The 256,788-nt window shown below is 40.4% G+C and overlaps 1 protein-coding gene and 1 long non-coding RNA gene across 3 annotated transcripts in view; both read left to right on the top strand.

Annotated features, from left to right (window-relative positions):
* Nucleotides 1-18,465, top strand: part of LOC139165845 (uncharacterized) — a 19,681-nt gene extending 1,216 nt beyond the window's left edge. Inside the window, exons 2-3 of the long non-coding RNA XR_011558820.1 lie at nucleotides 10,034-10,162; nucleotides 18,327-18,465. This is a non-coding gene — a long non-coding RNA (uncharacterized lncRNA). The remainder of the gene's footprint in view (nucleotides 1-10,033; nucleotides 10,163-18,326) is intronic.
* A 34,002-nt stretch (nucleotides 18,466-52,467) lies between these two features.
* Nucleotides 52,468-239,248, top strand: FBXL7 (F-box and leucine rich repeat protein 7). Of its 2 annotated transcripts, XM_070749081.1 has the most exons (4): nucleotides 52,468-52,989; nucleotides 96,844-96,933; nucleotides 229,396-230,007; nucleotides 237,882-239,248. In XM_070749081.1, exons 1-4 carry the CDS (start codon nucleotides 52,953-52,955, stop codon nucleotides 238,616-238,618), a joined length of 1,476 nt encoding a protein of 491 aa, XP_070605182.1. In that variant the 5' UTR covers nucleotides 52,468-52,952; the 3' UTR covers nucleotides 238,619-239,248. The 2 variants fall into 2 exon arrangements, with proteins under 2 accessions (XP_070605182.1, XP_070605183.1); XM_070749082.1 differs by lacking the exon at nucleotides 96,844-96,933 and having other exon boundaries at nucleotides 52,648-52,989.
* The last annotated feature ends 17,540 nt before the right edge of the window (nucleotides 239,249-256,788 follow it).

Below are 256,788 nucleotides of genomic sequence, written 5' to 3' on the forward strand. Positions count from 1 at the left end.
ATACTAATTAAAAATATTTTTGTAGAAGCTACAGTTACCATATTTTTTCTGTAGAGCACTTCAATAGGATAGGCAATAGCCAGCAATCTGGCCCATAATTCTTCACCCTCATTTTTCTCTTTCCTGTGCCTGAGAATCTATTTGAGGCTCTGACCATATGATAAATTCTGATCTGAATGCTTGTCACTTAGCAGTGTTTATGGAACGTTATACTGCCCCTCATCCAAATGTAGACATTTTATTAGATTGTTCACAAGATGTGCCCTGATTGTACCTTGAACTCGCTGCCCTGAGTCGCCATAGAAATAAAATTTAAAAAATAAATAAATAAATAAATAAATAATATTTGGCCTCCATTTTGTCCACCCTACTTTTGGGTCATCTTTTCTATAGTAGCCTTTCTTATAAGTTTTTGATTTTCCATTTTAATCCTTATTCCTTAATCCTAACCCTAACCCTGAGCCCTCTTCCCCCACTTTCATCTACTTTTTCATTCAGATTCATCTACTTTAATACATTTACATTCTTCTTTTCAGTTATCTGGTATCCAATATCTTTATATTTATTTCCATACAGCTTAACACCCAGTACTGTGAGTTAGTCTATCATGGCTACTATTGTTTTAAGTCCCCACTTAAGTCTATCCAAGTCTGATAAATTAAAATGTTTATGGGTTTTCTGTGTCAACACCTCTCTTCATCAGTTACCAGATGACTTACCATTTCAAGTAAAACCATCATCATAATATTTAAGATTTATGTGTAGACTGCTTTAAATAGACTACAATCCTACCGGTATTTAAGCATTCTAAAACTAATCTTTGAAGAACGCTGCTTCTGATGTCTTCCTTATGATGTTGCAGTGCTCTTGACATCTGGGTTTACAGCTTATTGTAAGAAGGGAATCCATGTAGATAGACAGACCCTCTGCAAATCTTTGGTGAATGCCTGGAGGTTGGCATGTGATCTTCAGGACCATTATTCTGCATGATTTGCATTTTAATTTAAAGAGGCTTTATAATGAGTTCATTGCTCAATTTTCATATTCTAAAAGACAGATATTAAACCTTTCAACCTTGTGGTATGCTTTAATAACATAGGGAGTTCAAGGACTTAAATCAAGGACTTTCCAACTACATTCTATTCTACATAGAATTTCTTCTAACATTTGTTGAATGATATGGAAATTATCACATTCCTTCCATATATTCATTATGGCCTCATAACTAAAAGCATATGCATATGATTTCATCTGAAACTTTTACTAAAGTATAATGGGATAGATGCTCATTCAGATGGAATTTTTGTTTCCTTAAATGTATTGTGATCAGAAGAAGCTTGGCAAGTATTGTCTATCCTAGAGTCCTTGTCCATTTCTATCTAGCCTAATCATAGTTCAAATATGCCCTGTTTTTACCCCCTATTGTGCTCCTATGATACTGCTTTCATCTCATCCTTAGCTCACTAGGTAAACTGAAATTGTCCATATAATGTTCCCTCCCATAGTTTCTTATTTTGATATTGCCCAATGACAATAGCTGTGTAAAATCTGTTAGGTTTCATCAGTCATTACTTTGAAGAAAAGGCAAACGCTTCCACAGGAACATGCAGCAGGCAAATTTCCCAACTGATTTTTCTCAGGAGTTATGATTTTAAAAACCCATATAAATTGCTCAAGAAACGCTGGGAAAGAATTCCAAGATGTTGAGGCTGGAAAACCAAAGAGACAGCACAATACCATTCAGCTGCAGTGTCACTGTGTTTAGAATGCACTATTTCAGACTGACTCTGCTCACTGTCAGGAGTTTGATTATGACTGGCTCAAGATTACTCAGCCTTCCATCCTCCTGAAGATGACAAAATAAGGACCCCATTTGTTGGAGGAAATATGCTGATTCTGTAAATCGCTTAGACAGGGCCGTAAGGCACTATGAAGTGGTACATACCATATTTTTCGGAGAATAAGACACACTGGGATATAAGACGTACCTTATTTTGGGGGGAGGAAAATGGGGAAAAGAATCTGCTTAACAGGTATTCATCTGGCTAGCGTTCTTAGTCTGGTCAGCTTCAGCACATTATTTTATCCCCTGGTTAAGGGCTTTAAAAAATATTCTGAGAAAGTAACAATGAAAGAGCGTACAAGCCAGTAAGAGTTGAGAACATCATTAGCACCTGGAAAAAAATAGTCTGAACAAGTAGAGCAATGGAAAAAACCCTGCAAAGACTTCGGACTTGGAAAATATTCTTCTTTGCAGAGAGTAACAATGAAAGAGCTTGCAAGCGAGTAAGAACTGGGAATATCATTAGCACCTGGTTAGGTCTGGAAAGAAACATTTGGAGCAAATAGAGAATGTAAAAAAAAAAAATCAAAGACAGGGTTTGGAAAACATTCTTTGCAGACAGTAACAATAAAGAACTTGCAAGTCGGTAAGAGCTGGGAACATTGTTAGCACCTGGTTATGGATGGAAAGAAACCTACTCAGAGCAAGTTAGAGTAATGAAAAAAAAACCTGCAAAGACTTAGGGCTTGGAAAATATTCTTTGCAGAGAGAAACAATGAAAGAGCCTGCAAGGTAAGAGCTGGGAAGATCATTAGCAGCTAGTTAGGGCTGGGGGGAAAAAAAGCTACATTCAGAGTATAAGACGCACCCTAATTATCAGCCTCTTTTAGGGAGCAAATAGGTGCATCTTATACACTGAAAAATACGGTAAGTCTTAGTGTTATTGCTATACCCAAAAACTATAGGACCATACTGCTTGGGCAAAGCTCAACTGAACCAGGCTGCTAACAAATCCGAAGCAGTTGAAAATAAGTCTGGTTTTTTTAAATCAGTCATGTACAAAGCTATTGAGTTATTCAAACTCTAATTTTGTTCTTTTGATCGATTAGCATGTGCCATAATTAAGCAAGTAACTTTTTTCAGTATTCATTTCATCAATTTTTTCCTTCCCTCCTTTCATTGATCCAGAAAGTTGTGTCGCCTGCAGAAACATGCACTTGGATCCAAACATCTGCATAAGTGGGTGAGAATGGGACTAAGTGATGATTTTGTTCATCATCCATTTACTGGACAAAGTAAATGTACCTTATATCACCTTCAGATTTATCCAATAAGATTCACTGAAGCACACTGGCTACAATATGGAAAGTAAATTCTTCCAAGGAGTGTGATGTTTTATTTGATTTGACCCTCAATTTATACCATGCTTAAAGTACAAGATATTTTGAAAGAAAACATTGCTGGATTATAATATCTTGTAATCTACTTTTTTCATATTGCTCCTTGTCGCCCATTAAATGAGCTGGGTGGGTAGCATTCTCATTTCCTTCCACTTTCCTTAAAAACATGCACAAGCAAAGCCACAGGTTAAAGTCATTCCATTGTTCCGTGTGAAGGTGATGGAGAGGACAAAAATAAAATAAACTAAAGTCATTACTTATTAACATCTGGTTTTCAAATAACCAGCCTCCATGACCATGTATATGTCAAATTGTTATGAAGATGACTTGGCACAAGAAGGAACATGGATTTCCTTTTTATAATATTACACAATTGAAAATTACTTCATTTCACCACTTAGTTCTTTTTCTCACTTAAACATGTTGAACATCTGGAAACAGTCAAAAGCTCAATAGAAGGATTTTCACACTACCTTTCCCTAACTCCCCACCACCCCCAATTCAGGAATAACTAAGGAAACATTTTTTTTAAAAAAAAATGCTAATATCAGGCTAGAAAGCCATGCCTTTTTCTTGGAGGGTCCTTCTGCAGATGACATTCATGAGTAGCTCACCTTTTTGGAGTTTGGCCAAAGAAACTTGATCTGAGAAAATGATAAATTACCTTTTTTCTAACATATATTTTAGCTGTTGTTTGCAAAATTATTTAAAACTGTTAGGAGACAAACTCTTAGCTGGGTATTAACCAAACTGTGAGCTCCATCACTGTAAAATCATATATGTGACCAGATATATTTCAGACATAATGTCTAATCAAAGGCTATCCCATCCAAACCTCTATATGAAGATCCCGTTTTGATAGGATGGCAGTCCAGAAAAATTACCTTTTTTCTTCTAAGAATATAAGCTTTTTCTTCTGAGTTGTGGCGTAGCTGGCCAAAAGCTGGAAGGGGTTTTGGGGGGGAGGTTGAGGTTAAAGACTTCGAATAAATATTAAAAGGAGGTGAAATTAATGCTGAATATATGCACAATTTAGGCAGGATTATGCTGCTTAACATGAAACATGTTTTTGCCAATGAGACATTGTAAGAGGCAGAGTGGTGTAGTCGTTAAGGTATTTGACATACTAATCCATTCTCAACTACGGGGATTCAATGGGTGACAGTAGGCCAATCACTTTCTCTCAGCTCAATCTACCTCATAGGATGATTATTATGAGGGAAAGTGAGAAAACGGAGCATTAAGACTCCTTTGTGTTCCAGAACAAAAGGTACAAGGAAAATCAAGTGAGAGTTAGAAAAACAGAAATGTTGATTATTTGTGACAGAATATCATGCTACAAGTACATATACATCTTTTAAAGTTTGACATTTTAATGGTATGTTAAGGCCCCATGGAATTAAAAAAAGACATATGTGCTCAGCTCTATGTAAATCATTGTATTGGCTTGCATAAAAATTGTGTGTGCATTCAAATAATAATTGCTTGGTAACATTCCAATAGAGAAAAATGTGTCTGAATATTTGTAGCTAAGTTATATTTTGACTCTAATGGTTCGATGTTAGCCTTTCCCTTAGTTTTCTTTCTTTTTTTAATTAAGTAACATCTTATTTTGTTGCATTGAAAACAAAAATGTTGATGCAGAGAAACAATTCAATTGTTAAACTGTAAATGTCTTTAAATATATTAGAACATTGTTTGCATTTTTGCCATTCACCCAGAGCATTAACATGTTGAACAAATATGCACATTGTTTTGTAAACTATCACCAGATGTGCTAGATGGTATCTATTTCTGAATAGGCAATGAGACTGTAGTTGTAGCTGTATCGATATTAGAAAAGATAATAAGAGATGCCTACAGAAGGGAACTGTGAGAGTGTAGTTCAGTCCAGATCAGGCATTTATTATGCAATTTACTTTGGCTTAGGGCAGGGGTGTCAAACTCAATTTCATTGAGGGCCACATCAGGGTTGTGTTTGACCTCAGGAGCAGAGTGGGCATGGCCAGTGTCGGCATGGCCAGCTTGACATCACTTGTGTCCGGGGGGGGGGGGTCTTTGATGACCCAAATGTTCTGCCAGCAAAAACAGGCTCCAGAGTTCTATTTTCACTGTGGCCCCCCGAACTCTTTTCTCACTGTCAAAGATTGGCAGGAGGCCATTGGAGCTAAAAATGGAGTGTAGGAGAGCCACACGTGGTCCTCCTGAGCTCCATATTTGCTGACAGAGGCACTGTGGGCTGGTCCTTTACTGTTTCTAGGATGGCCTCTTGGGCCAGATCTAAGTACCCCACGGGCTGGATTCGGTCCCTGGGCCTTGAGTTTTAAACCCATGAATTAGTGCTTTTCTATACTGTCCATTTGCCCATTGCCAAAATGGGCCAATGAGCATTTCTGGAGACAGGATGACATCCCTCTCAATTGGACTGAGATGGGTGGCTGCAGAAATTGAAAAATAAATGAGTAGAATAATCATATCATCTTCCCATTGCAGGTATGATCCCTGTGCTCATTTTCCTGCCATGGTTTGAACCACTCATTTCCTTTCTATATCAGATTAAGATACAAGCAATTCAGTGACAATTTTGCAGAGGGGAGATATATCCTCACAATTGAATCCAAGAATATTATAATTTCTAAATGTCTTCTAGAATTATCTTTACCAATAATACTACAATAGCAGCTTCCTTTGTAAACAGGAAGGTGATATTGCCATTTATGCAGTCATTTGAATAATATAGTGATATACAATGTTCCCTCTAATTTTTTTCGGTGTGGGCGGAAAAGTATAGTGTCTGAGCGGCAGTCCCTTTGGGACTGGGCGGCATAGAAGTATTTTGGGGCGCGCACGTACGCACGTGCACAACCTACAGGGAACAGTGGTGATATACACTGGTACCTCTATTTATGAACTTAATTTGTTCTGTCACCAGGTTGTTAAGTAGAAAAATTTGTAAGAATCAATTTTTCCCATAGGAATCAATATAAAAGCAAATAATGTGTGCAATTGGGGAAATTACAGGGAGGGTGGAGGCCCTGTTTCCTCTTAGGAGATTCCTAGAGAGGCCCCACGGAGGCTTCTCGCTGCCTTTTCCGGTTACAGTTTTGGAGGCTCTAGTTTGTAAGTGGAAAATAGTTCTTGAGAAGAGACAAAAAAATCTTGAACACCTGGTTCTTATCTAGAAAAGTTCATAAATAGAGACATTCTTAGGTAGGGGTACCACTGTATCATTTGATTTTTTAATTTTTTTTTTACAAAAAACCCCAGGAAAAGGTTTTTATTAGGTTTTTCTCCTGCAATTTTCTTTTCACAAAACAAGATGCTGCATTCCCTGTGCTACTGTAGCATTAATGGAGAAATAGAAATCTAGGAGACATTAGCGATGAACAAAGATTTTATAAAGCCATTTTTATTTTATAGTTGGTAGTTGTGCCTGCATCTATGTACATTTTGATGCTTTCACCTTATTCACATAAGTTTAATTTTGCATGTATGTCTAGTCTGTGTGTCTCTCTCTATATAAATAATGTCTAAGTATGCCTTTATATATGTGTGCATTCCTTTTGTATGCACAAACATATATACTACACAGAGAGAGAGACACACACACATACACAGACACACTAATATAATATAATATAATATAATATAATAATATAACAATACAATACAATACAATACATAACATAACATAACATAATATATTATATTAAGACACCCATTTAGCAGCTGCTGAAGGTAGTCAAATGGCTCATACTAATGAAAGGAAATTGTGTTGTTATAACACAAGTTGCAATGTTAAATGTGGCCCATAAGCCTCAAAAAGTCCCTTTTTTATACTATAAGGAATATGTGTACATGCTTAAATAAGGCACTATAAAATTAAAAGAAAAACCACTAGAAGACACAGCCTAATTCACTATTTCTTTTCTCATGTTTTCACACTGTGCCTTCCAGGTACAAAACTCCAAACTAGGATTTTTAACATTTTTACAATGTAATCTTCTTAGAGCTCAGTAGGTTATTTCCTTTATTGAGTAGAAAAGATTATACAAAGCACACACTTAAAGAAAGCTAAAATCCACCCATGCACGGGAAAAATGGAGAAAGAACACTGAAATCAAATTGTATAGAAATCCAATTAATAAATAATAAAATAATAAAATAAATAAATAACAAATTGTCTAAGAATCAAGTCATCACTCAGGACTGTAGATGAAACTGTTGAAAGGAAGGGAGATGGTCAAAAACCCTAAAATGATTGAATAACAGTTGCATATTGTGTTGCCATCAGTTCTGCCACTTTTAATAAGGTTTCTTCCATGCAGTAGGTTGTTCAGCCAGTAAAAAAAAAGACACAATACCCACCTTTTTATTTTCTATAGATGTACCAATTATAGTTGAGAGTTGGTAAATTATCCATTCAAATGGGGTGCAATATGAAAACATGCCTTTGGGAAAAAGGAACCCTTGAGAAAAAAATACAGTAGATTATAAAAAAGCTTCAACAAATTTGTTTTTAGATACAACAAAAATGTATCTAAAACCTCAGCTTTTAAGTATTTGCACATACCAGTTGTTTAGCATGGAAAATTTCAGAAATGCCTGAAATACGTATTGCATTCTCCAAATAGACTTCTCAAACATAATTGCAGGTTACCAAGTTCCCCTTGTTTTATTTAAAAAAAAATCAACAAAAAAAGAAACTTGTAATATTTTCCTCACTTCTCTTATTTAATAATTTTGTGAGCAATTACAGAGATTCACAAGTTACTCAGTCCTAAATTAAAATTGATTTTATTTAACAGTGTATTTTTAAAAATGAAATATTGCTCAAAATAGGGATGGAGAGCAGGCTATGTGAAATATATCATCCCAATCATCATTTCTAGGAATGCTTTGAAATTACAATACTGAATGTGACTACGTGGACACATCTATGTAACTTACTATGCCTTTCTGTTTGCGAGACCACCTCTATGCTTGTCTTACTAGGTTAGATAGAGCGAACAATGTATCTCTTCCTTAGATATTGTTACATGATGGAACTTTGGGGAAATATCATCTCATTGGTTGTTCTTGGGATCCAAGGATTCCCCTTTGTTCTGCCCCAGCTAAGAATGTAGTAAACATACAGTTTGTTCCAACTTTCTGTTATATCTCATCCTGACTGATAATCTTTGGCAAGTTGTTGGAAGTGATTTAGAGTCTACCATTTTATATACAGCACATCCATACATCAGATTGATTGACATCGCCGAAATGTTGGAAATGTAAAAAGGAGTGAGGAATCTACTAGCATTTATGGTGGACATATCCAAAAGTTAGAACTTTCTGGAATAATATCAGAAGTTAGTTGGAGGAAACTTTACAGAAAGTAATTGATTAAAACCAGAAATTTTCTTATTGGAGATATTTCGTGCAAAATACACAAAGGAGGAAAGATATTTAATTCTACACATAACCACAGTGGGGTGGATAGTATATGCCCCAAACTCAAAATCAGACAATATACCCACACCTTCTACGGTGATCAAAGATATTTGTTCGGAGATTTGAAAGCTGACGATGGAGGTACATGAAAAAGGGGGAATGGAATTCTATGAAATATGGAATAAAATGTATAACTGGTTAAAAGAAAATTCAAATTTAAAAATCTGGTTATAAAACAACGATGAATTAAAATAAACCCATAATTGTTTATGCTTTCTCTTTCTCAATTCTGGAAAATCAAATGAATGATATAACAAAATAAGATAAGAATTATAGACATCAAAAATATGATAAGAAAATAAATTAATTGTCTATACAGCTTTAAATATGTAACAAATGTCTCAACAAAGCAGTAAAAGTTATTACTTATTCATTGTTTTTGTTTTCATTGTATGTGCTTGTTTGTTGGTTGGTTTTGTGTGTTGGTTTTAATGTAGAAACTTAATAAAGATTATTTTTTTAAAAGATTGCTTTAATATTTGCCAAGTCATTTTTGACTCTTAGAGACCATATAGATAAATGTTCTCTATCAGTGTGTAAGATTACATTGTAAATTATTAGATTTTAAAAATATCAGTATAATCTTTCACTTAAACATTTGTTTATTAGTAACCAAAATTCTTTACATTCAGTGCAAGGCAGAAATAAGAGGAGGAAGAAAGATATTTGCATCTTCTTGCAGAAAATACATTTTTCACATTCAGTTGTGTGTACAAAGATGGCTTTGCAAGATTTCTATTTGATTTATTTTATAAGGAAAACAGTGCTCACAAAATAAGTGGCCCCTCTCAGCCTTTTCTATAATAAAAACTTAAAGTTGTATCAACAACATGTCACCCTGTAGAAAGCTAGCACCTACCCCCCTCCTAGAGGAATAAAATATTTTAGGAAATATCAAAAAGGCAGAATATTATATAGAATATCCCTGGCTGAGAAATGGAGAAACATTCCTTAAGGCAGAAAAAGACTCGCTCTTAATAGATCCCACCTTTGCCAATAAACTATCAAAGTCTGAGCCCAGCTCACTCATTTCACACACACACCCCTTTATCAATGGACAGTCTATACTACATAACAAAGATATGATTAGCCCTCTGCCCATCTCACCACATGACACCTGGGAAGGTTGTATCAGCTGGCACTCAATCTAGCCTGGGATTCAGGACAGCCTACAGAGTTGCCATTACATGGCCCCATGGGAGTCTGACAGCCAATCAGAGAGCATTTCAAGTAAAGGAGTGGGAGGTCCCAGGGTGGGACCCAAGAGAGGGCATAAAACCAAGGGACTCTCAGCATCTCACTCTTTTTTCTCTTCTTCTTCAACATCTTCAAGGCATGTGCTTCCCCTTTTCCCCAGGACTTCAGACCATGTGGTCCTCGTGTCCTCCATTAAAACCATCTTTCCAATCAGTGACCGTGTTTCCAGTATCTTTTTCCCCAGTTGGAACTGAACCCAAAAGGATATTCCTTACAAGAACTCATTATGGTGAGATAATGTTTCCATTTTTCTTATTGTTGAAAACTCTATATTTCAGTCCAGATTTTTAGAGAGATAATGACAAGATATTTTTCTAATTTTTCATCTGCTCATATCTCCTGTCTCTTCATGTTTTCTCCTCTATTTCCCACTCACAACATGAGTAATGTTTCTATGAAATTAATTAATAATTTAAATTAAATAATTTAATTTAATAATTAATAAGGCATTTGATAACATAGACTATAACCTACCAATAGGTAAAATAGAAAAATGTGGGTTAGACAGCAACACCACCAGATGGATTCAAAACTGGATGACCAACTGCACTCAACATGTAGTGCTCAATGGAACTGCATCTACATGGAAAAAGGTATGCAATGGAGAATCCCAAGGCTCTGTTTTAGGCTCAGTACTCTTCAGCATCTTCATCAATGACTTGGATGAGGGGATAAATGGGGAACTCATCAAATTTGCAGATGACACCAAACTGGCAGGGATAGCCAACACTCCAGAAGATAGGCTCAAGATACAGAAGGATCTTGACAGATATGAACATTGGGCACTATCTAAAAAATGAAATTCAGTGGTGAAAAAAATAAGGTTCTACATTTAGGCAAGAAAAACAAAATGCACAGGTATATGTGGTACCTTGCTCAACAGTAGTAACTATGAGTGGGACCTTGGAGTCCTAGTGGACAGCCATTTAAATACGAGCCAGTAGTGTGCAGCATCTGCCAAAAAAACCAACACAGTTTTAGGCTGTATAAACAGAGGGATAGAATCAAGATCACATGAAGTATTAATATCACTTTACAATGCGTTGGTAAGGCCACACATGGAATACTATGTTCAGTTTGGGTTGCCACAATGCAAAAAAGGATGTTGAGACTCTAGAAAGATTAGAGATGATTAGGGGACTGGAGACTAAAATATATGAGGAATGGTTGCAAGAACTAGGTATATCTAGTTTAATGGAAATAAGAACTAGAGGAGACATGGTAGCAGTGTTCCAATATCTCAGGGGTTGCCACAAAGAAGAGGGAGTCTGCACCTGAGGGCAGAACAAGAAGCAATGGGTGGAACTAATCAAGGCGAGAAGCAACTTAGAACTAAGGAGAAATTTAAATTAATGCGTGAAGTTGTAAATGCACCAACAATTGAAGTTTTAAAGAAGATGTTGACTAACCATTTGTTTGAAGTGTAGGGTTTCCTACCTAAGCAGGGGGTTGGACTAGAAGACCTCCAATGTCCCTTCCAAGTCTGTTATTCTATTCTATTACTTGACCTGTCCACAAACTTCTTTTTCTGTTTGTTATACAACCATAGTTCCAGCGCTCTGGAATTTTGCACAATATGAAAGTAAATACAGAAGCAATGTGCATTCCTAAGGGAACTTACCTAGGAGGCACTAAACTAAGTGAAAAATGATATTCACTATTGACAAAGAAGCCATCATGTCCAAAGCCTCATGGATTTAATTCTGTAGAACATTTATAACTTCACTTTACTGGCTAAGAGAGGTAAAAATGTGGTTCTCCGTACAATAGCAAGCTTTCATCACCTGGAGGCATGTGAAATTATCACAATTAATTATATGAATTGCACATTAAAAACACCATCTGGATACAGCAAAAGGCACTGTCCCATAAGCCTCTGTGGCAGAGAAACGCAGTTTGTTGCCCCAATGAACAAGATGTTAATCATCAGCATCAGCTGTTGATTAAAACAGAATAGAAAAAATAAAAATTGAGAAAGCTGAATTTTTTTCTCCTCCTCTTCAAAAAAATTACAATCCAGTTAATACGCATGACTGTCATAAAGAAGAAATAAAAATTATGGATTTTTATATTATAGGGCCTTCCTTCCCACCCTCCCTCCCTTTTTTTCTTTCAGCTACTGCAATCAAGTAACTCTTGACATTCTCTTGATCTCATCCCCAATCCATAGTAGAAGCACGCCCCTTATTGGCCTCTTAGGAATCGAGAGAGGGCAACAGTGGATAGTCTAAGGGTAAAGGTTTGGGGGTTAGGTGTTGATACTGCAGAGTTTGGTAGTGAGTTCCATGCATCAACTATTTGGTTACTAAAGTTGTATTTCCTGCAGTTGAGTTTAGAACGGTTTACTTTAAGTTTGCATTTGTTGTGTGCTCATGTTTTGTTGTGGTTGAAGCTGAGTAGTCATTGACAGGAAGGACATTGTAGCAGATGATTTTATGAGCTCTGCTTAGGTCGTGTTTAAGACAACAGAGTTCTAAGATTTCTAAACCTAGGATTGTGAGTTTAGTTGTGTATTCTGTTGCGAGTAGAGGAGTGGAGGGCTCTTTTAGTAAAGTATCTCAGGACATTTTTTAGAGCGTTTATGTCCCAAATGCGGTGTGGGTTCCAGAAAGATGACTTGTATTCAAGGATTGGTCTGGCAAAAGTTTTGTATCCTCTGGTTAGTAGTGTGAGATTACCGGAGCAGAAACTAAGTAGGATTAGGTTAACAACTCTTGAGGCCTTTTTGGCGATGTTGTTGCAGTGAGCTTTGGCACTTAGGTCATTTGATATCAGTATTCCAAGGTCTTTAATGGAATGAGGGTTGTCCGCAAGGTCTTGTTTATTCAGCAACTTTAAGACTCGTGGACTTCAACTCCCAGAAGTCTCCACCCAGCATAGTATAGCATAGCTGGCTGGAGAATTCTGGGAGTTGAAGTCCACAAATCTTAAAGTTGCCAAGTTTGAAGACCTCTGGACTAGAGGAAAACACTTATATGGTTGTCTGGCTGTGCCCTAAGGGAGGCATTATGGATTGTGCTTAGTCGATATAATGTTACTGTCTGGATTTCATGAAGAATTTTCTAACAGCTACCATTTTGTGGTGAACATCTTCATTGTAAATCAGGAAAAATATGACTTTAAAAGGAAAAGACAGAGGTTTGGAAACTTTAAAAGTATTTGATTAGCAGAGGCTTGCCAAGCTCCAATATTATTGACAATAATTTGCTCTAAGTATCATAACTCTTTTGGCTTTATGAGCAGAAAAATTAAGACAAAAGATTTAAATTTCCTGCTGAGGAATAAATATGATTTAGAGATGGCAGATGTACATGGATCAGTGTGCCATTTTGTAATTCTTAATAAAAAATTACACATGGAGATAGTAATACCATATTTTTCAAACTATAAGACACATCCGTGCATAAGACATACCTAGATTTTAGTGTGGAAAACAAGGAAAAGAGATAAGTAAGGAAAAAAAATGTCCTCTCCATCCGTAGGAGCACTGTGCAAGGCTTCCCAAACCCTCTGCACCCTCTGTTTTTCACAAAACTGGGACAATTTTTCATCACTTTTTGCAAAAAATGGAGCATGCAGAGGGTTTGAGAAGCTTGCAGAATGCTCCTGGGGGCTAGGGAAGGCAAGAACACCCCAAATTTTAGGAAAAATGGCCCATTTTTCAACAATGTTATGCAAAAATGGGGTGCACAGCAGGTTTGGGAGGTCTGCAGAGTGCTCCTAATGGCTGGGGGAAGGCAAAAATACCCCAATTTTTTTGCAAAAATTGGGATGTTTTGCCTCCGCCCCCAGCCCCCAGGAACACTCTGCAGGCCCGAAATGTTCTGTGCCCCCATTCTTGTGAAAAACAGGAACATTTTTCACAACAATGGTATGCAGGCTGGGCTTCGGGAGGCCAAAAATTATTGTATTTGGTGTATAAGACACACCAACATTTCCACCCTCTTTTAAGGAGGAAAAAGGTACGTTTTATACTCCGAAAAATATGGTATCTTGCTTTAACAATTCAAAAACAGCCTTCAATTCCATTCAAACTTATACATACCACTAGAAATTTATCCTTCCATCTATACGTTCACTAATTAGGACGATATATGGAAAGCAATTTGCTTAACTTATTAAAATAAACTCACAGGCAAATACGCAGCCATGAGACTCATAGGGGGTTTGAATCCCGAAAGCCATCATTCTACCCTTTAATTAACTTTTAATGACATCTTTAACTACCATTGCCTCCATTTAATTTAGCTTTCAGGCCATTGATAGGTACAGGTTTGCTTCAATTCCTAAACAAAAAAATACTTTCCTATGTACCGGTATGATAAATAAATACATAAAAAATAAAAAGCCCACTGTCTTGCCATAGACATTCCAATCATTTGAGGAGGGAAACTAGCTGTTTAATATTTATATAAACTCAGTGGTGGTTGCTCTTACCAGAAAATTGCACAAACCCAAGCTCAGGCATTCTGCTGCTATCTGTGGACAAAACAGCAATTCTCTCACTTACAGGGGGGGGGGGGGCTTAGGAGAATTTTGTGGGCTTTAGAAGAATTCTGCAAGGAAGTGGAACTTACAGTTAATTACTCCTGCACCCCCAAAAAACAGTTTTCTTAGGAAGACCTAGTTGCCACTTACCATAAATAACAAACTATTATTTCCTAAGCCAGTGATGGTGAACCTATGGCATGGGTGCCACAGGTGGCACGCAGAGCCATATCTCTGGCACAGGAGTTGTTGCCCTAACCCAGCTCCAACATGCATATGTTAGCCAGCCAGCTGATTTTTGGCACACACAGAGCCTATAGGAGGGCGTTTTTGGCTTCCAGATAGCCTCCATAGGGATGGGGAGGCCATTTTTACACCACCCCAGCTTCAGGGAAGCCTTTGGAGCCTGGGAAGGGCAAACCATGGACTTACTGGGCCCACCAAAAGTTGGGAAACAGGTCGTTTCTGGCCTCCAGAGGGCCTCCCAGGGGGAAGCTGTTTTCACCCTCCCCAGGCATTGAATTATGGGTGTGGGAACTCATGCATGCGCAATAGCATGCAGGCATGCTCTTTTGGCACCTGAGGAAAAAAAGCTTTGCCATCACTATCCTAAGCCAATAATAGTGCAATGGCAATCCTGGGCTTCTTTTCATTCTATCCATATAGATGCATTCCTACTGCCATTAAGTTGATTAAAACTAAATGGCAAAAATATTATAAAAATTACAGTATGTGTTTCAATGCTAGAAAAAGAATGAAGCATTGTATATGCTGTGTATCAATTAACAATGCAAAGAACAAAAATCTTCCAAAATTTTCTCTATGGATTAGATCTTGTTTCTGAGTAATGTTGCATTACAAGCAGGTGCTAAATCAAAGTACATCACAAGAGGCATGTACTTTGTTGTTCCTTTTGTTATCAAACTTTCACTCTGTTTAAACTTGTGTGGGAGGTTAAAACATTTCACTTGGCAAAGACATATGAAACTGTCTTATAATGATCTAAAGAGAGAGTTAATTTTGGATCGTATTAAAAATTGTGTATCTAAATGATTGTCTGCTCTCACTGGCTAAAATACAAAGTACAACTTCCTATGGCATAGAAGCCTCAACTCAGTCACCCTGAGTGACTGCCTTCTCACAGGAAGCTTTCCTTACAAGACTGGAAGGATTCTGGAATTTGAATCTATTTTTTCCTGCTCTTGGATGTTTTGTGTTCTTTCCCTAGTGGGAATAGGAAAATGAACTGAAAGAGGTTCAAACCATGTGGTTTGAGATGCCCATTTATATTTATCTTTTTAAAAATGGTATTACTAGAATTCAATCATTATGTGCTGGATTTTGACAGTACCTAGACTCATGAATGACTGCAGTTGCAAATATTTTGCAACTGAAAAATATAGAATCTCCCATTCTAAGATATTGAATTAAATTTTATTCATTCGTTCATTCATTCATTCATTCATTCATTCATTTAGTCTAATACACAATGAAGGTTATAGAGGATATACTCAAAGTAAAATATATCAGAGAAAGAATAGAAGAGAGTATATAGGAATAAATTATCTCCAATTGCCTGATCCTTTTAATTTGATATTCCAAGAATTACATTTGGAATGCAAGCTCTGTACATTTCAGTTAATTTATCATAATGTAGGAGCATGCTTTTAACCCTTTGTCATAGAGAGCTGTCACATTTAATTTTTCTGAGGAATAATGGCATCACTTAGACAAAATCACATTTGTCTGCTAAAATACCCTCAAAATGTAATCCAGGCATATGTTGGTAGTTCACCTGATTTTTTAAAAGTCATCTCCACTAAACAGAACTAAAAAGTGGTTTAATTCGGGTTATGTCAAAAGACTTCAGATTTCTTTCCTTATTTTTTTTCTTTAATCCTGTTCCTCAAGGATTTCAGGAAATTTTATTCCAAATAATCTTGTTTGTTCTCATTTTATTTTATTCTATATTATAGCAAGAATGACCCCTAAGGCAATCACATTTTGTGAACATCAAAAACTATATGAATGAATGCAGATCATCAGCTGCTAACAATGTAAGAAAGGTACTTGCTCAGCATTTTTGTAGAAAGGGAAGCAAATTCCAATTTTAATTAATGGCATAGTAACTTCCTTGACATTTTGATTTTTCCCATTTCTTTTCTTAGTATTTAAGATAGAAATGATAAAACAGTAGTTTAATTGAGAAACGTTTTTGGTTATTGAATTTTGGCACCAGGAAGCAGCCAACAAACCAACAAATATTTCAGGTTCTATTTTGCCAAATATTCTCTTAGAATTGTACATTAAAAAGAAAAGAAAATATTAAAAAGAAAATAACATAAACAAATAGCTTTTTTTTTTCTATTTGAAAATTGAAGTAAAATCACTCAGGGTAATGAAACTTATCCTCATGAAAGTTCTTAATATCCCAAAACCAATTGACAAGCCATTTCCATTAAAGCTGATAAAGAAGAGAAGCCAGCAAACCCAGAGTCCTTTTGAAGGCTCCAAATCATAGCTTAGACAGAGCTGATTCTCCTGGCTCCCAGCAAAACCTGATGGAGGCTGAATTTCAATAGAGATTCTCAGTTATCCGGGTCATCATGGTTGTCCCAAAGGTGCTTCTTTTCAGAACTGAAGAAGTTTCTTGGATGAGAAGTGAAATGTCTTCAAAGAAAAACCAGAAAGTTTTTCTGGTTTTTGAAAACTTTGAAAAAAAAGCACCTTTGGGATTGATGGAGGCTGCTGTTTTGTCTTGTTGCAAGGAGCATCTATAAGGACGCTCTAGCCCCGTGATGGCAAACCTATGGCATGTGTGCCACAGGTAGCACCTGGAGCCATATCTGCTGGAATGCAAGCCATTGACCTAGCTCAGCTCCAGTATGTATATGGGTGCCTGCCAGTTGATTTTTAGCTTGCACAGAGGCTCTGGGAGGGCATTTTCAGCCTCTGGAGGGCCTCCTGGTGGTCAGGGAAGAGATTGGGGGCACATGGGGGGCATTGAATATGGGTCTGTGGGCACATGCATGCGTGCGATAGTGTGTGTGTGTATGTGTGCACTATTTCAGCACCTAGGGAAAAAAAGGTTCTCCATCACTGCTCTAGGCAATCCAGTCATCTCTTTACTCTGGAAAGGAACCTGGGGAACCAATTAATTCACTGCTGACTCCGCTTTCTGCCGTATCATTAACTCTGCTAAAAGTGAAGTTATCTTCAGTCCACTGTTGCTTCCCACAGTGTTTGCCATTTTGGAAATCTTTGAAGACGTGGTTGTTTCCTTGGGCATGGTATCTGGACAGTGTGAGCCTATCAGTGTGATTTTTTAAAAAACAACAACAAAAATGTGGCTGTTGTTACCGCAGTTGGCTAGATTACCCTTGGGTGTTAGTGTGTTGCTATTGTCATGGTTTATATTTTTTCTCTTGTATTGTTTTTTAATAATGCTTTATGAGATGGGCAGCTGCATAAATAAAAAAATTGCCTATTTAACTCTCTCTATATATATCTATCTACCTTGGAAGACTTTTTAAACAACTGTTTCAAAACTATTTATTTTTTACTCACCCCTTCCTTATTGAGTATTTAGAATGAGAAAGCCTTTTTTCTTCCTCTCTTTGATACTGCCAAATACAACCATGTACTTCAGTGCAATTCCGCTCCTGTCTTCCATTATATCAGAGTCCCCCAAAGTAGTCAACACCGATTTCAGGGGTCAGTGGGACTAGCCATTATTGTTGTTATCATTTATCATTAGTAGTAATGAAATGTTTTTGGGTGGATGACAAATCTGAAACTTTATGAAAGGGTCAATGAGATGAAGCGTTTGAATTATATTACCAGTATACCGTGCAACATTAAACTACTCTATTTCCATCTAAGAATATCATTTTTTATTTTTTTAGCAAAGAATATCTATAATCAAAGAGCCCTGCAGACAACATGGGGACAATACAGAAATCTGAACCAACAAAAAATTTAAGACCTGGAACCTATCTGTTGTCTCTTTGATCAATGGAAAAGAGAATGCAATTGCTTAATAAAATACTTTGGGAACAATGGAACAACTTGCTCATGTTTTATTGCACTGTATATATATCTTAGCCCTTAATGATTATCATTGAATGTATAGCATAATGAATTCTTCTTCAGGATTTGCATGCCTTGTAAGGTCAGGCAATGTGAAAAGATTTTGAACAGGGGTCTGTTTTTGCATTGTTTTAAGTCTTACGTAAACCCAGAGAGGCCCAGAAAAGGCAGGCTTTGCTCTGTTTCAGCATCTGGTCTCTCCCCAACCCCTTTTTAAAAAACCCTCTTTCTGGTAATGCAATGAAAAATCACTTCTAATTAAAGAAAAAATTAGCTTTCTTGCTCCCCCACCCTACATTTTTGCATAATTTGAGCAGAGTCCTTTGTGTTACATTCCAGAAGGCTTGGCTGGAAAGGAAGTTTGGGACACTAGTCAAAATGCACATTAATTTTATTCTTTGTGAAAAGCCAAATGTCATCTTCTATTTTAATGGGCAGAGCATGAGGAACTTTAAACAAAGGGTTTTGCTTTTTTGGGGAGGACCCAAAGTTTCTGATTAAAGTATTTACATTAGGACTCTATCACATGCTAGACCTATTTTTAACACACTGTGTAGCATGGGTGCATTGTGTGTGTTTGTGTCTATGTATGTGAAGGATAATTGTGCAAAGATAGCATTCATTTTAAGCAGTCTTTGAGATTTTTAAAGTTTGCAGTTCTGAAAGAAGCAATGTCCATTAAAAAGATAAAATAGGAAAAAGTAAGGTTGAATAAATAAGAGGAAATCAGATTTGTTTGTTTATTTATTTATTTATTGGATTTCTATGCCCCCCCCTCTCTGAAGACTCAGGGCAGCTCACAACATATGAAAAACAGTAAATTACAATAAAATTAATCCAATTAAATTAAAACTACATGCTTAACAAAAAGCCCTAATTGTATTAAAACTCAATTCCAGTCATTCTCGATGCTCGAATTCTAGTGGAAAAGGTTTGGTATGTTTAACTTTTGCTTTTGCAAGTACAGTGGTACCTCTACTTACGAACTTAATTTGTTCCATGACTAGGTTCTTGAGTAGAAAAGTTTGTAAGAAGCAGCAATTTTTCCGATAGGAATCAATGTAAAAGCAAATAATGCGTGCGTTTGGGGAAACCACAGGGAGGGTGGAGGCCCTGTTTCCTCCCAGGAGATTCCTAGAGAGGCCCCATGGAGGCTTCTCCCTGCCTTTTCCAGTTACAGTTTCAGAGGCTAGGGTTTGTAAGTGGAAAATAGTTCTTGAGAAGAGGCAAAAAATATCTTGAACACCCGGTTCTTATTTAGAAAAGTTCGTAAGTAGAGGTATCACTGTACAACAATAAACAATATCTTAACCACTGGATTTAGGAATGGGGCAGACATTAGGTTTCACTTGCAAATAGTGATCACATGACTGTGAGGTACTAATTGCCAATTGATTGCCAATACCTGCATCATGATCATGTGACCATGGGGACATTGCAACAGCCACAACTAGGATTAAAAATCTTAAATCCCCCTATTTCAGCACTGTCATATCTTTGAACAGTTGCTGAATGTACGTTGTTCAGTGAGAACTGTCTATATACGTCTTCCATCTTTGTCTGATATTCTTTGAATCTGTTACTATTTGGTATTGTCAAACTTTAACATACCAATTTGAACTTCATTCTGAATTTGGGGATTTATTGAAAGACTTTCCTTGTTTTTGCATGTCTGTTTCCAATCTCATTGTCTTTACAGATATACTTTTTGATTAGTTATATTGCCTCCGTTAACAACTCTTCTTTGTTAAGTTCCTTCCTGATATATATCTTTCTTAGTTTTGGCTTCCCTTCTTTTCCTGTAAATGTCCTTAGTTTGTTTTGACATCCAGTTTGCTTTCTCATGCTTCTTCCTCTGGCAGTCTCTTGTCGCGTTCATTCTCAACTACTTAATTAAATTCAACCCATAGTTGCTCTGGTTCCCCGTCAAGGGGGGTTCAAGGAATTCATAGTGATTCCTCATATCTTCCTTGAAAATGGTGACTATATGTTCAAGACCAGAGGTGAGTTCCTCCCAGTTCGCATTAGTTCTATAGAACCAAACAGCTAGTGATGTCACGGTGACATCACAGAACTGATTCTGTTGGGGCCAATCCATGGACATCGTCATCTATTTTTTTAAAAAAAATATTTATTTATTTACTTTTCTTGGGTTTTTTGTTTTCTGCGCATTGCAGAAGCTGAGTTTTTGGGCTTTAAAAAAATTGGATTTTGCAGCACTGCACATGTGCGTGCACGCTTTGTGCATGCATGGCCATGCAGTGCAGTCACGCAGCACGGGAGGAACTGAACCAGCAGTGACGTAAGTTAGAACCCACACCTGCTCAAGACCATATCATAGAATACGTTTGTGTCTGCTATTCCTCATTAGCCTCACTTGGGACTTGCGCAAGATCAAGTCATAATTAGTGATGAGCGAACCCAACGGTGTTCGGGTTCGGCAAGTTCGGATGAACTTCATGCAAAATTCGGCTAAACCCGAACCTGAATCTGAACGATTCGTGGCGCCAAAGCTCCGCCCCCAGAATCCCATCATTTTTTATTTTTACAGATTTTTTATTTTTATTTTTATTTATTTTTACGCAAAAGGATGCCACAGCAGCGCCGCAAGCAAAGGGAGGTCTTTTCACATGAAAATAAAAACTTTTATTTTTACATGAAAAGACCTCCCTTTGAAGGAGCTGGGGAATCCCTCCCACGAAGAGATTCCGGGGGCGGAGCTTTGGTGTCATGTATACTGGCAGGTTGCTAAGGACACCAAAGTGATCACTTCCTGGATTCGATCACTTTGGCGTCCTTAGCAACCTGCCGGTGTACGTGACGTCAAAGCTCCGTCCCCGGAATCTCTTCATGGGATTCCCCAGCTCCTTGTGTGCCTCCCTCCCAGCCTCCCGACTGGCTGACAGCTCCCCGGTGTTTGCCTTCCTCCGCCGCCACCGGTGCCCGGCTCCTCCTCCTCTTCTCAGCAGATGACAGCCGGGCGGAGGCTTTCGGGTGTTCGGCACGAATGCCGAACTAAAGCACAATTTTTTTAAAAAAAATCAGGTTCAGGTCTGGCCTGCCAAACACCACAAAATTCGGTACGGACCCAAATTGTGTGGGTTCAGTTCGCCCAACACTAGTCATAATCTGTTCTACAATCAATCCCAAATCATGTCTTTACTACTGTGTGCGTTTCCACTCCCTCTTAACAATCTGTTAGATTTTGGTGTACTCTATCCAGTGATGTCTATGTTTACCCTATTGATTGATTGATTGATTGATTTGATTTGATTTGTATGCCGCCCTGTCCTCAGACTTGGGGCGGCTCACAACAATAATAAAACAGTGTACAATGAACAAATCTAATATTTAAAAGCAAATATCTAAAAACCCATTATTTAAAAAACATACAACACAAGCATACCATACATAAAACTATATAAGCCTGGGGGAGATGTCTCAATTCCCCCATGCCTGGTGATATAGGTGGGTCTTAAGCAATTTACGAAAGACAAGGAGGATGGGGGCAGTTGATTCCAGAGGGCCGGGGCCACCACAGAGAAGGCTCTTCCCCTGGGGTCCTCCAGACCAGAGGTCCCCAACCTTTTTTGCACCAGGGACCGGCTTTAAGCTAGACCAGTTTTCCATGGCCCGGTGGGGGGGGGGGAGCTAGCTGTCAGCGGCGCCGTAAAAGGGGCGATCAAGAGAGGAATGGGTGAATGAATGGACGGAGGGTGGGAAGGAAGGAAGGAAAGAGGGAAGGGACAGGAACAAAAGAAGGGTGCAAAGGAAGCAAGGAAAGGTGTGAAAGGGGAGAGTAAGAGAGGAAGGAGTGAAAGAAGGGAATGAGGGAGGAAAGAAGGGAGGAAGGAAAAGGAAAGCAAGAAATGGAGGGAGGAAAGGAAGGAAAGAAAGAAAGAAAGAAAGAAAGAAAGGGGGAAGGGACAGGAACAGAGGAAGGAAGCAAGGAAACTTATGAAAGGGGAGAGTAAGGGAAGAAGGTAGGAAGGAGAAAGAAAAGAAGAAATAGAGGAAGGGAAGGTAAAAGAGAGAAAGAAAAAGAGCAAGAAAGAAAGCAAGAAAGAGAAAGAAAGAAAGGCAACTTCAAAGAAAGGCTCACTGAGCATCTCTCACTCTCTCTCTCTTTCTATCCCTCTTTCTTTCTTTCTCTTCCTTTCTCTCTCTCCTCTTCCTTTATCTCCTCTCTCTCTCCCTCTCTCTTTCTCTCCCCCCTCTCTCCCCCTTTCCCTCTCTCCCTCTCTTGCTATCTCTCCCCCCCTCTCTCTTTCTCTTTCTCTCCCCCTCTTTCTCTCTCTTCTTCTCACTTTCTCTCTCTTGTTTTCTTTCTGTCTCTTTTGCTTTCTCTCTCTCTCACTCTTTCTTGTTTTCTTTCTCACGCTCTTTCTCTCTCTTGTTCTCTCTCTTGCTATCTCTTTCTCTCCCCCCCTTTCTCACTCTCTCTTTCTCACTTTCTCTCTATCTTGCTGTCTGTTGCTCTCACTCACTCTCGTTCTCTCTCCGTTCTTCTCAGCGATGACGCGCGCACGCCCTGCCCGCCTCACCTTTGCGAGAGCACTTTTGCCCCGGGCTCTCAGCAAGGGGGTTTGCAGGAGAGGCGGGGCCGGCGAAGGTGATATTGAATGTCGGGGGAGAACGGGCGGTTGCACGCGCTCCCTATCTCCCTGCTAGCCCACTCGGAATATTCAAAATAAGAAAAGCCTTCGCCGGCAAAGGTTTTTCTTATTTTGAATATTCCGAGTGGGCTAGCAGGGAGATAGGGAGCGCGTGCAACCGCCCGTTCTCCCCCGACATTCAATATCACCTTCGCCGGCCTCCGCTGAGGAAAGCCTTTGCCGGCATTTCCTCTCGGCGTCAAGGAGGCGCAGCGGCGGGCGGAGAGAGGGAAGGGGGGGCAGCGGCGTCCCTCCTGGCCTTGGCGGGCCGCCCAACCCTCCCCACCTCCTGCAAACGCGGCGGGCGGCGGGGGGAGAGCGAGGAGCCGGTTCCGGCGGGCGCGGGGCTTGGCTGGCTGGCGGGGGGAGCGCCGCTGGTGGTGCGGAAAGGCCGAGGGGGCCCTGGCGCCGCGGACCGGCTGAAAAGCCCCAACGGCCCGGTCCCGGTCCGCGGACCGGCGGTTGGGGACCTCTGCTCCAGACAACATTGTTTAGTCAACGGGACCTGGAGAAGGCCAACTCTATGGGACCTTATCGGCCACTGGGATTCATGTGGCAGAAGATGTCTTGGAGGTATTCTGGTCCGATGCCATGTAGGGTTTTATCGGTAACCCCACAATAGCTCTCGTGGCCACATTCTGCACAATCTGAAGTTTTTAAACATCTCTTAAGAAATAATTGGATGGGCATACGTTTATCATCTTTTTGTTTCAGTTTTCAGTTTTCTGAATGCAGGTTTAATCCATCTCAATTTACTGGTGTCAAAGATGTCAGTTAGTAATATATTAATTCCATCTTTTATTCTGTCCCCATCATTCAACATTACATTTGACATTTGACAATCATTTCATATGTTCTAATCACATGGTTTTCTTGATAAATAGAGGAATAGTTTGCCATTGCCTTCTCCCCTTCAGAATGAAATAATGAATTTACCATTATCTCTAAAATAGTCATCTGCAACCATCATTTCCTCTATCAATGCTGCTTAGGATAGCCTGGAAGACAAGATGAGATTCACTTCTTGGGTTATCTTGCTAGGAATATATAATTTTGATGTACATTCATGTTGTTCTTTATTCTAGGAACACCTCATCATCATAATGAGGCAACAATAATAGAAGCTGTGTGTGTGTTATTGTATGATTTACTCTGTCCATATCAAAAAAGTGAGAGTCAAAAGATCACTTATGGAAAAGTATTCATTTTCTTTTATTCACTAGAATTTTGTGATAAAATGCTTTGGATAGTGCTGTCCCCCCCCCCCCAATGGCTTTCTTGTGTTTTCATTTATGTCTTTTAGGTATTTCAAGATGATAGGTCTATTGGTTTTCAATAATTTCTCAGGAATGATAAATTGTATCACAATGATCCGCCCTCCCCCATAAAAAATACTATGTTTTTAGGGTATCTGCAAAAATCAAGAAGTTCAGTATTGTTGGGGAGATTTTTGATCTCTTCATTTTTCCTTTATGGGGTAAGAGCACTATGACCCTCATGGTGAATCCCCAAAATGTCAGAAGCATGTATTTCATTGAAAGCAGATGTTTCCACCTCTGGATGTCTTTATATTCTCCCCTCTCCCCCATTGCTGTCCTGAAGCATTTGAATGTAGTCTCATGGCACTGATGCTTGGATATCTTTTTATAACGTCATACAACAGTAAGGTTTTGAAAATAAAATATTATTCTAAATAAGAGAACTCTGGACTTGGAGTAACAAACAAAATTGCAGAATAGATTTTTCTTATGAATTGCAAAACTCTTGAACTGGTGTATGTTCTGTCGGGCTCTCTGGTAGAATCCTCCCGAAAATTCACAGGTACAAATTTCAGGCATACACACATTTGAAAATTGAAAACAATGTTCTTTATAACAAAAATTCAAATAAACTAAGCACTCTTTTTTGTATAGCAAAGAGCACTCGTCTCCAAACAAACTGGTAATTTGTACAAGTCCCTTATCAGTTCTTAGATACTTAGCTTGCAGCTGTGAGGCAATTCATAGTCCTTCTTCTTTCACGAAGTGAAACACACTTTGCTCTGTTTTAGTTTCAAAGCAGGGAAAAAATCAGCACACAAAGGTCGAAGTCAGCAAGACATGCACGAAACACAACAATCAGATAATCCTCCACAATGGCCAAACCCACAGACTGCTACTTACAGCAGCCTCACTAATTACCACAGCCCCACCCAACCACAGGTGGCCTCATTTTCTTTGATAATAATCTCTCAGTTGTTGCTGCCTATGCGTCGCTTTCCACATACGTGGCTGTATCATTAACTCTTGTTCTGAATCCAAGGAGGAGCTAGATAATTGATCTCCTTCTGAGCTGTCTGCCCACACTCTCCTCCTCCCTGTCACTCATGTCTTCTTGATCAGAGGAGCCTTCATCAGCAGATTCCACCGGGAGCAAAACAGACCTGTCTTCCCCACATCCACAGTCCTTGGGGCAGGAGCTGGGCCAGAGCTAACCACAACAGTGTAAGGAGGAGTGTTTCAGTTGGTCAAAAGACTAGAATACTTTAGACAAGAATACTGACCAGTCATTAATTTCAGAAGCTGTTTTCTCCTCATAACCTGAACTAGATCATGACATGCTTTCAGATATGTCTCATGGACAGTATATCCATATATACATTATTGGCCATTTCCAACTCCACTCTGCATGGTGACATCATTAGCGGAACATCTAGTGACAATGTTCCAAGCAGACGATTGTAGAAAATTAGCACCCACCTCTCTCCTATAAGAATGAAATGTTTTAGGAAATATTTAAAAAGAAAGATAAAATATTTATCCTAAAAAAGAAATAAAAATCTTAAAGGAAACAGAATCCCAGAACCCAGCTCCCTGCCCCAGCAGTTATTTTGGTGCACATTAAAATATGATGCACATGGCTATTCTATTGCCTCAATAATACAAGGAAAAACTGGACAGTCCACAAAAAGGCAAATTTATCTACTCATAGTTTTCTGGCTAAGATTCTGGGCTAAACCACAGCCAAACAGTATCTTTCACAAGATACATAGTAGACAGCTTTTAAAATAAACTGTCCTTTATTTCTTGCAGAGTCCACAATCTATTGTTCTAAATCAAATATGTTTTTCTTCTTCCTTGCAGACACCTTCCGTATCAGATTTTGACTTAATTCACAGATAATGTTTTGGCATGATTTAGCAACTGAGCATTAATGTTCCCTTCTGGGTCAGCTATTTCCCTGTAAAAAATAAGAGATTTTTTAAATAGACTAAATAATCATAAGAATGAGATAGTGGCTATATAAACTCAATAAATAAATAAATACTTCATCACACAAGTTGTGATGAAATCCAAGATCAATCCATCATGGAAAAAAATAAGAGAGAATTTTCTGCCCAATAATGTTATGTCTCAGAAGATGAATCCAATTTAGTCTGAAGAAACCACTTTCATTAGAGGAAATTAAATTCAATGGGAAACCAATAGCAGCTTTGTCTTTCCAAAATCTAATTAATTTCTTACACAGTGCAAGTAAACCTTATATTTGCAGCTTCTACGATCTCTCTTTTTAAAATTAATTTTCATTTCTGCATCATCATAGAATGGACAACTTCTGCTTCATGCAACATACAGTACTTGAAAAAACAGAAAAACACAATTGATTTAACTACTGTGCATTCTCATTTTCCCATGTAGCTATTTTTTTTGGTCAAGTGCCTCCTTTGCTGCATTGAACTTAGCTGTGATGAAAACATGATTAATGAAGCTCTAAAAAACCATGTAGTATACCATTTGCTGGGCTTAGGGGAACTAGAATGATATTGTAGATCCTGATTGATCACAAATTGTAAGCCAATGATGTGTGAAACTGTTGACAAATTGCTGTCATTAAGGAATTTTTTTTTGTTATTGTTAAATGGAGATTCTCTCTAGAACATCAGCATCACACATATAGTGCTCTTTAAGAAAATTCTTTGCATAGAAGAATGTAATTACCACTCAAGTAATGAAAAAAGAGTCATTTTCTTTTCTTGCCATTTATATCAGAGACCCCCAACCTTTCAGGTACCAGAGACCGATTCCGAAGAGAGAGGTTTTTCCACGGACCAGAGGGAGCATGGTTTCACATTCTGCCTGCATCTCATGGATGGGTCTTCACTTGTTTGGGTGGCTCAGTTTCTGGCATGCTGTGGCCTGATGCTGGCCCATGGACCAGAGGTTGAGGACACTTGGTTTATATGTTTTTAAAATGCTCAACTTGAGTTACAAGAATGAATGTGTGTGTGTAGTGTCATTTCCCTGCACCCAGGGGTGGGCTACTGCCCAGATGTGGGGGGGGGGGAAATGCAGTGGGTAGCAAAAATGGAGCTCCACCCCAAAGCACCTGTTCTGGCAAGCTCTCTGGTAGAATCCTCCCAAAAATTCACAGATACAAATTTCAGACACACACACGTTTGAAAATTCAAAACAATGTTCTTTATACCGAAAATTCAAATAAACTAAGCACTCTTTTTGTATAGCAAAGAGCACTCATCCCCAAACAAACTGGTAATTTGTACAAGTCCCTTATCAGTTCTGAGATACTTAGATTGCAGTTGTGAAGCAATTCACAGTCCTTCTTTCACAAAGTGAAACACACTTTGCTCTGGTTTAGTTTCAAAGCGGGGAAAAATCAGCACACAAAGGTCGAAGTCAGCAAGACAGGCACGAAACACAATGATCAGATAATCCTCCACAATGGCCAAACCCACAGGCTGCTATTTATAGCAGCCTCACTAATTACCACAGCCCCACCCAAGCAGGGGTGACCTAATTTTCTTTGATAATAATCTCTCAGTTGTTGCTGCCTATGCATCGCTCTCCGCATGCGTGGCTGTTTATTCATTAACTCTTGTTCTGAATCAAAGGAGGGGCTAGATAATTGATCTTCTTCTGAGCTGTCTGCCACACTCTCCTCCTCCCCGTCACTCATGTCTTCTTGGTCAGAGGAGCCTTCATCAGCAGATTCCACCAGGAGCAAAACAGGCCCTGCAGCATGTGGATGTCTCCCCCCACATTCACAGTCCTTGGGGCAGGAGCTGGGCCAGAGCTAACCACAACAGCACCCAATTTGCACTGAAAGATGTTGAAAGAAAATGCAGGGCATCCTGCAGAAGCCACGCCCACAGTGTGGTAGTAAAAAAAATTGGTAGCCCTTTACTGCCTGCATCCCTCCCCAACAAATTTAAGAAAGCACAATGCCACATTTCTTTTAGAACCAGTGGTTATACAGTATGTGCGGTTTCTGAATCATTTTGACTGAATTTAGCCTGCCCATTTCTACAGCATTGCAGTTCTTATATAGTACAATGAACTTACCTATTGATTTATATTGCCTGAAATTATAAAATTTATTATCTCAGGGCATGACGTAGCACATTTTATTCTTTCTTTGTTTATGCTAAAAGTGATTTAAGTCAATAATTCCTTGCAATATTTGCCCCATTTAAATGAGATGTTCAGGGGCACATACAGATCTTACACGGTTAATGCCACAGAACATCACAAGCATCTGGAATATAGTGATAATATAGTGATAATATGATAATGTTTTTGTCCCGCTATCCTAGGGATATTCCAGTGTCATATCAATTACAGTGATCCCTCGAGTTTCGCGATCTCGATCTTCGCAAAACGCTATATCGCGATTAAAAAAAAATATTAATTTTTAAAAAAAAACCACTTCCGGGTTTGGCTTCGGGAGTCAGCTGGGAAGCGGCGTGGCTGTTTTAAAAGGTCGCAGCCGGCCTGGGGGGCTTCCCAGCACCCCCCCGAACCCCCAACCCGGTTCGGGGGGGGTGCTGGGAAGCCCCCCAGGCCGGCTGCGACCTTTTAAAACAGCCGCGCCGCTTCCCAGCTGAGTCCTGAAGCCAAACGCCAAAGGTGAACTTCCGCGTTTGGCTTCAGGACTCAGCTGGGAAGCGGCGTGGCTGTTTTAAAAGGTCGCAGCCGGCATGGGGGGCTTCCCAGCACCCCCCTGAACCCCCAACCTGGGTCTTCCCGGCCGCCCACACAAAGGGGAAACCCCGGCTCCTCGCTGATGCCCGCCGCTCGCCCGCCCGCCAGCAAGAGGGGGAAGACCCAGGGAAGGTTCCTTCGGCTGCCCAGCAGCTGATCTGCTCGGTAGTGCAGCAGCAGCGAGGAGCCGAATCGGGGTTTCCCCTTCGCGTGGGCGGCGGGGAACGCAAACTCCACCATCTACGCATGCGCGGCCATAGAAAAAAGGGCGCGCATGCGCAGATGGTGTTTTTACTTCCGCAACCCTACATCGCGAAAAATCGATTATCGCGAGGGGTCTTGGAACGGAACCCTCGCAATAATAGAGGGATCACTGTATAGCCTTTTGAGGCCACAAAAATAGTAAAACAAAAGGTTGCAAATCGCATATTTTTTGCTTTCTTATATCTTGTATAAGTCTTTGTATTCTCCTGCTTCTTTTTGGTGGAATATAGCTCAAGTAAGAATGAAATTAAAAATGCTTAATAAGTCAGTATCTAAACATAAGAATTAGCAAGAAAAATTCTGGTTGCTGAGAACTGAGATACGAAAAAACCAAATCCTCTTCGCAAAGTTCCTTCACTCCGACACCTGTTCTCCTTCTTTCTCTTATCTGCACTTGAAAAAGCAGTCCACTATCACCAATTTCTTTGTTGCTTTGTTTCCTTTCATCTTGGGTGTGCCTTTTTTCCCGTCTCCTCCAAGATGTCATCGCCTTTCAGAATCGCCTAATAGCCGCGAATGCTCTCCACAAAATTCTTTCTCTTCAACACCATCTCTTTTTATTTCTCTTTATCTCCACTTGGAAAACCAATCTCTACTATCAATCCACTATCACCAAGTTCTTATGTGCTTCATTCACCTTCATTTCAGTCTTTCAAAAGTCTTTCAAAATCACCCTGTCACTAAATATTGTCTTCATGTGGCTTCTGCTTCCAAATCACCTGATCCCGTTCTGTCTTTTTATTTCTGTTCAGAAAAAGCAGTCTCTTTTGCATGCCATACAGATATTGCTCAGCTCCCCCTTTTACACATTTTTTTTCCTCACAATCTTTGACAATTTGGGTTCTGTGCTCTTACCGCTGGCTCGCTGCTTGGTTTCTTCTTTGAGACTTACTTCACCATTAATCAATTACAGAACAATTTACAGTTTCAGAGAGTTTTTCTATCTGTCTTTTATTATTCTTCTCTCTCCAATTTCTCCGGTTTCTCATAGCTAAAAGTTTGGGACCTCATGCCTCCAGAGTGGTCATTAGGCTGAGTTTCTTCATGCTGTTTATGAGAGCTCCTCAGGACCCATGGGAGCCACACTTCTCCTCACAAAACCAGCAAGAAGACCCCTCCTTTTCCTCATTCCCTCCAGGATCCAATTTGCTCTTAGGGGCTTCCAAAACATGAAAAAAAATCAGCTGAAACAAGTGGAGCCTCGCTTATTCCAGCCAGTACATCGTGATGTCACTGCTGGAAGTTGGGCAGCTACGCAATTTTAAAATAATATATTATTTTTACTGAGTTCGGAGAAGATTAATCTTGAATTCTAACACATACCCACCTCCAATCTGCTTCATTTTGGTCTGTACTTTATATTTCATGAAACTTTTTTTCCAAAAGGGGGAGTCTTAATTGATGTATCTCCTAGAACAGATTTGAAAAAATAAGAGGAGAAGTGGACATGTGCAAATGATTGTAATATGTATACTGAGGAACGTATGCATAGATGCCAAAAATGAAGCAGTCCCTCTGCACTGTCCAGAAGCAACACCTGTCTTTAATTAAGCCAGAAATTAGCCTTCTATTACAGCACTTGTAAAGTATGGGAAACTGTTGAACGCATCCTAATTGACTTGGCCTCACCTCATACCCCTCATACATGCAGAACATCCTGCAGTCAATGGGCAAAGTCCAGAATGAATTGTGCAGCAGAAGTGGAGGAAATTGTTTTCCAGACTGTACAACTCTGCAGCGCTCTGAGTGTAGTGATTGTGCTAGTGCACTTCTTGCCAGCTGCGTTTTTCTTCATGGCCCAAAGCAATGGCTGCCCTGATGTGCTCCATGAGGCGTACATAGTATTGTAACAGACAGGATGATTTGCTGCTTTTCTTCTCAGCCACATGCTAGGCAGAGATCTACAAATATCTGAGCTGATTTATGAAAGCTTGAGAGAACTAGCGAGAGAAGCTGTGTCAAGAAAAGAAGCCCTGATTCCTTATCCTGACTGAAAAGGATATATAGTCTGGGTTCACACATTGCCCAGAGCTGTGATTTGTTTAAAGTATGGATTACACAGTAGTGAGTTATCACATTGTTATTTACCATATTTTTCGGTGTATAAGACGCACTGGTATATAAGACACACCTAGATTTTAGAGGAGGAAAACAAGAAAAAAAGTATTCTGAATCAAATTGGTATAGTATTAAATAGTAATAGTAACCTCTCCAGCCACAATGGGGTGGATTTGTGGCTCCCTGTGTTTTCTGTAGGAAATGTCTCCCTTCCTTCCTTCCTTCCTTCCTTCCTTCCTTCCTTCCTTCCTTCCCTCCTCCTTCCTTCCTCTCCACCTCTCTCTTTCCCCCTCTCTCTTTCCCTTTTCTTTCTTTCTCTCCATTTCTCTCTCTTTTCCCTCTCTCTTATTCTCTCCTTCCAGGTCTCTCTCATTTCTGGGTACCTCTCCCTCTCTCTCCCCCTTTTCTCTCTCATTTGTTTCTCATTTCTCCCTCTTTCTCCCTCTTTCTCTCATTCCTTTCCCCTCTCACTTCCCCTCTCTTTTTCTATCCCTGTTTCCTCCCCCCTTGTGTGTGTGTGTGTCTACACTCTTGAACCATTTCCAAAAACAGGTGAGGGTTGAGGTTTTTTCTCTCTGTTATTCTTTGGATGCTTTTTACCATATGCTTTAAATCAAGAGTCACTTCTCTTTCTCTTTTGTTTCTCTTTCCTCTCATTTTCTGCCTCCATCATTTTTTTCATTTCTCTCCCTTTCTCCCCCTTTTTGCTCTCATTTCTCTCTCCACTCTCTCCCATTCATTTCTGCTTTTCTCTTCCCTCCCCCCTCTTTTTCCTTCTCTCCCCTTCTCTCTCTTCATTTTGATTGTTCTTCCCCTCCCTCATTCTTTCCATCATTTTCTCAGTCTTCCCCTCTCTTTCCCCCTCTCGCCTCTCTGCCTCCATTCCTGTCTTTCTGGGAACCAGCCAGCAGCCCTACCCCACTTCTTCTGAGCTTATCCTCCGGTTTCATGCAGAACTTCCTGGTTTTACAGCCAGCTGAGCCAGATTGACTCCTCTTCTGCGCTCGGGGTTTCGCCTTCATGTTTTGGAGGTGGGGAAGAAGCTGCTGAGCTCGTTTCCCCAACCTGGGCTTTGCTGGGGGCTGGTTTGGAAAGGAAATGCAAGGTACAGGACCAATACTTGGGGTTGGGGCCAGGGATCCTGGGGGCTGGGCATCCCCTTGGCGCATCTTGGGAGTCCCGTGGGGGCGGAGCCCGGCCAGAGAGAGATTTCACAGAAGCAAAAGACAGAAGTCTCTTTTTGGCTGGGCTCCCGCCCAAGATGCGCCAAAGGGACACCCTGACCGGTTCTTTGCAGCAGCAAAGTGTTGCATTCCAGACGGCTACATGGGGCCTCTGGGTGGCAGGATTAAATGCAGCATATAGATCACAATTTCCATTTTTTTTAATATCCATAGCCAGCTAGTCTTCAAAAAACTAAAGGACACTGCTGAATTAGTTCACTGGCATTTGGTTAATTAGATTCTGTACTCTCTAAAACCTATATTTATTATCCTTAATTCCTAATTATTCCTAATTGCAAAGCAGTTTTATTTCCAAACCATCTAAATCAATTATTTTCTTTCAGACTCACTGAGATATTCCTATGGGTAAAAAGAAAAAAAACATGCTTAAAACAGACTCTACAACCTGGGGATGGGGTGGTATATTAAATCATGCATGACACCTACTCGTATGCCAGAGATCTCAGTCTAAAAAGTGAGCAAGAATAAGACAAAAATATTTTAATATTTATTTCTCATTCACATTGAATCTATTTCAATCAATATAGTTATTCCTTTAAAAATATGTTCAATAGCTTTCTACTTTTACTACTTCAAAAATTACAGTTTGGAAATAATCTTTAGAGGGCTGCACCTATGCACAGGGGTGTGCTACTTTGGCAGAGCACCCAATTTGCACTGAAAGATGTTGAAAGAAAATGCATAAGCCACGTCCACAGTGTGGTAGTAAAAATTTTGGTAGCCCTTCACTGCCTGTGCAGATCTGAATGTGTTTCTGAGACCACAATTTATACATCTCAAACAAACAATAGAGCTTTCGACAGACATTGGGATGGAATGACTGTCTTTTAGCTGCACCACTCAGGTGAAGAACCAGCAGGTGCAAATGGAAATATTCACCAGTGGGCCATTTTAAAGCTGATCACAACATTCATTTATGAGTAGTACATATAAAAGAAAAAAAATGGAATATCCTTAAAATAGAAATAAAATACCCTTTGTGTCAGGGAAACATGCAGCCAATGCAAAAAGTGAAGCTAAGATTTCTTTTCCAATACTTTTGGATTAGATTTTCTAAAATAATAATTTACAGCTGGGAAAAAATTAAACCTACCAACAAAATCCAAGGACATCTTTTTTTATTAAAAAAAAAGTGCTGAAAACTAAATCATTTCAAGGACTTTCAATGAGATCAGACATCCAAGTGCTGGAGACTTTTAAAACATGCTTTGCAGTAGTGAGTAGTGAAACCACATCATGGAAATGAGCTTTGAGATTACTCAGTTGATAGCTCTCAGACTTAAAAACAAGCCATAGAAGCTCAACCAAGAATGGGCATGCATATGTTATAAACTAATTTTGAATTGGAGCTCTTCTCATTCCCCCACGCCCCTCCAAACCTGATACACAGTTTAAATGATGTGGGAGTATAGAAGAGATATCGAGTGCAGAAGCGATGTGATTTTTGTTATATGATTTCAATGCTTCTTGTAAATGCCCTGAACCAAATACTTATTTTGGTAAAAACTTTTTCCTAGCTAGTTCATCAACACATTTGTGCAGTTTTCTTGGCAACAGCAAGGAAGTGGTTTGGCACTGCCTTCTTTTGTGATGCAATTTCAACTTTCCAGCTTGTCTAAAAGCCCTGGGATTTCCTGGTTATCACCCATTCAAGTTTCATCCAGATGCTACTTGCCTAGCTTTCCTGAGACCCACTGTGGGTCAGCTATCTACTCTCACCTGTTGTAGGTATTCTGAGGAAAGGAGAGTGACAGAAATTCTAAATGCTAGTATATCTTTAATTAAAACTGTAATATATTTGCTATTTAATATTTAATTCAGTATTCAATATTTGATTAAATATTTAATAGCATTAAGCATTTTAGGCAGTACGTTTCATATTTTGATAGGACACGTCAACAATGCAGCTATTTATTTGCAGACTATGGGGATTTTGCAGTATCCTTCCCCTGCTATGGCCACCAAGCGACATCCACAGAACCAGTAAAGAAAAATTTTGAATTTCACCCCTGACCCTTGGAGACCCCAGTATTGCTCTTGCTTCCCACTTGCAGTGCCTGGAAGCTTTGGGGGAATGGATGGGGCAACAGAGTTTGACTGAACCCTGCCAAGACCAAATGGCTTTGGATACAAAGACTCCTCGAGATCCGGAACTTTGTCATCTTTAATTCTAGATGGGATTACATTATTCCAGACAGTAAGTAAAAGTAAGTAAGTAAGTAAGTAAGTAAGTAAGTAAGTAAGTAAGTAAGTAAGTAAGTAAGTAAGTAAGTAAGTAAGTAAGTAAGTAAGTAAATTAGTTGGTAAATAAGTAAATCAATGAATCTTATATCTTCTTGTAAAATGCATTAGTTGCATTGGTTATCAGACTACTTTCTTTTACTTTCTTTTCTTTTTTACTACATAGACTATCACAGCTCTGCTCCTATATTGTCACTGTAGGCTCTCTGAAGGAAAAGAGGGGTAGAAATGCAATGAATATGGCTTTCTGACCAAGGAGTAACCTGGCCGTGTTCTTCTTAGCTTCTGAGCCAAGAGTGACTCATGGGAAAAATAAAAATAGTTCCTTGTGCTCCCAACTTCCCAGCAACATGTTGAACCCTTTTGAATATATTGAATGAGAATTTTGGAATATTTTGAGCAGTGTAATAAAAAACCATAAACTTTTAAATACAAAAAAGTAAGAAGATGTTTATTTTAGTTCTTGAAAATATAAGAAAAATGAGATCTTTTAAAGAAAATTGAAATTAATAGGAAGTTTAAAACAAGTTTGTGCCTTAGCAGGATTCAAGATCAACAAACAGGAGACAAAGACATTAACAAAGAAAAAGAAAAGAAAATAGGCTATCAAACAGAATTGATGAATAAAACAGGTTTTAAGATTGAAAGAAAACCCTGACAATGTGAATTGTATATTATTTAAAAATGTTAAGTCACAGAATAAAGAAAAAAACAACATTAAAATGGACTAAGCTACAGATTTTCCCGCTGGGAAAAATTTCTGTGATAAAAATGAATGGGCTGCCTACAATGATGTTCTTCTTGCATCAGTTAAACATGGCAAAAGGATTTGTCTAAATTTATGTGGCAGGGGGAAAACACGGGTTAAAGTAAGGTATTATAGGATGGAATGGAAAGAAGAACATTGAATTTTTCTGGTTTAAAATTGTATTTTACAGCTTGCTGTTTGGTTTAGAAGGAGGCTGTTAAGAAATAGAAAGCTTTTGGCATTAGAAGGATGTGGGACTTGGGAAGCATGGATATCTATAGTACAAAAAGTCAAATTTCAAACAGAAGAAGAAGAGAAAGGATATATCATAATGTGGGCTAAAATTTTGGTTATAATATACAGATAGAACACAGGGAAAACTCAGTTGAGACACCTGACTTCATATTATGTTATAATCTTAAAGAAAATGATATACCAGATGTTCTGTCTGGGTGCCCCCAGACTTCAACACCAACTTGAAAAAGCAGCCAGACACGCCAAAAACCTGTTCTTCCCAACAGGCAGGCTATGAGGCTTCACAGCAAAGTCCTGACGGCCAGACAATACAGCAGACTTCTTGCTGGCACACACACCACTGTAGAGAATAAGCCCCCACGCCTTTTCCCCCAAGGTTTCAGCCTTCAAGGCCACAAGTCAGAATCAGAGATGCCAAAGATCACAGCCAGGTCCCAGGACTCCCAAAGATACTACTCCACAAGACAGGAAGGGTGGGTCTGCCTTTTCAGCCTTTCTGGGGAGAACCACACCCAAACCCAGCTGTTACCTATTTAGGACTGGAAGTACCTGGCTAATTGTCCCCTTCGTTGTTCTGCTCTTCTCTGCCTGTGATCGATGATGGCTTGAGCATTTTCATCTAAGGACTCCAGGCTGCTTGCTGGGGAGAGCTCCACCCCGGGGGACTCTGGCTGTTCTCCCTCTCCCTCGGCCTGATATTCCTCCTCCCCTTCTGCCTGGGCCTCCTCCTCCTCCTCCTGTTCCTCCTCCTCCCCCTCTGAGCAGGGAGCCGGCAGAGGTTCAGCCGCTCCCTGAGGAGCCTCAGACGGAATCACAACACCAGAGAAATTATCTAGATTGTATAAAGGCACTTAAAATTCACATTGGAAATGAGAATAACAACACTTTCAATAACAAGAAGGCACAGACAAGATAACTCATTCTTGCTTAAAACTCTGTGCTGACCAATTGGCCCCCATCTTCACTCAAATCTTCAAGAAATCAGTTGAGATATGTCATGTTCTTTCTTGCTTCAAATGCTCCACTATCATCCCAGTGCCAAAGAAGCCCCCCATCAAGGCTGAATGAATACAGACCAGTTGCTCTAACATCTGTAGTTATGAAAAACTAGTAATATCCCACTTGAAAACCATCACAGATCCACTGTTAGACTAATGTGACCAGATGTCCCAGATGAAAGAAAGAAAGAAAGAGAGAGAGGAAGGGAGAGAGAAAGAGAGAGGAAAAAGATAGAAAGGAAGAGAGAGAAAGAGAGAGAAAGAGGGAGGGGAGGAGAGAAAGAGAAAGAGAGAAAGGGAGGGAGGAAGAGAGAGAAAGAGAGTGAGAAGGGGGAAGGAGGAAAGGAGAGAGAAAGAAAGAGAAATGGAAGAAGGAAGAGAGAAAGAGAGAGAAAGAGAGAGGAAGGAAGGGAGAAAGAAAGAGGAGAGAGAGAAAGAGGGAGGGAGGTAGAGAAAGAGACAGAAAGGGAGGGAGGAAGAGAGATAAAAAAAGAAAGAGAATTTTTTTTTTGCTCCATATGCACCAAATTTTTAATCAAGACACACACACACACACACACACACACACACATGATGTCCCTCTTTAGCAATATTAAAATCTGGTCACCTTATGTTAGACCCCCTGCAATTTGCATACTGAGCAAATAAATTGACAGATGATGCTGTTAATATGGCTGTGCATTACATTCTACAACATCTTGAATCTCCAAAGACCTATGCAAGGGTCCTCTTTGTAGACTTTAGTTCAGCATTCTATGCAATCATACCAGACATTCTGCTAACTAAACTAAATCAGCTAGCAGTATCTAAACACACTTGTAAGCGGATCACAAGCTTCCTAACAGGCATGAAACAGCAGATGAAGTTAGGCAAAATCACGTCAGATACACTACCTGTACAATTAGGACCTTACTCCTCCATCCCAAGGCTGTGTACTCTCACCACTTCTCTTTTCTCTATATACTAATGACTGCATCTCAAATGATCCATTTGTAAACTACTGAAGTTTGCAGATGATACAACAGTGATTGGTCTCATTCAGGACAATGATGAAACTGCATAAAGACAGGAGATTAAACAACTAACCTCATGGTGTGATCAGAACAATCTGGAACTGAACACACTCAAAATGATAGAAATGGTGGTAGACTTTAGGAAACCCCCTCCCGTTCTACCACCACTTACAATACTAGACGACACAGTATCAACAGTAAATACCTTCAAATTTCCAGGTTCTATCATATCTCAAGACCTAAAATGGACACCTAACATCAAAAACATAATAAAAAAAGCATAAGAAAGAATGTTCTTTCTGTGCCAACTCAAGAAGCTCAAACTGCCCAAAGAGCTGCAGATACAGTTCTACAGAAGAAGTATTGAGTCTGTCATCTGAAACTCTATAACTGTCTGGTTTGGCTCTGCAACTGAACAAGACAGACACAGACTTCAGATGATAATCAGAGCTGCAAAAACAACAACCCACAAACAAACAAACAAACAAACAAACAAAAAACAATTACTGCCAACCTGCCTTCCATTGAGGACCTATATTTTAAGTCATTGGCCAATAAAATTCTATTCTATTCTATTCTTCTCTACTCTACTCTACTCTGTTCTATGCTATTCTAAACAAGAGCATGTCAATATATTTAGCATGTTGCCTTTGTGCGGTCCTGCAATTGAGCAGTTGTATGAAGTCCTATCCTGGGAACAAATCCTTGTTATTAAATATTCCATTAGAATAGCTTAAATGTCCATACACCTTGGGTCCAAAGCAGAGTGTATTTAACAAGTTAACAAGAGAGTATAAATCTCAGGACTTCATGAGATTTATATCTATTGTTTACAAATGTAAAATGTATCACAGCAATAAGTTTTGCTGTGTCAGCAAAGAAATCAGTAGAATAAAAATTATTCAATGTATCACTGCAATATATACTTGCAAATAACCAATTGCCAAACCACATGCAATGAGTAGAGAACTAATTCTAGACAAGTGAAGTTGCCAAAAGGTTTACTTTGCCCCCTGTAAGCTATTGATCCCTTGTAATGCTACAGATAGATGCCAGATTAATAACATCTCTGTACGGGTCTGTAACTTTGTGGCACATGACTTTATTTAATTTGTAGTGTTGGCAGGTAATATGTACAAAATAACTCATTATGATTAATGCAAAAAAAGAGAATGTTTTTGATGTGAATACTGTACTTACAGTATTCTCCTGTCACATTGGTAGCAGTACTTGGATGCAATACAGAAGATTATTGGGGAAATGCATTTGAATGAATTTGGGGGAAATATCATAATGATCAGTAGGTAGATTGACAGCACTGACAAGGATTGTAGTTTGTCAATAATGCAGATATTTCCACAGAAGAACCCCAGGTTCAATATTGGACAATTAATAAATGAGTATCTTCTTCCTTCCCTCTGCCCATCTTTCTCAGTATCTTTCTCGTACTTCGATACCCTAAAACATAGAAAATTCTACCATCAGCAGATGGACAGAATATTTAAATGAGATTCATCTTGAGAGTCAACTGTACTACTAATTGAAAATATTCTTTCTATACAAGGAAAGGCTTGCTCACATATTCCACTACAACATATGTGGTTTATTTGGCTTTAGCTTAACAAAGATATGCAAACCCAGCCATACTGGATTATAAAGCATGGCTTACAGCTCAACTGATATATGAATCAGGCAAGCATATCTTGGTTAACAATGCATTAAACAAACCATGACTTAGTGGGGTGTGTAAACATGGTTTGTGAACTTATTCATTCCCTATTTTGAAGCTGGAAAAATTAAATTTGTTAAATTTATAAGTATTTTTATAAGTTAACTTTATGAGACCTCTTCAGGAAAGAAATGTGGGTCATCCAAGATAAATGAGACAATTCTATTTGAAATGATGCAGACACCTATATTAAACTGAGACCAAGATTTCTAAAACATTTTGTAGGTTTTAAAAGTGTATGGCTCTGAAGGCCTTGTGATGGGGGATAAAGAGATGATAAAAATAAATAAATGGAAAATCTAAATCTAAATTAAAAGCAGAAATCTGAAACTAGGCCACTAGCTTGGCTACGAAAGCAATTTTTTGTTTAAATTGATTATTGGGAATTTCGCCCAAAATTGTTATAATCTTGGCTCTTACATTTTTGCATATTTTCTCTCCAGCTCTCCCAAAGAAAGCTGTCTTCTAATTTATCAGGGGGCTTATTAATGAGGGTCATTGTGTGCCTACAATTCTGCTGATTCCTGTGAGGACATTTAAAGTCCACCCCCAACCACCCCCGGATGAGATTCAACAAAAGCTGCCAGAAGAAGCTTTAATTAAATGTCTGGTTTCAATGGGCTTAACTGCTTGATTAATCCTACCTCTGTCTGCGTGTCAATCATGCCTGTCATTATAATTGTCTGCTTTATAGCTGCTAACTATGTGAAAACTCAGTCTGGCTGCTCTTTATTTAAATGGGTGGTTTTATATTTATTTATTTTTAATTGGCCCTTGAGAAACATAATTCTCAGCTTCCACTATTTATTACCGCAGCCTGTTTGTCAGGGAAAAAAACCTGACTTCAGTCCATGCTACTTTACTCCATGTGGGCAGTCTGATCATACCCAGCAACAAAACTTACTTGGTTCAGAGCTGGGTTGTTCAACTTTGTTCAAATACTTGAAATGTGTTTGCACAGTTTCACATTTTTCTTACAGGTGCAAATTCTGTCACTTATTATGTATTTTGATGTAATTGACCATTTGCACTGTTCCTAAGATTACTTCCGAATGGAATTTCATGCTCTGTCCTCTCTCTTCTTGTCCAGACCTCTTGCATCCCTTTCTCTGCATTTTACCATTACTAATTCCCACCTTGCTATTCACTAATCTGTTCACACTAGAAAACAAACAGCTATGGCTCTTTCCCAGCCTTTCTTAACCAGATGTCTTCACATAATTTAAAGCATTCAACAAAACAAGTATTACGCTAAAACCCATGCATACATATACTTAGCCCATCATCATCTTCACCTAGCAAAAGGGCAGGACTCTAGACACATCACAAACACAGGGGTGAAAAAGAGGAGATCAAGCTGGTTAAGAGATTGCTGGAATTGTGGCCTGACAAAATTTAAGAATACCAGATGGGGAAAGATTGTTGTATGCAGGCAATTATCTATCTGTAAGCAATAATAATCTGGAGAGTGGACATGGCAGTACCTGGAGACATGGTAGATAACAATACAGTGGAACCCCGACATAAGAGCTGCTCTACTTAAGAGCAACTCGAGATAAGAGCTGGGAGGGGAGAGATACTTTTGTTCTACTTACAAGCCCAAATTCGAGATACAAGCGCCAAGGAGCTGTCTCCTGAAGCCAAACGCTAACTTCCGCGTTCGGCTTCAGGAGACAGCTGCGAAGCGGCGCGCGTGTTTTAAAAGGTTGCAGCCGGCCTGGGGGGCTCGGGGGGGTGCTTGCAGCTTTCTTTCTTGCTCTTTTTCTTTCTCTCTTTTACTTTCCCTTCCTCTATTTCTTCTTTTCTTTCTCCTTCCCACCTTCTTCCCTCCCTCCCTCCCTTCACTCATTCCTCTCTTACTCTCCCCTTTCATAAGTTTCCTTGCTTCCTTCCTCTGTTCCTGTCCCTTCCCCCTTTCTTTCTTTCTTTCTTTCTTTCTTTCTTTCTTTCTTTCTTTCTTTCTTTCTTGCTCTTTTTCTTTCTCTCTTTTACCTTCCATTCCTCTATTTCTTCTTTTCTTTCTCCTTCCCACCTTCTTCCCTCCCTCCCTTCACTCATTCCTCTCTTACTCTCCCCTTTCATAAGTTTCCTTGCTTCCTTCCTCTGTTCCTGTCCCTTCCCTCTTTCCTTCCTTCCTTCCCACCCTCCGTCCATTCATTCACCCATTCCTCTCTTGATCGCTTAAAGCCGGTCCCTGGTGCAAAAAGGGTTGGGGATCTCTGTCCTACAGGATTGGGTGGCAGAGAAGTTGAACATATGTAAATTTAAAAGTTTAAGAAAGTTTACAAGTTAAGTGAAATAAACTTCATTATTCATTTATATGTACATGTACATTTCTTCATTAAAAACATGTCTTTCTGCATAATTTAGACTAACTTTGTGAGTTTTTTGAGGGCTGGAACCAATTAAAATTATTTACATTAATTCCTATGGGGAAAAGTCGTTCGAGATAAGAGCTGCTCGACTTAAGAGCCCAGGTCCGGAACGAATTAAACTCGTATCTCGAGGTACCACTGTATTTGTCAATCTTAGGTCCTTGGGAAGGACTCTAGGTGAATAAAAATGCCAAATCCAGTCTAAACATCTGGCTATCATACTGAGATGAACAACAACAACAATATATACACATAGGTTTGCAACTTGAAGTATCACCCAGAACTAGAGACTAAGAAAATTCAATTCCTGCTCTCTTTGGGTTTTTTTTGCCACAACTGGCAATAGTATCAAGAACTTGCATATTATTTTCAATGACATCCGTGATTAACATTACTATATATAAAGCCATGCCAACATCAGGCCTGATTTACTACATTGCAATTGAAGTAAATATTCCTACTGTCTCTGGGGAAAAATCAATAAATTACCGTAGCTGTAAAATATAAAATGAAGTAGAGTGGAGTTTAAAAAGAAAATCCAGAAAGAGAATAGTGGGTTTGATGCATAATGTGGGAATCAGTATTTTCATAGCTACAAACTAGGATTGCACAATATGTTAAGTCATAATGTGATTGTGCTTTATTCAGTTAACCATTTCTAAGGAAATATTGCTGGGCATGTGTAAACACCAAAGAATTCATGAGATCATGAAAATGACCCGTAGAGCCTAATTAGGGAAATATGTTGAGATTCTACAAATATGTGTACATATAAGTGATGTTGAATTGGCTTTAGACAGGGCTGACACTTAATATGTCTTCAATGCATTCCACAAATAGACTTTCCATCTTTCCATCATTGGTATTATTTTTCACAAGGCCTTTCTCTCCTTGTCAAATTCTGCTTCATTGCTCAGAAAGGCATGGCAAGTGACCACTGAAGTTTCTCCACGTAGCTCTTGGAAAGGAACAGGCAGTTATCATAAGATAGATGAGCATCTACCAAGCAAGAAGGGTCTGATACAGAGATGGGCTGCTAAGGTGGAACGGTCACGTGTACTCACCCCCGTGGCTTTGAGTGCTAGCGGAGTCCACTGCAATTCTGCAGGTAGCAGAAGCTAGCGGAGTCCACTGAAGCAGTGCAGGTAGCAGAATTGTGCATGGAGACCCAAGTGCGCCCGTGTTTCAGTGCACGTTTTTGCTTCTGTGTGCACGTGGAAGCAGAAAACTGTGCCAAAATACAGGTGCACCTGCATCTCCACCTGTGATTCTCCTACCTGCACAGCTGCAGTGGTAGAATTGCACTGGACTCCACTAGCACTCAGCCCCCCGGGGCCAGCACATGTCACCGTTCCAACTTAGCAGCCCACCTCTGGTCTGATATCTGTGATTAGCAGATCTTCTGATAGAATAAAAAAACAGAATTTAGACAACAAGGCTATTTTGATGGAAGCATAATAAAGTACAGGGGGTCATCACTTAACAACCCTAATTGGGATTGTGAATTCGGTTGCTAGGTGACATGGTCATTAAGCAAGCCAGTAATATTTGAGAAAATGCAAAACCCATATCAAAGAAACCCAGATGTCAAATGGTTAAGTGTTGATCTAGCTATCTATTAAAGAACCCACATTAAGGAAACAGATTGGTTAATACTTTGCAACCATCTGGTGACATTTGTTAGGAAGATGCGCAAATAAAGTGAAAGGAATCCACTGATCCTTGTCCGTAAAGGAGATTATATACAGTAAACAAAAACAGAACAATTTGCCAGCATTGTGCTTATGGCAGGATAGAAATTACCAATAGGAGTAGTAAATGCTGATGGTTCAGCATTGATAGTGTTTTAACTAGGGGCAGGGGCATAGATTTCTGTTTATGATACAATTAGAGTTCCTAATATGCCAACAATGTACAAGTCTCACTCCTCATAAGAAAACCAGATGGGATGTGGTTTGCCAGTTGATGTTCTGATCCAAAACCAGCCACTTCCAAAACTGGAAAAGACACCTTTCAGTTTCATTAACTGGAAGATCCAACGCCATGAATCTGGAAAGGGTGAGGCTTGCAAAAATAACAGTAGCATTTAGACTTATACACAACTTCACAGAGCTTTATAGCCCTCCCTAAGTGGTTTACAGAGTCAACATATTGTCCCCAACAATCTGGATTCTCATTTTACTGACCTTGGAAGGATGGAACGATGAGTCAACCTTCGGCTGGTGAGACACAAACTGCCAAACTGCAAGCAGCCCGCAGTCAGCAGAAGTCGCCTGCGGCGCTGCTTTCTAACCACTGCACCACCATGGCTCATAATGTCATGATTCAAACTTCTTCTGTCACAGAAATAGGAAAGCAGTGCCCCCATCCTGCACCTTGAATTCACTTGTTTCCTAGTCCTAATTTAATATCTTTCTCCTATCGCATGCCAATGATAACACCAATTTGTCTGGAGTGATGCTGGAGGGCGTCGCTGAGAGACCGGGAAAACTCAGGATTCTGATTGATTGGAAATAATGTTAGCAACAGTTTACACAGTGTATAAGAAGCTGTCACCTCAGAGTTCTTTAAAGTGGTTACTTGTGTTGTTGAATGTCTTTCTTCACTCGGCTACTTCACAATTCATAACATTCATCCCAACAAATAAGCTTGTTTCTTTAATTCAAAATATATCTCAGCATTTCTCAATTTGGTGGAACCTCAGGGAAAAAAATCACCTACCAGCAAGATTTTAAATGCAGAAATTTGTTAAAATCTGGACAGTCAATCAACGTCCCTCTCCCACCCATGGGAAATGAACTAAATATACTTGGTATGTGGATCGTACATACAGTCACTCACTAAGATGAGTTTTTCTGAGAAGTTGTCTCTTCATTGGTGAAGGACACATACAATCTGTTGCACAGAAGAGGCAAAAGATAGTCTTGGACAACAGCTGAGTACCTTAAATAAAACCTATGCAGGCTTGTAGAATCTTTACTGTAGCTTCTATCACATCAACTGGTATAGGATGGGTCTAATGTGCTTCATCTGCATAAGCAGAACCTAGTGACATTTATTTTATTTTATTTTATTTATTTGTTTTGTAACATACATATTGGTGGTATACAAAGATATAATATTTATATACATAATACTAATAAAAGAGAAATATTAGGACTTGGGACAGAAGGCACTCTGGTGCACTTATGCATGCCCCTTACTGACCTCTTAGGAATCGGGAGGGGTCAACAGTAAGGGTAAAGTTTTGGGGGTTAGGTGATGATACTACAGTCTGGTAGTGAGTTCCATGCATCAACTACTTGGTTACTAAAGTTGTATTTCCTGCAGTCGAGTTTAGAGTGGTTTACTTTAAGTTTGTATCTGTTGTGTGCTCAGAACATTGTAGCCGATGATTTTATGGGCTAAGCTTAGGTCGTGTTTAAGGCAACATAGTTCTTAGCTTTCTAAACCTAGGATTGTAAGTCTAGTTGTGTGGGGAATTCTGTTATATGCTGCCCCTCTCCGAGGACTCGGGGTGGCTCACAGCATATACAAAGACACAATAGTACAATTAATCCAATTAATATACATAAAAATAATCTTTTTAAATGCTAACTTTAAAAAACTTTCATTAAGATTCATTCAATAAAATCATACTAAAAACATTCGTTGGTCAGAGGGAAGATCTAGTAACCCCAATCCTGGCGACAAAGATGAATTTTTAAACTCTTTTGAAAAGCAAGGTGGGTGAGGGCAGTGCAAATCTCTGGGGGAATTGATTCCAGAGGGCCCCCCCCCCAGAGAAGGCTCTTCCCCTAGGTCCTGCCAGCCGACATTGTTTGGTCGACGGGACCCTAAGGAGGCCAACTCTGTGGGACCTCATCGGTCGCTGGGATTCGTGTGGCAGAAGGCGGTCTCATTGTTGTCTGCAAGGTTTCGTTTTTTCAGCTTGTATTTGGTGTTCTGATTCTTTTTGCCAATGTGTAGGACAGAGCATTTTTTGGTTGAGATTTGGAGTTGCCAGATATTTGACCATTCAGACATAAAGTCAAGGTCTTTGTAGTGTAGCTGTGTTATTGGTGGTGTTCAAAAGTTTGACATCATTGGCGAAGAGAATGCAGGGTAAGAAGAGTGTTGGTCCAAGTATGCTGCTCTTAACCAGAACAGGATTAGATATGGTGATAGATATCAGAGAGAAGTTGCAAGCAGCAGTATTTAAGGAGGAAGAAACAGCAATACTATGACAGCAACTAGAATGAGATGCAAGGCAAGACTCCCTAGACCAGGGTTTAGCACCCTTAAACACTCAAAGCCATTTAGACCTGTTTCCTACAGAAAGTAAAATACCGGGAGCCACAAAACTCTTTTGACTTCTAACGCTGCATATATCAGGGTTTTTTTTAACCTTTATGCTATGTATAAAAAACTAGTGTGTTGCATTTATGAAATCAATTTTTATTTCCGCATGCAACAAAAATATTTTGAACTCTGGAAAAAAAAAGATGAGTCGAAAAGCTCAATAAATAACATGCTGGTGAGTGTTGCACATTGGTAGTTGTGATGTATATTTTGAGCGATAGGGAGCCACAGGAGAGGGATAAAAGAGCCATTTGCAGCTACAGAACTGTGGGTAGCAGACCCCTGCCCTAGACCATGACCCTTGGAGAAAGCATCTACTGACATAATCCTGCAGCAGGATAATCTTGCCATGCCTGAAGCACAACTTGAACACAAGCAGCAGCACATAAGAACAAGGTACGGAGGCATTTCAATGATGGAACCATGATCCAAACATGATCACACTTCTTCTGAGACTGAAATGCTACCAACACAGTTCCTCTTCTAGCTACCACGTTCTGCAAATATCTCCTTGGGTGCAGGAAGTACACCACTGCAGCTATATTCCAAGAAGTTGTAGCACGCCTCTGGACAACTGTAGAACTTGCCTGTAGAACTTTATTTTATTTATTTATTTATTCATTTGTCCACATAAATACATAGGAAGAAAATAGACACGTGATAATATAAAAGAGGGTGAAGGAAAGGAAAGACAATTGGACAGGGGACGAAAGGCACTCCAGTGCACTTATGTACACCCCTTACTGGCCTCTTAGGAATCTGGAGAGGTCAATTGTGGAGAGTCTAAGGGAGAAGTGTTGGGGGTTAGGGGTTGACACAATTGAGTCCGGTAGTGAGTTCCAAGCTTCGATAACTCGATTGTTGAAATCATGTTTTTTACAGTCAAGTTTGGAGCGGTTCGTATTAAGTTTGAGTCTGTTGCGTGCTCTTGTGTTATTGTGGTTGAAGCTGAAATAGTCATTGACTGGTAAGACATTGCAGCATATGATCTTGTGGGCAATGCTCAGATCATGTTTTAGGCGTCATAGTTCTAGGCTTTCTAGGCCTAGGATTGTTAGTCTATTTTCGTAGGATATTCTGTTTCGAGTGGAGGAGTGAAGGGCTCTTCTGGTGAAATATCTTTGGACATTTTCAAGGGTGTTGATGTCTGAGATGTGGTATGGATTCCAGACAGACGAGCAGTAGTCTAGGATGGGTCTGGCAAAAGTTTTGTAGGCTCTTGTGAGTAGGGTGAGGTTGCCTGAGGAGAAGCTGCGTAGGATCAGGTTGACAACTCTAGAGGCTTTTTTGGCGATATTGTTGCAGTGGGCTTTAGCACTTAGGTCATTCGATATTAGTATAGTTGCTATGCTTCTGTCTAGTTGCTATGAACTGCCTGAGAGACCACCTACAGAAAAATAACAGGAAATTTGCGCAATGCGCCTTTGATAGCTAGATAGTATTGTAAACATGGTGCCCACTGCTTCAACAGCCCAAAAGTGGAAAGTCTGCATGCCAGATGTATCCAAGCAGAAATCAGAATATGGACGGATTACAAAAGGATGTTTCAGCAGTTCCTGTTGCCAAACCTTGATGAGCATTGTGATCACCAGAAGGGTGACCTAGAGTTGTTTCCACATGGACAAATTGTTCCTATAGTTGATATAGAAAGTCTATACACAACTCTTAGAGTGCCAAGTTTTTGGGATGTAAAAAAGAAAGACCAAAATCAATGAGTTCAGACCCCCCCTGTCCACACTTTTAATATAGCACATGGGATGTACAATTCAATTGGAAAACAAACTGAAATCTTTTCTGGGGGCAGAATAACAATAAAAAACTAGAATAATGTGGCTGCATAAAGATGTACAACTTTAAATTAACACTTTGTTGAAGCACCTTTTGATTCTATGACAGCATTCAATTGTTTGGGATAGGAGTCTATCAGCACAGCACATCTTGCCTTGGCAATCTTTGCCTACTCTCCTTGGCAAAAGTGCTCTAAATATGTCAGGTTGCAAGGGCATCTGCTGTGCACAGCCCTCTTCAGGACAACCTATAGATTTTCAATTGGATTCTGCTCCATGCTCTGGCTGGGTCACTCCAACTTTAATATTCTTCTTCTGTTGATTTGGAGATATGTTTTGGGTCGCTGTTGCGTTGAAAGGTGAAATTCAGGCATCTGAACAAATGTCAGGAAAATCCTAGTACAGTGATGGCGAACCTATGGCACGGGTGCCACAGGTGGCACGCGGAGCCATATCTGCTGGCACCCGAGCCGTTGCCCTAGCTCAGCTCCAATGTGCATGTGTGTGCTGCCCAGCCTATTTTTGGCTTGCACAGAGGCTCTTGGAAGACATTTCTGGCTCCCAGAGAGCCTCCAGGGGTAGGGTGAGGGCATTTTTACCCTCCTCCAGCTCCAGGGAAGCCTTTGGAGCCTGGGGAGGGCGAAACACAAGCCCACTGGACCCACCAAAAGTTGCAGAACAAGCCATTTCCGGCTTCCAGAGGGCCTTCACAGGGATGGGAGAAGCAGTTTTCGCCCTCCCGAGACATTGAACTATGGGTGTGGGCACTCTCACATGCACGATAGCCCACGTGCCTGCTCTTTTGGCACCCGAGGGAAAAAAGGTTCACCCTGAACTCTATATGAGCTTGACCAGTCACTTTAATTGATGATATCTGTATACTGACTACTATTTGCTACACGTTTGGCTATGGTTTATTAATTCTGAACACAGCCACATCCCTATTTATAAGATTTCACACTTATGTGGCCATATTATCCTGTTTTTCCTTTCTAAAATATTTGTTTGATTTTCAATTGAATTGTATAGCTTATATGTAATATTAAAGATAGAAAATATTCTGAATTGATTTCTCTTGGTCTGATTTTTTTTCCATCTCAAAAACTGGATTTTTAACAGAGATGTGTAGACTTTTTATATCCACTGGACATTGCAACATTGTCACTTGCTTCCTCCTCAAGAGAAGGCTTCTTACTAGGTATCTCCTACACTTTGCTGCTTTTTCTATCGCCAAAAATGTCTTGGATGTTTGTATCTGAAGAAGACACAAAATACCTTGCGCAGAAGAAACAATGAACATCCAGACCCAGTCCAGAAAAAGTGATGTGTAATTTAGTGATTGATATGGACCAATAACTGTGGCATTTGCATCAATTGTTATCAAGAAATTAGAAGACACATTCCTGCAATCAGGAAAAGCTAGTCACACATAACTATCTTACTGGAAATATTTGGCAAATCAGATGAGGGGGTTACAGACTTTTTTGACGTTTGGATTCTAAGTGCAACCTCTTTAGCAACTACCAAGGCCCTTTACATCACATTTAGTGGCACAGCAACTAAATACCATACAGGTGAGCTGTTGCAGCAAAATATCAAAAAGATTCCCCTGAGAAGCCCAGCCACTTTTTACCAATCATATTGCAGCTCCAGAAGGTCCTTCTTATAGCCCCACCTTGACCCTGGCCACCACTGCCAAAAAGGCTTTAAGAGTTGTTAATCTAATCCTTCGCAGCTTCTCTGGTAATTTTGAACTGCTAACTAGAGCTTACAAAACATTTGTCAGACCAATTCTAGAATACAGCTCACCTGTATGGAACCCACATTGCATATCTGACATCAACACAATTGAGAGAGTCCAGAAATATTTCACAAGAAGAGTCCTTCATTCCTCTTCTCACAACAAAATACCTTACTCCACCAGACTTGAAATTCTTGGTTTAGACAACTTACAACTCCGTCGTCTCCGTTCCGACTTAATTATAGTTCATAAAATCATATACCAAAATGTCCTACCAGTTAATGACTACTTCACCTTCAATCACAACAACACACGAGCACGAAATCGATTTAAACTAAATGTCAACCGCTCCAAACTTGACTGCAAAAAATACGACTTCAGCAACAGAGTAATCAACGCCTGGAATGCACTACCTGATTCTGTGGTTTCTACTCCTAACCCCAAAACCTTTAACCTTAGACTATCTACAATTGACCTCTCCCCCTTTCTAAGAGGTCTGTAAGGGCGTGCATAAGCGCACCACTGTGCCTACCATCCCTGTCCTATTGTCTTCTTTTGTTACTTTTTATCATTACTTATCTAATGTTTAATTTGTACAAATTATCACCCTATAATTGTTTGACAAAAAAAAATAAGGGAACAGCATTAGACATTGGAAAGGGACTTGGAAAACCCCTACTTATTCTGAAAACTGTTTCAGGTCTTCTGGGGAATAGTGTCAAAGCTACATGTCAGACAATTTCAAGAACCTGCAGCAGTGTGGAAAAGAGTATCCTAAGCACATGCAGAATCTTTTGAACTCGACTTAGAGCACACAGGTTTCCAATTTAGAAGGGCTTCTTCATTTAGAAAAGTGCATGTGTCAAATTCACCAAACTGTTCAGCCAAGTCTTCATAAATGCTATTGAACCTCCTTGAAAAACCTCACTCAGGCTAGAAGAGGAGAGGGGGGGGGGGAGAGGGAAAGACAGGCACAGAGATGAGGGAGTGAGAGAAGGAGGGAGGGAGAGAGAGAGAGGGAAAGGGAGGGAGAGACAGACAGAGGAGGGAGATAGAAAAGGAGGGAGAGACGGGAAGAGAGAGAAAGAGGGAGGGAGAGAGGGCACAGAGAGAAAAGTGATAGAGAAGGAGGGAGGGAGAGAGGGAGGGAGGGAGAGAGGGAGGAGAGACAGAGAGGAAGCAGATAGACAAGGAGGGAGAGAGAGAGAAGGGAAGGAGAGAGACACAGAGAGAGAAGAGTTATAGAGAGGAAGGGAGGGAGAGATAGAGAGGTAGGAGATAGAGAAGGAAGGAGGGAGGGAGAGAGAGACAGGGAGAGAGAGAGAAAGAGCGAAGGAGAGAGACACACAGAGAAGAGTGATAGAGAGGGAGGGAGGGAGAGAGAGAGGAAGGAGATAGAGAAGGAAGGAGGGAGGGAGAGAGAGACAGGGCGAGAGAGAGAAAGAGGGAAGGAGAGAGACACACAGACAAGAGTGATAGAGGGAGGGAGGGAGAGACAGAGAGGAAGGAGATAGAGAAGGAAGGAGGGAGGGGGAGAGACAGGGAGAGAGAGAGAAAGAGGGAAGGAGAGAGACGCACACAGAGAAGAGTGATAGAGAAGGAGGAAGGGAGGGAGGGAGAGACAGAGGGGAAGGAGATAGAGAAGGAAGGAGGGAGGGAGAGAGAGACAGGGAGAGAGAGAGAAAGAGGGAAGGAGAGAGACACACAGAGAAGAGTGATAGAGAGGGAGGAAGGGAGGGAGGGAGGGACAGAGAGGAAGGAGATAGAGAAGGAAGGAGGGAGGAGAGAGAGACAGGGAGAGAGAGAGAAAGAAAGAGGGAAGGAGAGAGACACACAGAGAAGAGTGATAGAGAGGGAGGGAGGGAGGGAGAGACAGAGAGGAAGGAGATAGAGAAGGAAGGAGGGGGGGAGAGACAGGGAGAGAGAGAGAAAGAGGGAAGGAGAGAGACACACACAGAGAAAAGTGATAGAGAGGGAGGAAGGGAGGGAGGGAGAGACAGAGAGGAAGGAGATAGAGAAGGAAGGCGGGAGGGAGAGAGAGACAGGGAGAGAGAGAGAAAGAGGGAAGGAGAGACACACACAGAGAGAAGAGTGATAGAGAAGGAGGGAGGGGAGAGAGAGAAAGAGGGAAGGACAGAGGGAGAAACAGACAGAGAGAGGAGAGAGAGAAGGAGGGGAGAGAGAAAGAGATTGGAAATCTCCTTTGGAATGGATCACTTCGCTAATCAAGGGAAACTTGGAAGACTGCAAAATCTGCACGAGCATCCTTTGTCTCTAATCGCGGCAGCTCTGTCTGCTCGCTTTCTTTCTCTCGCGCGCATAAGCGCGCGCGCTCGGCCGCTCGCGCTCCACTTTAAAAAGGGCTCCCCACACGGGGAGGAGGCGCCTCCCGGTGACAAAAAGTCCGAGACGCAGGACTCGAGCGCGGGGTGGCTGGACGGGTGGGAAGGAAGGGAGGAGGAAGGGAGGGAGGGAGAGAGAGAAGAACAAACCCGATAACTTTCACAGAGGCGATTCGACCACCAGGGGGAGGCGGGAAGAAAAGAGAACCCCGACGAAAGTTGGAGAGCGCTTGGTCGAGACCCGCTGCCATTCCTCCGCCAGCTTTATTCGCAGAAACGAGCGCGCCTCGCCTTTTCTGCTCCTTTCCGCCTTCGGGTTGCCGCAGCCTCCCCGTGGATTATCACCCGAGCTACCGTCCCTCGTTTTGCTTTCCTCGTTCTTTGGGGTGGGGGGGAGGGGAGACTCGGTGGCTTCGGCTTGTCAAGTTTGCTCCGCTGTCCTTTGCAAGGAGGGGAGGAAACTAAAGAGGAAAAAGGAGCATCTTGGAGGATACAGGACCCTCTTCCCTCCCTCTCCCTCTCTCTCTCTCACACACACACACGTGGTTTTTTTGGGGGAGGGGGTCTTTCCCCCACTCTCTTTGTTCCTTCCTGCCCAACCCCAAAACCTTTTTTGGCTTCGTCATGGTGGCTCTTGGGAGAAGGAGGAGGACGAGAGCATGAAGCCTCCAGGATGGGCGCAAACAATGGCAAGCAGTATGGCAGTGACGGTAAGTCCCGCTCTGCGCCGAGGCGGGGAGGACCGACGCGTCCTTTGGATGTCGCGGGGGAGCGGGAGTCGCGCGTCCGCCCGCCCGTCCGCCCGCTCGGGACGGGCGGCCGGGCGCAACTCCAGCCGCTTCCTAAGAGGCTGGGAGCGTTTGCAAGACGTTCCGCTAGGAGTGGCGAGGGGAGAGAAGGTCGCCTCTTGCAACGCCGCGAGCCGGGACGGCGAGCTTGTAAAGTTCAAGGCAGGGTTTGCGGTTTCCTTTCTTAAGTCTCTTGGCGCATCTGCCGTTTGTCAGGGCTGAAAATTGCTGTGCAACGGACCGGAATTGAGTTCTCCAAAATGTTTGCAGTACAACTTATTTTGGGGTGGGGTGGGGTTTTGGCACTCCTTGCTTCAGGACGGGATGGGAAAAAGGGCTTATTTTTTTGCCTGTCTTGTTAAAGTTTTGAGCAGAGGAACTGTTTAGGCTGGATGATGATGATGATAACAATAATAACAACAATAATAATAATATTAGTAATATTTGTGGAAAAGAAAAAAAAGTGGATTATTGATGTTGCCATACCAGGTGACAGTTGAATTGATGAAAAACAAGACAAACGTAGCCCAAATCAGGATCTTAAAATCGAACTACAGTGACTCTGGCATAAACCAGTACAGGTGTCCCCAGTAAGGCACTACAGGTGATCCCAGTAATAATCTGCACACTGGTGCTGGTCCAAAAGACCTCAGCCGGCATTTGAAAACAATAAATATTGACAAAATCACGACCTATCAGTTGCAAAAGGCCTCCATACTTGGATCTGGGTGCATCATAGGAAAATACATCACACGGTCCTAGATGCTTGAGAAGTGTTCAATTTGTGATATTATAATACGAAATCCAGCATATAAATCTCATTTGCTGTGTATTACTAGTTTATGTAAATAAAATAATAATAGTAACAACAACAACAAGGAATTGGAAGGAACCTTGGATGACATCTATTCCAACCCCCTACTTAGGCAGGAAACCGTACTACACTACTTCAGGCAAATGGTTATCCAACATCTTCTTAAAAAGAATGGTAAGAAACAAGAATTGTATATAGGTAGTCTCTGATTTACAACAGGTCTCTTAATGATCGTTCGAAATTACCACGGCACTGAAAACAGTGACTTATGACACGACTGTTGCAGCATCCCCATGGTCACGCGGTTTACATTCCAATGCTTGACTCATATTTATGCCTGGTTGCAGTCTCGTGGGGGGGATCATTTGATCCCCCTTTGTGGCCTTCTGATATGCAAAAGTCAACAGGGAAACCAGATTCATTTAACAACCATGTTACTACCTTAACAACTACAGTGATTAACAGATGTGGCAAGAAAAGTCCATAAAATGAGGCATAATTTGCTTAACATCATAAATTTTGGACTTGGTTGTGGTTGCAAATCAAGGACTACCATGTATATTAGAGCATAGCATTGTAACTTCCCTGGCCCTATATGCCATACGGTAGGTTAGATAAATTTATTTACTGTATTTATTTATTTATTTATTTATTTATTAGAATTGTATGCCGCCCCCCTCAGGAGATTCAGAGTGGCTCACAACAACAAAATACAGTATAAATCTAATGACTAAAAACAGTTTAAAACCCATTAATATAAAAACAATCATACATCCCAAACAAACCATACATAAAGTGGAACGGCTCAGGGGAATCAATTTCCCCATGCCTGATGGCAGAGGTGGGTTTTAAGGAGTTTGTGAAAGGCGAGGAGGGTGGGGGCAGTCCTGATCTCTGGGGGGAGTTGATTCCAGAGGGTCGGGGCCGCCACAGAGAAGGCTCTTCCCCTGGGGCCCGCCAGATGACATTGTTTCGTCGACGGGACCCAGAGAAGGCCAACTCTGTGGGACCTAATCGGTCACTAGGATTCATGTGGCAGAAGGCAGTCCCGGAGATATTCTGGTCCGATGCCATGAAGGGCTTTATAGGTCTTTGAATTGTGACTGGAAACTGATCGGCAACCAATGCAGACTGTGGAGTGTTGGTGTGACATGGGCATATGTGGACGGACAGATGGAATTGTCCTTGGGAGGCAAAACACACAGCCACTCCGTCTTATCAGGGTTGAGTCTGAGTCTATTGACACCCATCCAGATCCTAACAGCCCCAAGGCACCGGCACATCACTTCCACTGCTTCATTGACTGGACATGGGGTGGAGATGTACAGCTGGGTATCATCATAAATACTATGTATCAGTAGGTTGAACCTACATAAGAACACCATCACTACTCACTTTATAACCTTATGCAGAGGCATGTCTGTGGTGTCACAAAAGAGTTTTGTGAATGGTGTGGGTGTCCCTTGCCTATCCTTTTCTTTCCTCTTAATCAAGAGTCTCATAGAATTTATCGTATATTCTAAAACATGAATCCTTCTGGCACATTCATACTGAGGGTCCCTTCCAGCAGTGATTAGTTTGTTAACTTCACTAACCAAATTTGTCAACAGAGCATTGACAGCTCAATTTGCCCCGCCTATTGATCACGAAGCACAGATCAGAACTATAGACTAAATATTCTAGGATGGAATACATTAGTATTAATTCAACCCAGATAAAGAATACTTTATATTAATGTGGAGATTTTTAAAAAATGCATCAGAAAACATGGTGTGACCAAATTGAAGCACTTCGCTTCAGTCCATCCTTTTCATTCAGCCTATTGCTCAAGTCTGCCTAGACTTTTTTTTAAACTCTGCTCTTTCATCTAAAATATTAGCCACCCTTCACAGTTTTGTGTCATTTGCATTATAAGCATTGTCTCGGTTCCCTCAGTCAAGACATTGAGAAACTTTTTAAACACATTGGATCCAGGACAAAGCTCTATGCCACTCCATTCAGTATTTCTCCTGAAGCTGGAGCTATTCATTAGCATTCTCTGAATACAGCCATGAATCCATCTAACAGTAGCATCACCTAGTCCAGGGATAGGCAAAGTTGGCTCTTCTATGACATGCTGTCCAATCATCCTAGCTCAGGAATTCTGGGAGTTGAAGTCCATATGTCATAGAGGAGCCAGCTTTGCCTATCCCTGAGGTCCTAGTCCAACGGTCCTCAACCTTTCTGGCACCAGGGACCAGTTTTGTGGAAGACAATTTTTCCCCAGCTGGGGTGATAATGGTGGTTTCATGCGCAACCTACATCCCACACACGCACAGACTTAAATACGGTACTTTATTATTATTGTCATTGTATGTATATATACAGAATACTCATACCACGGAATTCACAGATGAAGCTTCGCTCATTCACTGGCCATTTATGCAATCTGGTTCCTAACAGGTCACAGACTGGTAGCCGTCCACAGCCCAAGGGTTAGGGATCACTGATCTAATCTATTTTTTTAAATTAAGGTGAAGGGCTTGCTAAGGTCCTGGTAAGTGATTCTTTGGCAATTCTCTGATCTATTAAAATTGTATCTGAGAAAAAGATATAGTTTGCAACAAATTTATACTGGCATCTGTTAATTGGAGCATGTATATCCAGCTGCTCACAAACATGCTATTTACTAATCGTTTCAAGAACATTACCTAATATAGGCATTAAATTGACAGGTTTGTAGTTCCCTGTAGTTCCCTCCTCCTTCCTTCACCAGTCCTCTAGGAGTTTTCAAGACCAAGAATGGTAGAATGTAGTTGATGTGGCATTAAATATCTGAACTGTTCGAATTGGCTAAGTTTTATCTTGCCTTTTGCTTATCCACTATATCTTCAGCAGCAAATCCCTCCTTCCCCCAATGGCATAACAATGAACAATAATTCTGCAAGAAGACAAAATAATGGAAAAAATAAAAGCCAATAAAGCACTAAATCAAGGGTTCTCAAACTATGGTCCCTGAGCCTGATGCATGCAATGAACATTTGTATTGCTGCAGAGTCCCCCTTTGGGGTCTTTTTGTGTGGGTCAGAAGGAGGCAGAAATTCCAGCTTTGAGCCTGCTTCAGCCTCCTGGTGTGGGGGTTGGGTGAAGTCTTGAGGAAAGTGCCACTGGTGGCAAAGAGCCAGAGAGCCTTGTTCCAATGGGATTGCATCATGGCCTGGAACTGGCTGACCATCCCAGCCCGCTGAGCCTCCAGGCACTGGCACCTGTCTTTGTACTACTGCAGGTTTTCCCTCTGCTTGGAAAGCCTATGCTCATAGTCCGCAGCAAAGTGCTTCCTCTGAGCCTCCTTCTCAGTCAGATCCAATTTGAACTGAGCCAGAAGCTTTGCCAATTGTTTCTCATGTTGGCTGCTTAGCTCCAACAACTGCTTCCTGTTGGGGCCCTTAAGAAGCCTGGGCGGGCAGGTGAGGAGTGGCTGGGAGGGGGAGGGACGAATAGAGACTGGTGAGGCACCCCACAACTTAATAACAATTTTATCTGAAATCTCTTCATTAGCGAAAGTAAAAATACAGTAGAATTAAATTTGGTTGCTTTCTTGTTTTCTCTCTTGAGGGTTCATCACATACTGAAATATTATTAATGCTCTTGTATAAAATCTCCTTTGGGAAGGTAATTTAAACCCCCATTATACCAGACAACAGAAAAACAAACATTTCCTGGAATTACACCTCACTTCCTTAGAGGAACAGCTGTGTCTGCTGTGTTTTCCAGCTGTGGTAGTAACTATGGCCGAGAAACCCCAACTTGGAGGGTGGGGGGAGAGCCAAGTTGTTCTCATCTTCCTCACTTTTATGTCAGTCAAGAGACTTTTCCTGGGCATTGTTATTCTAATTTCCATTGTAATAGCTGAGAACTTTAGGTCATGTTCTTTAAGATTCTGTCCAGATGACTGCCATCCTGGATGTCAACTAGTGACAAAAGTTCTTACTCCCCTTTGCTAAAACACATTTGGTTATCTGTTCAACTGATGTCCTTGAATTGTATTATTTCAATATTTCCACTAAAATGAGGCAAGGTTGCTATGCTCAGGTTTGAAATGGAAGAAATTTTCTATGGCTTCCTGGGAGGAAAATTTTCTACTGCATATTCCTTTTTTGCTGTAGAGCAAGGGTATCAAACTGGCAGTCTGTGGGCTGGATAAGTCACCCACAGGCCACGCCAACCATGGCTCCACAAAGCAATATGTCACATGACCTGATCAAGTTTGACACCCATACTCTAGAGTTAGGGAAAATTTTGCCTCAATATAACTAGAATGTGATCTAAGTCAAGGCCTCGTTTATGGATGCAAGTAGCCTTCAGTTATCTCTGATGTTTTTTTGACTGCTCTTATTTATTTTATTTTATTTATTTATTTTTATTTATTTATTTATTTTGTCAAACAATTATAGAGTGGTAATTTGTACAAATAAAACATTAGATAAGTAATGATAAAAAGTAACAAAAGAAGACAATAGGACAGGGGCGGTAGGCACTTATGCACGCCCCTTACAGACCTCTTATAAAGTGGGAGAGGTCAATTGTAGATAGTCTAAGGCTAAAGGTTTTGGGATTAGGAGTAGAAACCACAGAATCAGGTAGTGCATTCCAGGTGTTGATTACTCTGTTGCTGAAGTCGTATTTTTTGCAGTCAAGTTTGGAGCGGTTGACATTTAGTTTAAATCGATTTCATGCTTGTGTGTTGCTCTTATCTTGGGGTTGTTGTTTTTGGTAGCCCTTTTGGTGTCTTGCTTTTTTCTCTTTTATTTGTGGCTCATATTTCCATTCTTGCCTGGAAGATAACCTTCCTAGATGAATCACACAGCAATATGTTCTGGCCAAGTTCCTGTCTTAAGCAGGAAAGTCAACCTTAGAACAGAAGGATGTCCTCTTCCAAGTAGAGCATAAGTATTTATGGAAAAACCATTTAGCTTTTTTCCTCTGTGTCTGCTATTGTTAAGTGAGTTTTGCCCTATTTTACAATATTTCTTCAGTCAATCAGAATAGAGCTGAAAGCGACCTTGGAGGACTTTTACTCCAACCCTTGTTCAAGCAGGAGACCTTATACCAGTGATTCTCAACCTTTCTAATGCCGTGACCCTTTAATACAGTTCCTCATGTTGTGGTGACCCCCAACCATAAGACTAGCACCAATTTCCCAACAAAACTATAAGCTGATTGGGACACTCCCACTGTAAACACCTGATTGGTTGGATTGTAAAAATATGTTCCAAGGCACCAGACTAGAAGCTTTAGTGCCTAACACCATGGAAATTTGTATTTTCCCATGGTCTTAGGTGAAACCTGTGAAATGGCCGTTTGACTCACAAATTGGTCCTGACCCCCAGGTTGAGAATCACTGCCCTATACCATTTCAGATAGGTGGCTACCCAGTCTTTTCTTTAAAATCTCCAGTGATGAAGCACCTACAATTTCTGAAGCAAGCTGTTCCACTGGTTAATTGTCCTCACTGTTAGGAAGGTTCTCATTAATTCCAGGTTGCTGCTTTCCTTGATTAGTTTCCATCTATTGTTTTTGCCTTGCCTTTTGCTGCTTTGGAAAATAAGTTGACCCCCTTTTCATTGTGGCAGCCCCTCAAATACTGGAACGCAACTATCATGTCACCCCTATTTTTTATCTTCTCTAGACTGGCCATGCCTAATTCCTGCAGTCATTCTTTTATGTTTTTATCTCCAGGTCATTAATCATCTTAGTTTCTCTTCTTTGCATTTTTCCAAAGTCTCAAACATCTTTTTTATAATGTGGAGACCAAAATGAATGTAGTATTCAAGGCGCGGTCTTACCAAGGATTTATAAAGCTGTACAAATACTTCACATGGTTTTGATTCTATGCCTGTTTATAGAATCAAGGCTGCTGCCATACACTGCTGGCTTATGTTTAAGCAGTCATCCACTAGGACTCCAAGGCCCCTCTCAAAGTTACAGTTTTTGAGCTAGGTTTTGCCTTATCTGTCCTTGTACCTTTGTTTCCCCCCCAAAAAAAACTTACCTTTTCTCCATATTTAGTTTCATGTTGTTGGATAGAGCCTATTGTTCAAGTCTATCAAGAACTTTTTGGATCTTAAGCTGAGCTTGTCTTCTGGGGTGTTGGCTATTCCTGCAGCTTATTGTCATCTGAAAATTTGATGAGTTTCCTTTCTATTCCGTCATCTAAGCCATTTATGAAGATAATGGAGAGTACTGGGCCTAAGACAGAACCTTGTGCTACCCTACTGCTTCCTCCCTTCCATGTAGATATTGTACCATTAAGGATTACTTGTTGAATACAGCTTGTCAACCAATTACAAACCCATCTGGTGGTGATTTTGTCTATTCCACATTTTTCTAGTTTACTAAGAAGTACTAGCCAAGTTCAGTTTATTTCTCTAGATAATTTTTGGTAAACAAAAAGGGATTCCCTTTGTTGAGTGAGTTTTGTTGTTCAAGTTCTCCCCCACTCTCCAGTTAAAGTATCAGTAAGGGAAGGTTACATATTAGGAAAGATTACCTACATAGTTAATTATCTGGTAAGTACCTAATTGAGAAATAAGATAAATAATTGAGAAATAATTAAGTGATTGAGATAAAGAAATAGGAAGAAACTATTTGTTGAGGCAAGTCTGTGTGCTAATTAAAATAACAGTTCAATCCTGTGACAATTGGGTGGAAGATGTGCAGTTCAACTTAAGTGAGAAAAATAAAAATGAAATCATTTTAAGCATGTAATCACACAATGATCATCTCCCTCTCCCCCATCCTCTCTCCATCCATCCATCCATCCATCCATCCATCCATCCATCCATCCATCCATCCATCCATCCAAAACTTCTATTGTTCTAGATCAGAGGTGTCAAACTCAAGGTCTGCAGCCTAGATCCAGCCCTTGAGATATTTAGATCTGGCCTGCAGGGCCACCCTTGAAACAGTGAAGGACCAATTTGTGGTGCCTCTGCCAGCGAAAACCGGGGTCCCATTTTTGCTGGCAAGGGACTGAAGGAGATAGCCATGGTCAAAAATGATGTTGAGCTGGCCACACCTGCCCCCCTAGCCCTCCAAGGTCAAATACAACTCTTATGTGGCCCTCAATGAAATTGAGTTTATCACCCATTCTAGATTGTTTTTTGACTCTAACAAAATGGGGTATTCACTCCTATTTATTTCTGATCTTCCTACCCATTAAAGCAGTAATAACAGAGTGATACTTAATTGTGATCAAAGACTATGCAGTGATGACTCCAGAGACATGACATCTCCAAAACATGTTGATTGAAGGAAGACACAATCAGTATATAGGACAACTGCCACACGATTCCCAGCGACCAATTAGGTCCCACAGAGTTGGCCTTCTCCGGGTCCCGTCGACTAAACAATGTCGTATGGCGGGACCCAGGGGAAGAGCCTTCTCTGTGGTGGCCCCGGCCATCTGGAACCAACTCCCCCTGGAGATTAGGATTGCCCCCACCCTCCTTGCCTTTTGTAAACTCCTCAAAACCCACCTCTGCCGTCAGGCATGGGGGAATTGAGACATCTCCCCCAGGCCTATATAGTTTATGCATGTTTGTGTGTATGTCTTGCTTTTTAAATAAGGTTTTTTTTAGATACAGTGGTACCTCATTATATGAACTTAATTGGTTCCAGGAGGAGGTTCGTATGGTGAAAAGTTCGTAAGATGAAACAATGTTTCCCATAGGAATCAATGTAAAAGCAAATAATGTGTGCAAATCCTTCAGGAAAATCCCAAACTTTAGAAGGGAGGTGAACAGAGGGCAGGGAGGAGCAGCTAAAGGGGGTGGGTGGAAGAAGCAAGGTTAGGCTAAAGGGTGAGTGGGAAGGAAGAAAGGCAAGGGGGGCGCCCCTCCCTTTTCTTTCTTCAAATGACACCCTTTCAGTTCCTTTGCAAGCAAGTTGTTCTCTACAAAATTTTTCCTCCCCCAAGCTGCCCCTCCCTCCTCCCTTTTCTTTCTTAAAAAGACACCCTTTTAGTTCCTTTGCAAGCACGTTGTTCTCTACAAAATTTTTCCTCCCCCAAGCTGCCCCTCCCTCCTCCCTTTTCTTTCTTAAAAAGACACCCTTTCAGTTCCTTTGCAAGCACGTTGTTCTCTGCAAAATGTTTCCTATTCCAAGCAGCCCCTCCCTTTATTCAAAAAAGGGGGGAAAAAGAAACCCCTTCATCCCAGCAGCAGCTGCTTGGGTTCATAAGGTGAAAATAGTTCGGAAGAAGAGGCAAAAAAATCTTAAACACCGGGTTCGTATCTTGAAAAGTTCGTTAGAAGAGGCATTAGTAAGATGAGGTACCACTGTATTTTAAATATTAGATTTGTTATACATTGTTTTTATTATTTCTGTAAGCCGCCCCGAGTCTTCGGAGAGGGGCGGCATACAAATCTAAGTAATAAATAAATAAATAAATAAATTATACAGTAAAAAGCATTTTTTTCGACTGAGCTACAGTTCTGTTTCAAGCATAGGTTTTATGTAGAGCCCAGTTCTCTCGCACCGTAATTATTAATTTTTTAGACATGCCTCTGGCCTCACAAAGGCATGGATAAAAAAAATCCAATGGCTGTGTCTCAGTGCTTTGTTTGGAAGGGTGCCTATCTATCTATCTATCTATCTATCTATCTATCTATCTATCTATCTATCTATCTATCTATCTATCTATCTATCTCCCTCCCTCCCTCCCTCCCTCCATCTATCTCCATCCATCCATCCATCCATCCATCCATCCATCCATCCATCCATCCATCTATCTATCTATCTTTATTTATTTAAAAAAAGACTAAGATGGTGAAGAAGATGGCTTCTGGAGAAGAACAAGAGAAGCCAGAGGGTTACTTCACTAGCTTACTTTCTGTTAGAGGAGGGTTTATAAGTGACTATCCCTACCATGACAACTATTTTATAAATAGCAAATCCCTCTATTTTGTGAGACTATCCATTAAATGTTCTCAAATATGCCCAGACACAGATAAGTGAGCCTGTCTAGTTGTATCACTCCAAAATGGGATAAGGAGAAGGTTGTACCTGACTGAGTAGTAGCTGCACTTTATGTCTCCCAATTATCCAATCTTTCCTTGTTAGTGCTTTCATATATCATGCAACACAGGCTCTGCTTATCTTTGCCTGAGGCCCAGGGCAGCCATTTTTCTCTAACTGCCATAGTTCAGGGAAGACAGCTTTTGTCACATCCATATCTTTCCAACATGCTGTCTGGGCACCATGCCAATGAAGCAGCTATGAATTTGAAGCTCTGGCCTCCCTTCCATTCTTAAATGGCAAACATTTTATTTCATTGACATGGCTGACTTTACTGTGTCATTGGTCTCATATTTCAGATAGAAGGCTGTATTTGCCACCATGAACTGACCCAACTCTAGCCCTACACTTAAATAAAACACACATGAAGCAGTTGAGTCAGCACTAGGAGTTCTGGAATGAAGCATCACAATTATTTGTATCACTTGAATCAGGCCAGTTAGAGATTTATATGCAGTAGTGGGCTAAATGAGGATCAGGAAGCTGAGACTGAATTTTGATAAAGTAAAATATGTGGGCAGTTTTGGTGTCAGGGGAATTAAGAAAAAATGCATACTCCAGATAAAAGTTGAACTTCCAGTGGAGCAGTTCCACCTCCTGGTTCCCTCATTTTCAGTGATGAATCAAGAAAGCTCTAGAGGGTAGGAATAATGTTTTTTATCTCCAACTGTTTCTGGGTAGTGACAACCTGTCGATTATGATTCATAAGGCCAGTAGGTTAAAACTGGAACTATTAAAAATGCCCAAAATATGCTTTTTTCAACTTTTCAACTTTCTGGTTTTCCTTAGAAGACATTTCACTTCTCATTCAAAGAAGCTTCTTCAACTCTGACTGGCTGGTGGGAAATTTATACCAAAAACAATATCTGGACCGGGACTCACTGCTCACAGTCACTCATGCCCTTATCACCTTGAGGGTCGACTACTGTAACGCTCTCTACGTGTGGCTACCTTTGAAGAGTGTTCGGAAACTTCAGATCGTGCAGAATGCAGCTGCAAGAGCAATCATGGGCTTCCCTAGCTATGCCCATGTCACACCAACACTCTGCAGTCTGCATTGGTTGCCGATCAGTTTCCGGTCACAATTCAAAGTGTTGGTTATGACCTATAAAGCCCTTCATGGCATCGGACCAGAATATCTACGGGACCGCCTTCTGCCACACGAATCCCAGTGACCAGTTAGGCCCCACAGAGTTGGTCTTCTCTGGGTCCCGTCGACTAAACAATGTCATTTGGCGGGACCCAGGGGAAGAGCTTTCTCTGTGGCAGCCCCGACCATTTGGAATCAGCTCCCCCCAGAGATCAGAATTGCCCCCACCCTCCTTGCCTTTCATAAGCTCCTTAAAACCCACCTCTGTTGTCAGGCATGGGGGAATTGAGATATTCATTACCCCCAGGCCTATACAATTTATGCATGGTATATTTGTGTGTATGTTTGGTTTTTAATAAGGGCTTTTAGTTATTTTAAATATTAGATTTGTTATATGTTGTTTTATTACTGTTGTTAGCCGCCCTGAGTCTACGGAGAGGGATGGCATACAAATCAATCAATCAATCAAACAAACAAACAAACAAACAAACAAACAAATCACTTTCCTTCCATGCCAGTTCGCAAATGTAAATGCACACTTCACATTCTTTTGATATGTGAAATTGCTTCACTTGCATGTGCCTCGCCTTTGCAGGCACACAGCCTTTTGCGCATGCATAGGTGAGGCACATGTGCTTACGCATTAGAGAGGGCGGGCGGGCAAAACAGTTGCCACTAGTGGTTCGTGTGATCTGGAGAGAACTGGCTGAATAGCCCCACTGCTTCAATTAGGTGTAAATATGCTGTTGTATCATTTAATGTACAGTGGTACCTCTACTTAAGAAAATCTCTACTAAATAACTTTTCTAGATAAGAACTGGGTGTTCAAGTTTTTTTTGTCTCTTCTTAAGAACCATTTTCTACTTAAGAACCCGAGTCCGGAAAAATTTCCCAGGAAATTTGGGAGTGGCACGATAGCCTGCCCAGTTTCCTACCATTCCCCCTTTAATCCCGGCCATCTCGGGCTTTTCTGGGCTGCCAGAGGAGCCTTTCGGTGGCACTTAAGGAGGCTTTGGCAGTCCAGAGCGAACAAAGCATTTTCTTTTCTCTTGGCACTTGGAGAGGGAATAAACCTCTGCCAGCACCCAGAGAAAAGAAATGCTCCCTTCGCTCTGGACAGCAACTGTCTTCCTCCTCTTCTTCCTCCTCCTCCTCCCACCCAAATTCCAAACTTTTATTTCTTTCCTAATTGGTTTGCACGCATTATTTGCTTTTACATTGACTCCTATGGGAAAAATTGCTTCTACTTAAGACTTTTCTACTTAAGAACCTGGTCATGGAGCGAATTAAGTTCTTAAGTAGAAGTACCACTGTATTTCTGTTCTGATGGTTTAAATTTTTGTAATTTGTATGGTTTTCTTGGTTGGTTGGTTTTGGGGTTCCTTTTAATGGAAAGGGGACTAAAAATTGTGTTTATTTATTTGTCATTAGATTTTTATCCTATCTTTATTTTCATTAACTCAAGGAAGCATCCATACTTTAGATTTGTGTGTGTGTGTGGTATTTATTTTTCTATTTTATAGGTGCAGGAAAAAGCATGGAAACTATCTGTTAAATTGATAAAGAGTAGAAGAATTTCTTTTAGCTCCAGCTTACTTTAAATCCTAGAGCTGCAGTTTCCTAGATTCTCTCATGCCCTCCCCATTGTTCCATAGAAATCCATAATAATGAAAGCTGGACTTAGTAAAACTTACACATACTTATTTGCATTTTATTGAGTCCTTTCTCTCTATCTTTTGTGCAGAATAGCTTTTTCTGGTTGTTGGCAACTGAAATCTCAAGCACATATTCCTTATCACCTGTTTTTACATTTTAGCTTAAGTCTTCATGAGAATTATTTCTTTCATCATCTGTAAATTGTAGTTAGGAATATGCAAGAAGCCCACTACTTAAAAAAAACCTTGGTCCACCTAGAATTAGTTACTGCAGAAACTAACATGGATGATTTTATATATATGATATACAGTATGTCATTATTTCCTAGAATTAGTTACTGTAGAAACTAAGATGGGTGATTTTACATATATGATATACAGTATGTCATTATTTCCTAGAATTAGGTACTGTAGAAACTAAGATGCATGATTTTACATATATGATATATGTCATTATTTCCTTAGATTTGTAACCAGAAAGACACTATTGACACTTTGACATGCACAAAGAAACTTAAGATTTGCAGATATGCAAGTATTAGTGTGAATTGAAACAGAGCAATATTTGATTTAGTGCAAGTTATAAATTGATAAAATATTTCATTTAATGTGAGCAAAATTTAATTAATATTATGTGAGTTTGTGTTTACTTGAGGTTAGCATTGCATAATTATTGTTGGGGTTTTATACACTAATCATTGTTTGTACAAAATGAAAAAAGGAAGGTTTCATTTGAACAAAGTAAAAGAAGAAGAATAGTTTGAAGAACTACAACAGAATTTGGAAGTTGTAGACATGTTCTAGCTTTTGTTGACTTTATTTATTTAAAATATTTATGGGATCTATCTCTCTAGAAAATACATAATAATTTATTTAAATATTTTTGTTTTTATTTTGCCTTCTGTAACTACTCAACAACTTCGTTAAAAATAAATGTAAGTTGTAAGCAATTTTTTGCTGTTATACTTCACTAATAAATATAAAACTTAGGTAAAAACGTTTCAAGCTAGGATCCATTTTCCTTAGAAATATCATTTTGAGTTCAGTGATGTAAATACAAATTCATGGGACAAAAAATTATTTAAGAAGTTGACTTTGTAAAATGTTGTAGGAAGTTAACACACCTCTCTTAGAAGAATGAAATATTGCAGTATATATTAAAAAGGCAGAGTATTATATATTATACATCCCTCATGAGAAAAGTAGAAACATGCTCTTGGAAAGCAGTTCCCACCTTTGCTAATAGCTCCAGAAAGGCTGGGTCAGTTTATCTACAACACAAAAGGCATGGCCCTTGGGACATGATAGGATTAGCCCTCACTCAAGATCCAAACCAGGACAAAACCATTAAGACATAATCGGAATTGGCCAAAGTCTGTTCATTACATCATCACCCAGCAAGGTTCAACTAGGCCTGGGACTCAAGACAGCCTAATAAAATTACCCCTGCATGGCCCCATGAGATTCTGACAACCAATCAGAACATTTTTAACACAGGAGCAAGAAATACCAAGGCGGGGCCCAAGAGAGGGTATAAATCTCTCACCCTCTCTCACCTATGTGCTCTTTTTTTGCCGTAGACCCCAAAAACCCAGGTGGTCCTGTCCATCATTAAAACATCTTTCCAAGCAGTCTCCATGCTTCCAGTGTCTTCCTTCTCACTTGGAATTGAACTGAGATGGACATTCCTTTCCACAATGAGACCCATATCTGTCTATGGTAGCAAAAAAACCAAGTATCTTGCATCGGACCAGAATATCTCTGGGACCGCCTTCTGCCACACGAATCCCAGCGACCGGTTAGGTCCCACAGAGTTGGCCTCCTCCAGGTCCCGTCAACGAAACAATGTTGTCTTGCGGGACCCTGGGAAAGAGCCTTCTCTGTGGCGGCCCTGACCCTCTGGAATCAATTCCCCCCGTAGATTAGGATTGCCCCCACCCTCCTTGCCTTTCGCAAACTCCTTAAAACCTCCCTCTGTCATCAGGCATGGGGAAATTGATTCCCCTGGGCTGTTTCCATTTTATGTATGGTTTGTATGAGATGTATGATTGTTTGTTATATTAAGGGTTTTTAAATTGTTTTAATCATTGGGTTTGTACTGTTTTGTTGTTGTGACCCGTTCCGAGTCTTCGGAGAAGAGTGGCATACAAATCTAATAAATGATAATAATAAATAATAATAATCCCTTGCCCAGCTAATAAATTTTATTAAAACACAATAGATTTTGGGAGCTGCAGCTTACTTCATCAGATGTGTAGGGTGGAAATTGCTGATGTCATAATGAGACTTGATTTCCATGGGTACAGATGATGATGAAAATGTCATAATGAAGCTCAAGTAAAGGGGAGACTTTACTCCAGGATAAGAGATAATAAAATTCTAGAGCAATCAGGGAAATACTGGCATGTTAATCCTTCTCCCACTTACATTGGTTATTTTGAAGTTGTTCAGCTGAAAAAAGAGAATGGAGAGAAGATTAGCTTAAAGGTAATGGTTGGAACTCTGGGATGTTACATTTTGAAGAAAAGATATATTACAACTTTATGTTTCGTGTTCTACTTATATGACAAATTAAGTATTGTTTGTGGTTTGCCTTACATTTAGAAGTTGTTGGGTTATGGATGTCTGTTTAAGAGACTCATACAAGCAAGTTGTATTTCCCTCTTCGCCATTGAGAAAGTAATGTTTTATATATTGCCTCCTGTGTTTCTTAATCTAGTGGAAAAGCCAACGGAGGTTTTTTCTTTTTCTTTTTTACAGTCATCATGCAACCACAAAAATGTTTAAGACCTCTTGCATCCAAACCAAGGAAGGAATGGGCAATTTATTGTTTCATTCTTTATTTTCGTTTTGCCATCTTTCAATACCAAGTTGGGCTCTTGAAATAAAACACTGCCTGCTTTTAGACTGTGTGGGATGGTTATAACAGAGTGCAGGTAGTTGTGGATTTCTTTGCTAACCAAAATGTGATGTCTTTAAAAAAATAAACAATATAACTTTTAGTAGGAATAGAACTAGAAATAGATCTGCAGCCAGTTGACCATTTATTTTAATCTTGGGAGGAAGCTTAGTCCACCATTTTAAATGGATGCAAGTTGTTATTGTGGAATCTCAAGTGAAAATGGATAGCAAAGATTGATCTAACCTGCCAAGATTATCTATATTTTATATCTTATTTTTTTCTGCCATAAGATTTAGATGTTTGGGGCAGATGTGTGCTTGAGTTGGATATTCTACTAAGCTTGTCATGAGATGGATTCTACTTTATTCTCTGAGGAAGAGGGAATTTAGCAATGTTGCCAGGGCCTGCATCTTCATGTTGACATGATTATTTCTTGGACCATAGGTTCCCAAGTCCTAAATTGTATTTATTCATTAACTTATTTATATGATTTATTTTTCACCTCACTTAACTAGGACTCTTGAAAATATGCAACTTGAAATGAATAAAATAGTATAATAAAAACATAAATAATGCAGTGATATATATTCTGGAATTGATAATGCCACACTGATCAATCCCCAGAGGACTTTCAGAAGAATAATTTTTATAAGTTTCTGGCAAGCCATGAAAATGGGGGCCATCCTTGTCTCTTGTGGCAAGCTACACTAAAGGAAGGAAATGCAACATCTGTCCAACAGTCCACTTCATAATTTGAAAAAATCTTAATAAACGCTTCCTGGTTAGATTATACTGGAGGTTGCTGAGAGGTCCTTTAGAACAGAGGTCCCCAACCTTTTTTGCACCAGGGACCGGCTTTCAGCTAGACCAGTTTTCCATGGCCCGGTGGGGGGGGGGGAGCTAGCTGTCAGCGGCGCCGTAAAAGGGGCGATCAAGAGAGGAATGGGTGAATGAATGGACGGAGGGTGGGAAGGAAGGAAGGAAAGAGGGAAGGTACAGGAACAGAAGAAGGGTGCAAAGAAGCAAAGAAAGGTGTGAAAGGGGAGAGTAAGAGAGGAAGGAGTGAAAGAAGGGAATGAGGGAGGAAAGAAGGGAGGAAGGAAAAGGAAAGCAAGAAATGGAGGGAGGAAAGGAAGGGAGGAAAGGAAGGAAGGAAGGAAGAAAGAAGGAAAGAGGGAAGGGACAGGAACAGAGGAAGGAAGCAAGGAAACTTATGAAAGGGGAGAGTAAGAGAGGAAGGACTGGAGGGAGGGAGGGAAGAAGGTAGGAAGGAGAAAGAAAAGAAATAGAGGAAGGAAAGGTAAAAGAGAGAAAGAAAAAGAGCAAGAAAGAAAGAAAGAAAGAAAGAAAGAAAGAAAGAAAGGCAACTTCAAAGAAAGGCTCACTGAGCATCTCTCACTCTCTCTCTCTTTCTATCCCTCTTTCTTTCTTTCTCTTCCTTTCTCTCTCTCCTCTTCCTTTATCTCCTCTTTCTCTCCCCCCTCTCTCCCCCTTTCCCTCTCTCTTTCTCTCTCCCTCTCTTGCTATCTCTCCCCCCTTTCCCTCTCTTTCTCTCTCTCCCCCCTCTCTCTTTCTCTCTCTCTCCCCCTCTTTCTCTCTCTTCTTCTCACTTTCTCTCTCTTGTTTTCTTTCTGTCTCTTTTGCTTTCTCTCTCTCTCTCTTTCTCTCTTGTTTTGTTTCTCACGCTCTTTCTCTCTCTTGTTCTCTCTCTCTTGCTATCTCTTTCTCTCCCCCCCCTTTCTCTCACTCTCTCTTTCTCACTTTCTCTCTATCTTGCTGTCTGTTGCTTTCACTCACTCTCGTTGTCTCTCCGTTCTTCTCAGCGGTGACGCGCGCACGCCCTGCCCGCCTCACATTTGCCGAGAGGACTTTCGCCCCGGGCTCTCAACAAGGGGGTTTGCATGAGAGGCGGGGCCGGCGGAAGGTGATATTCAATGTCGGGGGCGCACGGGCGGTCTTGCGCGCGCTCCCTATCTCCCTGCTAGCCCACTCGGAATACGTATTCAAAATAAGAAAAGCCTTTGCCGGCGAAGGCTTTTCTTATTTTGAATACAGTATTCCGAGTGGGCTAGCAGGGAGATAGGGAGCGCGCGCAAGACCGCCCGTGCGCCCCCGACATTGAATATCACCTTCCGCCGGCCCCGCCTCTCATGCAGCCCCCTTGCTGAGAGCCCGGGGCGAAAGTCCTCTCGGCAAATGTGAGGTGGGCAGGGCGTGCGTTCCGGGTGCGGGAGGAGCTGCGGTGAAAGGCAGGAGGTGGCAGAGGAGCAGAGGGGGCAAATCGGGCGGGCGGTGGGCAGCGCGGAAAGGCCGAGGGGGCCCTGGCGCCGCGGACCGGCTGAAAACACCCAGCGGCCCGGTGCCGGTCCGCGGACCGGCGGTTGGAGACCCCTGCTTTAGAACAGTGTTTTTCAACCAGTGTGCTGCGGCACACTAGTGTGCCATGAGACATGGTCAGGTGTGCCGTGGGGAAATTAAACATGGTTCCCCAAACTACAGCCTGCGTGCCAGATATGGCCTGAGAAGGCCTTTTATCCGGCCCACCGCCAGCCGCCCCCATTCGAACATAACTATTCCCCTCACAATCCCTCCAGCTATTAGCGAAGGGAAAGAGTGGAAGCACAGGGAACGTTCACTGACCAATCACCTTCTAGGATTCATCCTGACCACTAGCGATGGACCAATAGCAGGCCCCCCTCAACCACACCCAGGAAAGTCCCCACTCGGGCTGCTGCGCACTTATCATTGTGTGGCCGCGGCGAGTAGTTGAAGCTCTTACTCCTCCCCATGGTCCTGATTTCTAAGTGAGTATAAATACATTTAGAAACTATATTATTAACTATATGTATAATATGTACTGTGTTAGTGTTGTTTTGTGTCATTTTGGTTGGTGGTGTGCCCTAGGATTTGGTAAATGTAAAAAATGTGCCACGGCTCAAAAAATGTTGAAAACCACTGCTTTAGAACATGAATATCAAACTCAAGGCCTGGGGGCTTGATCTAGCCCATGGGGTGCTTAAATCTGTTTTGTGGTGCTGCCCTGGAAACAGCGAAGGACTAGCCTACAGTACCTCTGCCAGTAAAAACGGAACTCAGGAGGGCTGTGTGTGGCCCTCCTTAGCTCCGTTTTCACTGGCAGAGGTTGCAGGAGGCTGTCACAGCCAAAACGGAGCGTGGGAGTCAATTTTCATTGGCAGAGCATTTGGGCCACCATTGGAGCCCCCGACATGATTGATGTTGAGCTGGTCATGCCCACCCTGGCCATGCCCACCCTGGCCCCTCAAGGTCAAACACAGTCCTAATGCAGCCCTCAATGGCTCCCCTTACTGAATATTTATATATACTGAAATGGTAAACACTTGTCTGACTATCCTCTGTGTAATGAAATGATTTGTCTTGTTATTCATGGCATGTTGGGCCCTCCTCCTAGGTTGTAGGAGTAAGGATACATTTTCCTCTTCCATTTTATATTTCTATAACAATTTTATCCTCTCACCACATGTGAAGAAGGAAAAAGCCTGTTCCTAACTTCTGTCATAGGATAGTTGATGGCTTTATTTTCATTGATTTCCTTACTAGAATATATCACATACTTTCAGCATTTCATTTCACTTTCCAGTTTGATTGCAGTCCTAATACAATATAAAATCCAATACCGTATAGGCTCTATTCATATATGGCTGATAACGGTATATAAGTAGTAAAAAATTAGGTTTTTGAAATATTGGCTTTTCTGAGCCATGCAGTTTGTTATAGATTATATTCTCAAGCAAATATGAGAGAAAAATTCCCAGGAAAGGGCCAATTTGCACATTTATTTTTGTGTCATGATATAGCAATAGCATTTTAAACTATTATGTAAGTGTGTTATACTAAAAAGGGAGGTACAGTATATAGGGTATAAGATCTGGGCTACAAAAGTCAATATGACTGCTAGGTGACAGCAAAAAAATTGTCTTCTTGAGATTTTGCTTCCATTTAGTGGCTTCTTGAATTTCTGTTGTCCAAATCTGGTAGCTCTAGGACTGTGATGGTGAACCTATGGCATGTGTGCCACAGATGGCACATGGAACCATATCTGAGGAAACATGGAACATTGCCCAATGTCAGCTCCAGTGCACATGTGCGGGCTGGCCAGCTGATTTTCGGTCTTCCAGAGGGTGGGGAGAGGCTGTTTTCTGCCTCCCCAGGCTTCAGGAAACCGAGGACGGTGAAAAATGGCTCAACGGGAGTACCGGAAGTCTGGAGACTTCAGTGAGTCCTGCGCACATGCTTAGGGGGCAGTGCGGGGGGGCGGCTTTTATGCACACCTGCGCAGTGGGAGGGCATTGTATTATGGGTGTGGGCACAAATGCATGTGCTTCCATGCACACACGCTCCCTTTTGGCACCCAAGCAAAAAAAGGTTCACGATCACTGCTCTAGGATATAGCTTATTTCTGAGATTTGGGATACTGTAGTTGTTATGATGAAGCCATTTAATTGTAAAATCAATAGATACAAATCCATTAAAATGTACTTTTATTTTTAGAATGGCTGAACCTAGAACATCAAGGGTATATGTAACTATATTTGGGACTGGAACATCTGCTGCAAAAATATGCTTTGTTAAGTGAGTTAAGTCACCTCTGATTTTATAACTTTTTGCTGGAGTTTTTAACTGAGGCATACAATCTTTAAGTAAATCCAGCTTTCCCCATTGACTTTGCTTATTGAAAGACCTTTTTATAGGTCACAAATGGTGATCATGTGACTCCAGGACATTGCAACCATCTTCAATACAGGCAGTTGTAGAGTGTCCAAATTTTGATCATGTGACTATGAGAATGTTGTGAAGATCGTAAGTGGCCATGTCATTTTTTTTCAGCAACATCATAACTTTGAACAATCATTCAAAATAGACGTAAGTCGAGGACTACCTGTAGAAACCTTCCTTTTGAGATAGGACTTTTAAAACTGAGCTTTATTAAGTTAACTTTTAAAGTATATTTAATTATATTGATAATTATTATGGGTTTGTAGGAAAGTAGCATCCATCCCTCTCCTAGGAAAATATTAAAGGAGCAGAATATTTCCCCTAAAAGGGAGGCAGAAACACCCCCCACACACCTTTGTCAATGGGCCATTAAGACCTGGGCCAGTCTGTTCTACATAACACAGATCTACCCCTTCAGGTGGAGCCATAGTAGGAATTGCCCAAAGTCCTTTCATTACATCATCACCCAGCAAGGCTCAACCAAGCCTGGGACACAGACGACCTAGAAAGTTACCCCTGCATGGCCCATGGAAGTCTGACAACCAATCAGAATACAAGCTCAAATTCAAAGTCCAGTAGTGGGTATAAATCTCTACTCACTCATGTGCCTTTTTTGCCTAGGACCCCCCCCCCCCCAAAAATACCCCATTTGGTCTTGTCCACCATTAAACTATCTTTTCAAACAGCCTCCATGTTCCCAGTGTCTTCATGTTCCCACTTGGAACTGAACCAAGATGGACATTTCTTCCAACAGGTTTTTAAAATATCATTCAACCAAAATACTCCTGCAGTTCTTAAATTATGTCTCTCCCCCCACCCCAATAACCTTGGCATATTTTAAAACAAAGCATTAGCCTGTAAAGTAGTCACCCATCATTTTTAGTTTTTAAGCATATGTACTTTATAAAATTCCCCAACCATAGATTTCTTGAAAGGTGCACAATTCTTGAAAACTATAGTGAGCTGCTAGATCATCCGGAGTGTCCCTATTCATTTCTAAAGAATAGACAAACTTTTTCCTTGGCTGGTGAAATACAGTATATTGGAGTACAGCCAAGGCTCTTAAGCAGCAGCATTGACATCTTTTGGTGAATTACTGCTGCAATTTACCAGACATTCAGTAAAACTAATTAATTTGAAAGCTACCCTAAAATTGCAAATGGTTCTGGCAAAGAGAACTGGTGATGAAAATGGCTGAGCAAACAGTACTTGAATAAAGTCTAAAGTAGATTGTGTAGGTCTTTGGTTTCTTGCAGGATGTCTATTCTCAGTAGATAATCTTATACAAACAATTCCAGCCTTGAGATACTGCTAAACCCCACCTAGGCCTAAGAAAGCTCATAACTGTTTTGGATCTCCATTTCACTGAGCTAAGACTGTTTGCTGCTTATACGGTATTTAAAACAGTAGCCTGCAAAAAAATGGGGGGGGGGGGGAGTTAACTCTGGGCATTCAGCCACAGTAAACGGGATGGGAGCTCCTTTGTGTTTGAATCTGAGTTACAATAAAATAAATACTGTCACAAATGAGGCATAAAATGAAGCCTGCTGGTTCTATCTCATGGAGAAGTACATAGGCTAGCTTTTGAATGTAATGAATAAAATGCGTTGGTTATGGGTGAAATACTCTTGTGCAACATGCTAAGGTGCTTTTAATATTATAAATTGTGCACTTGACCTTGGAGAGTCTGGCTAATGAATGAATATTGGGAATGGTAATATGAAAAAAAATCACACTAATTATTTTAGTCATTTGCCAAGAAGTATTGGCTCTGAATGCTTCAGTTCCTTTCCCTTCTCTAATTCAGCCTACGGCAACATGGAGAAATTAATCAGAAGGTAAAGACAGCAATGGATTACAGAGTCTCACTTCTTATAAGATGGTCAACTTAGATGACACAGAATGCCATAATGAAAAAAGCATTTGCATCCTGCTGTTGGCTCCCAAGACTAAATTTGTATTTTCTGAGTACAAACTTGCAGGATAATTGTGATCCACTGAGCCAGACTAAATGCTGTATTGGGGAGAGATGGGGAAGCTTCATCTTGCTCATATTTCTGTTCAGTGTCCATTTCCAAAGCAGCAATGAAGCATTTTGGATGTTGAATTTGCAGGCCTAACAAAAGAAAGTCATTTTATCCAAGGAATAATTAATTTCCATGCTACAAGATGTAATGATAGTCACTAGTTTAGGTACTTTTATGGGACGATGGGACTGGACCTACTTATAGAGAATAGATCTAATGATAGCCACTAATGAGGATGGTATAAAATATTCCATTTCAAAGAAGTATCAGTCCTTTGAAATGCGAGGTCAGTTTTTCCCATGTTCTTTATGGATATAGCCATTCTCCCTGCCCAGGCAAGAACTATCAGGAAAGGTATTGGAAAAGTATGCAGTGTTATAAAGTGAAGTCATTTCCTGTGCCCCAAATAACAGCTTCATGATATCTTAATGGTTGGAATGTTGACAGATTGAGGGAGGAGAGGAAACCCTGGCAAATGGATGGGAAGTAGATAAAGAGTGAATAGGGAGGAGAAAAGGAGACATGTAGTGATTTTTAAAATGTGGAAAAAATACCAGCTCTTTGTATTGAGAAGAACTGGTAACTCTAATGTCATTTGTATGGGAAACTTTTCTCCAGGTCCTATGATCTTTCTTATCCATTAGGAAAGCAGAATCAGACTTGTGACCTAACCTAGCAAACTTTTTTTGGGTCAATATTCAAGAACATATTTTGAGGAAAGAAGCAGTTCTGAAAATAAATATCTTTTTTGTTACTTGTGAATACAAACGAGAGCTAAAAATCCCAATTTTCTAGATCTGCATTATTTTTTCATTGTCGTGGCTAAGTAACTTCCTTTTCCTTCCTCACCCAGAAAGACAGATTTTTAAAAGTCAATGTGTAGTGATTTGTAAATAAGAAGGTATTGTTTCTATAAAACGTATAAGGCAGCTAAGTTATTCATAATTTATTCTCCCTGCCCCCCCCACTCTCTCTCTCACTCACTATATATGTAGGAGAAATTTATAAAGTTTCTTCCTTTGTATTATTGAAAACATGGAGTGTAGTTTCTATCATCCAAACTACCTTAGTAAAGTTTCCTGACTGTGAACACTACATCTTCTCTGTTTAATAGCTCAATAAATAAATAAATAAATAAATAAAATCACCTGGAATAATGACCAGTGAAGCTGGGTATTTGGCTTCACCCTCCATAATCTAATCAGCTAGAGTTCATAATGCCTTGTTTACATTTGTGACGGGATACACATAATTAGTAGAAATGATGAGAACTCATGTGGAGAATAAAAAGGTTTGCAGTTGATAAGCAAAGACTCTTAAGTTCTCATCACAGAATTTGTGTATTATAGTTATGTCTTGAGACCAGCTGTTGTTGATATATGTACATAAGCCTCCTCCTTCCCCCCCCCATAGTTTTACAATCCTGTCTGCTCTAAGTTTCTGAAATCCTGATATATGCATGCTATTGTCATAAGTTTTCTTGTTTAGCCAGGATTCAATAACGCATAGGGCAGATGTGTTGTAAAAATCAGAATTGCATCTGTTTAAAAGGAGTATTTCATCAATCTTATTAGTAAGTGAACATAAAGATTGAAGGGAGAGAAGTTTTTTTTTAAATTCCCTTATTCATTAGTCTATTTACTTTGACTCTAGACTGAAAGAGGAAAGAGATGAAGCAACCAAAGGAAATCTTTCTGCAGCTTTTTGAATTGAGGAGCCGAAGAAAAAAAACCAGCCCCCAAACTTTAGCATTTTGCTGTTTGTCTGACCATCTTTAGGATATACAACTAGTCCTTTGCATATAAGAATAGAAATATTTTTCAAGCCTTTTGACTAAGTTCAGTTCACTGCCCTCTACTTTTTTAAAAACTCAAAGGATTTTTATTTCTTGCTTTCTTTCATTTAATTCTGTCCTTACAAATCTGCTTTTTAATTACTTTCTTTGTGGTCCTCTGTAGTCTGCTGTTGACTGAGAAAATGAAAGAGAAAGTTGCATATTAAAATGGATTGCAAACTGACTGCTAATGTTCTATAAAAATCTTAATTTTTGTTTGCCTTGGGCACGGAAACATAAATCTTATTTAGAAGTGATTTTTGATGTGTTGTTTTGAAGAGATAAAAATGTGCTTTGCCTACTAGCTAAGCACAGTTGAATGCTGTGAATCCATGTGGGTGTGGGTGGGTTTATATGTATACATAAGCCAAATAACCCTACTCTAAGTGTCAAAATGATGTTCAAATTCTTAATGTTTTATAACCTAATTAAATGCCTGGCTAACCCTTTCTCCATCCAAAACATTGATTGATGGACCTCCCTGCTGGCAGGGCTGTATACTTTGTGTAAATAATATTGGGCTTATCTCAGCAGGATAGAAATTCTCTATTCATCATAGCCTTCATATATAAAAATAGTAGATAAGAGAGATCCCATAAATTATAGGTCGAAAAGCCTTATCAATATACTAGTGGCCAAGATCTGTGTGAAACATTCCTTGAGTAGGATTGAGACTAGGTGATGGAGAAAAATCTTGAACAATAGGCCATTTTCAGACCTGAGAGCTCCATAACAGTTTTATTCTACACTATGTCATAGTAAAATTTGAAACTGAAGTTAAGCAATTGATGGTATCCTTTATAGATTTTAGTGCAGCATTTGAGTTTATAAATATAAATACTTTACGAAATCCTGTACTTGTTACACAAATACCAGCATATCTACCCATAAAAGTGTTAAGATCAAAGGGCCCTTGGACTTCAAAACTATTCAATCCCTAAGCCAGTGATATTCCATCAATGATATTACATATACCAAAGATTTCTAATAAATTTATTACCATGTTTGCAGGAAAATAAGACTGGGTCTTATTTGCTTTGAAAGCCTAAGCTGAAAAACAGCTTAGGCTTCTTTTCAGGGAAGTATTATTATTATTATTATTATTATTATTATTATTATTATTATTATTATTATTATTATTATTTTGAGATGCAGGAGACAGCAAGCATGATCATCTCATAGGTGCTCGGCCCCTTAACCATAGCCTGCGGATCAGCTGATCCAGTGAAGGCAGGAAGTTCTATCTCCCCAGGCACCTCTATTTAAAGAGTTTTGTAAACAGGATCTTGTGATTTGATAAGAATACGACAATCCCTATGATAAGAGCTGAGCAGGATCTTTATCCCACACTAAATTAGTCAAGTATTTAACTACACTATTGACGGAAGGTTCTCCTAGTGGACCCAGATAGACTACACAAAAATGTGCCCAGAATAATCAATAACTTGATAATATTAATTGATCTGTTAATATTATTTTGCAGCTCAAGCTGTCAACCCATCATTTACTTCAGGCCAGATGTTAGATCAAGATTAATATAAAAATACCTAAGAGAGGTTTTGACATAATATCATACAACAACTCTTGTCAGAGCAATATACCTTGCTAAGCTCCAAAATAAAATGCAGGTGATTCCATTTCATTCTATACTATGAGAGAAAGTATATATGTAGAGGTCCAGATGTAGAAGTCAGTGTATGTCTTACTTGAGTGGCAGTTATATGCCCCATCCAGGCTCGGTATTTAGAAACTTTATTGATACAACCTTGCGACTTCAAAAGCAGTTGTGTACTACTTCCTTCAGAGCACTAACGTAGCTGGCAGAACAGCCAGATTATTAGTCAGAACTATTCAACGGAAAGCCCATTACATGGAAGATACTGGAGCAGAGGTGGGATTCAGCAGGTTCTGACCAGTTCTGGAAAACGGTAGTGGAAATTTTGTGTAGTTCGCAGAACCGGTAAATACCACCTCTCACTGGCCCCATCCGCATCTATTCTCTGCCTCCCAAGTCCCAGCTAATGGGGTTTTGCATAGTCTTCCCCTGGACTGGGGAGGGAATGGAGATTTTACAGTATCCTTCCCCTGAAGTGGGGTGGGAATGATGATTTTACAATATCCGCCCCAGTTGGTAATTTTTTAAAAAAATTCCACTACTGGACTGGTGTCCCATGCAAAGGTGATCCTCCTTTATTCTGGAACTTATAATGATTTTCTCCAAATTTTAGCTAACATTGTGTTAGGTATTAATATATTTAATCTTCTAAACTAATAAATACATTATTTAGCCAATTAAACCAACTTGTCTTTTCCCATTAATGCTGATTTCATGTGTTTTCATTGCTTCAGTTTTTTTTATTAATAAATCTTAACATGTGCAGATGGAAGCAAAGTTAACTGGCAAGCCAAGCCTGGTGGGATTTATTCTGTTACACTCGCCTAACCACCAGCAGCTGTGTAGTTTTGGATGGCGGCTAATTTTTCCAGTTTGCAGTTTGCCATTGCCAAATAATAGGATTCGAATGGAATTCATTCCCACTGACCAACCCATGCTTACACTCTGATCATCTCCATGCCTTTTTCAATATGGTAAGACAAAAGCCAAGATTTTACAGATGGTACCAATCTTTTGCAGCTTTCAACTACTAGGATTTTCTGAAGAAGGAGCGGGAGGAAAACATTGAGAAGAAGGAGCCTGGACAATCCAAGGGATTTAGAAAGTGAAATTTATTTTGAGGTAGAAAAAAGTTATTAGTCTGGATATGAGTAAAGGTTCCCCTTAAGTTCTCTTAGGAGAAATTTCATTCCAGAATTCTAATCGTTTTCCCAAAATGTGTAATTTTATCTTAGCTCACCATGCTGTGTTTCTAGGTTTTAGGGTGACCTATCTACCCTGATACTCTGTATCTTGCTCATGTTTAATAGCTACACAATCTTGGTTTTAAGAAATGATTTACTGCCTTAATGACCTTACATTCTTTTGTGCTGATTCTGCTATATGTCAGTTGGCAAGCTTATTTAGGCAGATTGGGGGTTACCTATTGAGCCTCTGCAGTCAAGCAGCCTGTGCTTTTCAATAGTTCAATTTTCAATTGCTGTTAGGATTTTAGTCTAATCATAAACACATGATTAACTACTTGCCTTTTTCTCCTTAAAAAGGAGAATTCCCTGTGCTGACATGTATCCGTTTGGTTACTTTTTTGCATTTAATATCCTTTAGTTCATACTGGTTTCTCTATTTAGATTTATCCTATTGTCTAAGGTTTATTTTTTCCTTTGATCAAAGAACATGCTGCTCTTTGTGTATTTTGACTGACTTGTGTATGCATATATGTTTTTAAAAATAAAGCCTGATCTCATCATTTTGGAGGCCAATTCATTCATACCTCTCAATCATAATTTAGCCTTGCACAGATGAGTCAGGAAGTGTTCAAATGAAGCTATGGATCTGAGACTTTTCTCCTTCCTCTTACTTCATCATGAAGCAATTAACTCAGATCCCATTTCAATTCTACAACCATCTAGCATGTTGTTGTTACATATGAGCCAGAAGTTTTGGTGTAAAAGGCACTCCAATTTGCTAAATAAATCACAAAATAGTCCCATAATTTAAAGCTGATTTGTTTATAAATTGACCTCAATTTATTTTAATGCAGAGCTGCTCATTTGTGTATAACAATGAAAGTGGAATTTCTAACATGTAATTAATGTTTTATTTTTACAATCCATGCCGACAAGTCCTGCATTTTAATCCCAGTGCTAAGAAGTTGTGAGACATGAATGGGTAAGGTGACCCATCGTCCTCCTCTAGGGAGGACAGTCCATCTTTTGCAGGTTCTGTCCTTCCTCAAAATGTGTCCTCCTACCTGTTCTGTCTAGGTTCCCCCAGACCTCAACACCAACTGGAAAAAACAGCCAGACACGCTGGTAAAAGCAAAAGTACTTTATAGCTTGAAAAATAAACACAGAGAAAAACCTGTTCTTCCCAACAGGCAGGCTATGAGACTTTACAGCAGAGTCCTGATGTCCAGACAATACAGCAAACTTCTTGCTGGCACACCCACCACTGTAGAGCATAAGACCCCCACCTTTCCCCCCCAAGGTTTCAGTATTCAAAGTCACAAACCAGAATTCCAAGACGCCAAAGATCACAGCCAGGTCCCAGGACTCCCAAAGATAATACTCCACAAGCCAGGAAGGGTGGGTCTGCCTTTTAGCCTTTCCAGAGAGCACCACACCCAAACCCAGCTGTTGCCTCTTTAGTGCTGAAAGTACCTAGCCAATTGGTCCCTTCTTTGTGTTGCTCTTCTCTGTCGCAGATCGATTATTGCTTGTGCATTTTCCTCTAAGGAATCCAGGCTGCTTGCTGGGGAGAGCTCCCTCTCGGGGGCCTCTGGCTGTTCCCCCTCTTCCTCAGCCTGGGATTCCTCCTCCTCGTCTGCCTGCACCTCCTGTTCCTCATCCTCCCCCTCTGAGCAGGAAACCGACAGAAGATCAGCCGTTCCCTGAGGGGCCTCGGACGGAATCACAACACTACCTGTCCTCCTTTTTGACATTTTAAAACTAATTTGGTAGTCTCTGTATTCAGAGATGCCACACCGAACTGTTACGCATCATGTGACGATACAGTTCAGAAAGACGCGATTATGAAACGCATGTGCAGGACACAGGAGAACTTTGTGTGTCTCGCACTTGTCTCCCACTATTGCTTCTATATTATACCCTTGTGTTTTCTTCTAATAGAAATGCGAAATTATTTCTTTCTCAGTAAATATTATACTCAGGTAAGTACAATTCTGAATGTATATTTAAATTCTGATAAATTAGAACAATGGGAAAATCAACATATTGAAATTGATAAAAGATGGGTGGAAATATTTAACCATTTCAAAAATGGACACATTCCATATGAAAATTTAGTTATTCTTGTTGAATTTATGTTGTGCTACCCTGGAACTAATGCAGCAGTTGAAAGAGTTTTTCAATTGGTAATGATTTTTGGACAAGTGAGAAATCAAGATTGAATGTTGATACTCTAGTTGCAGCACTTAGTGTAAAATTCAATATGAAGGATATTTCTTGCTCTGAAATTTCAAATATATTGTTAGAAAATGATATATTGACAAAAAATATTCATTCAATGGAAAAATACTCATTTAATTAAACAATTAAAAGGGATGTAAGCATAATTAGTGTATTTTTGTTTGAATTAATAAAATGTTTCATTTATTTACAGTGTACTTTTTTCTTAATTTTTTTCATCTTCCTTTTCATTGTAAAAAAATTGGTCATTTTATGAATGGGACACAACAGGCTTCAGCTCAACCAAACAAGGCTGAATGACTTTGGGTGTTTGGACCTTCTATTGCTGGAGATCTTCCATTTTTGGTCCTGGATAGGATGGCATTGTCTATATAGTGCACAATCTGGTCCTCCTGAAGAGCTTCATGGCTCCTGTTGGAAGAGCAGGTGGCAATTGTTATCCGGAGAACTTTTGCACATGTTTGGCCTGTGTGATAGTTGCTCCTGTTATTGGACTAGCAGGCCCTGCTAGTTCTGTACTGGACCCCCAAATATTTGAACGGGTCCATCTCCTGGTTGTGCTAACAACCATCCAGTATGACTTATTCCTCAATTGTTATGCATTTTAATTTTTATATTTGTGATGGGTTTGTTTTTCATTTATTTTAAGATTATTTGCTGCCCAGAATTGCTTGTAGAGATGGGCAGCCAAACAAATTGAACAGATGATAGATAGATCGATAGATAGATGGATGGATGGATGGATGGATGGATGGATGGATGGATGGATGGATTGAGAGGCAGGCAGGCAGGCAGGCAGGCGACTCATGGATGGATAGATAGTTAGGTAACTATGATTTAATGTTTTCTGTGAATAAGCACTTGGAAAGCCACAAAATGCTCAATTCTGTTCCACTAGGAACCAAAAAAATTGTAACATGAGGCAGGCTTATATTGCAGCCACCACAGAATTTTGAGCAATCAAAAATTTCCTATGCTTATTTTAGAAAACATAAATAAGTACATGGTATAAAATGAATAAGTTATAGATTTGCAGCTGAGCATATAAAACTGTCAAATTAGATCCAGACTAAATAAATAGAATTATTCCCACTGATTGTAATGGGTGTTAATATCCTGGCTAAAGAGAGGTTGTGGTTAGATGCATTGGGCTAGAAATCAGGAAATTCTGAGTTCTAGTCCTGCGTGAAAGCCAGCTGGGTGACTTTGAGCCAGTTCCTTTCTCTCAGCCCTAGGAAGGAAACAAGGGCAAACCACTTCAACCACTTCTGAAAATGTTGCCAAGAAAACTGCAGGGACTAGTCAAGGCAATCACCAGGAGCCAAGACTGACTCAAAGGCTCCACACATCCTGGCTAAACTCAGCCCAAACCCTTTAGATTTATTGGATTTATATGCCATCTCTCTTACATCTGCTCCTTCCTCATTCATTTCTTTAAACCAGCTTTCTGCCACTTAAAGGAATGTTTTAGCTGCTCCAGGTTGAAAACCAATAAAAAGATAGCATCTCCAAGCTTCACATGGGTTTGTTTGCTAGGAGTTCTAATGTTAGAAAGAATTAACAATAAAGGCTTCCACAAAAGCAAGGAAGCATTTTTGCAGATTGATGGTACTTTAACATGATGGAGAGAACTTCAGGAACTCTATGACTATAGCTTTAACCAAGTTGCCTACCACTATTTGTAAGGTAATAAATGGTAAACTAAATGTTTCAAAAAGCTTGCATCTGAAGTTCTCCACAGCTGCTCTTGCACAACCATTTGTAATGACATCACAAGCTGCTGAGTATGTAATTATTTTCCTACCACGTGTCTGTGCACTGAGAAAAAAGTGTTTTGTTCTGTATGGTATCCTTTACGCTATGACCAGAAATACTATCTCCATTAGGCACTCTGCTTCCCAACATGCCATTTACAAATTGCAGCAATGGAAGCATCGAGGAATATCAGTGGCTATGTCTACATTCTGTTCCAAAGGCTGGTATGATAGTAAATTTCATACAAGCTTTGCTAACAGAATTTGTCCTGTAGTACTGTGTTTCCCTGAAGATAAGACTTATCCCAAAAATAAGCCCTACCATGTTTTTTTGCATGTGCACTCAGTATGAGCCCTACCCCCAAAATAAGCATTACTTAAACACCTGCACAGCTGACTACCTGCCCATTCTGTCTGGCTGTATGTGGTACCATGGCTGCATGGCGAGGTGGTGGTGGTGGTGGTGGTGGAGCTGCCTCATGCGCCCCACATTGATATATCTCAGGGCCCCCACAGCCAGGCCATCCATGCCCCAACTCCTGCCTCAACTTGTGGTGGCAACTCCACCAGCCCTGTCCAGCAGAACCTCTCATGGCTGCTAGTCTACTTCTTCGGCTTGCTTGCATGGTCACAACAGAGTAGGAGGCAAAGTGGTGTGCTGGTGCCATGAGGAAAGGCAGAAGTCGAGGCATGGATGGCTTGGCTGCAGGGCCCTGAAGTAAATCAGTGCAGGACATATGGGGCTGTTCCACCCCCCCTGCCTCCCCTCGCAGGCACGGCACCAGCACATTGCTCAGTTTCCTGCTCCATTGCAGCCATGCGAGCAAGCAGAAGTGGGTCTCCCATGTAATCTTAAAGTACAGTACTGTACATGGGGAAAAATATGACATCCCAGCAAAATAAGCCCTAGTGCTTATTTTGAAGCCCCAAAGAAAATAAGACCAGCTCTTGTTTTTTGGGGAAACACAGTAGGGAGTCAGTGACTTCTACAAGTCTTCACATTATATGCTTATTGAGTGATCAACATTTCATCTCTGAACTCCTAGTTCTCTGCCGGGTTGGGTTCTAATTTTTTTACTACTGGTTCTGTATGCATGTCTTGTGGGTGTGGCTTGATGGTCATGAAATGGTGGGGGTGGCTTCTTGGTCACGTGACTTAGCAGGTATGGTTTCCTGGTCATGTGACTCAGTTGGGCGTAGCTTCGTGGACATGTGACTGGGTAGGTGTTGCCAATTGGACATCACTCACATCAAAGGTTGGGGTGCCTGGCCTCTAAATCTCAAAGGCCTCAATGAGATTCTATTTCCTTGTCTATTTACTACTCAACATATAGTAAATAGTTTTACAAAAATATACTATTTAATTATATGTATATATGCCATTCTATTCTATTCTATTCTATTCTATTCTATTCTATATGTGTACATACATACTGCAGGCTGTTGCAACTGACAGCAATGAGGCAAACTCAACAGTACCTAACAGCAAGGTTTATTTCAGCACCACCAACAAGAACAGAAATCAGTGGCATGATAGCTCCCTTTTATAGTGGAGCTGTCAAGCTTTAAACCAATAGCAGGGCTTTGTTTTCCCGCTTGTGGGCTACCTGCATCTGAGCCAACCAGGTTTAAGTGGCAGCCAGTGTGATTGTAAGAGTGAGGACTCAATACATATTGCATAGTATAGAGTGTGTATAGGCACACAAAAAGATACATTATCTACTACATACAGTATACTGTATGTATACAAACACACACACACACACACACACACACACACACACACACAAACCTCTTTTAAAACTATACACATTCATCCTCACTTACTGCGTTTGGAAAAATACAGGCAAAGTCCACTTTCTGCAACACATTTAACTGTAACTTCTGTACATTAGAACATTATACACACCTTCAAATATTCTTTCCTACCTTGCACATGACTGTTAGTACCAGGAGATGTAGTGGATTGAGTAAAATGTGGTGAAGCTCACTTAACAATGCTCTTGCTTAGCAATCAAAATTTGGGGTTCAATTGTAGTCATAAATGAAAGACTATCTCTGCCTTCCTCTGCATGGCAGCCTTTTCCTAGCAAACTCCTTCTCCTTTCTGGCAATTTTTCTCGCTGCTAGAGACACCAAAATAATCCAGACAATGTAAGGTTTCCTGTTGCAGCAGGGAGTTGGACTAGATGACCTCTGAGATCCCTTCCAGACCTAGATTGCCATGCTGTTTAAAGTGTCTGCTGAAACAATCTCTAGTTCCACGGTTTGTGGTGCTTGCTTCTTCATCTCTTTCTCTTCCTTTCTTCCTTGCTCTCTTTCTTTGTCTCTTTTTCTTTCTTATCTCTATCTCTATCCCTTCCTTCTTTCCTTTTTTTCTTTTTCTCTTTCTTCTCTCTCTCTCTCCCCTCCTCTCTTTTTTTTCATCTCAATATCACAAATTTCTCATGTAGTAACTATCATCTTCAGTCAATAATATCCAAACCCCTTATGACCTTGGATTGGAAATCTCATATTAGCTGGCCAGTCTCTTTTAGGAGTTCATTCCAGTTTCCACTTGATAGACATATGATGACCTGAGATTACAACTGAATTGAAGAAAGATTCATGTGATTGATTTTCTTTAAATTTGTCACAAACTTGAAAATCTACCTGAATTACTTTATTGTAAGAAATCTGAAGAGCTCTACTGTTGTATTCTTTCTTGTTCAAACCATGGCTCCTTCCTTTCTTTTATTATCAGTTTTATATTAATGGTACTATTTCAGTTCCGGATTTGGTTCTAAGCTGATTTTTAGGTTTTGAGCATTTGATCATAATTTGACCATTGTGGATCTTTAATATATTACATTATTTGGAAACTGTCAGCTCAATATGACTCCTTCTTACACATGTAACTAACAACAGAATCTTCTAGATTAGGAGGGATGAGCATATATTGTGAGCAATAATGGGTTTCACTTACCTTTGCTACCAGTTCGGAAATATGTATGCGCATGCCACTTCTGTGCATGCACAGATTGTCTGTGATGACATCTGGATGGGTGGGCGAAGTCTCCCACCACTACTGTTAATGGTTCACAGAACTAGGGCGAACCAATAGTAACCCACTACTGAGTGTGAGCTTTTTCTATGCTAGTATTATCTGTCTCAGAAATTTAAAAAATACTGGCAGGATCCTAGTTTGAAATTCTTATTATGATACAAAATTTCCGATAAGGAGTGGAGTAGTACAGAGAGAAGCTGCAATATTGAAGTGGGTTCTCATGCAATTTGACATTCAATTTTGAAAGTTCATTATGTTTGAGGATTTAAGCTATCATAGTCTTGTGTTGTTTTTACAAAGGAGAAGATAACTCCCTGTGTAGTCTTTCCCTGCCCTCTTGCCATAAATATACATCTGTATCTATCTCTATAGCTATTCATGTAAACATAAAACTAAACATATATGCATGCACATGGATAAAGTACCTAAATATTTGTGCCTGAGAAGTTGATTTCATGGAGATGAACATTTATTTCCCTCAGTTGCTTGCATGAATTATGTGACAAGAAGGAAAACAAATAAATTCTAGGACTTCTTTCAATCAATACTTTCTTTTAATATCTAAAATTATGAATCAATTATCTGGGGCAAGGGGTGGCGATGTTTCTTTTAATTTATGCTGTACCTACTAATTTATAATAATTTGCAAATATGTTTCGTAAGCTACTCAAAACCCACCTCTGCCGCCAGGCATGGGGGAATTAAGACTTCTTCTCCCCCTAGGCTGATACAACTGTATGTATGGTATGTTTGTACGTATGCTGGTTTTATACATTAAGGGGTTTTAAGTTAGTTTTTAGTATTGGATTTTTACTGTATATTGTTCATGTATATTGTTCATGACTGTTGTTAGCCACCCCGAGTTTTCGGAGAGGGGCGGCATATAAATCCAATAAATTGAATTGAATTGAATTGAATGTTTCCTCAGACGCCTGACCCACAAAATATTTACCTGTGTGCTGTACCAACATATACTGTACTTCAAGTATATTAATTAGATAAGATACACTGATAGCTTGAAAAAAGAAGTAATTAGTTTTCTTCCAGTTTCCAGGAACGTCCATATGTAATCATCTGGAATTAATTAATTTCATGATTTGCAATAGAAAATAATGAATATTTATGATACAAGATAATGAAACACAATACATCAGACAAAGATGGAAGAAGTATACAGACAGTTCTCACTGAACGACCTACATTCAGCAACTATTCAAAGTTATGACAGTGCTGAAATAAGGGGATTTAAGATTGTTGCTCCTAGTTGTGGCTGTTACAATGTCCCCATGGTCACATGATCATGATGCAGGTACAGTATTGGCAATCAACTTGCAATTAGTATCTCACAGTCAAGTGATCACTATTTGTAAGTGAAACCTAATGTCTGCCCCATTCCTAAATCCAGTGATTTAGACATTGTTTATTTTTGTACAGTGGTACATCTACCTACAAATCCCTCTACTTACGAGCTTTTCTAAATAAGAACCGGGTGTTCAAGGGTTTTTTTTTTTGCCTCTTCTCAAGAACTATTTTCCACTTACAAGCCCCAGCCTCTGAAACTGTAACTGGAAAAGGCAGGGAGAAGCCTCTGTGGGGCCTCTCTAGGAATCACCTGGAAGGAAACAGGGCCGGAAAAAGTGGGGAGAAGCCTCCGTGGGGCCTCTCTAGGAATCTCCTGGGAGGAAACAGGGCCTCCACCCTCCCTGTGGTTCCCCCAATCGCACACATTATTTGCTTTTACATTGATTCCTATGGGAAAAATTGCTTCTTACAAATCTGAGGGTAATAAATGTGATTCTACTTGCAACAGTGAACTGTTGAATAAATGCTGTACAAGAAACATAAGTTAGAAAGAATACATTTAGACAGGGAAAGTAACAGTGAAAGAATCTGGAAGTCTTACTATGTTCGGGTTTCTCACATGAATCAACCCAAGGGTGAAATTCAAATATTTTCCCTACTGGTTCTATGGATGTAGCTTGGTCAGGGGAAGGATACTGCAAAATCCAGATTTCCTCCCCGCTCTGGGCAGCCAGGGATGGTATTTACTGGTTCTCTGAACAACTCAAAATTTCTGCTACCCGTCCTCCAGAACCTGTCAGAACCTATTGAATTTTATCCCTGAATCAATCTCATTTTAGTTGCATTTTCACTTTTACAAAATGTGGGACACCTGATCTACAGTAGTTTCCCATTTATAGCTGCAGTTTACACGTACTGTTGCATCAACCCCTATTCAATGTAAATGATGTTTCTGTCTATTGTTAGAAATGTTAGAGAACCAATAGAATATTCTGTATCACACAGAATTGGGGATAGAATAGAATAGAATAGAATAGGCCAAGTGTGTGGACACACAAGGAATTTGTCTTGGTGCATATGCTCTCAGTGTACATAAAAGAAAAGATAAATTTGTCAAGAATCATAAGGTACAACACAATGATAGCCTGGGTACAAATAAGCAACCTAATCATATTAGGAACCAGTCAATATAAATTGTTATTTATTTATTTATTTATTTGTTTGTTTGTTTGTTTGTTTGTTTGCTCGTTTGTTTGTTTGTTCGTTCCTTTATTTGTTTGTTTGTTTATTTATTTATTTATTTGATTTCTATGCCGCCCCCTACAAAGACTTGGGGTGGCTTACAGCATATAAAAATGGTAAATTACAATAAAATTAAATTTAAAATTACATGGCTATCTAAAATCCCTAATTGTATTTAAAAATCCATCATATCAATTCTTACAACAATCATGCAACCATTCGTTGGCCAGGGGCTAAGATCTAATCAGCCCAAGCCTGATGACATAAATGGGTCTTAGGACTCTTAAAAAAGGTGAGGAGGGTGGGGGCAGTATGAATCTCAGGGGGGAGCTGATTCCAGAGGCCTGGGCCCCCCATAGAGAAGGTTCTTCCCCTAGGTCCTGCCAAATGACATTGTCTAGTTGATGCGACCTGGAGAAGGCTGACTCTGTGGGACCTAACCAGTCGCTGGGATTCATGTGGCAGTAGGCCATCCTGCAAGTAATCTGGTCTGATGCCATATAGGGGTTTATAGGTCATAACCAACACTTTGAATTGAGTCAATTCAATTGGCAGCCAATGCAGACCATGGAGAGTTGGAGAGACATGGCCATGACTGCTTGCGTGGCTGTGTTCTGCACAATTTGCAGTTTCCGAACACTCTTCAAAGGTAGTCCCATGTAGAGAGCATTGCAGTAGTCGAACTTCGAGGGGATGAGGGCATGAGTAACTGTGAGTAAAGACTCCCTATCCAGATAGGGATGCAACTGGTGCACCAGGCAAACTTGGGCAAACGCCCCCCTCCCCACAGCCGACAAATGGTGCTCCAAGGTCAGTGTGGATTGAGGATAACGCCCAAGTTGCGGCCCCTCTCTGAGGGGGACAAAAGCCCCCCCCCCATGGTAATGGACTGACAGATGGAAGTGTCCTTGGGAGACAGAACCCATAGCCACTCCATCTTGTCGGGGTTGAGCTTGAGCCTATTAGCCCTAACAGCCTCCAGACACTGGCACAACACTTCCACTGCTTCACTGAGTGGACACGGGGTGGAGATGTATAGCTGAGTATCATCAGCATACTGATGGTAACTCACATCGTGCCATCAGATGATCTTGCCCAGCGGTTTCATGTAGATATTAAATAGCAGGGGGGAGAAGATCAAACCCTGAGCAACTCCACAAGGGAGAGACCTAGGAGTCGACCTCTGACCCCCTGCTAACACTCACTGTGACCGATTGGAGAGGAAGGAGGAGAACCACCATAAAATGTGCCTCCCACTCCCAGCCTCTCCAGCCGGCGCAGAGGGATATCATGGTCAATGGTATCAAAAGCCGCTGAGAGGTCAAGAAGCACCAGAATAGAGGATAAACCCCTATCCCGTACCCACCAGAGACCATCCATCAGCATGACCAAATCAGTTTCCATGTTGTAGCCGGGCCTGAATCCTGACTGTTGAGGGCCCAGATAATCAGCTTCATCCAAGGACCATTGGAGCTGGAGCAACACTGCCTTGTCAACAACCTTCCCTATAAAGGGAAGGTTGGAAACCAGGTGATAGTTATTAAGTACAGTTGGGTCCAGGGAAGACTTCTTGAGAAGAGAGTGCACAAGTGCTTCCTTGTAGGGAGCTGGAAAGGACCCCTCCCTCAAGGAAGCATTGACAATCTCCTGGACCCAGCTCTGTGTTACCTCCCTGTTGGCCGAGACCAGCCAGGAGGGACACGTGTCCAACAAACAGGTGGAGGCCTTGTCCAATTCATCAGGTGTTACCAGGTCAAACTCTTCCCACACAACAGGACTAAGATGGGCCGCCATCACCTCGACTGACTTGTCAGCTGACACTGCGTTACAGTTGGAAGTAATGATACAAGCAATAAAGTTACAGTCATACAGTCATTTGTGGAAGGAGGTGTATGATGGGAACGATGAAAAGATTAATAGTAATGCAGATTTAGTAAATAGTGTTGAGGGAATTATTTATTTAGCAGAGTGATGACAGTAATGTATGATAATACATGTAATACCATATATCATATGTAAGCCCATATCTAGATGCTCCCCTTTTTGGAAACAGATTTATAAGACATCAAGTCCCTTGCATTAGAAGAGAAGTCCAGAGTCTAACTTCAAAGAGATCCCTTCATTTTAGATATGCCACTTGATGGTTTGATTCCAAAGAATATGGCAGTTTGTTTTAAAACTTTAGGACTTAAATGTTTAGATCTATATCACAAAGTTCTATCTGATAGATCTAGGAAGCATCTTATCTTGATTCCAAGGCAGTGGTTTGAGTGATATACACATTTACATATCCATCCTCTATTGCATATATGTAATGTTATCTTTCTCAGTTCCACAAACTGCCTTTTAGCTGATCCACATTCCCAGAGGTGTTCATGAAATATATGGACTTGCTAGCTCCTCAGCTCCAAGTATTAATTATTGATGTCTTACCCTAGATTGACCATGATCTCCTGGTTGCCTGGCTTGATGGTAGTTGCTTAATTACATTCTAATTATTCTTTAAAAATGTTTACTGCTTTGGTTTCTGTGTCAGTCTGGAAAATATTTTTTCCCTATTCATCTCATTGCTTTTATCAGCACATCAAAGCAAGCTTGGTTTGCCACCCCTTAAAATAGATGAAATAGTATATGCTATCATCTAAAGCAGAAATGTATCAAGGTCACAGTTCATCTACTGTAAATTGAAATGAGACTTGTATGGTCCAGGTTTTATTTTTTTAATTAACAGCCCAAGATCTATTAGTTTAAGCTTGGTGCAAACAACTGAATTACATTGAATTAAACATTGAAATAGAATAAACAACAAAAAAAGATCAGTTCATCATGAAAACCAGACAAGACCTAGACTGAATTCATTCCTTCATTCAAAAGTCAACTTCTATTTATTCCTACCTTTATCCAGCTCAACGGAAGAGTTTAGGATCGTGATGGCAAACCTATGGCACGCATGCTACATGTGGTATGCAGAGCCATATCAGAGGGCACACGAAGCATTGCCCTATGTCAGCTGCAGTGCACATGCTTGAACTAGCCAGCTGATTTTTAGCCTTGGGGAAGGCTATTTCGCCCTCCAGAGGCTTCAGGGAAGCTTCCTGAAACCTCGGAATGCAAAACAACCACCCAATGGGCAAACCAGAAGTTCAAAAAAACAGACTTACAGTGTAGTGTTGTGCTGCTTTTTGTACTCAGGAGGCTTCAGGGAAGCTTCCTGAAGGCCCTGAATGCAAAAAACAGCCCAACAGGCAAACTGGAAGTTCAGAAAACAGACTTTCAGTTTGCCCATTGTGCTGTTTTTGTACTTGTCCTCCAGAGGCTTCAGGAAATCTTCCTGAAGCTCTGGAGTACAAAAACAAAAAACAAAAAAAACCAGCCAATGGGCAAACCAGAAGTTTGAAAAAATGGACTTCCGGTTTGCCGTGGTGCTGTTCTAGCTTTCCTGAAGTCTCCGGAGTACAAAAAACAGCACAATCGGCAAACCAGAAGTCTGTTTTTCTGAACTTCCGATTTGCCCATTTGGTCATTTTTTCACCATCCCAGGCTTCAGTGAAGCCTATGTTCATATACGGTGATGGGTAGATTGTGCATGAGCAGCGCAGCGCAGCAGTGTGCACAAGTGTGGGGGGGAAGAGAATGGGTGTGGGCACATGCACGCTTGCTACCGCATGCACGACACTCTTGGCATGCAAACCAAAAAAGGTTCGCCATCACTGGCTTAGGTCAAACCAGAAGGTAATTGTTGCATCTCCAGTTAAGTAATTGAAAAGCAAACATTCATCCTATTTTTAAAATATTTGAGATTTAGTTCTGCACACTAATTAAGAGTCTTCATTATTTTGAACCAATAAAGCCAAAATCTAAAATTACTTTAACTATTCCAGCAGGCTTACAAGCTGTACTACTGTGATTGTGTTTAGTGATCGCTCTTAACATATAGGATATGTGAGCTTCCAACATAAAAAATGTCACTGTAAAGAAACCTATATATCTGCCAAAATACTATATTTTCCATGGCAGAGAACCTTTCAGAGCATATAATTCTAAGTCTTGTGCAAAATAAATCTTGGTCTGCAGTGCAGAAGGAAAATCATCTTCCTTTCTCACTCCTTTTTAAAAAGTTTCTTCTTCTAAGTAGGTGTAAATTAGGCATCAGGGATCTATATGAGACTGGCACCAGACAGTTCTTCCTTGTCTTAACTTCAGATAATTCTTCCATCTGTTTTTCAGGTGTTTTCATAGAGTAAGGGTGGGATGTTTTTACTTAGTATAGTTTACAGTATTTTTTCAGCAGAGGGTTTCATGAGAAACATATGCTGGGCAGCATATAAAATGGTATCCTAGCATTATAGTTGTACAGTAACGGTTAGGTACATTTTCCCTTGTGCATGGTGGTACTTCTGGTGGTGGTGGTGGTGGTGGTGGTGGTGGTGTGATGATGATGATGATAATGATGATGTCTAAAACTGGATATTAACTGTAAGGAATGAACCTGGCAAGACAGGTCTCAGCAGTCTCAGAAAACAAAAAGCAAAATTATATCGATAAAAAGCAGATGCCTTCATCACCTTTGAATGAAGAGCAGGGTTAGGTATCTCATATGCTCAGAAAGCAGGAAGAAAAAAATGATGGAACATATAGTAGTCTGATGGGGGAGGGGGATTTGTGTAAACTGAAGTCTGCTTAATTCTTGTCTATGATTAAAAAAATAAACAAACGAGAAATTTCTGCTAAATAAATGGTCTCCTGAATGAGGGGTTAAGTATCTGGAGAGCCAAGATTTACAACTAGACCTGATGTGAAGACTGATCCTATTATGTTACCTTGCATGTCAGCTTACTTATGTCACTTTGATTTGGATTAGGAACAAGAGGATATAGGACGACATTTTTCCAAGGGATCTAGATTATATGGTAGCTGGTGTTAAAGGCAACTTCCAAGGGAAGCAAATTATGATATGTAGCAGCACTATCATGCAAATGATATGATTTTGGTGTTTGCATCAGACCTCGTATCATTATATAGGCACTGTGCAATGATATCATTGTAAACATATCACCACGGCTTGTAAGAGACGTTGCTGAGTAGTATTAATCTGCTTTCTGAATTTCTTACAAAATGTATTGCCTGACAAAATTTCTTACACTTATCAATGCAGAGTCATTGTCCTGTCCTGTGGAAAAATATTCTCTCATCCCCCACAGCATCTGCCAAGATCTAAATGGCTTTGACCTTGTTGGCCTTTTGTAAGGTGATCAAGACTTGGATGTTCCCACAGACATAGGGCCAGGAGGTTAAGCAAGCCCTGTTTGCTGTCTCAATCATTTGAAGGGGAACTCTAGGCATGTATTATAATATGGGTTTTTAAAAATATTATTTTGTGAACTCTGCCGTTGTCTTTTTTAAAAAAATATTTGTTCTCTGCCCAGAATCCAGAGGTTGTAGGTGCTCCAACACTGGAGATTTTCAAGAAGAGGTTGGATAATATCATAGGATTTCCTGTCTGAGCAGGGTTTGTACTTCCAAGGTCCTTCCAGCTCTGTTACTCTGTTATTGGTGAGATGAATGGCTATATAAATTGGTTCAATAGGTGCAAGGTGATTAAATACTAAATAAAAGATGGGGGTTGAGTAGTCAGACTTCCCCCAGACTTCTTTCTTTCTTTCTTTCTTTCTTTCTTTCTTTCTTTCTTTCTTTCTTTCTTTCTTTCTTTCTTTCTTTCTTTCCTTTCTTTCTTTCTTTCTTTCTTTCCTTCCTTCTTTCTTTCTTTCTATCTCTCTCTCTTCACCCTTTCCTCCCAAATACAGCCTTCTGACTTGGATAATGAAAATACGTTTCTTGTTTCTAAAGTAATCCTTGAACTCAGAAATGCTTTATCTCCTGTGCACCTCTCCTCTAGTATTTAAAAAGATTCTGTTGTTGGGTGTTTTTTTTTAAAGTGGCCAGGTTATATTGGAAGAGAACATTGTATATTGTGTTGTTGGGTCTTTCAAGTGGTAATTGACACTGTCAGTTTTGGTGCCATTTTCTATTGTTTCTATTCTTGAACCCCACCTAGGATCATGGGATTGGGTGGTATAGAAATGTTTGAAATAAATCAAATTAATAAATGATAGACTTCACTATGAAGTCATTGTTGGGATTTTCATGCAGCCCCATTGATTACGTAGTTGGCTGAAGGGAGGAGTTGGACCTCATGAAACAGCTATGAGGTGGGCCTTACATCTCCAGCTTTTCTGAAGAATTGGTCTTTCAAAGTGATTCATTCTGACAGTCTGCTGCTGCAAGTGATCTGTTCTCTCTCTCTGATTTTTTTGTGTGGTTTGCTAAAACCTTCAATATATTGCCATAGAAAAATGCAGAGGTTTTTTTTAAAAAAAGACAAATGTTGTATATATGACTTAATTAAAAGACTTGCAAACTCTTCTTCTGGAAACTTTATCAGATGTTATTGAGATGTGTTGTCTTAAAGCACATATCCTACATAAAACAGAAATGTTTTTGAAACTTGAAATGAGCTTTCACAAAAACATAGTTCTTAATTTCCCCCCCCACCCTTCTTATCCATATTGCACAGTGCTGTCAGGATAGCAACACTTTTTGGAGGGGGTGGAGGCAAAATCTCTATTTCATGGGAAACATTTTGATCTGCTTTTTTTAAAACAGAGAATTTTATTTTATCACCCATTTTGTGAACTCCCTGTCCCATCAGGTTAGCTGCCTTCAGCTTAAAATAAAAAAGACAATGAATACTATGATGTTTTAGAGCAAATAAACGACCTATTTCCATCTGAATTCGTGTGAACTTACTCTTAAAATCTTGGATTGCATATGGTCAAATGGTGTATTGTACCACAAGCTGGGTTTGAAATTCCTCAGCAGATCGGTTTGTTGCACATGTGTCTGAGATTGTGGAAAATGTAGTGATTACAACAATCTAGGAGAATAAAAAATGGTTAATGGATCTATGAGGAAGATGAAGTGGAGAAGTGGATATTTTTTTATTTTATTTTTGTATTTGAGGGTTTATGTTTCTATATAAACTCTCTATATTGTCTGTTGGGTTTTAATGATTTTAATAAAGTTTTATAAAAACAATTACAATTCTGTGCAATGCCTCTTAAGGGCCTGTTCCTTCTTGGTTTTAGATTTCTTATGATCTAATTTTGGAAATCAGATAGTAGGTTATAATTAAAGCCTTGTTAGCGAAAGTATCATAAAGGGTCTTTTTTTAAATGTTCCAATATTTTCTTTCCAGGTAAAGGCAGCTCAAGCATCTCATCCGACGTGAGTTCAAGTACAGATCACACTCCAACCAAGACTCAAAAGAATGCCGCCACCAGTGAAGGTGAACAAATAAATGTTTTTTCCCCTGATTCGTCCTAGGAGTTTTTTAGAACCATTAATGTTTTATTGATTCTTAGAAATCCTTGCCTCTGGCAAAACCAGACAAGAGCCAAAGGGCAACATCATATCTTCTCCCAAGTTTAGTTCATCATATATTATATTTTAATATGTTATACTCCTCGAATAGAGGCATTGAAAGAAAAACTTTCCAAATATAGGTAGCCCACAGGTTGCAACAGCAAATGGCTTAGAGCGAGACTATTTCTGGGACCACCTCCTGCCTCATACCTCGGTATGGCCAGTAAAGGCCCACAGATTGGCCTTCTCTGTTTCCTGTCTAGCAAACAATGTTGTCTGGTGGGACCTTTGGGGAGAGCCTTCTCTATGGCGGCTCCAACCCTTTGGAACCAATTGCCTCCAGAGATCCATACTATCTCCACCCTACCAGTCTTCTGGAAAGCCATTAAGATCTGGCTTTTCCAGCCGACCTGGAATTAAGAATGACTGTTTGTATGTATGATTTTCAAGTTTATTCCTTTTATAATATTTTTATAATATTAAAATTATTATAATAATTTTATAATATTGCTATGTTATCATTGTTGTATTTTTAATTGTTTTTAGTAATTATTGTTAGCTGCTCTGATTCCTATTGGAGTGGGTGGCATACAAATATAAATAATAAATAAGTGGAGCCAGAATTGCTGTCACTAAGTGATATAGATGTAAAGTGCAATGTCATGTGGCTGCATTGCTTAGTGATGGTGGTCCCAGATACTGTGGTTAAGCTAGAACTGTTCAGTTCACAAAGCAAGGCCCTCATGTGACTCTGACTTCTTGCTGGCTTCTTGCTGGCTTTTCCATTGACTTTCCTTTTGGGAAGCCAGCAGGAAATGTCAGGTGACCACAGTGTTACACCTGGAACTTTGAGGACCAGCCCTAATATAATTTATGTTTGGTATGTATGTGCTGTTTGGTTTTTAATTATGGTAGGGATTTTAGTTTTTTCTTAATATTAGATTTGTGCCTGTATAATATTGTTTTTTATCATTTGTTGTGAGCCGCCCTGAGTCTTCGGAGAGGGGCAGCATGCAAATCTAATAAATTATTATTATTATTATTATTATTATTACACCTTGTACAGCAAATTAGAATGGTCACTGATCAATTGGTTGAAGCCAAAGGACTCCCTTTAACTCTGTATTAGTATGGTACAGTTTTCTTGCTACATCTTATGTTTAAACAATAAAATATTTTTTCAGGATTGCCCTTGGAAGAGCTGCCATTTATTGCTAGAAAAAAAGACAAAATAGTGAGGATTCACCCAGACTCAGTGGCACCTAGCTAACTATATTTCTTAGGATAGAAATGGCGTTATTCTGGAAGTTGATCTATAGATAACATTTTCTTCCTTTTTAGAAGTGTATGCCAAGTGAATTAATGTACATAAAACTAGAATAATGGGTTGTTGGAAAACACATGGATGAAGTGCTTTAGAGTTGGGAGGAAATTTGGAAAGCTCTAAGCTTAAGTGGAGGAGTAGAGAGTGTGATTATCAGATGGTGGGAAGAAGTCACTTTAAGAAAAGATACAAACACACTGTGTCTTACAATTGTGTTAGTTATTCAGGCATAATATATCCAGATATGTTGCTATCAAGAACTGATAGAAAAATTGTGCAAACACTTCGAAGCATTATTATTAATCTATACATATTGAACACAGTTGAGTATACTTAGCAGTGCAACTAAAGTACATACTATGGTTGTTAGATGAGAATACCGGCAATCAATTTTTCTCAAAAGCATGCTAATTCATAATGAAAACGAATGCAGCACCTCTCGTCATTTGCTTTATTCTCTATTTTTTCTTTTCATACTGCAGAAAGTATGAGCAGAAATATATTTTCCTCTATAACTTTCAAAGCTGTAGGCCTTAGATTTATGGAGTTCCCTGATGGCGAACTTCCTAATACAGTAGGAAGAGAGTTTTCTGTGATTCCCCATCATTATGGATTCTTTACTTTTCTAAATGTGTGAAAAGTTTCTATTGAAAAGCATTGTAAAAATACATGTGTAATTCATCCTGAATGATTAAGGCCATTGCGAGAAATTATGGAGTTCTTTTATTAGTTGATTTACAGTGAGAAATAGTATGTTCTTTCTGGAAGGTAAAAATAGGTATTTTGCCAATCTCAAAAAGTCTGCTCCAAGAGTTTCAGCTGGAACCTCAGCTGTTTTTTCCAGATGTGTTAAAAAAAACCCTCAAAAACTGAAGAGTTTAAAAAAAGGGCCAATTATGGAATTTTCTCCATTTCTTTTCTCTGGAACCCCAAATGTATACCTTTTTCGTATAATTTTATTCTATTTTTGTTTAATCTGATACCCCTGTTTTATAACAGCCGCCTTATGCTTGCTTTTAAAAATATTTTGCCTATTAAAATATTTTGCCTAACACTCAAAAATTATTAAACCAAATTTAGTGTAAAGAGTTTCCTTTCTGGGATAGAAAATATGCCCCAAATATTTTAAAAAATAAAGAATAAAAATGACACTTTTGTAGGTAATAGACGCTTTTACAGTTACAGTATCAAATAAGAAGCTGCTTTGCAACAGATTAGGAGAGGACCTTAAACTCTTACAATGTCTTGTACCAGTAACCAGGAGCTGGAATAGAGTTTATAAGTACTGCAAGTTTATTCCATGCTACCTATACACAAGAATATGATCTACTAATGGTCAAGGCAAATTGGTGCTAGATAACAAGTCAATGAATTGGATTTAGATCTCTTGTGGGAGCATAGTAGCTCCAAATTGATGATGCATTTGACCCTGCTGTTGGGTTCAGCCTGATAGGTTTCTGGATATTTGGGATCCAAAATCTAACCATGATAAGTCCTGCTTCATAAAAACAAGTTTTAGAAACTGCTTTCTATTCCTACTCCTTTTTCAAAAAAATGTTTAAGATAACCTTTTCTTGGCCTAGGACAAAAACCTTATTTAGTTATGCTGAATTGTTTAATGTGTGTGGAAATAGATATGATATCTTTGTAATAGTGTGCATTCCTTCTGTAGTTAAAGTAATACAGGACAGACATGGTAAGGAACAGGCTATTGAATCTCCCCCAATTCGACAAGAGTCTGTAAAAAATTGTACAATGACATGAGATTGTTATTTACAGTCAGACAGTCCAATTTTTTCCTCACAACATTGAACCACCGGGAAATATAGAGTTGTATTCTCTTCTAATTACAAAAAAATGAATGTTCAGATTCATTATAACTTTATTCTTGACTTCATTTAAGCAAACTGGTAGAAATATTTTGTTAACTTGTTCTGCAAATTGGTGTTAACATATTACCAAATGCAGAGAAACCTGTAAATAATTATTTAACCAAAATAGTCTCATATTGTAAATAATTTTCATAGGTTAACAAAGTTGGGAGGGACCTTGAGGTTCATCTAGTCCAATCCCCCACCCAGGAAGGTGGCAGTCCAATCTCTTCTTGAAAGCTTATAGTGATTCAAAGCTTCAAGCAGACCAGATCAGGAATTAGACACAATAAATGCTTTTGGCATTCTATTTTATTGTTGTAACAGAATCTTGACAATCTAGCAGATTTTCATGTTATTCTCTCTTATATTTCTTATGCTTATTTCTTTTTCAAAGCTGAAATTTCACTTATTGTCTCTTTTATCAGTTAATAGCCTTTTCATTCCATTTCTTTGACTGTCTAGGATTAGACAGTCAAAGAAAGAATTTATTATTTTTCTCAACATTTAATCAAAAGTCTTGTTACTTGTAAGATACAAACAACTAAACAATAAAGCACAACTTAGCCATAAAAATGTCAGAGTATTATTCAAATAAGACAAGTGTGTTCCAGATGGGAGCTGTGACTACTGTGAAAATCCTGAAGTATTTCTTTCCATAGGCTAAATCCTATGTACACCTAATATGTAAATGTCACATTCACTAAATAGTAAATTTATGGGGGAAATATGTCCTTGTCAACATTAGATAAAGCATTATTTAAGAACTGTATGTATGTATGTATGTATGTATGTATGTATGTATGTATGTATGTATGTATGTATTTATTTCTATATCTTCCCATCTTTTAATGTTTAAATGTATAAAAGTATTGATAACGTATGTGTGTGTGTGTGAGAGAGAGAGAGATGGAGGGAGGGAGGGAGAGAGAGAGAAAGAGAGAGAGAGAGAATGAAAGAATAAATGCCAGATGCAACGTTTGGACAAAATCTGGAAGAATAAAGGTGTTGCCAAATTATTAAATTATTGTATTTTCTGAAAGAAAGAAACGTGGTCCCCTCCCCCAGTAAGAGCAGAAGAGCTGCTGAACACAAAGGAATACTAGTACAGTAATGCAAATAACTGGAGGCACCTCTTCTTTCCTTTGAAAATCAAATTAGTCTTTGCTGGGTAGGTGAGGAGTTGCTACAGATTTTCTGCCCTTTTCTAAACCCCTCAGCAATGTTTCTCTTTGTTTCTTTCTTTACCTCTCTAATTGTCTCTTCTCTGTTTTAATCTATGGTGTATTTGTTCTTCTTATTCCAATGCAGCCACCCCCTTCTCCATCTTATTTTTTTATTTTTTTCCATTTCTTTTTTTATTGTTAGTGAAAGAAATATTGTTAAAACCTGAAGAATGTCAGATAGCTATGCTTTATTGGTTCATTTTCAAGAAAACATAAAATAAAAATGAACAATTCAGCAGACATGAAGAAAAAAGGGAAAATAACAACACAAGAAATAAAAAGGGAGAAAAAAACAACACAACAAAAAAGGGGGAAACACTTCTGTAATTATCAATATGTTGCAAGTTCATATTATTTTATAAATGTTTGAAAAAGGAAACTAAGCTTTCAATAGTTATCAAATTTATCGAAGAGGGTTTTTCCGCAAAAGGAGAGATTATGTGATATTTTCTGATTGACAGAATGTATAAATGAGAGTTTATTAAATGTAGGTATCATGAGAAGGATGGCTGTATAAGTTTGATTAATAAATAATATAAAAATAAATGAGATCAGGTAATTCAGAACTCCAAATCCCTTGGAGAATTTCATAAATGTCTACAGCCAAATTGTGTATTTAAAATATATTTTATTTGAATTATTTCTTTATGTGCAAGAATGGTCTTGTCTTCAAAGTGAATTAATCCTGTAAAGACAAAAATAAATAAATAAAACCGCCAAAATTAATGCAATTTATAAACTAGAGCAGCTGAAATATTATCTGCAAGGACGCATCATCAACTGGCCAAAATAGAGCCATGAAAGGAAATATTGTCTCTGTCAATAACTAAACAGCTCAAATAATGTTACAATGGGATAAAGCATGTAAAATCTCTTCCAAACAGAAGTACAGTACCTTGGCCATACCGCAGAAATCCATAACAGTACAATTCCTTCAAGTGAGAAAAAGGTATTGTCATTAATTAGCTGCATAAGTACACCCAATCCTCATTATCTATGGTGGTTTCATTCTTGAAAACCTCTGTGGGAATGGAAACCACAATTATTGAAACATTGTTCCTGGTGGGAACACATGATCTAGTATCAGATTGGCATGGAGAGTTAATAAATACCACATGAACCAGAACACATTTTCCCTTAGTGTAGTCCATGTTGGCACTGGGCAAGAAGGTTCTTGGCAGTGAAGGGCTACCAAATTTTTTACTACCACACTGTGGGTGTGGCTTATGCAGGACGCCCTGCATTTTCTTTCAATATCTTTCAGTGCAAATTGGGTGCTCTGGGGTGGAGCTCCATTTTTGCTACTTCAGTGTGTGTGTGCCCCCCCGGCCAGGCAGTAGCCCACCCCTGACTGTATATGACTGCGTATAGCTGGATTAAGACTATATATGAAGATGAATGGGTTGTACTTTTATAGAAGTCTGTAAATGAATCTATGGAAACAGAATTCCAGAATAACAAGGATTGGATGTAAATACAGGTAGTCCTTGATTTATGATGACCACAATTGAGCCAAAAATTTCTGCTGCTAAACAAGATGGTTAGTTTCGTTCCCCTTTACAACCATGTCTTCCTACTGTTGTTAAGTGAATCACTGCAGTTGTTAATTTAGTAACACTATTGTTAAATGAATCTGGCTTCCCTATTGACTTTATTGATCAGAAGATCGCAAAAGTTGGTCACATGAATCCAGCAAACTGCAACTGTAATAAATATGTGCCAGTTGTCAAGGGTCTGAATTTTGGTCACATGACCATGGAGATGCTGCAACAGTTGTGTGAAAAATGTTCACAAATCACTATTTTCTGTACCATTGTAACTTTCAACAGTCATTGAAATGAATGATTGTAGGTTGAGGATTAAGTTTTATTATTGTAATCATAGATCATAATCATGTAACATAACATATAATACAATAAAACAGAACAATAATAAAATTAAGTTAATAATAAAAATAGTGTTGGATATGAAGTTAAATTAGGATTATGATTAAAAACTTAAAAATTATTTTTGTGCTTAAATGACAACAATGTAAATGTGGCAACCTGATTACTACACGAGAACACATCTAGTTTGAGGGTTGAGCCCTTTAATTCACCTATAAATAATTTTGCCTTAATCTCAGCCTAAAGAGGACTGTGAAGGATATAGTGAAAATTATTTTCCTCTTGACTAGTACCAGAGAGATGTTATTTGACAGGAAGCTTACAAAATTTTCCTTCAAAGTATGCCAAAAGCATGGTCTCAAAGCTTTTCTCAGTGGGTCATTGGTGATATTAACCAGATACTGGGAGAGGCTTCTATGTTTTTACAGTAATACAACCAAGATGAAAATTTGAATGTCTGTACTGTAGTAGTGGCGTCGGGGTGAGGATGATGGCTCAGCAGTTAAAGATGCTCAGTTTATCAGCCCAGATTCGAGACTTGAATGCCACACAACAGGGTGAGCTCCTGTTACTTGACCCAGCTCCTGCCAACCTAGCAGTTTCAAAGTAGGCAAATTCAAGTAGATAAGTAGGTACCCTTTTGGTGGGAAGGTAACAGCATTCTGTGTACACTGGCACATAGTCGTGCTGGCCACAATACCACGGAAATATCTTTGAACAACATTGTCTCCAGGAGCACCGCCCCTTTAGAGTTGAACACAATCGGATAGGGAAACCTTCAGGTTTTTGACTATAGTAGCATTTTTATTGGCATCCCTTTCAAAAACTCTTTAATGTTTTCTCTGTTCCAACAGCTGTTATATAGAGAGGTTGGTGACAAAAAATTGTTTATTGATTCTTGAGTGTGTGATGCAAAAAAATAAAAGTTTGGCAAGATAACTTTCTACCTGACTTTCTAGTTTTGTAAAGTACCACAGCATGGCCTCTGACAGCCTAGAACTGTGATGGCGAACCTATGGCACGCATGCCACAAGCAGCACACGGAGCCATTGACCAGCTCAGCTCCACCGCGCATGTGTGAGTGCCTCCTGCTGGCCAGGTTCTTTCTCCTCACTTTCTGCCGCCCGTGCCTTTCCAGATCTCTGGAGATTCCACTCTAGCACTGTTTAGGCATGCAAGGCTCCCTCCCACTCCCAGATCCCTTTGGAGAAACAGGCTTTTCCTCCCTCCCAACTTCATTTGGAGAAAGAGGCTTCCTCCCCTCCCAGCTCAGATTGGGGAAAGAGCTTCTGCCCAGCTCTGTTTGGGGATGTGAGGCTTTTCCCCTATCCCACCACTGTTTTGGGATGGGTGGCCAAAACAGGGAGGTCATGTGTGCATGTGTGGTCGGTCACGCACACGTGCGCAGGGGACAGGACATGCAGGAGGAGCAAAAGGTTCACCATCACTGGCCTAGAAGTTAACCCTATCTTCATCCTTGGATAAGGAGCAACAATGCCTTGGGAGAATTCCCAGATCTTCCCTATGAAGTTGTTTTTGATCTATATTGAATTGGGCAACAACCTTCTCATCTCACCCTTGGATCTCAGCTTCATACAACCTCTGGTCTATCACCTTGGAATACTTTAAATTTATTTATTTATTTGTTTGTTTGTTTGTTTGTTTGTTTGTTTTATTTATTTATTTATTTATTCATTCATTCATTCATTCATTCATTCATTCATTCATTCATTCATTCATTCATTTATTTATTTATTTATTTATTAGTTGGATTTGTATGCTGCCCCTCTCCGAAGACTCGGGGCGGCTCACAACAAGTGAAACAAATCATAATAATCCAATTAATTAAAATATTTAAAGATTTAAAAAACCCATATACTAACAGACACACACACAAGCATACCATGTATAAATTAAACGTACCCAGGGGGAGATGTTTAATTTCCCCCTGCCTGACGGCAAAGGTGGGTCTTAAGGAGTTTACGGAAGGCAGGAAGAGTAGGGGCAGTTCTAATCTCCGGGGGGAGTTGGTTCCAGAGAGCCGGTGCCGCCACAGAGAAGGCTCTTCCCCTGGGGCCCGCCAACCGACATTGTTTAGTTGACGGGACCCGGAGAAGGCCCACTCTGTGGGACCTAATCGGTCGCTGGGATTCGTGCGGCAGGAGGCGGTCTCGGAGATATTCTGGTCCGATGCCATGAAGGGCTTTTAAAGGTCATAACCAACACTTTGAATTGTGACCGGAAATTGATCGGCAGCCAATGCAGACTGCGGAGTGATGGTGAAACATGGGCATACCTAGGTAAGCCCATGACTGCTCTCGCAGCTGCATTCTGCACGATCTGAAGTTTCCGAACACTTTTCAAAGGTAGCCCCATGTAGAGAGCATTACAGTAGTCGAAATGCAGGGGTTCTAGAGCTTTGTATGCATAACTGTGTATACATTTATATATAATAGGCATCTGGCTTTATCTTTCACTTAATAGTAGATTTGCAAACCATTCTAAACCACTAAAAGTTTTACATGGGCTTCTCTTAGTGCTCTGTGTGAATCCTATTATTAGATCTTGCAAACTGTAGCTTGTGGGATAATATGTGTCAGTTGTGGTTAACCTAATAAAACACGATTAACAATAATATGGCTCAAAGTGATTTATAAACCACCTTTATTTGTATATGAAGACATGTTTTAATCATTGTTTTTAAAATTTAAGTCTCAACTGGTTAGAGTTGTATATATATTATGAACAATATATAGGTTTGTAACCTAAAGTGCCAGATTGTTAAGCCAAGACAAAATGAACCACATCAATGCTTAGAGAGATATGTGAACTCATGTTTGGCTTTCAACATGTAGATGCAGGATGCTTTAGGAGCAATGTGAAATGTCCAGCCAAAGCAAAGGAGACTGGAGTTCATCATAGTTATATAAACAGGGGGAGCAAGAGCTGTTTGCTGCCATCCTCCACCCTCCTTTTTTCTATTATTTTAACTGTCCTTTAGCAGCCAATGTTCTGTAACAACATATTGTATCACAAAAGTCTCTGGAATGTTTTGGTCAGGTGTAGATATCCTGATGCCCTATATTTGGACCATCTCCTAGCAGCCACAGACAATTTGGCCGCAGTCAAAGAACTCCAAACATGGAGAAAGCACTAGATTGCCTGTTTCTTTCAGCTGATCAGGGAAGCAGGGACTCTTTCATATGGATGAGGTGATCTGGCTCTTCAGCTACTGAATTGAGAGATATATGTCTCCAGCTAAATTGGCTGCTTACTGACTCTTGGAGCTGCATCACTGGCACATCTGCCTGGTGTGTGGTCAATATTTCTTTCTGTCTTTAGTATAGTTTTGAAATATGTGAATTATGATGTGTATCTTGAACTTAATACCTGATGGACCAAAGGATATATTAGGCATCTCAAACCTCTAAAATATTATCCATGCTTTCAACCTGCAATAAGAAACGGACTGATGAGAGAACCAGACCTCTGTGCTGAGGCAGGATGTCCATGTTGTTCAGGCTTGTGGTGATTTTCCGTTGAGATTTTTTATTTTTCAGAAATACCTTCTGAAAAGCAAGTAAGAAGAGCTTGTAATTAGTTTGTGGTAAGGACAGAAACCAGATTTTTTTTAAATGGAAAATGTGTGGAATGTGGAATTGAGGTTTTTAAAAACATGTTTGCACATCATTCCTTTGACACTATTTGAATAATCAAATCTACTTTTGATCATATGAACCCTAACTGAATGACTGAAAGTAGAATCCCAATGTACAATAGCAAGTGAAATTAAGGTGTTTGCTAATGTTCTTATGTCTTCTCCTGTCCAGGATCTGAAATAAGCAGATATTAATTAAGTTACACATTTCTTCGCTCCCTTCCTCTTTTTAAAACAACTGTTCATCTCACAGAGCGACTTTGATTTCTGTACACTTAAAGGTGTAAAAACCATATAAATATTACATCCCACTAGGGAGGTAGTTAGAATCAGAATAAAATGATTAGAATAAAAGTGGGTGGAGGGCCTTCAAGGCTCTAACCCATGGGTCACCAACCTTTCGAGCCTCAAGGACCACTAAATTCATAATTTTAAATCCCGCAGACCACTAATATGATCTGCCTAATAACCGTCTGGGTGCACATGGCTATGGACTCATGTGACTGAGTGGGCATGGCCAACTCGATGTCACTCACATCAAGGGGACTTTGCCAGCCTCTACTGACCCTATCTCTCCCACCCACTCCTTGCCTGCCTGCCTGCCTGGGCTCCTTAGGACCCCAACAGGAAGCAATTGTTGGAAGTAAGTTGGAAGTAAGCAGCCGCCATGAGAAAAAGTTGGCAAAAAACCTGGCTCAGTTCAAATTGGATCAGGCCAAGAAGGAGGGTCAGCAGAAGCACCTTACTGAGGACTAGGATCATCAGCTTTCCAAGCAGAGGAAACATTCATTGCATGTATCTGACCCAGGGACCGTAATTTGAGGATCCCTGATTTAGTGCAACATAAAAATGCAAACAATTTTTCTGCGGACCACCAGTGGTTCACGAACCACCAGTTGGTGACTATTGCTCTAACCAACCCAAAAATTGTGTTCTCTGCAAGCCCCCAACGAGTCAGCCAAGTCAGTTTTTCAGACACTTCTGAAAGGCCAGGAGAGTGGGGGCCTGCCTTGCCTCTGGAGGGAGAATATTCTGAGCTATGACTGCCACTTGCTCTTTCAGCTGTTTCAAGCCCAGGAAGGATAGGTGACCCATTGGGATTTAGTCAGTCTAATAAATTCTTCGCTTAAATGATTAAAGTTTTAAGACTAAAGAATTTAAGGATACCAGTTAAATTTTGCTATGCAAAACAGAAGAGGAAGGTCTGTATTGTATATTTCCACCACACTTGATAGTTGTTGCTTAAACAATGAATCTTGATAGACCCAGAAGTTGAGAAGATCTGATTTCTGTAGTAAGGAAGCACTGTAGTAAGACTCCGTTACAGTAGGTAGAAGGTAAGATATAGAGAAAGAGGAAAGAACCTGAGGCTTTACAAGAAAAGGGATGTTACAACAGGAAGGCGGTCAGGAAGGATTGAGAGTGAAAAAGAAGAAAATGAGTCTATGGAATTCATTTAGTAAAAACATGACTTACGAGTTATAATAATAGTATAAGATAGAATATGTTTGTTTTTAGAAGTATATCCGAATTAGTTTATATATGAAGAATTATTATGAGAAGAATTTTGAATTTATATTAGTATTAGTTTAAATGTGAAAAAAAAAATTAATGTGAAATTTAACAAATTAACAAAATTAACAAATTAATTTTTTTTAATACCTATAATAATGAATTGTATTCAAATATGTATTCTTTTTTCTATACTCAAATTTATACTTTTGAGATAAGCGGGGAAATTACAACCCCATTTTTTAATGTTAAATGTTGGTGTGTCTGTTTGTTCATTTTATGAAAACCAATAAAATTTATTGAAAAAAAAAGGAATTCATTTAGAAAAGGAAAAGAAAGTGGAAAGAGAACTGAGAGCGCTGTAGGACAATATCTATTCTGATTTGAAAGAGCAAGGCAAATCCTTGACTGCAAGTCTCTTTTTATAATTTAATCTGCTGAGCATTGCCAGGTTCCTTGCTATAAATACTGGTATGTTTTTAAAAGAGGAGGCATAAAGCCTTGTAAAATTACCTTATTGAAAAATCGAGCATTTTTCTTCTGCTACCTTTTCCCACAATGAAAGCCCCTCTTGTTTAATATGGGAAATTGGGCTCCATCCATGGAAAACACTAATTGCAATAAGACAGGGTGGAGATCTCTTTTAGATGAACAGTCTGTCTTAAATGTGTGTGTGTGTACCGTATTTTTCGGTGTATAAGATGCACATTTTTCCTCCCTAAAAGAGGGTGATAATTAGGGTGCGTCTTATATGCTGAATGTAGGTTTCTTTTTAGCCCTAACTAGCTGCTAACAATCTTCCCAGTTCTTAACCTTGCAAGCTCTTTCATTGTTACTCTCTGCCAATAATGTATTCCAAACCCTGTCTTTGATTTTTTTTCATTCTCTATTTGCTTCAAATGTTTCCAGACCTAACCAGGTGCTATTAATGTACACAAGCTCTTTCATTGTTACTCTCTGTGAATAACGTTTTCCAAGCCCTAAGTCTTTACAGGTTTTTGCCCCATTGGTCTAATTTGCTCCAAATGTTTCTTTCCAGCCCTAACCAGGTGCTAACAATGTTCCCAGCTCTTACCTGCTTGCAAGCTTTCATTGTTACTCACTGCAAAGAAGAATGTTTTCCAAGCCCTAAGTCTTTGCAGGGTTTTTTTCCATTGCTCTACTTGCTCAACTTCCAGGTGCTAATATTGTTCCCAGCTCTTTCATTGTTACTCTCTCAGAATCAATTTTTTAAAACCCTTAACCAGGGGATAAAATAATGTGCTCAAGCTGACCAGACTAAGGATGCTAGCTAGATGAATACCTGGTAAGCAGACTCTTTTCCCTATTTTCCTCCCCCAAAACTAGGGTGCGTCTTATATTCCGGTGCATTTTATACTCTGAAAAATATGGTATATACCACTTCACAGTACTTTACGGCTCTGTCTAAGCGATTTACAGAATCAACATATTTTCCCCCAACAAAATATGGTATGTATGTATCTTCTTTTTTCCCTAAGATCTATAAATTGAAGCTCACACATTTGGTCACTTCATAATAATGTATCATATCGTTTATTTGACAGTGGGAGTTTTATCTGCTCTGAGCATCCTACATGGGGATGATGTCTTGCCTCCATTTTTGTAGACCACAGCCTGCTGCCTCCCGAAAGTGGGATAAAGCTTTCCTCGCAGCCTGCTCATTTACTCCTTGAAGTGCTGGCCAATTTGGCTGAACAAAGCAGACACAAATACATCATATTACATTCCCCTTGCTGCCAAGTTCTAGAATGCTTCAGCAATATTGTGGAGAAGCCAAGGCAAAGAAAAAGAGAGGAAATGGCAATTAATTTAATCTTCTCCAAGGCTATATTAAAGCATGGCCACAAGATGCAGAGATGCTGCATTGGAAAGAGGGAGAATGTGTTGATGTGCCTATGTTGAAAACCATTGTAGTTGATGATGGCAACATGACAGACAGAGGTCAGACTTTAGAACAAATGTGTCAAAATGAATATAGCAAACTGGTCATCACAATAACAGCTATATTTAGGGGGAACCCCTTTTTCCTACAGCCAGTGATTTGTATCCTGAAATATACCAAGTTATTTTGGCATGATGAGGCAAAGTTGGCTCCATTTAGCAGTAAGAGTGATACAATTATGGTACAAACATGTTCAAGCCAGTCTCAGAAAGAAATGTGGTATAAATTTCAGACTTGCTCTCTTTCCTGCTCATGAAGGAAGGCACATATTATTATTTAAAATTTGCTGGTGAAGAGGTTTTGGTAACTGTTTAATAGACCACTTAGAGACCTAATCTTGAATGAGGTAATTGTTTACCTTATTCTAATAATAATTACAAAGATAAATACTATAGTAATTACAAAAGATAAATGATTGAATAGTTGCAAAAGAAAAATAATAAATAACCAAATAAATTACTTCAATAATTAATAAATATTGAAATGATAATTATATTATTAAATAAACCAAATTGAAAAATGATAGCAAAATATATGTTTAATTTGTTTTAATCTTCAATTTCAAAATTAAAAAGTATAATGCAAATATTGCATTTCTGTGTATGTTTCCTCTTTGGATGAGCAAAGCATACTCAGCTGAGTTGTCCATTATATTCAAAGAGGACCTTGACATCCAGGGATGTCCCTGACCTCTCAGCAGCTTTCGATACCAACGACCATAGTATCTTTCTGCGCCAACTTGAGGGGTTGGGGGATAGGAGCCACTGTACAGTATTAGAGTGGTTTTCCTCCTACCTCTCCGGTCAGTCACAGTCAGTGTTGGTGGAGGGTCAGAGGTTGACTCCCAGGTCACTCCCTTGTGGGGTTCCTCCGGGATTGGTTCTCTCATCCCTGCTGTTTAATATCTACATGAAACCGGCGGGTAAGAGCTTCCAATGACATGGGGTGAGCTATCATCAGTACGCAGAGGACACCATCTGTACATCTCCACCCCGTGTCAACTCAATGAAGCAGTGGAAGTGATGTGCTGGTGTCTGGAGACTGTTAGGGTTTGGATGGGTGTTAACAGGCTCAGGCTCAATCCCGACAAGATGGAATGGCTGTGGGTTTTACCTCCCAAGGACAATCCCATCTGTCCATCCATTACCCGGGGGGGGGAGATCTTTCTCCCCACGCTCAGGTAGGGTCCATAACTTGGGCGTCCTCCTCGATCCACAGCTAAGCTTAGAACACCATCTCTCAGCTATGGCGAGGGAGATGTTTGCACAGATTTGCCTGGTGCAATAGTTATGGCTCTATTTGGACAGGGAGTCTCTTCCCACAGTCACTCATTCCTTCATCACCATGAGGTTTGATTACTGCAATGCTCTGTACATGGGACTACCTTTGAAGAATGTTCAGAAATTGCAGGTAGTACCAAATACAGCTGTGTGAGCTGCCATGTGTCTTCCAAGATATGCCTATGTCTCGTCAACACTCTGCGAGCTGCATTGGCAGAGTCATTGATAACTGTTACTGAAGTTGTATCCCAGCAGTTGATCCCATAGAGTTGGCCTTCTCCAGGTCTCATTAGCTAGGCATTACCACTTGGCGGGGCCTAGGGGAAGAACCTTCTCTGTGGCGGCCGTGGCCTCTGAAATCATCTCCCTCCAGGGATTCATACCGCCCCCACCCTCCTGGCCTTCCACAAGGCTTTAAAAACTCAACTTTGCCAGCAGGCTTGGGGCCATTGAGTGTTACACCTAGCTCTGGTAATCAACTGGAATGGATATGGGATGAATATAGATTATTGGTTTTAATATATTGGTGTTTTAGATCTAATTTTAAATTTAGATTTCTCATATATTGTATTGTTATGTTTATTTTGTTGTGAACTGCCCTGAGTCTGCAGAGAAGGGCAGCATAGAAATCAAATAGATAGATAGATAGATAGATAGATAGATAGATAGATAGATAGATAGATAAATGGAATGAATGAATGAATATAAAATAAATATAAAATAAATAAATAAATGTCAAGGCTTGCATGTGAATTGGATTAAAGTGAGGGAGAGCTGTGCATAGTCAGTCTCACTCTCTCTTCCCAGATTCCACCTTGCTCCAACAGTAGGATAAGAGTCGAGACAGTTGGAGATGGGCTTGACACAGTGATTGATGAAGGTGTCTTTAGTCTTGCCATGTTCTTAGAATACAACATCACTTGTATCCTGCCTTCATGATCATTGTCCTAATCTAGTAGATTTCATCTGCTCAGTCCACCGGAATCTGTCTTCACATGCTCAGGATAGACAGTGTATGCTTACATTACAAACAAGGCACAGCCTGTCCCTTTCAAGCAATCAAATGTCTCTCTGTGTGTGAGAGCACACACACACAGGCACCGTCCCCTGTAAGCTGCACACACGGGCACATGCGCACCCCAAAATACCCCCGTGCACCCTTTTCCAAGGGTGCGCAAGGAGCCGGGCATTGGAGTTGGAGGCGGGGAGTGATGAAAGTGCAGAGGTTCCGCGTGCGCTCCCCATCCCCCTGCCAGCCCAGGGATGGAAGGAAAGGGAGCTGCGGCCGCCCCTGCCTCCCCACGGTGACTCCAGCCCCCTTGTGCCCCTGGCCTCTCGCCGCTGCCCCCCGCCCGCCCGCCTGATCCGCCCCTTCTCCAGTTTTCTCCACCTCTCACCTTGGGGCACGGCTTCTCCCGCGGCGGTGGCAGCTGTGGCTTCTCCTCGGGATGAAACCTCTCCCAGCCAGGGCACTGCGAGAGGGTTTTCTCTGCGCGCTTTGGGAATGCCCACCCCGCCCCTCTCGCAGCCCCTTCACTGGGAATGCTTTCGTCCCGAGCTTTCAGCAAGGGGGCTGCAGTAGAGTCAGGGCAGGTGTTCCCGAAGCGTTCGGAGAAAGCGCTCTCGCAGCCCCCTCGCTGACAGAGAGAGAGAGAAAGAGGGGAGGAGAGAGATAGCAAGAGAGAGAAAGAAAGAGAGATAGAAAGAAAAAGTGAGAGAGAGAGAAAGCAATAGAGAGAGAGAGAAAGAAAACAAGAGAGAAAGAGTGAGAGAGAACGAGAGAGAGAGAGAGCAACAGACAGAGCAAGATGGAAAGAGAGAGGGAGAGAGAAAGTAAGTGAGGAAGAGAGAGAGAGAAAGAGGGGGAGAGAGAAAGAGAGAGAAATGACTCTTGATTTAAAGCATATGGTAAAATGCACCCAAATAATAACAGGAAAAAAAACCTCAGCCTCCTGTGTGAGTGTGTGTGTGTGTGTGTGTGTGTGTGTGTGAACTCTTGAACCATTTCCAATAGCCCTCACCTGTTATTGGAAATGGTTCAAGAGTTCACATACACACAGGGACACACAAGGGGGGAGGAGACAGGGATGGAAAAAGAGGAGACGATAGTAATAATAGTAATAGATTTTGGTTTTGTTTTATTATTAATTTATTTTAATAAAAAAGAAAGGATTTTTTTTTCTTATTTGTTTGTTTGTTTGTTTATTTATTTATTTATTAATTATTCTATGCCGCCCAGTCCCAAGGGGACTGCCACTCAGACACTATACTTTTCCGCCCACACCGAAAAAAAATTAGAGGGAACATTGCATACAGGGAGAGAAGCACTTTGCTAATACCACTGTTGCTCCCTTTTGACTACATATATTTTGGTATAGATTCAGAAATATCCAGGATGAAAAATAGTTTGCCTTAAACTTGAAGGTATTTGGCTCCAAAATTCTCTAATTATCAGGCTTGAGGCTGATTATAACATTCATTTTTTTCAGAAGATTAATCTCAGGATTGCTAATGCAAAGATATATGTACTGTGGGTTGTCGATTTGGATTTTCAAGCAACACACAGATTCTGCCACCTGTGTTTACTGTAGATTCTTTTCCAGGTTGTCTGAGGTGCAACAGAGCCTATATACAGCATATTCTGTCTTTTTCATTTATAAGTATCATGTTTGGAGCAGGTACCTCAGCTCCATTTTCTCATTCCCATTGCCAATTGTTAATATAGCATAGCATTTCAGTGAAAATAGGGTAAAAGTCACTTGCCTTGAACCTGAACTAGCCTTCAGTTTTCATTCTTCAGATGCCTAGGTAGAGAATGTGCTAAATGAAAATGTGGAATGTTTTCACTGTCATGGACTTATTCAGTGATTAAAGCAACGAAATGCAGGTTCTGGATGGACATATTTTATAGAAGTTTTAAGCTTCTCTACACTGTGGAATTCATCTTGTATTAATCAAAGTTTAATGGAAAACATGAATTTTGACACAAATTCATGCTTCCCATTACACTTTGGTTAGTATAAACATGTCCAGATGTTTACTCGAAATGGCGGAGACATAGCTCAGGGACTGATCATAAAGTTTGAAAAGTTGAACATCCTAGTAGCCATTCTTGGCATTTGAGAGCAGCTCCATTTCTCAAAATAGTTGCCACTTCCTTTTTCTTCACAGAGAAAGAAGATAAATGCTGGTTAGAAAACAGATCAGAAAGCAGTTTGCTAGGACATAAAATGTTCAAGGATCAATTATATCATGAGTAACATATCACTATCATTACAGTTTAAGAAGTGTAACAAAGTATACTTCCCAAAACACTGCTACCATTTTAGTGTCTGTGTTTTATTTTTCTTGTGTTTTGTTTTTATAGAGTTTTAAATGTAACCTTATTCAGACTAATAGAGTGCATGGTTTGTCTTTTATTTTACTTTGCCCTTTTGGGGGGATGTGAGGAGGGAATGAATAAAAAGTGTCAAATTAGTATGCTAAGTGAGTGTTATTTCTGCTAGGAAAAACAATTGAAGGTTTATTAAATGGAAGTATATTCAAAAATAATATTATATGTTGCTGTCGTTTTGAGTAGATCTGGGGAGATGAAAGGAAGAAGCAATTCACTTTCCATTTATATAATACTACTATGGAGTCTATTGGTAGAATAAGCCATTCCCATTAAAGTTCCACAGAAAAGAACTTCCTGCTGCTGCTGATATTGTATTACTCTGTTCAATTGCAAAAAAACAAGAAGTTTAATGTTCTGTAATACATTTGCCCATTGTTCAGTTAATGAGGTGTAGTAGCCCTGCCGGTGATCCAAGAGAGTTAATTGCATACTGGGTAACTTCCAGTTATTTATTGCGAGATTTAATATAACAGCTGATTTTAAACATTGGGCAGGAGAGGGGTGGGGGTGAGGGGTCGAGAGGCTGGTGAGCAGCACTGATCTACCAGTTCATAATTTTATGCACTTAATTTATGCCATATGAAAGTGGAGAAAGGGCATCTTGGAGAAGACAGCACAATTAATTCATTTGATTTAGCCATCTCAATTCACGTCTTTCTCTGGTGCATTTAAACAGATTTCTAGACTAGAAGAGCTAATCTAGTTTCATTAATCCTACAGGCCTGATTTGTCCCCAAAGTAGAGGAATCAACATAAAGGTTAGATGAGATGAAGCCACTTGAGTAATGTCAGAAACTTTTTTTAAAAGTCTGTGACGTTCTGTCCTTTGTTCATTTGTCCATATCTTTAAATTTCAGTATGAAGTGCTTGTTTTTTTCATTATTTGGCATCTGGCATCCAAAGTCTTCTACAGGTTTGGTGTGCAAAGGTCAAACATAGCAATGTCTGTTATTGTATAAAGCAATTTCCTGTCGCGAGAAAATATATAATTCAGCCTGTAGCTGGTTGCTGGACTTGACTTTTAAAACTCTTCAACATAACAATTTGAGAAAGCATGAAAAAAGACTCCTCATTTTCTCCTATTCATGCAATAAGGGCCATAGATCCCCCCTCCCCGCATTAATGTTATAGGAGTTAGCAGTAATTACTCAAATATCTGACTTCAAAATGCTAAGCAGGTTTGGACAATCCCTCAATAACCCACAGGGTTGGCCTTCTCTGGGTCCCATTGGCTAGGCAATACTGGTTGGCGAGGCCCCAGGGGAGGGCCTTCTCTATGATGGCACCGGCTTTCTGGAATCATCTACCTCCGGAAATTCGTACTGCCATTACCTTACTGGCCTTTCAGAAAGCCTTAAAGACCTGGCTCTGCCAGCAGGCTTGGGGCTACTGATTTGGTGGGTTCTGATCTGGCCACAGAAGAGATATGTGCCTTTTATTAACTGGGTTTTTAATTGTTTTTTATGGTGTTTTGATATTGTTTTTTGCTGTAAGCCACCTAGTGTCCTTCGGGAGTTGGGTGGGATACAAATTTAATTAATAAAATAAATTAATAAATAAAATAATATATCGTAGGCTTAAAAAGAAGTAAACAACACAAACTATACTGTTACCAGAAAATCCCTACCTAGATGTGTCCACTAAGATATCAGAAGTCATCTTCAGATTGTTAGAGTACACATCTTTAAATCTTTCAAAATACTTACCATAACCTCTTAGGAGATGGAACAAGAGGGTTTCTATTTCTGCCTTGTCCATCCATTTTCCTTTTTTCTCTTTAGCTGTCAACTCGGCAAACACTCTTATTTTATTTTTATTTTATTTGTTTATTTCATCAAGCATGTATTAGATAACAGATACAAATATAAACATAACTATGAATACGTGAAATGGGTACAAATAAAAGTGAATATTAGGACAGGGATGTTAGACATGTTGGTGCACTTATGCATGCCCCTTACAGTCCTCTAGGAATGGGGTGAGGTCATTAGTAGACAGTCTAAAGGTAAAGTTTTGGGGGTTTGGAGGAAAAAATCACAGAGTCAGGTAGTGCATTCCAGGCTTTATTTTCTGTTGTATTTTCTGCAATCATGTTTGGAGAGGTTTACTATATGTGCTTGTGTATTGTTGTGGTTGAAGTTGAAGTATGTATTGACAGGTACGACATTATAAAAGATAATTTTGTGTACTACGTTTAAATCAGATCGAAGATTGTGAAGTTCTAAGTTGTCTAAGCCCAAAATTTCAAGTCTGGTGGTATAAGGTATTCTGTTGCAAGCAGAGGAGTGGAGGATTCTTCTCATGAAATATCGCTAGCCTCGTTCAATTGTATTAATGTCTGATATACAGTGCGTGTTCCAGACAGATGAGCTGTATTCAAGAATTGGTCTGGTGAAAGTTTTGTATGCCCCAGTTTGCAGTTCAATATTACTGGAGAAGAAGCTACGCAAGATTAAGTTATGGCCAGTGAAGGGCTACCAAAACTTTTACTACCACACTGTGGGCATGGTTTATGCAGGACACCCTGCATTTTCTTTCAACATCTTTCAGTGCAAATTGGGTGCTCTGGTGTGGAGCTCCATTTTTACTACCCCGCTGCATTCCCTCCCCCTGTTCCGGGCAGCAGCCCACCCCTGGTTATGACCTATAAAGGTTATGAACTATAAAGCCCCACATGGCATCAGACCAGATTACTTACTGGACCTCCTTCTGCCGCATACGTCCCAGTGACCAGTCAGGTCCCACAGAGTTGGCCTTCTCCAGGTCCCGTCAACTAGACAATGTTGCCTGGTGGGGCCTAGGGGAAGAGCCTTCTCTGTGGGGGCTCCAGCCCTCTGGAACCAGCTCTTCCCAGATATTCATCCTGACCTTGAGACCCACTTATGCCAACAGGCCTGGGACCATTAGATATTATTCCCTGGCCGATGAATGGAACCTATGTTGATTGTTTGAATGAGAATTATTGATTTTTAAGAAATTGGGATTTTAGACTAGTTAGCTCATTTTAAAATTGGATTTAAGATATTTAATTGGTTTTTTTTATATGTTGTAAGCCTCCCCCAGTCCTCGGAGATGGGTGGAATAGAAATCCAAGAAAGAGAGAGAGAGAGTGAAAGTGAAAGAGAGAGAGAGAAGGAAGGAAAGAAAGAAAGAAAGAAAGAAAGAAACAAAGAAAGAAAACAGTGTGGGACCTAAAACACTTCCTTGAGGAATACCGCTGTTACCTGATGCAGGGTTTGATAAAGTATTCCCTATTTTGACTACTTGTTTCCTGCTTGATAGGAATACAGCTGCCCACTTATGCAGGGATACATTACACTCTGTCCAAACACCTTCACATCGCTTTGAGCTTTTAACATTTTTCTATTAATTTACATACTGCTAATAAATGCACCTCAGCAGGCTATCCTGTTTACTTTCATGGGAAATCATCCATTTAAATTCATTATTAGAATACAGGCAATAACTTATGATAGATTAGTGTGGGTCTCCACTAATCTCCACCCCATCTCCAATTAATTTACAACAAGATTTGTTCATTTTCCAAATTTAATGCTGAAAGGAATGTTTGTGTACCCATTTATAAAATGGATCAACTATTTTTACTTCATGTGTACGGAAGCAGAATCCTAGATCTTCCTTTTCAAAACACTTCATTACCTTGTAGTATTAGTAGTCTTGGATTCCTTCCCCATCATTAAATTCATTGTCCTTGTATTAGTCTCCCATTTCTTTTAAAACAGATGATAAATAACATTGGACATATTGTAGAGCCAGAGAGCTTAAGCCATCTCCCCATGTCAATAGAGTTGTAGTGTTGTTCAATTTTGAACAATCAACATGTGGCTTTGTGCCATTTATTTTTATAATGAAAACTGGTAAGACGGAGCTGCTTTTTATTGTTGTATAGTGGAACATCATTGCTACATTGATGCTTCAGTATAAACATCTAGTTATATGGATGTTCCGTATGTCTGCAACAAATCACTTCTGAAATCTTGCCAAGAAAGCTGCAGGGACTTGTCCAGGCAATTGCCAGGAATCATAACTGAATTGAAGGAGGGGGTGAGCAATATAAGCCACTCAGAATCTTACTCAGCAGCATGCAAAAACTCAGTAACATAAATAAATAAGTCTGTTATTGCTCATAAGACATCCTTCATTATTGTGACCAAACCAATACTGCCAAGTTACATGACTTATCAGGCAGTATAGACTGAAACTAGAGCTGCAAACTATATCCAGCATTTTTACCTTCTGTCAATATTTTTTGCATTACTGACCATGGGCAATTCCTTTTTTTAAAAAAAAAATTAAGCAAATCCAAAACTAGCATTATGTGAGAACAATTTTGAGATATGTATTTACTAAAACAGGAGTGTCAAACTCAAGGCCCATGGGCCAGGTCTGGTTTGCAAGGAGCTTAGATCTGACCCGTGGGGTTGGTCCTGGAAGCAGCAAAAGACCAGCCCTCTTTGCCTCTGCTACCAAAAATGGAGCTCGCAGGGCCGTGTGCTCCCTGAGCTCTGTTTTTGCTGGCAGAGGGCTATTAAAACAAACTAAAAACCAAACAAAAGGAGAAATGTTTCACCTTTCGCATTTCAGCATGCAAGAAGGGACAGGAAAGGAGAAAAGGAAAGAGGAAAGACAGAGAAAAAGGAAGGTGGGAGGAGAGCAAGGAAGGAAAAATAAGAAAAGAGGGAAAGGAAGAAGAATGAAGCGGGAAAGAAGGGAGGGAGGGAAGGAAGGAAAATTATAATGAGAATGAGAAAAGCATTAGCACTTGGCCACCACAGGTGTTCCGACATGAGTCCTGAGTCACGCTCACCAAAGCCATGCCCCTGGGGAAAGATCAAAAGCAACATGAGAAAATATTATTTTATTGAAAGAGTAGTAGGTCCTTGGAACAAACTTCCAGCAGACGTGGTAGATAAATCCACAGTAACTGAATTTAAACATGCCTGGGATAAACATATATCCATCCTAAGATAAAATACAGAAAATAGTATAAGGGCAGACTAGATGAACCATGAGGTATTTTTCTGCCGTCAGTCTTCTATGTTTCTATGTTTCTATGCCCCTCCCCCAGCCCTCCAAGGTCAAACACAACCCTGTTGCTGCCCTCAATGAAATCGAGTTTGACACCCCTGGTCTATGAAGTGTATCAGAATATGATCAATCTTTAGAAGACTAGGCCTTAATCTATTCTTTCAAATCTCAGACCCCTAAAGTTGAAATATCTCAATACCTTATCTTCTAGTATAGGGGGTGTCAAACTTGATTTCATTGAGGGCTGCATCAGGGTTATGCTTCATCTTGTGGGCTGAGTGGGTGTGGTTGGGGTGGGCATGGCCAGCTTGACATTACCTGTGTCAGGGGCATCCTCCCAGGCTCTGTTTTTGGTTTTTGGCCTCATGAAGCACTCTGCCAACAAAAACAGGGCTTGGAAGTCCCTGAGCTCTATTTTCACTGGCAGAGGCACTATGGGTGGTCCTTTGCGGATCCAGCCTATGGGCTTTGAGTTTGACACCCTTGTGCTATATGCTTAAACTATCTAGCGGGTCTACATGTTTTAAGCAAAGACAGTCCTTAAAGTGGTTTTAGAGGAGAAGATACTAAAAGATTGCACTCAAATCCAGATTCGGCCTGTGTGGTGAAGGAGCTATAGAAATCATTAAACATGCCTTATTGTCTATTTTATGCCAAACTTTCATGAGCTTCTAATTCTACGTATAACTATGGAATGGTTTGCTTCCAGAAGCTGTGAATGCTCCAACATTGGCAGTTTTTAAGAAGATGTTGGATAACCCTTTGTCTGAAGTATTTATTTATTTGTTTGTTTGTTTGTTTGTTTATTTATTAGATTTGTATGCCGCCCCTCTCCGTGGACTCCGTAGTGTAGGGTCTCCTGCCAAAGCAGGGGGTTAGACTAGGAGACCTCCAAGGGCATTTCCAACTCTGTTGTTATTATTATTATTATAACTAAATATTCTGATTATTCTGATCAGTTCTATTTAAATAATCTCATTATCAGGTTCAAATGAACCTGTCTTTTTAAGGGTAGCAAATTCTGTCAATATGTAAGATGTGCAGCAGTTTGAATGACAATGCTCTTCCACAATGCTCTTCGACTAACTATCTAATCAGTATTAATTTTGTATATCCAGGAGTTTTAATGACTGGTCATTGACCTCAATAGGAATTGTGTTCTGTTACAAAATAAACATATAGTGTTTATCTACGGTAAATGGAATAGTTATTTAAGATTTCACCTGCACTTCAAAATGTTATAACTCCCAAACAGCTTATTTCTTTATTTCCAATTTATGATAACTTGATCTGTGAAGTTTGTGTTGTATTTTGGATCTAGAGAAATGATGCTAGCATTTTTTTCCCCAAGCATCACTTGTTTGTACCATAGAATATGTCCTGAGGTCTCCCTTCTCTATTTGTCAGCAAGAAATCAAGAACAAAATTCTTAAAATAAGGAAAGAGTACGCTGTTTACTTGGTAGCTGCTGCCATATAAAAAATTAATAATATGTCTATTACTGTGCTTTTGTTTAGAACTTTGCTTCTTAGCTTGAGAGATGAATAGTTATCAAAAGAAGTATAGCAAAGATATCTGGTTTCCCTTACCAGCTGCTTACCAAATTATTCTGTTTCACATTGATCAGGAGAGTTGGCATAAGCCTTGGTGCTTTGGCAGAATGTAAGAGCAGAATAAAAAGGGGATATCTTCAAAGGTACTATTCTAAAAAAGTGAAGCATTCCTGGCTGCAAATCTAAGGAAATGTTAACAGGGTACATGTGAATGTCTGGCAATTCTCACCTTGCAATGCACAGGCAATGGTGACATCAAACTAACATTATGCTTGCATAAATTTTAACGTACGTACATTCAAATCGCTTTGCTCTTCGGCTGGTTCCTTCAAATAAAGAAAAAAAAACCCTAAGTAAAAACCTCATGGGTAATTCTAATAGTGGTGCATGGTGAACACATAAATAAAAAGACAGGCAGTGGGATTATTAGATTGATATTGTTGCATTAAAACAATTGTTTTTGACAGAATAAATAAGCAAATGTAGCTGGAATATGATACTGAATATGCAAGATCATGTAACATTTGGGTTGTCTCCAAAATCTCCTTACAGAAAAATGACAAGAAAATGTGTTTGGCAAGTAGCTATGTATGTACCGTATTTTTGGTGTATAAGATGCGCCGATGTATAAGACGCACCTAGATTTTAGAGGAGGAAAACAAGGAAAAAAGCATTCTGAACCAAATGGTGTAGTATTATATTGTTTAAATAAAATACCAGTGTAGCAGAATACTTTTTAGAACCATGTATACTTTTTAAAACCATGTACACTTTTTACAAACTTCAAACTTGACAGCTTCAAGACTTGTGGACTTCAATTCCCAGAATTCCTCCACCAGTCATGCTAACTCAGAAATGGGAGTTGAAGTCCACAACCTTAAACTTGCCAGGTTTGAAGACCCTTGCACTCCTAACCTCTAACTCAGGTGTCTTCAAACTTGACAGCTTTAAGACTTGTGGACTTCAACTCCCAGAATTTTTCCATCAGTTATGCCAGACTCGGCTCTCCTCCTGGTTCTCTCCCCCACCACCCACCCCACTGTTCAGATTCACACACCCTTCTGCTCTAACTGGACTTAGAGCTGGCATCACTCTGCAACTGCATGACAGCTCCAGACTCTGAAGACATAGCGGCTGCTGTTTACAGCTGAGCTGTGTTGTGCTGTCGGGAGGGAGTCGGAGGGACCGGACAGCCCGTTTGCAGCTCTTTTGCAGCCCGGTGGCTCGGAGGGTGAACATTTGTTATGTGTCTTCTGTCTTCTTCGCTGTCTCCTTTGCTGTAAAGACTGTCAGACCGATCAGCTGGGGAGCAGGAATGGTGGCGGCTAATTAGAACTCAGCCCCCCCCCCCCCTGCTGTATCTTGCCTTCCTCTGTTGCCGCGCTCGATAGGATGGGGAGATTTGGAGGCTGGAGAGAGAGCACCCTCAATAAGACCTTGATGCCCTGCGGCTCTGGAATGTCTTTCGGGTGGTTTTTGTTGGGGAATATTACCAAGCCTGAGCACCAAGATTGAACAAGGCTGGACCTTTCAGTGTTAAATCTGTTCCCGGGACGCTGTGGTGCCAAATGGTGGGGGCGCCCGTCGTCGGGGGGACTACTGAAACGGAGGCCATGGTGCAGTCCTGGAGCCAGAGAGACTATTGTGAGGGGAGATGCCACCCAGGAAGAACAGCGGGCATTGGAAGGCAATTGAAACAAACGACAAGGAAAAAGAAGAACATAAGGTTGAAGAAGTTGGGGGAAATAATAACTAAACCATATGGACTTGGACTGGGGAAGCTGGTCAGTGGTCAGGGCCAGCATTTTGGTGATCCTTTTCCCCAGAAACCTGGAAAATTGCTAAGTGGACAATTATATAAAACCTTAAGAAGCCATTTACCTAGACTTTGGTACCACCTCGCTATTGACTATTTAAGAACTGCTGACTGACCCCTCTTTCTATATTTTTCTATATTTTTAATACATCTTAATACATTTTATTCCTTGTTATTTTTATATTTCTATATTTCTATCTGTTTTAATATTTAACTAATTAATTAATGAACTGGGAACTGCATTTTTTACATATTTATTAGTGTTTTAAATTGTTATCAATTTAATCTATTTTTAGTATTGGGGGTTCTAAATTTAAATGGATGACTGGGACAGAATTACCTATGTGCATGAGCTGAATGGCTGGTATGATTGGGATGACTGGGGTGGGAGGGGCTACGGCATGGATGAGATGAATGGTAAGAGTATGAATGGTAGATTTGGCCCACCTGATGCTCAAGAGGCGGGAGGAGATGGGGCACCAATCTCTGGGGTGGCAGAGGGTCGGAATATTCCAGTGTTGCTGGGGAGAGGCAGATATGGCGGGGGCCACGGAGTTAGCCGTTCCAGGGGAACGAGGGACCGTTGCTTAATAACGATCCCTTGTTCTGGCTCCGTGAGCCCAATCTTGGATACTGGTGATGAGTGTAACTCTGGCCTTGGGCTCAGGTTGCTGCTGCTTAATGCCAGGTCGGTGGTAAATAAAGCTCTCTTCATCCGGGATCTGATCCTGGATGAGGAGGCCGACCTGGCATGTATTACTGAAACCTGGCTGGGCCCAGAGGGAGGTGTTCCTCTCTCTGAAATTTGCCCAGCTGGGTTTCAGATATGGCATCAACCTCGACCCCAGGGAAGGGGGGGAGGAGTGGCTATTATAGCCAGGGAGAGCCTTTGCCTACGTGGACTCATTGCTCCGGAAATTGTGGGTTGTGAGTCACTCTTCATGAAGTTGGACTTAGGGGTTCAGGTGGGCTTATTTTTCACGTACCTGCCTCCCAGCTGCGTGTCAAAAGCCCTGCCTGTGCTACTCGAGGAGGTAGCCGGGTTGGCGGTGGAGTTCCCCAGACTTATTGTCTTGGGGGACTTCAACCTGCCGTCACTCGGCGAAACCTCTGGGTTGGCACAGGAGTTCATGGCCACCATGACAGCCATGGACCTGACTCAAGTAGTACGGGGTCCGACTCATGAGGGGGGGCACGCACCTGACATGGTATTCCTTTCCGAGCAATTGAGTAATGGTCTGAGACTAAGGGGCTTAGAGGCAGTGCCTTTGTCATGGTCAGACCATTTTCTACTACGGCTTGACTTCCTGGCTCCAATCCTTCCCTGCAGGGAGGTGGAACCAATGAAGATGTTCCGCCCCAGACGCTTGATGGACCCAGAGGGCTTTCAGACGGCGCTTGGGGTTATTCCAGAGGCACTCATCCACAGTTCGGCGGAGTCTCTTGCGGAGGCCTGGAATACGGCTGCTGCGGAGGCTCTCGACCGGATTGCCCCTTTGCGACCTCTCCGTGGCGCTAGACTCCATAGAGCCCCATGGTTCAACGAGGAGCTCCGGGAGTTGAAACGCCAAAAGAGATGTCTAGAGAAGCGATGGGGGAAGAGTAGGTCTGAATCTGATCGAACACTTGTAAGAGCTTTTATTAAGACTTACAAAGTGGCGCTCAAGGCGGCAAGATGCGCGTACCATGCCGCCTTGATTGCATCAGCGGAATCCCGCCCGGCCGCTCTGTTTAGGGTGACCCGTTCCCTTCTTAACTAGGGGGGAGTTGGGGAGCCCTTGCAGAGTAGTGCTGAGGAGTTTAACACGTTTTTCGCTGATAAAGTCGCTCAGATCCGGGCCGACCTTGACTCCAATTGTAAAACAGAGTCGACTGACAATGAGTCAGTCGAGGTGACTGGGGCACGTACTTGTCCACCTGTCTGGGAAGAGTTTGATCTGGTGACACCCGATGAAGTGGACAAGGCCATTGGAGCTGTGAGTTCCGCCACCTGTTTACTGGATCCGTGTCCCTCCTGGTTGGTCTCGGCCGGCAGGGAGGTGACACGGAGCTGGGCCCAGGAGATTACCAATGCTTCCTTGGGGAGGGGAGTTTTTCCATCACTCTATAAAGAAGCGCTTGTGCGCCCCCTCCTCAAGAAGCCTTCCCTGGACCCAGCCGTACTCAACAACTATCGTCCAGTCTCCAACCTTCCCTTTATGGGGAAGGTTGTCGAGAAGGTGGTGGCACTCCAGCGGTCCTTGGAAGAAGCCGATTATCTAGGTCCCCAGCAGTCTGGCTTCAGGCCCGGTTACAGCACGGAAACCGCTTTTGTCGCGTTGATGGATGATCTCTGGCAGGCCCGGGACAGGGGTTTATCCTCTGTCCTGGTGCTCCTCGATCTCTCAGCGGCTTTCGATACCATCGACCATGGTATCCTTCTGCACCGGTTGGAGGGGTTGGGGGTGGGAGGCACTGTGCTTCAGTGGTTCTCCTCCTACCTCTCTGGCCGGTCGCAGTCAGTGTTAGTGGGGGGGCAGAGGTTGACTCCGAGGTCTCTCCCTTGTGGAGTACCTCAGGGGTCGGTCCTCTCCCCCTTGCTATTTAACATCTACATGAAACCGCTGGGTGAGATCATCCAAGGACATGGGGTGAGGTATCATCAATATGCTGATGATACCCAGCTTTACATCTCCACCCCATGCCCAGTCAACGAAGCGGTGGAAGTGATGTGCCGGTGCCTGGAGGCTGTTGGGGCCTGGATGGGTGTCAACAGACTCAAGCTCAACACGGATAAGACGGAGTGGCTGTGGGTTTTGCCTCCCAAGGACAATCCCATCTGTCCGTCCATTACCCTGGGGGGGGGAATTATTGACCCCCTCAGAGAGGGTCCGCAACTTGGGCGTCCTCCTCGATCCACAGCTCACATTAGAGCAGTGATTTTCAACCTTTTTTGAGCCACGGCACATTTTTTACATTTACAAAACCATGGGGCACATTGAGGGGGGGGGGGCGGCTAAAAAAATATTGGACAAAAAAATTCTCTCTCTTCCTCCCTTTTGCTCTATTTCTCTCTCCCTCTTTCTCTCCCTTCCTCTTTTTTTCTCTCTCCATCCCTCTTTCTTTCTCTCTTCCTTCTTTCCTCTTTTTTTGCTCTCTTTCTCTCTCCCTCCCTACCTCCCTCTATGTCTTTCTCTCTCCCACCTTCCCTCCCTCTCTTTCTCTCTCTCTCTTGCTTTCTTTCTTTCTCTCTCTTGCTCTCTCTCTTGTTCTCTTTCTCTTTCTTTCTTTCTCTCCCTTTCTTTCTTTCTCTCTCTCTTGTTTTCTTTCTCTGAGCTTTGCGGCACACCTGACCATGTCTCGCGGCACACTGGTTGAAAAACACTGCATTAGAGAACCATCTTTCAGCTGTGGCGAGGGGGGCGTTTGCCCAGGTTCGCCTGGTGCACCAGTTGCGGCCCTATCTGGACCGGGACTCATTGCTCACAGTCACTCATGCCGTCATCACCTCGAGGTTCGACTACTGTAATGCTCTCTACATGGGGCTACCTTTGAAAAGTGTTCGGAAACTTCAGATCGTGCAGAATGCAGCTGCGACAGCAGTCATGGGCTTACCCAGGTATGCCCATGTTTCACCATCACTACGCAGTCTGCATTGGCTGCCGATCAGTTTCTGGTCACAATTCAAAGTGTTGGTTATGACCTTTAAAGCCCTTCATGGCACTGGACCAGAATATCTCCGAGACCGCCTTCTGCCGCACGAATCCCAGCGACCGATTAGGTCCCACAGAGTGGGCCTCCTCCGGGTCCCGTCAACTAAACAATGTCGGTTGGCGGGCCCCAGGGGGAGAGCCTTCTCTGTGGCGGCACTGACTCTCTGGAACCAACTCCCCCCGGAGATCAGAACTGCCCCTACTCTTCCTGCCTTCCGTAAATTTCTCAAAACCCACCTTTGCCGTCAGGCATGGGGAAACTATAAACATCTCCCCCTGGGCACGTTGAATTTATACATGGTATGCTTGTGTGTGTGTATGTTAGTATAGGGGGTTTTCTTAAATTTATAAATATTTTAATTAATTGGATTATGTATTGGATTGTTTTTCACTTGTTGTGAGCCGCCACGAGTCTTCAGAGAGGGGCGGCATACAAATCCAAATAATAAATAATAAATAAATAAATAGCAGTCGCAAGTGGGAAGCCAAGCCCAGTTGAGGAAAATCTGATGAAGATTATTCACCTGGGATCGGCTGTAGTGTGAGTTCGGCTGGTGGCGGATAGCTTTCCACCAGGTTCTTTTCTTTTAAAGAGAGAGAGAGAGAGAGAGGAAAGAGGGCAGGCAAATAACCAGCTTCTCTAGAGAAAGAAATGTTTATCTCCCATCAATTGCAGTGTAATTCTGTCTTTCTGTCTTTACATTGCAATTGATGGGAGATATACATTTCTTTCTCTAAAAAAGCTTGTTATTCGCCCACCCCCTTTCTCTCTCTCTCTAAAAGAAAAGAACCAGGTGGAAAGCTAGCCATCCCCCATCTGAACTCACACCCCAGCCCATACCTTCCTAAGAGCTTCCTTACATTGCAAGTAGAGCAATGGAAAAAGCCCTGCAAAGATTTAGGGCTTGAAAAACCTTCTTCTTTGCAGAGAGTAACAGTGAAAGAGCTGAAAGAAACTTAGAGCAAGTTAGAGTAATGAAACAAACCCTGCAAAAACTTAGGGCTTGAAAACATTCTTCACAGAGAGTAACAATGGAAGAGCTTGGGTACATTAATAGCACCTGGTTAGGGCTGGAAAGAAATATCTGGAGCAAGTAAATGAAAAAAACCCTTACAAAGACAGGTTTTGGAATACATTCTTGGCAGAGATTAACAATGAAGGAACTTGCAAGCGGTAAAAGCTGGGAACATCATTAGTACCTGGTTAGGGCTAGAAAAAAACATTTGGAGCAAACAGAGATTGAAAAAAAAATCAAAGGCATGGTTTGGAATACATTCTTGGCAGAAATTAACAATGAAAGAGCTTGCAAGTGGTAAGAGCTGGGAACATCATTAGCACCTAGTTAGGGTTAGAAAGAAACCTACTCAGAGTTATTTAGAGTAATGAAACAAACCCTGCAAAGACTTAGGGCTTGGAAAACATTCTTCACAGAGAGAACCAATGAAACAGGCTGCAAGGTAAGAGCTGGGAAGACCATTAGCAGCTAGTTAGGGCTGGGAAAAAAGCTACATTCAGTGTATAAGATGCACCCTAATTATCAGCCTATTTGGGGAAGGAAAAGGGTGCATCTAATACACCAAAAATACGGTATTTGGTTTTCAGTTGCTGAACTACTAGTGGAACAACACAAGAAATTAACAAAATAACACAAGAAATAACACAAGGACCTTTCACAGGTTCCATTATAACTTCAACTGGCCCAAGTGCAACCACTGTAACGGAATATGTGGGTGATCTTGTGGAACAAGAGGAAGCTCTGCTGCCTATGGTAGGAAACAATCAGAAAAAAGAGACAGAGCCCCCAGTATCTTAGCAGTCAGAGAAAAAGTCTTGGGAAAGACCTATGTAATGGATCAAGAACAGTGGTGGGTTGTAAAATATTTTGCTACAGGTTTGCATGCACACTCACACATAACATTTCTGCTCAGGTGCAGAAGCATTCTGGGTTGGTGGGAGAGCCTCCTGCTGCCGGCGCTACCAATTCTAAGAACTGGTCCAAACCAGGAGCAAACCATCGCTGATCAAGAGGTTAAAAATAGTGGTGGGAACTTTGTACCTTCAGACTTGCAAAAGTGTGTTCATGTAGCCTTATAATAAAGTAAAACCAGTTCATCTGGCGATGTATCTTACCTGGTGTACATGGGAGAGATGTCAATGGCGCACATATTTCTACTGCAGTGTGGCCTTGCTGTTTCAGGAGCTTTAGTGGCTGCCAGTCTATTTTCAAGTTCAATTCCAGGTGCTGGTTACTTCCTTCAGAGGCCTATATTGCTCCAGGCCTGGGTATCTTTCCTGAATGGTCTCTGCTTATTGGACCCAGGTGACCAGAGTATATCATACTAAGGTTCCCCTCCCGCATCTGCCAAGAGATGAAGAAGGAGAGGGCTGTAATGTCAAGTATTCTTGAGCAGCTTACTCTCTGAGATACCAGAAACTAGTAAAAAAAAACCTTGCTTTTTTCTAGAAGGCTGTTGGAGAATGACTGCAGAGCCATAGATATCTTTTTGTGTACATATATAAATGTATGTGCATATTTTTCATCCAGAGTTTCCACTCACGGCACAAATGACTAGACACTTATCTATATAGACACTAAAGTCATTCATTCAGTAATGGGCAGCCAAAGTTTTTACTGTCACACTGTGGGTGTGGCTTATTTTGTGGGTGTGGTTTGATGGTCATGTGAGTGGGTAGGAGTGGCTTGCCGCCCATGTGAACAGATGGGAATAGCTTGAACAATCATCGTTCAAGTGAACTGTTAAGTCTTCGACTTACAACCTCACCAGTGTTGCTCTCTGGGGTGACAATTTGCTTTATGTTTCCTGTGTTCCCCTTCCTGGGTCGCCCCCTGCCTCAGTCTGGGTAGCTAGGTGAATGGGTGCTGATCAACTGTTGAGAAAAGAGGGGGGAGAAAATGGGCCCCTTGCAACACCTGTCGGGGCTGATCTTCCTGCTGCTTTCTGAGGAGGGGGAGGAAGATGGGAGCTAAAGCTGGGCACACAGCTTCATTTCCGCTGGTGGAACTGTGTTCCACCCCGTCCTGTCTGCTGCCCACCCCTGCATTTATCCTATTTCAGGCACAGTATATTAAAACCTAGCTCTCTAGAGCAGTGATTTTCAACCTTTTTTGAGCCGCGGCACATTTTTTACATTTACGAAACCCTGGGGCACATTGAGCGGGGGGCGGGGGGCGCTAAAAAAGTTTGGACAAAAAAATTCTCTCTCTCTCTCTCTCTTCCTCCCCTTTGCTGTATTTCTTTCTCCCTCCCTCTTTCTCTCCCTTCCTTCCTCTTTCTTCCTCTCTCTCTCCATCCCTCTTTCTTTCTCTTCCTTCCTTCCTTCCTCTCTTTTTTGCTCTTTCTCTCTCCCTCCCTCCCTCCCTCTATGTCTTTCTCTCTCTCCTTCCCTCCCTCTCTTTCTCTCTCTCTCTCTTGCTTTCTTTCTCTTTCTCTCTTTCTCTCTCTCTCGCTCTTTCTCTTGCTTGCTTTCTTTCTCTCTCTCTCTTTCTATCTCTCTAAGCTTCGCGGCACACCTGACCATGTCTCGCGGCACACTAGTGTGCCGCGGCACACTGGTTGAAAAACACTGCTCTAGAGAAGGCTCTAATGTTAGGAAAGGTTAAAGGAAAGGAAAGAAGAAGACAACCAGCAGCAAAGGTAATAGACTCAGTTACAGTAGTGATGAGTGCACTGTTGGAAGAAAATTATATATGTGCTCACTAGGAGTCAGCAGTGACTTAATGGCACATCATTCAAATAATTATAGTCATTATAAAATAATTTCATTACTGAAGTTTTAAAATATAATTTTATCTTATTTTTGCTTTATTAGTAGTAAACCATCCAGAGTCTGCAAGATTGAAGCAACAGATTAATTGCAGAAATAAATAAAAATAGGTACATAAATGCCAAAAGCCATATCAGAAAGTTCCCCATTCATGGCTGTTCTTCCAGATAATAGGAAAAACAGATCATTTACAGTTTGCTGTGGTTCAAAACTTTTTTTCAGGCAAGTGACTAATGAGCATAACAGATTGTTGTAATTCTAAAGTATTTTTATTTTGGAAAAAATACTATTAGGCAATTTGTCCTTTTCCCTCTAAGAATCAAGACAACACTGGTGTTCTGACAACTGATAATATAGCAGAACAATTTAATTTGATTACTGCCCACAGTCAAAGCCAAATGAGGTAACTTTATAGTGTTCATTCACTTAATAACTTTGTATTGAAGAACTTCCAAGATTTCAGAAAAGATACTGAATCCACATGAGTCTGTAATGGTCTTTTTGGTCTATTCAAGTGAGCTCCGTTCTATAATTACTTAGAACTAATTCTCTGCTTGTACGAAGACTCTTATGTGATGGGCAAGATAAAACAGTTCAAAACTGAATTGACTTGAACTGAGAACGTTATATAAAAAAAGATCAAGGGCAATTCTCTCAAAGGGATACTGATAAACATATTTTGAGAAAATAAGAACAGAATAGGAACAGACCATATCCTAACTAGTCAAAAAAAGCAAAGAGTTATAGAAGAAAATGGACAATGTACTCACTACTGGAAGAAAAACTGTTGGAGAAAAATAGTATGCCCAGTCATTTCTGTGTTCCTGGGGACTTATGCATATATAGAACATATAGTGATATAGAAACATAGAAACATAGAAGACTGACGGCAGAAAAAGACCCCATGGTCCATCTAGTCTGCCCTTTTACTATTTCCTGTATTTTATCTTACAATGGATATATGTTTATCCCAGGCATGTTTAAATTCGGTTACTGTGGATTTACCAACCACGTCTGCTGGAAGTTTGTTCCAAGGATCTACTACTCTTTCAGTAAAATAATACTTTCTCATGTTGCCTTTGATCTTTCCCCCAACTAACTTCAGATTGTGTCCCCTTGTTCTTGTGTTCACTTTCCTGTTAAAAACACTTCCCTCCTGAACCCTATTTAACCCTTTAACATATTTAAATGTTTCGATCATGTCCCCCCTTTTCCTTCTGTCTTCCAGACTATACAGATTGAGTTCATTAAGTCTTTCCTGATACGTTTTATACTTCAGACCTTCCACCATTCTTGTAGCCCGTCTTTGGACCTGTTCAATATGGTGTCATTCTATACATTAAAGAACATAATATATGTTCCCTCTCTACATGGGGCTACCTTTGAAAAGTGTTCGGAAACTCCAGATCGTGCAGAATGCAGCTGCGAGAGCAGTCATGGGCTTACCCAGGTATGCCCATGTTTCACCATCACTCCGCAGTCTGCACTGGCTGCCGATCAGTTTCCGGTCACAATTCAAACTGTTGGTTATGACCTTTAAAGCCCTTCATGGCACTGGACCAGAATATCTCCGAGACCGCCTCCTGCCGCACGAATCCCAGCGACCAATTAGGTCCCACAGAGTGGGCCTTCTCCGGGTCCCGTCAACTAAGCAATGTCGGTTGGCGGGCCCCAGGGGAAGAGCCTTCTCTGTGGTGGCACCGGCCCTCTGGAACCAACTCCCCCCGGAGATTAGAACTGCCCCTACTCTTCCTGCCTTCCGTAAACTTCTTAAAACCCACCTTTGCCGTCAGGCATGGGGGAATTGAAACATCCCCCCCCCTGGGCACGTTGAATTTATATATGGTATGCTTGTGTGTGAGTCTGTTAGTTTGTGGGGTTTTTTAAATCTTTAAAATTTTAAATTGTTGATTACTTATGATTTGTCTTTTTACATGTTGTGAGCCGCCCCGAGTCTTCGGAGAGGGGCGGCATACAAATCCAAGTAATAAATAAATAAATAATAAATAAAGTTAGGCATATTGGTGGGTATGTTTTACATTAGCTGAATTTACAGTTCACTGAGCTTTCTGCTGTGACAACACTGTCACTCCCAGTTTAGATCCTCATTTATATTGTTTGTGTATGGCTGTATGCCTTTGTATGAAGGGGGAGGGAAGGGGGGGATTATTGTTCCCGGAGAGGGACGACATACAAGTCTAAATAATAATAATAATAATAATAATAATAATAATAATAATAATAATAATAATGATGATGATGATGATCTCGTTTGCTGTGTTGTATTGACATAATAATAATAAGTATCATTATTATTATTATTATTATTACTACTACTACTACTACTACTATTACTACTACTACTACTACTACTACTATTATGTCAATACAACACAGCAGACGAGATCACTATGCTGGATTTCGTATTTCATCACCAGTCGGGCACTTCTCAAGCCCCTAGGACTGCGTGATGTAGCGGCAAATTATGTTTGCCGATCCCAATAAAGCGGCCTTTTGCAATTGACAGATGGAGATTTTGTCAATTCTGATGGTTTTCAAATGTCCATTGAGATCCTTTGGCACTGCACCCAGTGTGCCAAGTACCACTGGGATCACTTTCACTGGCTTATGCCAGAGTCGTTGCAGCTCGATTTTTAGATCTTCATATTTCACTAATTTCTCTAGCTGCTTCTCCTCAATTCTGCTGTCCCCTGGGATTGCGATGTCGATGATCCATACTTTCTTTTTCTCCACAATCAGGATGTCTGGTGTGTTATGTTTCAGAATTCGGTCAGTCTGAAGTCGGAAGTCCCACAGTAGTTTTGCTTGTTCATTTTCGACCACTTTTTCGGGCTTATGATCCCACCAGTTCTTTGCCACTGGTAAATGGTAGTTCTGGCACAAGTTCCAGTGGATCATCTGTACTACTACTACTACTACTATTATTATTATTATTATTATTATTATTATTATTATTATTATTAATGCTAACATGCATCTGTTTGTACTCCTTTACACTGAATTGCATTTTACAATTTAGTCCTTTACAATCTCATTTTATTGATTTCCCTAAATTGATCGACAACTTTAGCCAACATGGAAATCTTTCTGCTCATAACTAATTCTAAATTATAAAAGTAATGGTCAAAAAAATTGATTTGGGCGTAATTCTGCATTCAACATTTTTCCTCCAATTTGAAAACTGTCTGTATATTAATACACTATGTTTCTGTTCTTTAGATGGTTACTACTCATTAAAACATGGGTCTTTTATTCCACAAGTGATTAGTTTTTTAAAAAAATATTTTTGGTGAGAGATTTTTTCAAAAGGTCTTTGAAAATCCAACTATGTAATATCTTATCTCTCCTTGTAGATTATGTGCTAATACTAACCCTAATAAACATTGTTGTTAATTGAGAATCCTTGTAATGCAAATTTCTCTTACCCTTCTGGACAATTGGGTCTATGACATCTATTCAGTTTAAAAATCCCTCAAAAGCTGAAATTAATTCACAGTCATGGGTCTCTGAAGAAGCTCTGATTACATTTTAAATGTATGATATATTACTAAAGAACGTATGTTTATTTTTAATTTGTTTGGTTGGCTTTTCTTTTTGTTTGACTCTGCTTGCCCTTCCCAACCTTAATTATTTCTTCTGATTCAGCCCTTCCCCGTCTGTTGTGGTTAGCTCTGGCCCAGTTCCTGCCCCAAGGACTGTGGATGTGGGGGAGACATCCACATGCTGCAGACCTGTTTTGCCCCCGGTGGAATCTGATGATGAAGGCTCCTCTGACCAAGAAGACAGGAGTGACAGGGAGGAGGAGAGTGTGGCAGACAGCTCAGAAGGAGATCAATTATCTAGCTCCTCCTTGGGTTCAGAACAAGAGTTAATAATACAGCCACGCATGCATAGGCAACAACAACTGAGAGATTATTATCAAAGAAAATGAGGCCACCTTTGGTTGGGTGGGGCTGTGGTAATTAGTGAGGCTGCTATAAATAGCAGCCTGTGGGTTTGGCCATTGTGGAGGATTATCTGATAGTTTGTTCTGTTTCATGACTGCTTTCCTGACTTTGACTTTTTGTGTGCTGATTTTTCCCTGCTTTGAAACTAAACCAGAGCAAAGTGTGTTTCACTTTGTGAAAGAAGAAGGACTGTGAATTGCCTCACAGCTGCAAGCTAAGTATCACAGGACTGATAAGGGACTTGTATAAATTACCAGTTTGTTTGGAGATGAGTGCTCTTTGCTATACCAAAAGAGGGCTTAGTTTAAGTGAATTTTCATTATAAAGAACATTGTTTTGAATTTTCAAACGTGTGTGTCTGAAATTTGTACCTGTGAATTTTTGGGAGGATTCTACCAGAGAGCCCGACAGAACACCATCCATGTCTTTTCCCCAATGTTGCTGTATTTCTCTCCTTTTCTTCTGGATGCTCCCTCCTTTTGTTAAGGCTCTTCGTATGTTTGAGGCGCAAAAAATGAAATGTTGATTTTATCAATTAAATGGGTTTGTTGTTATAGAAATGGCTAGTTTTATACTGTTACATAAAAGTAAAAAGTTGAGGTTTGATGTTATTTTCTTATTCTACTGCACCAAAGGGGATTGGAAGTCAATGTCTTTTTATCTCCCCCGCCCCACCTTTTCATATACTTTTCCCTTCTCTTTGCCCTCCCCTATTTTTTCCTACTATTTTCTTTTGTATGTTTGTAGTTTATATAAACTAATAAAAAAAGAAAGGCTTTTCCTATCTATGGGAGCATCTCAGCATCTCTTCTGTCTGAACTATAGGGCTCTCAAGCAAGCTTTTGTTGGCACAGATTTCTCCAATGTAAGCCACATCCTTCTCATATGACTTCTTTTCCAGCTTTCAGAAATAAAGGCTTTTTGATGTGGTTTTTAATTTGAATACAGGTATTAGCAGATTTTTCTCAGATGTACATGTCCACAGAATTCTGTACTATATTTTTACGAGGGTCGCCCAGAAGGTAATGCATCAAAAAAAATTTCTCAGCCTACACTAATTGTACAAATACAAAACTTTAGATTATGCATTATTTGAATTGTCAGGCATGCATGTGTAAATTTTGCATATCTTCAGACAGATCGCGTAGCTGCAGCAGTGTTTCAAAATGGCGTCTGTATGTGATATACATTACAAGCAGCGTGTCGTCATTGAATTTCTCATTGCGGAGAAAGAAACTGTTGAGAACATTCACAAACGTTTCTGTACAGTTTATGGAGAATCTGCTTGGATCTGGGATGCCATTCACAGAAGATATTTTGAGGATGACGAAAAGGGAATTCACACAGTGCAGAAATGGCTTCATGACCAGAACAAGGAGTGGCACCGACAGGCCATGCAACAGGATGGCCATACAACAGGACGGAGATTACATGGAAAAATAGGGAGTGTAGAAGAAACACCATTCTTTCTTGTGTATAAGTTTCATTGTGTTCAATAAATAATTGTTGAAGAAAAAAATGCGGTGCATTACTTTCTGGCTGACCCTCGTATGTCTCCATATACCATACCGGTGCCTCGGTTAGTGTAGGCTTGGATTTGTCTGTGAATAAATCAATCATTTCCAAACTGGGGTAGTAATAATACATTTGTTGTCAGAACAAAAATATGAATATCAGAAAAAATAAGAATTCAGGAAGCCATATTGAGAACTGCCTAGAAGCAAAGCTGAATAAAGTTGTAATATCTTTCTTAACTAAAGTCAAATAATCCATCAAACTCATTTTTCCCAAAACAGCTTTTCGAAATCAGTACTTTTTTAAAAAAAGTCAGGAAGTACAAGTATTTTGAAGATTTTTATAATTACCTAAATTGTTAAAATGGAGCCTTCTGTTTCAAACTGGTCTTAGCTAAAACTAAGATTATTTCATTAAGTGAGGCAAGAGAAAGGAAAGAATTAAAGAAAACCTCCAAAAATGCTGGATATGTTTTACAACCATAAATGGTAAAAACACTCCTGTTGTTCAGCCAGAAGGCCGACCGATAGTGTAAGGTTTTGATTTACAGAAACAGCTTTGCTCAGAACCTTTAGAGCATGTTCTGCCTATTATAAAAATGTAATTAACTTTTTTCATGATTTTGGGATATGTTTTTTAAAAAGTAGATTCATATTTTTGCCAATGTTGGGAACAAGTCAGAAAAACAAAGATGACAATTAGGTTGGGAGATACCCTGGGACTGAATTAGATAGTTTTTGTTTTCCTCTTCCAGAAATAAAATGTATGATTCAGAATGAGTTGGGTCACTACATAGAGTTCCTAGCCTATTTGTTCATGACATAATCTCTCTGGCTATAGACATCTGCTGTTGAAATGCCTTAACTATATTTACTATCTTGCTTAGGCTCACTGGTTGGATTCTTGTGGTTCCTCCCTTTCAAACCTAGAGGGGATTTTAATCTCTCATTATGTTGTTTGAAATATCATAGAGTTAATGTTCTTCTGAGTCATCAGAGATAAAAACCAACAGTGAAATGTTAACTCTCTCTCCTAAGCTAGAAAGCACAGCTTAAGACTTGGCTTCTGAAAGAAAATGCTGCCCATAGTTTGCAACTGAGAGAACATTTTCCTTCTTCCTTTGTCATACTAATTGTATAACCTAAAACATAAGACAATAATTTTATTCCAATGAAATAGATATATCAGAGAACTGTGATGGATTTTACCGTATCATTGATCATCATGAAACTGATGTTATTTTGGCTATTTTAGATGCAGATTATTTGAGAGATTGTGAAGAGTTTATCTGTGAAAATTGGTATTAGATGGGAAATGGCAGATAGTATAATTTAAGAAGCAGAAACTTGAGTTCAATATGTGGGAAACTTTAAATTACATGTGACTCTTTTTAAACACACACACACACACACACACACACATTTTACTCCTTTTTCTCGGTATCCCGATAACATTTTACCTTCTTAGATTCTGAAGTAGCCTCCATTTGTTTTGTGGAGTAACCAAATACAATTCCTTGGTGCTGTTTGGAAAAAGGAAGTGATAGCTTCAATGTGTGTGGCCACAACTATTTCCGCATTATTTACTGTAACAACAAAGTAGACAGATAAATCAGGTTCTCTTCAACTGTGGCTGTCTTGAGCTGACAACTGGATAAACATGAATCACATGCAACAATGTGGGGATTTTTTTCTGCTTGTGTTCCATGTCAGTTGTGTTAGAAAGGTATGTCAAAGTTTACTAAAAATGCTGATGGATGAGAATTGGGTTACTGAGGAGTGCTGAGTAGATGAGATGGTTATTTAAAGCCTGATCTGGAGAGATTTCATAGCAACACTGTAGGGACATTTCTTGGAAGGATGATGTTTCGGGGCTGATACTTGTAAATTGCTAATATTAAGCTTGGAGATAGATCTTGTCATTTTGCAATCCCAGCACTCATTTGTTAACTTATTCTTTACAAACACTTAAAACAAATCATTCTTGTAATTCTCAGTCTTATTTACTTACCACAGTTATATCTCTACTTCATGGTGACCTGGGTGGTTTCAGGGATAAAACTGGAGCATGACTTGCTGAAAAAATAATATACAATGGAATGACCTTTTAAAATCACCAATATCCAAACTGTTGTGGAGACAATCCTGCATTAAGAAAAGAATTTCTGGAAGTAGCAGGGGAGCCATTGTCATGTAGTTATCTTACAAGAAACATACATAATCAACAGGTTGAATTATAGGTACTTGGATGTACAGTTTTTGCACAATGGTCTAATGAATCAAGGGGAGTAGCCATCGTATTTAAAGCTGGTATAAACTTCAAGATTGAAAACATTTAAAAAAATAAGGATAGTTGAAATATATTTATAGAAGGGGAATGCAATGATAAAACAGTAACTCTAGCATATGTATGCTCCTAATCAGGGTCAAATTGGTTTACTATAAAAGGTTATGAATAGAAAAAATATTTATGCTTTAATATTTATGCAGTAAAGTCTCAGATGCATCGGAAAACACTGAATTTAATTCATAGAAAATGTTGCTAACTGATCTAATGGAAGAAAAGCCAGGATAGGCTAAACTGTAAACTATCAAGTTACTATAGAGCAATGGTTCTCAACCTGGGAGACGTGACCCCTCAGGTGTCGCTAAAGACCATGGTAAAAGATGAAATTTCCAATGGTGTTAGGAACTAAAGCTTCTATTCTGGCGCCTTGGAACATATTTTTAAAATCTGACCAATCAGGTGTTTAAAGTGGGGGCATCCCTCTGACCTCCTGCCAATCAGCTTAAAGCTCTGTTAGGAGAATAGTTGTTAGACTCGGCACGCTCTGTTTCAAAGTCCCATGTCTTAGTCTTAGCAGCTTGGGCTGTTTCCGCTGCCACCCTCACCTTCTCCTCCTCCTCCTCCTCCTCCTCCATCTCTGGGGTACTAGTAAGCTTGAGGCATAATTAACAGTAAGGAGGGAGGAAAGGGCCACCTAGCTGCTTTCTTCACCAGGAGCAAGTAGCTCAAGTGTGGTGCTGAAGAATAGGAAGCAGTGGGCACAGATGGAATGAAGAAACTTGAAACTCGATGATGGTGTGGAAGCTGGTGTCAACCCTCTGGTATCCCCCTCTGTTGCAGACTGATATTTTGGCTTAACTTTTGCACTTCCTAAAAATTGCTTTGGAAAGTTCAGAAAAGGCAAGCCTGAACATGTCACACTTTGCCAGAGGTGTGTGTGTCCCTTGAATTCCCTAAATATATTACTAATCTCCTGTAGTGAAAAAAGATTCCAAAAAAAGCCGCCCCGAGTCTACGGAGAGGGGCGGCATACAAATCTAATAAATAATAATAAAAATAATAATAAAAAAAGAAGGCAAATTCATGCATACATTAGTTTCATGGATTGGTGGAAGAGATCAATAGCACTTAGATTTCTGTAGTGTCAGTAATGGGTTGCTAGCAGATACGCGCCACATTGCGTACTGGTATCAAAAATGGAGCTGTGTGTGTAGCTCCAGGTTACTGATGTGTAGGCATGCACGTCCAAGCAAGATTTGGCTTCTGCACATGTGCAGGAAGCGAAATCTCATGAGAGGACACATGCCTGTGTGAGATTTCAGCAATTTTTGGTAATTTTTTGCTTCTGCTCATGCGTGGAAGAAAAAAAATCACCAAAATCTCACATAGTCGCGCCTCCTCTTAGGAGATTTCACTTCCTGTGAATGCGTAGAAGCCAAACCTCGCTCAGACAAACCTCGCTCAGATGCCCGCAGGATACATGCATACATGCGCTGATCACTTGGAGCTGCACAAGCATCGCACTGGTAGCGGCAGTAAGTAGGAACCCCTGCCTTTGTAGTGCCTCATAGTGTATAAAAAAATTACACCCATGATTATATTTCTTACTTTCATACTTATGGAATGATATTTACTTCACATGCTACCAAGTTATATTGATTGGAAGAAAAAGGCCATGAGTTATAGACCAGTGATCAGGCAATTGGGTGAGCAAGTTTCATTGGAAAATACTAGTTTTGCTTTCTGGGCATCTGTATCTTGTGTGTACTCAAGTGAAAGAAACTAACTGAACTCTCACAACTGCAGATTAGTTCGCAGTAGTTTTCCAAATGGCCATTCAGTGATTAAGTGACATCTAATTTAGAAAGGATGCGGTGGTGGCCTCACTGAAGAGTACAGTAATATGTTTGCTAATAATTTGTATAAGGCGGAAAACAAAGTATTCAAATAAGTGTGAAGCAATACCAAAAATTAATTATATCCATATTTTAGAAAACATATGCTGCATGCGGTATCTTGATATTACCAATAGATAATGGCCTACTTCTATAGTTTCTATAGGTCATCTAAAGATAGTGTTTGCTTTTTAACTGTATTGGTAAACCAGACCGGAAACTGTAGAGACGTAATGCATCATAATGACACAAGGTTGAAGACAATTATGGAGTCTACGGAGAGGGGCGGCATACAAATCCAATAAATAATAATAATTACACTGTACAATAAATCACCTTTGCCGGCGGGCATGGGGGCCATGAGTGATGAGACTGTCTCCGGTGGATACAAGATATGATTTGATTGGATGAATATGTGAGTGTACATGGAGTCTTTTTAAATGTTTTTGTAAATTTTAATATTTTATAGTTATTAGATTTCATATATATAGTTATATTTAATGTTGTATGCCGCCCTGAGTCACCTCAAGAAGGGCGGCATAGAAATCTAATAAATAAATAAAAATAAATAAATGTTGAGTTTTAAATTCAGTGACTGAAAGACATCATAAACCTGAACAATGCCAAGCTGACACCATACTATACCATGCTTCAAGACAAATTTTCATTTATTTGTAATTAGAAATAAATATTTTGCAATATACAATTACATATTGTAATTAGAAATAAATATTTTGCTATACGTATATAATTACATATTGTTTTGTGATTAATTACTATGCTTTAGTTATGTTCAATTTGTAGCAATGAAAATATATCTTGTATATTAGATATTTACATTACAATTCATAACAGTAGCAAAATTGCAATTATGTAGTAGCAACAAAAATAATTTTATGGTTAGGGTCACTACAACATGAACTGTATTAAGGGATCGCGGCACTAGGAAGGTTGATAACCACTGCTATAGAGACTTCATCTCTGTTTGACACCCTTTTTTATTGGTGCTGATTCAATCTTACTATGAAGCTTCCGAAAAAGATGTAAAAAATGCCAGTCATAGAAAATGACTTTTGTTTACTCCAGATTTTATCCCTATGAATAACATGAAAAGCTGCTTAAGGCCAATAAAGACAACAAATCGTAAAGCATGAAAAACAACTCAAGAGAAATCTTTTACAAATTTCCCCAAGAATTTATTTAAACTGGAGATGGGACACAATATACCATTGACATTCAGATGTTTTATTATGGTATTAGAGAAAGCAGAAGTAAACTTAAGGAGGATGAAGATGCAACAACGGACATACAGTATGCAAAATAAAATACACATTTGACTGACTCCAACAAGATAGTCAGTTGAATATGATTGGATATGGAAGCATCTTATATGCTAATGAGATCAGATGTGGGATGAAGTCTATGAGACAATGGGGTGGAGGTACAAAAAAAATGGTGCATTGAGTGTACAAAGACAGTTCTGTATACTCTGATTTGGTCACTCCTAGTGAGTTATTGTACTTTTAAAGTCCTTGGAGAGGGGCGGCATAGAAATGCAATAACTGAATAACTGAATGAATGAATGAATGAATGAATGAACGAATGAATATTTATCTTATAGTGGACTTGCTTCCAGGAGTCTATACGTGCCTCCTAGTATCTTCTCCCAGCTTTATCAACATTTCTTGGCATTTAAATGTTTTATGGCTGAGCTGATGGGGTTTCTTATTTCTCAAGTCCCTGGAAATGTCATCAAGGAGAGGTATGTTTTGCTTTGTCCTAACCAATGCTTTATTTTCTTTGCATGGCCTTATGACTTATATACAAACTGGATTTTAGCAACATTCTCTTCTGCTGTGTCTTGATAAGGTGGTAACTGGCTTGCCTAAGCCAAACCCAGTTTTAACAGAAGGTGTCTACTGTTTATCCCTTCTTCTACCCACCTGGTCAATAACAGTTAGATTTAGTGGAGGAAAGAATGGGGAGAAAGAAAAAGGCAAATAAAATTTGGTATCTGTTCAGCCCTGAAATACAGTATAAGCTTATTAGCTGGTGTTTACTTTTTTGGGTTTTCCTTGACTGATCCGTGTCTCTTTACCTTCTCTTTGAAATAACAGAAAAATGCTTTCCTTAAAAAAAAATCTCTAGAAATTTCCTCTGAGCTGTTCTTCTGGAATGGTATACTTCATTTTGTTTTTGTTTGTACTATTTTGCTATAAATTAATGACTTCTATTTGAGCTCAATCTTTCATCCACCAATAGCTTCTATATGGATAAAAGACTACCCATTGTATATGCTGGATCCTGTATAGTAAGTCTATAGCAAATCTTCCTCATCAGTCACCTGAGTCAGTAGGCATATTATCTTTCCTAGAATATACTATTTATTTTTCATTTGCCCAAAACATTCAGGCTAAACTGATTGAGACTTGTTTTATCTAGGAAATCCAATCATAGAATTTTATAAACAAGCAATTATGCTAATTTGTCATGTTGAAAGTTTTGCATGCTGAAAACTAAGGAACTATTTCTTTATTTTAGAAATTCTATTTTGATCCATTACATTCTGTTCTGTCCTGTCCTGTCCTGTCCTGTCCCATTCCCCATTCCATCCTATTCCATCCCATCCCGTTCCTTTGTTGTTAGTAACTGCTTTTCTTTTTTTCGGAGAGGGGCGGCATATAAATCCAATAAAACTTGAAAACTTGAAACTTTTCTTTCTCATCCTTTATCTTCATCTTTTAAACTTTGAGCTTCAGGTTATTTACTGTGTATCACATAAACTTTAAGAATGTTTTCTCATTCCAGTTTTTTTCCATTAGTGCTATCAAATTACTGAAAACTGAAGTTGTAATTGAACTGATTTTCACAATTCTATTCCAAAGGATTGCATTTGGCAATGGAGTATATCATACATATCTTGTTGGTCTTTAATTCATTCTTTAATCCTTCTCACTATGACTAATTCAGTCCTTTCCCATTAAAACTACAGTACTGTACTTGGTATTCAGTAGTCTTGGATTAAACAGTAAGATTATTACTGTTGGATATTGGATTCAGAATAAAAGTAATACACTCTACTAACTATCTAAAACTATAAGTACTGTATACCGTTGACTGACATTTAAAAATTTTTCATGGACTATTTTTGTTTCATAACTACAAGAATACACTGGAAGTAAAAATATCCCCTTTGAAAATTTATAATCTAAATTGTGATTCTTTGGGAGACAACAGAGACAAGGGGATTCAGGAAATTCCAGAGTAATAGGAGAATGCTATCAGTAAATAAAGCTATCTATAGCTGGGTGTGTTTGGATTTGAATTTGAATAGTTTGACATTTTTCTCTTTTGCGCCTCTCTTTGGAGGAGTCCAGCTCAAAGGACAAACTTCCCAATTAATAAAGCAACCACTTATATGTTGGCAAGCCTGCCCAGACAACCTCAGAGTCCAATAATTACTTTGCTACTGACCAAGTTAAAAGAACAGCTGAACATTAACTGTGTAAGCATTAGTTTTGCAGTGACATCTCCGCATATAATGTTAAGAAAGGGGTTTTCCAGCTGAGAGTCCTGCATCTTTTTACCATTTCACGCTTTTTCCATTAAAGAAAAAGAGAGAGAATGATTTCTGAACTTATAAAATCATTCTATTTGTCAGTTTGGGATGAGTCTTCAGTAAATCTTGATATGACAAGAGATATTAGGTAGGGATATAGTCAGGGGTGGGCTACTGCCTGGACCGGGGGGGGGGGACGATGCAGTGGGATAGCGAAAATGGAGCTCCACCCCAGAGCACCCAATTTGCACTGAAAGATGTTGAAAGAAAATGCATGGCATCCTGCATAAGCCACCCCCACAGTGTGGTAGTAAAACTTTTGGTAGCCCTTCATTGGATATAGTTGCTCAACTGTATTTTTGTTTTTATATATGACATGTTCTTTGTATATTGTCACTTTGCTGTTTTGAAGGTTGGCTATTGATATTAAGGGAGAGATTTTAGAATCTCAGAATATGCTACTTGGTGACAGCATCTCTTCTTGTTTAACAGCATTGATATGCATGATTAAGCCATCCTTGGTTTATGTTAGATATCTTTCTGCTAGCTGAAGCTTTTCACTCTTATGGGGTGAGGCAATTTTCTCATAGAGGATTATTTTGTCTTTAAATCTGTTAAGATCCAATTATTATGAAAGTGTGCAAAATCTCAAACCCTATATTTATTGTTTGACTTTTGCAAATTACCCCCGTAATGTCTCAATGTCTTCTCTTCTCTGTAGTAGTTCAGGGTTTGTAGTATTGTAAACATGCTGTGTTTGGTGAGGCTCTTGGAGTGATGCCAAGCTCACTTTCTTGTGTGTGTAGATTGCACTATTTCTATTTACCAAGATGAAAACTACATGTAGGTTAATAATTAGCGACAATGTAAGGGGCGTATGAGCTGCCTTTCATTCCCTGATAGGACCAATGAAAGGTTTAAAGCCATTATTAGAAAGAACAAATGGCTGCAGACCAAAGAGACATGCCTCTTTGGGAGGGGCTTGCTGCCTAGTGAATTTTAACTCTTTTTAACACACATTTGCAGTGTTTTTGTCTTTACAACCAGTTGCTTCTTCAATTTACCTTTATAAATGATGCAAAATCGCTGTAGAAATGTGGTCCAGTGTAGTAAAATAAGGCTTTGTTCTATTAAATTCAGCTTTATTTATTTATAACTCAAATTTCTAAATTCAGTTTTGAAATACAACCCATTCTTGCAGTGGCAGAGCTCACGGACTTCCTGTAAAGTAAACTGGAAATGGTCAATCAAGCTTAGCTGCTCTTTTTAAATAGTATAATTGGGGCACAGATCATAATTCTAATAAAACGTCTAATAAGAAATGTAGGCAGTATATTCAGTCACTATGTTGTAACCTTATTCTCAAGGGATGGTGACAACGATACATGATTATTTCCCCAGCCAGTGATGTGTGCTATATTACACAACTGCCTCCGGTACATCTGCATAAACAATGCATGGAAGGAAGCTGGGAGTTTGCATTTGAAAGTGACACAAGCATGGCACATCCTGGATGTAATGTTTAATGCAATCTGAAAAACTCTTTTCTCCAAAACTATATATTTCACATTTACAATGTTTCAATAGAATATAAACATCCCATACATAATTAAGGTTACAATAACTTCAGCAGCAGTATACTGTCAGCTTGCAGTTTCCCTCATATTAATCAAAGTGAGGTAAATTGGGACACAATGAATTAAAATATGTAACTGGCCTCTTTAAACAGAGTTATTCTTATGTGAGTAATATCTAGTTTAGTTTCCACCCAGCACATTCACAGTCAATCCCTGTATTCACATATGCCAATCAATTACAGAATAATAGAGTTGGAAGGGGTTTTGGAAGTTTTTTAGTCCAAGCCCCTGCTCAAGCAGAAGAGCCTATACCATCTCAGACAAGTGGCTGTCCAGTTTCTTCTTTAAAGCTTCCAGTATGGAACACCCACAACCAGCATTCCCCGTAAGCTGCGCGCGTGCGCACGTGTGCGCCCCAAAATACCCCCCGCGCACCCTTTTCCATGGGCGTGCGCTCCCCATCCCCCTGCCAGCCCGTGGGGGGTGCGGGGGCATGGAGGTGCCGGCAGTAGAAGGGAAGGGAGCCGCGGCCGCCCCTGCCTCCCCACAGTGCCTCCGGCCCCCTCGCGCCCCTGGCCTCTCAACGCTGCCACCCGATCCGCCCCCTCTCCTCCTCCACCACCTCCTGCCTTGGGGCGCAACTTCTCCTGTGGCAGTGGCTGCGGCTTCTTCTTCTCCACTTCTGCGCTGCCAGCCAGGGGGCTGCGAGAGAGGACTTTCTCCGCGCGCTTGGGGAATGCCTGCCCCGCCTCTCTCGCAGCCCCTTCGCTGGGAGCGCTTTCGTCCTGGACCTTTCAGCAAGGGGGCTGCAGTAGAGGCAGGGCAGGTGTTCCCGAAGCGCTCAGAGAAAGCGCTCTCTCAGCCCCCTCGCTGACAGAGAGAGAGGGAGAGAGAAAGTAACTGAGAAAGAGAGAGAGGGAGAAAGGGGGGGAGAGATAGCAAGAGAGAGAAGAGATAGAAAGCAAGAGATAGAAAGAAAGAGAGAGAGAAAGCAATAGAAAGAAAGAAAACAAGAGAGAGAGAGCAAGAGGGGGAGAGAGATAGAAAGAGAGGGAGAGAGAAAGTGAGAAAAAGAGAGAGAGAGCAAGAAGGGGAGAGAGAAATGACTCTTGATTTAAAGCATATGGTAAAAAGCACCCAAATAATAACAGAGAGAAAAACCCCAGCCGTGTGTGTGTGTGTGTGTGTGTGTGTGTGTGTGAACTCTTGAACCATTTCCAATAGCTCACCTGTTATTGGAAATGGTTCAAGAGTTCACACTCACACACACACAAGGGGGGAGGAGACAGGGATGGAAAAAGAGAAGATAGTAATAATAGTAATAGATTTTGGTTTTTTTAAATTATTAATTTCTTTTAATAAAAAAGAAGGGATTTTTTTCTTATCTATCTATCTATCTATCTATCTATCTATCTATCTATCTATCTATCTATCTATCTATCTATCTATCTATCTATACTTCTGTGCCTCCCAGTCCAAAGGGACTGCCGCTCAGACACTATACGTTTCCGCCCACACCGAAAAAAAATTAGAGGGAACATTTCCCACAACTTCTGAATGCAAGCCATTTCACTAGTTAATTGTCCTGATTATCAGGAAATTTCTCCTTAATTCTTCTTAAGTGACTTATTTCCTTCATTACTTTCCATCCATTATTTCTTCTCTTGCCTTTTGGTGCTTTGAAAATAGTCTGAGCCCCCCCCCCCGCTTTTTTGCAAATATTTGAACACTGCTATCATGCCGCTCCAGTGCTTTTTTCTCTCTAGACTAGCCATAGCCAATTCCTGCAACCATACTTCATATATTTTAGTCTCAAGGCCCCAAATCATCTTTGTTGCTCTTTTCTGCACTCTTTTAAAAGGCTCAACATCTTTTTCATAATGTGTTAACCAAAACTGCTAACAAAATATACAGCTGATGTATTTATTTGTTTATGGTGCTCATAGAGTAGGGCTGTTAAACTTGTGGCTCGTGGGCCAGGTGCATCAAGCGCTGGTCACACCCACCCCTATTTTAGCAAAGGGCGGGAGTGATACATCACTTGACGACAACGTAGCAACATAAGTGTGGCAACATGAATTTCACACCCCCATCATAGAGTCATGTTTGTAATAAGAGGCTCAGTTAGAGTTAGTCACCAATGGAATCTATTGCTAATCTTAGCTGGTGTAATTATGAGAGTCACTCAGAAAATAATGCACCACATTTTTTTCTTCAACCATTATTTATTGAAAACAATGAAACTTACACACAAGAAAGAATGATATTTCTTCTACACTCCCTATTTTTCCATGTAATCTCCGTTCTGTTCTATAGCCTTCCTCCAGTGAGACACAAGGGTGTACATGCCCCGTTGGTACCACTTCTTGATCTAGTCACAAAGCCATTTCTGCACTGTGCAAATCATCTCTTTGTCATCCTCAAAACGTCTTCCGCGACATACCCATACATAATCGTACTTCTGTCAATAAACTGTTCATGATGTTTGTGAATGTTCCCAACAGTTTCTTTCTCCACAGTGAGAAATTCAAGGATGACAAAAATCCCAGAACCACACAGGGGAACCTAGTGAATGACCTGCAGAAAGTTGGGACCAATGTCACAAAAGCTACCATCAGTAACCCACTATGCCACCAGGGACTCAGATCCTGCAGTACCAGACGTTCCCCCTGCTTAAGCCAGTACATGTCCGGGCCCATCTGAAGTTTGCTAGAGAGCATTTGGATGATCCAGAAGAGTATTGGGGGAATGTCATTTGGTCAGATGAAACCAGAGTAGAAGTGTTTGATAGAAACACAACTCATCATGTTTGGAGGAGAAAGAATGCTGATTTGCATCCAAAGAACACTAGCTACCATGAAACATGGGGGTGGCAACATCATGCTTTGGGGCTATTTCTCTGCAAAGGGACCAGGATGACTGATTCATGTACATGGAAGAATAAATGGAGCCATGTACAGTGGTACCTCAAGATACGAACCCCTCGTCTTACGAACAATTCGTGATACGAACCCGGGGTTCAGAAAAAATTTGCCTCTTCTTACGAACTTTTTTCAAGTTACGAACGCCAAACCCGAACTTCCGGGTTCGGCATTGGGAGGCTCCTGGGAAGCCCCCGGGCTGTTTTAAAAGGTGACCGCCGGGCTGGGGGGCTTCCCAGCAACCTCCCGAATCCCGAACTTTTGCCGAACTTCCAGGTTCGGGGTTCGGGGGGGTGCTGGGAAGCCCCCCAGCCCGGCGGTCACCTTTTAAAACAGCCGGGCGGCTTCTCAGGAGCCTCCCAACGCCGAACGCGGAAGTTCGGGTTTGGCGTTTGGCTTCCGGAGGCTCCTGGGAAGCCCCCCGGCTGTTTTAAAAGGTCACAGCCAGGCTGGGGCGCTTGCCAGCAGCCCCGACTCCCTGCCGCTCGCCCATGGCCGGCAGAAGATCGCTCTTGCCCGGCTTCCGCGCGAGGCATCAGGTCAGCATTCTGTGGGGCGGGCGGCGGGGAAGCCGGCGGCTGTGGCAGCTGCTGCAGGAGGCTTTCCCCCTCCTCGTCCGCCGCCCGCCCGCCCAGAATGCTGACCTGATGCCTCGCGGGGAAGCCGGGCAAGAGCGATCTTCTGCCGGCCATGGGCGAGCTACAATAAGCTTCCACGCCCTCGCCCGTGCCTGGCGGGAGGTGAAGAGTGCTTTGCCCAGTGCAAAGTTGACAGCAAGCAGCTCCGCAGTCCCCAAAGGAGGCTTAACCCCGCCCCTCTGTCCCACCCCTCGCCCGTATCCGGCATAACTTCCTCCTGCCTATCCCCGCTCTTCTGCCGGCCACGGGCGAGGGGTGGGACAGAGGGGTGGGGTTAAGCCTCCTTTCGGGACTGCGGAGCTGCTTGCTGTCAACTTTGCACTGGGCAAAGCACTCTTCAGCTCCCGCCAGGCACGGGCGAAAGGCGAGGAAGCCTATTGTAGCAGCTGCCACAGCGGAGACATTTGGGGTTTTGGCTGGGGGGGGGAGGGGAAGGCAGGAGGTCCGGCCCTTCATTTGCCCTCCCAGCAAAAGACAAAGCCGCACAGCTCCGCATCGCCGAAGGAGGCTTAACCCCACCCCTCTGTCCCACCCCTCGGCCGTGGCCGGCAGAAGAGCGGGGATAGGCAGGAGGAAGTTATGCCGGATACGGCCGAGGGGTGGGACAGAGTGGTGGGGTTAAGCCTCCTTCGGCGATGCGGAGCTGCGCGGCTTTGCCTTTTGCTGGGAGGGCAAATGAAGGGCCGGACCTCCTGCCTTCCCCTCCCTCCCCAGCCAAAACCCCAAATGTCTCCGCTGTGGCAGCTGCTACAATAGGCTTCCTCGCCTTTCGCCTGTTTCAGCTTTCCATCCATCCACGTCACTTCGCCGCTAAATCGTATGGCAGCAAACAATCTTTGGGGTTTTCGCTGGGGGGAGAAGTAGGACCTTCCTAACTTCCTCCCCCCCCCCCCCCAGCGAAAACCCCAAAGATTGTTTGCTGCCACACGATTTAGCGGCGAAGTGACGTGAAGGGATGGAAAGCTGAAACCGGGCTGTTTCAGCTTTCCATCCATCCACGTCACTTTGCTGCTAAATCGTATGGCAGCAAACAATCTTTGGGGTTTTCGCTGGGGGGAGAAGTAGGACCTTCCTAACTTCCTCCCCCCCCCCAGCGAAAACCCCAAAGATTGTTTGCTGCCACACGATTTAGCGGCGAAGTGACGTGAAGGGATGGAAAGCTGAAACCGGGCTGTTTCAGCTTTCCATCCATCCACGTCACTTTGCTGCTAAATCGTATGGCAGCAAACAATCTTTGGGGTTTTCGCTGGGGGGAGAAGTAGGACCTTCCTAACTTCCTCCCCCCCCCAGCGAAAACCCCAAAGATTGTTTGCTGCCACACGATTTAGCGGCGAAGTGACGTGAAGGGATGGAAAGCTGAAACCGGGCTGTTTCAGCTTTCCATCCATCCACGTCACTTTGCTGCTAAATCGTATGGCAGCAAACAATCTTTGGGGTTTTCGCTGGGGGGAGAAGTAGGACCTTCCTAACTTCCTCCCCCCCCCCAGCGAAAACCCCAAAGATTGTTTGCTGCCACACGATTTAGCGGCGAAGTGACGTGAAGGGATGGAAAGCTGAAACCGGGCTGTTTCAGCTTTCCATCCATCCACGTCACTTTGCTGCTAAATCGTATGGCAGCAAACAATCTTTGGGGTTTTCGCTGGGGGGAGAGGTAGGACCTTCCTAACTTCCTCCCCCCCCAGCGAAAACCCCAAAGATTGTGCCTTTCTTTGTTGCGCTTCCACCAGCATGGCCTGGCTGGCAGCGGAAGATGTAACCGAGCTCACGGGGCTGGGCTCGGCTCCCCCTCTTACCAGCCCAGCAGGCAGCCGCCATGGAAGGCTCCGTTCCCTGTCGGCCACGGAGACCGGCCCCGTGGGCTCGTTTACATCTTCCGCTGCCAGCCAGGCAGCGCAACGAAGAGAGGCATTCGCTTTCCTCCCGCCGGCCCCTCAATCGGGCCGGTAGGGAACAGAATGGAACCAGCCCAGAAGCAATAGACGCAGGATCGGGCCGGCAGCAGGCGCAGGGCGAGGCAGCAGGTCTGCATCCTGGGCAGGCGGGCGGGCGGCGGGCGAGGAGGCGCGGCCGAGCGGCAACAGCGGCGGTTCTCCTCACTTCAGAGAGCTTCCTGGGCATGAAAACGCGCGAATCCAACAAGAACGAAAGCCAGGAAGCTCTCCCTGGCGGAGACCGCCGGCCCCTCAATCGGGCCGCCGTGACGGGGACCACTGGCCTGCCTAGCGGGCTGGGAGGGAGGTGGAATACGGGAGGAGGAGGAAGAGGAGGAGGAGGGAGGAAGGAGAGAGAGAGAGAGGGAAGCCGCCGGGCTGTTTTTAAAGGTGACAGCCGGGCGGCAGCGTTTTTTTTGCGGTTGTTTTTTTTTTGTTGCACGGATTAATTGACTTTACATTGTTTCCTATGGGAAACAATGTTTCGTCTTACGAACCTTTCGTGTTACGAACCTTTCCCTGGAACCAATTAAGTTCGTATCTTGAGGTTCCACTGTATTGTGAGATTTTGAATGCAATCGTCAGAGGGAGTTGAAAATCCGTGTTGCCCAGCGACAGCCCCAAAATATTACTGCTCTTGAGAAGATCTGAATGGAGGAATGGGTCAACATACCAGCAACAGTGTGTGCCAATCTTGTGAAGATTTACCGAAAATGTTTGACCTCTGTCATTGCCAAAAAAGGAGATATAACAAAGTATTGAGATGAGCTTTTGTTATTGACCAAATACTTATTTTCACCATAATTTGCAAATAAATTAGTTAAAAATCAGACAATGTGATTTTCTGGAGGTGTTTTCTCATGTTGTCTCTCATAGTTGAGGTCTACCTATGATGTCAATTACAGGCCTCTCTCATCTTTTCAAGTGGGTGAACTTGCGCAATTGGTGTCTGACTAAATACATTCCCCCTCCCCCACTGTATATAGATGATAGGCAGGCAGGCAGGCAAACTAGAAACCACACTTGTAAAAGATAAAACACCAGGACAAAAAATTATTTAAAAAAATGAATAACTGTTAGTTGAATGTAGTTGTGTGTAAAATAAGAGATTCATTCCTAAAGGATTGCCTGTTTGTATTTTTCCTTCTCTCCTTTTGTACAGAGACAGAAACATAGATACTATATGTAAAAATACAGACATGCTATGTGCCCCTTCTCCTTCCAGTGGAAAGAAAATAAAAGAGAGGAAAAGCAGATGGGGGAAAGGAAGGGTGGAAGGTCAACTAGGAATGGAAAGAAAAAGGAGAACAAAACTGGAAGAGAATGAGGTGAGAGAAGGAGATTATTGGCCAAGGAAGGATGGGAAAAAAAGAGATAGCTATCTACAAGTAGAAAGTCAGCAAACTATCGATTTGCTAACTGAGGGAAGAGCCCAGTTGTCTTTGGCACTTCAATTGTTACTGAGCATTGCTGCATTTGGCTAAGAGATGTGTCAGCTTTGATGCTTACAAGCTTTCTTTTAATGTGAACAAGTCTTATAATTGTCTTCTTAGACTGTGCTGTCAAATGTCTGGACTAATTGCAATAAAGATGATTATCCTTTTGGATCATCTGCAAAAGTTGAGAATTAGAGGTATATTCTGGCAGTAGTCTTGCTCTTTCCTGAGACATCAGTCCCAGGCAGTGTTTGTGGAGATATCCAGCCATTGAACACCAGTGTGGGGGTATTTCCAAGTCCCTTCTCTAATTTAACATCTTTGTGAAATACTTGGCAGAAGTTTGTTCAATTTTATGGAAGATAGCAGCAGATTTAAATGTTTTTAATAGTGACATACTTTGTTGTTTTTAATGTGATTGCTGTAAACCACCTAGAGCAGTGTTTTTCGAACTTGGCAACTTTAAGAAGTATGGACTTCGGGTCTGCTGGCTGGGGAATTCTGAGTTGCTCCACATATCTTAAAGTTGCCAAGTTTGAAAAACACTGACCTAGAGTCATTTAAATAGGCTGCCTACTACTAATCATAGTGATTACCTAACTAATTAAATATACTAAATGCTTGAAAAAGAGTAAACAGAGACAAATTTTGTATGCATTAACATATTTCAGGAGTAATATAATTTGTGGGATCCTGGGATGTAGATTGAGGATGAAGCTTAGTGTCAGGAAATTCCCAGTTGGCAGTATCCCTGAAAAACTGCTCAGTATTCATATGTTCCTCAATATTCATATATTTCCTCTTTGTTTTTCTTAGTGAACTGAAAGTATTACATCTCTGGTAAAAACAGGATAAAAGCATGATGTATTTCTTAATTACACAGGTCTTAAATAAACTCTTCATCCTGCCTGATTTCAAATGGTATTTTTAAATATTCCTTTCCCAAAGGTTTTGTATGTATATAACATATTATTCATAATTAATGAATAATGTCTGTAGTATCACAGGATGATTTCCATGAATAAGATAGTAATTAGAGATCTAACAGCATAATACTGTTTTAATGCCACATGTTTTTCAGTGGTAGCATATACATTTTCAGTTAGAAGTGAAGTGATAAAGGGATGTCTTCAATTAATAATATCAGATTTACTTCTCTTTATCTAAATCAATTCTTTGTCATCAGCATTACATTTAATGCATAATACACTTATTTCCCAGTAAAGTATTTAGTTATTCAGCCAACTGATTTGTTATTTGTTTAGCAAACGGCAAAAGGTGGGTACCAAAGAAATCATTCAATTGGCAGAAATTGACAAATCATTCCTCTGCTTCATTTCTTTGTAATAAGGCATGCAGTCAACTATATTTTCCTCCAGTTGTTATCATAAATAGCACATCAGATTTCAGATTAACCCTTGACCTTAAAACTTGACAATTTTTCTTTTTCTGCATCTGTAGATGGAGTATTTATTTTATTTTTATTTATTTATTTATTTTGTCCAATACACAATCAGGGTTTTAGTGGGTATATAGTGGGTATATACACATAGTAAAATACATGATGAAGGTTATAGAGGAGATACTCATAGTAAAATATATCTAAGAAATAATAGAAACTAAGGTATAGTAATAGAACATATCAATGAAAGAATAGAAGAAGAGATATAGGAATGGAAGAAAGGTATAGGAGATATAGGAGAGCAATAGGACAGGGACGGAAGGCACTCTAGTGCACTTGTACTCGCCCCTTACTGACCTCTTAGGAATCTGGATAGGTCAACCGTAGATAATCTAAGGGTAAAGTGTTGGGGGTTTGGGGATGACACTACAGAGTCCGGTAATGAGTTCCAAGCTTCGACAACTCGGTTACTGAAGTCACATTTTTTACAGTCAAGTTTGGAGCGGTTAATATTAAGTTTAAATCTGTTGTGTGCTCTTGTATTGTTGTGGTTGAAGCTGAAGTAGTCGCCGGCATGCAGGACTTTGCAGCATATGATCTTGTGGGCAATACTTAGATCTTGTTTAAGGCGTCTTAGTTCTAAACTTTCTAGGCCCAGGATTGAAAGTCTAGTCTCGTAGGGTATTCTATTTCAAGTGGAGGAGTGAAGGGCTCTTCTGGTGAAGTATCTTTGTACATTTTCAAGGGTGTTAATGTCTGAGATGCGATATGGGTTCCAAACAGATGAGCTGTATTTGAGGATGGGTCTGGCAAAAGTTTTGTAAGCTCTGGTAAGTAGTGTGAGATTGCCAGAGCAGAAGCTACGTAGGATTAGGTTTACAACTCTTGAAGTATGAATATGAAAAGACATCAGAGGGTTGAAGTCTAATTGATATCATTCAGTCTAATTGATATCATTCAGTTACTAATTGTATTGTACTCAAGTACTATCTTTGTTTTATCTTTTCTGGTTATTAGATTAATACAATTTCTTTTCTTTTTTTCAATGTCCGGAGTACTAACATCTTCTGATTATTGAAAGTGTATAGTTCCAGTCTATTTATTTTTTGATGCTTAGCATGGCAATATGTGGTTGATTCATTTCATCTTTCATATTCATGCAACTTGCATTCCATATTCCTATGTTAATTCTGTCTTTGCAGCTTCAGATTCTCTACATGACACTAGACGTCCTGAAGACTATCATCTGTCCTTGCCATAAATATCCTTGGCACTAAAAAAGATTGATATTTCTACCTCAGTAGCATCTGGGGGCCGTACAAAACTAAGAAGCTCAGCAGTCAGCCCTATATAGTCAAGGACAATATTCACTATGCATCCAATAAATGAACAAATATTGGGGATGGAAACAGTAATTTTCCTTGGAAATAGATCTTGGTCTATAAAGAGTTTAAAATGGAATATAATGAATGTGATTTTCTGAACATAGCAAGCAGATGAAACTGGATTGTGGAGGGATATACAATATACTAGAAGGATGAGCTCAAGTTGCAGCATGGACCATCTGTAAGACATAGAATGAAGCAGGCTTGTGGTCTTTGAGGTTAGCTGAGATTGCCATTTATTCTATTCCTTACACCCAGCCTACAAATGAAGAGAACACTGAGGGAATCCACCAATTACATATATAGAATTTCCCTCTGTTGAAGAGCTGCCAAATCCAACTCCGATGATTTTAAGAGAAGGTTTTGGCATACCATAACAGAGCTGGTACTGATTGGTATGTATGAGATATTTTGTTAATGTGTACATTGTGGATGCAAATGAATGTTTAAAGACACACTTATGCAGGGGTTATCTTCTGTCTGCAAAATAGATCAGAGCATTGTTTGGTTTAAAGTATCATCTATATTAAATAAGATGTAATAAACAGCAGATTTTCAATTATGTATAATTAGTAGACAATTTCCCACATACTTCTTACATCATTTTATTCATATTCTTCTGTAACTATTTATCATCTAACTAACATTGAGATTTCGATCTCAAACAAACCCCAAACCAAAACAAAAAAACTCAACATCAATGAAATCAGATTATATTTTGCAAATTGTTACAGGATGGTTGACCTAAATACTGTATGTATTTATCTGTGACTGAAAAGGCTAACTAGTAGTGATGGGCGAACCCAATGGTGTTCGGGTTCAGCAAGTTCGGACAAACTTCGCGCAAAATTTGGCCGAACCCAAATGGTTTGTGGTGCCAAAGCTCCGCCCCCGGAATCTCTTCGTGGGAGGGATTCCCCAGCTCCTTCAAAGGGAGGTCTTTTAATGTTAAATATTTTTTTTTTTACAAAAAAGGATGCCACAGCAGCGCTGCAAGCAAAGGGAGGTCCTTTCACATGAAAATAAAAACTTTTACATGAAAAGACCTCCCTTTGAAGGAGCTGGGGAATCCCTCCCACAAAGAGACTCCGGGTGCGGAGCTTTGATGTCACGTATACCGGCAGGTTGCTAAGGACACCTTAGTTCTGGTGAAGTATCTTTGGACATTTTCAAGGGTGTTAATGTCAGAAATGTGGTATGGATTCCAAACAGATGAACTGTATTCTAGGATGGGTCTGGCGAAAGTTTTGTAAGCTCTGGTAAGTAGTGTGAGATTTCCAGAGCAGAAGCTACGTAGGATTAGATTAACAACTCTTGAGGCCTTCTTGGCAATGTTGTTGCAGTGGGCTTTGGCACTTAGATCTTTAGTTATTAGTATTCCAAGGTCTTTGACCGAGTGGGGATTATCTGTGATAATTTGTTTATTCAGTTTGTATTTGCAGTCCTGATTCTTTTTGCCGATGTGTAGGTCAGAGCATTTGCTGGTTGAGACATTTTGGACAATGCTAGCTTGCAATCCCTGAAATACTGTGAATCAGAGTTACAGCAGAGTTCATGCGCATTAGACAAGCAGTCTTCCTTTTTCAGGTGATGTCAGTTCTCTCCATCACTCTGTTACCAAAACTCCTTTTGTAAAGAGTTCTTGAAAAGGACATCCCAAAACTGTGGCCTTTGTTTGAGGGGTTGAGAGGACTGAAGACTAAACATTTCAGATGCCTAAGTCTCTTAGACCTGCTCCAAAATGTGGGTGACATTTCCAATTCTTTTTAAATCTAAAAGAAGCCAAAATTATAAATTCCACCCATTCTGAAAAGAAGTTGGCATTACTGGCCATAATCACTGTACCCCTCAGAAGCCAAAATAATAACCGTTCCTTAAAAGTACAGTGAGAAGAAACTGCTGCATATTTGATTCATATGTTAGGCAGTGGTGGGTTGCTCCCAGTTTGGCCTAGTTCTCATAACTAGTAGCACCAGTGGCGGGAGGCTCTGCCCATCTGCCCAGAACTCTTCTGCACATGTACAGAAGCTTCTATGTGTGTGCACATGAACCAATAGTAAAGGGTTTTATATAGTAAAGGGATCACAGAGAAGGAGAGGAAGGTAGTCTTTTACTTTTTGCATTTTGCATTTTTGGAATTCAAGGAGGAGGGGGAGATTTAACTGGCTGGAACAGACAAAGGGAAGGATAAAAACAGGAAAAAGCCATTTTAATTTGCACTTCAGATCACAGAGAAGGAGAGGAAGGTAGTGGCCCGCGCGCCTGACGGCGCGCGAATCATATAACTATAAACCAAAATCAGCAAAGTTTGGTAGCAATAGGGGTTGTGGATTTTATTGCTAAGTACTTGTATTTCAATACATTGTTAAGATGACTGGCTTGGTGCAGTGTAACACTTGTTTGGCTGTTGTCTTCCGTAGTACCTTGTGGAACTTGGGGTACTGCCCTCTTTGCATTAGGACATCTAGGTTAGATGGCGAGATCTCTAGATTGCAGTCCTTAGTTTGTAGCTTGCAGTCAGAAGTGGAAAGATTGTCCCAGCCACGTGCTGTAATGCAGCCATGTGTCCAGCCTCCACTTCCACAGCGCCACCCGAGGAGGAGGGCTGTGTGGACAACTGTCGGTTCAGGAAGATTGCGTGCAGTTGAGCAAAAACATAGTAATTTTGGTCTCTCTTTATCGAATTCCTATACTGTACTTGCGGATTTAAATAGTAAGGATGTTGGAGATATTAGCAAGGCCCCTCAGGCAGAGAATGAGGGGATATTCAAAGGGGAAGTTGTTGTAAATGTCACCAAACCATCAAGTGCAGTTAGTAGAAATATAAAGAGGACACATTTTCTTGTGGGTGATTCGACTGTTAGAGGTGTTGATTTGGGACAGAGTAAGGACGTGGTGAAGGTGCTGAGGTGTCTCCCAGGGGCCACTGCCAGCAGGGACAGGAGGAGGATTACAAACATTGTCAAGGCTGTGAGTAAAGGTAATAACCTTGATGTGGTGGTGCATCTTGGCACAAATGATTTGTCCCAGAGAAATGTCAATGTAGTAAAAAGAGATTTTCAATGTCTAAGTGTGGAGCTGGGTAAAATAGCAGATTCAGTGACTTTCTCAGAGGTGTTACCGGTTTGTGGCCAAGAGGATAAAACAACGTGTATCAGAGAGTTTAATGTGTGGTTAAAGCAGTGGTGTAAAGCTGAAGGTTTTGGCTATGTAAGTCATGATGTCAGTAGGTGGTCTAATAGGGAGTTGTTTAAGAGGGATGGTTTGCATCCATCATACAGAGGTACCCAGGTACTCGGTGAGGAATTCAGAACTTTTTTGGACAGGCATTTAAACTAGGTAAAGGGGACAGAGATGTAACTGATGTGGGTGATTTCTGTCCCCGACCAATGAGGATAAAGCAGTTTTTGGAAGCTTATGAAAAAGGAGCTGCAAATAAAATAGATGTAGTTGTTGATGATAAGGGGCAAACTAATAATGAAAATAATGTTCTTCGTGTAATGTGCACGAATGCTCGAAGCTTGAGCAACAAGCTCTGTGAATTAATGGCCATAATATCTAGAGATAATTTGGACCTGGTTGCCATAACTGAGACATGGTTTAAGGATTCTAATGAATGGGAAATATCCATACCAGGATATACACTGTATAGGAAGGATAGAATAGAGAGAAGGGGAGGTGGAGTAGCCATTTATGTTAAAGAAACTCTAAAAACAACACTAATTCAAAATACATGTCAAGATCTAGAGACCCTCTGGATTTGCATGCAAAATAAAGACGGTTCTGTCATTAGAATTGGGGTGATCTATAGGCCTCCAGGGCAATCTGAGGAATATGACAACAAGATGGTGGATGAAATTACCCAAATGGCAGTAAAGGGAGATATTGTGGTTATGGGTGATTTCAACATGCCTGATGTTGACTGGAATATCCCCAGTGCCCTTACATGCAAAAGTAAGAATATAGTAGAGGCCTTTACAGGAGCAGCTCTGGCACAGCTGGTTAAGACACCAACTAGAGGGGAGAATATTCTAGATTTAGTTTTTACGAATGGGAATTGGGTTTCAGATGTCAAGGTGGGAGAAAATTTAGGTTGCAGTGACCATCTATGTTTGTGGTTTGATGTAAAAACTCATTGTGAGCAATCCTATAATGCAACCAAAGTATTGGATTTCAGAAAAACAAATTTTAATGCAATGGGGGAATATTTACATAATGAATTAAAGGGGAGGGATAAAATGGCAGGAGCGAGCACCCAGTGGACTGTATTTAAAAAGGCCATCTTAAAAGCCACTGGACTGTATGTAAGACAAATAACTAAAGGTAAAAGGAAGAAGAAACCGCTATGGTTTAGCAATGATGTAAGGACTATAGTCAATGAAAAAAAGGCTGCCTATAGGAGGTATAAAGAGTCTGGAAGTATAGCTGATAGGGAGGTGTATAAAATGAGACAGAAGGAGGCGAAACAGATAATATATGCTGCTAAAGCCTCAAAAGAGGAAGAAATTGCCAAATCTCTAAAGAAGGGGGATAAAACCTTCTTCAGATATATTAGTGATAAGAAGAAGAAAAACTGCGGCATCACGAAGCTTAGTACCGGGAAAAATACATGCATTAATGGGAATAAGGAGATCGCTGACCATTTCAATAGCTACTTCTGTTCAGTTTTCTCAAAAGACACCTTACAAAATAATAGTATAGAGGGATATAGCATTGCCTCCAACTGTACGGATTCAGCTCCAGTGATCTTAGAAGCCGATGTCTTAGAAGAACTTGAACGATTAAAGATAAATAAGGCAATGGGTCCAGATGGCATCCACCCCAGAGTTCTTAAAGAACTCAGATCTGTCATTGCTACCCCCCTGACTGATTTGTTTAACCAATCCCTGTTAACAGGAGATGTTCCTGAGGATTGGAGAATGGCAAGTGTTGTGCCTATCCACAAGAAGGGCAGTAGAGAAGAAGCTGGTAACTACAGGCCAGTTAGCTTGACATCAGTTGTCGTTAAAATGATGGAGACTCTACTGAAAAAGAGGATAAATCAGCACCTAAAAAACAATAAATTATTGGACCCAAATCAGCATGGCTTTACTGAAGGCAAATCATGTCAGACTAATCTCATTGATTTCTTTGACTATGTCACAAAGGTGTTGGATGAAGGTGGTGCCGTGGATATTGCCTACCTGGACTTCAGCAAAGCCTTTGATACGGTTCCACATAAAGAGCTGATAGATAAATTAGTGAAGATTGGACTTAATCCCTGGATAGTTCAATGGATTTGCAGCTGGCTGAAGCATAGACACCAGAGGGTTGTTGTGAATGGCGAGTATTCTGAGCAGAGTCAGGTTACAAGCGGTGTGCCACAAGGGTCTGTTCTGGGTCCTATTCTTTTTAATATGTTTGTGAGTGACATAGGGGAAGGTCTGGTAGGGAAGGTTTGCCTATTTGCCGATGACTCTAAAGTGTGCAATAGGGTTGATATTCCTGGAGGCGTCGGCAATATGGTAAATGATTTAGCTTTACTAGATAAATGGTCAAAGCAATGGAAACTGCAGTTTAATGTTTCCAAATGTAAAATAATGCACTTGGGGAAAAGGAATCCTCAATCTGACTATTGTATTGGCAGTTCTGTGTTAGCAAATACTTCAAAAGAAAAGGATTTAGGCGTAGTGATTTCTGACAGTCTCAAAACGGGTGAACAGTGCAGTCAGGCAGTAGGGAAAGCAAGTAGGATGCTTGGCTGCATAGCTAGAGGTATAACAAGCAGGAAGAGGGAGATTATGATCCCGCTATATAGAATGCTGGTGAGACCACATTTGGAATACTGTGTTCAGTTCTGGAGACCTCACCTACAAAAAGATATTGACAAAATTGAACGGGTCCAAAGACGGGCTACAAGAATGGTGGAAGGTCTTAAGTATAAAACGTATCAGGAAAGACTTAATGAACTCAATCTGTATAGTCTGGAGGACAGAAGGAAAAGGGGGGACATGATCGAAACATTTAAATATATTAAAGGGTTAAATAAGGTCCAGGAGGGAAGTGTTTTTAATAGGAAAGTGAACACAAGAACAAGGGGACACAATCTGAGGTTAGTTGGGGGAAAGATCAAAAGCAACATGAGAAAATATTATTTTACTGAAAGAGTAGTAGATCCTTGGAACAAACTTCCAGCAGACGTGGTAGATAAATCCACAGTAACTGAATTTAAACATGCCTGGGATAAACATATATCCATCCTAAGATAAAATACAGAAAATAGTATAAGGGCAGACTAGATGGACCATGGGGTCTTTTTCTGCCGTCAGACTTCTATGTTTCTATGTTTCTATGTTTTAGAACCCACTATTGCTGTTAGGTAAGGTTTAGTGATACTAAATAGAGGCAGGCACCTTTATTATACTTAAGATTAACTTCCTTCCTGCTCCCTCAATACCGTGGCTTGCATTGGCTTGCATTGGCTGCCGATCAGTTTCCGGTCACAATTCAAAGTGTTGGTCATGACCTTTAAAGCCCTACATGGCATTGGACCAGATTACCTCCGGAACCGCCTGCTACTGCATGAATCCCAGCGACCGATAAGGTCCCACAGAGTTGGCCTTATCCGGGTCCCGTCGACTAAACAACGTCGTTTGGCAGGCCCCAGGGGAAGAGCCTTCTCTGTGGCGGCCCTGGCCCTCTGGAACCAACTCCCCCCGCAGATTAGAACTGCCACCACCCTCCCTATCTTTCGTAAACTACTCAAGACTCATTTATACCGCCAGGTATGGGGGAGTTGAGATAGCCCTTCCCCCTAGGCCATTACAAGTTATGCATGGTATGTTTGTGTGTATGTTTGGTTTTATAATAGGGGTTTTAGTTGTTTTTTATTATTGGATTGTACATGTTGTTTTTATTATTGTTGTTAGCCGCCCTGAGTCTACAGAGAGGGGTGGCATACAAATCCAATTAATAATAATAATAATAATAATAATAATAATAATAATAATAATTATTATTATTATTATTATTATTATTATTATTATTATTATTATTATTATTATATGACCATGTCACATTGGTCAGAGAACTCTCAAATTTCTTACATATCTAGCATAGAAAATAATCTGTCCATCTTTCAGAGACATACATTCTTTGGACAGTCCAATACTCCTTAAATACAATTTTTGGCTAATGAAATTCAAATCCTCAGATACAATTTTAACATTTTTAAGAACCTAAAACCATTGATGCACTTTGTCAGAAATTCTAGTTTTTTAATCCATGTTTGAAAATATCCCAGAAATATTAACACTAAAATATTTTTGAGTTTTTGATAAGATATATAGTATAGATTTTATTTCTATTATTTCTGTTCATTATTGCATTCATCTCCACTGAGATATCCCCATGCTTTGTGGACTGTAGGCCACAACAAAACATGCAGAAACCAGAGATGTTGAGCATCATGTAAATTAGGGATCAATAATCTTCTCAATAGGAAGTTATCACATATATTATTATGTTTAAGTAGCACCACCTGTTGTAAACAGGAAGAGTATTTTTAGATTGCACGTGGTAAAAGCTGAGGCACATCTGACATAGGAAAAGGTTCAGACAAAGAAAAATGGTACAAACTGCACATGTACAGGAAATCTAGTCTTTTTATTTCATCAGCCAGCATGTTTTGAGAATTTCTTTTGGTAGATTCATATAAATACCATCTGTGATTTGTAGCTTTCCATTAATAGAATTGAATAGGTTCAGATGTCCTGTTAGTGAATTACACACACACAAACACACACGCCTGCACACATAGACACATACACTTACACATATACATGCGTACACTTTAACTCAATATTCTAACATTGGTGGTAATAATTGTTTTGTTGCTGTTACAAAACCAAAATATGTTTGCCCAGAAACATGCTAGTATGCTATTTAACTTATGAACAGTATGCCACAAAGTGATTGTAAGGCCTTTTCTTTATTATTATTATTATTATTATTATTAATAATAATAATAATAATAATAATAATAATAATAATAGGATTTGTATGCCGCCCCTCTCCTTAGACTCGGGGTGGCTAACAACAATGATAAAAACAGCATGTAACAATCCAATACTAAAACAACTAAAAGCCCTTATTATAAAACCAAACATACACACAAACATACCATGCATAAATTGTAATGGCCTAGGGGGAAGGAATATCTCAACTCCCCCATGCCTGGCGGTATAAGTGAGTCTTGAGTAGATGCTGCTGCTGCTTCTTCCTCCATTCTCTACCCACCTCCCCCCCCCCCAATAATAGTAATGTAGTAGCATTGTACAAATTATATGTATGATAGTTTTCCTTTAAAGAAGTCAGTTGGCTGGCATGCACTTAGCGGGCATAATCCTCATCTCTATTTTCCGCCTTCAACAACCATTTCATATTGGACTGTTGGGTTGCCTGCCTTGAAAAGTTGAACATTTGTTTGAATTTTGTTCTTTTTTACAAGGCTCCACAGTGGAATGGTGAAATGCTGGCTGTCCTCCTTTTCCTTTTCACTGGGTGAGATAGACAACGTCTCTGCCAAATTTCCTCTCCTAGCCCCAGTGACAAGAACAACTGTAAATTTGTTGTCATCCTGAATAAACATGCCCACAGAACAGGAAGTAATTGGGGCTTGCACGGCAAAAAGAAGCAAGGATTCTAGCAATGGGGGATTGTATTAACCACTCTGCAGGCAGGAAACCTGGCCATCCTGCTGGGCAAAGGGAATGAAGAGGTTGAAATTCTGAAAAGCACTTCTTAATCTGGCTTCGTTTCCAGCCATTTTATAAGCTATCCAGATTCCTAAGATGTCAGTAAGGGGCAAGTACAAGTGCACTAGAGTGCCTTCCGTCCCCTGTCCTATTGCTCTCCTATATCTCCTATTCCTTTCTCCTATTCCTATATCTCTTCTTCTATTCGTTCATTGATATGTTCTATTACTATATCTTCTTTTCTATTATTTCTTAGATATATTTTACTATGAGTATCTCCTCTATAACCTTCATCATGTATTTTACTATGTGTATATAGATATATACCCACTAAAACCCTCATTGTGTATTGGACAAAATAAATAAATAAAAATAAATAAATAAACCAGGGTTGCAATATAGAAAAGATTCAATATTATTACTAAATCAAGAGATTCTAAATGTTAAGGGGAAGGGGAGACAGCAAATACATAAGTGCAGTTGGCTTCCCAAAATAATCTGGAATAATTACAGTTAGAGGGTTTTTTTTACAGGTAATTGTATTGGATTGGTTGTTTTGGGAAGTAAGCAGAGGATGTGAGAGGGTCCAGGCTCTGAACTCACTGAGGAAATGGAGAGGGAGCTAACAGGAGTTTGCTAGGATTGTTGAATAGGAGGGGATGGATGTGTATCAGGAGCAGGTTGTAACTCGACGCCGGTTTGTTTCCTCCCGTGTGCGCATGCGCAGTGCCAAAAATAAAGCTTCTACACATGTGCAGGAGTAAAAAACAGCTGGGCATGTACAGAAGCCAAAAAAAGAGACGGCAGCACCTTCAGGGGCATGGCCAATAGGTGATCACTCCCAGTTCAGTGAGTGGGGGGAATTTCCCGCTACCAGTTCTATTGAACCGATCCGAACCAGGAGCAATCCACCTCTGGTTCTGTGCATGAGAGTGTGAATAGAGAAGTTGTGTGTCATGAAAAATTTGTGAGTTGAGAAAGAGAATAAAAAGTCAGTTGCTGATTGAAGGAGTGTTGTTCATTGCTCATTGCCCATTGCCATGATTAAGTGATTGTCTTCTGCTCAATAAGAAGGAAGCTAAGAAGAAACAATGAGATTTAATAGGAACTTGCAGGTGGGGGTGGGGAAGAGATTTAAGGCAAAGTCCATCACAAATTTTCCCCTCCCAAGGAAAATGCATTTGGCTTAAAGTTCAATAAGAAGGCTTTAAATGACTCCTGAGGGGAATGGAAATTAAAACCCTGAAGTAAGGACTTCAGGTAAAGATTTATAGCTATAGAAATGGAGAGGTGGGTGAAATGGGACTCTGAAACTACTTACAGAAAAACCAAAAATATTGCCTCACAAAGCTCATTCCCTTGTCTGCACACAAATACTTATATTTTTCATACAATTTTCATACAGAAGTGAATTAGTTGTGGAGCCATTCCTGTGGCTAGCGTATACCATTTGTTCAAAAGGAATAAAAGTGAAAGAAATGGAGGAATTTCCCAGTATATTATAAATATCAATTTCTGCTCATTAATTCAAAAGAGTAAATGTAGCCATGCTGTAAAGAGCATCTAAGTTAAAAGAAATAGGGGAATGAATAGAAACCATAATATTGATGGTATCAACTTGGCAGGTCCAATACTATACCAGGTTAGAATTCCCCCAAACATAACATTGCTAATGGATTCCTGAAAAATAAGATCTTGAAAACTGACTCTACCATGCCTTGTTCTTCCTCACAAATACTTCCAGTGAAAAATGGGATGGGAAGAAGGGAGTATCGGTTCTGCTATCATTGAGCTCCTGGTCAATAGCCAATGGTAGAGGCCCCAACAAATTTTATAATCCTATTTGGTAACAAAACAGACTTTGGGTTGGACAGTGAGGCAATGTTAATGCAGCTGGGCAGACCCCGGGTTAATGGAAACCACAACAGCAAGGTGAGTATAAAAATCCTTAAGAAATAAGGATTAATGTGGTTTTTTATAATTAAATTCCCTTTCTGCTAAAATTATTTAACATTAAAGAATAATTTAGATTGAATTTACTAAACCTAAGAAGATTAGTGGTACAATCTAACCCAGTAATAGCAAACTTTTTTCCCCTCAGGTGCTGAAAGAACATGGGCATGCGCTATTGTGCATGCACAAGTGCCCATACCCATAATTCAATGCCTGGGAAGGGTGAAAACAGTTTCTCCTCCCCCACCCTGGAGGCCCTCTGGAGGCCAGAAATGGCCTGTTTTCCAACTTCTGGTGGGCCCAAAGACTTCCCTGGAGCTGGGGGAGGGTAAAACACCCCCCCCCCCGAGGTTCTCTGGAAGCCAAATACACCCTCCCAGAGCTTCTGTGTGAGCCATAAATCAGCTGCTCGGCACACACAAGCCCGTTGGAGCTGAGCTAGGGCAACAGATCATGTGCCAGCAAATATGGCTCCGCGTGCCACCCATGCCATAGGTTTGCCATCACTGATCTAACCCATGGCTGTCAAACTCCCGCCCCATGGGCCAGATGCATCATGCACTGGCCCTTCCTACATCCGGTTTAGCAAAAGAGGGAAAGTCCCAATATGTCATGTGATGATCCTTGATGACATAAGTTTGACACCCCTGATCTAACCAATTTCCTGGCACAGGAGTTTTCTGTTATCCATTCTGTTATACAGCATTTTTTTTTTAGTGCTGATGTTGACATCACAGTGACTTGTGATATCACAGTGACAGTGACATATGGCCATTGCTTGCACTTTACCCAGTCCTCCTCCCCCCTTTTGACCTTACACATATATGGGACAACAAAGGAAGATGTGCTGCTGCCACCTCACCCTGGAACAGATGCAACATAGCAGATTGACATCATCATAGTAAGCAGGACACTATTGTGGCAGCACTCAAAATGCAGGGAAAGACCAAATCTAATTAATCCTAGTCACCCCACCATCACCTTCTGGTACACTCTGACAACCCCTCCCTCCCTTAAAATGACCTTGTACTTTTAAAGAGGCAAGAGGTTACAATGATGGACATCTTGTCCAAAACTTATAGAAGAGAAATTTTACCAAGCGTGGACCTTCTATGAAATGACTGACTTACGGGTATCTTCCCAGCAATTTTGTCCTCCAAAGGCTAGATCAGTGATGGAAAACTTTTTTTGGATCACGAGCCAAAAGAGTGCACATGCATGTGCACCCCAATGCTGCCTCTGCACATGCGCACAATCCTCCCTGTCCCCGCACGCACACAGGCCTCACTGACGCCTGGGACTGTGAAAAAGCTGCCCAGTGGGCACACCAGAAATTTAGAAAAATTGACTTCTGGTTTGCCTGTTGGGCAGTTTTTTGCACTCCGGGGTTTCAGGAATCTTCCTTGCAGCCTCTGGAGGGTGAAGCACCCTTCCCCAAGGCTGAAAATCAGGTGGCTAGTGGGCGCGTGGGCGCTGGAGCTGACATAGGGCACCACCTCGCGTGCCCTCCATTATGGCTCTGCATGCCATAGGTTCGCCATCATGGGGCTAGATGAAAGGTTTCATAAGTAAGATAGACTTAATATCAAAATGTTAAATAGTGTTAGTGCTGAAGGCATGCCAGGCTTTTAAAGAGTTTCAAAATCTAAAAGAGACCTCTTGGCCATTTTGAATACTGTTAAAAAGTAAATGCAACCATTCTGCCTAATTTATATTTCTTTTTTTTCCTCAATACATTTTATTAATTTTTAAAATAGACAAAACTGACAAACATACATTTAACATAAAAATGGGGTTGTAACTACCTCGCTTATTCTAGAAGTAAAATTTCAATACAGAAAAAGAGTACATTTAAAAAATACTTACATTCAGCTTATTACTTTAGATGAAAAGAAGAAAATTGTTTTTTGTTTTACCTTATATAATAAATTTTCATACATAAACTAAATCTAACATAACTCTTAAATCATAACAATACTAATTCTAACATAAATCTTAAATCATAACACTGCTAATATAATTCTCTTATTTATTTATTTCTTATTCTTATTCTGCCTAATTTATATTTCTAAGGGAAGGATAAGCTTTAGCAATATTTTATTTGAATCTTGTTTTTATCTTACCATTGCTCTCAAATAAATTGGTGATGAAACATGTATGAGGCATTACTTAGTGATACATTACAAAAAAACCAGGATCACTTAAAATTGGTTACAAAGATCACCAGAATTTTAAGTTTTCATTCCCCAATAGCAAACTTTTTCTACTAATCTTTTGTTCTATAATGTGTAAAAATGAGTTTTTTCTCATTTTATATCTCCTAGTAGTATAAGCAAGGAAAGTGCATTATGAGGATCTGGGAACATTGTGTAAATTGACTAATACTAGAAGATTTGTTCTCAATGTGAAGAAGTCATTTTTAGAGGCAGCTTTGTGGTGTTTGCTATTAGTATAAATCTCTGTACAATTTATGACCACAATTGAGAATTGAATTTTGGTTGCTGAGCAAAGCAGTTGATAATTGAGTCACCAGGTGACCAGATCCAATTTTCCAACCATTTTTAGTGTAAACATTAAGTAAATCACTAAGGTTATTAAGCAAATCACATGTGATCATTAAACAAAGCCGCATTCCCCAATTGACTACTTGTTGGAAACTGGATTTGTTAAAGATTGCAATGATATTACTGCAAGATGCTGCAACTGTTATAAATGTGAGCTGGTTGCCAATTGCCCAAATTGTGATGATGTGACCATGGGAGTGGTGTGACACTTTGAGGATGGGTTCTAAGTCGTTGTTGAGGCTTGTGGTAACTTCAAATCATTGTTAAACAAATGATTGTAAGTCAAGGACTACCTAGAAATTTAATTTAATTTTCATTCTTACGTCTATTCTGCTTTTCTGCTTTTTTCATTCTTACGTCTATTCTGCTATTCTGCTTTTTTCATTCTTACGTCTATTCTACTTTGCTATTTAGATTTTAAAACAATTTTACCTGGATAATGTGAATTCTTAGACTGGGAAACAATGTCGCAGAATTACTTTTTGAACAATGCAAATGTTTTTATGCTATTACATGACTTGGGCTGGAGTCATGGTAGGCAATCATACCCGATCTTCAATTACTGAAAAAAAAATGTTATTAAATCCCTTGATTTAAATCCATCTCAACTGAACATGCATCAGAAAAAACCTGCTTCTACTGATAAGATGTATTGACGCTGTAATAGAAAATTCACTGAAATAATTTTCTAAAATAAATTTTAGAGAAACGCATACATTACCTTTCTGCCTCTTTTGAAACCACTTTGGAGATAGCAGCTATTAAGAGAATGATGGAAGCATTTTTACTGAGTTGGTTTAGATTTTTCAAGGCCAATATGGGAAGAGCAAGAAACAGCCTTGGATTATTGCAGGAATACGTGTGCAGTGTTTTCCCACATAAATCAGCAGTGTTCAGAATCTTCCTTTGCAGAAGAGACGGAGTAACGACTCGGACACCAGAGCTGGATTTAAACTTGGGTCATTTTTATTATAATAAATTTGCATAATTTATTAATTAAATTAGCATGAATTAGCATAAATTTGCATAAATCAACATATTCAACTATGACCCGGAAACAGTGGACCTGCAGGGTCAAACAAACACTTCCGGGGCGGAAATGACGTAAAAGGTCAACATTCCTGGGCAACTAAGGGCGTAGTCGATGCTGGTCCAGGTGAGGGACCTCTCCCTCACCTGAGACCCTGCCATGCACTCGCATGAGGGGGGTCCCGCCGGCTCACCCCTACCCTGGGACTTCAATAGCGGGACCCAAAGACAGGTTCCCCCCAAGTGCGCAGGTAGCACCCACCATGGGCTTGGAGAGAACCTGTCAATCATCCCCAAAGATGCCCAAGGGAGAACGCGCAGTTGCTGAACCACCACCCAGATTTCCGCCCCTAACCTGCCACGGAGCGGGGGTCAGATCTCTATCTTGGCCCCCCGACTCCCCCCTCTATCTGCGCCAGCTCACGCAGAGACCGCTGCAGGTCCTGTAAGAAAATGGCGTTCCCCTGTTCTGACAGGTGAACGCCATCGGCCCGGTAAAGCCACGGCCGATCTACGGTGATGAGGGGATGGGCCACTACAACCCCACCTAATTCCTGGACTGTTTTTCCCACGGCCTTATTCACCCTACGCCTGACCCGGTGTATGGCCCTAAGGGAAATGGCGTCCCTCCAAACGATCCTTGGGAGGATCTCTGACCACACCACTTGCGTGGTGGGCCATACCGTGCGAAGCCACCGCAGGTCTTCGCGCGCCTGGATGATCAATGGAAGACCACCAAGCAGGCACAGGTCATTGCCACCGAGGTGCAAGACCAGCCATCTGGGTGCGGCTATGGGTTGCCGACCACCCAGTCCCATCTGGGCGCGACCCTGGGTAGCCGCCCGCCCAGCAGCGCCGGGTACCGCCCTGAGATGCTGAGTACCCAGCAACGTCGGTAGGAGCCCCTCCCACCGCATACCCCTCCGGCCCATCCAAACAACATTGACCCACCGTCCCAACGACAGCTGGGTCCCAATGGCGCTTCTGGCTGCTGAGCGGCCGGCCCAGAAGACCATGCTGTGGCCACACAGCAGCGCCATCGGTTTCTGCCTGGACTGGGAACCTGGAAGAGGACACACACAGAGAGGTTACCTAGCCTAAACCCTGCCCAGAATCCTCAGCGGGCCTAACATAACCCAAATATGCCGCTGACCGCCAGCGGCCGATCTCCTGAATCCGTTGGGCCGGGAAACCAGAAAGTGCCGCGCTAGTGGCGGCGCCGATACGGAACGAATGCGTTCCGTAGCCGGCGGGATCCATGCCTACCTGAGACATTGCCTTTGACACTAACGCCCAAAATTGATACCGGGTCAGGGGGGTACCATCCTGGTGTTGAAAAAGGTACCCACGCCCTGACCCCCGCAAACCACAAAATTGCTGCAAAGCAGCCACCGGGCACACAGACTGATCGGTGGCAGCACTAAGCTCAATACTAACCCCTCTGTGTAACTGATCTGTCTTGGAATGTCGCACCAAAAGGGAGACACCCCCCTGCCTAAAGGTCAGATCAGTAAGCTGGAAAGCACGGAGCGACAAGTCAGACTGCGAGGAGGCCATTGCCTCGCTGACCCTAAGGGCCCCAAAAAACATAACACAAGTCGCTGCCCTAAAAAGACGGGCCTCGTACAGAGAGGCACACAGACTGTCAAATGCCTGATTAATCAAAGACAGCTGCTGAACCGTCAGGGCCTGACGAGTGTCAGAAGGGAACCCCTGTCGCTCCCTCACCCAGCCTTCCAGCATCCTCCGGATGCGAAAATCACCCGAAAAATCACCAACCCCCCCCCCCGCCTTGGACAGAAAGGCGAGGCCGGCTAACCTAGCCCTGATGGTCCTAACTGAAAGGCCACGCCCCTTCAGCAGGACACAAAATTCAGCTAGGTGCTCAACCGGGGCAGGCCAGCTATGGGGGTAACCCTTACCTTGCCTGAAATCCCCAAACTCCTTACCTGCACGCTGGTAAGCTCGCAGGGTGCCAGGCGCTACAGATAAGGCGATCGCCCTGGAGGCCTCGTCTCTCCAGCTCTCGGGAGCCCGCCCAGGCTCCACAGGTGGGCTGGAAACGCCTCTGGCGACTCTCGGGCCCACGGGGCCAGGGTCCGAAACCTGGACAACTGACCACGGGACAAGGCGTCAGCCACCCCGTTATCTAGCCCCGGGACGTGCCTAGCCAAAAACAAGGCGTTCAGAGACAAGGACCTGTGCACAAAATGGCGGACAAGCCGCATTACCCTGTCACTCTTAGAGGACAGGGCGTTCACAACATGGACAACCACTAGATTGTCACACCAAAAATGCACAGTCTTGTCCCTAAACTGCTCACCCCAGAGCTCTAAGGCCACTATCAAGGGGAAAAGCTCCAAAAAGGTCAAGTCCTTAACCAATGAACAGGCACTCCATTCCGGAGGCCATGCCGACCAGCACCACTGGTCACCTAACACTACCCCAAAACCGCAAGTCCCTGCGGCGTCGGAACACAGCTGCAGCTCCGCTTCCAAAAGAAGCTCCTGCCGCCAGAAAGACAACCCGTTAAAATGTTCCAAAAACTCCCGCCACACGCAGAGGTCAGCCCTGACCCCAGCGCATAAGCGGGTACGATGGTGGGGCAAGCGTAGCCCCTTCATCGCATCATACAACCGGCGAGAAAAAGCCCTACCAGGCACCACTACCCGACAGGCGAAATTAAGGATCCCGGCCAATTCCTGGAGCTGCCGAAGAGTAACCTTCCTGCAGCCCAAGACCGCCTCAAGCTTGGACCTAATTTTAATCAACTTATCCAGGGGCAATCTGGAAGATTGCTCCTCTGAATCCAATTCAATACCGAGGAAGGTAATCCTGGTGGCAGGGCCTTCGGTCTTCTCAGGGGCTAAAGGCACCCCCAATTGAGCACAAAGGGCTTCGAAGTCCCACATCAAAGCACAGCATTGCTCCGAGTGCGCCGGCCCGGCCATCAAGAAATCATCAAGGTAATGAACGACCGAACCCAGGCCACTACGCCTCCTGAGCACCCACTCCAGGAAGGTACTGAAGCTCTCAAAAAGGGAGCAGGAAACAGAGCAGCCCATAGGCAATGCCCTGTCCACATAAAACCCACCTTCAAAATGGAAGCCCAGAAGCTCGAAGTCGCCTGGGTGAATGGGGAGGAGCCGGAATGCCGACTTAATGTCGCATTTACCCATAAGGGCTCCCACCCCACACTCCCTAACCATGGCCACGGCCGCATCAAAGGATGCGTACCGGACTGAAAAAAGTTTGTCAGGAATGAAGTCATTCACTGACTCCCCTTTTGGAAAAGACAAATGGTGAAGCAACCGAAATTCACCACTCGCCTTTTTGGGGACCACCCCCAGGGGGGACACTCTAAGATTCGAAAAGGGCGGCTCCGGGAAAGGCCCAAGGACCCTGCCCTCAGCTACCTCCTTTCGAATCTTAGCCCGAACAATGTCTTCATGTCCGACAACCGACCTGAGGTTGTCCTACATGAAAGCCTTCCTAACGCCCACATAAGGGATCCTAAATCCCTCGGAGAAGCCCCTCAAGAGCAACTCGGCTCTCGGGCGAGGGTGGTAGTCGACCAACCAACCCTCGAGCACAGACACATTAATTGGGCTGGGCCCCTTTTCCCCCAGCTGGTGGGGGAGGTTTTCCTGGACCTCCGCCCTTCTTCTCCGCCCCTTTCTTGGGGCGGGGACATACTGAAGCTGCATGGGACCCCCCACAATTCCCGCAGGCATGCTTGTACTTACAAAAGGGACGAAAACACGCCCCTTTTGCAGCAAACTCATGACAAGCGGGCGAGGCCCCCTTGCCAGCCACACCAGGAGTCGCCTTGGCCGGCGAAGCCGCGCCAGGCTCCTCCTCCATGAAGTGCCCACTATCCGTACGCTCACACCCTTCCTTCCCTGACATATGCGTGGCCCGGAACCAAAGGTCCGGCACCACCATATCCCAAGGCAAGTTAGGCTCTACCGCCATCCTCATACGAAAGCCTTTATCATAATGGCGCCATATGGTGCCCTTGTATTCGAAGTGGGCCCTGGCAATCAAATCTATATATTTAAACATGGCAGAGGCCATAGCCGGCTGCCTCTGAATCACCACAGACCCATAAGTAAGAAAAGCATACAGCCAGGAGCTGAAGCATTTCGTTACTTTGGTCTTCTTCGTTTTCTCCCCCGGGACAATCTCTTTCTCCTGCTTAGGAACCTCTCGGTTCAAAAGCGAAAAAAGATCCACGTATTCTCCCCGCCATATAGCCTCCTTCACCGAAGGGTGAAGGTGGCATCCTAAAGGGGTGGACGGCAACCCGCACGGGATGGCCCCTGCTTTAATGCAAGCGAACGGGTCCCATACCGTGTTGGCCGCCACACCAAAAAGTCCCGCACCGTGGGGGTAGGGCAAGACAGGGAGCGGGGGCATAACAGCAGGGGCTGGAGGAACCCATCCCCCTGCCCCGGGCACCGCAGGTATCCCCGTAGGACCTGGCCCGGGCAGCGGAGCAGGGACAGGCGCCAGCGGCCCCAAAGGAGGAACCGGCTGTGCCCAGACCTGCCCGCAGGTGCCCGTGGAAGACCCCAAAAAACTGGACCCACTCCCAACCCCCGCCGGGGGAAAACCCGGGGTGGGGGAAGGAAGAAAGGACAGCGGTGTAGTGTGTGGTGCAGCCTCACCTGCCCCGTACGGGGTTGATGACATCCACGGGGGGCCCGTTGTTGCGGGGCCCGGGAAAGCCGCCATCGGCCCTGCCGGGGCCTGTCGTCCAGCCGGAGCCATCTGCCCAGCCTGGGCCGCCGCAGGATCTCTTCCCAACGCCGCAGGAACTTGATCAAGGGACCCTCCGGAGCCCGAACCGCTTCTCCACTGCTCGAGCTCGTCGAGCCTCTCCAACACCCTGGCCCAAGACATGGCAGGAGAAAGATCAGGTTGAGTGGCAGGAGGCAACGAAACCACCCCCCCATGCTCGGGGACCACCCCCGTAGGCCCCTCCCTACTGGCCCGAGCCCGGGCAGAAGGCCTAAGGGCCCTCCTGGGACGCGCAGCCGGCAGAGCCATAGGGGCAGTGGCAGGCCTCTTTTTCGGAGCCATCCCAAATTCTTAAAGTCTAGGATGCAGGGAGCAACCTCAACTGCAACCTAGGATTGAACTCCCCACTTACAGAGTGGCAGGCAAAGGTCCCCACCACTGGGCCCTACCTAGAGTCAAGTAATGGAAAGGGAGAAGCCCTTGCCAACCCCCCAGGCCCCTTTCCTTAGGCCCAAAAGAGAAAGCCTCCCCTCACAGGTAGGCCCTTAAGGCCTTAAATCCGGCCTCCAATCACCCCAGGACCGGGGACCCCAGAAGCCAAACCGCCCCACCGCGCCCTCCTCCCGGCCAGGAGGAGGTTACCAGTCCCCCTCGGGCCCGAGGGGGATCCTCTTGAAGAAAGCTCCGCGAGTCCCACAGGGATTGGAGCCTCAATCGGCAAATTCAGTCAAGAGTGATGCAAACAACTTTCCGCTCCCTCTGTCGGCCACAAAATGGCGGCCGCGACACGAGGGCAACCTAAAATGGCGTCGGAGCAGCACTCAGCCGAGTGTCTGCTCGTGAGCTGGGTCCGGGGCGAAAAGGCCTGCTTCCAGGCCTGCTGCCCTTAAATAGGGCCAGCAGGCCCCGCCCGGACCCAACGTCATGCCCAGCCACGTGGGCAAGCATTCCCGGCCGAAATCTCGCCTCGCGAGATTTCGGCCGAAAACAAGATGGCGGCCGCCATAGGAAGGGTCCGAGTCTGCCCGGCCCTTCCGCAAAAGCGCCGTGGGGCCGGTAAGTCAGCCGGCGATATTCTTTTTGTTTCTCACATGTTTCTAAATAAACATATTAGAACAAAAAATTACAATTTCAGCATCCTCCCTTTCCTGGGGGTCTAGAACTTCTTAGTAATTGGGGAAATGTGAAAAAAAAATGCAAGCTGCCCAGTTGCATAGCTTAAATGTCATATTTGGCCTTGTGTACATTATGAGAACAGCCTGCTTTCCATTTCTTTGTGTTCTGGTAATAAAGCACAGTGTCTCTGGCTTGGGACTTTTAGAAATATTCTTGTGCTATTTATGGACCCCCCTCCCCAAGTCATTGTATAGTGTCTTTGGAATTTCAGAGCAATCTAATGTGTGTTTGCATAACCTTAGTGCTCAGTATGGAAGAATGTACTGCAGTTTATTACAACAAATGCTTGAATACCCCTTCAAAGAAATAAACAAAGCACCCCAGAAACCATCCAACAAAATAGGACGCTGTATAGCGTTTACTGTGAACTCCATGACTTTCTTGTGAGTTCAGGTCTTATCAGTCTGTTCAATCTCCCCAGCATGAAGCCAATTTACCAAACACATTAGGGGGTATGAACCATATCATCATATAAGAAGCTTGTTGTATTCATTCTCCTTTAAACTGACATTTTCTATTGACCATGCAGCCTTCTTTCAAAGGTAGGGGACACTATTGCTTTTGCTTTCTGAAAAGCTGAATTCTAGCAGACATTATGCATCATGGACATGATCTTCTCTCAATTTAGTATCTTTGGTGTCCTCAAGAAGTGACGGACTTAGGTTTACCTTATTCAAAAGCCAGTATGCCAGCACATTAATTTGCTTTAATTCATTGTTTCAATCCTTCTAATTCCTATAGCATTGAAAGTAGTTGACTGGACAAAAGTTTAAAATACTTACGGTACTATAATAATACAAATGCATTACTGTTGTATGGTATTGTATACATTATATAAACCAGGTAATGCACAGTAACAAAGATAGTCTTCACAATTACTTCCCTTCCCTTTATTCTGCAAATAAAGGCAAAAGAATAGTGATTAGGTTGTTTATTTGGCATTGTGGTTTGTGCCTTGAATCAATCTTAACTTCAAGTGACTCCCTGGACAAGTCCCTGCCTTCTTGGCAAGACTTCAGATGTGGTTCTCAGCCCTTTGTCATAGGGCTGAGAGAGAGTAAGTGAGCCAAGGTCACCCAGCTGGCTTTCTGCCTAGAAGTTTAAAGTTTTTTTAAAAATCACATTAAACATGAAAACAGTACAGTTCTAAGGAAATGTTCTCTTAACTGTGGTTCTTACTTGTACCACTTTATTTGGCAAATTGGATCTCACCTCTGCAGCAATATGTTGCAATATATCACTAATCTTTCACAACCTGATATCCTTGAAATATGTTGAAGTACCAATCCAGAATTTCTAACCAGAGTAACTGTGGTATATCTTTTTATTGTGTTTTACATTGCCAATATCTACATTCAGAGTGTGTGTGTGCGTGAGAGAGAGAGACAGAGAGAGAGACAGAGGGGGCAAGAGGGAGAGAGAGAAATGATTAGGTATCAGAAAGTAACAGAATAACAGAATTGGAATGGACCTTGGAGGTCTTCTAGTTCAACCCTATACCCATGATGCGAACCTATGGCACCTAGGCACCTTGAACCTAGGGCCTGCTTTGTGAGCACGCAGGCCATCACCAGCTGCTCTTCTGATTTCCAATATGTGCATGCTATATTGTACGCATGTATGCCAGCTGGTTTTCGCTCATACCGAAGCACCAGAAACTCAAAAACCGGCCAGCTGGTCTTCGGGTTTCTGGTGCTCCAGTGTGTGAACACACAAGCGCATTCCGGTTTGGGCACTTGGTGCCGAAAAGGTTTGCCATCACTGCCCTATACCATTTTAGACAAATGGTTGTCCAATGTCTTCTTAAAAGCCTTCAGTGTTGGAACACCCCAAACTTTCGGAGGCAAGCCATTCTACTAATTAATTATTCTAACTGTCAAGAAACTTCTCCTTAGTTTTGGTTGCTTCTCTCCTTGACTAGTTTCCATCCATCTTGTCCTGCCTTCAAATGCTTTGGAAAATAGGTTGACCCCCTTCTTTGTTGCAGCCCTTTAGGCAAAACACTGCTATCATTTCACTCCTTATTTTCATTAAACTAGACATACCCACCCAAAGTACAGTGATACCTCATCTTACAAACCCCTCGTCATACAAATTTTTTGAGATACAAACCCAGGTTTTAAGATTTTTTTGCCTCTTCTTCCAAACTATTTGCACCTTACAAACCCAAGCTGCCGCCACTGGGATGCCCTGCCTCCGGACTTCTGTTGCCAGCAAAGTGCCCATTTTTGCGCTGCTGGGATTCCCCTGAGGCTCTCCTCCATGGGAAACACCACCTCTGGACTTCCGTGTTTTTGCAATGCTTCATGGGAATCCCAGCAGTGCAAAAACAGGTGCTTCACTGGCAACGGAAGTCCGGAGGTGGGGTTTCCCAGCGAGGGGAGCCTCAGCGAAATCGCAGCATCACAAAAACACAGAAGTCTGGAGGTGGGGTTTCCCATGGAGGAGAGCCTCAGGGGAATCCCAGCAATGCAAAAACGGGTGCTTCGGCTGGCAAAAGGGGTGAGTTTTGGGCTTGCACGCATTAATCACTTTTCCATTCATTCCTATCTTACAAACTTTTCACCTTACAAACCTCATCCCGGAACCAATTAAGTTCGTAAGATGAGGTATCACTGTATTGAAATAATATTTTGTAGCAGTTCTTTCCTCATGAATACAAAAATGCAATACAAAACTGAACATTATGACAATATATCAATACATCATCATCAGATTTGGGTTTGTATGTTACAGGAACATATTAAGAGCCCCGAATTGTCCATCAAAGTTAGCAATTTTTTCCTTCCCACGTAAGAAGTCAGAATCATTATTTCTTAATGGCTGAAATTTAATAGAACCTGAAAAATCTATAATTCATAGTTCTGGGAGATTTTCAAGTGCTCTCTGGGTTTAATATCCTACCAATCTCATGATTTGCTTTATTGGGCAAAGTAAAAAGTGCATTAAAGCATATACTTATTCGTTGTTCACTATGTACAACATCAGCAAAGAATGTGTGCAGTATCCAAATTTGACAAAGCATGTGGAATTTGATATTGGCCTCATTTTATTACCTCCACAGAGTGTTTGGTGTCATAAAATCACCTCTGGTGATTTTGGCCTCTGTTGCCAAGTGGCAAATTTATTTGATTTATCAGTCAGAGTTGAGAGAGTGTTTCCACACCCTCCATAAATCAAATCCTGTGTTTCTTTTTCTTGTATCTTATGGCAGGTATTTTGTTTAAACCTGGGTTTTAATTTGGTAGAGTGATATCTTCAGGTCAGTGTCACCATGGAAACACTCGGTCAGAAACCCTAAGCAAAAAAGAGAGACTATGCAGCTGCCAAAAAACTCCCCCCAAAAAAAGAAAGCCAGAAAGAGCATATATGCAATTGTTGTTTTGCAAAAGACTGTCAAAAGCTTTGCTTTTTGCCTACTTTAAGGTTACAAATAGAGTTATCTTCAACCTATATCTCCATCCCTTATCTATAAGCAAATTCATAAAAACATCAGATTTTCAATCAGCAAAAAGATTCACCGAAAATTTTAAGAAGAAAAAAGTCTTATTTTAACTTTATTCAAATAAACTAACTTTATATAATTTTTAAGTTTTGCTTCTAACAGTCTTAATCTTTCATTCAAACAAATATTGTTATGTCATTCTTTTTTCTCATTACACAGATTTCTTCAAGCTCTAACAAGCCTCTCTTGTAAATCCAATAAGAAATATTTTGCAAGTCATTCTCTTGGTTTATCATTAGTATTTCCCTTTTACTTTTTAAAACTTCAGCTAGTTTCTTTTGTGTATCCAGTAAAGTATCTTTTCCCAAATCACCCTCTTGACCTGTCATATGTAGTTGCTTGTATTTGCTCTAATTGGATAAAATGCCCCCCAAAAAGAAAGCCAGAAAGAGCATATATGAAATTGTTGGGCTTGCAAAAGACTGTCAAAAGATTTGCTGGTTGGTGCCAAGTTGCCAACACTCCTTGCCAGCTATTTTGTCTTCTTGAGCTGCTAGTATATTTTTGAGTACACATCTTGCACCCATTTGGTAAAAGCACCATCTGTAATTCATTCTGAAAGGATAATTGTATCTGGTTCACAACATTTGTGATTTTTTGTTAAAAACTTTTAAAAATCACATTCTGAGTATTGCTTCCCTCATATGTTTTCTATAATATTATGGCAGCAGTAAAGGAGAAATCAAATCTGGGAGAGAGAGGGGATCTTGCATTGTGTTTCACCCTTTCACCCCTTTTCCATCAACAATGTTTTAAAAGATTGCTCAGACTTTTGAATCTTTCTGTATAGAGTAAGCAGAGTTACTTTGAAGTATTGAGTCTATATAATTTTCATTTTTCAGAGAAACAGCACTGAAGGTTGTAGCAGTAAAGCTGGAGGTTGGAAAGTCAGGAAGAGAATCTACTGACAAATAAATGACAAAAAAGTATGTTAATGCCCTAAACATTGCTTACAAGCTACAGTGGTACCTCAAACAGTTCTGGGAAATATTATTAGTATGAAAAATGCTAACTACCAAACATTATTTTCCATAACAAATAATGTACCAGTAGTGAATCACAAGGCAGCCAATACCAACAAGTTGTAGCTTGTATATTGAGTATCACTACAAAATTTTCTTGTCAAAATGTATTGAGTACCAAATTCGATGAGTTTCAAAGCAGTTGAGTACCAAGGTCCTACTGTACTTATCTTGTTGGTTTATCAATTGTTAAATTTGTAGTCTAATAAATTACTTAGTCTGCTAGCTCTTACCATTGAAAAGATAAAGCAGTAATTGAGTAGTAATATATTTTGCACTTTTTAATTTATATTGTTAAACACTCGGCCCGATCAGCCTTTTCTTGAAGGTACCTATAAACTTTGGGCTGAACAAAGGAATTATTTTGCCTTTCCTTCAAATTCTAAATGAAGATGGAGAGACTGAAGAGGAGAAACATTTCCTTTTAAACAAGGATTTTATTTGCTTTCCTGATTTTCTTTTTGGTTTAATATAATTTTATTAAGAATTTTCATTATGAAAGACAATAGAAAAGAGAAAAGAAAAATGCAGGAAAAAAGAAAAAGAAGAAAAGAATATAATAATATCATATCTTATCATCATATTATATCATATCATAAAGAAAAAGAAAATAAATATGTGGAGAAGTGGTTTCCAACCTTCATCATAACATGCTTAAACAAATATAGTAACTTTTTGCCTACTGCAAGGTTACAAATAGAGTTATCTTCAACCTATATCCCCAGCCCTTATCTATAAGCAAATTCATAAAACATCAGATTTTCAATTCTGGTTATCAGCAAAAAGATTCACCAAAAATTTTAAGAAAAAGAAAAAAGTCTTATTTTAACTTTATTCAAATAAACTAACTTTATATATTTTTTAAAGTTTTGCTTCTAACAGTCTTAATCTTTCATTCAAACAAATATTGTTATGTCATTCTTCTTTTTCTCATTACACAGATTTCTTCAAGCTCTAACAAGCCTCTCTTGTAAATCCAATAAGAAATATTTTGCAAGTCATTCTCTTGGTTTATCATTAGTATTTCCCTTTTACTTTTTAAAACTTCAGCTAGTTTCTTTTGTGTATCCAGTAAAGTATCTTTTCCCAAATCACTCTCTTGACCTGTCATTTGTAGTTCCATTGCTAGTATTTGTTCTAATTAGATAAAAATTGTTCCATATCTACCTGTCATTCCTTTATTAACATCTTTTGGACATAGTCTATCCATAGAAACAAATATTGTTACTGAGTGAATATGTTGATATGCTACAGGTAACACTGGATGTTTTTAATAAGATGCTGGATAATCATTTGCTTGAAGTGGTGTAGAGTTTCCTACCTGAGCTTGGGGGGGATGGACTAGAAGACCTCCATGGCACTTGTCCACAGTTCGGCAGAGTCTCTTGCGAAAGCCTGGAATGAGGCTGCAGCAGAGGCTCTTGACCGGATTGCGCCTTTGCGACCTCTCCGTGGCGCTAGACCCCGTAGAGCTCCATGGTTCAACGAGGAGCTCCGGGAGTTGAAATGCCAGAAGAGACGTCTAGAGAAGCGATGGAGGAAGAGTAGGTCTGAATCTGATCGAACACTTGTAAGAGCTTTTATTAAGACTTACAAAGTGGCGCTCAAGGCGGCAAGATGCGCGTACCATGCCGCTTTGATTGCATCAGCGGAATCCCGCCCGGCCGCTCTGTTTAGGGTGACCCGCTCCCTTCTTAATCAGGGGGGAGTTGGGGAGCCCTTGCAGAGTAGTGCCGAGGACTTTAACACGTTTTTCGCTGATAAAGTCGCTCGGATTCGGGCCGACCTCGACTCCAATTGTAAAACAGAGTCGACTGACAACGAGTCAGTCGAGGTGACTGGGGCACGTACTTGTCCACCTGTCTGGGAAGAGTTTGATCTGGTGACACCTGATGAAGTGGACAAGGCCATTGGAGCTGTGAGTTCTGCCACCTGTTTACTGGATCCGTGTCCCTCCTGGTTGGTTTCGGCCAGCAGGGAGGTGACACGGAGCTGGGCCCAGGAGATTACCAACGCTTCCTTGGGGAGGGGAGTTTTTCCATCACTCTATAAAGAAGCGCTTGTGCGCCCCCTCCTCAAGAAGCCCTCCCTGGACCCAGCTGTGCTTAATAACTACCGTCCAGTCTCCAACCTTCCCTTTATGGGGAAGGTTGTTGAGAAGGTGGTGGCACTCCAGCTCCAGCGGTCCTTGGAAGAAGCCGATTATCTAGGTCCCCGGCAGTCGGGTTTCAGGCCCGGTTACAGCATGGAAACTGCTTTGGTCGCGTTGATGGATGATCTCTGGCGGGCCCGGGACAGGGGTTTGTCCTCTCTCCTGGTGCTCCTTGACCTCTCAGCGGCTTTCGATACCATCGACCATGGTATCCTTCTGCACCGGCTGGAGGGGTTGGGAGTGGGAGGCACTGTTCTTCAGTGGTTCTCCTCCTACCTCTCTGGCCGGTCGCAGTTGGTGTTAGTGGGGGGACAGAGGTCGGCTCCTAGGTCTCTCCCTTGTGGGGTGCCTCAGGGGTCGGTCCTCTCCCCCCTGCTATTTAACATCTACATGAAACCGCTGGGCGAGATCATCCAAGGACATGGGGTGAGGTATCATCAATATGCGGATGATAGCCAGCTTTACATCTCCACCCCATGCCCAGTCAACGAAGCGGTGGAAGTGATGTGCCGGTGCCTGGAGGCTGTTGGGGCCTGGATGGGTGTCAACAGACTCAAGCTCAACCCGGATAAGACGGAGTGGCTGTGGGTTCTGCCTCCCAAGGACAACTCCATCTGTCCGTCCATTACCCTGGGGGGGAATTATTGACCCCCTCAGAGAGGGTCCGCAACTTGGGCGTCCTCCTCGATCCACAGCTCACATTAGAACAACATCTCTCAGCTGTGGCGAGGGGGGCATTTGCCCAGGTTCGCCTGGTGCACCAGTTGCGGCCCTACCTGGACCGGGACTCATTGCTCACAGTCACTCATGCCCTCATCACCTCGAGGTTCGACTACTGTAATGCTCTCTACATGGGGCTACCTTTGAAAAGTGTTCGGAAACTTCAGATTGTGCAGAATGCAGCTGCGAGAGCAGTCATGGGCTTACCCAGGTATGCCCATGTTTCACCATCACTCCGCAGCCTGCATTGGCTGCCGATCAGTTTCCGGTCACAATTCAAAGTGTTGGTTATGACCTTTAAAGCCCTTCATGGCACTGGACCAGAATATCTCCGAGACCGCCTTCTGCCGCACGAATCCCAGCGACCAATTAGGTCCCACAGAGTGGGCCTCCTCCGGGTCCCGTCAACTAAACAATGCCGGTTGGCGGGCCCCAGGGGGAGAGCCTTCTCTGTGGCGGCACCGGCTCTCTGGAACCAACTCCCCCCGGAGATCAGGACTGCCCCTACTCTTCCTGCCTTTCGTAAACTCCTCAAAACCCACCTTTGCCGTCAGGCATGGGGAAACTAAACATCTTCCCCTGGGCACGTTGAATTTATATATGGTATGCTTGTGTGTGTGTGTATGTTAGTATCGGGGTTTTTCTTAAATTTATAATATTTTAATTAATTGGATTAATGTATTGGATTGTCTTTTCACTTGTTGTGAGCCGCCCCGAGTTTTCGGAGAGGGGCGGCATACAAATCCAAATAATAAATAAATAAATAAATAAATGGTCCCTTTCCAACTCTGCTATTCTATTCTATTCTACTCTATCCTATCCTTCAACTAACAACATCACTTGGAACCAGAATTTCCATCATAAATCAGTGCGATTATCAATTGACTGGACCTGGATTTATGATCATTTTACCTTGGTCATTAAGCAAATTATTGCAGTCGTTAATTCAACTTCCCTAATTCACATACTTAGGAACTCTCATCCCTTCTAGTGTCCAGTTTCTAAAATCATAAAGGAACATATTTATTATGACTTATAATAGCCAGGATAGACAAAATAAGACTATTTCTCACAAGAAGCTGTTCTTTTTGAATTTGAAGTTATTAAGCTTATAATTCATTTTTGTTTTGTTGAAGATAAAACTCATCTATTGACTTTCCAAATTTCTGTAGTTACTTTTTAAGATGGTTGATAAACAATTTTCAAAAGTGATTAGAACGTTTGGTTTGCAAATTTTGTGTCATTTAATTATGACAATTATGAGCAACATAACTAATCCCTTCTCTCAATACACAAATAGCAATAGCATTTAGATTTATATACCACTTCACAACAATAGCAATAGCATTTAGACTTTGCTTTACAGCCTTCTCTAAGCAGTTTACAGAGAGTAAGCATATTACCCCAAACAATCTGAGTTCTCACTTTACCAACCTTGGAAGGATGGAAGGCTGAGTCAACCTTGAGTTTACTGAGATTCGATCTGCCAAACTGCTAGCAGCTGGTGATCAGCAAAAGTAGCTTGCTAACCACTGCACCACCGAGGAAAATCCATGGAAAATCACTGCCCTCTGTACTTGTCAGAAGAAGAAGAAGCCTTCTTAGCACATGTAAGAGATCTCGTAGTCTCTCCTTATCTGGAAAGCTGTTTAAAATCTGGTGTACTTTCTGGTTCCTTGGACTTTGCTGCAGTCGTTGGCTCTGCTTTTATGGAGATGTTTTCAATTCACCATACTTCCCCAAAAAGTTCCTTGCCAAAACTGATTTTACATGTCTTTAAATAACCTGCACAAGTATAGATGTCCTGTCCTAAAATTTCAGGGCTTCAATGTTTTCAGATATGTGATTTATGCAGCAAATATTCCACACATTTTTTAGGTTTGGTTGGATTGAGAAACTCATTTGAGCAATATTTAAATTTACCAGATTGTAAATGGCAGAGGGGGATTTTTGGTTTCTGTCCTTGAGAAGAAGTTAGCAGTAATGACTTTGATAATACTTTAAGGAAAAATGTACAGTGCAGATTATGTCCAATAGATTGACATATATAATTATAGCATCAAATTATTAGTTCAATGTAAATAACGGACTATATCAGATATCAGTGATTTTGGATTATTTGCATATTGTGCTTTTCATTAGGATAAACCGATGAACCGATAAACTGAAATAGCTAGTGTATAAGCACAAACTGTGTGTGTTTACACCCTTTCTGATATGCTCTTTTGCCAGTTTGTGTTGTAACTGTAAAGTCATTTTGCAGGATCTATATCTGGAAGAGTCTTGTTTAGATTTTATGGCAATAACTTTAATTATATTGTGAGTTTTTCATTTTGGCAACAACAGTTATCATAAATCTAACATACATAGCCTGCGCTGCATGTACATATATACTATTAAACACCACCACCCCATCTCTTAATAATAATAATAATAATAATAATAATAATAATAATAATAATAATAATAATAATTTATTAGATTTGTATGCCGCCCCTCTCCGAAGACTTTGAAGACCTTTAATTGGGCAAAACAGTGCATCATATGGCAACAATTTTTGAATTTATATAAATCAAATGGACTCACTTAGAATATGTGCCCAAAATCTGGGATTCATTACACCCAAGGAATTGAAGTTTAGCAAAGTTGTGCCTGCTTCATTGCCACCAAGCTGCTGCATTGCCACATTGCCATGGTCAGCCGTAGGCGGGCAAATTTCATTACCAATCTGTGTGGCCTATGGGCATTCTGTTTCTCTGTTTACACAAGGAAACATCTCTGAATCCCCACTGGGTCATAGGTTGTCTAGTTCTTCCTATAAGCCAGGAGTGTCAAACTCAATTTCATTGAGGGTCACATCAAGGTTGTGTTTGACCTCTGGTGGGGCATGGCTAGGCCGCATGGTTAGCTCAATGTCAATCCTGTTAGGGTGATGGCCTGAGTGCTCTGCCAGTGAAAACAGGCTCCCGAGTTCCATTTTCAGCTGCCACAGCCTGCTGGAACCCTCTGCCAGGGAAAATGAGCTCCATTTTCACTGGTAGAGGGTTGCAGGAGGCTATGGCAGCCGAGCTTGGGAGTCTGTTTTTACTGGCAAAAGCACTGCAGGCTGACCCCATGGCCCAGATCTAGGTGGGCCAGATTCTGTACCTGTGCCTTGAGTTTGACACCCTTGCTATAAGCCATTAGAAAGAAAATATCCTCCATAGCTAATATTGTTGATACAAGCATAATTCTAACAGAAAACCAGCACGTGCTTTTCCAAATCATTTCGGAAGTGCTGCTCCTAAATTTTGGATTTAAAAATATATTTCACTGTTCAGTGAATATAGTTGAGCACACAAGTCCATAATGCAAACCATTACGAGCACCCCCTCCCCCAGCTACATTTACTGGCAATATGAATCTAAAGTAATTCCAAAAATATCTTGTTTAAACTTCTAACTTGGTAATATTGGGAGAAGGTTGGGAAATTTAACCCACATTGGCTCCTTCTTATATAAACTGTAATTCCCTGAGGTCCTATATTGTTGAGACATCTCTTCCAATGTAATATATTTTATATTTGTTAGTCCATTAAAGTTTGGCTATTCTGTTCTTTATGCTGTAGTGTGTACTTATAGCAATGAGCTTGTTTATCCTGATTACAGACAATCAGCATTGGGATAAATGTATTGAGCTATGGCTTGTTTAGAGAATGTCTGACATATTTTCCTTAACAAAGTTAAGAATTTTGCAGTCAGAGAAAAGGGTTGATTTTTAAAAAAATGTCTAATTCACCTAAAGATGAGATGGGTAGTAAATTCCTACTGGGATGATATGTGTCAACATGTATTTTATTTAAATGGCAATGTCAGCTGACATTTGATAACAACTTTCTTGGGGAAAATGATTCCTTAGCATTGTTTTTACTGTAATATAATTCAGATAAATTGGGAAAAGCTTAGAATGATTGATAATCTGCTCACAGTCACTCATGCCCTCATCACCTCGAGGTTCGACTACTGTAACGCTCTCTACATAGGGCTACCTTTGAAAAGTGTTTGGAAACTTCAGATCGTGCAAAATGCAGCTGGGTATGCCCAGGTATGCCCATGTCACACCAACACTCCGCAGTCTGCATTGGTTGCCGATCAGTTTCCAGTCACAATTCAAAGTGTTGGTTATGACCTATAAAGCCCTTCATGGCATCGGACCAGAATATCTCCGAGACCACCTTCTGCCACACGAATCCCAGCGAATGGCTAGGTCCCACAGAGTTGGCCTTCTCCTGGTCCCGTCGACTAAACAAGGATTGCCCCCACCCTCCTTGCCTTTCGCAAACTTCTTAAAACTCACCTCTGCCATCAGGCATGGGGGAATTGAGACATTTCCCCCTGGCTTATATAGTTTTATTTATGGTATGCTTGTGTTGAAAGGTTTTAAATTAATGGGTTTTTAGATACATTTTAAATATTATTGTTTATTATATACTGTTTTATTATTGTTGTGAGCCAACCCGAGTCTATGGAGAGGGGCGACATACAAATCTATTAAATAAATAAATAAAATAGCACCGGTGCGGAAGACAGCTCTGTCCCTTCAGGATCTATTTTCAGACCTCCTAAGGCAGCGGTGGCCTGGGGCATGGATGTGACATCCCCAGTGTTGCTGCTCCTTGAAGGGAAGCCGCTGGAGCCGCCACAGTTGCTGCTGGTGGTTAACTCGGGCGGGCTGCCCGCTTTGCATTTTCCAGTTACTTCTTCCCTACTGTCCTTGCCTTCACTTCTGACCACGTGATTCCACCTCCGCCTTCATCCCTGATCTTCATTTATCCCTGAGCCTCTTCAGTTCCATGGTACTATTGTACCTTATGATACTTGATGAACGCGAAATAAACGTTTGAAGATGGAGGCACTAGCAGCATTCGATAGTTTTAGGGCGTTGAGGTCTTGCAGGCAGAGCAGGTGGGATTTTTGTGTGTGTGTGTGAGAGAGAGAGGAGTGGATGTGTTAACTACAGTACTCCCTCCTGCCTTGGAGACTCCTTGAAGTTAGTTAATTTGTTTTTCAACATTTCCATTGTGTAGGCAAACAGCCTTTCCAGTTCCAGAGTCATAATAACTCATTCTTAAGCAGTCAAAAAAGGAAGCCCTGGGAAGAATGTGGGCATTAATGTCCCTTGCTTGTGAACCCCATTGGTCTATCTTTAAGACTTGTCTTAAAGTTGTCAAGTTTGAAGACCCCTGAGTCAGGGGTTAGGAGTGCAAGGGTCTTCAAACCTGGCAAGTTTAAGGTTTGTGGACTTAAATTCCCATTTCTGAGCTAGCATGACTGGTGGAGGAATTCTGGGAGTTGAAGCCCACAAGTCTTGAAGCTGTCAAGTTTGAAGTTTGTAAAAAGTGTACATGGTTTTAAAAGGTATACATGGTTGTAAAAAGTATTCTGCTACACTGGTATTTTATTAAACAATATAATACTACACCATTTGGTTCAGAATACTTTTCCCTTGTTTTCCTCCTCTAAAATCTAGGTGCATCTAATACACTGGTGCCTCTTATACACTGAAAAATACGGCATTTATTTATTTGTTTGTTTGTCTGTCTGTTTGTTTGTTTGTTTGTTTGTATGCTGCCCCTCTCCGTGGACTTGGGGCAGCTCACAACAAACAAAGAATACATAATAAAACAATTTGATCCAATTAATAAAAATTAAAAGATTCAGTTAACATTCACTCAATCAATAATTTATTCTAAACACATTCGTTGGTCAGGGGGTGAGATCTAATGACCCCAGGCAAAGATGAGTCTTCAAACTTTTTCGGAAAGCAAGGAGGGTGGGGGTGGTGCAAATCTCTGGGGGGAGCTGGTTTCAGAGGGCCATGGCCTCTACTGAGAAGACTCTTCCCCTAGGCCCCGCCAGCCAATATTATCTGGTTGACTGGACCCTGAGAAGGCCAACTCTGTGGGACCTCACCAGGGGCTGGGATTCGTGCGGCAGAAGGCGGTCTTGGAGATAATCTGGTCCTATGCCATGTAGATACATGCATGTGCATTGTGTTTAATCATCCATGTGTCATGTTCAGTGAGTTATGAGAATGCAACCTATAGCAGTGAAATCCAGGAGTACTTCATGCATGCATATTCACTGCATAATGAATTTGGTCTTAACTAAGTAAGAAAGATTCTGAAAGTTGTATCATGCATAAAACATTATAGCAAATACACAGATTCAAGCTATGCATATTTTCATCTAGAGTCACTAGGATCTAAATATATAGCTCAAGAGGGATTGTGCACAATGTTTTCAACATATTCAGTCAATACAGCTGTTATGTTAAGTTGAGAAATGAACTGTGTTAATAAGGTCTAAGAAGAAAGTTGTGGCATCATCTATTTTGCTTCTGAGAACATCTCTAACCACATCTCAAATGGTGCCTGTGCTAAAATAAACACATCAACACAGAATTTCCCAAAGAATAATTTCACAAAGAATAAAATTTCTCTGTACTCTCTCTTACTTACTTACTACAATGCCAGAGATTTATCTACAAAGGAAAGACCTTAAGGGTCTTTCTACCAACCTCCTGTTTGAAAACATGATTATTGTGTGGAGAACAATGCCTCCTTTGTTTTATGTCCATAGACAGGAGATCTTGCATCTTGGTATACAATTGTGTGATCATCACATATGCTTGTGTCTCAAGTTCCTTTGGTGTTGGCTGCAATATATTGTCAGCTAAGATTAAGGAAAAGGGGGGGGGGGAATTAAAAATAAAACAAAAACAAGATTTAGCACTTTGCTCTTCCCATGCTAGATTAATAAATGTTTAAATGCTTAAATTTTTCTTTTGGTCATTTTACTTTCTACTGCACTAGAACAGGTGTGAATTGTTAAATGCATTGCATTTATATGATTTATGGCTCTGAATGAAGAGTAGTAGGATAAAGAAAAGCACAAAATTATAAAGCCTTGAAACATTTGGTCTATTTTATTTTTTTAAAATATATATTTAAAATAGTATGTCACTAGATAATTCTCTATAACAAGAAGAGCCCATGCTCTGATTTGTAAAATGCTTCTTCAGTCAGAATCTGCCTTCAAAGGAGTGTGAAGAAGTGCTTTCTTTTATCTGCTTCAAGTATCTTTGCACTGATCTATGTTGGACAACTTTTAGTCTCAGTGTCCTAGAAGTTATATTTTATTTGTTTCCAACCTTTATTATATTTTTACAAATAACTCAAGGCAGAAAATATATCCAATATAGGTAGTCCTTGACTTACAACAGTTCATTTAGTGACTATTCAAAGTTACAGTGGCACTGAAAAAAAGTGACATGAATGTTTTTCACGGTTATGACCTTTGCGGCATCCTGATCAGAATTCAGATATTTGGCAACTAGTTCATATTTATGACTATTGCAACATCTCAGGGTCATGTGATCACTTTTTGTGATCTCCTGACCGATTCACGTAACAACCGTTTTACTAACTTTACAACTGCAGTGATTCACTTAACAAATCTGGCAAAAAGAAAAAAGTTAAACAATGGGGCAAAACTCACTTAACAAATGTCTCACTTAACAGAAATTTTGAGCTGAATTGTGGTTGTAAGACTATCTGTATTCCTTCTTCCCCACAACAACTCTATGAGTGGGTTGGATTGAAAGAGCGTGGTAAGGCCAAAGTCTCCAAACTGGCTTTCATAGCTAAGTAGGACTTGAACTTACAACCTCCTATTTTCTAGCCAACTATCTTAACCACAACTAGACCAAACTGGCTGCCATTTTTCTACTTTCTTAATGTCATGCCTGATTTTGCACACCTGGTCTTATCGCTCTCAAAATCACCCTTTTTTTCAAGCTAAAGGAATTCACATGTTCTACTCATTTCATATTTTTAAACTCCATGATTAGTGTTGGGCGAACCCAACAAAGTTCGGGTTCGGATTCGGCACCCGAACTTAAGCCCGAACTTTTGCTGAACTTTCGAGTTTGGCGCTCGGGAAAGCACCAGGAAACACTGCTGCCCAGCTGTCACCTTCCGGAACAGTTAGGGCGCTTTCTGGCGCTCTCCCGAACCCAAACTTTTGCTGAACTTCCGGGTTCAGCGTTCGGGAGACCGCCGAGAAGTGCCCCGGCTGTTTCTGAAGGTGACAGCTGGGCGGCGGTGCTTCCCAGAACAGCCGGGGAGCTGTTGGCCGGTCGGGAGGTGCAAAAGGAGGTGGGGAATCCCATGAGGGGATTCCAGGGGCGGAGCTTTGATGTCACTTTGACGTCACTTTGACGTCACTTTGACGTCACTGTGAGCCTCCCTGAGTCTTCGGAGAGGGGGCGGCATACAAATCTAATAAATTGAATTGAATTGAATTGAATCCTTCCTGGAGTCCCCGTTTCAGCCGGCCAGGAAGGACGTCTCAGTGACATCAAAGCTCCGCCCCTGGAATCTCCTCATGGGATTCTTCACCTCCTTTTTCGCCTCCCGACTGGCCGACAGCTCTCCAGCTGTTTCGGAAGGTGACAGCTAGGTGGCAGCGCTTGCTGGCGCTCTCCCGAACCCGAACTTTTGCAAAAATTCGAGTTCGGGTCCGGTATAACAAACCACACAAAGTTCGGTACGAACCCAAACTTTGCAGGTTCGGTTCGCCCAACACTATCCACGATCCTTTAATTACCCTCTTTTCCCCCATTTTTTTCCAATTCTGTCCTATGCTTTTTAAAATATGGCAACCAGAACTGAATACCAGATATTAACATATGATAGTTTTGTATACAACCTTTACAATCTGACACTTTTTATTTTCAGTCCGTTTTCTAATAAACAGTAGCACAGAATTTGCTTTTTTAATAGTTGCCACCTGCTAAGTTGGCATCTCCATTGAGTTATCCATTGTGATCTCAATATTTTTTTCCCCAAGCCAATTATCAGCGGCTCAGAGACCATCGGGGAATAGATGAAGTGTTGCCCTAAATTTATTCTTTTATACACTTACATAAACCACATTTGTCATTTAATTAACCACTGAATTTGAAGACATTCTTATGGATTGGTTCTCGTTCACTTTGAATTTTTACCTCACAGAATATTTTATTATCATCCATAAATATAGCCAGCTCACTGTTTATGAGGCAAGATATATTATGAATAGGTTATAAGGATCAGTCCCTATACTGGTCTTTGAAGGGATCGATTTCTTAACCTTCTTCCATTAATACAATTTTCTATTTTTTCCAATTTGTTTTATTTTAAACGGATGGATCTTGTTAAGCCATGGTTGCTAAATTTACTCAAAAGAATTTGATGAACAATTTTGTTAAAACAACATGAAAATCTAAGACTATAGCATTGTTAGAGTTACCTCCATCAATGTGCCTGTCAACACTCTAGAAAAAAATTGGTCAAGTAGGATTTACTTACAGATCCGGAATAACATTTCCTCAGCAAGGCTTATTTCTCTGTGTGTTCAGTTATTTTTTCTTTAAATGTCATTTCTACCAATTTTCCTCAAAGAGACATTAAGTTATCCCCCTGTAATTTTCCAGATCTCCCCTAGTTCCCTTTTTAAAGATTGATATCACATTGGTTACCTTCTAGTTCTCTGGCACTGAGCCTTATTTGGAGGAGAAATGGGGAAGTCAGCAGTTTCATGTTTGAGCTCTTAAGAACACTTGGGTGAATGCCATCAGGACTTGGTGATTTGTTATTTTTTAATCTCTAAAAATGTCTTATAATACAGTTAAATGAAAAAATAATGCCTTCATCTCTATAACTATAGTTTAAATTGGGATATTTTAACCAATTAAGTAGTAAAATAATTTTGAAATTAGCTCTTTTGTTATCTGTGCTTACATCCCTACATAATCTTCACCATTGCTATACAATTCTCCCAACAATGTGCATGTTTCTTACAGCCATCACAAAAGAACTCCCCATTTTACTTCCTTATTTAAGTCAGCAGATCCTATGAAGGCACTCCTTTAACTTTGGGAAAAGGTGGAAGCCCCATGTCACTGATTTAAGACTATATGACAGATGGTGTAAGATGGTAAGATCCAACTTTACAATTGCTTCATGGGAGGTTCATGAAGTGTGAGGCTTAGCACCCGTCATCTTGCATCAAGATTTCCTTTTTCTGCTTCCAAATTCTGCTTAATCATTGATGCAAAGTTCTGAATGTTTCAAACTACCGCTCTAAGTTGATAGCAGTATCAGATCCAAGAAAATCTATTTGAATAACACCATATGTGTCCCCAAAAATTGAAACCATAAGTTGCTGAAGCTTGGGTTTTGATTTTCTTTTTCCACAAATGAAATTTTGTGATGATATGCCATGGACTGATGCTTTAATTCTCAATCATAATAGTGATTCCATGTTTCATTGGCTGTCTCAATACTTGGGAGAAATTTCTCAACTTCATTCTGATAGAATAACAATAGTTGTTGGCAATTTCATCTTGAGAAACTTTGACCACTGCAATCACGTGAAGAACCCGTTTTGCACAAACCTTCAGATATTGAAAGACCTCAATAATGTGAGTCAAATATTCCTGTGAAATGCAAAAGTTGACCACAGATTTTGAAGAATCTCAGTTGTCCTTGATCAGTTGGAATCAACTTTCTGGAGTTTAAAAAAATGCTAAAGAACATGGTATAATTCTAGCATGTCAGAATTTGTAATCTATTTGCAATTTGTAAAAATGAAGCATATTTTTCATTCAACCATTGTTAACACAATTTGCTTTAATTGTTCCTATTGTTTCCAGAGACTATCCATGCAGATATTTCAGTTCAGTGTCTGGGGAAAAAAGGGTAAACTCTTAATTCCTAAAGATGCTTTTCAATACCATCTTATCTGATTAGCTATAAATTACTTTTTCTATTTTCTTTCTGAAAACAGAGCTACAATTTATTTTCATCCACATCTGGGGTAAAGGTAACCTAAAATGTTCCATTTTATTTTAAACATCAAGGCAATAATAGAATTAGAAAAGAAAATAAGACTAAAAAGAGAATCAGACAAAAGGTTTTTGGAATAAATATGAATCTATGAACCTACGTGTTCTTAAAGAGAATCACATCATTTTAATTGCCCATATTTCACAGTCTACATCAATGACATTTGAAGGTAATTAATGGATAACCCTAAATATTAGATTTCTATTATTTTTCATATAAGCATAGCATTCGTTTCTATGCCATGTAGCACATTAAAATCATGACAGCAGGCAAGGCACAAAGGGATTAAAAGAGGATGAATCTACATCAAGTATACAAAAAGAATTATTAAAACCTATTTTTCATCAGAAACTATGCTGTCACTTCCTCTTTAGTGTGGCGGAGAGCTGCAGAACTCTAGTTGATAGTAATCTTGAGACAATTGCTTATCCATTTAGCTGAATAATTTTCAAAAATATAGCAAATGTAATATGTAAACATAGATATGCTATATAAAAGTGCATCAATATAATGAAATTATCCATGATAAACTAACAAACATTTTTAATTTTAAAAAGAACCATTCCATCTGATGAATTTTGTGTTGTACAATTAACTTCTTCAGTGGGGATCACAAACGGACACTTTTGATCCTCCCTATGCAAAGTGCATAAGTATGGTAGATAAATTTAAGAGATATATCTAGTGAATTGCCTGATCCTTGCCTGACAAAATAGGCAATCATCCTTTAAATTAGTAACATCAGGAGGATATATTTACTCTTTAATTTCATCAAGGACAGACCATTATACCTGTTACATGTGAAGGTACAAGTCCTATTTCAATAATGTAATGGATATTTACTTAACATATTTTTTGGAGTGTAAGATGCACTCCTTCTCCCCTAAAAGAACTGTTAGGTAGAAATGTTGCTGCATCTTATACACTGAATACAGCCATTTTTTTCCTCCCGAAGCCCTGTCCCGCATGAAAATGGGTGCACAGAAGGTTTGGGAGGTCTGCAGAGTGCTCCTAGGAGCTGGGGGGTGCAAAATATTCCTATTTTTGCAAAATAAACCAGGCAGAGGGGCTTATTTTTCACAAAAAGGGAGTGCACAGAGGGTTTGGGAGGTCTGCAGAGTGTTCCTGGGGGCTGGGGAGAGCAATTTATTTTTCTTACTTACCTCTTTGAAATCTTGGTGCATGTCATACACCGGTGGTCTTATAGTTTGAAAAATATGGTATGTAAAACTGTCCTTCTCACTCATTCTTGTGGATCCCATTGTCATCTTCATTACTTCCTTTGGGCTAAGGGATCTAATACATTTCTAGAAAATCCATAGAAATAAAGATTATATTTTTCCCCATCTAAGAAATAAAATTCCCTTTGAAAAGCACTTGATTCCTAGTGAATTAAATGGTTGCATTCATAGAGTAAAGATAATCCTTGCTTACTGTGACCACTCATTCAGCAACAGTTCAAATTTACAGTGGTGTTAAAAAAAAAGAAACTTATGACCAGTCCTTAAAGTTGTAGCCATTATAGCAACCCCACAGTCTTGTGATCACCATTTGGGCAGTGGGCACTGGTACACATTTATAATGGTTGCAGTGTCTCACAATCTCATGATTGCCATTTGTAACCTTCACATCTAATTCTAATATAGTCAGTGGAGAAGCTAACAGAAAATTACAAATAGCAATTAGATGAAATCACATTTAATGACCTATGCTAATTCACTTAACTATTGACACTGGAACTAATGACATTAACTCAGTGCAATTGTGTGAAATTACACTTAACAAGAATTGCCAGTTCAAATTAGAGTCGGTGAATGAGGACTATCTGCATTCTTAATAGAATTGGGTTTTCTGTAAATTACCAATTGGGATTAATAGTTAGATCAGCTGGAGGAAAAGGAAAGTCATCCCGTTCTAACCAAATCCATATCCAGATTTTTACTGAGATATCACAGTGTATAAAGATAACACAACATTTGATACCTACAGGCAAAATTGAGTAATGAAGTTTGGCTTGGTGAGCTTCTGTTGGGCTATATCTTTACATATATTAATTTGAGTGACTCAAAATCTTTGAAAGCTTGAAGAACGAAAAACCAGGAAAAATGAAAAGGTTGAATAGAACAGTGGTGGAATTTAAATTTTATTTACTATCGCTTCTGTGGGTGTGGCTTGGTGGGCATGGCTGGGGAAGGATACTGCAAAGTCTCCATTCCCTCCCCACTCTAGGGGAAGGTTACTGCAAAATCCTCATTTCCTTCTGATCAGCTGGGACTCAGGAGGTGGAGAATAGATGGGGGTGGGGCCAGTCAGAGGTGGTATTTACCGGTGAACTACTGAACTACTCAAAATTTCCATTAGAAACCCACCTCTGGAATAGTAGTACAAACTTCCTTTGGCATTTTTAGTTGTATGATGGAGATAGAGCAGCGGTTCCCAACCTTTTTTTGCCCATGCCCCACCTAAGCATCTCTAAAATCCTGAGGCCTCCCCCCTCCATAATATATAATTCTTATTATTCAAAAAGTGAACTACTCAGGGTGAGAGAGCATAAAAAGCCTCATTGACTAGGTTCCAATTGCCCCCATTAAAAATGAAATTGGGAACTAGGGAGATAGAGTTTTCATTTTGCTGAAAATGGGGAAACAATCCCAAATGATTTAGTGTCCCATATTAATTGTTCTCCAACCACAATCTATGATTTTTATTTCTTGCAAATCTCTCTCTCATTCTCTCTTTCTCCCCCTCTCTGAATACATAAGTTTCTTTCATTCCACCAAAAGTAAAGAAAAGGATTGCCAAATAATTTGCATATAGGATACCAGCCAACTGCTTTTAAAGCCAAAATAAGAGAGTGATTTTTATTTTAGATCTGAACCTAGACATATGAGTTTATCTAGTAATTAAATAGCAAGGAGTTATAGCCATGACTCACCCCCTCTGGGCTGGATCACTTCTATAGATACTCTTGTTGAGAATATCCATTTCTTGATGCATTTCAGGTAGACTTCTTACAAACAGGAGGACAAATTTGTCAGCGAAATTTTCCGTTACTGTATTCCAACTTTTTTTCCCCTCTGGAAATGAAAAGGTGATTTAAAGTTAATAAAGGCCACATACAGAGGTGTTCAATCTGGAAATCTCAGTTAGTTTTTGCCATTTCTCCATCTGGGCATTTTTCTTTTTCAGCTTAAGAAATGCTGTTTATTAAGATATAAAGAGGGAAGGATGTTCCCTGTAGATTTCATAAATGCCAATGACTTTTGGCATTCTCACTCAAATCAGTGCAGAAAATTATATTTTAAAAGTACATGATAAGAGCCAGATACGGAAAACTGAAATTTAGGGAACTGTTTTTTGACAAAATTCTGTGGGGAAAAAACACTGGGAATCTTGAGTGTATATCAAAACATATAGTATGAAGGTGTGTGTGTGTTTGTCAATTTTGAGTCCTGGTGAGTGCTTCAGGGGTGGGTTCTAACTTATCTTGTTGCCGGTTCACTTCCTCCCACACTGTGTGGCTGTACCTTGTGGGCATTTTTTTTTTTAAAGCCAAAACCAAGATGGCAACGCAAACTGCTAGAAATTCAGTTTTTGCCCATGCTCAAAAGGGGGAATTTTTTTAAAAAAAAATCTCTCAAAAAATTTGTATACAATTTTTTTAAAAAAGATGGCCGCATCAACAGATCAGCACCAACCGAACCGGTTCCATTACATCATCGTGACATCACCAGCAAATTGCTACCAGGAGGAACCCACCACTGGACTGCTTGGACTAGTTCCTGCTGTTTACATTGACAAGATTTTTCAAAAGTGGTTTGCTACTGCCTCTTTCTTAAGGCTGAGATAGAGTGATTGGCGCAAGATCATCAAGTTGTTTTTGTGCCTAAGGCAGGGCTAGAACTATAACTGATGTCCTGGTTTCTAGCCTGGTGTTTTAACCATTATACCAAACTGGCTCTTGCACATGAATCTACAGGTAGTCCTTGACTTACAACTTTTTGTTTAGTAACCATACCATTCAGTTCTGGAGTTCCAGTCACAGCCCCTTACACACACACATGCACACATACATGTAGACCCATGACCACATCTCAGGTAGTTGGCAACCAGGTCACTTTGATGGCCAGTGACAGTATGCCATAGTCACATGACCCTAATTTACATCACTTTTGCCCAGTTTCTGGTCTTTTCAGCAGAAAACAGCCATGGGAATGAATCAAGTCACTTTCTGACTGCTGTGTTTGCTTCATAACTATGTTCAATTTGCAGCTAAAAGGGCCATCAAATTGAGTCAATCACAAGGGTGCCTCAACTTATGACTTATAATAGAGCAGCCAAACTCCTACTAGATACCCTGGTTTACAGACCATGGCAATTTACCTTGCAATATGCTTTAAATGGTTCTAGGTTTTGATTTTGTTATCTTCTATTGATAGATTGTCAACAAAAAAGCAAGAGCTGTTGATGAAAAAGTGAGACAGGTTGTGGGGGAAAAAGTGGCATCATCTGTTTATTTACATTTACATTTCCCTGGAAATTTTTAAATTCCATAAACGTTAATATTTTGTCAGTTGTCTAACAGTACAACTGACATAATAGTTTGCGCCTTGTCAAGTAACAAAGCCTTTTAGAAATTACTGTCGCAGCAAGAGTCAAAACCAAGGCCTTGCTTGAGATAAGCTCTTTCAACATGTTATATGAGTGGCTGGAAACTCTTGCATTTTTGTTTGGACCCCTATTGTTCCCTGCTATTGGCAGGCATCTTTCTCTTCTGTTTGGAATGGCAAAATGCCAAACACTGCTAAACACCCACCCACACCAATAGAGCATTAGACTTGCCAGATTTCACACACAAACCTTGATTGGAAATATCCCATTCTCTAGAGTGCTAAGTTCGGTTCACAGGAGAAACAAATCAGCATTGGCTTCCCCCACTCCCCGTGTAATATATTGTTTCTCTATATTATATGGAATCCATCTCCTCCATGGTCTGTATTTGTAGATAACAAATACTGGTGTCTACAATTGTTCACATTTAAGGAGGTACGGATACGATTGTATACTTTGGGACAGTTTACTTTTGCTCAAGTATAATAACTTCAGTTCACAGAATACAATATTCTCTTTTATAGTAGTAAAGAGAAGAATAAGGAGGGGGGCTGCTGTGTATTGTTTAATGGACTGCTAAACTGGCAAAATGGACTGTTAAATTAGTCATGCCCATCCAGTCACATGACCACCTAGCCATGCCCACTTAGCTACGCCATAGAACCTGTTGTTCAATTATTTAAAGCTCACAATTGCTAGACCAATCAAATGAAAGAGGGAGGATTTTTCTGGGTGCTTTTTTTCTGAATCAGTCATTTATTTCTGCACTGGAGGAAAAACTGCTCATGCCAACCAATTCCTAGGTTCCTTTAAATCAATGTGATGTCTTAAATGAAGTAGAGAACATTATCTTGTTAGCAGTGTTATAGTCAACTGCCCGTCCAGCTGACTCAGGAAGCAAAATAACAAGAATCTGATTATAACAATTCCACTTTGCACAATAATTATTCCCTCCAAGCTTCATAGAAAATTCTTAAGTATTTGTAGTTTGCACCTTCAGTTTCTGATTTTTTCTTTGGGGAGTCTAACCAATCAAGGGGAAGATCTTCATCTGTTTGAAAAGATATCCATAAAAACCTATTCCAGCACTTTTTGGAACAAATCACTTTTGAACTGGGCATAAAACTGCCTTATTGGTACAGAGGGAAAAGTTACTAATACCCCATTTGCTTTCATTGCTATTAAATTGTATCAGAAATATGCAGCTGAAATGATTGATATATAATGTACTGATTTTTAGGAAAATGGGCTGACATTTTTCTAGTGGAATTTTATAACTAAGGATGTATTATACTTTCCATAAATGAATGCTGTGTAGATCAATAGCATGAATAATTATGTATTCATGTTAGGTGGTCAGAATAATACTAACATAAAGTGCAGTTCATTCAATGTGAAGGTCTGAGGACTTTAAACTTCCATCTGAGCTCCATGTACTAATGCAACACATATAGAAAACTGTCTTTTTTTTTTCTCTGTCATATAAACTGCAACTTTGTTTTCTTTTTAATATATACAAATGTACATTGTTTTTCCTTAGAAAAACATCACTGAGGATTTAGAAGAGCTTTGGAAATTTTATAATTTGTTTTGCTTTTAAGTTTTATGAGATCATATACACGTATGAATGCAGAAGTAAATAACTGATCATAAAGCACTTTAGCTAACAAGCTTGTACTAATGTACTTTAGCTAACAAGCTTGTTTCATTTCAAAACTATTTCTGATATAAAAATATGATACAGAATAATTGTACTCAAAATCTTCCATCAACTGGGAAGATTGAATATTCCTCAGAAATCTATGGTAATTGGGGTACAAGTGTGTTTTAGCTGCCTTAAAGTCTTGGGAGATCTCATCAATTCCCTCCTGATCCTTCACTTCTCTATTCTAAATACATGCAGAAAAAAATATTTTATTCTACAAGTTCTGCAAGTGAAGATTAGTACTTGGATGAGATTCTTCCAAAGCGTAGGACTATAGATAGAACAGGAAGTTGAAGATCATCCCAAAGAAAGCAATATGGAATCCCAAATCATTTGCTACTCCTATTAAACTGACATAGAAAAATAAAAGAAGTGCATTTAAGATTAATTTGAAAAATGATATTTAAATTTATTGATTTCCATACTTGGCTTACATCCTGTTAAATTCCATTTATTGTGAGAAAGGATTACAAACAATTTTCCATTTTTACTTGCTTCTTAAATGTAAATACTTGGAATTACTTGTCAAAACAGATTTACAGAACCTTTTATAACTCTGATATTTAAAACATGTTTTATAAATTACTAATCTTGATGGTTCTTTAACTCATTATGGTCATTTGTTCAGTTTATGCTAAAAATATTTAGCATTTCTGCTTTAGGGACCCTTTTGAATTCAACTATCTATAAGTATCTGTAAGCAATTAGCATCTTATGCAGTTGGTGGCCAGATATAATGGCAATTCTTAATCAATGACTCTTAAGTGAATGCTTTCTTCTGTTCACAGCAATATTTTTAGAAAATATATTATTGTGCTCAGGCATCCTTTCCATCATCCAGCTCCACAATTCAAAACACAGTTCAGGCAGCAGTTGAGAAACTAATAACACATTTACAGGATTTGGAATGAGACTGAACAGTTGATCGCTTTTTCACCAGTATGCATCTAGCTAACAGATTAGCTAAGGGGAAGAAGAAATGAAAACAGTGTCTGGTTGGCATCTTGAGAAATATAAACCAGAAATTACGCCAGCATTCTTTTCTTGCAAATCCAGAAGTGTGAACAGTTTTAAAGATGAATGATGGAAAGGATCATCTCACATTAACTGAAAATAGGATAATAGGGAAAGATGAGTTGAAAGTTAGCAATTAGGCTGGAAGTACAGTTAACGAAAGCAAGAGGCAAAACAGTAGTAGGTGGTGAGAAACCGCTTCCTCGGCCAAGCCACCTAACTCTATTCTTTTGTGGCCCTCCACTCGAAACAGAATACCCTACGACAGTGTTTCCCAACCTTTTTTGAGCCGCGGCACATTATTCATATTTTCAAAATCCTGGGGAACATTGAAAGGGGGGGGGGCGGGCTAAAGAAAAGTTTGGACAAAAAAAGCCTCTCTCTTCCTCCCTTTCGCTCTATTTCTCCCTCTTTCTCTCTTTTCCTTCCTTCCCTTCTTTCTCTCTCTCCATCCGTCTTTCTTTCTTCCTCTCTTTTTTGCTCTCTTTCTCTCTCCCTCCTTCCCTTCCTCTGTCTTTCTCTCTCCCTTGCTCTCTCTCTCTGTCTCTCTTGCTATCTCTTTCTTGCTTTTTTCTCTCTCTCTTTCACTGTCTTGCTATATGTCTCTTTCTTTCTCTTTGCCTCTATTGCTATCTCTCTTTCCTTCTCTTTCTCTCTCTCTCTGCCTCTCTTGCTAAGTCTCTCTTTTTCTCTTGCTATGTCTCTCTTTCTTTTTCTCTCTCTCTCTGCCTCTCTTGCTATGTCTCTCTTTCTCTCTCTCTTTCTCTGCCTCTCTTGCTGTCTCTCTTTCTTGCTCTGTCTCTCTGCCTCTCCTGCTATGTCTCTCTTTCTCTCTCTCTCTGCCTCTCTTATATGTCTCTCTTTCTTTCTCTTTCTCTATCTCTCTGCCTCTCTTGCTAAGTCTCTCTTTTTCTCTTGCTATGTCTCTCTTTCTTTTTCTCTCTCTCTGCCTCTCTTGCTATGTCTCTTTCTCTCTCTTTCTCTGCCTCTCTTGCTGTCTCTCTCTCTTGCTCTGTCTCTCTTTCTCTGCCTCTCTTGCTATGTCTCTCTCTCTCTCTGCCTCTCTTATATGTCTCTCTTTCTTTCTCTTTCTCTCTCTCTCTGCCTCTCTTGCTAAGTCTCTCTTTTTCTCTTGCTATGTCTCTCTTTCTTTTTCTCTCTCTCTGCCTCTCTTGCTGTCTCTCTTTCTCTGCCTCTCTTGCTATGTCCCTCTTTCTCTCTCTCTCTCTCTCTTGCTATGTCTCTCTTTCTCTCTCTCTCTGTCTCTCTTGCTATGTCTCTCTTTCTTTCTCTTTCTCTCTCTGCCTCTCTTGCTAAGTCTCTCTTTTTCTCTTGCTATGTCTCTCTTTCTTTTTCTCTCTCTCTGCCTCTCTTGCTATGTCTCTCTTTTTCTCTCTCTGTGCCTCTCTTGCTATGTCTCTCTTTCTCTCTCTCTTTCTCTGCCTCTCTTGCTGTCTCTCTTTCTTGCTATGTCTCTCTTTCTCTCTCTCTCTGTCTCTCTTATATGTCTCTCTTTCTTTCTTTCTCTCTCTCTCTCAATTGACCGCCACGTCAGGGCTCCCGCTTGCAGTCAGCTGAGAGAGAGAGAGAGCGCTCCCTCTCGCCGCCGCCTGGAGCTCCCTCTCGCCGCAGCCATCTCCCTGCGACTGCCTGCGGCCGCTGCAGCCCCCCCCTCCCACCGGGCCACAAAGGACATTTGCCGCCGACACCAGTGAAGCTTCAGCTGGGCGGGGCGCTGCCGGTACTTCCCTCCTGGGGCTCCCGCTCGCAGCTGTCCCCCGGCTTCTGCTCGATGCTGCGGTTTTCGGCGCTGTCCTGCTGTGCCCCAAAGAAGGAAGGCGGGAAAAAGGCGAGAAGAATGGAGCTCTCCTCCTTCCTGCCTTCCGTCTTTGGGGCCCAGCAGGACAGCGCCGAAAACCGTGGCATCAAGCAGGAGCCAGGGGACAGCTGCGAGCGGGAGCTCAGTGCAAGGAGCCGCTGACTGCGGGCCCCAATTTGCCCGGGGCCCGGTAGCGCGCTCCCTGTAGTACCCATCTATCGGCGGCCCTGGCTTTGCGCCATGAAGAGAAAATGGCAGCAGGGAAAAGTCGGCCGTTTTCTCTTCATGGCGCAAAGCCACACAGTCCTGGACTCTCGGATTCCTCGCCCCAAGGCAGGAGGCGGTGGCGGAGAAGAGTGGGCGGATCGGGCAGGCAATGGGGCAGGACGGAGAAGTCAGGGGCACGTTTGGCCGGAGGCACCGTGGGGAGCAGGGGCAGGGTGGTGCGGCAGTAGGAGTAAAGGGAGCCGCAGCTGCCCCTGCCTCCCCACGGTGCCTCCGGCCAAACGCGCCCCTGGCTTCTCCGCCCTGCCCCATTGCCCGCCTGATCCACCCACTCTCCTCCGCCGCCTCTCGCCGCGGCACACCTGACAGTGTCTCGCGGCACACCACTGTGCCGCGGCACACTGGTTGGGAAACGCTGCCCTACGAGACTAGACTTTCAACCCTGGGTGTAGAAAGCTTAGAACTAAGACACCTTAAACGTGATCTAAGTATTGCCCACAAAATTATATGCTGCAACGTCCTGCCTGTCGGTGACTACGTCAGCTTCAATCACAACAACACAAGAGTTCACAACAGATTTAAACTTAATATTAACTGCTTCAAACCTGACTGTAAAAAATATGACTTCAGTAACCGAGTTGTCGAAGCGTGGAACTCATTGCCGGACTCTATAGTGTCATCCCTAAACCGCCAACACTTTACCCTTAGACTATCCACGGTTGACCTCTCCAGATTCCTAAGAGGTCAGTAAGGGGTGTGCATAAGTACACTAGAGTGCCTTCCGTCCCCTGTCCTATTGCTCTCCTATATCTCCTATACCTATTAATTGGATTGTTGGACCTATTAATTGGATTGTCCTCCTATTAATTGGATTGTTGTGACTGTTTTTACTTGTTGTGAGCCGCCCCGAGTCTCCGGAGAGGGGCGGCATACAAGTCCAACTAATAAAATAAATAAATAAATACCATTCTTCTTTCCTATATTTATTCTATTCTTTCACTGATATATTTTATTCCTATTTCTTCTATTCTTTCTTAGATATACTTTACTATGAGTGTATCCTCTATAACCTTCATTATATATTTACTATATGTATACCCAATATAACTCTCATTGTGCAATGGACAAAATCAATCAATAAATAAATAAATATAGGAATCAGGATTCTCAGTTAATAGAAAGTCCCTGAACAAAAGGAATGTCCACTGTAGACACTATATCACTTTTTTAAAAAGCATATGGCATATGTGGCCAAGGAAATCTACAATGCTTTTTATCCTAGAATAGTTCTGGCAGTCTAAGATTGCTAGTTCATTTGTTAATGCATCCATGGTACATCATAGTGGCAAACTAGGGTAGTTTTGCATCAGCTGGCTAGCAGCCTTTGGAGGGTGTCCAGTCATTCAGGTTTTCTTCTGCTGACCGTGGCTCACATCCGGACAGAATCAGTGCCTGGCCCCATTTCCACACTGAATGCTACTAGCGTTTCTCATCAGGGTGGTACCTATTTATCTGATTGCATTTTTACATATTTTTGAACTACTAGATGGGCAGAAGCTAGAGGCTAACGATGGGAGCTTACTCCTCCACATGATTCCATGGGCTCAAACTACTGGAATGCCAATCATCTCTGGTCAACAAATCCAGTGTCTTTAAGCTGCTGCACCACCACGAAACATAGAGGGAAAAGTGTAGGGGGGATATTTGACAGGATTGCCTTACATTCAAGGTTATATTTTATATAAAGGAAATTTTTCTTATTCTTTTAACCATTTTTCTTGGGATAAGACAGTTTCTCCTTGAGGTTGGGTTGTTTTGAGATTATGTTTGTAAATGATGATGGCTACTCATCACAATCTTCTGGACCGTTGTTTTATAAGGTTTGTAATTTATATTGTTTCTGTTGCATTATGCAACAGCCTGCCAATTTCTGGGTATTATCCAAACCTTTAAAGCAGTTTTCTTTTCCAGTTCAAATAGTTCAAGAGATGACTTCATATAAAAGAATAATAAACAGAACAAAGTAAACAGAATCAGGATTCAGGGTTGAAAGCTATTGGATAAAAACCTTCCATTTTCCCAACTTTCTGATGGCTGAAAATGTGGTCAGCAGGCAAGTATTATTTTGATGCAGAAGATGTCTTTGTATAAGAGCAATGTCTTTGCAAGAAAGTTTAAAAGTTTAAGGATTGCCCTAATATTGAGCCTGTTTCGAGAGAGATTTTTTTTAAACTAGCAAAAGCCGGGTCTTTGTTTCATGATTATTGCCAAAAAGCAAAAACATAATGTGTCGATAATAATAGCCTTGCATTAAAGATTTGTATGTTCTTCAGCATATACAATAGGGGAAGAAACAGTTAACGGCAATTTATGTTGATTCAAGTGGTGCTAGTATTATTACTTCACAATTCAGCCAGAGAAAATAGCCTTAGAGCCAGAAAATACGTTTTCATTCCATTTCTTCTGAATCTTTTCTCTTTATGCAAAGGGATTGGCAATGCATAGCATTATTGGAGCCAAATACAATTGTATCCTATGCAAGATCTTTGCAGTTTAGATCATTGCTAGAGAACCTTCAGCTATGTAACAGCATAGATCCTTATAAGCGAAGTGGATTTTTAATTGGAATCCTAAATATTTCGGTGCTTAACATTATAATAAAAACAGGGTTAGTTGAATTAAAACAGTAAATTTTAAAGCTGAAAAATATTTTTAGACAAATGAAGATTGATTTATGTACAGTATTCTTATTTAGAGAAATGTATTGATATGTATAGTATTTTTTTTTGAAAACCAGTTGTAAAAGAATAGTTAAGCGTTAAGGTTAATATGGAAGTATATCTGCATAAAGGACACAGTAGCTCAGTGGCTAAGTCGTCCGTCTCCTCCAGACGACAGGCATAATCCCCCACTTTCCAAGCTCGCAAAGAGCGCAGATCCCTCCAACTCTTTCCTTCTAAGATATCTCCGCACCCCACTTCCCGAACAATTAACTTTGGGCTTGGTAGAAAGGGGAATTCTGACGTGTGGGTTGTCGGTCAGAATTTGAAAGCTGGCCCATCATTGTGCTTTTTCTAATTCCCGGGGCGGGAAGGTGAGGGAGAGGTGAGCATCTGGAGTGGGCTCAGTTGATGCTGAACTTGTCAATCAGAAGGTTGGCAGTTCAGCGGTTCAAATCCCTAGCGCCACATAACTTGTCCCAGCTTCTGCCAACCTAGAAATTCGAAAGCACATAAAAATGCAAGTAGAAAAATAGGGATGTTGGTGGGAAGGCAACAGCGCTCTGAGCACCTTCGGTGTTTAGTCATGCCAACCACATGACCACAGAGATATCTTTGGACAGTGCTGGCTCTTTGGCTTAGAAATGGAAATAAGCACCACCACTAGAGCCAGAAATGACTAGCACACATGTGTGGGGAAACCTTTACCTTTATATGTGCATAAAACTTCAATAGAATAAACAGTCAAACAAATATGAAAGGTCATCATTAAACTTGGTAATTCATAAAAATAGGCAAACCAATGGACTTTATTGCAATCCGATTTAAGAACCTTTGTCATAGAAGGGTGAATGTGGCAATTTGTAACTTGAATAACTTGTTAAACAATATGCTTGTGCTCCAAAAACAGTCCTTTTTTTTTTCAGTGTTGTAACTTCAACACTGAAGTTCAACTCAAAAGTGTTCAACACTGAAGTTACAACACTTTTCAGTATTGTAACTTCAAATGATCATTAAATAAACTATTGTAAGTCAAAGTCTACCTGTATTCTGGTACTGTTTAATTTTGAATGAAAAAATTAAATAAAGTTAGCAGATTCAATAATTTTTTTCTGTTGTTTACTCTCTGAAATTAAAGTTTTCCTCACTTGATTGTTTTCCAAATGTTGGAGAGTTAGCACTGTCACCCAATATGCGATGTAGAATTTAGAATTGAAAATGTTTCATTAGGCTACTGTTTTGGGCTTGTCACTATTCCTTCAAGATCAAAATACCTGGCTTGTTTATGACGATTGCTTCCCAATGTCTGTCGAAATTCTCAATCATCCAGATTATTTGTGCTTCTTCAGCTCTGAGAGAAACTTCTTTGATAAGTAGCGAAATGTCTTCAAAGAAAAACCAGAAAGTCCAGTGGCCTCTTGAAAAAGCACCTTTGGGATTGGTTCCCAATGTTACCATTTTACAATATTAAAGTTGATTCCTTTTCAAAATGTTTGGACAATATATATGTAAAATGTTTTAGTTTGGCTATCCCAAAGATGAACCATTAGATATGATTATCTCATATTCTAAGTGCTAGATTGAGCAAGCATGACCATAATTAGACCAAGCTTTAACAAGAATCTCTTGGACAGTTTTCAGTAGACTGTGTAGCATAACTTATAAAGACTGTTAGCTATCACTTCTCCCAAAGGTCTAGCAAGACAACTCTATTAAAAAGGAGTTTCTTGGATGACCTTTAACATTCTTTGTTTAGGTCTCTGTTATTAAAAGATTGGTATTCTTTTGTAAATTTGAATCAGTAGACGCATCTATTTCTTTTAATGAGGAACATTCGAGGAGATCCATTATTGAGAAGGAGATTTCCAACAAAGATGGGTCAAGGCAGGGTATTGATTAAATTTCTCTACCATTCCAGACCTGACATCTTTCAAAGTGGGTATAGTTTTCCTACTTGAAGAGTTGATTGATGATTGCTAGCTCATATTTGTACTCTGTGGGGATTCGATCAGGACTGGTACCCTGTAATGAAATTTTACTAAATACAACCAACCAAGGACATGTTTGCTTTAGCTTACATTGCATATTTTGGCACCCAGCCCTGATTTGAAATACCTTAGAGCTTTCTGTGATTACTAATAATGTGAATTCCTAAGGATCATTCTTTCTGAATCCAGAATGCTGTCATGTTTCTGTAGGTGATCATGGAAATTAATAACTTTATTTTGGCCTGCCACAAAGTTTCACAGCGAGATCCTCACATAGAGCAGTTGATTAAAACCTGATTTCGCTATCAGATAAAAGGCCTCTATCTTTAACCGAATGCTTTACATTGATACCCTTATCTTTTAGGCATGAAATTAAATTAATTTCAAAACCATCTGTGCTATCGGTAATCCAATTTTTCTTTGCTACGCTTTTTAATAGGAAATTAACTGACTCGTGAAAAGAATGAAGTAATATGTATAGCAGGGAATGAGTAATTCTTTTTCAAGTGGTAGAAATTAATTATAGTTTTGAAACACAAGACAAGTAAGACATTACTGCCCAAGCAGGAGACCCTTACAGCTGTCTTTACTTAGGTTCGAACTTGTGTGCTGTTGAAACTGTCAGGTTTTTAGGTTGGTGAAGCTCCAGTTAGGCTAGAAAAATGAGATGCTTATCAAAATTCTGAACTTTAAATTTTAACATTATTTTATCCTGTATCTTCATTAAAGGAACTTAACTTCCATGGATTTGATTTTCTGCCTCCCAACTGTGTTGGTCCAGGGCATTTTTGTCTCTTTTCAAGCCTGTTCAGAGTTCAAAGCAGGGAAATTTAATGTATCTGTCTTGTATAACTGAATAATTACTCATACCTCCTGGATATCTGCTGGAATACCATGTTTTCCTCTGTGCATGTCCTTGATAACGCAAGGGTTCTGCACACTCCTTAACAACCTTCTACTTTGTGATATCTTTTTTGTGTATTTGAAGAATATTAGCTCTCAATTTTGTTCAATTCTCAACATTCTTGGTTTCATCAATCTCTTCACAGATCTTTGCTTCTAATCCCCTAATTAAACCTTTTTGGCCTTTTTGCTGCACTTGATCCAGTTGTTCTGAATTCTTCTTAAATGTGGGGCCCAGCACTGGATGCAGCAACCATGAGAGAATCAGACTAAAACAACAGAAAGTAGAATGATTCCTTTCCATGATTTGAAAGATTTGAAAACAGTAGTTTTGTTGGTGCAGCCTAAATTGCATTTGATATTTTCCCTAGCAATATTACATTATTGTTTGAAAGCAAGATTGCAGGCAAAAGGAGTATTACTAATTCAATTATCTACTGTAATTCTCCCAATGCATATTTGATTTTTATCTTGTTAAGCAAAGAAAGATTTTTTTATCTGTTAAGTTTAACTCCTTTACTTTAAGCCCATTATTCTTTATTCATCAATAACATTTTGATCTTTATTTATGTCTATCTCATTCACTCTGGTCAGAATTCTCTCCATTTTTTCATCCTACTCATTAATAAAAATGTTGAGTAGAGGACCCAGTACTGAACTTTGTGGCAGTCCACAAAGATCCTCTCTACAGCTTGATGAAAAACATAGATGGACTTTCTTTGAGTACAATTTTCAAACTAGCTATGTCTTGACTTAATTATCATGCCACTCAGCTCATGCTGAGCTAGCTTGTTGCTGCCTTGTTGTTCAGGACATAAAAGCATGGTTTTGCTGCCATGATCGGAGAGCAAAGCTTCTTTATATTGCCTACTTCAAAGGTATTTGGTTTTTTTAAAAAAAGATTACTATTCTTAGATATTGTTCTTTATTTATCAAGCTAGACCAAATCTGCATCTGTGCTTAATCGTATGCCAAGATGTTAAAAATAGTTTTAGAGAGTTAGCATGATTTCATCTTTAAAAACGATTATATTTCCCATTTAGTAAAATAGGCAGATGGGCTTTTTCTCTCTCTTTTCTCACTCCATTCTCAATGTTTGGTTAAGTTTCTGAATAATTTCTTGCTTCTATTGCATGTCTCTTTTTCTCCCCCAACTTTGGATAGGGTTTTTTTTGTTTGTTTTAAGAGCAGTTCCATTTATTTAATTGCTCTTTTATATTATAACATTCCTCACTAAAACATAGTATTTAAAAATACAGGAATTTTAATGGTATTCTATAATTCATATATAATTAAAATGACACTATTTGCATGCTGTCTTAATATTACACATGGTGTTCAGATTCTAAATTGTAGCCTAGAATAATTAACCACAGGATTCACTTGTGTTTAATGAGGATTAGAATGGTTTTGGTTTAATTTGGACCAGCTTTAAGACAAGTATGATTCCAGAAAAGGCAATACATTAAACTATTCATTGAAGAGAATACTTCTTTAGTGTGCATTTGTTCTTTTTATAATTTGTTAAAGGCTCCATTCTGCATATCTAGGCCAGAGTAGTGCTGAACATTACTCTTTTTCCAAGTTTTTTTGTTGGTACAACATTTATTTATTCCAAAAAAAGCAGCACATAACAATAGTTAACAGAAGAATGTAGAGGGAAAAAACAAGAATGTTTTGAATTGATTTTGTTTACTTCATTTTTAGTTGTATTTCCTTAAGCATTTTTCTCCAATGTGAGTTTATACAGAAATTATGACGTGGCTAAGTTTGTACTTTTTCTTATTAGAAGCACTTTTTGCTTGAGATATTCATCTTTTTACCAGGGTTATCTAGTGTTTTTGTGGTGGACAGCCTTGGACTTTTGAAGACAAACTGGTGAGACCAAAATAAAACTACACTCTAATGTATATCTTGAAACAATGAAGTCATTTCTTAGAAGGAATGCAGCTCCTTCCAAAGCAGTTATAAATCATTGATCACTTTGGAACAACCTACATTTGAAAGGGGAAAATTTGTTAATATGTGGATTCAGTTGATTTTGTGAATAACGATAAACATGTGATCATGGATAATAGTTCAAGATCCAGTCTGAGTTGGTCAATAGAACCAAAGGTTTATCCTTCCAAGCTTTCAGGCTTGTGCTGGAGCCCACCATCAGGGAACTTCTCTTTCTCCAGAAAATATGGAGTGGGATGTTCTAAGTGTTGCATTTATATGGTTTCTTGTTGTGTGTAGCTTTTAGTTGTTAATCAAACTGGGGAACCCCAACACAGTAGCTTCACTAGCAGAAGATCTTGACAACCAAATCTCAGAGCTACAATTTGAGGGAAATGTTGAGAAGGACTGGGGCCACTTTTGGGACATTGTGCAATCTTCTACACTAAAGTTCTAGGACCCTCGCACAGGAAATAGCAGGACTGGTTTGATGAAAATGATGAAGAGATCAAGGCTCTACTTGCTGAAAAGCACTGCCTTCAACATGCTTATCAGAATGACCTGTCATCAACAGCTAAAAATAATTCCTTCAACAACACTCGCAGGATCATACAGATTCTCAAGATGGAGGACCCCTGGTTGAGTACCAAAGCAGATGAAATTCAGAAGTTTGCTGATATAAATTATGTTAAATGATTCTATAAAGCCCTCAGATCCATGTATGGACCTCAGCTATCAGGAAACTCACCTCTGTTGGACACAGCTGGTGCAACTCTCATCACTGAGAAGACCCTGATTCTACAGTGTTGGGCCGAGCACTTTCAATCTGTATTGAACCACCCATCTTCCAATTAACAATGAGGTGATTGACAGAATGCCCCAGATGGATATCCACCACAGCTTGGACTCCACACAGCTTGGACTGAAACCCTACAGGCCATCAACCACTGTCCAGTGGCAAGAATTTGATGCAATACCAGCAGAGATCTATAAGGATGGTGGTGCAGTGCTTGTCAACAAACTCACTCAGCTGTTCCAGTCTTTCTGGAATGAAGGAACCATTCCTCAGGAACTGAAAGATGCATCCATCACACATCTCTATAAGAGGAAAGGGAATCGACAAGTCTGTGATAATTATAGAGGAATATCACTGTTTTCCATTGCAGGCAAGATCCTAGCATGAGTGTTGTTGAACCGCCTGACTGACTACCTGGAACAGGATCTATTACTTGAAGCATAGTGCAGTTTCTGCAAAAAGCGTGGCACTGTGGACTGACCTTTGCAACCTGACAATTCCAAGAGAAGTGTCAAGAACAGAATCATGAACTGTACACTACCTTCATGAATCTCACTAAGACATTTGACACTGTCAGTTGTGATGGTCTGTGGCGCATCATTTGGGTGCCCTGGTATATTCATCCTGATGGTACATCAATTTCATGACAGTATGATGGCCTGTGTGCTGGACAATGGAGAAGCTTCAGAGGCCTTTTCTGTCACAAACAGCATCAAGCAAGGCTGCATGTTGGCACTGACCTTATTCAGCATAATGCTTTCAGCCATGCTGTCAGATGCCTTCTAAAACAGTTCTTTGGGAGTTAGCCTGAGATACAGGACTGAGGTCAACCTGTGAAGACTCCAGGCTGTCACCAAGATGAAGGAGACGCCTACATGACCTTTCCTGATGACAGCACCCTGAATGTTGGATTACAGCAGGAAATGCAAACCAGTGTTGATAAATTTGCAACAGCGTGCAACAACTTTGGTCTCCTTATCAACATAAAGAAGATCGAAGTGATGCATCAGCCAGCTCCGAAAGCCAAATAACAAGAGCCCACCATCATAGTAAAGGCACAAAAGCTACAAGCATTAGACAAATTTACATACCTTGGCAGCACCCTCTCCCACGCAGTGACAATTGACATTGAGGTCAACTGCAGAAATTCCCACATTTCCATGAATTCCCACCCTGCTGATGAAAGCCCAAACACACTGGGCAGGCCATGTTGCTAGGATGCCAGACGATCGTGTCCCTAAACAGCTCCTCTATGGTGAGCTGTCTAAAGGAAAGTGATTGCATGGGGGACAAGGGAAGCATTAGAAAGACACATTGAAAGCCTTCTTCAAGTCACTTGATATCAACACTACCTCCTGGGAAACCCTGGCACAAGATCAACCAACATGGTGCATGCTGATCCACCAAGGCTGCCAGACATCTGAGGCCAGAAGTACATTCAGAGCAGTAGAGAAGCGAGCACTTCACAAAGCCAGAGCTGTAAATGCAAATGCTGTGACAATGGTGCCCATACATATCTGCCCAACATGTGGCAGAACATTTCATGCCCATATAGGCCTTACCAGTCACCTGCAGACACATTGTGCACAGCCCACAACCCATTGGATGTCAAGGTCCTCTTTGAACATGATGGATGAACATCATAATTAGGTTGTTGATGAACTGTGGTGGTATAGTGGTTAGAATGCAGTAATGCAGGCTACTTTTGCTGACTACTGGCTGCCTGAAGTTTGACAGTTTGAATTTCACCAGGTTCAAGGTTGATTTAGCCTTCCATCCTTCTGAGGTCAGTAAATGAATAAAGACCCAGATTGTTGGGGGCAATATGCTGTCTCCATAAACTATTTAGAGAGAACTGTAAAGCACTATGAAGCAATATATGTCTAAGTGCTATTGCTAGTAAGTCATTAGTTGTTTTCTTGTGCCATCAAACCCCCAAAATAGCCAGAGAAATGTTTGAAACCTGGGAAATGTTCCCTTGTCAGTCAATAGAAGTGCTAGTTTATCACCAACTTACAGGTACTTCAGAGCCAAGGGTAGGCAGCATAAGAAAACAACAGCTATCAACTTAATAGCCACCCATCAACACTCTAATTAAAAACTAAAAGCTACTGTATAACCAGGAACTATATGAATACAATGCATAGAACAGCCCAGTGCACTTTTTCTGGAGGGAGAGAGAGGTTCCTTGATGATGGGCTCCATTATGAGCTTGAAAGCTTGAAAGAATAAATCTTTGGTCCTGATGACCAACTCAGATTGGAATTGCTGTTTATTTTCTTGTAAATTTTGTTGTCACTATTGATGCTAGAACATATATTTTCAGTAATGCAAGGGAACGTTTATATGTTTCTTCTCCCCAGGAAACTTTGGGAGAATTCCAGGGGTAATGTTACAAAAATCTGTGCTTAATGAAAGCCTAAATAAAAATGAAATAACCAAGAGAAATACTCTCTCCTTAATAAATGTTCTCAATCCAATTCCGAATAGAAACTGGTGCCGATCAGCCAAATTTCTCTCCCTGTTTTTGTCATGGCTCTATTCTTGGAAACTCTAATACTTACTGTAGGAATCATAGACATGGAGACATGGTTTTCTGAGCAAAGCTGTTCCGAGCTAGGAAATCTCTTTCTGGGCATGAAGCCTATGTTGTTCAGAGACCTGTTCTCTCTGGGTATGTTCAGAGATTGCCTCTCTTGCTTGAGACTAGTGTTTATTTTGTATAGCAAATTTCTTTGGGCCCACAAAGAAGATTAATTTTACTAATTTAGTTACAATGGATAAATGGTTAATATATAATATATAGTATGCAGACAAATCATATCAAGGTGTAATTGCTAACTAAACAGAGAGTGTTTCATTATCTTTTACTCTAGACCAGGGGTAGGCAAAGTTGACTCTTCTATGACATGTGGGTTTCAACTCCCAGAATTCCTGAGCTAGCATGATTGTCTCAGAAATTCTAGGAGTTGAAGTCCACAAGTCATAGAAGAGCCAACTTTGCCTACCCCTGCTCTAAACAGACAGAAGAGTGTTTAATTACCCTAGATAAACAGAGAGCTGGGTAAATAAGTAGGACAGAGAGCTGAGTAAATAATCTTTACATTAAACAGGATAGAGCTGAGTAAATAATCAATATTTACCAAGACAGGCATTCTACATTCTTTGGTAAGTATTGATAACAACCTACGATTGTAATTACAGGTAGTCAACCTATGACCACAATTGAGCCCCAAAACTTTGTTGCTAAGTGAAACATTTAATAAGTGAGGTATGGCCCATTTTACAACCTTTCTTGCACATTTCTTAAAAGAATCATTGCAGTTTTAAAGTTAATAATATGGTTGTTAAATGAATCTCACTTTCTCATTGATTTTGCTTGTCAAAATCTCAAAAGTGTTGATCACATGACCCTGGGACACTGCAACCATCATAAATATGAATCAGTTGCCCAGCATCCGAATTTTGATCATGTGACTGTGGGGATGCTATAATGGTCATAAACGTGAGAAACGGTCATAAGTTGCTTTTTTCAGTGCCAATGCAACTCTGAACTATTACTAAAGGAACTGATGAAAATCAATGACTACCTGAATTTACTGTTAAAATAGTATATATTATGCTGTTAAAATAGTATATATTATTATTTATTATTATCGCTTAAAGTGGGTGGAATTGGTTAAACCAGGTGCAGCCATACATACCCAGGCGGGGACCCTTGGGTGGATTGAGCTGCCAGTTGTGATCCATCTGACGTGATGGAGTGGAGGGGGCTGCTTCTTTGGAAGAGCTGCCTGAGGTTTCTGACAGGTTCCTTTTTCTCTCGCTTTCCCTCCACCTAGTGAACCTACTTCGATCCCTTTTCTAAATGACACTTGTCAGGAAAGATCTCACAATCTGGTGGTTTACGTGGAAGGGTTTCCGAGGAAATTAAAAATAAAAATAAATGCCAGGCGTTCTGAGTTACGAGCGTCTGGGCTGTGCGCTCTTCGCTGCCTCCCGGGTTCCTATAGAACAGACATGGCAAATCGATATACAGTATTGGGTAGAACTGAGTTAATTATATTAGTCCGAGCCTCTAAAACCATCCCAATTTCTCATGCGACCTCATGGTAAAATTAATTGCCCACCCCTGGTTTAAACAGTAATGAATATTTAACTTTATGAGCAGTGGTTCTCAACTTTTTCTTCACCACGAACCTTCTTAAAATACCTTTTGTGACCACAGATCATGGCCACAGATTCCCCCCACAAGACTTAACTCAAACTTTAAATTACATTTCTTCAAACTTTCACAGCCCACCTTGTGACAACATGGTGGCCGCTCAGGGGTTCACAAACCACAGGCTTAGAACCACTGCATGCAAAAAATTGGTGAAACTTGAGTTGATTTACTAAAGATGCTGTTTGTCATAACTTTAAATGCAGATAAGGGAAAGGCAAAACTATTCAAATGTAACATTGGGGATTATTTGGAGAGGGAGAGTTTGCAGATTGGAAAGTGAAGCTACTCAATGAGTTGGATGTGATCTTGTAAATTGCAAACTGTTATGCAGAGATAGAATGTGGCTGTGTAAATTGGAATTCCTATGCAGATATATTGGGAGACAAATCAGCTGGAAATGCCAAACAATGCAGAGGAGAAGCAAGGGCCCATGGGAGCAAAGCTAGATACAAAAATGAAAATAAAAGTTCTGTTTCTAAGTAGGCGATAAAGGCTTCAATGATAAATAAAAAACATTTGACATTAATGCAAAAGAAAAACTTCAGAGTGCTACACCCGTTTTCCTAGGTGTATTTGTTTGGCATGAATGCTTGATTTATAACATGCATTGCCATTACTTGTAAAATATGATATTGTGGCTTGCCTGCTTTTTCGATATAAAATTCACCACATTGTTTTGCTTAAGAGAGAACTATTCTGCTTTTAGCAATTATATTGGTTGATCTGGACACTCGTTCCCCACTTTTTCCAAATGATAAGCAGATCCTATTGGCTTAAAAGATTGCCAGTATTAAAAGATCCTACTGGCAGATCCTACTGGCTTAAAAGATTGCCAGCATTCAAATGAAGTCAAACGTATTTCAACACATGTTTAACAGAGTACCACAGCATTCAAAATATTTTCTTTTTAAAAAAACACCAACAAATCTGGGACTCAGGGCTGCATTTATTTTTCTCCCTGAGTCACATGGGAAAGTCTTCAGAATGTGCTGATATTTTCTTGGTTGCTTTCCTTGGCAAGGATGTTAAAAGTCGTGTTGTCAAGAGTAAACCTGACCTTTCAGTGCTGATAAAATAAGGTCAGCCTCAAAGGTCAGTGGTGAACAATGCAATGAATGGCCTACTGAAGAAAACAGCTGCATATAGAATTCTACCTATTTAAAAATGAACACTATGAGCAGCTTTATACTTTGTGAAAGGATTGCGTGAGCCTTAAAAAGCTGTATTGTATTCCAAAGTAGCCATCCCATTCATAAGAAAACCATAATTATCTACATGGGCTTCTTTCAACTTGTCAAGCATCCAGCCTTTATTAAAACAAGAACCGATGAAAGCATACGTACCAATAGTATACTTCTGAGTAATGGACACTGGGATGAGGCTGTCATCTCCTTATGCAATGTGTGTTTCTATAGGCTGATTGGCTGCAATTGAAAATTGATTGTGGGTTTGCATGCTCAGAAAAACCTAGCAACATGTTGCTTTTATGGTGTTAAGTCATTAATGAAACAATAGAAGACATGACTGCTCCATTTCAATAATTATAACTCATACCTTTGGGTTAACAAACCATAAAGTTCCTCCCCTCCCCCTTCATCCTTGTAGAGTAACTCAGTAAACACACAGTCCCCTTGTTCCAGACTCCAGAACTTCAACTCTTATTTATTTATTTTATTTTATTTATTCATTTGTCCAATACACAAATACATAGGAAGAAAAATAGACATGTGATAATATAAAAGAGGGTGAAAGTGAACTTAGAGGAGAGGATATATAAAAGGAAGAGAATATATAAGATAGGTGAAAGAAAGGAAAGACAATTGGACAGGGGACGAAAGGCACACCAGTGCACTTATGTACGCCCCTTACTGGCCTCTTAGGAACCTAGAGAGGTCAATCGTGGAGAGTCTAAGGGAGAAATGTTGGGGGTTAGGGGTTGACACAATTGAGTCTGGTAATGAGTTCCACGCTTTGATAACTCAATTGTTGAAATCATATTTTTTACAGTCAAGTTTGCCGCGGTTAGTATTAAGTTTGAATCTGTTGTGTGCTCTTGTGTTATTGCGGTTGAAGCTGAAGTAGTCATTGACTGGTAGTACATTGCAGCATATGATCTTGTGGGTAATACAGTGATCCCTCGGTTAGCGCGGGGGTTACGTTCCAAGACCTCCCGCGCTAACCGATTTCCACGTTATACTGGATGCGGAAGTAAAAACACCATCTGCGCATGTGCGCCATTTTTTTCATGGCCGCACATGCGCAGATGGTGGAGTTTGCGTGTGGGCGGCGGGGAAGACCAAGGGAAAGTTCCTTCAGCCGCCCAACAGCTGATCTGCTCCGCAGCGCGGAAGCAGCGAGGAGCCGAAGATGGGGTTTCCCCGTTGCCCCGCTGCGGAGCGGATCAGGTGTTGGGCGGCTGAAGGAACCTTCCCTTGGTCTTCCCGCCAGCATTCCGTCAGTCGCAGCGCTGGCTGTCAACATTTCTTTTTAGCACTGGGGAGGCAAGTCAGCTCCTGCCCAGTTTTAAAAAGAAAAGTTGACAGCCAGCGATTGTTCCGCTGCCGCCAGCATGGCCTGGCTGGCAGCGGAAGATGTAACGGAGCCCACGGGGGATTCGCCTTCCTCCCACCCGCAGCCGAGACTGATCGTGGGCTCCTTCGCAACCTCGGAGAGCTTCCAGGGCATGAAAGCTCACGAAAACCAGGAAGCTCTCCGAGGTTGCGAAGGAGCCCACGATCAGTCGGCTGCGAGCGGGAGGAAAGCGAATGCCATGGGGCTGGGCTCGGCTCCCCCCTCGGCTCCCCCCCTTACCAGCCCCGCCGCGGAAGGCTCCATTCTGTTCCCTGCCGGCCCGATTGAGCGGCCGGCGGTCTCCATTCAGGGAACAGAATAAAAAAAAAATTATTTTTTAATATTTTATTTTTTTAAATAATATTTTTTGAAAAACCGCGTTGCAGCGTTTCGCGCTAATCGAGAATGCGCAAATCGAGGGACCACTGTACTCAAATCGTGTTTTAGGCACTGTAGTTCTAGGCTTTCAAGGCCCAGGATAGTTAGTCTATTTTTGTAGGATATTCTGTTTCGAGTGGAGGAGTGAAGGGCTCTTCTGGTGCAATATCTTTGGACATTTTCAAGGGTGTTGATGTCTGAGATGTAATATGGGTTCCAGACAGATGAGCAGTAGTCTAGGATGGGTCTGGCAAAAGTTTTGTAGGCTCTTGTGAGTAGAGTGAGATTGCCTGAACAGAAGCTGCGTAGGATCAGGTTAACAACTCTAGAGGCTTTTTTGGCGATATTGTTGCAGTGGGCTTTAGCACTTAGGTCATTCGATATTAGTATTCCAAGGTCTTTTACAGAAGGCGGATTAGCAGTGAGAGATTGTTTATTCAGTTCGTATGTGCGGTTAGGATTCTTTTTGCCAATATGGAGGGTAGAGCATTTGTTGGTTGATATTTGAAGTTGCCAGGTGTTAGACCAGTCTGAGACAAAGTCCAGGTCTTTTTGGAGGGTGAGTGTGTTATCAGTGGTGTTGAAAAGTTTCACATCGTCGGCAAAAAGAACACAGTTGCTTTCGATATGGTCACAGAGATCATTGATGTAGAGAATGAAGAGAGTAGGACCTAATACGCTTCCCTGGGGAACGCCACTTATGACAGAGGCAGGTGTGGAGATGGTGCTACCAATTTTGACAATTTGTTGCCCATTTGACAGGAATGCAGTAATCCAGTTGTGGAGGAGTCCTGAGATGCCATAGGATTTGAGTTTTAGGAGTAGTTCGTTGTGGACCACTGAGTCGAAGGCTTTGCAAAAGTCTATATAAATTGCATCAATGGATTTTCCTTGGTCGAGGAGGGTAGTCCAAATGTTTTTGCAGTGAAGTAGTTGTAGGTTGCAGGATAGTTTCTTTCTAAATCCCAATTGTTTGTTTGAGAGTAGGTTATTAGATTCTAAGTAGAGGGTGATTGATCAATTTATAATTGATTCCATGATTTTACAAGGGACGCAACAGAGAGATATTGGTCTGTAGTTGTTCACTACTGAAGGGTCTCCTTTTTTGAAAATGGGGATGACTATTGCTTTTGACCACAGCTTGGGGAGCGTGCTGGTCCTGAAGGATTTTTGAAAGATAATGCTTAGGGGTTCAGCAAGAGCAGAAGAAAGTTTCCTTAGGAAGTATGCACAGAGACCATCTGGTCCAGCAGATAGGGAGGGTTTGAGGTCATGGATTGCTTTTTCTACATTGTCAACAGTGGAGGCGATTTGGGTTAGGTTTTTTAGTGGGTTAGAGGTGCGATTTGCGAAGACGGGGGAAGAACCATTGCTGTTGACAAAAACAGAGCCGAAAAAAGAGTTGAAAAGGTTGGCCTTGGATGGGTCATCATGGTATTCTTTGTTATTGGGTCCTACGAGTGGTGGAATAGGTCTGGAGTCATTGAGTTTGTTGTTGACGAAGTTATAGAAAGCACGGTTAGACTTGGTGCGAAGGAGGCTTTCCTCTTGTTTGTTGTGATAGTTGAGGCATTCTGCTCTTATTCTTTGGCATATGCTTTTGTAGCAGACTTTAAAGTTGGTTACTGGGCTTTTTTTGTTTCTACGCCAGAGGGATTTTTTTTTGGTTTGTAGTTTCTTTATCGAGACAGGTATGTTATTTTTTCGTTTACCTCTGGAAGAAGTGAGTGGCACATGTAGTTCGATAAGCCTTTTGATTTGGAGTAAAAACATATTGTAGAGATCATCAGTGGTGATGCCCTTTAGATGCTCCATTCCTCTTAGTTCATCAACTATAAAGTTCTATAGAGCCATGTGGGGCTCTGAATCTGGGGCCTTATCTGTCTAAGAATTTGTAAAGCAAGCATTCTTCCAGAGAGGCCACAAATGAAATTGTTGCATATATGCCTGAGACAGAAACATATGTTCTCATATTGAGTCTCCATGTAAAGTTGGCATTGCAGATCTCCTGAAAAATTCAATATCTCCCATTCATGTTGGAAGTTAAAGACATTTTGGGATGTGAAGCAAACATTGGCTGTGGCCAGCTCTTAATTAAAAATCTAAACAGCGTTTTGTTTGCTTTAGGCAAAGAAAATGAGAAACATTGAAAAATATAGGAGACAGACAAATACGTCTGTCTAAACAAAAGCTAATTGCTCTCATAAATGTAGGGACCTTGTTGTTTTAGACCAAGAGTTTATGTATTCTTATGAGAAAAAGAGTGGACTTTAAAAAAATGGATGAAGTTGCATCTCATAAAAGAGTTGGACTCCCCAGGCCTGGTCCCTCCGTTGTTTTGTTATACAATTTAGATGCCCCGCCAAGTTTACATTCTCAGTGATTTCACTCTATGTATTTATAATAGCACAAAAGAAACGGCTCCAGAAATTTCAAGGGGACGTCAGTATGGTTGGTAGTACAACTGAGAGCCAAGCAAGAGAGAAAGCACTGGATTGTTTGTTTATCAAATAGCTAAGTGTATCTGTGAAGGTTTATTTTTTACATTTTCTTTTCCTATGCTTAAGAACAAAGCATAGCAAGTCTACTGAGATCCTAATAAAGCATTTCTAAAAATCTTTCTTCCTCTTCCCCTTCTATCATTTAACTAATTATAATATTCTTCATTAGGGAACTACAAAAATAATACAGTCCTTATTTATATTTTATTCAAATATTTCCCCAAGAGATCCAAGATTGCTTACCATTAAAAAGCACTGATTTGAATGTAGATATACTCAGTTTAGGGCACATTCATTGAAATAGTTGAATAAATTAATCCTGGCTAAAGTAAGTCTTTCTGATTTCAGTGACTTTACATTCACCATGTCCAACCTGTGTATACATATTTATTTTACTTTATAGATTTATATCCTGGCTTTTATTCAACAGCTTAAACAAGCATACATAGTGCTCTCTTCTATTTTTCCTTGCAAAAAGGATAACATACAATAGATTGGATTGAGAGAGAATGACCAGCCCAAAGTCATTCAGTGAGCTTTCATGGACAAAGTTGGATTAGAATCTATGTCTTCTATTCCAGCAATGTAATCCCTATGCTACACTGGTTCCTAAAAGATGTCCCTGAATCAAAAGTTTTAATAGTCAATGAATTTTTCTGCAAATAAATTATATTGAATTCAAGGTGACTTGTTCCCAAAGCAAAACAAGTGAAAACAAATAATGAAAATAAAAGATAGAGTTGGATTATATTAGCAACATAAATTTGAAAAAACCCATCAAAATTAAGATCTAGCTGTTTCCAATATTTTTATATGTGTATCTTTAAAAGGATTTCTCTGAACTATTCTAAAATCTGTGTCATTATTTTTGATGGATACCTTTATATTTCTGGAAGAATGTATTTTATATTGCTGGACTGCACCATTATTACAGAATTTACATCTGACTGACAACATTAATTTTCTATCTATTTGAGTACTCCCACTTTTATTGATCTATACAAAAGACATCATGTCACCTATAAGGTATCTACAAATTAAGGCAGAGACATATGAAAATAAATATTAGTGATACTGAAGAGAAAACTCTAACAAATTATAATTAAATCTAGTTCTAACAATAAACTCCCCTCTGTGAAAGGTTATTTCAATCATTTGGCTATATATATCACCTTCTCTCCTGGAATGACTTCTGAAGAAATAACTCATTACAGTTGGTTACAAAAAGACCACTGATTGTTTGGTGTTAATCATCCTGATTCATCCGGGAGAAATTACTCCAAAACCGAAAAGGTTATGACTATGCCCTTTAGAGAGATAAAAATAGAAGGGAACAAATATCACTGTTTAGTAGTAAAGTCATACGCCCGCTTGTAGTAGAGGTGGGTGTCAGCAGGTTCTGATCAGTTCTGGAGAACTGGTAGCAGAAATTTAGAGTAGTTCAGAGAATCAGTAAATACTACCTCTGACTGGCCTACCCCCATCTATTCTCTGCCTCCTGGGTCCCAGTTGATCAGAAGGGAATGAAGATTTTGCAGTATCTTTCCCCTAGAGTGGAGTGGGAAGGGTGATTTTATAGTATCCTTCCCCTGCTACGCCCACCAAGCCACATCACACTCATAGAACTGGTAGTAAAAAAATTGAAACCACTGGCATGCAGGTACAGTCTTACAGAATTAAACCCGCTGTTCACTCTAGAGTGAAATATTTTCTTCATTGCAATTCATGTGAAAGATACGGAGAAGTCTAACATCAGATTAGAGAATTTTGTGGAAGGTCCTCTGAAGAAAATCCTCAGAAACTAACATTGTTAGAAACAAATCTTATCCTTTCACTGTATATTGAAACAAATTCATAGACGCCGGTGATGGTCTCACACTTTATGAATTGCAACTATAATAATGATCCATGAATGACCAAGCATGATCCAAATCAGAGGTGGTATTCAGCTGGTTCAGACCAGTTCAAGTGAACTGGTAGGAGAAATTTTGAGTTGTTTGTAGAACCAGCAAATACCACCTTTGTCCAGACCTGCTGTTCCCACCTGCACCATTCCCTGTCCTGTATTCGCTTGTTTTTTAGCTCAACTGATTTGCGCGGCAGAGCAGATTGCTGTGTCTCAACTGAGGTAAACAACAGCTTAGCTCACCAGCGCTGACACTGAGGGCGGTCTTTGAGTGCTGCATGCACAAACACTCTCTTATAGAACCGATAGGAAAATATTTGGAATTCCACCATTGATCCAAAGGTTCTAGGACTGTAAATGTGAGATCACCAGATGGCAGGGGAATTTTAAAATTTCATTCCAACATATCTGGAGAGTTCCTGTCACTAATATATGCTAAGCGTAAATTTAGGCATTGTTGTTATATTTGTTTTCTGACAAGAGAAAAAAATCTGAAAGTGAAATCTTTTGGACCAAAATACTACAGCAAACACAATCCACAAACAGCCCAAAGAGGACTGAGTTTTAACCAGAGAATTTGATTACTGGGAGAGGTATACAGAGAATTGTGAGGGAAGTTCTCCAAACCTGTAATTTTTATTGAGAGATATTTTTTTGGGAGATGTCATTGCTTAGCGCTGTACTACTCTGCTCTTAAGATATTGGACCCAAGGCTCAATTTTTAGTCTGCCACAGAAGCTCAATGGGTGACTTTGGGCCAGATAAGTTGATTAATCTGAGTCAATAAGTTGGCTTTTTGTCCTGACCAAGCTACCTCACTAGATATCATTTTGGGTGGAAAGAGAGAATACTACTATGGGTGATGTTGAGCATCTGAACAGAAGGCAAGGTAGAAAGCTGATAAATAGTTTATTTCTCTTATATTAGAATTATGCTATGATATTTTGCAAGATCCCTCCTCCCTCAAGCGTATGGTAATTCAAACATATTGTATGTGTAAATGTATCATTATCTGCCTTGTTTCTAAACTGAAAGAATGCATGCCCTTCCCACCCTACTGCTTTTTCCTTTCCAAGGTACTTTGTGGTAGTGATAAACTTTTCACAGGCTTGTCATGTTGGCAGAAGCAAAGATGCTGATGCAGAAACCAAATATGTCTTGGCAGACCTCATATATGCCGATTGCTGCTTTTTGTTTGTTAAACAAAGGCAACTGTGGTATTTTTAGTTCTATTCAAAATACGGGAAGCAAAAATCATTTCTGCCAAGTGGCAAGGGACAGAACTGGCCAGAGGGAAGAAATGGTTTCCATATTTCTATAAAAGAATTTGAAAGCTTCAGTCACATGTGCTTCAGTCTACTCTGTCTTTCCATCATATATACTAAAGGCAACGTCTTGCTTTTAATTCAAGGCCACATGGAAATTGCAGAGTTCATATCCCCAACACATGAATCTTCAACATAATGAAGTGTTTGTGTGATGAATGACTATGGAGATTATCAGGCATCAGGTCAAGGCTTTCTCAGAGGTGCTTTTTCAAAAGGCAACTGGACTTTATTTGTATTCCCTTGAAGATGTTTTGCTTCTCATCCAAGAAGCTTCATCGGTTCTGGCATGAGTGTATTTGGGGTGGGGGAGAGGATATCTTGCTGCCACTCTATGAGAATCCGTACATACTAATACATTCATGTACAGTTGTTAGAAGCAATATATCACTGAATACCCATTGCTGGAAATAAAATACCATTGTACCAGTTGTCTTATGTCCTTGTTGATTTCTCAGAAGCATCTGAATGGCTTGGAAATCAACGCAGGAGGAAATAAGCCTTCAGCTGATATATTTTGAGGCTGAGGATAGTTGGAGGAACTCTCTTCCCTTATATCTTCCCTTCTGCTGATGCAGTGAGCATGAGAGTAGAGTCAATCCATGCTCAGGATAATGGATTAAGGAGCAGAAAATTTATTAATTTACTTCCTAAATTTTTGATTTGATTTGATTTGATTTGATTTGATTTGATTTGATTTGATTTGATTTGATTTGATTTGATTTGATTTGATTTGATTTGATTTGATTTGTATGCCGCCCCTCTCTGAGGACTCGGAGCGGCTCACAACAAATAAAACATCATATACAAATCCAATGTTAAAAACAGTTTTAAAAGACCCCTATTAAAACAGTCATAAAACCCAAACATACCATACATATGGCACATACATATAATTAGTTATAAGAGAGCAACATTCAAGCATCCTAAGCCCAGGCCTAGGAGCAAAGCCAAGTCTTAAGGGACACCTGGAACATTTGAAGAGTATGTCCTTCCTCAAATGTGCTTGTTGGTTTGTTTGTTATATGTAGTATATTATATACGCAAGGTTGCATGCATAGTACTACTTCCTGACTTTTCTCCACAAAAGTAACCTAAGTTTTAAGGATGGCTACTAATCCATACAACTGACATCCACAGCTGAAAATGAGCATAAATGGTCTCCTCCAACAATAGTCCATCCCCTTAACCATTACACCACATTGGCATTGACTTCTCCTATCCCCAATAGTCTCTTCTGCATATTATTTCTTCTTTTCTCTTGGCCACTTTTCTCTAAATATTTTCTTTCTTTCTTGGTAACACAGAGGTCTACCTTGTTCTCAACTATTCCCTTCTAGGATATTTTATGCTTTGGGGTTCCTCTTCAATCAGTAATTATGGATCATTATTTTTCCTTTGGTTGAAGTGCTAAACATTTCTCCTAATTCCTTCAATTATTTTAAGCTAATAGATGATCAAGCCTCTCAGATTTTTCTTACGTTTAAAGAGATTAGAGAGGAGGTTCAATCTCCCGCCATCCCATAGTGCTGGCCTAATCGAATCTTCCATCTCAGACTGAGATCATGCATCAGCACCTGTGTCTCTTCTGGACTTAAGCAGGGAACTGCATGAAGATGCAGGGATCAAACCTATTGAGGTATCTGGTGTTGGCATCAACAATAGTTGAATGTGGTTTTGCTTTATGTATTCTGTAATGGTAGCTAAATGTAAGCTGCTTTTCAAACCTGCTTCTACTTCGAAATATTTTTATGATTTTTAAATCAAATTCCCATTTGTTGTTTCTGACTGCTGTTGATTGCAACAATCCTATTAAATAGGAAAATATATGAGTAGGTTTTACATCAAATCTTTTTCTTTACCATGGTATTAAAACTCTGAAATTCACATCTGAACTGAGGAGGAGAGCTCTCACTATAGTAAAATTGCAGGTTCTACAAACAACTACTGCTCTCAACAGCCTTGTTTCAGCGTCAACAAACAATCCTGGGAATTGGAAGGAAGCTATAATTATAATCATCCTGCACTAGAGGATTGATAATCATAGAGGAGTACAGTAATAGTCTGGGGTTGTTTTTCAATTTTGAGTTTCTTCGGTCACCATAATATAAATACACATTCCTGGACTTTTTCAACATGTTGCAATTAAGTGTCCATTTGAAAAAGAAATCCAATTATATTTGTTCAGTGGAAAATAAAGTTTAATGCGTACATAGCCATCTCAAATTGCCCTCCTGCTATGTTTTCCTGACTCCATGTAGTCCTTGAAGATCATGTTTTTGATGCAATTGTTGCTAGCTAGGAAGCTGTAGGTAAGAATTGTGCATTTAATACTGGAGGCTGAAAGGTAGCATAGGTCATGAAAATAAATGTTGGTATTTTCTTCATTCATGCAAGTGAAGGAGGCAGGTCTGTTTTTGGCTTCTTCCTTTTCACAGGCTTGCCTTTTCTACTAAACAAAATGAGCAAAGTTTTATGTGTACAGTTGTGCTGGTAAGGAATTTATCTAGTTTGAATGTACTTTAATGTTACACCAATTTGCTCTTTTTTCTTTTTTCCCCATAATTCCCTTTCTTCAGCCGTGAAATTGGCATTTTAATTACTTAATTAATATCATTAAAGATTCATAGAAGGCTTTTTGGCAGGCATTTCATATCCTAAATAATTCAGGTTGCGTAATGTCCAACATAGCTGTTCTTAAGTATTCAAAATACTTTACACATAACTTTATAAGACAAACATAGAAATATAGAAGACTGACGGCAGAAAAAGACCTCATGGTCCATCTACTCTGCCCTTATACTGTATTTTGTATTTTATCTTAGGATGGATCTATGTTTATCCCAGGCATTTTTAAATTCAGTTATTGTGGATTTACCAACCACATCTGCTGGAAGTTTGTTCCAAGGATCTACTACTCTTTCAGTAAAATAATATTTTCTCATGTTGCTTTTGATCTTTCCCCCAACTAACTTCAGATTGTGTCCCCTTGTTCTTGTGTTCACTTTCCTATTAAAAACACTTCCCTCCTGAACCTTCTTTAACCCTTTGACATATTTAAATGTTTCCATCATGTCCCCCCTTTTCCTTCTGTCCTCCAGACTATACAGATTGAGTTCATTAAGTCTTTCCTGACATGTTTTATGCTTAAGACCTTCCACCATTCTTGTAGCCCGTCTTTGGACCCGTTCAATTTTGTCAATATCTTTTTGTAGGTGAGGTCTCCAGAACTGAACACAGTATTCCAAATGTGGTCTCACCAGCGCTCTATATAGCGGGATCACAATTGCTTTCTTCCTGCTTGTTATACCTCTAGCTATGCAGCCAAGCATCCTACTTGCTTTTCCTACCGCCATTTTACTCATTTTCCAATAAGAATGTCTATGGAGATTCGATCACCTAGGTCACAACTGGAGACAACTGGATTTTCTTGTTTTTCCTTGAGAACTTTTTTGCTTCCCATCCAAAAAGTATCTTCAGCTCTGACTGGATGGGGGAAGGAGTCTTTCCATTCCCCACCATCCAGTGAGAGCTGAAGAAGCTTCTTGGATAAGAAGTGAAACATCTTCAAAGAAAAGCAAGAAATTTCACCCCCACCCTCTTGGCCTTTCGTAAGGTGCAAATAGTGCAAATACAATAAGTAGATGAACAGGATGTGAATACTGTACATGACAATTCCTAACAATCTCTTGAGTTTATTTCTATTACAAATTGTATTTAAACCCAGCATACTATATGAAAAGGCTGGTTTCTTTTTGTTTTTGTGTTTTTAAACTACCTTACTATTCTTTAGTTTTATCTCTATGCAGCCATCCAAATTTCAGTTTAAGACTCTGGTTGCATTTTCTAGAAACCCAGGACAGCTGTTGCTGTTCATGCTAGGCTACATTGAATTAAATGTATTATGTTAATTAAAATAATACTTATATAAAGTTGAATATAAATAGCTCTATGAATTTTAAAGATTTTTTTTTTTGGCTTGGATAGACTACTGGGGAAAGAGTAATCGCTTTCTCAAAAAATATTCAGTTTTATTATTTAATAGCTGGAAGACACTCTTTTTGATTTCATATACTTTCAATTTTTTTAAAAGTACAAATAATAAACATATATTTATTCTCAATTCCAGCTTCATGTTTCCATAGTTGTATGCATCTCTTGGTAATAAGAAGTAATGCCATATTTGGAAGTAAGCCTATTCTTATAGCTGTAAATAATCTTCAGGACATAATGAGATTTCCTAACTAGTACCCTTCAGATATGCTGGGAGTCCAGATCCAGACTCTCCAACTATATTTGTCTTACAAAGATTCTGGCCATTGTAGTGGTGACACATGTGGAGGGGATTTGGATGAAGAGCTCTGATCTGGGTGTTGCAAGGTACCTGACAATACTGTTCCAGGAAATCACTCATGCTAAGTACTCAGCAAAGCAGTTCAAAACTCAACACGTATTTTCACATTGTTTTGGGAAATAATTGAAGGAAGCAAATTGATAAAAAGTTGGTGATAGTTTTTTGTTTGTTTAAAAATCCAGGCACTAGTCTGAGCTTAGCAACTACTGATAATAAATGCAGACAGAATCTGTTTTTATGCATGTAGCCTTCTTTTAGCACAGACATCCTTGGGAGCCCTTCATGTCCTTGCAGAAGACGGCTTCCAGCTTATGAAATAGTCTCATTACCGTGCCATTTCTGTCTTTCAGATTCCGACCTGAGCATGCGCACTCTGAGCACTCCCAGTCCTGCGCTCATATGTCCACCAAATTCACACAGATTGCAAAATGGAAAAGAATCTTCTACATCTTCCTCTTCAGTCACCGGAGAGACAATTGCAATGGTTCACTCGCCTCCTTCCACTTGCCTCATCCACCCTTTCATTCATGCTGCCTCTTGGCTTCAAAAAGAACAGGCCAATATCAACCGGCTTCCCGACCTTTCTGTGATCCAGATATTTTCTTTTTTGCCCACCAATCAGTTGTGCCGCTGTGCCCGTGTGTGCCGCCGCTGGTATAATCTTGCTTGGGACCCGCGGCTTTGGAGGACTATTCGCCTGATAGGAGAGACAATCAATGTGGACAGAGCTCTGAAAGTGCTGACACGACGACTTTGCCAGGACACCCCAAACGTCTGTCTTATGCTGGAAACGGTAATTGTTAGTGGCTGCAGGCGGCTCACAGACCGAGGACTTTACACCATTGCTCAATGTTGCCCAGAACTGAGGCAATTGGAAGTATCTGGTTGCTACAACATTTCCAATGAGGCGGTTTTTGATGTAGTGTCCTTGTGTCCAAATTTGGAACATTTAGATGTATCAGGTAATGGAAAAAGTCTACATTTACACTCTAGCTGGAGAGTTTTGGATAAAGCATGTCAAATTTAATGGAGAAAATATTCTCAATATTTTTGATCACAGTCTTGATAGTAACTTTTTCACTCTTTAACTAACATTTTCAGAATATCTCTCTGCTCTCTCTCTTTTTCTCTCTCTCCCTCTTAAAAATAATATGGATTTCTCCAAATAATCTTGCATTTAAATCTCAATTTTAATCTTGCATTTAAAATTGTACTCTGTACCGTTAAATATTTCAAAAGGTTTGTAATTGAGCATGAGTCTTTAAAGAGTGCCAGGTTTAGCGTGTCAAAACAACAATAGTCCCTGCAACTCTTTAAACAGTCACATATTATTGCATAAGCATTTGTGGATCTCATTCCATTTCATTATGTGTGCATTGTACTAATTTGTTAGTGTTTAAATGCCACAACACTTTATAAAATAAAACAATGTGATGTTGTGGTTAAGATTTCTGAACTATGAGCAAGGAGACCCAAGTCTACCCATGGAAATTCACAGGACAATGTAGGGTCAGTTGTTTCATTCTCAACCCAACTGAATCTCCACATAAATTGTAGACAAACAGTGAAGGAGGAAATGCCCTGTATGCTTCTGGGAGGTTTTGCAGGAAAGGCAGGATAAACCAATTAAAAATTACTACTGTTCTTATGGAAAATCTTATGTGACAAGGCTCACTTCAAGAGGAATATCCAATTTATCCATTTAGTCTGCTTATAAAGGGAATAATCGAGTTTGATCATAGATTAATGTTCTGGGTTTGGAGGAAGTGGATGGCAACATCAGGTAAGATAAGTTTAGGGTATGCCATTTTCAATGAAAGAAAGGAGAAAGTAAAAGGAAGGCAAATCAGTAACAGTAAGCTTTGATCCTCAGGTCTTTATGCTGTCCCAAAGACATTATATGACCTCTTTAAAAGTGATGATGTTTCTTGCCACAAAACACTTTGCTATGTTTGCAGCCACAAACATCCTTGTGGAATTTACTTTCAAGTTTTCTCAGTGTTGTGTTATTGGGAAGCAATACTGCCCTCTGCTGAGAAAAATAGCCAAATTAGCAAGTGTATTTGTGTATGTGTGTGTGTGCACGCACGCGTGCATAGAGATTAGACAGCAGATAGATGATAGATAGATAGATAGATAGATAGATAGATAGATAGATAGATGATAGATAGATAGATAGATAGATAGATAGATAGATAGATAGATAGATAGATAGATAGAAGAGAGAAACAGAGGGAGATGAGATGGAGATGAGATATATGTATGATGTGATACGATATATGCATACATGGGCACAGACATTCTTTCCCTCAACCTCCTCTCCTTCCCCCCTCCACCTACCCCAGATTATTTTAATGTATTTCAGCAACCTAGTTTCAGTCACTTGCCAATAGATCAATTCTGCATTTCACACAATTGCCGCTTCCAGAGTCCAATTTACTGCCATATTATAAGATAGGGAAAAAAATCATCATTGTATCCTGATGTAAAGCACCATTTATTTACTATTGATCCCCAAACCAGCAGTTCCTTCAGACTGTTTCATAGATAAAGAAAAAGCCCCTACAGAAAAAAAACAAGTAGGAAGTAAAACTATCTGTCATTAGGAATTGTTGGTTTTGTAAGGGGAAAAAAATAAATTCATCTGATTGACTGCAAGAACTTTGATTCAGAATGTTTTGAAAGAATTCGTGTATAGCAGCATAACGGTCTAGAAACAAAGACTACATAAAGCCAGCAGAAAACTATCTGGTAAATGAATTACAAAATTTACACACAACAGACAAAATCTTGCTAGGAGTAGACATAAATTTTTATCCCTGGACACCATTGTTTTCTAATGTTGGGAAGTTATTATCAGTATGCTTGGATGTCTGTATGTAATTTATTTTGGGACATATTCATGGTACCAACAGATAGCTGATCTGTAAAATATTAATTACTTATGACCACAGTTTGAGTCCCACATTACTGTTATTAAGTGAAACATTTGTTAAATGTGTCCGTTCCCCCCCCCCCCCCTATGACTTTTCTTGCCACAGCTCTTAAGTGAATCACTTAATGGATACATATAAGATAGTAACATGGTTGGTATTTGAATCTGGCTTCCCCATTGATTTTGCTTGTTAAAAGGGTGCAAAAGGTGATCACATGACCTTGGGATATGACAACAGTCATAAGGATGAGGCAGTTGCCAAGTATCTGAATTTTGATCACATGATCATGGGCTGTTACCACGGTTGTAAGTGTAAACAACGGTCATACATCACGTTTTTCCAGTGCCGCCCACTGTAACTTTGAATGATTACTAAACAAACTGTTGTAAGTTGAGGTCTACTGTATACAAACGTTTCCACAGAGAGCCAGTTTGATGCAGCACTTAAAGATACTAGACCAGGGAGACTGGAATTTTAGTCCGTCCTTAGGCACTGATGCCTACGTGTGGCTGATTCTTAAGCAACCATTTCTCTTTTTGAGGGGGTAATTTTTTTTAATTTTTCTCCATACAAACTTTTTCAATACATTTCAAAATACTTTCATAATGCAATAAGAATAGTATCGAGTTATTAAGCCAATTATAATTGCCCCCCCAAAAATTATTAGTTCCCAATTAATTACTTCCTATATTCATCAGGAAGACCTTGACCTCTACTTTGTCATCTAGACATCTAATTTTCTTCTAATTGAATTCAACCTTGATTTCCTTTAAACCTTATTGAATTAATCAATAACCTTTTACTAATTCAGGCATGCCATCATGCCTACTCCTCCTTCTTAGGTATTCTATGAAAACTCTATTACTATAACATTAAAGAAATTAATCAATCCATTATTCTAAATCTTCAATGCTTAAGCATCGTTTCTCTCAACTCTATCTTGGGAAGTTGAAAAATATCCTTTAAGAAAGTATTGACTATGTACTTTCAAAAATCCTGCCAAGAAAACTGCATAGATCCATCCACATAGCCACCAAGAGACAACATTGATTCAAAAGGTCATAACAACAGAGTTTTTGCTAACTGTCTATCACCCTTCTGGCATACTTGCCATTTTACATTTCAAATATGTGGTTCTTACAACATGCAAAAATATATTTCTCAGGAAGCAAAATATCTCTGTGCATTACACACATTCTTTCATTCAGCCATTGGAACAAAAACTCTGCTAAATAAGCAGACCTGAATGTGGTACATACTGTACATAACTTTTCAGTATGCAAGGTAATGTAAAAGAGAGAGAGAGAGAGAGAGAGAGAGAGAGAGAGAGAGAGAGAGAGAGATAAATGGAAATAGAAGAATGCATAATCTTTGGAGTGTATAATGGAGTGGAGTCATTATAGAAATATTCTGTTAGGTATAGCTTGCACTTACATATTTATGTATTTGGGACAAGTCCTTGATTTTAGCTGGCTTTAACTCTTCATATGTTTGGCATAGAATAGATGTCCATATGAAATGGGATTTTATTGGTATCAACATGACAACTTATATTTTGCAGGCCTCACATGAGACCTAGTTTACTTTGAAAATTCATTGTGGGATCTTATGAATAATGCATCCTAGAAATTATACCATTATGTCAAAAAACCACAGAAAAGTTGGATCTCAGATTTTCCATATTTAAAATGTCTCTTTTAGTTTTCAGTAGAGTACCTACAAAGAGGGGCTAGATTGTAACCCATTATCTCATAACTGGCCAAAGTTCATTCAGAGTTTCAAAGTTCTCCAAAACTTTCTCATTTTATTTAAAATTGCTTACATTTCTCTATCAAAAGACTGTTGCCAAGAGCATGGATGATGATGATGATGATGATGATGATGATGATGATGATGATGATGATGATGATGAAATTGTATCATAGTGGCCAAGGTTTTTTTTGTCGGATTTGGCATTAATTACTAGTCGAGCCCCACCCAGGGACATTATTATTATCCCAATGGTATCACAGTGGCCAGTTGTTTCACCAGATTTGGCATTGATTACTAGTTAACCCCCACCCTAGGATGTCATAATGTATTTCGAAGTATATGTGCAGAACCAAGCAGTGCAACTTTCTGCATTTGACTGATGATTATTTTGTCGATTTTGAGCTGTTTTAATTGTAATTCCAGTGCGTTTGGGACAGAACCCAATGTTCCAGTCACCACTGGAATTATCACTGCTGGTCTGTGCCATAATCATTGAATTTTAATTTTTAAGTCCTGGTATTTTGGGATTTTTTTCAAGTTCCTTTTTATTTACCTTGCTATCACCTGGTATTGCGATGTCAATGATAGCCACCTTGTATTTCTCAACCAGCATAATGTCTGGCGTATTATGTGCCAATACTTTGTCTCTTTGTATATAAAAATCCCACAAGATCTTGACTATCTGATTTTCAGTTACTTTTTCAGGTTTGTGTTAGCCACCAAGTTTGTAGCAGCATGGATGTTATAGTTTTTGCATAAATTCCAGTGGATCATTTGTGCAACAGAGTTGTGCCGTAATTTGTAATCAATCTGCATTATTTTCTTGCAGCAGTTGAGCACATGGTCTATAGTTTCATCAGCTTCCTTGCACAATTTTCATTTAGTCTCATTTCAGGGTTTATCAATTTTGGCCTTCATGGCATTTATGCGAATTGCCTGTTCTTGTGCAGCCAGAATCAGTGATTCCGTCTCTTTCTTTAAAGAACCAGTTGTTAACCATAACCACATTATTTCACTGCCCACTTTGTTTTTATTTTATTTTTTCTTCCCAAAATTGGCTATGTAATGTCTTATTTTTGGCAACTCTCCATTCTTGATTTTATCATATTTTTTCTGCATCTTTGTTTCTTGTTGGGTCTTCAGTAAATTTTTGTTCTTTACTTATATTTACTTAATCTACAATATTATCATTGTTGTTGTTGTTATTCAGGCTAGATAATATGCTTCCAGACCATGGGTGAGTTCTGACTTACCTCACTGCCAATTCACTTTCTCATGTTTCGCATGGGTGCACGCACACATGCATAGTGCTAAAACTGAGTTTCTGTGCATGTGCAGAAGCAAAAACAGCTTCTGCACATGCGCAGAAGTGAAAAACAAGATGGCGGCGCCTATGGCATTACCAAGAGATCTGGTTCTGGGGTGTGTCCAACCGACCATCAGAGCCTATTCAGTGAGTTGTGGGAAATTCCTGCTACCAGTTCCAAACTGGCAGGAACCCATCTCTGTTCCAGACATAGTGTAGATATATATACTAATTAAACTACAGAATCTATTTTGAAAGGTTGGGATGGACACTATTTAAATGAATTCAGAATGTATGAGTAGCCCTGAATTCTGCAGTATCCATCAGACAAGCATGATTTCACCTTCTGACTTTCTTCAGGAAGTAACCAACAGCCTGCAGACCAGACAGACTGGGAAGCTAAACTTGGCATTACTGAAACCAGCCATTGTGAACTTCTATTCATTCCAGAAGGAGAAAACAAAAAAGATATAAATATTTGTTTGGAGTGTCAACTCTGGGGCGCATCAACTAAGGCAGCACATAATTTTGGGGAAAGCTATCCTTCATGACTCTCACATGATTTATGATCAGATTTTCAAGGATTATTGCGATTCTACCTATTTGCCATTTGATCTTTTTCTCTGTTTTCCTCTGGCAAAAATAGCAAGACATTGCTGTGGTCTGCAGGTGTCCAGTGAACTGATAACACTTTCATGGAGAAAGAAAGAGAAACAAAAGCAGGGAACTAGGAGGAGGAAGAGAGAGGGGTGGGGGAGAGAGAGAAAATAGGGATTGAATAGATGGATGTGTCTGTCTGACTCAATAAAGAACATAAAAAAGAGAAAACTCCATCAGATAGTAATAATTATTATCATCCCCACACCAGGTGTTTTACCTCCTAGTTTCTTTCTTGTAGCATCTCATTTCTTTTTTGACATTCGGGAAATGTGGGAAAGAAGCAGGAAGAATGGTTTGAGATGATGGTTATCCCTGAGAACCACAATAAGTTGGAGGCGTTTTGACCAGATCCATTGTCAGAGTCTTGCTTTCAAGATATTGTTTCCTGGGACTGAAAAAAAGTGGTTATTCCTTTCTCTTCTCTTTCCAGATGATGGCAAAAATCAGTTTTATCACTGGCCTTCCAATCATCTGCACCTTCCTAAGAATATCAGCAGCATGTGAACCAGACCTTTCCTTTTCTCATTCTCATGGCCCAATGAATTATGTATAAATAATAGGAAGTTTCTATATTTTTTTAGAGATTAATTTCTGGATAATATTAGTCCAGGACAGAAGTGAATTTTGCTATCCATGCCATGCATCAGTTCCCATAATAAAACATGAAAAAAGTTTTAATCAGCTCAGGAATTCAGGTGTGATATTTCCTAAAATTGATAAGAGATAAACTAGAAAACATTTCCTGAACTAGATGCAGTGCCTGCAGTTTAACAAAGGAAGTATTACATGATAGTACAGTACTTTAAAGTTAAAATATGACTCATTGAGTCATCTTTCCAGATATGTTTCTTTATCAAATGCCTCAGTAGTACCTTAGGACACATTCAGATATGTATCTGTCTTGAAAATACTCAATGTTAAAGCAAGTCAAAAATTTTCTATACAGTAGTCCTCAACTTACAACAGTTCATTTAGTAATCATTCAAAGTTATAATGACACTGAAAAAAGTGACATGACCATTTTTCACACTTATGACCTTAATAGCAGCTGCCCCATGATCATAAAATTCAGATGCTTGGCAACTGGCTCACACTTTGACCGTTGTCATGTCCCAAGATCATGTGAGATCACCTTTTGCACCCTTTTGACAAGCAAAATCAATGGGAAAGCCTGATTCACTTCACAACTGTATAATAACTTATCAACTGCAGTGATTCACTTAACAACTATGGCAAGAAAGGTACTATAATGGAGCCAAACACACTTAACAAATGTCTCACTCCTCAATAGAAATTTTGGAGTCAGTTGTGGTCATAACTCGAGGATTACTGTAGTGGTACAGTGGTACCTCATCATACGAACTTAATTGGTTCCAGGAGGAGGTTTGTAAGGTGAAAAGTTCGTAAGATGAAAAAATGTTTCCATAGGAATCAATGTAAAAGCAAATAATGCGTGCAAATCCTTCAGGAAAATCCCAAACTTTAGAAGGGAGGTGAACAGAGGGCAGGGAGGAGCAGCTAAAGGGGGTGGGTGGAAGAAGCAAGGCTAGGCTAAAGGGTGAGTGGGAAGGAAGAAAGGCAAGGGGGGCGCCCCTCCCTTTTCTTTCTTAAAAAGACACCGTTTCAGTGCCTTTGCAAGCACGTTGTTCTCTGAAAAATCTTTCCTCCAAGCTGCCCCTCCCTTTTCTTTCTTAAAAAGACACCGTTTCAGTGCCTTTGCAAGCACGTTGTTCTCTGCAAAATCTTTCCTCCCCCAAGCTGCCCCTCCCTTTTCTTTCTTCAAAAAAGGGGGGGAAAGAAACCCCTTCATCCCAGCAGCAGCTGCTTGGATTCGTAAGGTGAAAATAGTTCAGAAGAAGAGGCAAAAAAAATCTTAAACACCGGGTTCGTATCTTGAAAAGTTTGTTAGAAGAGGCGTTCGTAAGATGAGGTACCACTGTATATAGTCTGAGCCACATCATATTGCATTGAAATCTGGTAAGTTTTTCAAAGCTTTAAACATTTTTTTAAAAAAATACAATCTGAGTAATAGTTTAACTACTGAATATAGGCAGAATTTTGCTGGCTGACTGAGTAAGCTCTGATCAATCCTTCCTGGGATGAAAATCATATAACACTAAGTTCATTTATATAATGGAGAAGTGAACCATCCTTGTTAACCATTTTCCCCTTTCCAATATAGGTTGTTCCAAAGTGACGTGCATCAGCTTATCCCGTGAAGTTTCCATCAAGTTATCTCCTTTACATGGCAAACAGATTTCTATCCGCTACTTGGACATGAGTGACTGTTTTGTCCTCGAGGATGAAGGACTGCACACCATTGCTACCCATTGCACTCAGTTGACACATCTCTACTTGCGCCGCTGCATCCGCATTACCGATGAAGGCCTCCGGTACCTGATGATTTACTGCCCTTCCATCAGGGAGTTGAGCGTGAGCGACTGCCGCTTCGTCAGTGACTTTGGCATGCGCGAGATTGCCAAGCTGGAGTTCCGCCTGCGTTATCTCAGCATTGCCCACTGTTTCCGTATCACTGATGTCGGTCTCCGATACATTACTAAGTACTGCAGCAAGCTGCGTTACCTCAATGCGCGAGGCTGTGAAGGCATAACAGACCATGGAATAGAGTATCTGGCCAAAAATTGCACAAAACTCAAGTCACTGGACATTGGAAAATGCCCACTGGTGTCTGACATTGGCTTGGAGTTTCTGGCTCTGAATTGCTTCAACTTAAAGCGACTGAGCCTGAAGTCATGCGAAAGTGTCACCGGACAAGGCCTGCAGATTGTAGCAGCCAACTGCTTTGACCTGCAAATGCTGAATGTTCAGGACTGTGAGATTTCAGTGGAAGCTTTGCGGTTTGTTAAGCGCCATTGCAAGCGCTGCATTATAGAGCATACTAACCCTGCCTTTTTTTGAAGCGAGAGTCATACTTGTTGCTGAAATGAAAGATTAAAATGGTTTGTATGTACATGTGTACAGTTTGTCCGCATATGCAACTATACCTTTTTTGTACCAGGAGTAGCAACATAGACTTGGGCCATCTATCTTGGTCCCTTTTATGGTAACTTTTAGTGGCCTTGTTCAAATCTTCAACTTCTGAAAACTGCATAAAACCATCACTCTCTGGCCTTTCAGGTTACTGAGTGAGTGATATGTATGCAGAGTTCAGAAATCCCAAGGCAAATAACAAGTCTAAATTTGTTGTTGATGTTAAACATCCTGGGGTCTAATTAGTGAAGGACTACCAATTTTTTTATTACCACCCTGTGGGCGTGGTTTATTCAGGATGCCCTGCATTTTCTTTCAACATCTTTCAGTGCAAAATGGGTGCTCTGGGGTGGAGCTCCATTTTCACTACTCCACTGCATCCGTCCTCTCCATCCAGGCAGTAGCCCACCCCTGGGACTAATTCAGAGAAAGTTTAATTTTAACTCCTTGAAAACTTGTGGGAAAAGATAGTTATGAAAAATTTTTGTTGTTCTCTTTGGAACTTTGTCATGGCTATCTTTAGCTTAATTGGAATGATAAAAACCTACCTTCTTTTAAGACTGTGTGTTTGGTTTTACATGTTTGTGCCATAATTATTGCCCCCCCAAAAAAGTTTCCACCAAAAGTGCAATACTTTTAGCAGAGTACACATGTATTTTAATTGTGATTCTCAGTTTTTCTATTCTCTGGTGCCTCTCAGGAATTCTAATAAGAGGTTTTTTTTCTAATAGGAAAAATGGTTATAGGACACCTTCCTTTAGAGTGTCATAGCATAACCTGTTATTTAAAAGAAGCATATATTTAATCTACTCAGCATCCTTATGGCAATCCTTTATCTCAAAACATATATAGTAAAGGAGGCCAGTTTTGACCTCCCAATTCCCCTTTGGGCATTCCCCATGATGACTGAAAAAATGACATCATAGTTTTCTGCTATATCTGGAAACAAATAAAGACTGCTGTGACCAATAAAGGAGAATATTTGTAGCTCAGGGTTGAAATGAGGAGTTCTTGGTGTTCTCTGAGGTTGGTTGTTTCCCTGCAGATATTTTCACTATCCAGACTAGGTAACATGAGTAGCTGCTGATATTACCTAATTTTGGTAATGAAATGTCTGCAAGAAAACAAACAAGCTCAGACTACTGTAAACCTTAGAACAGACCCATCACACACACACACGCGCGCGCACACCAAAACGTGTCCCTCCAACTTCCTCCCAAATCACAACCAATCTACAAAATGTAATTGGGCCATATTCACCTGCTTATAACAAAATGTAGTCATTGACTAGACTTTCCATTTCCTTCTATGTAGAATATGGCCCATTCTTCGCACACATTGTCTTATCTTTTTCTATTTAAGATCTGGATGGCCTATGGCGCAATGAAAGAATATTCACATTTATGTGATTAATGGCAATCACCTAATTCCATAGCATCTTTCCTTGGTTTAGCATTCTAGAAACAAATCTCAATTAATGTTCAAGGGACTATGTGTGTCCTGTCATGATGCTGACAGACATTTTTTAGACTAAGCAACATTAAGTTTGAGGGAAATAATGTGTTTTCTCCATTATTATTCCAAGGGGGGAGGACTTCTTAAAAACAAATAATATTGTGTACATGTTAGATTTAAAGATTAAAAAAATAATGTTAACCGTGAAAGCATACTCACCTGACACATTCAGCTTAGTACTTAAATCCTATTTCTCATATATTCAAGAATGCAGTAAATTGATATTAGTAGCACAGAGTAAGTTCTCCAATTAGTACATTCATCATATTCAGCCTGATGAAACAATGAAAATTGTCCTGTCCGGTCTGAGAATTACTGCATACTAAGGAAATGTTTTAAAATATATAACTCTCAGTGCTTTGAGATTTACAGTGGGGAAAAAAAGTATTTAGTCAGACACCAATTGTGCAAGTTCTCCCACTTAAAAAGATGAGAGAGGCCTGAAATTGACATCATAAGTAGACCTCAACCATGAGATACAACATGAGAAAACACATCCAGAAAATCACATTGTCTGATTTTTAACAAATTTATTTGCAAATTATGGTGGAAAATAAGTATTTGTTCACCTACAAACAAGCAAGATTTCTGGGTCTCATAGACCTGTAACTTCTTCTTTAAGAGGCTCCTCTGTCCTCCACTCATTACCTGTAGTAATGGCACCTGTTTGAACTTGTTATCAGTATAAAGACAGCTGTCCACAATCACACTCCAAACTCCACTATGGTGAAGACCAAAAAGCTGTCAAAGGACACCAGAAACAAAATTGTAGCCCTGTACCAGGCTGGGAAGACTGAATCTGCAATAGGCAAGCAGCTTGGTGTGAAGCAATTATTGCTGTGGGAGCAATAATTAGAAAATGGAAGACATACAAGACCATTGATAATCTCCCTCAATTCAGGGCTCTACGCAAGTTCTCACCCCGTGGGGTCAAAATGATCACAAGAACGTTGAGCAAATATCCCAGAACCACACGGGGGGACCTAGTGAAAGACCAGCAGAGAGCTGGGGCCAATGTAACAACGGCTACCATCAGTAACACACTATGTTGCCAGGGACTCAGATGCTACAGACATGTCCATCTGCTTACGCCAGTACCTGTCCGGGGCCATCTGAAGTTTGCCAGGGAGCATTTGGATGATCCAGAAGAGTATTGGGAGAATGTCATATGGTCAGATGAAACCAAAGTAAAGCTGGTAGAAGCACAACGCCAGGGCAATGAAGGAGTGGCTTTGTAAGAAGCATTTCAAGGTCCTGGATTGGCCTACCCAGTCTTCAGATCTCAACCCTATAGAAAACCTTTGGAGGGAGTTGAAAGTCCGTGTTGCCCAGCAACAGCCCCCAAATATCACTAGAGAAGATCTGGATGGAGGAATGGGCCAACATACTAGCAACAGTATGTTCCAACATTGTGAAGATTTACAGAAAACGTTTGACGTCTGTCATTGCCAACAAAGGATATATAACAAAGTATTGAGATGAACTTTTGTTATTGACCAAATACTTATTTTCCACCATAATTTGCAAATAAATTAGTTAAAAATCAGACAATGTGATTTTCTGGATGTGTTTTCTCATGTTGTCTCTCAAGGTTGAGGTCTACCTATGATGTCAATTTCAGGCCTCTCTCATCTTTTTAAGTGGGAGAACTTGCACAACTGGTGTTTGATTAAATACTTTTTTCCCCACTGTATCTGTATCTCTATTTCAGAGGTTTTCCTTCTCATCTCACATCCCTGTCTCCTTTATCCAGAGTGCCTTTCAGATGTTTCACAATTCATGATGCATGCATGCAGAACCTTACAATCCAGAAATATCTTAAAAGAAGCAAAGGAAAAATTGATCATCACAAGCTATATTTTCAGCTTCTAGACCAGAGAGTTCTGTTTACATACATTTTTGTAGCATCAATAAATTTTTAAATGGGGAAAGTTCTATTTTCAGAATGCTAATATGGTTCATTTTTCAGACCAATTCTATAACCATTACATTCTTCCCAAATATTTCTGATACAATAATTAATTCAGTGTGTGTACATATTAAACAAGCTCCATATGTATTTGGTCAAATCTGAGCAGAGGTTTTATATATTTGTGCAGAGACTCAGGCAATTTTATTTGTCATGGATAATGTTATAAAAATGCTACCATTTTTTTTCCATTTCTCAAGCACAGATGACTTTCTGGATTCCAGCTGCTGTGCAAAAAAGTCCAGGGATTAATAAAGCAAAGCAGAGAGCTATTTATTCGGCTAAGCCTGGGAAAATATTAAGGTTACTACAAAAATTTAGGAAAACCCAAATTTCTGTTGTTCTTTTTTTTAACCAAGGCAGGAAAACAGGAAATCTATAGAAATAATAAATTTCTTAAAGTTCTGTAAGAAATGAGTTTTTCTCTAAGTCTTGCTAGCATGGTATTCTTATTAATTTTTTGTAGAGGTATCAGACATAATAATGATAATATGTTTGTTTCTCAGTGACATACCAAGGTATCTCGTGCTGTTAAAAAAAAATCCTTTGGCTCACATTCTAATACTCTTTCTCTCAGACCAAGCAATGTTTTCCAGACAGTAAAGCAATTAATTTTTAAAGCCATTTCCTTAGAGAACAGAGATTTAGGATACTCCATTGTCTAGTTAAGGAAGGCAAATTGAAAATGCAAGCCAATTTTTACTGTGTGTAAGCCATAGGGCACTGGGAAACACAAATACCAACTCCAAGTGTCTTATATGGTCATGGAAAGCTATTTTGCAAGACTGTTCTGAAAACACTGTTCATATTCTCTAGTAGTGCAGACACAAAGCCTGAAAGATGTGGGGCCAAAGTCAAATGCTCTCCATGCATACATATCTCCTTCCCCAGACACCCTCGTGTACAAAACACATAGGAGCTACTGCAATCAAGTTTGATAAATACCTCCTGTTGGAATCATGGAAAGTTTGCTTTTAAAGTACAATTGCAGAGTGTAGGAGGAATGTTCAGGGAGGCCCCGACAGTCAGCAGTTGCACTGATATTCTGTACATCTGACCTGCAGCTTGGATCCACAAATCACAGGAAACTGTAATGTGGTTTGTTTGATTTGGGCTTAGCCTATTATGGCAATCCTAAGTAAGCATTCTTTTAGTTGCTGAAATTCAACAGATGTTAGAAAGCCTAAAATTGTAGCAGAGTAAGCTTCTGTTGCCTTGAGAACCTGAAAGGAATTGAAGAATGGCAATGCTGGACATAAATATTGAATTTTTGCGCTTAAAAGCCATGTTCAAAATCGAGGGTGTTCACATGTTTTAATTTTGATTCATCTTTGGGGAACCTTAGTGCAACTACTGCAGAACTCTATTTGTCATAAGCCAGTACAGCTTACATAAGAATGCAAAGATGGGTTTTTTAGGGCCCTGACCGGCATGTAATTGATCATTACTTTTTTACCCACATAAGCTTGTTTCACACAACATACTACTCTGTTCTGTCCCAGCAATGAGTCCCCCAATAAATGGGCCCCCACACACTAATTTTACAAAATTTAAGCATGTAATTCTAATATTTTAGGAGCAGGGAGGTTTGGATTTAGAAATCCAGCAACAAAGGAAAAAATAAGTCTGTTTGGTGCCAGCTGCTAAATAGAGTCCAAAACAGAACCCAAAACTCACAGATGGTTTCTTTGATTACACAGCTTTCATTAACTGACTGATTCTGAGTTGGCAGAAATCCCAGAGATAATGAGCCCAGCTCCCCCGTTCATAATTCATCATTGAAATAATAATATCACAAGAGAGAAATCCGAGCGGACATCTAGAACATAATGAAAGTTGACTTCTGTACTGAAGCATCACATGGCTCAACCTTAAATAGCCTAAGGGTGTGGCCAATTGTTTAAGAGATTTATGCATGCAGAGACCTCCTCTTGCTTAGCCACTCATGCTTTCTGGCAAGTCTGCATACCCTAGCATCAAGAAGAGGCTCCTCCTCTTCTCCTGAGTCACTCTTGCACCTCAGGAGGTACAGAAAGCCCTGGTTGACTTTCAACCTCTGGCACCACATCCTCTCAACCTCCTTGCTATCAAACTCGGGTGCCAGATACATGGGCCTAGGGTACCAGGCCACGACCATCTTTTGATCCTTGGGATCCGTGATCAGCTGTTCAGGATACATACAGGACATAATACTATCCCTCACCACAGGACCCTTCCCCTGGATCTGTTGGTGGGGATGCGATCATAAAATGCAGGAACCAGATCAGGAGCTTGAACAGAGGTCGCATCATCTCATGTGCAATTTTCCAGCCCATAACCCTTCCACTTGATGAGATACTAGAACTGGCCCTTTATCCACCAGGAATCTTGAATGCTGGTGACCTCAGACTTGGTCAGTTCCTCTCAGACACTGGTCACTGACAGGGGTTGATCAAGAAGATGGAGTGGACAGTCCAGAACAAGAAGGGATTGGTGAAACATTGGATGAACACAGAGAGAGCAAAGCAAGGTCAGGTGATAAGTCACCAAATTGATGAATGCTTCTACTGGGAACAGGCCCAGATAGAGCTTGCAGAGTGGTCAATCTTAGGGTAGATGTTTGGTAGATAGCAAAACTCGATCACCCACAGACAAGGGTGTGGTTGCTTGGTGAGAGCGGTCCACTACCCTTTTATTATCTTCCTTGGCTTTGTTCAGGTACCACTTCACCAACTGGTGAATGGCCTGGAGCTCAGGCAAGAACTCCTTCACCACTAGAACTGGAGAATCAAGGAGCGTGAGTGGAAAGAATCAGGGATGATAGCCGAAATTGGAGTGATCTGGGTGGAGGTGTGTTGGGAGTTGTTAAAAGCGAATTCAGCCACTGCAAGTTACTCTGTCCAATTTTCCTGCTGTTGGTTGACAAAACAATGCAAGTACTGCTCAAGGATGCTGACCACTTTCTCCGTGCCTCAATCAGTCTTCAGGTGATATGCTGATGATAAACAAACCTGGACCTTAAGAGCTGCCAGTAGCCCTTTCCAGAATTGGGCACTTAACTTGGCTTCTCAGTCTGGCACAACCCTATCCATGTAACTGAAAGACATGCTGAATATTTATTTATTTATTTATATTTCAACTTCTATGCTGCCCAGTCCTGATGGGACTCGGGATGGCTTACAACAATATAAAACAGTACAATAATAAAAAGAAGTCAATTATTTTTAAAAAAATGATTAAAAAACCTATGCAAGCGGTGGCACGAGCATTTGGTAATCCTCGATGAGATAAAATGTGCCATCTTTGTCAGCATCTCCACCACCATGAACACGGTCGTGAATCTGGCGACATGGCAAGTTCATCAGGAAATCAATGGAAACTGCTCCCAAGGTCTTTCCAGCATTGGCAAAATCTGTAACAAGCCAGGAGGTGCTCCTGTGGTTGGCATGGCCCAGCGACAATGGACACAAGAGGTCACATAGGACTGGACATTATGCCAGAGTCTAGGCCACCAAAAAGTCTGGGAAATAAGGTGTAGGGTCTTGAAGCAACAAAAATCTCTCGCTGCAGGGTTACCATGGCACTGGTTTAGAATCAGGCTGCGGAGCAGTCCTGCTGGTATGTACAACTTGTCTTGAAAACGGAGAAAGTCATCTGAAAAACTCCAAAAAGACTCAGGCCCTATCTCCCACTTCTGTTGCTCCATGAACTCATCCTGATGCTGTGCCTCCTGAATCTGTCCTCATAGATCAACAGGGTTGTGGATGGCTGTGATTGACTCAACAGGCAGAATAGTGTGAGGTAGCAGCGGGGCCTTGACTTAGGCACATTCCAGTTTATGTGATAGGGTATCCACCTGTTGGTTATGCCCACTTGGGATGTGTTGTGGTTAGCTCTGGCCCAGCTCCTGCCTCAAGGATTGTGGATGTGGGGGAGACATCCACATGCTGCAGGCCTGTTTTGCCCCCGGTGGAATCTGATGATGAAGGCTCCTCTGACCAAGAAGACATGAGTGACAAGGAGGAGGAGAGTGTGGCAGACAGTTCAGAAGGAGATCAATTATCTAGCTCCTCCTTGGATTCAGAACAAGAATTAATGATACAGCCACACATGAGGAGAGCGATGCATAGGCAACAACAACTGAGAGATTATTATCAAAGAAAATGAGGCCACCTGTGGTTGGGTGGGGCTGTGGTAATTATTGAGGCTGCTATAAATAGCAGCCTGTGGGTTTGGCCATTGTGGAGGATTATCTGATCATTGTGTTTCATGACTGCTTTACTGACTGATTTTTTGTGCTTTGAAACTAAACCAGAGCAAAGTGTGTTTCACTTTGTGAAAGAAGGACTTTGAATTGCCTCACAGCTGCAAGCTAAGTATCACAGGACTGCTAAGGGACTTGTATAAATTACCAGTTTGTTTGGAGATGAGTGCTCTTTGCTATACCAAAAGAGGGCTTAGTTTAAGTGAATTTTCATTATAAAGAACATTGTTTTGAATTTTCAAACGTGTGTGTGTCTGAAATTTGTACCTGTGAATTTTTGGGAGGATTCTACCAGAGAGCCCGACGGAACAGGATGTAGGTGATCTTAAAATGGAATCTGGCAAAGAAGGACCACCAGATCTGGCACTGATTAAGTTTCCTCACATTTTGTAGGAACTCCGGGTTTGGGGTTTTTTTGGCCTGTCCGAACTTCTACTTGGTGTCGGGCTCCCTCAAGATGATGCCTCCAGGTCTTGAAGGCAGTTTTAATGGACAACAGTTCCTTCTCCGAAATAGTGTAGTTACGCTCAGATGGATTTAGCTTCCTAGAATAATAGGCGCACAGGAAAAGAGAACTGACATCCTACATGGGCCTAGGGTACCAGGCCACAACCGTCTCTCGGTCCTCAGGATCCATGACCAAGTGTGCAGGACACAGACAGGCCACAACACTAATCCATACAATACTGTGATTTCTTTGATTTTGCATGTTGTAACAACTCAGACCTAGTGTTTTATTCAATAAAAACAGGTGAAAATCATGAAAGAATTCAACATGGGAATAACATAAATAAGTCTCCTATAAGTTGCTGATCCTAAGAGAAGCAGCTTAAATTTAAGAGAAGCTGTCACCTTCATTTTGAATTACTGAAAACACCCTAAATGCCACTGTTGATCTCCAAAGTATAATGCAATATTTAAAAATGTCTTTTAAAAGTATTTTCCTCTTATTGTAATCATTTTTTCCAGTGCAAATGTTTTCACAATTTCTATCTGAAGAGGCAGACTGTGCCCTGTAATATGAAGCTCATAAAGGCTGGTTATATCTTTAGATCCTCATATATGGCTAACAACTGGTTTATGAGCATCACTGAAAACATCTCTTGAACATAACTGTAGGAAGGGAATCACCTTATCTGGTTTTCTTTTCTTTTTTTAAGTAACTAGAGGGTCTCCAGATGTGGAAAAAATCCACATCCTAAGGAACAAAAGAAATGCACATTATTTGTAACAATTTTCATTTAAAAAGCCCTTTTAAATGACTGAAGTGAGAATGTTAAAAATTGTTTCCACATTTATTAAATGAATTGGACAAGTAAACAATCCTTATATCTGCAGAGAGGGGCAGCATACAAATCTAATAAATAAATAAATAAATAAATAAATAAATAAATAAATAATAATTATATATATATATATATATATATATATATATATATATATATATATATATATATATATATATATATATCGTATATTGAAAATAACCACAACATGAAATAATATGGATTCTACAATTCTCAGATGTGTTAAACTGCAATGCCAACTAACTTGGCCAAGGAAAATAAGAAATTAGTTTTGATCAGCATCTAAAGAGCCATAGATTGTCCATCTTATTTTACAGTATAGACTTTTTATACATATATAAATGTCTTCTTAGACCCACCCTTAGCAATTTTAAGATGAGTGGATTTCAATTCACTCATGTATGTATGTATGTATGTATGTATGTATGTATCTATGTATCTATGTATCTATGTATCTATGTATCTATGTATGTATGGGATTATGACTGCTTTATAATTAATGGGTTTCTTTTTAATACGGGGCTTTATAGTTTTAGATTATATTGACTTCTTTTTATTGTTCTGTATCTATTTGTATTTCTATTTATATTATTATTGTAAGCCAACCTGAGTCCTTCAGGATTGGGCAGCATAGAAGTTGAATGAATGAATGAATGAATGAATGAATGAATGAATGAATGAATGAATGAATGAATGAATGAATGAATGAATAAATTCCCGGAATTCCCTAGCCAAAATCCTGGTTAGGGAATTCTAGAAGAATTGACGGCTACACATCTTAAATTGTTGAAGCTGAGAATCTTAAAATACCTATCCAAAATCCTATTTCCTCTCACATTCAGTTTTCTATTATACTGTATATTGAGTATTTATATCCAAGAGTAATAATGGTAGAACAGTAGAATGGTAAAGCAGTAATAATGGTAGAATAATGCTTTAATCCTAGAGCAAATTTTGAGAAACATTATTAATAGCCATTTAATTTCCCTCCTTTTTCATTTATGGGTTGATTTATTTTCTACCATATTATCTTTGCCCAGAATAGTCTTCACTATTCTTTGCTCACTGCTACATTTGCTCACACCACACGGTGTCTGGAGGCTGTTGGGGTCTGGATGGGTGTCAACAGACTCAAACTCAACCCTGACAAGACGGAGTGGCTGTGGGTTTTGCCTCCCAAGGACAATTCCACCTGTCCGTCCATTACCTTGGGAGGGAATTATTGACCCCCTCAGAGAGGGTCCGCAACTTGGGCGTCCTCCTCGATCCATAGCTCACATTTCTCATCATCTTTCAGCTGTGGCGAGGGGGCCATTTGCCCAGGTTCGCCTGGTACACTAGTTGCGACCCTACCTGGACCGGGAGTCATTGCTCACAGTCACTCATGCCCTTATCACTTCGAGGTTTGACTACTGTAATGCTCTTTACATGGGGCTACTTTTGAAAAGTGTTCAGAAACTCAGATCATGCAGAATGCAGCTGCGAGAGCAATCATGGGCTTCCCTAAGTATGCTCATGTTACACCAACACTCCACATTCTGCATTGGTTGCCGATCAGTTTCCGGTCACAATTCAAAGTGTTGGTTATGACCTATAAAGCCCTTCATGGCATCGGACCAGAATATCTCCGGGACCGCCTTCTGCCAAACGAATCCCAGCGACCGGTTAGGTCCCACAGAGTTCGCCCTCTCCGGGTCCCATCGACTAAACAATGTCGCCTAAACAATATTTTGGAGAGTAGCTTGATACATTTTTTTCTGAAACAATACTGGTAAGTCCTAGACCAGTGATGGCAAACCTATGGCATGCCTACTGCAGGTGGCACACGAAACCATATCTGCCAGCATGCGAGCCATTGCCCTAGCTCAGCTCCAGTGCAAATGTGTGCTTCAGGCAGCTGATTTTCGGCTAGCATAAAGGCTCTTGGAGGGTATTTTCAGCTTCCGGAGGGCTTCCAAGGGGGCAGGGGAGGACATTTTTGCCCTCCTCAGGCTCCAGGAAAACATCTGGAGCCTGGAGAAGGGCAAAAAACAGGCCTACTGGGCCCACCAGAAATTGGGGAATGGGCCATTTCCAGCCTCTAGAGGGCTTCCAGGGGGACGGGGGAGCCCATTTTCACCCTCCCCAGGCACTGAATTATGGGCATGGGTACTTGTGCATGCATGATAGCACATGTGCTTTTGGCACCCGAGGGAAAAAATGTTCGCCATCGCTGTCCTAGACTTACAACCACAACTGAGCCCATATTTCTGTTGATAAGCAAGACAGTTGTTGAGTTCTGCTCCATTTCATGACATTTCTTGCCACTGTTTTTAAACGAATCACTGCAGCTGTTAAATTAGTAACCCAGTTGTAAAATAAATCTGGCTTCCCCATTGTCTTTGCTCCTTAGAAGGTTGCAAAAGGTGATCACATGTTCCTGGGACACTGTAACCATCATATATATGAACCAGTTGGCAAGCATGCAAACTCAGTCATAAGTCATTTTTCTCAACTTCAAGGTTGTAAGTCAAGGATTACCTGTATTGATTTCAATGTAATATTAACTTACTGGTCACCATTTTTATCACCAGTGATTGATTATGTGCTATGATACCCATCCCCAAACCCAAAAAACAAATCATATTTATGAAACGAAATACTCACATTTTTTTCCTATCTGTAATTTTTAGTTTAATAGTCTGCTGTTCTTTAATGTTTTAGCACTGAACCATATTTTGGGTCATTTCCTTGTTTTTTAAAATCATTTCATTTCAATTACTTTTCTAAACCCCACTTTCATTTCTACCATGCAGTTCTAAATATTCGTTCACCATTATTTTTTTGACATGAGAATCTACTATAGATTTTAACCTTGAGGAAATGGAATTTTCCCAGCAACTCAATTAGAGTTCTGAAAGTTAAATCTGCATTAGCTTGAGGGTGAACATTAAAATCATTTCATACATTGATGCATGAGTCTCTACTCACTAAAAAATAAAACTTTGATGGTGTGCCATATAAGCATATATTTACTAAACATTAAAATTTCATCATGAAATAGAGCTACTTATAAAATGGAGCTACTTCACTTTAGTTGTTTAGGTGGTGTCATTTTTCTCTTTAACCAACAAACTAGTTTGGTTTACTATTACATTGATCTCATCCAAATTTACCTTTTCCCCCTTTGTCAGAACTCTTTCTTTCCTTCAGCATTTTTTCTCCTTTGCTGTCCCTTCAACTAAGCTGAAATTTGACAGAATGCGGCATCAACTATATAGCATGTAAATAGAGAAGAGTCTTGGAAGATGATACTGCTTGTTGTGAGAGGTCCTGAGATGCTTCTGCACAGGCAGGTAAATCAGCTGAACCAGATGCGCCTAAAAGATGAGTTTCTATCCCTGGTTCAGTTTGCAAATCTTTACAGAACTCAGCTTCCTGATACCTGCTTGTCCATCAGCAAGTTTGGTTCCATGTCTGGGTATAGGTGATGAAACACAACTGTGTGACAGAACTACCATATTTTTCAATGTATAAGACGCAACAGTGTAAAAGACGCACCTAGATTTTAGGGGAGGAAAACAAGGGGAAAAGTGTTCTGAACCAAATAGTGTAGTATTATATTGTTTAATAAAATACCAGTGTAGCAGAAACCTTTTACAACCATATATACTTTTTAAAACTGTTCTGGTTAGCTCTGGCCCAGCTCCTGCCCCAAGGACTGTGGATGTTGGGGAGACATCCACATGCCACAGGTCTGTTTTGCTCCTGGTGGAATCTGATGATGAAGGCTCCTCTGACCAAGAAGACATGAGTGACAGGTAGGAGGAGAGTGTGGCAGACAGTTCAGAAGGAGATCAATTATCTCTCTCCTCCTTGGATTCGGAACAAGAGTTAATGATACAACCACACATGCGGAGAGCGATGCATAGGCAACAACAACTGAGATATTATTATCAAAGAAAATGAGGCCACCTGTGGTTGGGTGGGGCTGTGGTAATTAGTGAGGCTGCTATAAATAGCAGTCTGTGGGTTTGGCCATTGTGGAGGATTATCTGATCGTTGTGTTTCGTGCCTGCCTTGCTGACTTCGACCTTTGTGTGCTGATTTTTCCCCACTTTGAAACTAAACCAGAGCCAAGTGTGTTTCACTTTGTGAAAGAAAAAGGACTGTGAATTGCCTCACAGCTGCAAGCTAAGTATCTCAGAACTGATAAGGGACTTGTATAAATTACCAGTTTGTTTGGAGACGAGTGCTCTTTGCTATACAAAAATAGTGCTTAGTTTATTTGAATTTTCGGTATAAAGAACATTGTTTTGAATTTTCAAACATGTGTGTGTCTGAAATTTGTATCTGTGAATTTTCGGGAGGATTCTACCAGAGAGCTCGACAGAACAAAAACCATGTACACTTTTTACAAACTTCCAACTTGACAGCTTCAAGACTTGTGGACTTCAACTCCCAGAATTCCTCCACCAGTCAAGCTGCCTTAGGAATGGGAAATGAAGTCCGCAAGCCTTAAACTTGCCAGGTTTAAAGACCTTTACACTCTTAACCCCTAACTCAGGGGCTCTTCAAACGTGAGAGCTTTAAGAGTTGTGGACTTCAACTCCCAGAATTCCTCCACCAGTCATTCTACCACAGGAATGGGAGTTGAAGTCCACAAGCCTTAAACTTGCCAGGTTTAAAGGCATTTATATTCTTAAGATCTTCAAACCTGTCAGGTGGCTTGATTAAGGCAGCAGAGGTGGCGGCGGCGTTTCATCCAGCAGCGTTTTGTGGAAGGAAAAGAAAAAGGGGCGAATGTCGCTCCAGTCCCTTCAGCGAAGAATGAACTTAAGGGTAATTCCTCTCCCCCCCAAAAAAATTTGGGAAGTTTTTAATTATTCATTTATAAGCAAAAGGGGAAAAAAGGAAAATTGAAAGAGATAAAAAGTAAAACCAAAATACTTCTTTGATAATCTGGAAAAGGGAGGGGGAGGAGGTCTCCGAAGGACTCCAAGGAATGGGCGCAGCATAAAAAACAGGGATACCAAGAATGGGGGAGACAAAGATTCAAGAAAAAAATCAGGGGGGGACCATCCAACATCCCCCATGGGTTATGTAGCCTCTTTACAAATTGGGGAGGGGAGGGAGGCCTCTCACCCACCCACCGGCCCCCATCATTTTGTTTGAATGACTGAAGTTTGACACCATTTGTAATTCCTTCAGGATAATGCTGCATGGTCTTTTAGAGCTGATAATCTTATTGTTTGATTTGTTTTGTGGAGGCTTTTTTGTAAATAAACACTACTATAGATTTCTTCAGTAGAAAAAGTTAGTAATTTAGATGCATTCACAAATGTAGCTGAAGAATGAATACGTTTCTATATCTGATACCAAAAGGTTTTGCACCATGAGAAATGTCCAAAGACTTAAATAATCACATTTGTTCTGAGATTCATTGGTTTTATCCAATATGATAAATAGCTCTGTTGCCAATGAAGTTTTAATTTTCTCTTTGCTGTTTTATCTAATGAGAATAATAAACATTGACCATTTTCTACTTGAGATGCACTATGTTAGGAAATAGGAGATAAAAGAAGAAAAAAGAACTATGAAGAGAGAAGCAACAGCACTTCAAGTATAGGGATATCTTTCTATTTTTTTAAAGTGATGAATTCATATCCTGCAGTAAAGCATAGCTTATAAACAAACAAAATCACTGCTTTCTTACATAAATGGTCACTAAAGCAAAACATTACTTATGGTAATATGTTGTCTGAATCTAAAGAATAAATGCTGTCTACTATAGGTTCTACACTGCACTGTCCAAGCTTGTATTTAGTGTTGGGAGAACCCAACAAAGTTCAGGTTCAGGTTTGGAACCCGAACTTTTGCCGAACTTTCAAGTTCGGGGCTTGGGAAAGTGCTGGGAAGCGCCGCTGCCCAGCTGTCACCTTCCCAAACAGCCGGGGTGCTTCCCGGCGCTCTTCCAAACCCGAACCCAAACTGAGCTTTGACGTCACTAAGATGTCCTTCCTGGCCGGCTGAAATGGGGACTCCAGGAAGGACGCCTCAGTGATGTCAAAGCTCTACCCTTGAATTTCCTTGTGGGATTCCCCACCTCCTTTTGCGCTTCCCGACCGGCCAACAGCTCCCCGGCTGTTCTGGGAAGTGCCGCCGCCCAGCTGTCACCTTCAGAAACAGACGGGGCACTTCTCGGCGGTCTCCCGAACACCGAACTGAGAAGTTCGGCAAAAGTTCGGGTTCGGGTGAGCGCCAGGAAGTACCCCGACTGTTTCTGAAGGTGACAGCTGGGCGGCAGCGCTTCCTGGTGCTCTCCTGAACCCGAATCCGGACTTTTGCCAAACTTTTGAAAAAATTTGGGCTTGGGTTAGGTATACCGAACTTTGTGGGTTCGGTTCGCCCAACACTACTTGTATTATAATAATTCATAAGACCCCAGCCAGAGTTATTTTGGAGTTAGGAAAGAAAATTCTTTTCACATCTAATGCCCAAACTTAGTCAAGGCTTGGCTTTAAAAAGAAGGAGGACATAATGATAGCAAAGGATTTTCAAACATGCTGATTATATGCACTGCAAAATGTGAATATTTTGCATTCTGTTTCTTGTTAACTTCAGCAAGAAATCTATGATTAAACATAGATCTGTCAAGATATTGTTTAAGGCATTCTTAACATTACAAAATGGTAAACTAAAAAATAATGATGCTTAATGAGCAAAAAGATTTTTAAAAAATCAACCTGTTCAGAGTCCAGTCTATTTGAGTTCATCCATTATTAGTTTGAAACTTCATTTAATCATTACTAGTTATTGACTGCAGCTGTAGCAATTCCAATGTGTGAAAGGGCTCATTCACATTTCTAAGGTAATTATTTATGCAGTGGACCACAGAGAAAATGTAGTTTCACTTAATATGAAATAATCCATCCTATTTCTTTCCATCAAACCACTTTTAAACATTAATGCACAGTGAGTTATTTAAAGGGGCACTAAAACTCTAAGTAAAATCCAGTGAAGAGCACACCAACTTTTGCCTTCTTTAAGGCAAAGTAATTTAATATACTGTATTAGGTATGAAAAGTGGATTAAAGATACAAGGAAAAATTAGATTTCTCCTTCCGTCTAAGAGCTGTGAACAAGAACATTGAAGTTCTGAGCATGAATTACCTAATTTTAGCAATATTGATTAAATAATTGACCAATATAAAACCACAGCCCATGAAATTATACACCAAGAAGTTGAATTTATCAAATATTACAGATAATATAGCATAGGTTATGCCCTATTTGCCTACAGAAATATTTAGCAGAGTGACAAGACACTGAAAATACCAGAATTTAATAATTCTGCAAACAAAGGAATTTTCAGCACATGGCAGAGAGACATACTAAATGCTGCTTTCTACACAGAATGTTAAAAGTACAAATGTCCTGTCTTATTTTTCTAAATTGATCCAATCTTTTGAGACCATTGTATTTGTGGCCTTGGAATGAACAATTCTTAATGCAAGACTTTTCAGAGGCCTTTGGGAAATAAAATAGTTCTTTGTCCAAAAAAAATTGTAGAGTTAAAAGAATAAAATGGCAAAAAAGGGGGAAATTGAACTATGAATTACCTTTTGGAATCAGTTATGCTATAATTGTTTTATGCTTTGTATGAAAGACTTACCAAAGCTAACCCTTTTTTGAATTGACAAAATTAGATAGCCAAATAAAATTATACATCATTTTTCCCATACTAATTAAACAAATTAGGTCTTGGGGGGTGTGGGGGGAGAAGTTTCTCCAAGTTTTGGTACAGCTGCAACAGTTGGGACTTTAGATTCTAACAGAGAATTTGAACTTCATCTTTCTATATTTGAAGCTTCCAAGCTTTTTATGTTTTTCTGCTTCAAGATTTTGGCTACTCAGTCTCTTTCTGTTAACACACAAGATTCCCCAAAAGATTATAAAATGCAATATATATTCTTTCTAGCATACACTTATTAGACTAGAGAGGAATGATTCCAGTTTTCTAGGAAGGAAGGAATAAGTTAATGTTGATGACATCTATGCACAGATCTTTCTACTAAGCATTGTGGTTGCATTCAAGAACATGACCCGTTAAAGGATGACTGATGCTATCATGTATCTTGTATGTGTATAGTATTTACTTCAAATTTAGATATCTCTATTTACTCACCTATAAAGACTATCAGTGCAGCAACTTAAAATTGGAGCCACATTTGTACAAAATTATTTGAAGACTTCAAGAAAAGAAGCTATGTCAAAATGCCTAGGGAGACTATTTTTGTTCAATTGTTTTACATCAAAATATTATTTTAATTCAGTCTGCATTTTTGAAGGATGTGGCCCTTAACTTGCATTCCCTGGACTGTTTGTTTTCTTCCTCAACTTTATATTATTCTTAACTGTTGTGGTTAGCTCTGGCCCACCTCCTGCCCCAAGGAATGTGGAGGTGGAGGTGGGGGAGACATCCACATGCCGCAGGCCTGTTTTGCTCCCAGTAGAATCTGCCGACGAAGTCTCCTCTGATCAAGGAAGCGTGAGTGACAGGGAAGAGGGGAGTTTGGCAGACAGCCCAGGAAATCAGTCATCTGTATCATCCCTGGATTTTGAACAAGAATTAATAACACATCCACGCATGCGTAGAGTGATGCATCGGAGACAACAGCTGAAGGATTATTACAAGAGAAAATGAGGCCACCTGAGGTTGGGTGGGGCTGCTGTAATTAGTGCTACAGATAAAAGTGCAGCCTGGTGTTTTAGCCTCATGGCAGTTTATCTGATTCATTGTTTCGTCAAGATCGTGGTTTTTGCTGTTCAGAATTGTGTGTGTGGACTCTCTGGACTTTAGAATTGGACTCAATTTCCCAGTTATTGGGTGAGCAATTGGACTGCATTTAACCTGTGCCTTGTGTGTACCAGAAAATCCCTTTGACATTTAAAAGGGGAGCTGTTTCTATTTTTCTGTTTATAAAAACTTTTGGGTTTTCCTTTTATCGTGTGGTGTGTGTCTTCCTGGACTAATTACCCTGTAATTACGGGTGGTTGAGACACGCTGGCAGAACACTTAACT

This window comes from Erythrolamprus reginae, chromosome 3, assembly GCF_031021105.1.
Source record: "Erythrolamprus reginae isolate rEryReg1 chromosome 3, rEryReg1.hap1, whole genome shotgun sequence".
Classification (NCBI taxonomy): Eukaryota; Metazoa; Chordata; class Lepidosauria; order Squamata; family Dipsadidae; genus Erythrolamprus; species Erythrolamprus reginae.

Bases quoted from the DNA above. Each gene is read 5' to 3' on its own strand.
- FBXL7 (XM_070749081.1), top strand. From the start codon at position 52,953: ATGGGCGCAAACAATGGCAAGCAGTATGGCAGTGACG. The intron at 96,934-229,395 runs GTGAACAAATAA...TCTGTCTTTCAG, and splicing joins GAATGCCGCCACCAGTGAAG to ATTCCGACCTGAGCATGCGC. The intron at 230,008-237,881 runs GTAATGGAAAAA...TTTCCAATATAG, and splicing joins GGAACATTTAGATGTATCAG to GTTGTTCCAAAGTGACGTGC.